Source organism: Pseudorca crassidens, chromosome 21 (genome assembly GCF_039906515.1).
Source record: "Pseudorca crassidens isolate mPseCra1 chromosome 21, mPseCra1.hap1, whole genome shotgun sequence".
Lineage (NCBI taxonomy): Eukaryota > Metazoa > Chordata > Mammalia > Artiodactyla > Delphinidae > Pseudorca > Pseudorca crassidens.
In genome coordinates, this window is record NC_090316.1 from 13,998,578 (window position 1) to 14,286,935 (window position 288,358).

Below are 288,358 nucleotides of genomic sequence, written 5' to 3' on the forward strand. Positions count from 1 at the left end.
TAACATAGTCACTGCTAATTACAGCTTCCACCTCCAAGACAAGAAACTCTTTCTGTAAACAGTTTAATCCTAAAATGGGTTTGTCTTGGCCTTTCTAGATTGAGATGAGGATAGAAAACAGGTGGATAGTGGGGTTTGTGGGTAGAATTATAGGTGGAGAGAGGGTCAGCACTCAGCTTTAACTTCCCTCCCTGCTGTAACCCTCACCCCTCTCCTGATGTCCCACCACCAAGGGTTTCAGCAGATGCCTGCCCATCCAAAGCCTCCCATCTTTGCCAACCTCCACCCACCACTGCCGCTGCCAGGCCTGCCCAGTCTTTTTTACTCCCTCCAGGCATTTCCCATTCCTTTTAAGCAGACATAACTAAAATCTCTCAGTCTCATTTTCTTTCCTCCAAAACTTGCTCCTTCACTGGTATTTGCGTTCTCAGTGATACCACCACCATCTGGTCATCCCCATGGTCCAGGCACCTGGGTCCTCCCATCCCACACGCTCACATCCCACGGTCTCTGAGTCAGGCCCAGGCTACCACTTGACTGTGTTTGCAGCCTCTCCTTTCCTCTCTGTTGTGACTATCACTATAGCCCGAACTGATTTTTCTGTCCCATTCATATTCCGTCTGCATCCCTGCAACCCATTCTCCATATGGCTGCAAAAAAACTCTATACAAAATTGTACTCCTTGGACTTCTCTGGTGGCACAGTGGTTAAGAATCCGCCTGCCAATGCAGGGGACACGGGTTCGAGTCCTGGTCCGGGAAGCCCACGCGCCACAACTACTGAGCCTACGCTCTAGAGCCCGTGAGCCACAACTACCGAGCCCACATGCCACAACTACTGAAGCCCACACGCCTAGAGCCTGTGCTCCACAACAAAAGAAACAACCACAGTGAGAAGCCCGTGCACCGCAACGAAGAGTAGCCCCTGCTCCACAGCTAGAGAAAGCCCGCATGAGGCAAAAAAGACCCAATGCAGCCAAAAAATAAATAAATTTATTAAAAAAAAAACAAACTGTACTCCTTGCATACTTTTTTGGAGCAGTATATTAGATAATGCAGCTAGGCATAATTTGAGAAGAATACTCCTTACAATAAATATAAGCTAAACCAAAGAACAAAATGAATGGAGATGACAAATGTGAGTATGAATGATACATATGTAGGTATATACATGTACAATGCATAAATACATACAGAGACACACATAGATATATCAAAGAGGAAAAAGCCTTTCTAAAAATAATACAAAATCCAGAAGCCATAAGGAAAAGATTAATCTGACTACAGACAAGTTTAAAATTTTGATAAAGAAAAATAATGTAATAAATGTTTGGGGGCTTTCTTGACCAAAGGTCAGGGAACATGCCCTTTCCTTTGGCATATTTTAAATAAATACAAATATAACCGGTAATGAAAAAATTCAGAATTCAAAAAGACAGCTATCAGTCAGAATCTACTGCTCAAATGATTAATATCTACTCAAATTATTAAGTAATCATCAAGTATCACGAGAGCTGCCTTCTCAAATCACTGCTGGTAGGGGTTCTTTCTTTTCGTTCAAATGTCTAAATGGTGTAGACCTCCTTTCACCCATTTTAGGAACGACCAGCTGAGAGGTCTGTCCACGATCAAGCCCCAATTATGAGAATTGCTTCCTCTTACCCAGGAGTGAAGCTGCCTGACTCCCTTTCACATCCAAGTTGATGAGAGTGATGAGATGAAATTATAACTTTTCTTATTTGGGTCACTTTCTCAAAGAGCAAAAGACATAAGGAATTTAGAGTATGTTTCATTCTTCTGTTCCTTTCTCTTCTTGCAACTTGTATTAATTCACTTTTTGTAATGAAACTCCTCAGGCCTTGCTCTGAAAACAAAAGTGGCAGCCCATCAAGCCCCTGTCTCTCCAGGTGAAAGAAAGAGTGTCAGACCTAAAAGGTAGAGCAAGAGTCTTCATCTGGACATGCAGGATTTTTCCAGAAAAGTCTGCTGACACAGGTACCAAAATATCAGCTTTAATAATCTCCTCCCCACAATGCCTGATGGCCCCAGCATGGGTCTGCCCTGATGCAGCTACCTACTGACTTAACATGGACTCCTCCCCACAATGCCTGATGGCCCCAGCACAGGTCTGACCTGACGCAGCTACTTACTGACTTAACATGGAGAAGTCAGAAAACTGGGGAAGCCCAGAGCAAGGAAACCTACTAGATGAAGGCGAGGAGCACAATGCCTGATGGGAAAATCTTACAGGAAGCAGGACAAGGAACCAGGTGGTGCAGGAGCAGTGACCTCTGGCAGATTTAACCCAGTCCTGACAGAAGCGCAGGATCCAACCGACAGATTCGCCCCTCCCTGGAAGCCGGAATCGTGGGGGAGAAAGTCCCCTCACAAGAGGCAAAAATAATAACAGAAAAGCCTATTCTTCATCACCACCACCACTAACACCTCCCCACTCTCACACACACACACACACACACACACACACACACACACACACACACACAGCCTTTACTCTCTTAGCTCAGTGCTGGAACAACCAGGTCCACAATGAACTGGGAACATGGCTCACACTCTCTCTCTCAGGAAGAAAGTCTGCAGCGTATCAGAGCAGTTTTGCTTCTTCCACTTCCACAAGACCTCTCTGTCTACACCTATTGCCGCTCTTTATCTTCCTTGGGTTCACATGGAGAGGATTTTTGTACCTAAAGGCTCTGAAATGGCCAAAAGGGAGCATTTATTGAATTAATTTCAAGGCCAAACTGTATCCCCAAGCCTAAATTCACTTCCTACCTATTTCCCATCTCAAATGATGCCCAGCTGCACTGCAACACAGCTGCCCAAGAAGTGTGCAAGAAGCAAAAGGACACGCTTTTTCAGCAGCGATACAAATATGCACCAGATTTAGCCAGTATGAATCCCCTCAAACAGTAAGTGTCGAGAAAGAAACTGGACTCCAGAAATAAAATCCTTTCATATATTATAGCTGAGAAAAATCTGTCCCCAAATTTGTCCCCCTCCCAAATTCTATTCTGCATTGCCTTAGAGAATCTCACCTCCATGCCTGGGTGGAGTCAGGCCCCAGCTTCAGTAGCTACAGCCTAACTTTCACAGAATCGATTCCTTCATAACCTCCAAGTTGAATTAACCAAACTCAAATCTCTCCCTTAAATCTCTTGTCCAAAGAGTCAGAGTAAATAGGAAAAATGAGACACCAAGCATCAGCACCCCAGGCGCAAAATGTAGAAGACACAAAACCAGCTCCTACCATGCGTGCTCCAAACAAAATAATCTTCTCAAAATGCAGTATTTTAAAAATCCAGACTCACGTTAGGAGAAATGTACCATCAAGAAGAAATTGGGATATTATGCATCCCCTTTCCTAGGAAAAAGAATTCCCCTAAACATACTGCACACTCCCCAGAATGGCACATAAGACATTTCTGTCTTCCAGCATCCTGGGTGAAGCCTCAGGAGCTTCCTGGGTGAAATCTGAAATTGGCCCCCGAACACGGAAGGCAGGAGAGATGGAAGAAAGAGGCAGACCACTCCAGATTGGTGGGTGGCAGGTTTAATAAGCAAGAGAACTTACGTACAAGGTTTGTCTTGGCAGCCCAAAGTCGACTAGATCTCTGCACCCACTGCCAGAATGTTAAGTTTATGTAGAGGCTTAAAGGGGGTTCAGTCACGTACACCATCCAGGTGGTCTCAACAACACATTGCTCTCTCAAGGCTGCATCCTTGAAAATGGGTCCCACTGTGGGCACAGTGGGCAGAGCACACCTTCCAAGGGCAGGGGAGGGGCAAGGAGCCTCCGATTGCCTGGGTTCAGCTTGTGGGTCGTCCTCTGTCACCTCTTCTCCACAATCTCCCCTCATGTAGCGAAATGGAGAAATTTGCAAGGTGGTCCCTCCAAGTCTCCAGGATTTACCTGAGATTCCCTTCTCTAGCCCCAGCATGCATTCCACATATTTTCAAGCCTTTTAATGTCCAGTTTCTCTTTGAGCCTTGTGTTCCTGGCATCTTCAGACTTAACTGGTTCAGAATCCAGACAGGAAAGAATGATATTATAAACTGATGCTCCTCAAAACACTCAACAATCTATTAACAAGCGTAAGATCCCCGCTTCCCAAGCCCAATTCCAAAAGGAACACAGATCTGACATATTTCATATTTGTCTGACCTGACCTCTAAGATCTCAGTCTTTCTCCTAAGGAAATTCTTTTCTTCCTTCATCTCAATTAACAACCTTTTCTTCACTCTCCTTTTACTTCCCAAGTATTCCTATTCTGAAGTCAGGCCTAAAATCTGATGTTACCAATTCTATTCTTCCTTGAGTTTTGGGACAAACCTGATTCATAGGGGTATTTGTATTCCAGACACAGGCTCTTCAATTTTCTTCTAAGTTTCAGAGTTTAGAGTAATTCAAATGAATTAATTCTCAACCTCAGCAAAAAAAAAAGATGAGATAACAAGCATACTTTGATGACCCTTGAATTTATAAGATTCAACACTAAATAGTGGTAAAATGCAGAGGTAACAGAGATTAATACGGTTTGTATGTTTTTCGGAGGTAGTTCTTTGCTCCACACATCAGAACAGGTATATCCCTCAGGACTGTGATTTATCTCTTAGGCACATTTGTACTGTCTCTCCCCTAAGTCAGTATATCTTCCTCCAGCTTTGACCACAGCATCCTGCATGTGGAAAGGGCTTGGTGATTTAGGAAGCTCCTATATGCCTTTGAACAACAAACACAAAAATCCCACCATTGTATACTGTGACTCTGATTCTCACCACACATGACAGAGTCAAGAGGCCAGGGTCTAATTTCTGCCCCGACACCAGTAAGTTGTGTGACTCTGCAGGGTGGCTTCACTTCAGGGCAGCCTCTCCCGCCTCCATTACAAAATGAGAGGACTGGACTTTAAGCCATCTCCAACATCCCTTCCAGCTCCACGTTGCCATCAAGATTACTCACAAGTAGACGTAGAGAACAGACTTGAGGACGCGGCAGGGAAGGGTAAGCTGGGACGAAGTGAGAGAGTGGCATGGACATATATACACTACCAAATGTAAAATAAATAGCTAGTGGGAAGCAGCCACATAGCACAGGGAGATCAGCTCGGTGCTCTGTGACCACCTAGAGGGGTGGCATAGGGAGGGTGGGAGGGAGGCTCAAGAGGGAAGAAATATGGGGATATATGAATGTGTATAGCTGATTCACTCTGTTATACAGCAGAAACTAACACAACATTGTAAAGCAATTATAATCCAATAAAGATATTTAAAAAAAAAAGGTTACTCGCAAGTCTTTTTCGGATGAAGTGTGCATTTTGACTGTGTTAAGATATTGTACTTATGGAAAGAATGTAAATAACTAGGTAATTAAAATATAAGAAAAATTAACTTACTGATTGTCCCATCACAGAGCAGTTAGCAGAACTTCAAAATACATATGTTATTAGATGGGTGAATTTTGAGTCTGAAGTAGGAAATATGGGAGCATGAGTCTTGTCCCGACACTGGTCCACATCAATGGAACCCCGGGTATCCAGCAGGCAGACTGAGGCCTTGGTGCTTGAGAAGAGCTCTCCAAAGACACGGGAGGCTCTCAGAGGACAGGGACATGGGGACCTGGCCCATCATCCTCCCCATCAGAAGTCTGCCACGGGACAACCTTGGTCCTGCAGGAAGTATAGAGCTGAACTGACAGTTATGTCCAGCATGACCCAGGGAACCACCGATTGCAGATTCTTTTCCTTTTTTGTCTAGGTAGGTCAATAATTCTTTTGAAACTGTGCTTTTCTCTCTTAGGTTCCTGCACATATTGGGTCCGACTGCTGGCTTTGGTCCCATCACTACTGTCAACACGTCAGCCCACAGTTGGTGCCCTGGTGCGGCTGGATTTCTTCCACGTGGACTATGCTAAGCGCAGAACCAGGCCAACCTGGCCCTTCCTGTTTCTAGCAAGATACTGTACTGGGTCATCTTTCAGAGACAAAAGAACAAAACGCAAGTCATGCAGCTGAAGCATGTGCAGAGGAGAAAACTCTGATCTCAAACAGCCGGAATCAAACCTCCCCAGCCCCGCACCTCACCTCTCACAGAATGAAAGGACACAGACATGACCAGAACCTGAATGCCAGAGCCCTTTGGGGCACGAAGGGTCCGTTGTCCATGAAGATGCAGTACGAAGCCGCTTTACCGCGTCTTACCATAAACACCAAGCTCCAAAGCCCTCCCATAGAAACCTACCCCCCCCAGCACTTCTGCATCCAATCCTCCTCCCCTAACTCATCGAAGTTTGACAGAAGCCCAGACTGGGGAGACACATCTGAGCTTTGCCTCCTGTCTCCTTTCTTGGCCATCCTGCAATAAAGGCTCTTCTCTCTGCAAAGGACCATTGCGTCCCGTGGTATCTGGTCCTCTCCTTGCGGGTAACACCATAAATGAACACACTAATTCTATGGGGCTCCTCAGACTGTACTCGGCTTCCTTTGACTTTCAAACACCCTGACCTTGGTGAGAATGCTCTGACACCCCTACCGGTCCCTGAGACCTCAAGGATCCTTGCCTTGATTTACCTCTGCGTTTGTTTCAAAAGTACCTGGTATTTGACAGAGATGTTTTGCATCTGTGCTTTGAGAGATATGCAATGGCCAACCACCCTGCACTGGCTCGGACTTGACCACAGGAACGCGCCTTTGCAGATGAGACCTGGAGGCATCCACAGTTACCTCTGCTTCCTTACCATGCTAAGTTCTCCGCCCCAGGTGAGGATTTGTACTCTGAGAGGCACAATTAGTACCCTGTGCAAAGAAACCTGGAAGACGGCACATGTCCCAGCTGCCCACAGCCCCACCCCTGGAAATCTTCACCCCTTTCCTAGAGCCTTGACGACATGCCTGCCTCCTAAACCTTAAAATTACCCTCCTCCCCTCCCTTCAGAGGGAAGGTGCGTTTAGAGCAGGAGCTCTCCCTTCTCCATTCATTGATCAATGAATAAAGTTTCTACTCAGCTTTATCGAACCTGGTTTCCTTTGATTGGCATTTGCAATTCCAGGGAAAGGACCCATTGAGGGGTCACTGACCCATTGGGGATAGATAACAACTCTCTGCTTCAATAACTGACCCGATATCACTACAGTTCAGAATGTGAGTCCTGAACACACACAGCACACTGTGAGTTCAGGACATCAAAAGAGCAGTTAGGGAGAAAAGCTGTTAGGGGCTGCTGGTGGGCCTGACTCTATAAAACAGGAGGGTTAACAGCACATTTATCCAACAGCTAAGATCAGGAATTAAACCTTAATTCTCTATAAGAATAGCAAGTAGAAACTGGATCACGTTTAAAGAAAAGTGGGTATCACCACTGAAAAGTGAAAAATAAATCAATTCTTCAATCACATTGGCAAAGCTTCCTGGGGAGAAAATTCAGTGGCGTTTTATTTTTTTCTTAACCTATAGCCTCAAACTCTACCCACCCAACTCACCATGTACAATCACACACACAGACATGCATGCACACACACTCACATACGCGCACACTGCTGCAAAATATTTAAACCCCACCACCAACTTCAGTTGTATCGTTACACTGTGCCTATCAACATTTTAGCTTCTGACAAATGCAAAATATTTTCGGATGTTATTTATTCTATTTCTTCTTCCAATACTGAGTGCAATGAGTATTATTTTTTATCTCACTCAATACTCATTATAGTTCTCTCTTCTTCATCAATAAATCAGACTTTTTTTTCCATGTAAGCAATGTCTCTTCAACTCATTGTCCTAGATAACTTATCGTAACCAAAACTTCTCAAGAGAAGAGATTTGCATTAGCTTTAGACCCCTTTCAGAGTTTTTCTAGGACTCTAATGGAAACTCCAAGGCAAATATAAAAAGTCTCCCTTCATGTGGCAGATGAAGTCATTTCTAAGGGACATATATTAGAAGGGAGTCTTCTTGTGGGAGCCTGTCCTGTGAGACAGGAAAAAAGATACTCTGACAGCCCCTCCGAACAACAAAACTTCTGTGCATCAAGTCACATGGCCATGTGAACATAGCCTAAATAGACACAGGAATAATCCTCTACCAACTCTTATCAACTAGCAGGTACATCCACAAACTCAACACTTTCCTTATTTCCCATTTAGTTGCAAAGAAGTATCTGTCATAAGACGATCATGATCTTTGTTCTGCTGGGTGTCTTCACATAGCTGGGTTCTTCCCACCTGTTCCATGAATGGACACACAGACATACAGTTACTTACAGGCAACCCTCTCACCTACCGCAGATCAGTGCAAATACATTCAGTATTTGGCTTCAGCTACTTCCTAGTAAGTCAGTCATACACTGGAAATAGGACCTTTAAGCCTGCCAATGAAGAAAACACCACAGTTTGAACTATGACCATTGAAGGAACCTAGGAAAAGTAATTTTATTTACAACCTGTTAGCTAGTTAACATAAAACTTATGTTTTAGACATCAGAGGACTGGGCATAAAATAATGAAGTTACTGTTTCAATACTGATGCCCTTACAATCAGCGAATAGTTAGACAACGTTTTTGTTTTTTGGCTTAAAAGTATATACTTTATTCTTTTACAAGACGAGTATCAAAATCGAAATAACTCCTTGTCTGTATTCAAATAATTAAGCCATTTTAGGGGATCTCACAAGAGAAACTTTTTTTTAAACAAAGACCTATAAATTGTGATATAGTCATGCCCCTAATTTACACCATTGGTAAATTTCATGTTTACTTGTTAAGATATTTTATTAAAGTCACGCCTTCTTGTATTACCTAAAAAGGTAGTGACTAATCATGAACCAGAGCTTCTGACAACAAAGGAAAATCCACCTCTATCATCCTCCAGTGCTTGCTGTCGCCTCAGAGAAAATGTTGATGGATTTGGGGTATAAGAAAATATAGGAAACTCTACTTCTTGTAACTAAAGATACAACAGGAGCTCCCCTGGAAAGCCCATCATAGTAACACTCCACTAGCAGCCTTTCTTAGCCACAGGGAAAGGCCTGAAGGATAGATCACCATCTCCTTGCTACAACAAGCTAAAATAAGGAAGGTTCTGGATTCCCCACTCCCTCATTTCTTTCTGTGGCCTCTTTGAAAGAAGCGCCTTAGAAGTGGATATATGTATATGTATGGCTGATTCACTTTGCTGTAGAGCAGAAACTAACAACACTGTAAATCAACTATACTCCAATAAAACAATTAATTAAAAAAATAAAATTTTTAAAAAGGAAGCTCCTTAGGAAGTCTGTCCAACTGAAGCCTTTTTCATTGTCAATGTTATTGAAAGCTATTATCGATCACGGTCCTAAGGAACAAAGCTATTGTTTTCTCTGCTTGCTGCTCTCAAACAACAAGGTGACCTCAAGCCCTGTATTGTGAGAGATCACAAATTCCAGTTCTGTAAGGCGTAGAGCACATGAAACCTTAAAGCAGATGGCCAGAGCAGCATCACAGCCGGTAAAGGCTCTTCTCGGAAATCAGCTCACAGACCGAAGCATGCATCCCAGGAGAGATAAGTCCCAAAGCCCTCTGGTGACCCTGAGTGGAAAGTGAAATGGATGTTTGTTCTGCAGATGGATTCTCTTCTCATTCTGTTCCCCGCGAATTTAAGGTTCATTCTTCATCGCGAAAGAATGCACAGACGAAGTGACAGGTAAGAATCAGATTTATTTAGAGAGGAACACACTCCACAGACAGAGTGTGGGCCACCTCGGAAGGCAAGAGGCAAGATGCTTCAAAATACGGTGTGGTGAGTTTTTATGGGCTGGGTAATTTCATAGGCTAAGGAGTGGGAGTATTATTCCAACTATTTGGGGGAAGAGGCAGGGACTTCCAGGAATTGGGCCACCACCCACTTTCTGGCCTTTTATGGTTAGCCTCAGAACTGTCATGGTGCTGATGGGTGTGTCACTTAGATGCTAATGTATTACAATGAGCATATAATGAGGCTCAAGGTCTACTGGAAGTCAAGTCTTCCGCCATCTTGGACCTAGTTGTTTCTCACGAGTCTTTGTCATGTACTGTGGCTATGCCATTCCTTTAAAGGCTGTGCCCTGCCCCCTTCCCTCCTGTTTCAATTCCATTCCCTGTGGCCATTACCCTGGGAACGTTTGGAGGTTGGGTTGATATAAACAGGCCACTAAACAATTGGTGGGTTTGAAAGATGTGGATTCTGGCTACTTACCAAGATCTGAGAGAACCTTAGCTTATGCTGCCGTCAGAGCCCTAACAAATAGAAGAAATCCATACAGGACCCCCAAAAAACAAGCATCAAATAGGCAAAGGGCTGCTTCTCCCCAGGAAATGGGAACTAGTTTGAAAGGAGTAATTCAGAAATAAAGATGAATTTCAGATGGAGCCTGAAGGGGTTCCCTTGGGAACCATTTAGGAAAGCTTGAGTTCTTTAAGAGCAGCCCGGGAAAGGGGAGTGAGTTGCCCTTTTCTCTCACAAATTAAGTACAAGCCTCCTGGATTCCAGGCACTGGCAGGCACCATTTAACATGACAAAAGGCAGAAAAGCCTCAGCTACTTACAGTCCCAGGAGGGAGGCAGGTGGCCAGCACTTTCTGGTCTCCACACCCTGTCACAGAAAATGAGTCACAGTGAACCTAGTTCGGAGCCCCGTGAAACTACATTTATTCAGGAACCACTGTGTGGGCCAGCCCAAGACAAAACCGTGAACCAGGTGAGGGTGGCCAGGTATCCTCCCAACGTACACTTTTCCAGCCCCCGTTGGCTCCTGAGCACAAGTGGAATGTTATCTCCTCTCCCCTGAGATACATGATTTTTCTGGTTTGTCATATCGCTAGGATGTTTCAAAGAGAATTAGCATCAGGACCACCTCTATCCAAGTCACAGAAACACCTCCAAGCCCAGGACGCAAATCTGCATCCCCAGGTTGGAACTCTCTCCTTAATTCCCATAGCCTGTCTCCTTTGTATTTTTACCTGCAAGTCTCAGAAGTACCTCCGAACTCAGCCCAGACACAACTGAGTAGCTCCCCAATCCAATCCTACAACACCTCCAGGATTCCCTGCCTTGGTTAAAACACCACCATCCAGAGAATTCCCTGCTGGTCCAGAGGTTAGGACTTGCTTCCACTGCAGGGGGCCTGGGTTCGATCCCTGGTCAGGGAACTAGGATCTCACAAGCAGCTCGGCCAAAAAAACCACCACCATCCAACAATTCACCAAAGGGAGAGTTCCTCCTGTAGGGAAGCAAAATTTGCCACCCCAAAATCTGTCTCTTTGGCATAAGGATTATTGTAGGCTTGTTGTTTAAAAAAAAAAAGGTTCAGGAATAACTTTTACCTCTTCCCTCTTAATTGCCTAAAAGAATTTAGATAGGGGACCCATCCCAGGCAGAGAGCCATCTGTAGTATAATAGGAAATAGCTGTGGTAGACACAGAAGAACCTAGCAAACTGCGCGTGTTACAATTTTTCTCTGTGTCCCATTGTTTCTACATGGCCCAGCAAACGTGTGTTTACCAAACATTTGCTCTTTTTTCATCTTCCTGTGACTTGCCTTCCTTCCTTTTGAAGTCCCATACCCCTGTCCCCTTCTCCTTAGTCCAGAATGACATACACTAAGTCCCCTACATACGAACCTTCAAGTTGTGAACTTTCAAAGACGCAAATGTGCCCCTGAATGCCAGCTGTTGTACTGTACTATACTTTTCAAGGTATTGTAAGATTAAAAATGTTTTATTTTTTGTGCTTGTTTTTTATGTATTATTTGTGTGAAAAGTATTATAAACCTGTTATAGTACAATACTATATAGCCAATTATATTAGTTGGGTACCTTTGTTGGACTTACAAACAAATGGGACTTATGAACATGCTCTCAGAATGGAACTCATTCGTATGTAGGGGACTTACCATATATACCTCATTTTGCCTGACTGTTTTTGGAATCTCCCATGTTTGCGCAGATTCTCCATACATACATAATTAAATCTGATTTTCTCCTGTTAACTTGTCTCAAGTCAATTTAATTCATACACCAGCCAGAAGAACCCAGAAAGGGTAGAGGGAAATTGTTTCCTTCCCCAACACTCCCCTCAATCCAGTCTCCAAAGCCTAACAATCTTCTTATCTTTAAAATGTGTCTCAGACTTCCCTGGTGGTGCAGTGGTTAAGAATCTGCCTTCCAATGCAGGGGACATGGGTTCAATCCCTGGTCCAGGACGATCCCGTATGCCGTGGAGCAACTAAGCCCGTGCACCACAACTACTGAGCCTGTGCTCTAGAGCCCACAAGCCACAACTACTGAGCCTGCGTGCTGTAACTACTGAAGCCCACACACCCAGAGCCCATGCTCTGCAACAAAGAGAAGCCACCACAATGAGAAGCCCGCACACCACAATGAAGAGTAGCCCCGCTTGCCGCAATTAGAGAAAAGTCCACACGCAGCAACGAAAACCCAATGCAGCCAAAAATAAATGAATAAATTTATATTTTTAAAAAAAAGCATCTCTTCTCTCTAACCCCATCACCTCATTACTGAGAACCTTCCAGGTTACAAAATTGAAGTAATTCCATTTAGTTGTGATTATTACTATTATCATTTTTGGTTTTTGCTATTTGGAAGAATCAAAGATTAAGTATTTTTATTTTGGAAGTTAATTATTTCTCTAATAAAAGGGAATAAGTGAGGCTTTATCTGGAACTCCTGAGAAATAAGACCACTACTTTCTTACAGAACTTTCTTCAAGGGACATATATCAACTGAAACAGAAAATGACTCATAAGTTTATGTACATTCACTAAACCAGACAGCACAGAATGGCACATATATATCATAAGCCCAGGAGAACTCTGACAATGATTTCTGCCAGGCAGGCCAGTATTTTAGACCATGTGATGCTGGCTATCTTCTATGTGCGCTCTTTTGACTCTCAACCTTTCTCCACCCCAATGTGGGCCCCAGGTGTTCGGCTGCAAGAGACTGCATTAGTGATTGCCTTCTGGCTTCTGGTAGGATTTAGCCAACAGAAGCATCGGGCTGAAATCAGAGGAGAGAAGAAGTGAAGTCTCTCCCGTCCCCCTCAACTCCCTCCCTTCCCAGTCGCTCTGATGGGCTGCCTCATCCTCTCCCAAAGGGGGAGCTCTACCTGGCAGCCTTCTCCCCAGAGCCTCCCTCTCTGGGTTCCAGTAACCACCTCTTCCCCGTGCCTCTTCAGGCCACGATGGCATCAGCTCCCCACAATTACTAACCCACAGTACTACATTATCCTCTCTCGGTTCCCTTAAACCTCATCTACACCTGGGCAAACAATCCATTATTAAACCCTCCTGAAAATGACTAGTTTGAGGTACCATTTGTCTTCTCACAGGATCCTGACTGATAAAGTAATTGTTGCCTGGAGCGGTCCTAGGAAAAAGACTGTAAAGTAGAATTCTGGGATTTGAAAAGTTCACAGATCGCTTGTTAAGAGAAAATGGGAGTCAAGTCACGCATGGCAAGTGTTGGCATCACAGTTACTGAAATTATCACAGGGCATGGGATGCCCTACAGGTTGGCAAGTTGTTGAGAAGGAAACTGTCTGGGACTTATCACTGCTATGGTAACAATCATGCTCATAAAATTAATGGGATTGATGATAAAGATAAAGTGGGGTCAGCTGCCTTCTGATGGCCCTAGAGAGTGCACACAGAGAAAAGAAGAAACTGGAGTTTGTGACAATCCAACTCCAAACACAAGTGGAAAAACAGAGAGATTCTATGGCAGGATTTATAGAGTGTCTTATCCTACGCAGTCACAGAGAAGATACGGCTGGGTACCGCAAGCCTGATCTTAGGAGACGTCAGTTATAAAACCTAGAAGTCTCAGCCCCACCATGTCTCTGCACCAAGATACGGTTATCAGCTGGTGGAGAAGGAGTGGGAACCTGAGGTACGGGAGGGGGTCACCTGAGCAGTCAGAAATGAGGCTGAGAATGTTGAACCTTCCTTAAGAGTGGAGTCAACCCCTTCCGAGGGAGAAAATAAATTCAGTGACTGTTCCTGTACCTGCTTTAAAAATAAATGCTTCTGGGGCTGCCCTAGTGGCGCAGTGGTTGGGAGTCCGCCTGCCAATGCAGGGGACGCGGGTTCGTGCCCCAGTCTGGGAGGATCCCATGTGCCAAGAAGAGGCTAGGCCCGTGAGCCATGGCCGCTGAGCCTGCGCGTCCGTAGCCTGTGCTCCACAACGGGAGAGGCCACAACAGTGAGAGGCCCGCGTACCGCAAAAATAAATAAATAAATAAATGCTTCTTCTCCTCAGGACCCAGCCCTACAAACGTTTCTTGCCTTCACATTCATAACGGGAGTTCACCACTAACAGAACCCAGACAAAGCACAGTGTCTGCTCCAGGATTCTGAATAGCACAAATGCAAGTGATCTGAAGAGTGTGACACCAGGAGAACTGAAATATAAAGCTTGACTGGACTGCATTTACTGACAAGGGTACACTTCCCCAGGAATTAGAATTTCATGAATTGGCTTCAGCGCCCGGGAATAGTGTTAACAATATACTGGACTGGTTAATTGAAGCCTGGACTCAACAGTGACAAGTAGTCAATGAGGTTAAAATGCCAAAAATTCTCTGGTTTACTGCAGAAGGAATCCAAAGCTCAATGAGATGGAAACGTGGGACCGGATCTATTAGGACCAACCTACTCAGCCACCCCTATCCTAATCTTAGCCTCTAAAAGGACCAGAGGACACACTCTTCACCAAGACATTAGGAAATTAAGACAGTCATTGATGAGATGGGAAGATATTTATTGGTGGGGAAGCAGGTACCCAGCGTATTTGAGAAGCTCTGTGGTAGCTATCCTCTATACGCCACTGGAAATCGGGGGAGATGCCACAATGGAACTGTGCTCGCTGGTTTCAGTGGAAATGATGGGATCCCTGAATAGTAGAAGACAGATGGTAGCCTTTGACAGCACAGACAAGGTGAGCACAGTTACCACAATAAGCCACAAAGGCCAAGTTGTTATCAGAGGGTTTAGATTCACAGGACTCTGGAGGATCATCTAATTGATCATGAAATCCCCAGAATATAAAGGATGCTGCTCTGCATTTATAGGTAGAAAAATTCTAGGTCTGCTGGGAAGACACCGAACTCAAGTTGTTGTAATGAGGAGTTAACAGCCTCTTAAATAGTTCCCACACCTAAATAAGTTCAAAGACCCAGAATTCCTTGGCTAATAAGCAAGAACTTTGGGGAAGGATCCTGTAATGCTGTCACAGATATGCACCATAAATCATCCTTCCAGGATTCCCTAGAGGTGCCTACAGCCATTTAAGAAAATAACTGGACATTGGGAAAGGTAAAATACCAAATCTTCTGGAGTTACTAGATATGGGCTCTGAAGTGACCCTATTCTCCAGAGATCCAAGATTCCACTGTGGTCCACCAGGCAGAGTACAGGCTTAAAGAGATCCTGGGGTAAATGGAGTCTTGGCCCAAATGGACTGTCCAATGTGACCAGAGACCCATTCTATCTATGGTTATTTCCCTAATCCCAGAATGCAGAGTGGGAATAGATATATGTAGTAACCAGCAGAATCTCCACTTGGGTTCCCTGGCCTGTGAAGTACAGGTTATTTGGATAGGAAGGGCAGAATTGAAGCTTTTCCAAGATAGTAAACCAAACACCATATCACGTCCCTGGTGTAATTGCAGCAATTTGTTCCAAAATCAAGCATGTGAGAAATGTAAGAGATGGTATTCTTTTTTTTTAATTGTTTAAAAAATTATGGTAAAAACCACATAACATATAATTAACCATCTTACCCACTTTTTTTTAAAGATATTTTTGTTTGCTTTTGCAGTACGCGGACCTCTCACCGCTGCAGCCTCCCCCATTGCGGAGCACAGGCTCCGGACGCGCAGGCCCAGCGGCCATGGCTCACGGGCCCAGCCACTCCACGGCACGCGGGATCCTCCCGGACCCGGGCACGAACCCGCGTCCCCTGCATCGGCAGGCAGACTCCCAACCACTGCGCCACCAGGGAAGCCCCTATCTTACCCACTTTTAAGTGTACAGTTCAGTAGTGTTAAGTATATTCACATTATTGTATAACAAATCTGCAGAGCTTTTTCATCTTGCAAAACTGAAGTGACACCCACTAAACAACTCCCCATCCCCCCCCAACCCTCGCAACCACTATTCTACTTCGTTTTTATGAATTTGACTACTTTCGAAACCAGGGATGGTATTCGTAACACAACACAATTTAACACTTGCAGTTTTTGCCCAGTGGAAAAGCCAGAGAGGGCGCAAAGAGGACTCTAGACTATCACACACAGGAGCAGTTAGTGATGGCGATCACTGCTGCAATTCCGATGTGGCGTCATATCACTGGAGTAACCTAGCACAGCCCCCGGCGATGAGTGAGCACACAGCAATTGTTTTTCGTTCTTATTCCAAGTATAGTCAGAGGTAGTTGCCTTCATGTAGTAGGAAGAACAGTACAGCTATCATGCTTTGCCTCAGAGCTGTACCTACAAAAACCAAAATACAACAGACAGATTGGGAAGACAAAGAAATGATATGGGAAATAAAGCTTAGTAAAAAAACTAACATCTCAGATCAGGATATTTATATCAGAAAAACAGGACCTCTTTAAAAAAGAAGAAAGAGAGAGGGAATTATCTAAGAGAAAAAATGTTAATATCCCTGAAGATATTAAACTGAAGAATATGAATTTCTCAAATGAAAATGTCCATAAACTACCCAACAGAAGTGAATGAGAAAACACACTAAAGCACATCATCATGAAATTTCAGAAGCCTGGGGATGAGATCTTGAAAGCATCCAGAAAGACAAAACACTTCAATACAAAGGTTCAGTAATGGGGACGATTTCAGACATCTCAACAGCACTGAAAACTAGAAGATAATGGAGAATTGCCTTCAAAATTCCAAGGAAAAATATTTCTAACGTAGGAAAACACATGTACATATGTTATGAGCTGAATGTTTTTGTCCCCCCAAAATTCATATGCTGAAGCTCTATTCCCTAATGTGACTATATTTAGAGACAGAGCCTCTAAGGAAGTAAGGGTAAATGTGGTCATAAGGGTCGGACCTGATCCCATAGGAAGAGACCTAGAGAGCTCGCTGGCTCTCTTTCTGCACCAAGAAAAGTCCATATGAGGACACATCAAGGAGGCAGCTGTCTGCAAGCCAGGAAGACTTCTCAACAGAAGCAGAAGCAACTGGAACCTTGATCTCAGACTTCTAGCCTCCAGAACCAGAGGAAATACACATCTGTTGTTTGAGCCACCCAGTCTGCGGTGTCCTGTTACCGCCTCCTGAGCAGACTAATATATAGTTGAAACCATTCAAGTAAAACGGTAGAATGAAAACATGCTCAAACACACAAAATCTAAAAAAATTAACTGACATGTATCCTTCTTCTAGAAGTTTCTGGAGGATGCACTTGACCAAGTATGGGAGTAAACTGAGAAAGAAGAAGGCATGGAATCCAACACAGGAAAGAGGCAAAAAGAACTTCGAGGATGATAATAAAAGGAAAACCAGCATTCGGAAACCATTTTGGAGAGAATCTATCCAGATTGGGGCAGGAGAACTCAGGGCTACAGAAAGTAAGTCACCAAAGGGAAAGAGAAAGAGAGAGAGAACACAAGGCGGGGAGGAGGAAGGAAGGGAGGGAGGGAGGGAGAGAGGGAGGGAGGGAGGGAGGAGAAAAGAGAAAAAAGAAAAGAGGAAAGAAAAGAAAAGAAAAGAAGACCCTATGTATTTGAATGTATTGTGATGAAATTTATATATCTGACAGATGCAGTTTGGGACTAAATTAAATATATCAATAGATCTGCAATATTCAGTTAAACCCAAAAATCTTCTCAATTGTCATTTTGGAGGGATCTAGGATAAGCTTGGATAGCCTTTAGTCTATGAGGAGAGAGTATTTTTCTCTCTTTAGAGAGGTTAATGCCCTAAATAATGAAATGTATTCTGACAAAATTGTAATTTATCTTTTGAAACTTTTTGTCCCTTTCTGCTAAGGCTGACAACAAGTAAATGGAATCCTTTTCATAGGCTTCCTTGTTCTCTGAACAAAGTAGAAAATCATCTACATATTATATCAAAACAGAATCACAAGAGAAATTAGATCTTTTACATTTTGATTGAGGGTCTGGGAAAAGTGGGAGTGAACCCTTGGGGCATGACTGTCCAGCTATATTGTCCTCTCCAGGTGAGGGCAAAAAGGAGTTGACTCTCCTGGGTAGAGGCACACTGAGAAAGGCCGAGCAAATATCCCCCACAGGGAAGCACGTGGCTTCAGGAGGAGTTGAGCACAGGATGGTGTTTGGGTTAGGTACCACCAAGAAGTTACAGAAAACAATTCTGACAGAACCGAGACCTTGTACAAATCAATATCCTCATGCTTTTGGTGTCTTACAGAGCATTATGGTCAGGAATGTTACAAGGGCTAGTGCAGAGCATGAGAAGACCTTTGGATATAAAGCATTCAACTGTATGTTTGCTCTGTCCTTTGCTTCTGGTTTCAAGGGATATTGAGGAGGTTTTAGGTAATAGTTTGGTAGCATCTATCTGAACTTTTAGAGGTCCTGATCCTATTATTTTGCCAATGTCAGTGTAATATTTAGCCCATAGAGCATCAGGTACAGCAGTGAGTTCCTTATCTGGGGCGTAGGTTAAATATAATGGAGGACGCAAAGGTATATCCGGAGCAGTCCCAACTGGATTGTGAATAGAAGAACCTCTGGAACTTCAAGAAATAGTCCCTTTGGTGTGCACTTAATATTATTTTATTTTCTGGATAAATCTCCCCTTATTAAATTTTCAGAGGTGGTATCACAGAGCAGGAAAAGATGTTTTTCAATCAAAGGCCCAAGTGTTACAGTTGAGGGATGGGAGAGAGGGAAAATCTGTGAGGGATGTGAAATATCCACCACTGTATGCTATGTTCACTCTGAAGAAAAGGTTTAGCTAAAATGTAAAACCACAAAGAAATGGACAAACTCTTGGAAAGGTACAATTTTGCAAGATTGAACCAGAAAGAATTAGAAAATATAAACAAACCTATCACAAGTAATGAAATTGAAACTGTAATTAAAAGTCTTCCAAAAAACAGAAGTCCAGGACCAAATGGCTTCACAGGCAAATTCTATCGAACATTTACAGAAAAACAGACACCCATCCTTCTCAAACTCTTCCAAAATATAGCAGAGGGAGGAACACTTCCAAACTCATTCTACGAAGCCACCTGACACCAAAACCAGACAAAGATATCTGAAAAAAAGAAAATTACAGACCAATATCACTGATGAACACAGATGCAAAAATCCTCAACAAAATACCAGCTAACAGAATCCAACAACACATTAAAAGGATCATACACCATGATCAAGTGGGATTTATCCCAGGGATGCAAGGATTCTTCAATATATGCAAATCAATCAGTGTGATACACCACAATAACAAATTAAGGAATAAAAACCATATGATCATCTCAATAGATGCAGAAAAAGCTTTTGACAAAACTCAACATCGATTTATGATTAAAAACTCTCCAGAAAATGGGCATAGAGGGAACCTATCTCAACACAATAAAGTCCGTATATGACAAATCCACAGCAAACATCATACTCAATGGTAAAAAACTGAAAGCGTTTCCACTAAGATTAGGAAGAAGACAAGAATGTCCACTCTTGCCACTCTTACACAACACAGTTTTAGAAGTTCTAGCCACAACAATCAGAGAAGAAAAAGAAATAAAAGGAATACAAATTGGAAAAGAAGAAGTAAAACTGTCACTGTTTGCATGATACTATATATACATGATACTATACATAGACAATCCTAAAGATGCCACCAGAAATCTACTAGAACTAAGTAATGAATTTGGTAAGGTTGAAGGATACAAAATTAATGCACAGAAATCTCTGGCATTCCTATACACTAACAATGAAAAATCAGAAAGAGAAATTAAGGAAACACTCCCATTTACCACTGCAACAAAAAGAATAAAATACCTAGGAATAAATCTACCTAAGGAAGCAAAAGACTTGTACTCAGAAAACTATAAAACCCTGATGAAAGAAATCAAAGATGACATAAACAGATGGAGAAATATACCATGTTCTTGGATTGGAAGAATCAATATTGTGAAAATGACTATACTACCTGAAGCAATCTACAGATTCAATGCAATCCCTATCAAACTACCAATGGCATTCTTCACAGAATTAGAACAAAAAATTTTACAATTTGTATGGAAACACAAAAGACCCCAAATAGCCAAAGCAACCTTGAGAAAGAAAAACGGAGCTGGAGGAATCAGGCTCCCAGACTTCAAACTATACTACAAAGCTACAGTAAACAGGACAGTATGGTACTGGCACAAAAACAGAAATACAGATCAATGGTACAGGATAGAAAGCCCAGAGATACACCCACGCACCTATGGTCACCTAATTTATGACAAAGGAGGCAAGAACATACAATGGAGAAAAGAAAGCCTCTTCAATAAGTGTTGCTGGGAAAACTGGACAGCTAGCTACATGTAAAAGAATGAAATTAGAACACTCCCTAACACCATACACAAAAATATACTCCAAATGGATTAAAGACCTAAATGTGGGCTTCCCTGGTGGCGCAGTGGTTGAGAGTCCACCTGCCGATGCAGGGGACACCAGTTCGTGCCCTGGTCCAGGAGGATCCCGCATGCCGCGGAGCGGTTGGGCCCGTGAGCCATGGCTGCTGAGCCTGCGCATCCGGAGCCTGTGCTCCGCAACGGGAGGGGCCACAGCAGTGAGAAGACCGCATACTGCAAAAAAAAAAAAAAAAAAAAAAAGACCTAAATGTAAGACTGGACACTATAAAACTCTTAGAGGAAGATGTAGGAAAAACACTCTGACATAAACCGCAGCAAGATCTTTTTTGACCCACCTCCTAAAGTAATGGAAATAAAAACAAAATAAACAAATGGGACTTAATGAAACTTAAAAGCTTTTGCACAGCAAAGGAAACCATAAACAAGACAAAAAGACAACCCTCAGAATGGGAGAAAATATTTGCAAATGAAGCAACGGACAAAGGATTAATCTCCAAAATACACAAACAGCTCATGGAGCTCAATATTAAAAAAACAAACAACCCAATTAAAAAATGGGCAGAAGACCTAAACAGACATTTCACCAAAGAAGACACCAAGAGGCACATAAAAAGATGCTCAACATCACTAATTATTAGAGACATGCAAATCAAAACTATAATGAGGTATCACCTCACACCGGTCAGAATGGCCATCATCAAAAAATCTACAAACAATAAATGCTGCAGACGGTGTGGAGTAAAGGGAACCCTTTTGCACTGTTGGTGGGAATGTAAATTGATACAGCCACTATGGAGAACAGTATGGAGGTTCCTTAAAAAACTAAAAATAGAACTACCATATGACCCAGCAATCCCACTACTGGGCATATACCCTGAGAAAACAATAATTCAAAAGGACACATGTACCCCAATGTTCACTGTAGCACTATTTACAATAGCTAGGACATGGAAACAACCTAAATGTCCAACAACAGATGAATGGATAAAGAAGATGTGGTACATATATACAATGGAATATTAGCCATAAACAGGAACAAAATTGGGTCATTTGTACAGATGTGGATGGACATAGAGACTGTCATACAGAGTGAAGTAAGCCAGGAAGAGAAAAACAAATATTGTATATTAATGCATATATGTGGAATCTAGAAAAATGGTACAGATGAACCTGTTTGTAGGGCAGGAATAAAGACGTAGGCATAGAGAATGGACATGTGGGCACGGAGGGGAAGGGGAGGGTGGAACAAATTGGGAGATTAGGTTTGACATAAATGCACTACCATGTGTAAAACAGATAGCTAGTGTGAACCTGCTGTATAGCACAGGGAGCTTGGTGCTCTGTGACAACCTAGATGGGTGGGATGGGGGGGTTGGGAGGGAGGTCCAAGAGGGAGGGGATATAGGTATACATATAGCTGATTCACTTCATTGTATAGCAGAAACTAACACACCATTGTAAAGCAATTTTACACCAGTAGAAATAAATCTAAAAAATAAAATTTTAAAAAAAGCGTTAGCAAATGGTTACAGGTCTTAATCCAGAAAGAGTAGCACCCATACTACCAGGAATAGATGAGAAATCAATCTACGTCTACCAGGAATCAATAGGGTGCTTTTTCCATTCATAGAGCACCTTCATTGATGCGAATTGAGGGATTTTTCTTTGTCTTGGTTTTTCTTTCATAGGATGGAACAATTTTTTTCCCAGTGTCCTTTCTGTTCACACTATCTACAAATGTTTTTGTCAGTAGGTGATTGGCTGGGGAGTGGGACCACCAAGCTGTTTAATCTGCAGTGCCACAAGTTTGTGTCTCATTTTTGTTCTAAAGCCCTTCTGGAATATTCTGTCAGGTGGTGTTGTTCAGCTAAAGGAGATATTTCCCATTCTGTATTAGACAGGGTTCTCCAGAGAAACAGAACCAATAGGATTTATCAATATCTTTATCTATACATCTACATATCTATATCATATATATGAGGAGAGAGAGAAAGATTGTAACGAATTGGCACATGTGATTATGGAGGCTGACAAGTCCCCAGACCTGCTGTCAGTACGCTGAAGACCCAGGAGAGCTGATGACATAGTTCCAATTCAAATGCCAGCAAGCTCAAAACCCCAAAAGAAACAGTGTTTCTGTTCAAGTTCAGAGACAGGAAAGAAACGGCTGTCCCACCTCAAAGGCAGTCAGGCAGGAGCCATTCCCTCCTACAGGAGGGAGTCTTTTTGTTCTATTCAGGCTCTTAACTAGATGAGGCCCACTCACACTAGGAGGACCGCCTGCTTTACTTAGTCTATCGATTCCAATGTTCGTCTCATCTGGAAACACCCTTACAGACACACCCAGAACAATGACCGACATCTGAGCACCCCACGGCCCAGTCACGCTGACACAAAATCAACCATCACATTTTCTAATTTCTGCCTTTAAGTTAAGTCTCCAATTCTAGGTTCATCTCCTAACAAAATGAGATGCAAGGATGCTGTTCCATCAGCACCTTCTTTAACGTTCAAATGCTGTTGGAAGGTATTTTCTAGTCTATCCCAAAACTCTTCTACAGTTTCATCTTTTTGTTTGCCTGACTGACTTGCGGTTCAATCAGTTTTTATTGGAAATGTTTCAGGTATGGGTTTAAGAGACTTTGACCTAATTTTCTAGCCCTTTTTGGACCTTGAGGTTTATTGTGAAAAGAGGGATCCTACAGATCCCAACAGGACCCGGGGTTCTGAGTTAGTCCAATCAGCTTTAGCCATTCAGAATTTAGCATCTGAGGCTCCACCTAACATGTGTACAAGCTGATGCAAGTCAGATAACCCTGGGTCCTATGCACCCAAAAGAATTCTAAATTCTTCTGTGAATATTTTCTAGTCACGTTTGGGTTTAGGGAAATCTTTCAGCATAGCTCTTAATGTAACTCAGACCCAAAGCTGACGTTCCACAGTTGCTTTCATACCTGGCTCATGGGAAGGATGGATCTTCAGAAGCAACTGACATTTGGGGTTTTTAGGAGCACTGCTGGAAAAAGGTAGAGTCTGGACATGGGCAAGAGGAGAGAGATCAGAAGGTTAAGGGGCAAGAGGGCTGGAGGATACAGGGAGGAAAACAAGAGTGGGTGGGTTACCAGGGGAGTGAGTCTAGTTGTTTTGCTTACGTTTGTCCAATTGCTCTATAGCCTTGGCCAAAGAATCTTTTAATGAAGCAGTTTTTTACTCAGAATATTTCTGGGGAGGCCTCTGCATACCAATCCAAACAACGCAGCCCACTGGGCCTTTGAAACCTTTTCCCTTTTCTTTTCTAAAGCACCTCTTCAATAAACAATTTTGTTCAAATCAAACGTTCCCTGAGTGGCCACCAAAGGCCCAAATAAACCCCGGTAAAGTTATGCCATTTAGAAAGAGAAGCATAAGAATTATTATTTTGATAAGAGCACATAGAAGATGTAGGAGTTTTTCCTGGCAAAGCAGAGGATTTAGACTTAGACAACCCCATGAAATGTGGCGACGGTCGGCATGAACATACGATAGTCCCCCCTTATCTGCAGGTACAAGACTCCCGTGGATGCCTGAAACCATGGATAGTACTAAACCCTACACATACTACGTTTTTCCCTGAACGTACATACCTATGATAAAGTTTAATTTATAGATTAGGCACAATAAGACTAACAACAATAACTAATAATAAAATAGGACAATTATAACGATATACTGTAATAAAAAGTTATGTAAATACGGTCTCTCTCAAAATACCTTATTGTACAAATTTATGCCTTTTCCATCTTTAACTAAGATAATTTTAACTGGTCTTTAACTGCGACCATAACTTTTGTACTCTGAGGTGCAACAGTAAATCTAACATGAATTTCTTTTTCCTTTCACAATGTCACAGAGAGAAGATTCGTTCTTACCGTAGATCTCAGCAACCTCAGCATATGATTTTCTTTCCTTCTTTGGCAGAGAACTTTCATCTTTTCACTTCAAGGAAGCACTTTACAGCTTCTCTTTGGCATATCTGAATTGCCAGTGTCACTACTCTGGCGCTTTGAGGCCATTATTAAGTAAAATCAGGGTCACTTGAACGTAAGCACTACAATACCGTGAGGCGCTCAGGGACAAACGGCAGGACGCGCTGGGCAAAGGGATGACTTCCGTCTGGGCGGGACCAAGTGGGATCCCGCGAGATTTCATCACGCTTCTCAGAACCGCGCTCGATTTAAAACTGGTGGGGGCTTCCCTGGTGGCGCCGTGGTTGGGAGTCCGCATACCGACGCAGGAGACGCGGGTTCGTGCCCCGGTCCGGGAGGATCCCACATGCCGCGGAGAGGCTGGGCCCGTGAGCCATGGCTGCTGAGCCTGCGCGTCCGGAGCCTGTGCTCCGCAACGGGAGAGGCCGCAACAGTGAGAGGCCCGCGTACCGCAAAAAAAAAAAAAAGTGGAATTTTCCCTTTGATATGGATATTTTCAGACCACGGTTGACCCCAAGTAACTGAAACCACAGCAAAGTGAAAACGTAGACCTGACAATTTGTACCCCTAACCCCCGACCGCAGACGGATAAACCAGAGCATGCTCTCTCTGCATGAAAGCCAAGCTCTCTGGACCCAAAATGGACGTAGAAAGCAAAACCTCAGCTGGTTTTTTTGGTGATTCACAGCAAAGTTTGTCCAAAGAGATGCCAGTCCAGTGAGATCTGCAAAGTCTGTGTGGTAGGTTCAAACAGCAGGTTTATGTGTTCTGTGTGTTCTACGGTGATTCTCCTTAGGACAAACACTTTGAGACACCACAACACAAAACAGCAACACGAAAGACAGCTAGGTGTGATGAAAAGGAACGGCCTGACACCGCCAAGGATGCTAAACAAATGGGAACCGATAATGAAACCCGGTACCAACTTGAGAATAAATAGTCAAGAAACAACGCGTGGAGAGCGGAGTTCAGACCCAGTCCTGACTGACCATGTCCTCCCGGACTCGACAAGCCTCCAGCAGAAGGGACGGGGGTCTCTGTGGGTGCTACTGACCCGGGGTGAAGGCTGGGGTCTGCAGTGACAGTACAAATCAGGTTTCTGCGGGACCTCAGGATAACTGTGAAATAAACCAAGACCACCAAAATGAGAGCAAGCAGCGGCTATTTATCCGGAGCCTGCTGGAGCAAGTCAGGCAGCCACCTTCACTTGGGTTTGGCAGAGACTCGAAGGCAGGCAGAGGAGGGGGAAAGCTTTACAGCGGACAAAGGAACGAATTCAAGTACTCCCTGACTGGAGGCTGCTGGCAGGCGGAATCTGCAGAAAGACTAAGTCGGAGGGGGGCATCCTAGGTGATTGGCGAGGGGGCGTGTTTGGTTTTCTCTAATTGGTCCTAAGTTGGAAGCAGGGACAAAAATTAGGTTAGCAATCAAGTCCTGGTTGTTTGGGGCCAACCGTTACAGGGTTTATTGTTTGGCTTCCTGGATTGTTGGCTAGAAAACAGCAGTCTGATACCCAGAAGCCTGACTTGCAGATTGTACGCTGGCTTCCGGTAGGTAATGGGTTGGTTTCCTGGGCCAGCTGCTGTGGATTGTGGGTCGGAGTTCTGTTTTTACATATGGTCTGGCCACTGTTTGTGTGTTCAGTATCTCCCAACCTTATAGGGGAGGTACTATTATTCTCATTTTTGCAAATGAGGAGAGTGTGACACAGTGCCACAGTTCATGGTAGAGCAAGAATTCAAACTAAGGCACTCTGTCTACAGTCTGTGCCCTCAGCCCCACAGGCAGCTGCCTCCAGTGTTCCCGTCTTGGTGGTGGGTCCATTCTAGAAATTTCTTTCCTGCAAAAAAGTTTAAATCTCTGTTCTTCTCCCCAGTTGTTTGGAGTCCTACCCACCTTTTTTTTTTTCTTCTGGCCGCACTGCACAGCTTGTGGGATCTTAGTTCCCAAGACCAGGGATTGAACCCGGGCCCTCGGCAGTGAGAGAGCAGAGTCCTAACCACTGGACTGCCAGGCGCATTTTTGCAGCTCAACCAAAGAAGACGAGAGCTTGACTTTGGCATGCTAAAGCACAAGGCCATGTAGTGTATTGTTACATTAGTAACTAATGAAATCATTTTTTTTGTTGTTTTTTAGTTTTGTTTGTGATTGTCTTCCCTGATAAGACTAAGAAAGGAGAATTTTTATGATCAGGTTCCCTGGAAGCAGACCCTGAAACAGAGATTAGTATGCAGTAAGTGTATTAGAGAAAGGTCTTGGACACAACCCCTGTGTGAGGCAGAGGGGGGAAGCAGAATGAGGAGGGAATGGGAGAGAAGCTGAGCTACAATGCGGCCTTGACAAAGGACTCGGGCCCCCCCACCGGCCCCCTGGGGCACAAGGAAGCTGCGATGGCCCTTCCGAGTTGGCCTGCACTACAGCAAGGGCGTCTGGCCTTCTATTCCTCCAGAAACTGGTCAATAGATCAGGCTGCCCCCCCCAACAACAGCTGTGGGCAATTTCCAGAGGGAGCCGAAGGCTACAGGCTTTTCTGGCTGCGCTCCCAGAAGCTGGGAGAATATAGGGGAATCAGTGTCATAGTATCAATGACAGAAAATATGTGTGAAGCAGAAAATATCTTTAAGAAAGCAGAAACTCTAAGAAATTATTCCTCAGAAACTTCTAACGATTTTCAAAAGGTCTTTAAAGTGCTAATTGCTGGTGGTGTCATAGTTGGCTGCACTTAAGATGCAAGCAGTGGAGCCCAAAAGGAACAACCCCTGAATGCAGATGTGACAGCCGTCTGGGTAAGTGAACTAAGAGAAATATGTGCCCTGAAATGTCAGGGATGGTGGTTTATTGCCCTAGTTTGTTCTGAAGATATCTTGGGTCCCAGCTTGATCCTCATTCACGCCGCAAACTTTACGGTTTCCTTAGGACACCAGTATAAGTGCATGAGATTTGGTTCCTGAACTGGAGTTAGACCAGAGCATGGGTAGGTCAGTGAGTCCTTTGGATTTAAGAGTGGCTTCTCTACCTACTCGAGGTGTAAGTTTTGTGATCCCTGAGCCAGGGACGTCTCCCTCGAACTCTGGGTAACTCAGCTGCGATCTGGAAAGAGACAGAAAGCTCCTTGAGGAGGGGGTGGGGCAACAGAATGGAAGAAGAAAAGGGAGTGGGGCAGGGTTACAGGGAAGAGAAAGGGAGAAGGGAGAAAAAAGAAGTAAAATAAGACTAAAAAGAGGGAGACTGCTTACAGTGTCCTACCTGAACACCAGGGACAGATTAGAAAACATTCCACGATTCTTTCTTCCTCATGGCTCTAAGATTAAGTTGGCTTTGCAAGTAATTTCCTGGTAGAGATCATATGCCCCTCTCCCCACCTACCAAGGCTGGTTTTATTTGGGGAGAATAAAACATTATTCTACTGACCAGCATTTTCCTAGGGGAGAAAGCAGGAAACCTTTATAAAATTTCCTACCCGTCACTTTTAGCAAATAATCTACAGAAAGACACAAATCATGCAACCAAACCCTCCCCACTTATAATAAAGAAAATGGGTGAGAGACAAAGCCAGGAAGAGTAACACCCCATAATAACTCAGTAGGGAAAGCTAAAAGCAATCTTTTCAATTCACACTAAAAGTAAGGCTATGAAAAGGAATCATCTATTTTTCAAGTGATTTGCTCTTTATAACAAAGTGTTCAATGCAGGGGAAAAAACGCTTAACAGTTCAGAAAATAACTTTGAAAGTTCATATACGAGAGCATTTTCTCAAAATGCTTCACCAACCAAAAAACCTATACCATCTGTGGGAGAAAATGGAGTTTTTCAAATGTTGAAGAGCCCAATAAATGCATCTTTTAGATTTTCTAAATATCTTAATAGAAAATCATTCTCTTTATGACACTGAAAGATCCCTTCAGAATATTAAGCATACATTTCTTCCAAAAGTGCAGTAGCTTGCGATTTAGATTTTTCACAGGTCTCTTAGCAAAATATTTAGGTTCTCCTGGCCTCCTGCTCAGACAGCTGAAGTCTTTATAGTTTCAGGCAGGTTTTGGAAACTTGCTTTTTTTTTTTTGCGGTACGCGGGCCTCTCACTGCTTTGGCCTCTCCCGTTGCGGAGCACAGGCTCCGGACGCGCAGGCTCAGCGGCCATGGCTCACGGGCCTAGCCGCTCCGCGGCATGTAGGATCTTCCCAGACTGGGGCACGAACCCGTGTCCCCTGCATCGGCAGGCGGACTCTCAACCACTGCGCCACCAGGGAAGCCCGGAAACTTGCTTTTTTGACTTACAACTACTTCTCGTATCGTTTTCTACAAAGTCATTCTTACACAGACTTAGCTAAAACTCAGGTAATCTGAGGCACACTCATATTGGAAGGATGTTAGAAAGTATAACCCTTGTGCTATGTAACAGGATTATTTCTTCCTCTTAGTTTTATTGTTTGGAGTTCAACTTATAAAAGCTTAGAATATATGAGGGATCCTTATAATGATTAAAGGTTACTAAGACAGGTCATAGGTATTTGGGAGCCAATTAAATATTGGTTATTTGCACAAAGTTGTTCTTTGTGGTCACTTCTGAAGAGGTTTTTGTTTCATTTTGTTTCTCTTTATTTTGATATTAGAAGAGCCTCCTTCCTTGGTGCAGGGAAACTTTCACTTTTGTATTAAGCCATCAAAGTTTTTTTTCTTTTTTTTTTTTTACATACTTAAACTGGAAATTTTATTGAAGCAATTCATAAGGTTGAACCATTTAGCCAAGAATTTGCTGTAAATTTTCACGGTAGGGGGTAGGGGCAGGGAGACAGTTTCTAATTCCCTTTCCTTCTTACCAAACTCTGCTTCTAACACCATCACCAAGTCTGCCTCCCCTGGCGATGACGGTGTCATCTCTAAATGTGGCAGATCTTACTTCTTTATTTAGTGTTAGGTGGCAGTACTGTTACTATTTTCACAGATATAAAAAAAATGGGTTCATGTAGGCAGACATTCCCCAGTGACCATAAAATATTATACAAAGTAAAACCCCAGTTTCATTGACATTCTGGGACTCTGGAATTTCACAGTCACGGTGTCTCTAATTTAGCGACTTCTCCACCTCAACAAGGTCCTGAAATTTTATATGACCTATTTCTATAACTCGTTCCATTTTGTGCAGTATTATGTATCCCCTGGCAGACATCACTTGGAAGGAAGGGACTCTCGGCATAGAGCAAAGTACCATATCACAAAGAAGGCAAAATGCCCACAGAAAATGCAGGGATACATTGATGTAGGCAGTCTGTCCCAGGCGGGGAGGGTAAATAAAAACTGATCACTTCAGCTGTGCTCCTGTTTCCTAAACGCTAGTCTTGTAAAGTGCGGACCCTTGCTGGGCTGGTGAAGGTGACAGTTCACGATTTCATCGGCCTCAGGGCTAAGAATTTAATTTGCTTTTCCTCCAGGTTTTGAAGTGATACTGCTCTCCTTTTCCCATGAGCACAGAGAGACCGACATCAATGCAAAAGAGAGAATTGGTTTGTTTCAGTGTTAGCAAATCGCCCCAGTTGTGCTTAGTATAGATTTTGGTGAAATTCTATGGTCTGTTTTGTACTAAGCCAAGAAAATAACTAAGGTGCTCCGAGAGTTTAGAGGAGTCAGAAGTTTTCATTTCAGTAGATCCCTCAAGGTTTCACAAGGGAGGTGACACTGGAACTGGGCTTTGAAGGGAGAGCAGGGTTTCAATCGACAGAGAGCATTCTAGAAAGACAGAGCAGCATAAAAGTGCTGGGCACCATGGCAAACGTGGTTGGGTACAGGTGCACAGACTTTTTTTTTTTAAACATCTTTACTGGAGTATAATTGCTTTACAATGGTGTGTTAGTTTCTGTTCTATAACAAAGTGAATCAGCTATACGTATACGTATATCCCTATATCCCCTCCCTCTTGTGTCTCCCTCCCACCCTCCCTATCCCACCCCTCTAGGTGGTCACAGAGCACCGAGCTGATCTCCCTGTGCCATGCAGCTGCTTCCCACTAGCTATCTATTTTACATTTGGTAGTGTATATATGTCCATGCCACTCTCTCACTTCGTCTCAACTTACCCTTCCCCCTCTCCGTGTCCTCAAGTCCATTCTCTACATCTGCATCTTTATTCCTGTCCTGCCCCTAGGTTCTTCAGAACCTTTTTCTTTTTTTTTAGATTCCATACATATGTGTTAGCATATGGTATTTGTTTTTCTCTTTCTAACTTACTTCACTCTGTATAACAGTCTCTAGGTCCAACTACTTCACTACAAAAAACTCAATTTCCTTTCTTTTTATGGTTGAGTAATATTCCATTGTATATATGTGCCACATCTTCTTTATCCATTCATCTGTTGATGGACACTTAGGTTGCTTCCAGGTCCTGGCTATTGTAAATAGAGCTGCACTGAACACTGTGGTACATGACTCTTTTGAATTATGGTTTTCTCAGGCTATATGCCCAGTAGTGGGATTGCTGGGTCATATGGTAGTTCTATTTTTAGTTTTTTAAGGAACCTCCATACTGTTCTCCATAGTGGCTGTATCAATCTACATTCCCACCAACAGTGCAGGAGCGTTCCCCTTTCTCCACACCCTCTCCAGCATTTATTGTTTGTAGACTTTTGGACGATGGTCATTTTGACCAGTGTGAGGTGATACCTCATTGTAATTTTGATTTGCATTTCTCTAATGATTAGTGATTTTAAGCATCCTTTCATGTGTCTGTTGGCAATCTGTATATCTTCTTGGGAGAAATGACTATTTAGATCTTCTACCCATTTTTGCATTAGGTTGTTTGTTTTTTTTGATATTGAGCTGCATGAGCTGCTTGTATATTTTGGAGATTAATCCTTTGTCGTTTGCAAACATTTTCTCCCATTCTGAGGGTTGTCTTTTTGTCTTGTTTATGGTTTCCTTTGCTGTGCAAAAGCTTTTAAGTTTCATTAGGTCCCATTTGTTTATTTTTGTTTTTATTTCCATTTCTCTAGGAGGTGGGTCAAAAAGGATCTTGCTGTGATTTATGTCAAAGAGTGTTCTGCCTATGTTTTCCTCTAAGAGTTTTAGAGTGTCTGGCCTTACATTTAGGTCTTTAATCCATTTTGAGTTTATTTTTGTGTATGGTGTTAAGGAGTGTTCTAATTTCATTCTTTTCCATGTAGCTGTCCAGTTTTCCCAGCACCACTTATTGAAGAGGCTGTCTTTTCTCTATTGTATATTCTTGCCTCCTTTATCAAAGATAAGGTGACCATATGTGTATGGGTTTACCTCTGGGCTTTCTATCCTGTTACATTGATCTATATTTCTGTTTTTGTGCCAGTCCCATACTGTCTTGATTACTGTAGATTTGTAGTATAGTCTGAAGGCACAGAGCCTGATTCCTCCTGCTCCATTTTTCTTTCTCAAGATTGATTTGGCTATTCGGGGTCTTTTGTGTTTCCATACAAATTGTGAAATTTTTTCTTCTAGTTCTGTGAAAAATGCCAGTGGTAGTTTGATAGGGATTGCATTGAATCTGTAGATTGCATTGGGTAGTAGAGTCATTTTCACAATGTTGATTCTTCCAATCCAAGAACATGGTATATCTCTCCGTCTGTATTATCTTTAACTTCTTTCATCAGTGTCTTATAGTTTTCTGCATACAAGTCTTTTGTCTCCTTATGCAGGTTTATTCCTAGGTATTTTATTCTTTTTGTTGCAATGGTAAATGGGAGTGTTTCCTTAATTTCTCTTTCAGATTTTTCATCATTAGTGTATAGGAATGCTAGAGATTTCTGTGCATTAATTTTATATCCTGCTACTTTACCAAATTCACTGATTAGCTCTGTAGTTTTCTGGTAGCATCTTTGGGAATCTCTATGTATAGTATCAGGTCATCTGCAAACAGTGACAGTTTTACTTCTTCTTTTCTGATTTGGATTCCTTTTATTTATTTTTCTTCTTTGACTGCTGTGGCTAAAACTTCCAAAACTATGTTGAATAATAGTGGTGAGAGTGGACAACCTTGTCTCGTTCCTGATCTTAGTGGAAATGGTTTCAGTTTTTCACCATTGAGAATGATGTTAGCTGTGGGTTTGTCATATATGGCCTTTATTATGTTGAGGTAAGTTCCCTCTATGCCTACTTTCTGGAGAGTTTTATCATAAATGGGTGTTGAATTTTGTTGAAAGCATTCTGCATCCATTGAGATGATCATATGGTTTTTCTCCTTCAATTTGTTACTGTAGTTTATCATATTGATTGATTTGCGTATATTGAAGAATCCTTGCATTCCTGGGATAAACCCCACTTGATCATGGTGTATGATCCTTTCAGTGTGCTGTTGGATTCTGTTTGCTAGTATTTTGTTGAGGATTTTTGCATCTATGTTCATCAGTGATATTGGCCTGTAGTTTTCTTTCTTTGTGACATCTTTTTCTGGTTTTGGTATCAGGGTGATGGTGGCTTCATATAATGAGTTGGGAAGTGTTCCTCCCTCTGGAAGATTTTGAGAAGGATAGGTATTAGCTCTTCTCTAAGTGGTTGATAGAATTCGCCTTTGAAGCCATCTGGCCCTGGGCTTTTGTTTGTTGGAAGATTTTTGATCACAGTGTCAATTTCAGTGCTTGTGATTGGTCTTTTTATATTTTCTATTTCTTCCTGGTTCAGTCTCGGGAAGTTGTGCTTTTATAATAATTTGTCCATTTCTTCCAGACTGTCCATTTTATTGGCATATAGTTGCTTGTAGTAATCTCGCATGATCTTTTGTATCTCTACAGTGTCAGTTGTTACTTCTCCTTTTTCATTTCTAATTCTATTGATTTGAGTCTTCTCCCTTTTTTCTTTTTTTTTTTTTTTTTTTTTTGCGGTACGTGGGCCTCTCACTGTTGTGGCCTCTCCCATTGCGGAGCACAGGCTCCAGACGCGCAGGCTCAGCGGCCTTGGCTCACGGGCCCAGCCGCTCTGCGGCATGTGGGATCTTCCCGGACCGGGGCACGAACCCGTGTTCCCTGCATCGGCAGGCGGACTCTCAACCACTGCGCCACCAGGGAAGCCCTCCCTTTTTTTCTTGATGAGTCTGGCTAGTGGTTTATCAATTTTGTTTATCTTCTCAAAAAAACAGCTTTTAGTTTTATTGATCTTAACTATTGTTTCCTTCATTTCTTTTTCATTTCTTTCTGATCTGATCTTTATGATTTCTTTCCTTCTGCTAACTTTGGGGGTTTTTTTGTTCTTCTTTCTCTAATTGCTTTAGGTGTAAAGTTAGTTGTTTATTTGAGATGTTTCTTGTTTCTTGAGGTAGGTTTGTATTGCTATAAACTTCCCTCTTAGAACTGCTTTTGCTGCATCCCATAGGTTTTGGGTCATCGTGTTTTCGTTGTCATTTGTTTCTAGGTATTTTTTGATTTCCTCTTTGATTTCTTCAGTGATCTCTTGGTTATTTAGTAGTGTATTCTTTAGCCTCCATGTGTTTGTATTTTTTACAGATTTTTTTCCCGTAATTGATATCTAGTCTTATAGAATTATGGTCAGAAAAGATACTTGATACGATTTCAATTTTCTTAAATTTACCAAGGCTTGATTTGTGACCCAAGATATGATCTATCCTGGAGAATGTTCCATGAGCACTTGAGAAGAAAGTGTATTCTGTTGTTTTTGCATGGAATGTCCTACAAATGTCAATTAAGTCCATATTGTTTAATGTATCATTTAAAGCTTGTGTTTCCTTATTTATTTTCATTTTGGATGATCTATCCATTGGTGAAAGTGGGGTGTTAAAGTCCCCTACTATGATTGTGTTACTGTCGATTTCCCCTTTTATGGCTGTTAGCATTTGCCTTATGTATTGAGTTGCTCCTATGTTGGGTGCATAAATATTTACAATTGTTATATCTTCTTCTTGGATTGATCCCTTATTCATTATGTAGTGTCCTTCTTTGTCTTTTGTAATAGTCTTTATTTTAAAGTCTATTTTGTCTGATATGAGAATTGCTACTCCAGCTTTCTTTTGATTTCCATTTGCATGGAATATCTTTTTCCATCCCCTCACTTTCAGTCTGTATGTGTCCTCAGGTCTGAAGTGGGTCTCTCGTAGACAGCATATATACAGGTCTTGTTTTTGTATCCATTCAGCCAGCGTATATCTTTTGGTTGGAGCATTTAATCCATTTACATTTAAGGTAGTTATCGATATGTGTGTTCCTATTACCGTTTTCTTAATTGTTTTGGGTTTGTTATTGTAGGTCTTTTCCTTCTCTTGTGTTTCCTGCCTAGAGAAGTTTCTTTAGGATTTGTTGTAAAGCTGGTTTGGTGGTGCTGAATTCTTTTAGCTTTTGCTTGTCTGTAAAGGTTTTAATTTCTCCATCAAATCTGAATGAGATCCTTGCTGGGTAGAGTAAGCTTGGTTGTAGGTTTTTCTCTTTCATCACTTTAAATATGCCCTGCCACTCCCTTCTGGCTTGCAGAGTGTCTGCTGAGAGATCAGCTGTTAACCTTATGGGGATTCCCTTGTATGTTATTTGTTGCTTTTCCCTTGCTGTTTTTAATATTTTTTCTTTGTATTTAATTTTTGATAGTTTGAGTTACATGTGTCTGGGCATGTTTCTCCTTGGATTTATCCTGTATGGGACTCGCTGTACTTCCTGGACTTGATTGACTATTTCCTTTTCCATATTAGGGAAGTTTTCAACTATAGTCTCTTCAAATATTTTCTCAGTCCCTTTCTTTTTCTCTTCTTCTTCTGGGACCCCTATAATTCGAATGTTTGTGCATTTAATATTGTCCCAGAGGACTCTGAGACTGTCCTCAATTCTTTTCATTATTTTTTCTTTATTCTTCTCTTTGATAGTTATTTCCAATACTTTATCTTCCAGGTCACTTATCTGCTCTTCTGCCTCAGTTATTCTGCTATTGATTTCTTCTAGAGAATTTTTAATTTCACTTATTGTGTTGTTCATTATTGTTTGTTTGCTCTTTAGTTCTTCAAGGTCCTTGTTAAACGTTTCTTGTATTTTCTCCATTTTATTTCCAGGATTTGGGGTCATCTTTACTATCATTACTCTGAATTCTTTTTTAGGTAGACTGCCTATTTCCTCTTCATTTGTTTGGTCTGGTGGGTTTTAACCTTGCTCCTTCATCTGCTGTGTATTTCTCTGTCTTCTCATTTTGCCTAACTTACTGTGTTTGGGGTCTCCTTTCAGCAGGCTGCAGGTTCATACTTCCTGTTGCTTTTAATGTCTGCCCCAGGTGGCTAAGGTTGGTTCAGTGGGTTGTGTAGGCTTCCTGGTGGATGGGACTGGTGCCTGTGTTCTGGTGGATGAGGCTGGATCTTATCTTTCTGGTGGGCAGGACTGTGTCCGGTAGTGTGTTTGGGGTGTCTGTGAACTTATTATGATTTTAGGCAGCCTCTCTGCTAATGGGTGGGGTTGTGTTCCTGTCTTGCTAGTTGTTTGGCATAGGGTGTCCAGCACTGTAGCTTGCTGGTCAGTGGAGCTGGGTCTTAGAGTAGAGATGGAGATCTCTGAGAGAGCTTTCGCCATTTGATATTACCTGGGGCCGGGAGGTCTCTGGTGGACCAATGTCCTGAACTCGGCTCTCCCACCTGAGAAGCTCAGGGCTGACACCCGGCTGGAGCACCAAGACTCTGTCAGCCACCCAGCCAGGTATGTGGAGAGTTTCTTGCCTTTTGAGAAGTCTGAGGTCTTCTGCCAGCATTCAGTAGGTGTTGTGTAGGAGTTCCACATGTAGATGTATTTTTGATGTATTTGTGGGGAGGAAGGTGATCTCCACATCTTATTCCTCCGCCATCTTGAAGCTATCAACTTTTCTGAACTCCTGACAGATAATAAAATATCCTTCAGTTACTTTTAGTCATAAAAATAGCTTCAATTCAAAAGTTAAAATACCTAGTCGCATATTAACAGTAAAAGTCCCAGAACTTGACTTAGCCATACATTTTCTCCCTCCCTCACATTTTGCTGACTTCAGATCAGAAGTGGGGAAGCGGGTGTGTGTTTCTTGTGCCCTTTACTGTCTCCTAACTACTTCCTCTCCTATGGGGAAGCTACAGTCTAACCCCTCCGGGGCCAAAAGTGGGTGGCAGTCAAGCGAGGTTCTTGCTTGACTCATATTTCCAGAGGAGTCTGGCTGTTAATTACACATGGATTGTGGTGGTACTCTCCATGGGCTCATCAGAAGGTCCCTGAATTTCCCATGACCCCAGAAAGCTCCCTGGCAACACCTTCAACCCTTGGGCATCCAGAGGTGCACTACCAGCCTCCTCGTGCTGAGTTTTCCTCACTCTGTCAGTCCACCCTACACCACAGGCCCCCAAAAGACCCCACACCAGGCATCTCTCCCGCTTGGTCCACATGTATCCACAGGAAACAATCACACATCCTTTAGTCAAACTCTAGGGGAGAAGGCTGCTCCCAGTACAGCAAGCACCTCTCCCAGCTCTGACACCAGAGCAGCTTTGAGTCCTTCTCCCACCCTCTGGAATTCCCATGCAGCTGTCAGACCCCAGTCCTCTGTGTCTCCCAGGTGTGGGGAACACATTTCAAAGCTGTCCAGTTGGCTCCATGGAAACCCTTGCAAATAAAGAGTTAGAAAAGAAGACTGTCACCTCTTTCCTAAAAGGCACAATTGTCTGTGCATACGTATCCATCACTGGAAAGATAGAATAAATGACATTTATTTAAATGGGATCACACCACTTTTTAAAAATGTATTGAATTTAATTTCACTTGATTTTAACGGACAGAAAATTGTGAAATCAGGTCAGTGTTCTTTCTTCTCAAGAGATACTGTTTCTTAAAATATCCTTCTAAGGATAAGAAAAAAGATTGAGGAAAACTTAGTTTTCAGTCATTCTTTCTTTTTTCTTGTATTTTAAAATTTTAGACATAATTGACTAACTCTCTGCTATGAAAGAAGTTGTTTTCACATATCCCTTCTTCCAACTGCTTGATTTTTCTTAGTTATATTATTGTTTTACATTGTTCAGATTTATATCATTTACTTGGTATTCTGTAACCATGATTCTTACGGGTTTTAGTGTGAGATCTATATTTAAATGGATTCAAGATACCCAGCAGTGATTTTATCACAAGGTCTCTATTCTTATGTCCTTTATTTTGATTGAACACTTATTTTTCTAGATTCATTGATAAAGAAATTTTCTTGAGTATTGCATGTCTTGAATGCTTTCTGTTAGGCAATGCCTGCCAGAAGTCTTTATTTGAAGGGCCTCTTCATTGGCTATAATATTCTTTGGTCAAAATTTCTTCCCTTCAGAATTTTATGGATATTATTCCATGGTCTTCTGGCACTAAATATTGGGGAGGTGGGGGAGGTAAAAGGAGAAGAGAAAGAAAATGAAAAAGAAATACATTTAAAATCAAACTAGGACCTTTTTTGTTTGTTTAAAGTTGGTTTGGCTTAGGGTTTAAGAAATTGTTATGAAGGTGCAATTCAATTCATTATTCTGGAAATTAACCTGACTGGTTCAAGTTTGGCATTCATGGTTGGTTCACTGTGTCTCAAGATTTTGATTTATAGGAAATTGTATAGTCATGTGCATGAAAACACACACAGACACACATACACACACACCCAGTAAGCACTGGATCCCAGCAAAAATGATAAAGATGACTTGACTTCTGTTTCTCATCGCAAATCATTTACCTGACTTAAAAAATGCCCATAAAGGAATTCCCTGGTGGCACAGTGGTTAGGAATCCACCTGCCAATGCAGGGGACATGGGTTCAATTCCTGGTCTGAGAAGATCCCATGTGCCATGGAGCAACTAAGCCCATGTGCCACAACTACTGAGCTTGCACTCTAGAGCCCACAAACCACAACTACTGAGCCTGCATGCCACAACTACTGAAACCTGCACACCTAGATCCCGTGCTCCGCAGCAAGCCACCGCAATGAGAAGCCCACGCACCACAACGAAGAGTAGCCCCCATTTGATGCAACTAGAGAAAGCCCACGCATAGCAACGAAGACCCGATACAGCCCAAAATACATAAATAAATAAATTTATTTTTTTTTAATGCCCATAAAACTGGTGGCTTCTGATGTGGTACATATATACAATGGAATATTACTCAGCCATAAAAAGGAATGAAATAGGGTCATTTGTAGAGATGTCGATGGACCTAGAGACTGTCATACAGAGTAAAGTAAGAAAGAGAAAAACAAATATCGTATATTAACGCATATATGTGGAATCTAGAAAAATGGTACAGATGAACCAGTTTGCAAGGCAGAAATAGAGCCACTGATGTAGAGAACAAACGTATGGACACCAAGAGGGGGAAACAGGAGGGGTGGGATGAATTGGGAGATTGGGATTGACATATATACACTAATATGTATAAAATAGATAACTAATGAGAACCTGCTGTATAGCACAGGGAACTCTTCTTCACTGTACAGGTGAAACTAACTCAACATTGTAAAACAACTATACCCCAATTAAAAAAAAAAACTAGTAGCTTCTGAATAGGGCATTTCATCACCAATATCAGGGTTAGAGCTATCTGAATTAAATATGTTCTTCCCCATTAGGGAAATTGAAATTTTGGAAGCAGGCTAACTGGTAGGTTCTGAAATCACATATCTCTAAATGCAAGGCAATTTTCTTTATTATGTTATATTGAATTAGCACACTTGAAAAATTAGTTACCTTTTTCATATCGTTAAAGCCAGGCAACACATTATTTTATTTATAATTCAATACCTCAGTTCACTTGACAGAACTCTGAGCAGACTTACTGAATGATCAGCAGGCAGGGATCCTGGCATATGAATTATGGAGGAGACCTGCCAAGGTACATAGCAAGATTAGGTAGTAAGGATATAACAATCTGGTTGTAACATTTTTGAAGGGCAGAGTTCATCTGATTAATTACAAAGTTACAGTGGAAACCCAGAGCATTTCTGGGAATTGATGGTCATCTGGGAATTTCGGACTTTGTTCACCCCCATTATGCCCAGCCGCTCACTAATCCCTCTGGAATTCCATGTTGCTGATCTTACTGTACTGTTGGAATCACTTCCGCAGTCGTCCTCCAGCCCTTCCACCACCACGACCACCATCACCTTGCCATTTGAAATTAATCTAGAGTTCTTGAAAGAGAATGGCTGGGTGATGCAGTTCCTGGTGTTGGTAGGAGAGAGGAGACGGAAATGATACGTACCCTAGGCTTCAAAGATGCTCTCTATGACAGTGCAATTCTACCTTCAAGACCTAGAATCTGTGTGGAGACTAGACATAATCATGAGATTCATGAAGTGATGACTAAGCATTGCTCTCATTCTGTATAGGAGGCTGTGGGTTGAGTTCTCTGTGGTGGGGAGGGCCGGGGTAGATGAGAAAAGAAAGTTTAAGAAGCTCCTTTCTAGACTGTGAGGAGCCACACACTTTTTTCAATACAGGTCAAAGGAAGATTTCCACTTGAGATCAGGTAAGTAAATCTCATGCCCTGCAGGTAGGAACTAATGAACAGACTTAGATTCAAATTCTGGCTGCTCTATAAGTGACTAAACAGATCCCAGTTTTTCTGTGGCTTATAAAAACTGGCTCAGAGTAAACAACTCTTCCTTTCCCTCCGAATCTTGACACATTAGCCGAGCACCACGTGAAGAGAAAACCGAAGCAAATTATATCTGATTTTCCTGTGTACCGTATCACCTGACATTTCCAAACGTGAGCACTAGGTGGTGCTCTTGAACCACTGAGGTCAATGTTCCTTTAGTTACTCCCCGTGCGAAAATGATGAGACAGAGGTTCAAAAAGAAAGGAACGGATGGGGTTCTTGGTGCTTAAAACTGTATAATTCAAAGGAGTCTATAAAAATAATGAACTGACCCTATTAGGGACTAAGACAAAGGGGGTTTAGGGGCCTTGCCAAGTCCCACATCTCCTCTAAGGCTTAGGGTTCCAGCAGACCCCTTTTCTCTTTGTTCCTCATTCTTCTGGGTACACTGCACTCCCCAGCTTAAATATCCCTACCCTTAATCAGCTGCAATAAACCTCTGAGGAAGTTTAAAAGTTTATATTCAGAAATGTTAAGACCGTGCCTTGGATAACCGATTCATGAACCAGGGTATTTCATCAACTTCCAAATAGTTTATTATTCCAATTATTTTCTTAAAAGTTTCTGGTATACCCACCCTTTTGTATCTTTTGTTAAATGAAAATACTTACTCTGGTACAATCTATCCAGTGCCCTTAAATATTAAAATTACCTAACTCCCCTTTCTTTGACCAAACCACTAGGTAGCTTCTGATTATATGTAATGTGGCTTCCCCTGTAGCCTTCCTATAGGCAAAGAATGAGAACAGCTAATGTTTATTATTCCTACAGCATGCTTAGAACTATGATAAAGGCTGTACTTCATTTAATTCTCCAATCACTCTTCCTCTTCTGTAAAATAACGTTGATAAATGAGGCTTAGAGAGGATTGATCTGCTCAAGGTCACAGTTACAAGTTGTCAAACCCAGGCTAATTCCAAAGTTCAGCAAGGCCTTCCCTGACCCCGTTTGAAACACCATCTACCCTTCCAAGCTGCTTTGCTCTCCTATCACGTATCACCATCCAAGACACAACGTTTTACTTGTTTCCTTTGTCACCGTTATATCCCCAGCACCTAGAACTGTGCCAGGAACATAGGAGGTACTCGATAAATATTTGCGGAATATTTACTTCCATCTCTGTCAACTTGGATGAGAGGCTGAATCTGCCATTGAAAGAAGGAGCCACTTTGGGGCGTTGACACCCCAGATTTCTGAGCAAACACAGTAAGGGGCACATGCTAGACCACAGTGATTTCTGCAAGTAGTGTCCACCAACTACCATATAGGGAGGTAACTGCCTTCCTCTGGACACCCAGCCACTAACTGAGTAATGAGGAATGTTTGTCTACAACTTCAGACTCCTACAAACATATATCGAATGGATATGTTGGGGTATAAACATCAACTTTTACTTCTTCTAACTTCTACCAAGTATCAAATCGCTTTTCCCCTTGGGTGGTGGCCCCCTTTATATCTCAGCCCAATCTCAGAATTTTCTAACATTTGGGGACATTAGAAAAGTGTCAGTTCAGTTGTTGAGTCTTCAATCGCTTGTCTGCTTCCAAGTTCCCGTCACATCCGCCTCTAACTTAGACAGGTGGTTCCAGTTGTCTCTTTCACGCCCCCTCCCTCTTCCATGCACTTACCTTTTGGAGTTAAAGTGGGGAGAAAGGGAAGAAAAACAAAAGCATGTCACTGACCAGCAGGATTGCTTATTCCCTTTCTTTTGGTTGTGGTTCCTTCTCTGGCTAATTGACTAGAGGTTGCTCAGTCTGTTGGCAGGTTATCCAAATGTCGGCTCTCTTTGGGGTTTATTCGTTGGTCCTCCCAAGGGTTCAAGGGGGTTCACCCCTCTCCAAACCCCTGCCAAGTGTGTTCTTGCTGCTGGGATGCACGCACCCCTCAGGTCGCCTTCTTCTGAGGGGACCATAAGGATGGCCTTTAAACCCAGCTCCTTCCAAGTTTCCCTCGGGAAACACACATTCTTGCTGTGTCATGTGTGGAGGGCAGGCTGTCCCGCTGGCCCTTGTATTCTCAGCCCCACAGTATTTCGGGGCCCCAGGAGCATCAGGTACTCCACTGGACCAGCAGGTCAGAGCTTCCAGAAAGAGACCGTCACACTCCTTCATCTAGTGCCTGGTTCCAACACCTTCAGTCTTCTGGAAATAAGGATGGGAGGCCCAAGTGAAAAGCCTCCTTCCTCACAGTAAAAAAAGGATGAAAGGTTTGTTGCCCTCTGTTCCCTTGCAAAGCAAGTTCTCTCTCTCACCCAATACTGTTCTTTTGCAAAGTGCGAATGAGGGAGAAGTGATGGTGCCAGTTTTGCTAAAAAGACACTATAATTCGAATAGCTAGAAGGGCTCTGAATTTAGAACTTGGAGCATTTAGTATCTTTTGTTATCAATTCTAGGTTTAGTCAAAAGTCAGAAAAAAAAAAAAAAGAAAGTTCCGCTTGAAAAAAGGCAAAGTCCCACTTGAGCTCTAACCCCACCTGGTTATATATCCATGAACTGTGATCTCCTTCCTGACATGTATATTATGTGTACACAAACAGTCCAGTACATGACTCCAACTCTACATGTTATGCTGAAGGTCAACTGCACAGGTTGTGACACACAGCAAATGCTAAATAAATTATTAGTTATGATTGCTATCATTATGATCCCTTCCTATGATCTTTTTTTTTTCCTTTACAGAGAAAAATGTCTTTCTCACATTTCTTCTTATATCTTACTGAGTATGTGAAATAAATATTTTCTTTAAAAATGTTGTGTTTCCAGGGAAGTTTCCCTGGCGGTCCAGTGGTTAAGTGGACTGCAGGGGCATGGGTTCGATCCCTGGTTGGGGAACTAAGATCCTGCATGCCATACTGCACAGCCAAAAATTAAAAAAAAAAAAATGTTGGTTCCTGTAAGAAAATACTTTTGTGAGATGCTCTTCTATTAATTCTTCACAGAGTAACCTTCTCTTCTCTGAAGCATGGGAACCATATTGCTGCTGCTTCTCCTATTTGTTCCATCTTTTATGAAGTCAGCATATTGTCTTGAAAACTATAAATGCAAATATTTATTGACTGAAACATAATGAGTACATACTTCTCAATAACCTTTTTAAATTGAGTTAGAAAATGAAGCTGGACATGAGGCTGAAGTTTTATTAATTTTTCTGAAAAACAATGAAAGCTCTGGGTTTAATGAATAGATATTAATATTAACCTTAGTATTACTAGTAAGTATATTAGATTTTTTTTCTTTCTCTTATAAGGGAAATTTGTTGACGATACTATTTCTATGCAATAACAAATTTTAAAACTCCTATTAAATATCCCAATAATGTTTCAAACGGTAGGATTTCAACTTAAAAATAACAAGCATATATTACTAATTTTTCAATGATACGTTTTAAATGAGTCACAAGAATAATCTGTTATTCTAATAAGCTAAAATATCTCAAGCATTACAAATGCTTACAATATCAAATATGTACTTATCATTCCTTAACCCTAAAATATTACAACCAAAGGTTTAATTTACTCTGTATTCTACTTATTTCTCATCTTTTCTGAGGTTTAAACATGCTTATTACCCAGTAAGGAAGTTAACTATGTTATCCCAATGATTTTTGGATTGCCTTCCCAAGCAAAATGATGGGGACATCTTCTCAGATAGCTGAGACGACTTCAGTTTGCAGCTCCCATCAAGACTGTAGCTAACTTTCTTACAGTGTTTTTGTTGGTTTTGCATTTGCTTGCTCCCCATAAGATAGATGAATGTCTAGTTAGCTCTAAAATGATTTTAAGGTCATTCCACTGGATCTTTCATGCTCTCAGTTAATTCTAAAGCAACCTCTTTGAATAGGAAGAATCCTCTATTCTTTTCTCCTTCTAACTATCTAGACCACAGTTTTCTGAATTCTAAATAAATGTCAGGGATTTGTCTGACTCTGTTATCATGGTCCTATGGTCCAATGACAAATAACACAGAAGAGAAAGTAATTAATATTTTTGGAGGAGACAGCATAAGAATAGTACTCTAAAAGAAATTCCTTGGGGATTTCCCTGGCGGTCCAGTGGCTGGGACTCAGGGCTTACACTGCCTTGGCCTGGGTTCAATCCCTGGTTAGGGAACTAAGACCCCGCAAGTCGCGACCCGGCCAATAAATAAATAAGTAAAATTCCTTGTTTTTAAGAATGAAACCGGCCAATAAATAAATAAATAAAATTCCTCGTTTTTAAGAAAGAACCCGGGAAAGAAGGAAGGAAGGAAGGAAGGGAGGAAGGAAGAAAATTCCTTGTTTTTAAGAATGAACCCGGCCAATCAATCAATAAAAGAAATTCCTTGTTTTTAAGAATGAACCTGAGGCAAACTTGAGGCCTGAGGCTGCTGAAGAAAGATGCTTCATCCACGAAATTAGAGTTCAGTCCATATATTCTTATGGTAAATACTCTAATGTTCTGAGGTCATTCTGTACCAGTTATTTGCACCTGGTGATGAGGCAGAATATATGACACAGCTTCCAAAACACACTCTGGTGGGAGGGTGTCAGGCAAGGGGAGGAGGGAGGCAGGGAGGATAAAAAAAAAAAAAACCCAGAAGGAGCTCATGGAAAATGGAGAAGTTGGGCATCTAGGAAGCCTATGCCTCCGCCTAGGAGCAATAACCAATCATATTTTCCATCAGTCATTCTTGTCAGTAAAAACGATATTCCACAGGAAAAAAGCAACTAGTTCAATTCACAACTCAAACAATAAAACAAGTGCTTTTCTAGAAGACAACCATCATACTTTGGTATATAGCACAGACGCTTTATGTGTATTTGCCATTTTATCACAATGAATATTGAAAAAATGTGTTAAAGAAATGAGAATTAATAAAATCAATAATTTGCTGCCACTGCCTTGATTTGCACTAAATTGCTAGTGGTTTTACTCACCGCATCTATGCACCCTCAATGCAAATCTCAACATAGTACAAAAGGCAAATGTTATATCATCTTGGTATTATAAAAATAGTTTTGCCTCTGCAGATCCCCTGAAGGGTCTCAGGGACTCCTAATGGACTGCAGACCACACTTGGAGAATCACTGCACTATAGAAAAGCCCCCCAAAAGATTCTGTGAAAGTCTATTTAATGACATGGAAAAACATGTTCATAATATATTCAAGTGAAATGTAAGTAACAAATAATACGTTTGTGCTTAATTCTTCTAACTGTACTTCTAGAAACAATCTGAAATACAGAAAAATGACAAAACCACCAATAGGAAGTGATTATATAAATTATAGTATATTCACCAAATAGCATAGTAAATAGCTATAAAAAACAACTAGAGGGCTTCCCTGGTGGTGCAGTGGTTGAGAGTCCGCCTGCTAATGCAGGGGACACGGGTTTGTGCCCCAGTCCGGGAAGATCCCACATGCCGCGGAGCGGCTGGGCCCGTGAGCCATGGCTGCTGAGCCTACGCGTCCAGAGCCTGTGCTCTGCAACGGGAGAGGCCACGGTGGTGAGAGGCCTGCGTACCACAAAAAAAAAAAAAAAAAAAACAACTAGACCGATATATATACTGACATGCAAAGATCTTCATCATAGATTAAATAGAAAAAGGTTGTTGCAGAAAATTAAATACAGCATGATCTCATTTGTGCAAAAAAAAAAAAAAAGATTTATGTCAAAGAGTGTTCTGCCTGTGTTTTCTTCTAGGAGTTTCATGGATCCTGGTCTTACAATTAGGTCTTTATTCCATTTTGAGTTTATTTTTATGTATGCTGTGAGAAAATGTTTTAATTTCACTCTTTTATATGTAGCTGTCCAGTTTTCCCAGCACTACTTATTGAAGAGACTATATTTTCCTCATTGTATATTCTTGCCTCCTTTGTTGCAGAGTAATTGACCATAGAGCATGGGTTTATTTCTGGGCTCTCTATTCTGTTCCATTGATCTATGTGTCTGTTTTTGTGCTAGTACAGCACTGTTTTGATGACTGTAGCTTTGTAGTATAGTCTGAAGTCAGGGAGTATGATACCTCCAGCTTTGTTCTTTTTTCTCAGGATTGCTTTGGTTATTCAGAATCTTTTGTGGTTCCATGTAAATTTTAGGATTATTTGTCCTAGTTCTGAGAAAAATGTCATGGGTATTTTGATAGGGATTACATTAAATCTGTAGATTGCTTTGGGTAGTATGGACATTTTAACATTCTAATCCAGGAACATAAGATATCTTTCCATTTTTGGTAACATCTTCAATTTCCTTCATCAATGTTTTCTAGGTTTCAGAGTATAGGTGTTTCACCTCCTTGGTTAAGTTTATTCCTAGTTATTTTATTCTGGGCAACTTTAAAACTTTTGTTTTCTTACTTTCTCTTTCTGATAGCTCACGATTAGTGTATAGAAAAGCAGCAGATTTCTATATATTAATCTTGTATCCGGAAACTTTACTGAATTCATTTATCAGTTTCAACAGTTTTTTGGTGGAGGCTTTGGCATTTTCTATATATAAATATCATGTCATCTGCAGAGAGTGACACTGGAATATTACTCAGCCATAAAAAAGAATGATATTCTGCCATTTGCAACAATATGGACGGACCTGGAGGGTAATATGTTCAGTGAAATAAGACACGCAGAGAAAGACAAACATTGTATGTTATCACTTATATGTAGAAAAAACAACAATAAAAAAGAATGAATATAAAAAACAGAAACAGACTCACACATATACAGAAGCTAGTGGTCACCAGAGAGAAGATAATGGGGAGGGGAGATATGGGGGTAGGGAATTAAAAGGTACAAACTACTGTATATAAAATAAATAAGCTACAAGAACATATTGTACAGTACAACAAATATAGCCAATATGTTATAATTTTAAATGGAGTATAATCTACAAAAATATTGAATCACTATGTTGTATACCTGAAATGATTATAGTATTTTAAATCAACTATACTTCAATATTAAAATTAAAAACACCAAGAATGTATGTGCAGCTACACATGCAGAGGCACGTAAATGCAGAAGAAATGACTAGAGAACGATACGTCACATATTCAATAGGAGTTACCTTCTGGAAAGGGGCTGGTAATGGGATGTGGGGAAACGGGAATATGGGGGACTTTAATGTTTTAAGTATAGCTTGAATGCTTTACAAAGAATATTCATTCACGTATTATTCATAACAAACTAAGAAAAGAAGTAAATATAAAAAGGCTTGGCAGGGAACTTCCCTGACGGTCCAGTGGTTAAGACTCCACACTTCCACTGCAGGGGGCATGGGTTTGATCCCTGGTCAGGGAACTAAGATCCTCCATGCCGCACAGTGCGGCCAAAATCAATCAATCAATAAATAAAAGGCTTGGCAGGATACATGAAAGGGGTTAACTGATTACCTACCAGTGGAACTTTTGTGATTTTTTTTTTTCATTTTTCTGGATTTTCTATTTCTTCTACGGCAAACATATATTTCTTCTTTATTAATGACGATTATTTTTATTTATAAAAAAGTCAATTAAATGCCATATGGTGAACTGCTTAAAGTTATATCAACTATGATTTACCCAATTCAGTGTCAGTATGTGTTTTGTATATTTCAGTTACATGTGCTACATAAAAAGGTATTAGAATCAAATTCTGACATCATCAAAAATTAAAGGTGCTCAAGGTAATTCAGTATATGAAAGTTTAAAATACATATCTTTATAATATTCAGTACTAAGGACTTTTTATTATTATTTGAAAAATAATAGAAATCGTATATAACATACAAAGTGCATAGTTGTCTAGTGTAATTGGTCTCCTTTGTTTTATTCTTTCCTCTACACAGAACCCGAAATGTTTCATTTTCACTGGTCTGGTCCACTAATATCATTTTAAAATGTGTATAAGAGTTTCTTCTAACAATAGAAAAAACAATTTGTAAAATAACTATGAGTTCTTCATTTATAAGACAGAATTTTGGTAATACAGGAATATTACATATCACACACATAATCACTTACAACTGATAATCTGTTATCTATATTAAATCACCGCACATTACATATTCCAAACATACTGCTGAAGTAAGTAAAGAGATTAGAAAACAGGGCAGTAACATGATTTCTTAAAGCAATCTCGTAGGAAACTAAGATTCTGTTCTATGAGGTACTCACTCAGGCTCTCAGAAGACTCAACTTTATGTGAATTGCAAAAGGCTGTTTTAAGACACCAGCTGTTCAATAAATAGATGAGTTTTACTTTGAGATTAGAATAATTTTTAAACAAAAATATTACTCCCCACTGTTTTCAGAAATGAAATACAGCTTCCCTGTTATAACACAGCAAGACACACATAATTCCTCTGGCAGTTGCCAGTTTAACTAAAAAGACCCTTCTTTTTAGTTTTGGCCGTTGATTTCTTGCTGGCATCAGGTAAGGTCTCATTTCTTTTGGCAAACCACTCAGGTAATTTTCTCTTTGAGGTTTCAGACGAAGTCTATAGGAAAGAAAGAGAGAAAAAAAAAAAAATATATATATATATTTGTACTGCTGAAAATGTGTCTCAGTTGCAAAGTAACATAGGTTATTGAATATACACCCACAAGCCTTCCCTTTCCAAATAAAACAAAATAATGAGATCTACAGAATTTATTTCTGGATCCAAAAATAAACACATGAGAGACAAAATCAACTGTATCATTTTTTTAGGCAATTACCTGCCATCCTGTTAACCTATTTTTAGACACTCAAGTGTAGACTCTCATTTGGAAAGGAAAGAACTGGATATTATTTCAGATCTATGTCCCATGGTGTATTTGCTTTAGCTTGGCCAAAATGGTGAATTTAATGTTCCAAGAAAGGCATCTGCCTAAGCATGTGTACACACACACACACACAGAGTTATATTAGGCATTTAAAAAAGCATACAACTTGTACATCTACAGTGGTAGACAGACTAGGAGAGTGGTTCAAGCATCATCAGGACCTTGCAGAGTTGCTGAGACATAACAGGTACTCAAAAAACATTTGCTGAATAAATGAAAAAAAAAAAAGGGTTCTGTTTCATAGACTCTTTTGAGAATCAGCTAAAAACTAGAGGTCCACTTATGAGAAAAAAAGACAAACGTACACATGCACGATATTTTGCCTAATTTTAGGGGACCTGTGCACCAAATGAAGCTTCAGAACCCTAGTTAAAGGTCCCTGAAAACAAAATTAAACCCAAAGGCAGTGGTTGTGTACTTATATTATCTGTACATTAAATTTTAACAGGTAATTTAATACCTATTAAAACTTTTAATAGGTAAGTTCTATAAGCTCAAAATGGTATTAATTTGTGTCATCTCAGCTTGAACTCTAGCTCCTTAAACCAACATGATGGAGAAATCATTCTAACATGACTATACTTTGGAATCTGGGAGAGTTAATTTATTTATTGGAACTATTTGAGGGCTTTAAGGTAAGGTGGTCTCATCTAAGTTACAATGTGTCTGTTAGCCTAAGGTATACCAGTATAATTTATTCCATTTCAAGAATGAAGACTACATCTATGAATTGTTCGTTAACTGCTTGCTATGTTTTATTATGTTTTCTGTGTTTAACAGTGGCTTCAAAATATTTAAAGGTGGGAAAAAAAGTAAAAACTCCTTGACAAAAAACTGTGTGACCTTATATTTTTAAAAGGTAAAAGCTGTTAGCTATTCCAACTTAAATAAATCCAGTGCCAAAGAAAGGGCTATTCACACTTTAGCAAAAGCTAAAGAAAAAAACCAGCCAAGATAGCAACTTTTCTCCCAGGCACCTATTTCCTCACAGGGAAGAGAAGACCAAGAGAACAGATGAGATTTATACACACTGTATGATACTACAGTGTTTGACTTAGAAATAATAAGTATTAGAGATATAAAGTGGCACGGATAAAAGGCATCTGGGTAGAGATGAAACTGGCCCAGAAATACTCTTCCCCCCAGAATTTTATTATCAAAATTCATTGCAGCCACAGACAACTATCATTGCTTGCAATTAGAGTTTAAGGGCAACTGGAGGAAGGAAACCAGTTAAAATTATAACAAAGCCAAAAAGTAAAACAGAGTACAAGATCCGAACAATAACAGAGCCAAGGAAAAAACCTGAAGTCCTGTTGTAGCCGTAGCCGAATACTATGGAATAAGCAGGGACTTTAAAACCAGACAGGCTCTGTGATGACCTAGATGGGTGGAATGGGGAAGGAGGGGTGGGAGGGAGGTCCAAGAGGGAGGGGATATATGTACACATATAGCTGATTGACTTTGTTGTACAGCAGAAAGTAACACAACATTGTGAAGCAACTATACTCCAATTAAAAATAAATATAAATAAATAAAATAAGCCTAAGTAACTTAAAAAAAACAGAACTAGGTTTGAGTTCTAACTGAGCCACTTGCTACATGTATGACCTTATGAATGTTATTAAAGCCTTGATTTCTTCACACAGAAAAAGAGAATAATAGTATATAATACTGTATCACTGGATTATTTGGAGAGTTACAAAATATCAAAACACATCCTGATTTATTCTTGGTATTCATTAATTGGTAGCTAATATCATTTCAGGTCTTTTATCTCCTAGAACATTTTTATATTGATAGAATATGATATTCAGCATTTATCCTATCATTATAAAAATGAGCTTATTTCATTGAGAAAGGGGTAAAACACTTGCTTACACTGAATGTATCTTTTGAGTCTCAACAATAAGTATCTGGAGGACTTTAATTATGAGGTCTAATAACAGAAACAATGCTTTTCAGTGACTATTTCCTTCATTAGTAGAAGGCTAAAATTCCCAGCAATCATAATAGAAATTTAAGTAAGTATTTACTTAAATTTAAGTAAGTACTTACTTGGTACTCCAAGTTCTATTAATAAGCCACTATCATTAAGTTTAGAATATAAAACGTTAACTCATTTGCTAATTATATGTACCCATACATATGTAAGCAAATACGTACATTATATTTGCATTTAATTTCATCTAAAAACTAAGATAAATCTAGGTATATTAGTTATCAAGCATAATATATTTGTCATGAAAACTATTTTATTACATCAATTTTACCTGTAAATGAGAATCTACAAAGAAATCTTCAATTTTGGGATCGCTGAATGGCTGATTCCAGGAAGTTAGTTTTAGTGAATTTCTGTGACTCTCATCTTCCTGTGAAAAATCACAAGAATGTTTTCCATCAACCTTTAAAATTTGGGGGGAATACGAAATAGTTACTACATGCACTATTTCCTTAGAAAAAAACAAACTATGCCTAAAAAAGCAAAGCTTAAGAAAATTCATATTATTCTGAGGTACTCAATTTTAACAATGATTATAATAATATTACCCCCCCCAGCATTTTTCCTGAGTATCTTAAAGTAGTTTATAAAAATGTTGTATGTTTTAATTTATAATGAAACTCAGTGGCAGGGCATGAGACCTCTCTCTCTCTGTCTCTCTCTCTCTGTCTCTCTCAGGCAGTCAAGAAAAATAAGATGGAAAAAAGTGACATATGAGGAGAGGGTTCTGGGAAGATGGTGGCAGCAGCAGCATAGTTTTTTAATCTCTCTGAATCCCAGCATTAAAACAGATAGAATTAGGGAGCAAAACCAAAAATTCATCATCTACATTTACAAAGAAACTAAGTTTATTAAAGGTATCCTCAGGAAACTGAAACTACAAGCATGTGAGGAAAAACCACCAACAGCCCTAAGACCTGCATGGTACAGCATCTGTGTAGGAGAAAGCAGAGGCAGGCAGTGAGGTGCCTGAGAACAGGAGAACCAAACAGCCCACAGGTATACACTGGAAAGGTTTCTTTGAGAACAGCATCTGAAAAGTGGGAGTGCCTTTGCCCAACCCAACAGCAGGCGATGGAAAAGGGTCCACAGCAGTGTCTTAAGTGACTAGAGCAGCTGGCACCTATGAACTTCCAGGTGAAGGCCTGACACTGAGAACTGCTGGGGTTAAATCAAAATCAAGCAGGACGGGTATAATAGAGGCAAAGGGAAGAGAAAGCCCAAGTAAAAGTAGCAGAACGGGGTATGTCATAAACCAAGTTTCCCTATTTTAAATGCTACACAAAAACAACAGGAGAGCTCTGGGAACTTGGAAAAACTATCCTGAAGCATGCCGTCTTTTGAAAGTGCAGGAAAACTAATGTCACACAAAAAGGAGCAACAGAAAGTTATGAGGTCAAATCTGACACCGACTTGCTAAGATATAGAAAACTGTAACCTCCTAAAATGAGCTGAAAAACATTAAGGAAATAATTCAAAACAAACATCATAAATTAAAATCAGAAAAATTCAAAAGTGAGGGGAAAAGCTCTGGAAAGAATTAGAAATAAAAGAAAAAATTATACAAGTGAATATTAAACTATAAAGAACATAGCAATAAATACAACAGATTGTGTCCAAACAGAAATAGAAGGTGAAAAAGAAGAAAAGTTTAATTTAAAGAGAAATGAAAAGCCAAAAAGAATTCATGAGAAGTGACAGATATTGTAGCTCAGTAAAGAAAGAAGATCCAACATATAGAGAGCAGAAATCCGTTAAGAAGAACTACAAAGCAATGGGACAAAAATACTGAAAAGTAAAATTTTAAAAAACTTCCTGAAATAAACAAAAATTTTAAATCTACAATTTAAGAAAACTTTCCAGAAATAAAAAAAAACTACACATTTAAAGAATCCACTGTGTACCTTCGTATATTGAATCAGAACTACCATTATCAAGACATAATGTTCCTCCAGTAAACATAGGCATGACTGAGCTTCTATCTTAACCTCAGTCACAATAGATGTAAACCTAACAATGCATCAACTAATAAGAAGAATTTGTTTTGACATTATTTTTTATTAGAAACCTCATAATCATAAGATGAAATAGACTAAGGGATACAATCCAGGTCAGTAGAGAAGATGAAGTTAACACATGAAGGATCCTGAAACCAGGCCTCCAACAGACTCTACAGTGTTCAGAGTAGCTTTCTATACTGCAAGGCAGACGAAAGAAAAACACTTTGGCTGGCTCACTCACCCCTTAATCTACTTCCTAGCCCCCATATTCTTGTTCCCCTAAATGGGGAAAAAGAAAAGGCTGAATCTGGTAGGCTTAATTTCCACCCACCCCCCACAAAATACCTCCACTCTTTTTTCAGAATATGATGTTATTTCAATAGGAGGAAAGCAATAATATTAATGTGTGGTTATAACAGTATTTCACTATAAATGTGCTTCAATATTCAGGAAAAATAACAAGTTACACCTTTTCCTATTGACATATACAGTTGGGAAAAAAATAAGGTCTTAGGCACCTGGTTTAGATTTCAGAAATAAAAGGCTGGGAATAGCAGCCAAATTTCACTACCACCTGCCCAACGTGTACCTGCTTTAATGCCCTTTTTTTTTTTAACATCTTTATTGGAGTATAATTGCTTTACAGTGGTGTGTTAGTAATGCCCTTCTTAGAGCTAATTCAATTGCCAAAATAATGTAAAGAATTCCTTAATAAAATTTCATTAGGTTATCTAGTACATGACTATATACAAATCTAACTGAAGGACAGAATTTTAAAAGATCAGTTCCTCTTACTTTTTAAGCTATTGAGAAAAGGAGTTTAACTGTTGGAAATCCTATAAAGATTACTTAGAACTGAAATAAAGTCCCTAATTCTCTAATATAAATAGTAGCAACCACCTGCCACCATGCTGAATTTATCATCTAGGAACTAAAGTAATTTTTGAGTTAATTATAGTTTTCACAAACTTTTATCATGGAACTTTAGACCTGGAAGATATTAAAGGTCAAATTTTCAAGTCTTTGCAATCATTTAGTAGAGTCACAATGTCAAAGAATAGTTATTCTCTGATGACTATTTATTTATCTCATATAACACACAGAGCAATAATATTCAAAGCATTTGATTTTAATAAAATATACCGTGTAAAAATAATACTAAACTCATGGTCTTTCTCTGATCATGCAAAAAGTGCACTGGGATAAGGCCAGGACCATGAGCAACAATTATCCTTGTACCTGAGAGATTCACTATAACAGGAACAGAGCCTGAGGAGTAACAGAATGATAGACAAATTCCAATATCTGGGGAGGTATATATCATAGAATTTGGTCTTATTTTCATTAACCACATAAACTACCATATGCTTACAGCCAATATTAAATAGGTATCTATGAAAGAAAGAGAATTTCCAGACTATATAGTCAATATAAGGTAGAGGTAAAATTTAAGCTGACATTCCCATACAATAAGCTAAATAGATGGACTACATTCCTCTTTTCCCGCTGTTTAAAAAATCTCTTTTCTCAGATCGGATTTATGAAAAGCAACGGAAATACAGCACCGAGATTTTCTAAAAAGTAACCTTCTATCAGAATTTATAACAGTTCAAAAAATACAGCATTCTGGTATTAAGATATGCAAATTGAGCGATCTGACACTACATGAAAATTCTACATATAATTAACACCTTGGTATTAGTGCCCACTTCTTCCTTCTTTCTCTTAGAATTTGAACAGCTCTCTTCAGAGTTGTGGAAACATCTCTTTTTGCTGGAATCACATGAAGATTGGCATAGCATCCTGTTTTCGCAGCCTTTTTCCAGGATCTCAGTTGCCATGTAGATAAGGTAGGTGTCAATGTTTTCAGGAACATACATTCTAATTAGTTTAATTTTATTTGTATCTGTAAAGGATGAAAAAAAAAAGATTTTAAAATAAATTACACAGAACACTGCAGAAAACCTATGAGCTGGAAATAGTGACATGTTTTGTAGAAAGGAAGGAGGAAGGTGGCCAAAGAAAATGTTCCTCTTTCAAATGCCTATCCCCTTACAGAACAGAAATGGAGTAAAACATGTCCCCTCACTCCTGCACCACCTGCACCCCTGCTTCCAAGACCCAGAGTCAGGTCAGGCTATCGACTCTGCTTAACTTTTGTTTCAAACCGTCTTTTGAGGGCTGCCCTGAGAATCAAAACCACCATCCACAGAAATTCCAAATATCAATTATAAGTTAATTTTTTGAAAATAATTTAGCCTTAAAATAGAAGCTAATCATACTTGTAAATAAGATGCTAATAAAAAGGATTCTTTCAATGGCTATCGAAGCATAACAAAACACGTCAACTATTTAAAATGCCTATTATTTAAATAAGTTTTCTGGGAAAGATATTTTATTTTCAGATCTTATTTGCCCTAACTTTCCACACAAGTAAGTGCTGAAAATATCTATTGGAGAGTGAAATAATGAGCACTGCCTGCATTCTTTCAGTGCTTAGAAGAGATCATATTACCCCTGCTTTTGTGGCAGGTCCCTTGGAAGCCACCCTTAATTTTCTAGTTACATGCACATAAATAATGAAAGAACAAAATTATTAAAAATACTTTCCAGGTACCTCATTAAATACTTTGCTTCATTTATTATTAAGCATAGTTAGAATCTCAACTCCATAAAAAAAGCAGCTTAAAGTCATGTAAACATGGAAGAAGCTAAAAGAATAAAAAGGTACAGAATTCCTTAAAATATTGTTACAAGGACAAAACCTACTTAGCAAATAAGATAGCATGAAAATAATAGATATAATTTCTCAATTCACAAATACTCTATTTTTAAGATTAAGATTATGCCATAATAAAATATAGAAAATTCTCAATTCAAGATTGTGCAAAATTTAAATGCCAACAAACTTGTTCATTAAAACACCAAATTACGTGATATGGCTACAGTTAAGTAAAAGGTGAAATATCATATCTGAATCATTAGTATGGCATAGATATCTTCATTTCTTATTATAATTTATAACTCAACAATGTTTCCTCCAATAAGAGAACAAATAGTTTTTTATTAAGGAAAAATATAAATTCAAAAATACAATTTCACATCAATAAATGATATATTACAGACTATAACCATACAATCAAAACAAATAAAGTTTAGAGCTCATGATACTTATCTTTCTCAATTTTGGCTTTGGAAGTAAATTACAATAATATATTTTTCCGTATTATTTGTACAACCTATATACAGTGTATTGACAGAAAGATGAAATAAGTGTTTAATAAGTATAATTTAAATTCCATTGTTCTCTGGAATTTCAATTTAATATTTAACTGAATGAAAATTTATTTGCTATACTCAGTGTATAATAGTAAAGACAACAGGGAAAAGGGAAAAAAAGTGCACAAACTCAGAGAATACTGCATACTATCAAACAGCTCATCAAAGATATATCTTTCTCTAAATCCTGAGAGACAATACATACATAAAGGAAAAAATAATTCTAGGGTATTAAAATCAAGAAGGCATCTGAGTCTTTGACTTTCTCTAAAATACTATTTCATTCTGCATTGGAGAAAGAGAGGTTTTATACAATCCCAATTCTAACCCTGCAATTAATTACTGTTGTCCTTCCTCTTCCTTAATTTCTAGCAAAATGGTTGCTGAAGTTAGAAAGACTGGAGAATGACCAGGAGAGCTTGCTGGCTTCCTCACAAGATGACTCACAGCTAAGTGACCCTGGATATTTTATCGCAGTACAGGATTTGGCCCTCACGTTTTCAGATTTACAAACCTACTTTAACCTTAATAGAGCCACATTAACCAAGCTCACAAAATGCCAATTCATTAATTTCCAATTATGAATTCACAACTATCATATAGATAAGTACCCAGAATAGCAAGACTAGAGCATATTTTCCCTATAGACAGACCTACACGGGAAATCAAATCATAACCAGAAAGCTGTGATACAGAAGCAGAATTAGTTGTTAAGGTATCTCCCTCAAATAAGATCTTGACATAAGCTATCAACAGGCCCTGAAAACACTTGGAAGTCTCATTGACCAGGATTAGAAATTGCATATTTCTTTCCTTTAAATAGTTGGCAGTACAACTTTAACATGGTACAGTAAAAAGAGAAACTTCGGTTTCCTGGAACTAACTTAGAGGACCACTGCCCAAACTTGCCTCTGTCTCTCTCCTTGCCTCCAAGGTTGAGCAATGGAAGGAGAGATGGAGGTATCCTTCAGTCAAGTCTTGCTCAAGCCTAGAACAAATGCTGCCTTCGAAGGTGACTTAAATACCTTTGTTCTGATCAGTTAAGTATAGTATTAATTGTGATCTGTTTTCCCTTACTTCTAAATCTGGGGGGAGAACTGTATACTCGTTTCTGAGTGGGAAAGAATTTGAGGTAATAAGTTTAACTATTTGCACTGCAGCTTTGGAGATAAGGCTTTTTGTACGTCCACTGCTCTGTCCCAACAGTCAAAAAAAACATCAGATTTACTGAATTATAACACACCTAGTTTACATTTGTACATTAGGGTGTGAAAGTCCTTCTAATCCACCTCATCTTTACTTTTGTAAAAAAGGGATCATAACTTTAAAATAGGCATATTTTTAAATTTTCTGCAAGGCAAACAAAGGGGCTTGATCTCCTTGAGCACAGTTGAGGTTCTGTAGCAAAGTGACAGGAGAAAACCCTTCTACAAGGGGCCCAAGAGAACTCAGTCCATCCCTTCAATGCCACAGTGCCTGACACTATTGACTGTACTGATGAGAAAGGCTACTTAGGTAAAACCAGTGACAGGGAATCAGAAAAAAACTAAGTCAGTGAGCTATGGGGAATGAATGTGTTTTTTTCAAGTGATGAAGTAGAAATTAGAAAAGGATGAAAGAGCACTGTTTGGGGGATGGGTGTGGAAGTTGTAACCTAAAGCTGAAAAAAAAAGCCAGAATTTCTCAGACTCAGACTTCTCTCTGAGTGATAATGGGAAGAAAGGTTGTTTTTCTAAAACAATAAAAAGCATTACAAAAGTAAAGTTTTTCATAGTAGCATAAAGGGTTAATGCGATCAGAGTGAAAAATATTAGTGGATTGCTTGTTTACTTCATCTGGGTTCAATGACTCAAGTCATTAAGGCTGCAGACCAAGGTCATGGTTATCACCTGAGTTGATGGGAGGGTTTCGGATAACATCAGCAATAATCTTCTGAATCTCTGGAGTCAGACCTGCTCGCTCCATATCGAGTGGGTAGCCAGCTTGCACCGCTTGGGACAAGTGCATGCCAACTGCTGCGAGAGGCAGAATCCTGTTCTCAGCTACACTCTTCTAGAGAAATAGCAGCAAAACAACCAGTGAGTTTTTTTTAAGTTTCCACTGTACTGTATAGAAATACAAGGTTCAAAACCTTCAGGTAGTAAATGTTCACTGAGAAATAAACAGTGGACTAAACCTTCATTTAAATTTCTCATTTTTAACTAATTCTTTAAAATGACTCACATGCTAGAACTCCACAGTTGCTACTTTTTATACTTACTATATTGAATAAAGCAAAATCACCCAGGTTTAGCTAAGAAATCAATCCTCATCCCTCTGTAATTATTCACCTTAAAAACCTATTAGTGACAGAGAGTAGTCATTCTACGTAAGTCTAATAGCTGCCACAACCTTTTAAAAATACAGTAAACTGAAACCCAATGATGTATATACTTGAAATAACACACGGTACTTCAGTTACATGAATTTCCAGGAAGACAAATCATAAAATGCTTAGCAATAACATAAGGCTCCAAATGTACTCTAGAAAAGGTTCTCAAGAAGAGTTTAAAAAGTGCTTTAAATTGGCTCTATTCATAAAATAATAATAACCACAATTTACAAGTGGCTGTCATCATTTGCCTAGCATTGAATTTAACATGAATTGTGCTAAATTAAGGACACTGTTACATATTTATGTAGCTTTTAAACAAATGTAGCTCCAAATCCATTTAAGATGTCTGTTAGATAAAACATTCTTTTAAACATTCAGAAAGTTTAGTCACTCAGCTCAAAATTATTTCATGACACTCTTTTATAACACACCTTGAAAGTCTGAATTTGGACTGTATTTGTATGAATGCTGATATTTTCACAAAATAGAGCATTTAAAGCAATATTTTCATCCTTCAAAGGAAGGTTTTAAGTTACTTTCACTAAATGTCTACACTTTTTCTACTAGAAGATGTGTACCATGTGTGCATAATGTCAGGGTTATTTGATACCAGGCATCGTATTACCTAATTGTATTATTCCTCCTGATTAATTAGTCCTTAGGCATGTTTAATTTTGTGGGTAACTGGCAAGACCCCCTCAGACTCCTAGGATGTACAGATAATTACACCACAATATTTCACAATAATATACAACCAAATAATAGCAAAAGACACAAATGAAGATATACCACTCCTCACATTTTTAACCATGAATATGTAATATAATACATGAAACTTCATATCCTGGCTAAGTACGAGAATACAATTTATTTTAAAAATTTGGAGGCTATTCCATATTTTCTTAGTAATTATATAGTTATACCATACATATTTGGTCAAATTGTGTTTATACAAGCACGTTTTACATGTACATGTAAGTTACTGTTTAAATAAGAGAATGAACTTAAAATTCCTATTTATCATGTAATATGTTTCAAAAATAGTTCAATGGAATTATTTGGTTCTTTGTGTAATGGCTTTTGTACTTTTAATGAAGGAGTTTGGCTATGTAAGTAGAACATATATTAAGTGACTACAATAAGCTATGGACTGTTTATTCTTATTTATATTGGATATTAACCAGAATAGAAAGTGTGTAACACAGCCTAGTGGATGGAGACACAGAACAGGAAAAGCAGGCCCTGGACCATACAGCCTAATCTAAACCAATTTAACATCAGAGAGGACAGGAATGCAAATTAGTGAAACTTAGCTGGAAGCCTCATTCTGTCCCTATTCCACTAAGATATCCTCTTCATTTTGTATATTTAAAAACTCTCAACAGCCTTAAGGACTTATGCCAAAACAATGAAGAAACATTAAGCATGGCCATTTTTCACAGTAATCAGATTTTTTTCAAAGAGCATCAAGCAGACATGGTTAAAAAAAAAACAGAACATTACACTAGAGGAGATAGAGTGAAAAGCAAGTTTGTTATTTTTTTTAACTTATTTCTAGCTTCTTCGACATCCTTCAGAGATATTCTATGCACTTTTGTATACATACCCAAGGATATGTGAATATATAAGCATGCAAATACATATACATACACATTTATGTATGTTTTTCACAGTGCTATGCATCTTCCTTTTTTTACTTAACAATGTATCTTGGAGATTATCTCTTATCAGTACATACAGTAATCGTTTTTTAACTATTAATCCCATTAAAAAAAATGGAGTCTTAAAATATGGCTGCTCCAATATCCCTAAGCTATAAATGCGTTTATCAGTACCTCTGATACAACCTCTATAAGATAATCATGGTCAAACTATACTTGCTGTTTTTACTTAATTAACAGAAAAGGGCTTAGCAGAAAAAGCAAATGACATTCTGTTCTAAAATTAATTATAAAATGAAACCACATAAAATATTCTAGGATTAGAAGAAATGTATCCCAAGTCTCAACTTTGATATTGAAAAGCTGATAAAACACGTTTAGATAAACTTAAAAATTCCCTCTAACTTGAAAGTAACACTTACCAAACACATTTTCTTTTCTTGGAATAAAGAATATGTGATGGCTGCAGACTGTGAAAGTGAGCTTGCTTTATTTTTCACCACCAGACTTTTCTTCTGTTCTTCTTGTGGTTTTGTACTTGAAAAGAGGTCTGTCTACAAAATTTTAAATGTAGCACAAATGATCAAAAATAATATCAATATAATGATTGATAGAATATCAACATGATCATTAGCTATTAGCGAAAAAAATAACATAAATAAAACCTCTAAGGAACAGCTCCAAATTCCCTTTTTATGAGGAGCTCAAAAAGTTTTTTTTATTTTTTACATATTGATTTTAAAAGGTAAAATAAGGCTAGAGGGAATAAGTTTTGAATAAAATATTTGTAATTACAAACATGGTTGTAAAACTAGAAATTCCTAGTCTTCCCTTTAAGCCAATAAGAGGGACTAAAAATGAACTATAATGTGGACCACTCTGCCTCTAAATTAGTCCCCTAATCCCCCAGAAGTGAATAGTGAATGAATGAATGAAGCTTTAATTTCTATCTACATTTGAAAGTAAAATAATTTCTTAGTCTAAAATACAGTACTTATTCAGATTTAAAAACGAAACCTCTCAACAAAATAAACCGACATAAGCAGGTTTGACAACTATTACTTCAGAATCATCTTAAAAATTAGGTAACTAGTGGTTATCAGTGGGGAGAGAGGTGGAGGAAGGGGCAAGATAGGGGAAGGGAGTTAAGAGGTACAAACTACTGGGTATAAAACAAATAAGTTACAAGGATGTAATGTACAGCACAGGGCATAGAGCCAATATTTTATAATAACTTTAGAGTATAATATATAAAAATATTGAATCACTATGTTGTACATCTGAAACTAATATAATATTGTAAGTCAACTATACTTCAATTTAAAAAAATAGGTAATTAACATGTTTTTATAACTGATTTACTACAGAAACTATCTGATTCATTTTCTAAGTGTCCAGCATAGAAATGAAAAATGCTGCTTTTGAAGGGTGTTTTGTAATTGTCAAAAAAAGTTTATTCTCTCAGAGCTCCTGCAAACCATAGTATTTTACCTGAAGACTATTTATTTGACAGAAATGTTTGATGACTTCCAACAGAGGGGCCAACATTCTGGCTTTGCCTTCAGAAACACCATCGATCCTTTTCACATTTTCAACTGTAGTAGGTCTGTCGTTTAAAAAAATTAAAGTCAAGAAACCACTGAAACGTTACCACTCCAGCAACACAGCTAATAGATATTTAGCTTCAATACTGACACTCAATAAACATGGATTTTTTTCCAGCAACCAAAAACAGTGTATAAAACAAGTAATTGTGTTTTATGATTCTTAGAGGACAACTAAGAGGCTAAGAAACTCAGAAGAAAATCTTTCATTATTTACAAAGTTTTTACCTGTAACAATAAACTAGCTAACTAACTACTTCAGGCTTTTAATAGTTCTTATTGTATCCAATATGAAGAGAATGTCTGATGTCTTCTTTCTAAAAATCTGCCAATCTAATGATTACTCCTTTTCCTTTAAATATCTTCACTGAATATTAAAATGTGGTCTTTGGATATTTATTTTTAATGAAATAATTATTATAAGGTATATGCACTATGTAACATTATTAGAAAATTCTTCTCTAAAGTAACATCTCTTGAATGAAATTTAGCAACAGAAACAATTTTTGGAAAGGAAGTATACAAGATGAGTACAATCACCAAGCAACAATTCTTTGGAAATAATTTCTTCGAAATATTTATTGACCACCTAGTGATTATTAGGCATTGTGCTAGGTACTTTGGAAAACACAAAAAGATGAGGAATATAACATCTTCATCACAGAGTTTAAAATCTAGAAGACACATATACATGAATACCAATAATAACAAAAAAATAAAGCATTATGTAATAAGTGCCATAGAATCATCTTTTAAATTTACATTTAAAAGTCCTTTATGAATTCCACAGAGGAATCACTTTGCTGATAAGAACATGGAAGGCTTCATGAAGCAAATAACAATAAAGCCAGATCTTAAAGGATTTCCTAATAGGAGTTTTGGGAAATCAAGGAAACTACAAGTCAGAAGCAACATTGTAAATAAGTATATCGAAGTTGAAAAGGAGACAAACAAATGGTAAACCATCTAGGTAAGATTAAGCATTAAAATTCTGTGACTCAGATGGAAAAGAAGGTTTAAGTCCATAAATGGAAGGCCTTGAATTGTGGGCTAAATAAGTTAAGACAGTGGGAAACTAGTTAAGCAGAAGTACAACATGATAAAGATTAATTTGGTATTCATATATCAGAGGTATTTGGTATTCATATATCATATTCATATATCAGAGAGAGAGAGGCTGAAGAAAGAAAGAGTAACTAGTTAGAGGCTTTTGCAACAGTAAAAGGATAATGGTCTGAACTACCATGGTGTCACTAAAAAAAGAAAAGCATAGACAGACACAGAAGAAACACTGAAATGAAAAAGTCTAAAAACTATATAATAAGAGAAAGATGGGAATACATGTTAGAAGAGTAACAGTAACATCAGAGGTATTAAACAGGCGTGACTAGGAACATGATAGTATGACTAACAAAAATAAGGAATTCAGAAGGAAGAGTTTTGGCATTTGCATGAAATGCATGTACGGAGGGTTGGTGGGTAGTGAGTTAGATTTTATATACACTGGATCTGATTGCTGAAAACAGTTGGTTTCATGTGGGACTAAAGCTCAGTGAAGAAACAGACCATTGGCAGCAACATGGGAGATTTAGGAACCACCTCTTGGATGTGACTGCTGGAGCCATAGTCATATTATCGCTAAATGATGTATTTTACAAATCTATTATGTTAGAAGAAAATAAGTTAGAAATATGCAAATAGTTTACCTCATTTGGGCCATATCCACCAGTATCTTATTTGTTGCCAGAATAGCTGGAGGAACATTCATTTTATTGGCATGTTTCTGCCTAGCTTCCACCAATTTGCCATATAATGTAGTCTGAACGAAAAGCAAAGAAACAACATTTGTTTAAATGTACTTAGAAAAATCCAGCCCTTTATTTTTAGAGCTTCAGATATTACATTTCCCCCTTAGGATGAAAAATGAACTGTATCTTAGACTCTTAGCTAAAGAACAATTTTTTAAATACTGGCAAGAGAATTTTAAGCATGCATAGACTCATAACTATCTTCTCAAAAACGAACTGCCGTTTTACAAAAGCCATACCTGAGTCTCCTGCTCTTTGGCTGAAATAACAGGTTCTGAGGACTTGTAATATTTTCCTGGTGATGGCACCATGATGCTAAAACATTTAAAAGAAAAGAAATAATAAAAGCTTTTCTTTCTCCAAGTTCACTTTTTATTTTGCCCCCAGAATGAGAATATCTTTCCAAATCAATATTAACATTTATTTGTCACAATACCAGTAAGGCAACTATTACTTAAATGACAGCCTAGATTTTAAACATTTTGTATCAAATACATTCATTATAGAGGTAAAGTTAAAACTATGATTTGAGTCAATCACAAAATTGGTGCAATTAAGAACAGCATTTGCCTCCTCCTCCTCAATCAAATACTTTGAAAGAAAATACTCCTTATCTATACCAAAGTAAAATTTTTTCTAACCAAGAATGATACAATCTATAATTCTTCTCGTGATAGCACTATTTTTTGGCTGTTGAAGAACATTAGCATGGAATTAATCAAATTATTCACATTTTTCTTCAGAATCAAACTAAAAAAAAATAAGCCAAAAGGAGTAATTTTGCCTTTGACGCCTCGAAAGAAGAATTTAAAACACCCAATTAGTAATTAACATGGTATGAAAGGCGCAAGACAGCAAACTAGATAGAAAACCAGGTTTTACAAGAGGCAACTTCACGGATAAATTAATTATAAAGAGGAAAAGTTACAAAAATGAAATTGTATAGAATAGCCTATGTAAAAGGTGTCAAATTTAAATAAATTTCTGCTTTTGGGGGGGAAGAGAAGAACATGTTTGATATTTAAGAAATGTTTATAAATTTCCCTGTTTCAAGAATTAAAAATTTATAGTGTAAAGTAAGACTTCATTTTTACAATTATCAGATTTTATCACTAGAATAAAGAGATTTGAACATGAGGAAAGAAAACTCCAGTTCAAAGAATTAGTCATAGCAGGTGACTCAAGACAACTATAAATTTGTTTTAAATAATAAGATATTTACCTTTATCTTAGTATTTATGGAAATCTTTATACTAATGGACTATTTGCAAATTGGTATGTTAAATTATTTCACAAAAAATTTTATTATCATATATACTGGCAAAATTCTGTGTAACATATCCCTGAAGCAGAAAAGTATGTGGAAAATGTTTGCTAGAAAATGTTTTGCCTATGAATGCTATTACAAGTGCACAGAAGAAAAGTACAAAATATATAATAAGGGACTTCCTGGTGGTGCAGTAGTTAAGAATCTGCCTGCCAATACAGGGGACACGGGTTCGAGCCCTGGTTCGGGAAGATCCCACATGCTGCGAAGCAACTAAGCCCCTGCGCCACAACTACTGAGCCTGTGCTCTAGAGCCCGTGAGCCACAACTACTGAGCCCACGTGCCACAACTACTGAAGCCCACTCGCCTAGAGCCCATGCTCTGCAACAAGAGAAGCCACCGCAATGAGAAGCCCATGCACCGCAATGAAGGGTAGCCCCCGCTCGCCGCAACTAGAGAAAGCCCATGTGCAGCAATGAAGACCCAATGCAGCCAAAAATAAATAAGAATAAATAAATTTATTTTAATAAAAAGGAATCTCAGTAAGTCTGGTATAAATTATGATAGAAAAATCATGAAAATCTTTAAACAAACCCCAAAATATATAATGAATATCATTGAAGAGATAAGTGGAAATCTTGTAACCATGAATCAAGAAAAGACTGCTATACATGATTAAAGAAAGAGAATAAGAACAAATAGTTCTTAGAAATTAAAAATTTGATATCTAAAATTAAAATGTCAACAGATGGGAGGGGATATAAAGTCAAGGAACTCTCCAAGAGAGTAAACTAATAAAAACAGATTGAAAATAGGAGAAAATAAAAATTAATAATAGCTTACTCAGCCATTAAAAACAACGAAATAATGCCATTTGCAGCAACATGGATGGACCTGGAAATTTTCACACTAAGTGAAGTAAGTCAGACAGAGAAAGACCAATAGCATTATGATATCGCTTATAAGTGGAATCTAAAAAAAAAAAAAGTGATACAAATGAACTTGTTTACAAAACAGAAACAGACTCACAGACTTAGAGAATGAATTTATGGTTACCAGGGAGGAAGGGTTGGGGAGAGGGGTAGATTCAGAATTTGGGACTGACATGTACACACTGCTATATTTTAAAAAGATAACCAACGAGGACCTACTATAAAAAAAAATTAGTAATTGGAACACTAAACAAGTAAAGAAAATAAAGAAGAGAATTATTAACATCAAGGAAAATTAAGAGTGGTGACCATAATAACACAGATTGCCTTAGTGTTATATAATATTTGAGTAGATACAATAATGTAAAAACAAATTATTAATTTGACCAAAAACTGAAATATAATTTTGTTCTAAGGAAGGCGGGGGTGACATTGATGGAGAAGAAATGAAGGGAAGGGGATACGGGAGACAAGCCCTAATTTACCATTATAGGATATCAACAGAAAATTTCTAAAACTGGTAAGTCAAAAAAATAGTAATCTAAGCATGTCACTTAGAAATACGGAGGCAACCTCATACCTGTCAGAATGGCTACCATCAAAGAGTCTACAAATGACAAATGCTGGAGAGGGTGTGGAGAAAAGGGAACCCTCCTACACTGTTGGTGGGAATGTAAATTGAGGCAACCACCATGGACAACAGTATGGAGGTTCCTCAAAACACTAAAAATAGAGCTACCATACGATCCAGCAATCCACTCCTAGGTACACAGCCAGAAAAAACAAAAACACTAATACAAAAAGATACATGCACCTCAATGTTCACTATTTACAACAGTCAAGATACGGAAGCAACCCAAATGCCCATCAACAGACAAATGGATAAAAAAGATATGGTGTAGATACATACAATGGAATATTACTCAGCCATAAAAAAGAATGAAATTCTGCTATTTACAACAACATGGATGGACCTAGAGAATATTATGCGTAGTGAAATAAGTCAGGAAGAGAAAGGCAAATACTGTATGATATCACTTGTATGTGGAATCTAAAAAATAATACAAATGACTGTATATGCAAAACTCACAGGTTTTGCACCAAAGGGAAGAGGGAAGAGGGGAGGGGCTAATTAGGGGTATGGGATTGAAAGATACAAACTACTATATATAAAATATATAAGCAACAAGGGTGTATTTTATAGTACAAGGAATTGCAGCCATTATCTTGTAATAACTTTTAACGGAGTATAATCTGTAAGAATACTGAATCACCTGAAACTATATTGTAAATCAACTATACTTCAATTTTAAAAAAAAGGAAAGATGAGGTATTGTCAACAATAGCCCTCTTTCTTAGCCTTTTCTCCACTTTTTTTCAGCCTTTCAAGGAGAAATGTACAATAAATATTAATAAAATATATGCTGAAAAGGTGTTTGTTTTTTTGGCCGCATTGCACAGCAGGTGGGATCTTAGCTCCCCCAGACCAGGGATCGAACCCACGCCTGCTGCATTGGAAGCGCAGAGTCTTAACCACTGGACTGCCAGGGAAGTCCCAAAAAGGTGTTTTTAAAAAAAGAAATGTGGAGGCCAATACCATAGAAACTGGTCAGAAGATCTGAGGGTGATTGCTTCTATAGAACACAATAAAATGGGTTTGAGAAGGGTGTGAACTGGTGTGCTTTGTTATATGCCTTTAAGTCTCAACTGACTTTTAAAAACATTCACATGTATTATTTTGATGAAAATTCAAATGAAATTTAAAGTAATAGTTATGGATATGTAAGCATCCTTTTCACTTCTGTACACTAAGCCCATATATTAAAATTAACTTCTAGACCACTCGACAGTTGTCTCAAACTTAGTATGTCTATCACTAAACTAATTTAACCTCATCCCCTAAACATGCAGCCCTTCAAACCTGTCTTCCTCTTACATAGCCCAGTGAAGGAAATGGCAGCACTCACCCACCATCAAAGACAAAAACCCAAGCTTCACAGTCAAGTTCTCCATCTTCCTTAACCTGCCTATCTTTTCAATCACCGAGCCCTAGCAATTCCATCTCCTAAATATCTTACAAATCTCCCTCTCCCCACCCACTGCCACTTCCCTTGACTAATCTACCATAGCCTCTTGCAAACAACACAACAACAGCCTCCCTATTTGTGTCTCTACAACTATGATCCCCCTGCAGTCCATTCCCTCCACAGACAGGGTCATCTACCACGGGTCGGCATGCTACGGATGCACAGGCCAAATCTGTCTGTTCTGGTAAGGCTTGTAGTTAAGAATGGCTTCTTCTACATTTTTTAATAGTTAAAAAAATCAAGAGGAAAACATTTTATGGCATGTGAAAATTATATGAAAATTATATGAAAATTATATGAAAATCAAATTTCAGTGTCCCTAAATAAAGTTTTATTGGAACACAGCCATACTCATTCATTTACATATCATCCATGGCTGCTTTGAGGCCACAACGGCAAAGCTGTGTAGTTGAGACGGAGACCACATGGCCCTCAAAGCCTAAATTATTTCCTATCTGATCCTTCATGTTTGTCAACCCCTGTTCTCAACCATAAATTTGATCATGTCACTGTTCTGCCTAAAACCTTTCCTTAGTGCCCAACTGCTTTTATGATCAAATCGAGTGCTTGAAAGGAACTGGATATTTGAGACCCTGTTCAACTCTCCAGTCTTAAATTTTCCCACTCCCTTGCTTCCCTCTATCAGGGAATTGCTAGCAAACTGCTGAACCCCTCAATCATGTCATACCCTCTCTTGCTTTCAGGTTTTAGTACGTGGACCATTCCTCTGCTTAGAAAACATCCCTTCACTTCACCCAACTGCTACTTAAGCCTCAAGTGTCACTTCCAAAGTGTTTCCAAAGTGTTACACCCTGGATTGTAATTTTCTGTTCCCTTACGTGTATATCCCACTAGAATATAAACTCTGGGAGGGCCAGTGACTATGTCTCTATTATTCCAGTGCCTAGAATAGTACATGGCACAAAGAAGATGCCACAGGGAATGTTTAAATGAAGAAATGCTTCAGCATATTGAACAGGTATATTGTTTTGCACACTCCTTAAACCTTTTGTTTACATTAAACACAGTATATATATCCAAACAAAAAGAAATTATTTGGGGTGGAAGACTGGTATTATGGTAAATGTTTCTATCAGATCCAAAGTAGTATTACCTATCTAAGTGAGCAAACTGTTAAAGAACAAACCATTTTCTTTCACCTGCTATGTATGTAAGTGTAGTCCACTTAATCTGTGCATATGTCCTAACAAGTTCTTTAAGTTCTCCATTTTCAGACCTTCTGTAATTCTGTACATTCTCTACACTTTTAAGTCAGAAAGTCATTAAGCTTGAAAGCACAATAGATGCATTACCTTTATTCTCTACCAACCCCAATATCTACCATTTTATGTTCCCATAAGATCTTTTTTTTTAAATGGAGTGGGAAGATATATATTTCATACAAATATTATATAATAATAGTGTTTAGATGCTAGAGGTTGACAAATATTGTTCTGAAAGTCAGCTCTCTTGTTAGATGGATGCTCCTAACAAGTTAGTTAACTTCTTAACCTTTAGTCTCTTCAACTGTAAAATGGGGATAAATAATAGTAGCTAACTCATAGGTTACTGTAAGAATTAAATGAGATATTACTTATAAAATGCTTAGCATTTAGCACAGAGTCTGGCAAATAATAATGTCCAGAAGTGTCAGCTATTAAATTAATATTAAAACTATCATTTTATAAGTCTGCTTTAATAATTATAATACTAGAGGCTTATGTTTTAACTTCCTTCTGCCAATGAAATAGCCCAACATCTGACAGACCTTTCTCTCTAGGAAAGAATGAGAAAAAGTGCAAATAAAGTGAGCATAGAAAATAAAAATGTGAATTCTGTACCTTTTTTCAGGAATGTTACTCCCAGAAGAAATTTTATCACGTGCTTTGTAAGAATACATCTTATACAAGCTGGGCTGCTTTTAAACATATAAAGGTCCATTCAAAAAGAAAAAAGAGAGAAGTTTCAAAAAACTTTTTAAAATGAAGAAAATAAGATATAAAATATTACAATGATTTTTCCTTTTACTAACCAACTCATCAAATAAATCATCTGAAAATAAGCTCATGAATTATCAACTTCTAGGGCTCTAAAGGCAGTTAGAAATGCAATGTAATATCCCATTCCTCCCAAATCTATAGAGAATATATGATCAAAAGAATTCTTAGAGACATAGCAAGAGCCAAAGTCACAAAAATGATTCAATTACATTGTGTATACTTTAATAAAGCAGAGAAAGTTCACCAGAAAATTTAATTCAGCACATTTATCCATCACCCCATCACCCTAGTATCCTCATTAGTGGAAGTCAGCCTGTGGATAAGTATTTAATCTGTAATTACCTAAGATCCAAAACAAAGCAAGAAAAGGTGTGTATGTGTATGTGTCTATGTAATTGTAATGAGAACATTTAGGAATCAGGCTTATTTTTCCATCAACTAAAAGTATTATAATATCCAAAAAAAGGTATTATAAGAAGTGTTATAATATCCAAGCTAAATTAGTTATAAAAGAGGCTTAAAAGAAAAAAAATAAACATTACTTTCTCAGATACTTCTGTTCTATTAACCCCAGAAATCATATATTGCATATTTTATTCTGTTCATATCATTTCTCTTTCCACATTTTATATCTTGTTATAGATGGCATTTTCCTCTTTGAGTGGAAATAAAACAGAAAAATTTTAAACAGGAGTTGCATCAATAAAGAATGAAATAATAAGAACCATCTCTTTAATAAAAACAAACCTCTGAAGTTAATTCAATTGGTACTTGATTAGAGGAATGTTGCTCAGTGCCGGAAGATACAGCTTTAGAACTGAAAAATAATAAAATTAAATTATCTCAAATGTTAAAATGTAATTTTCTAATACATGAATCATCACACCTCCACTCTTAGAAAGGCAGATAAGGTTATATTACTCTTTTAGAACTGATGCTTTTTTAAATTGATTTTTCCCCTCCAAAGAGCTTAAGCTCTTCAAAGTCTAGATTTAAAACTCTTTAAAGTTTTTTAAGTTTAAAAGTAAAACTGATAATCTAAAGTACAACATAATGGTTATAGTCAATAATACTGTATTATAAACTTCAAAGTTGCTCAGAGACTAGATCTTATTTGTTCTCTACACAAAAAAGAAGTGCTATTCAAGTGATGTGATAAAAGTGTTATCTAACACTATTGCCATAATCACAATGCAATATATAAATGTATCAAACCAACACTTGTACACTTCAAACTTACACAATGTTAAATGTCAATTATATTTCAATTTAAAAAAAAATTGAAAAATGATCGATAACATGTAAAGGTACTAAAAAGTAGGCAACATGTGTATTCCCTCCGTGTCCTCTATACATAAGAAGGAAATATGGTATATAGATTCTTCAACATTTACCTCAATGTTGCTTCTTTATTTTATTTATTTATTTATTTTAATTGAAGCATAGTCGATTTACAATATTGTATTAGTTTCAGGTGTACAGCAAAGTTACTTGGTTATACATATACGTATCTATATTCTTTTTTTTCCTGATTCTTTTCCAGTATAGTTTATTACAAGATACTGAATATAGTTCCCTGTGCTATACACTTCTTTAATCAACAGGAGCAGCTTTCTAAGTACTATAGTCATCTACTTCCTATTCACCAAGACAGTGTTCTATGATTTATCATTCTCCCTACTGACTCCCACACCAAATTGACTCAAAGAGGTATGCAAAAATGATTATCTTTACTCATTTTACTTTGTGTGGTACCTGTAAATTGGTACAAAATGAATCATTTAAATAACAGAAAACCCAGAAGTTAAAAAAAAACTGAAAAATGAACCTTGGTAGAAAAAACTCCTTTGGACACAATTCTTCATTAGCTTGAAGGATAAGGCTCTGAGGAGATTCTGTTTTGGCTTTAGCAAGCCAATTTCTACCCTATTGAACACAAGAAGAATCGTTTAATGCACAGTGAGAAAATTCAATCAAACAGGCAGACTTCTACATTGTTTACCTTTTCTGTAAGGATGCAAATCTTTACAAATTTGCTTTGCCCAGGAACTTCTACCAAGAATCCCTCAGTTATGAGCTGATGGGAAAAAACCTTCCACCAATTCTGTGTGTGATCCTTGCCAGTGCCAAAGAAATTGTGACTGCGATATTTATCTTCAAGACGCTGGGAATTCTGAAATTAGGCATAAAATCAATTTCTTAAAATGTTTATTTAATTAAACAGGAGATGTAAAACACGAAATCGTCTACTGATTCTTTGGCTTTAACACTAAATTTCAGCTTTAAAAACCTACGGAATTTTTATACCCCTCCTGCTTGCTCTGATTACTTAAGTCACAAATAAATACACTCAAAATAGTGTTCCTTTTCTGTTTTAAATAATGGCAGGAAATTTCATATATAAATCACATGCATTTCCCAATGCATAGGTTTGGATATACTTGGAATATTTAACCTTTGCTATTTAGACCTTTTATTAACATACTCACATTGTTTGAAAACGGTGATCATAAATCTACAGCTCAAGACTTGAAGCATGGGTGTTAAAGGCAGTGTGACCCATAGCTGGTAACCAGTGAGTGCCGTGCCAAGACTCAGGTTTCCACTGCGTTGTTGTCATTACTGTGCTTTTTGTCCGTGATGTTTCAGCAAAGTTTACTTAATCATTTCTGATTTAGCTGCTTCACTGAGATACATCAGAAAAAGCAGGTGCATGCTAGACAGTTGATGCTTTTGAGATATTCTTCCCTAAGTGACCAGAGGATTCCGATCGGAGACTCTTCATAGCCATCAAGGTCTAGAAATATTGGGGAAGCTAGCCCATCATATGCAATTCTCTTGTCCTCTAATGGAAATGACTCCCTCCACCTTCACTCTCCACAGAGAACTTTTTCTATTCACTTGGCCCTCTGATTACCCCTTTTATAAAATTTTATTTATTTATTTATTTTTGGATGCATTGGGTCTTCGTTGCTGCCCACAGGCTTTCACTAGTTGCGGCGAGCGGGGGCTGCTCTTCGTTGCGGTGCACGGGCTTCTCATTGCGGTGGCTTCTCTTGTTGTGGAGCACAGGCTCTAGGCACACGGGCTTCAGTAGCTGTGGCACGCGGGCTCAGTAGTTGTGGCTCGTGGTCTCTAGAGCGTAGGCTCGGTAGTTGTGGCGCACGGGCTTAGCTGCTCTGAGGCATGTGGGATCTTCCCAGACCAGGGCTCGAACCCATGTCCCCTGCATTGGCAGGCAGATTCTTAACCACTGTGTTACCAGGGAAGTCCCTGATTACCTCCTTCATCCATCCTACACATCTAAATACTACTTTTAAATGTGTATGGTACCATATAAACATAGGGCTCTCTGGAGAATTGCTTCTATCTAATGTATTTGCGGTGAATACAGCAGATTGTAATTCGAGGGTCATTCTGCCCTTCCTCCACTGTGACTTCTACCACAGAATCTGGGAAGTTGCAAACACTATTTCTCAAACTTTCTTTCAACTAGGCTTCTGGATGTGATTTAAGTTCCACTAAACAAAGGTATTTTTGCATGACATCTACACGCAGGAAGTGAGGCAAAGGGGTCTACTTTGCTGTATTTGCAGGTATGCATGACTGTGGAGGGGTTTGCTTTTTATGAGAAAGTGTTAGCAAAGAACCTAGCATACAGCTTCTAGCTTCCTAAGTAACAGGAGACATTCATTTTGTTGATACAGATTATAGAAGGCAGCTCCCAGATCAAGCAGAAGTAGAACCTTCCTGATTGTTACAGCTCCCTATTCAGCATAGTTTGGGGTCAGGCACTGACAGATAACTTCTTAACCACAGGAAGAGGCAATTGCTTCCATGGAAGATTATTTTGCAGTATAATCTTATCAACAATACTCTAAGCCACTTAACACCCAGTAATAAATACCTTTCTGTTTAAATTCGCTAGACTGATCATGTGCTTCATAACAAATACTGTATTTTAGGTTATATTCATGTTTCAAAAACATTCACTCCTTGAGTATGTCAAGAAGTTCCTGTATTCTAAAATTTTCAATATGAAATGCAATCTAAAATTTGAGAAATAGGTACATCCTGTCACTCAACATTTTTATATTTCATCTACACTCTAATGATGGTTTAACAATCAGTGCATATTCAAATCCAGGGATCAAAATGGAAAGAATATACAGAATGAGTTCCAGCAGACATAACTCAAGCACTAGAAGCCTCACTATATTACAAATGTATTGGTTTTGTTCAACTGATGAAAACGTTATGGTTACAAGTTTATCATTTTGGAATGTTAAAAATGTGAATACAAGTGAAATAACCTAAAAAGACTGATCCCTCACATAAAGAAATCTAGGCTGAAATTAGATTAGATTAGGAAAGTTCCCATCAGAGACACATCAGTGCCCAGATACACTGAGCTTTTTTAAAACACAGGCTTCTTATAGGTTTAATTAACAGGGTCTGTAACGTGCATTCTAGAAATTGAAATTGAATTTTGTATTAAAATAGCTAAGTAATAAAGCTTTAGTATCATGGTGATTATATTTACAAAAATTGTACTAGAACAAGATTCAGAGAAACAGAAACACCCACGTACAACGTAGCACCTTTTTCCACAACAACCTCTACTACCTATACTAACTGACTTTGGTTTGATTTGTGTAGAATGTTTAAAATCAAACATCACAGAATTTCAGATCTGGAAGGAACATTGGAGCTCATTGATCTATCTAGTCATTTTTACTCAGATACAATCAGAGGCTCAAAGATGTTAAGTGGTAGCCTAAGGTCACAGAGGTAAGACTAGGACACAGTCCTCCAGACCACTACACCAGGGATATATATACACACAGACACACAGACACCAATATACATACATATACATATATACTGATTGTAGTTAGTGCAACTAGACCACCTGGGTTCAAGTCACAGCTCCAGTACTTACTAGCTTTTGAATTTTGGGCAAGTCAGTTACTTAACTTACCTGTGTTTCTATTTCCTCAGCTGCTATACAAGTATAATAATACTTCTTATCCTTTAACTTAGCCTGCCTTCCTTAACATAAAAGCAAAAGCCCTGACTCAGTATTAAGTCAGTTTTCCCAGAACATTTGTAATGGCATTCTACACCTGCTGGGGGCTTACCTTTATAGTAGGAGAATCTATTGCTTGCAAACTAATAACACCAAAGATATTAAGTTGCCTAACTAGTACTTATTAGCAATCTGGACACTAGAAATTATTCCTCTAGCCTTCCCTTTCGTAAGCAGAAAACAACCTGAAGTGAATGAACACATTTGCTGATATGAAGAAATGAGATGTTCTTCTAATTGGTAGGGGTAACTGTCCCTTCCCCTCATGATCAATAATCATTGTGAATACTGTGTACTGTGTGAATAAATTTACACTGTCATGTTTCCATGGCAATCACCATACATAAAACGAAATATTTCTGCTCTTCGACACAGATCATTTTGTTTTAAAGAAATCTTATTCCCTTTTCAACGAGAAATCCAAATTTACCCAAGTAACATTTCTGAAAAAACAGAATAAGGATTTTCAACAACAAATGTCTTAAAAAAAAAAACAAAAACCACAGATGTCTAACAATTTCTTACTCTGAGCGAGGCATCTTCCATTAATTACTTATATGTTCTAGTTAACTTAATTTTCCAGGTTAACCCACTGACGAAGTAAAACTGCTAAGGATGAGGAAGCTGCCATAGCGGATATAGGGATTTGGGCACTGATTTCAAGGAGTGCACAATTATACATGCACATATCCCTTACCAATCATAAATCTTCATTCTAGTATCTCTAGATCATTCAACCTAAAAATACAAATTTAAAACTGCATGTGAACAGCATAATAAAACAGACACAGCAACAGAACGTTAGTTAGGAAAGCTGTCGCTCATCCTGCTTCTGGCACAAAGTAATGACCTGACATGACACAGGTCATTTAACTTTCTGGGACTTAGTATTAACCACTGTATAATAAGGTGGTAGAGTTAAATAATCTTTTTGCTCTAAGAGTCTCTACTTCTATGGGACAAAGTCTCAAAAATGGAAGTTATCAACCCACTCTTCTCCTTTAAAAAGCAGGCTGGAAAAATTAGGGTACCAAACGGATTCATCAGGGAATTTGGAAACCTATGAACAGATCGATGTGTGTTAGAATAAAGGGGGCCGACTGGCCAGAGCACAAGTCCCAAAGGATCACTTTCTAATAAAAGCCAAATCTTCCGCACCATTATCTGATAGAGAAAACAAACAAACTTGCCACTTCTCTAAATTAGCTTCTTTCAAAATGACGATTGCTTGTTGTGGTAGTTCTTTCAGCTGGGAATGCCACATTCCTCTCCCCCTTCTTCCCTCGGGTTGGCTCTCAATGCCCAAATCTACTCTTATCATCCACAGAACAGAAAAGCGCCAGTGATACCATAACAAAGACTTCTCTAGTTTCACAGCCATTAACAAGCACTCTCTCTTCAGAACTTAAATAATACTTTATATCTATTCATATGTCCCCAATCTCTTTTTATGCTGCGATATACTTATTTATTCTCAAGTAACACACCTTCCATATTAGATGATGTCTCATCTAATTCCACTTTGAATTCCCCACAAAACAGAGTACAGTAGCTCACACAAAAATAGATGTTTTGGGAATTCCCTGGCAGTCCAGTGGTCAGGAGTCCATGCTTCCACTGCAAGGGGCACGGGTTTGATCCCTGGTTGGGGAACTAAGATCCCGCATGCCATGCAGCGCAGCGCAAAAAAAAAAAAAAAAAAAAAAAAAAAAAAGTTTAATAACTAGCAGAAAAAAGTAGTTATAAACTCTTAAGAAGTTTTAGATTCCTGTGTTCTTAAAGTACAAAATAAGTCCATAGTTTCTGTCTACATTTTAACTAATTTTTTTTTTCTTTTGCCTCTTTCCCAGTTCCTACAGGCCAAGGAAGTTCACAGCTGCCGCTTCAGGGCTTAAAAAGGTCATTTCTGGGACTGTTATTCTATGTGAACAATAAAGCCAAAATATAAAGTTACAATAATTATCTCTAGGAATATATTTCAACCTGATGAAATAGCTTGTCCGAAAAATTAAACAGATAACCCTCTCCTGTTAGAAAGTTTGAAAATTATAAAGGGTAATTAAAACTAACAATAGTTTCCCAATGGCTGCCTATAGTCAAAGCATCTTTTATCAAAAGTGTTCTCTAATTCTGGAGCACTTTGATAACATGATCAGGAAAGAGGTTTCACTTAATCTCCTGATTATGCAAATTAATGACTGTGTCTGTTTTCTGATCTGTAAAATTAAGATAACTGCATATCTTAATACTTAATTCACAAAGGTGTTTAAAGATTTTTATCTGGGGCTTCCCTGGTGGCGCAGTGGTTGAGAGTTCGCCTGCCGATGCAGGGGACACGGGTTCATGCCCCGGTCCGGGAAGATCCCGGGAGAGGCCACAACAGTGAGAGGCCCGTGTACTGCAAAAAAATAAAAAAAGATTTCTATGTGGTGAGCTATTTAGACCCCTAAAACAAAGTTCCTTAGGCAATATTTCTACTATTTAATTTCCAGCAAAACTTATGCTTTAAAAACAAAATTTTAAACTCCATTCACAAACACCTGAATGGCCTGAATAATCATTTATACTATTTTTATACTATTTTTAAACATCCTATGTAAGAGAGGAGAATCATGTGCTGCTGAAATATTTGTTTCATATGTACAAATATTATCTCTTTAAATGAACTCCAAGAGTTTCAAGTTTAAGATACTTAATCATCTTACAAATGAAAATTATCTGTAAAGATATTAATTTTTCCTAAATTAGTTAAGGTAGACGATTCACTAAATTCTCAAAGGAAATACAATTATAATTTAAAAAATGATATCCCAGTAGATACCAAGATCACTGAAATTGGGGGAAAAAAACTTGCCTTATTTTCACTGTATTTAATGTCTACAAATTTTCGTTAAGTGGCTTTTTTTTTTTTTTTTTTTTTGCAGTACGCGGGCCGCTCACTGTTGTGGCCTCTCCCGCTGCGGAGCACAGGCTCCGAACGTGCAGGCTCAGCGGCCATGGCTCACAGGCTTCTCCGCAGCATGTGCGATCTTCCCCGACCGGGGCACAAACCTGTGTCCCCTGCACCGGCAGGCGGACTCTCAACCACTGCGCCACCAGGGAAGCCCGTTAAGTGGCTTTTTAAAAAAGTTTTACACCTTTATCTAGCAAGGGTAATATAAAATTTCACGAAGAATAAACTTCTTAATTTGCAGACTCCCAGAAGAGACTGTTGGTATAAGCAGTCTGACTTGGTTTTCAAATAATAGGTGAAATCTGATCCGTCTTGTGACCAGTTCAAGTTTGTCTAGGAGCCCACTTCCACTTATCTGTTGATACTGGATACTGCTGGATTACACCAAATTAAAACAAGGATAATTTTTATAAATTATACATTCAGCTGGGATACACAGGTTTTAAAGATGACAGAGACAAGAAATTTTCATAGATCTCAATTACATTAAATCTATCCCTTGCAACTTAAATTCTTTTTTAAAAAAAAATAGCACTCATATCAGCTAAACCAAGTTCCTTAGGCAACACTTCTACCGTTAAATTTCTAACCAAACTTGAGATTTAAGAACAAAATTTTAAACTCCATAATCTAAAAACATCAGTACCTGAAGTTAACATATTTTTAGCATTTCATTAGTATTTCACAACTGGCTAACTTAATAAGTCCCTTTCAAAACAAAACAAAAACTCAGAAAGTAAATATTTACACAAAGTATTTGAGAAGTTAAGAAATGAATGCTGACCTAAATTATTTTTAAAATTCTACATCCAGGGCTTCCTTGGTGGCGCAGTGGTTAAGAATCCGCCTGCCAATACAGGGGACCGGGTTCAAGTCCTGGTCCGGGAGGATCCCACATTAGTTGCTGTGGAGCAACTAAGCCTCTGAGCCACAACTGCTGAGCCTGCATCTAGAGCCCGCGAGCCACAGCTACTGAAGCCAGGGCACCTGGAGCCCGTGCTCCGCAACAAGAGAAACCACCACAATGAGAAACCTGCACACCGCAACAAAGAGTAGCCCCCGCTCACCGCAACTAGAGAAAAGCCCACACACAGCAACAAAGACCCAACACAGCCAAAAATAAATAAGTAAAATAGATAAAGAAAGAAAGAAAACAAAACTTAAAAAAAAATTCTACAAAGTGAGAATTTTAATCTCCACTTTTAGTATATTTTTAATAAATATATGTAGTTGCAAAGGATTCTATCTCCCATTTTTGGTTTATTCAACTAACGTCAATATATACTACTTAACTTTACAGACTTCTAAATCAAGAATAAAATCATATAAACAAAAGGACTACAGAAAAAGCTCTTTGGCTATAAGGGTCATGACCTACTCATATTTGTACCTGCAACTGTTAGCATAATGCTGGCACACTAATCACTCAAAAAAAAAAAAAAAAGTAACAGAATTAACTATTCATTCGTGAAGAAAAAGAACTTTCTTAGAATTTTAAATACTTCTGATTAGAAATAAAATAGAAGGAAAGAAAAAATATACTACCAAATATTATTATTGAACTTAGACATTTGCAAATAATCACTGAAACTTAAATTTTGCTCAAAAAATTTACTACTTCACAGGGCACCAAGATACAAATTTGTTCTACCTGTCCCTTGACACAATGAAAGTAAACTTTTCTTAATTATCCTATAAAAGACCAGTCTAGGGATTCATCTAACTGTAATGTAATAAACTGAAACAGACAGCCTGGAAGCATTGCCTTAATGATACACACAGGTTTTGTCAAAGGTAATGAATGCAGTGCTTAAATGGAACTTAATATGACTCTCTGAGTTCTGATAACTAAAGTCAAAGCTATAATTGTAAAACAGCAAACCTCTGAAGAAAAGTGTAATAGGAGTAAAAGAAGAACTCTGAAGGTGACTCACAGACATACTTACAGATCCTCGGAGAAATAGAATTGGAACCCCAATTCCAAACTTTTCGCCTAAGATGGTCACGGCAGATAAGAGCTGGAATGCTTGTGGACCAAAGTCCTGTGACATATCATCTGAGTCATCAATGGAAAAGCAGCGATCCAATCTAAATAAAAACAATATGTAAAGAAAGCTTAGCCAAGGCATGTACCTTTAGAAATAAAAAGATTTAGTGTAACAGTTAGCCCAGTAAAAAAATATCTCAAATGTGCCAACTGCTTCAGAAGCTAAAAATAAAGTTCAATACAGCTGAGAGCATGTAAAGTATGTAAAACATGAAATATAAACGATAATAAAGCATCACAGGTATGTTATATTAATGGTTCTCGACACTAGTGCCCTAGGATCCAAGTTTCACAGGAGGTATCTTGGGCCATAGAAAGAAACAGGTTCAAGCAAGCAGAACGCAGGATTACAGCTCAAATAGCTCCACTTGATCTACTGTATAAATACTGGACTTTTGTGTTAGGTTTTGATGGAAGAAAAGGTTTATTGCCTACCCCCACCCCTGTCGCAAAACTTCTGAACTGAAAAAACACATCTCCTTTGCAAGAAGTTGTTAAAGTCATACTTTAAAATATGACCAAAGATTATAAGCTTTTCATGTAAGTCCATTTAGAAGTTAAATTCCTAAGCCATCCTTCAGGTAGAAATTATCATTAACACAAATTAATGAAATTCTCATTTGTATTAATTCTCATTAATACAAATGAGAATTCTTTATGGCATGTTGAGAACAAAAGGACTCAGAAAAAATCAACTAATATAGTTCAACTACCTAATTCAGTTGCTTTCTTTATAATAAATATCTTTGAAATAGCAATAAGAATATAGTCAGTATTCTAGATATATTTTTAGGGAAAAAAAGGCTATGTTTAGGTTTATTCTCTATTTTAATTTCTTTAATAGGATACTTAGTTCATTAATTTTCTTTTCTAATACGAGTATTTAAAGCTATCAAATTCCCACCAAGTATCACCTATGCTGCAGCATACAAGTTTTAATGTATATTACTGTAATTATCACTAAGTTCTAAAAATGTGTTAATTTCCAGTTTGAGTTTTTTCCTTGATTGACGAGTTACTTTAGAGCATTATTTTAAATTTCCAAATGAATGAGAATTTCCCTTTTTATTCTCTTGTTTACTTCTAATTCTGTTGCATTCTGGCCAGATAATGTGGTGTGTTTGAAACCAATACACTGAAAACTTGAGACAGGTTACAGTCTAGTACAGAGGTCAGAAAACTCTTCCTATAAAGGGCCAGACAGTAAACAGCTTAGGCTTTGTGGGCCAGACAAGCTCTGTGTCACAACTACTTAGCTCAACTCTGCAAAAACAGCCATAGATAATATATAAACAAAAGGGCATGGCTGTATTACAAAAAAACTTTATTTACAAAAATAGGCAGTGAGTGGATTTGGTCCATGGGCCATAGTTTGCCACCCACTGCTTTAATATATAGTACATTTTAAAATTTTTATTTATTTATTTTTGGCTGTGTTGGGTCTTCATTGTTGTGCACGGGCTTTCTCTAGTTGTGACGAGCAGGGGCTACTCTTCGTTGCGGTGCGCAGGCTTCTCATTGCAGTGGCTTCTCTTGTTGTGGAGCACGGGCTCTAGGCGCACGGGCTTCAGTAGTCGTGGCTCACGGGCTCAGTAGTGGTAGCTCACGGGCTCTTGAGCGCAGGCTCAGTAGTTGTGGCGCACGGACTTAGTTGCTCTGTGGCATGTGGGATCTTCCCGGACCAGGGCTCGAACCCGTGTCCCCTGCATTGGCAGGAGGATTCTTAACCACTGCGCCACGAGGGAAGTCCCTATAGTTCATTTTTATAAATATGCCATCTATGTTTGAGAAGTATAGTCTCTAATTCCGCGCTTCCCAGCCCGTGTGCTACAAATGGATTATAGGTGTGCTGAAGGTTAATCCCTTGAGACCTTAGGGTTCTGAACAGAACCTAGACTCAATTAGCCATTAACTATGTGGGTCACGAAGTAAAAATGTTTGAGACACATTACTCTAATTGCTTGGTAAAGGCTTCTACATACTGCATGTCCAATAAATCAGACTTGTTACCATATTGACCAGATTTTCTACTGCTTCCTAATTTTTTGATTGCTTAACCTACCAATAACTAAAAATTATAATCAACCTCTCCTACTTTGATGGTGGAATTGTTGATTTCTTCCAGCTTTTCTGTCAGTCTGTGCTTTACATAGTTGTAGGGTTTTTTTTTTAAGGTGCATAGAACAATTCTGTCCTCTTGGTGGAGGAACCATTTATCACTGCATAGAGACCATCTCCATCCCTAATAAAACTCCTTCTGTCTAACAGTATACAGCTACCACACCTAGTATATGGTTAGCTCAACTACATACACCATTTGTATTTTATTTTTTCAATTAATATACAGTTAAATTGATTGTATGTCTGTGTGTGTGTGTTAAGGTCTACAAATTTAAACACATTCATAGATTCTTCTAACCATCACCACAATCAGAACATGCAACAAATCCATCACTGCAAAATACTCCCTTATGCTATTCCTTTGTAATCACAACCTTGACCCCATCCCTCTAATCTCTGGCAACCACTAATCTTTTCTTCATCTCTACAGTGCAGTTTTATGTTTGAGAGAATATCACATAAATAGTAGAACTGGCATTATTTCTTCTTTTGGGGGGGCAGAATTTGCCACTGAAATCACTTGGGCTAGGGAATTTTATTTTTGGAAGTTTTTAACAAGGATCCAATTTCTTCAACAGTGGTAGGATTATTCAGGTTATGTACTTCATTGTGAGTGAGGGGTTTTTTTTTTTTGCTTTTTGTGTGTGTGTGTGAGTGAGTTTTATTAGTATGTGAATGTATGTGCACTGAGTTATTCATAGTATAACTCAGTTATTCATAGTATTTCCTCATTATCCTTTTAATGTCTGTTGTGGCTAGAGTGAAATTCCCTCTCTCAGTTCTGATATTGGTAATCTGTGTCTCCTCGTCTTCTTTTTTTTTTTTCTTTTTAGAACTTTCTATCAGTTTTATTGACCTTTTCAAAGAATGAGCTTTTGAGTTCATTGGTTTTCTCCAATTGTTTTTGTTTTCTATTGATTTATGCTCTTATCTTTATTCTTTCCTTCCTTCTGCTTCCTTTTAGTTTTCTTTACCCCTATTTGCTAGTTTAAGGTGGAAGCTTAATTACTAATTTGAAACCCTTCTACTGTAAGTATTTAATGCTCTAATCTTCCCTGTCAGTATCACTTTAGCTGTACCCCATACATTTTGTATTTTCGTTTCACTCAGTTCAAGATATTTTCTGATTTACCTTGAGACTTCCTTTTTGACTAATGGATTATTTAGTAGTGTGTTACTTAATTTCCAAGTGTTTGGAGACTCCTGTTATCTTTCTGCTGTTGATTTCTAGTTTCATTCCATTTTAGTTAGAAAATGTATTCTGTATAAATACAAATCTTTTAAATGTGTTAAGGTTTGTTTTATGATCCAGAATACAGTCTATTTTCATGAACATTCCATCTGCACCTGAAAAGAACGTGTATCTGCTGTTGTTAGGTGGAATGTTCTATAAAAGTCAATTAGACAGTCTGCTGACAGTCCTGTTCCATTTCTTCTATTTTCTTACTGATTTTCTGTCTACCAGCTCTATTAATTACTGAGAGATGCTGAAGTCACCAACTCTACTTACAGATTTCTCTATTTCTCCTTTCAATTCGGTCAGTTCTTTTCAAAGTATATACACATTTAGGATTAGGTGTTCTTGGATATAATGGTTATCTTTGTGTGTCAGCTTATGGTACCCAGTCATTTGGTCAAACACTAACCTAGATGTTGCTATAAAGGTATTTTGTAGATGGGATTAACATTTACAATCAGTTGACTTTAGGTAAAGGAGCTGACCCTTGATAATGTGAGTAGGTCTCATTCAATCAGATGAAGGCCTTAAAGAGCAAAGACTGAGGTTGGCTGGAGAACAAGGAATTGTGACTCAAAACTGTAATGTAGAAACCCTGCCCAACTTTCCAGCCTGCTAGGCTGCCTGCAGATTTCAGACTTGCCAACCCCTACAACTGCATGAGCCAATACCTTAAAATTAACCTCTCTCTCCCTCTCTCATTATCTCTCTGTCTGTGTGTGTGTGCGTGTGCGTGTGTGTGTGTACACATATGTGCATGTATTGCTCTGGAGAACCCTGACTGATACATTGGTAAACTGACTCTTTTATCATCATGTAATGTCCTTCTTTATCCCTGCTAATATTCTTCCTCCAAAGTCTCCATTATCTGACATTAAAAGTAACAACTCCAGCTTTCTTTTGATTAGTGTTTTCATGGTATACAGTTTTTATCTTTTTATTTTTAATCTACCTATATAATTATACCTATAGTGGATTTCTTGTGGACAGCATTTGGTTGGGTCATATTTTTAAACCAATTCTAACAACTTTTGCCTTTAAATGTTGTTTTTTTTTTTTTTTTTTTTTTTTGCGGTACGCGGGCTTCTCACTGTTGTGGCCTCTCCCATTGCGGAGCACAGGCTCCGGACACACAGGCTCAGCGGCCATGGCTCACCGGCCCAGCCGCTCCACGGCAATGTGGGATCTTCCCGGACCAGGGCACGAACCCGTGTCCCCTGCATCAGCAGGGTCCTCAACCACTGCACCACCAGGGAAGCCCTAAATGGTATTTTTAGATCATTTACATTTAATATAACTATTGATATGTTTAGATTTAGGTCTACCATTAATTGGTTTATCTATTTATAAAAGTAAAAGATTGTAATACTGTTTGCTTTGTCCTCTTTTTTAATAAATAAATTCATTATTTTGTTTTTAAAAAACTGCAATACATATCACTCAACAAAAATTCAATTAAAAATTATTTGCAAAGGAAGAGAAACAAAGACTTTTAGAATGTCCATCTAGAAGAAGGAAATGTTACCTGGACCTGCAATTATCACAGCAATTTTCAGTTCCCATAATTCCCACGGAGGCCTTTCGTAGCTGTTTGTCTTCAAAATGAGACAAGATGAGTCTACCCAAGAGAAAATTTTAAAATTAAAGAACAAAAACATACATGTTAAATTCATTGTTGAAAATAATGAGGTGAAATCAACATTAATTGATTCAGCTGAGACCTCATTATTTGGCTTCAGTTTACTGAGGCACAAAGCAAGTTGCCTTAAAAATTCAGCACATATGTTAACACCATCAAATATCTTTTAAATACTTCTAATTACTTTGCAAAACTTTTTCCTTAAGAATATTATCTATAAATCCTTGTTATTAACTGATATAAAGTAAATAATACTTACTGTCGCCTACACATTCTGGAATTAAGATATTTATCCATCTTTGCCATCATCTTTAATTTGTATAATCGAAACTTTTCATTGCATATTTCACTAAGGAGGCGCCTGTCAATTAAAAATACCACAGTACTATTAAAATTGTATTAGTTTTATTTCATTTATTTATTCCTGTTTATTTTTCATAGTCTATAACATCCACAGTGCTAACAAGATAAAGAACATTTCTATCATCTCAGCAAGTTATTGTGTCCCTTCCCAGTCAATGCCCCCATAAGAGGCAAGCATTTTTCTGATTTTTATGAAAATTACTTTTGAAAGAATTCTACCCATGTCCAAGCATCAATTTTTTAGCTGCCTATGAAAAACTGTTAAAACCCTAAAGTTCTTCATTTTGACTTATATGCTACTTGCTTTTTTGGCAATATTTCTACTATACGTGAATTTTTACCTTTTCCCAGTAAAAGGTTATTCTTTAAGTTATTTTATATGAGAAACTAAAGGCATCTAATCTATATAAGGAATACTGAAAAAGACTCATGATCTAAATATGAACCTTCATCACTTTAGCTCTTCAGAGAACTTCTCAGCCCTCTAAAAACTACCTCTTTGTATTATGGGGCATTATAGGACACTAATAAAATATCAGAATTAAGTTCCTTCCTCAAACAATTCTAACCATTTTTTCCCCCATAATACTGAATTTATATAAACTTTTTAAATAACACTAAATACATGGTTTTTTTTTTAAGTTAATGCTGCTATACCTCATCCTGACTGTTAATTCTACTCTCCTGTGAAGAAATTCCATGACTATCGTACATCAGATGATGATAATCTTCCAAATAGTCTTTGTATATCTTTCTGAGAATAAAGAAAAATCTGAGTTGAATAGGTTTCAAATATTTCAAAAGAAAATAATTTATCCACAAGATCTAAGTGATAATACTGATCCTCATCACTCATGTTTTGACTGTACAGCTTTCTAACTGATAAAAATACCTCTGTACAATTCTCAAGGATGACACCCACAGGGAATCCAGTTAAGTGAGCTCTGGAAAGTCTGGACACACAAATGATCTCTTATTCAAAAACATTCTTATCATTTGACACCACCAACCACCATGCCTTTCCATGTAATTTCCCTAAAAAGTCTCTTCCAACGATTGACTCTAGTTCCTAGGTCAACCATCTAACCTCATTATTCCTAGCTCATGGGCTAAATATCAGTTCCTTTTTTTGCTCTGTTTTGTTTGTTTAGCTCACCTCTTTCTCCTCAGATAGAAAGAACAAAGGAAACAATGCCCACACTCTGAGAGCTAGAGCTTCCCTTATGTTTGGTTCCCACAATCTACATTTAACTAATCTCATCAGTTTCAGTAACAAATTGAAGAAAATAAAGTAACAAGTCTCTAACAACAAATCAAATGAATATTTATTCTTCTTTTAGGACCACCAAAATCATTACAGTATAATATTCCACAGAATAAAAACAAGTTGAAAAAGAAGAAATATTCTAAAAATACCATAAATAGAAATCAGGTGGAGCCAGTGGAAGATTTGTTAAACTGAGATTAATTTGCAAATTATTCCCTTTAAACAAAGATTACAGTAACTATTGGGTTTGACTGTTTTAAATAATGGCAGGTGCAGACATTGAGACTTTGCCAATAAAAAATATAAAATTGCATATTTACGCTGATGATTGGACAAGTTTCTTCTCTCAGTCACAGGATTCTAGCATAAGACAGACTAAAAATTTTGTGAATTACAGTGATCTTTTCATTTGAAAACCAGCTATTCCATTTATTCTAAAACTTTGTTTTTTCTAATAGAAGAGGTTTGTCACAAGGATGGCAGAGATCTGGGCCTCGATCCTTGCTGAAATTTTTTTTAATGCTGATTAGCCCTATAGTTTTATTTCCTTTAATATGGATGCAAAGAACAACCTGTCTGTACTAAAGATTCAAGAGTGGATTTCCTGGCACCACTATTTGATTACTAATCACTGTTACTCCCTGTTAAATCTTAATGAGATAACCATTTAAAATATCTTTTGAGACTCAGATACACAGGAACTATATCTATTGATGAACCTGCCAAGCCACAATATAAAACTTGGGCTGTTAAGTCTTCAGCATCTTTAACACAATGCACAAATAAAATCAGAACTGGTAGGAATCAACTTATGTTTGATGCAATCCCAAATTTAATTGTAGCATGCAGAGCTGTGTTCTATCCCAATTATTTAAAATTAGTTTATAAAAAGCTTCACATAGACACCAGTGTCAAAAGGAAAATAATAATTGTTCTTCTTAAGAAGATGGTTTATTGACTGTATGTTAAGAAACAAAAGTTAGTGACTACTCTTAAAAGAAGCTTAAAATTTATAGCAAACATTCTTACCTAATTAATCCCTATTCTTCTTTCATATCTCAAGTTAACCCATTACTTCCTCAAGGAAGCCTTATCTGACCTTTATAACTTGGTAAACACACACCCATAATATACTCACTACTCAATGCAATTTCCTTCATAGCACTTAACACAGTTTTAATTTTATACAAATTTGCATGATCCTTTTCAAAAAATCGTTTGGTTATTCAAATTTTCAAACACAAAAGAGCAGTAAAATGAACACTATGTATCCGCGGTTGTATGATTCTGTGACTAAGACCTGCTATTCCCATTATACAGTAAACTCTATAAAAACAGATACTATATCTGCTTTTATTTACCATTGGATCCCCGGCACAAAGCATAATGCTTGGAACATAGTGAGTACTCCAAAAAAAATTGTTGAGTAATAAATAAAAACAAAAACTGTATTAGATAGCCACTTTCATCATTTTAATAAGATGGGCTAATAGGTCCATCCAAGAGCTCAACTTATGTAGCTATATGGAGGTGCATTCTGAAAACACCTCATCTCGGCAGGCCCATCAGTTACCACGTATAGGTTTTTTTTTCTTCAATTTTTTTTTCTTATGGATGAAGAAAGAAGTTGGTAAACCTGCCCCTAAAACTTTGCAAGATGAAGTTTTCCTTTCAATATCAATCTCACAGAACATAAGTGCCAACAAGATACCTGTTTAGTACTTAAGTGGAATGGTTTTCCTGTATCTAGACACTAAGTACAATATTTTTTTCCATGGCAGTCAGTCAGTACAGGGCAACATGATCATTCACACACTGCCAAGGAGAGCTGGCATGCTCTCCTAGAACTAACAAAGGAAATAAAAATGGTAATTAGAGACAAACTGGGATTGGTAGAAGTCATTTAGAATAAGCACCATGGCAGCATGAGAAGAAAAAAATAAAAACAAAATAAATGGTATCTAAAGTAACTATGGCTGAAGACATATCAAAACTTGAGAGAACCTGAGGAGAAAAACAGCTCATCGATGAACAATATTAAAAAGTGTTCCATAGGGCTTCCCTGGTGGCGCAGTGGTTGAGAGTCCGCCTGCCGATGCAGGGGACACGGGTTCGTGCCCCGGTCCGGGAAGATCCCACATGCCGCGGAGCAGCTGGGCCCGTGAGCCATGGCCGCCGAGCCTGTGCGTCCGGAGCCTGTGCTCCGCAACGGGAGAGGCCACAGCAGTGAGAGGCCCACGTACCGCGAAAAAAAGAAGAAAAAAAGTGTTCCATAAGATCTACGTTACATTCCCAGTATAGTGCTGTTTTAGTTAACTCTTCACACTAAATGAGGTATAGAAGAAATTAGGTCATCTCCTCTGGGTAGCAACACACCACAAAGTTCTTCTTAGACGTCTTAGACGTCTTCTGTTTTCTTTTGGTTTTAAAGGCACTTATACATATTACTTTAAATTTTGAATGTTGTCTCAAATACTTTCGAAGCTTATGTGGAAAGAAAGAAATCTGCAAGGGTGAAAGCAATAAATGTTTTTACCTATTTGTGTTAAAGTCTCCTGGAGCCCAAAGTACATGACAAGAACTTTGAAGTCCATCACGGCCAGCTCTACCGATCTCCTGGTAATATGATTCCATTTCCTTAGGAGCACCGTAATGAATGACTTGGCGAATGTCAGCTTTATTAATGCCCATTCCAAAAGCTATGGTGGCTATTACACACTGAGAATAAAATAACAACATAGTTTGACAATCATTTAGCAGAACTAAAACCTTACATGTTTACCTTTTGGTAAGAATAATTAGTTCATTAACTAATTAACTAAAGTCATGGCACGAAACTGAATTTAATATAATTTCAACCAATTGCTTATAGATTAAAAGATTATCTGCCCAATTTACAGGTTAAGGAATGGTGACCATAAAATAGGATTTGTTCCCTCTCTATTAAAAGAAGCAAATAAAGTGGTTTCTCTGAATGCACATGAGTACAAGACAGAAAAGAGGCTCTTAAACTATTTATTATATTAAATGAGCCTTTGGGATAATATTATGAAGTTTCAAGACTGCATAGTATCTTAATATTTTCTAGCATTATTCTAAGGTAGAAGGAAGCTTCTCATTAAAGATGGCAGAATGAATCATGAATTTATCTCTGCATATTTAAAAGGATAAAATTGGTAGAATATCTAATATGAATGAGTATACCAAGATCGGATTTACATGACTAGGGGAAATCTTAGGGAAAAATTAGTGGTAAGCACCAAAAAAAACTACACAAATTTTTTTAAAGTATTAATAATAAGAATACAAAATATGTACAAGTAACTGTAAATATGCTACATGTCTTACAGATAAAAAGCATTTATAGAGAATACATAAATATATAATATTTGAATATATATACTGATCTAACCAAAATTATGGTATTAATATTGGAAGTGAAGGGGGTAGAAACTTCTGGATGGGGTGAGAAGGGTAGGAAGGGATGTGAAAGAGCTACACCTTCATCTTTCATAGCAGGGAAACAGAGATAATGCCTAAATCTCATAAGCAAATAAATAAATAAACTAAGTAGCAGCAGTATAAGCAAATTATTGTAAGATACAGCGGCAAACACCAAAAGACTAAGCTAAAAGAGATGAGAGTAGGAAAAAGAAGCAGGGAAAGAATGAGGGGCTGACGCTTTTCATTGTAAGCACTGGAGAACGATTTGGTTTGTTAAACTATGTGTGTGTATAACTGATAAATATTAAAGTGCCATTTTAAAAAATGTGTTAAGATGCACCAAGAGTAGAAAAAAGAGGAAGGGAGGGAGGGAGGACAAATAAAGGGAAGTATGAGAAAGATGAAAGAAAAATAAATCTAGGGATGGAAATAATATTAAAAAAAAGCTCTGAGTGAATAAAACTAGACAGTTTTGTTGTATTTAAGAGTAAATAAGCAATATAATAATTCCAACTTTTCTTTTTTAAAATGTTATTTCTTATTCAATTTTTTCCAGCTTTATTGAGATATAACTGAAATATAACATTATGTAAGTTTAAAATATATAACATGATGATTTGATGTACATATATACTGCGACATGATTACCTCAGTAAAGTTACTTAACACCTCCATCACCTCACATGATTACTGTGTGTGTATGTATCTGTGTCTGTGTGTATATGTGTATTTGTATGATGAGAACTTTTAAGATCTAATTTTCATCATATGATACTGCTTTTAGATGAGATCAACCTATTCTGCAGACATGATTTTCAAAATATCCTCATAGACGCTCAGGTGTAAATGAAGATATTTTATCCAATAATTTATTCATAACCTCATTCCAGACAGGAAAGGAATTCAGGCCATCTTGAAAAGGCAAATAAAATACAAAAGGACATAAAACTAAAAGTCAGGATTAAAAGAATGAATGGTCACAAACTCAAAATGCAAATCTACATCCAAATGTGGTTAGATTTGGTTATGAATAATAGGAAAGAAAAAAAATCTTGTCTCCCTCATATCTTTGGGAGATGTTTCTATCTAAATGAATAATTAGTAATACACCAAGATAGAAGAAACAACTGGTCAATTATTGGCTCTCGATTGTTAAGATTCAATAAGCAGCAGCTAATAAATTTTATCTGATACTTTTCAAGCTCCAGAGATAACAGAATAAACATGTAAGCATTTAAGAATTTGGATAAAATCTCTACTCCAGGCAGTTGTGATAGCTGTTCCTAACTTTGGAAAGAAGAGGAAGAAAGAGAACAGATGCCTTCAGGCAGGTATGCATTGCATCATGACAATGCACAGTGAACTGCATAGACAGAGATCTAGATACAGAGGAAACTGATGACCTATTTGACAGAAAATGCAAAGCAGAAATTAAGTTCTTCTCAATTTGAGATGACTAGTCCAGGCTTATAGCGACAGGGTGTGGAAATGATGTTGATGGTGTTGATTTAAACCTGCTCACACGGCTTGAATTTAAATCTTCCCAAATAATCTGTATGACACCCACTGAAACAGGATTCCAGTCATTTTATGAATCTCAGCCGTAACACTTTACAATAATTTCATCAATACCCTTCCTTTCTTCAGTTTTTCTCCTTCAGATCAGTCCTACTTGGTGCTCCCAGTCTAATGTTTCTATAATACTATTATCTTGCTCAAAAATATAGAGTAGTCTGTCACAGTGGTTTCCAAATTCTGTTCTGCAGAACTTTGAGGATTCTAAAATACCCCCAGGGACTGACTTGGAGATAGGGAAGCTCTTGGACCCCTTCATCTGTCACATCAACTTCAACAAGAATGATTCTACTTTAATCTGTTTTACCTATTAGATAAAATTTCATTTAAATAAAGAATTCTACAGCTAAAGTAGTCTGGAAAAACTAGAGAAACTTCACACCAATCCCAGCTTGCCTCTTTGCAAGTTTTAAGACCCTCTACAACCTGGCCAAACCACCCATTCAACTCTTTTCCTACGAGTCTCCACCATTCCTCCCTGCCTTCTTACCTATACTTTGTGCCCTTCCTACTCCATACTCCCTTCTTCTCCAACCATTGCAAACTACTCACCATTTCCTGAACCCAGTACGCTCTCTCATATCACAGTGCCTTTGCACATGCCAGTCCTTCTTCCTGGAATTCTATAACCTATTCCTTTTCCCTCATCACCTCCTGGCCTTGCATACTTGACAAACTGTTATTCACTTGTTCAGATTCTATTCGGATTGCTTCTTCCTGGGTGAACCAACCCCATTACACGACCTAACTTAACAGCCAGCATTCCCTCCTCTGTGCACCTAAACACTATTCTATGTACAGGCTGCCATTTATACTAGCCTGCAATAGTTTTCTTACATATCTATCTCCCACATTATATACTGATTCTATCAGAGTGACTGCTTTATGCTCATCAGAAAGAAGGTATTCAAATGTATATGTATGAATAAATCACTTGGCTGTACACCTGAAATGTTTTTATATACCATTTTGTTTTTCGATTTTTTTAAACGAAAAATGAATATTTTTCACGATTAGACTTAAATTATGAAATTCAATTCCAACTTTAAAGAAATTTTTTAATTAATTTTTTTATTGGAGTATAGTTGACTTACAATTTTGTGTTAGTTTCTCTGCTGTACAGCAAAGTGAGTCAGTTATACATATATGTATATCCACTCTTTTTTAGATTCTATTCCCATATAGGTCATTACAGAGTATTGAATAGAGTTCCCTGTGCTACACAGTAGGTTCTTATTAGTTATCTATTTTATATATAGTATGAAATTAACAACACTGTAAATCAACTATACTCTAATATAAAATAAAATTTAAATTAAAAAAATTTAAAACATTTTTAACTAAAAAAAAAAATTAAAAAAAAAAAAGTTGATTGTCCCTCCTGGAAAGAAAAGGAGAAGAAGAAGAAGGTATTCAATAAAGATCTTGTAAATAAATATTAGAGAAATATCTGTTTCCACTATGGGGAACAGACAGTAATGATGATCAATCTTCACACCTGAATTTCATCTCTCATGAACCTATGATGAACTTGTCTCCTTAAGTTAATACTCAGTCCTGCATGGTATGTTCCACAGGCTAACTTCAGTTTCTTAAGTTCAGCTGTAACTCGTTCTGTCATTCTTCTAGAAGGACAGTAGATGATAGCTGGACCTTCAAATTCCCAAGCAGAACTAAAGAAAAAGAAGAGCAAAAGGACAAACATATACATATAGGCTTCAGACCAGTTTGAGTTTTACCTAATTTAATTTTCCCTTTCTTTTTAAAATTTTAATATAATTTCATTTTAATTTAGTTTTTAAACTTTAATTTTCCTTTCAGTAAAAAACTAAAAGGAGAAAGCATATAAAAAACAATGACATATTTAACAAATACCTGAAACATTTTAGACACTCAAACGTGGAAATAAATTATATTAAACCCAAACACCTCTGACTTCACTTTTTTGTTCAAATTAAAACCAGAGACAAGTTTATTTATTGAAGCAGAAGTCTTGCTAAAAACCTGTAAACTAATGGAAACGCAATTACCGTCCTTTGGAATTGTAAAGCACTAGATTAACAATTAGTCTTCATTTATATAAGAAATGTAATGTTTACATAGGAGAAGGAATAAAATTTATATTATTCTTATGCCCTCTTATGATCATAAAATTGAATTTCTAAATCTGTTTACTAAAAAAGCAAGAACTTTCATGCAATAGTAAAAGATCATTTTTATAGTTCAAGGAAGTATTTACTAGTAACTTGAGACTATATGACCATAACAGAAAATAACATCTGTTATAAAGCCTGTTTTAGAAATTTGCGCTTATTTATTAAAAGTATAAATAATGATTTCCATAGAACATTTATTTAATTCCTCAACATATTCATTTATGTAAATACATTCATTTATGCTGACCTAACCAATATAAAAAGAATATACTATTTAGATTTAGGAGAAGTTATTTTATTTAATTTTTAATGTGCATAACCTGTGATACAATTTTAGGAATCTATTTCACAAACACACACATCTGCTAAAAGATACATATACACAAATATTCACAACAAAACTATAATAGTGAAAAATAATCTAAATGTTCATGATCATATACATTCATACTACAAAATGTGAAGTAAATATTTAAAAATTAAATGTATATAAAACCTTTAAGAAGGACTATGGTAAAAGCCACTGAAAACTTAGAGGGGAAAAATGAGACAGTAATTTTACTCTACGAGTCTTACTGAATAATCTACTCAAAGCAATTTTTGAGAGTGACCAAATGGACTTCCATGTCAAAAATTCATAGTAGATAACTCCATAGAGTGAAAAAAATGCAAATTATCTTTTTAATGTATAAGAATCTCATTTAAAAAACATTTTTCAAAGAAGGAAAAATTGTGCACCAAAATGTGAATACTGTATAACATCCTAAACATTAAACATAATATATAGAAAGATAGCAGCAATACTTTATATAAGAGGAGAAAATTGCAGAAAAGACTGACATACTATAGCAAACTAACAACAATAACAACAACAACTGGGAACACATATTTGCACAGTACAAAGAACAGACACCTAAAACGCTAAATGCAAAAATACCAACAGTAATAATAACTGAGGAATGGGACTGGAAAAAAAATCTACGTACTCTTCAATTTACATGCATCTGTATTGTTCAAATTGATACAAACAATATGGATCACTTTTTACATTAAAAAAAGCAGAAAATACAAAAATCTGAACTTATAGAGCAGAAAAATCAAAGCAGTAAAAATTCCTATTGATTACAGCAGTGAAATGGCTGGTAAACGGACTTCGCTCCTTGTCTTCTTTGAAGAAAGAATTCAGCAAAGAGACCAAGATTGTGAAGCAGATACAGCATTTATGAGAAGCAAAGTATATGCAGAAGAGCACATGGGCGAACTCGCACAGTTAGCTGCACCCAATAGGGGTGGCTTAGATCGCGTATATGGGGCAGTCTTCCAGGTTTTCCCTAGCCAATCATCTTGCTTGTGCCCATATTTGGCCTGACTCAGGTTCCTTCCTGGTCAGCTCGAAGGTTTCTGGGAGGTTGGCAGGACATATTATGGGGCTGGTGTCTCTTCCCTCCTTTGGCCCCTCCCCTAGAGTTGTGTTATCTGGAATTCCTTAGGGGACAACTGAGGACCTTCTCTACACATGTGATGGGCTGAGAAATCCCCTTGACCACAAGAATGAGGAAACTGTGGTCTCAGGGCCCAATGCTCCTCCTGGCATCTTATCTCAAAGTGACAGCAGAAGACTGGCTGCAGCTGCTCAGCCTGGGGCCCATCTATCGTCTACCTCAAACCCCGTCTGAGAGGTGTGGACCCCAAGGAATCTTTACTGGGAAGATGAAGGGGGATGGTCCTTCTGTAGCTTCTTCAGGCTGCCATTGGGCTCATGGACCCTACCTAACTGGTGCCGTGGAACTCTCACCCTGCCTTGTCAAGGGACCCCAGAAAGGCTTCTGCTGTTATCCCAGCAGGATCTCTTTCAGGGAGTGGCTGGAATCCCTGCATCACCATCATCTTGACATGGAATTGCTGCAAGCTGGAAGAAACAAACTTAACAAGCAGATTAAAAAGGCAGGGGCCAAAGATCAGTAAAAGGACTATTGCAACTAGAGGCCCAAACAGGGGTAAGAACAAGGTTACACTTGGTAACACTCCTCTGACTGCAGTCCAGATAGAGTCAGTGCTTGGGTATCCCTGTCCGAAGGAATGAAGCCATCTGGCATGGTCATGTATTTTCTTGATGTCCTCTTCTACTAGCTCAGTGGTGTTGATGTGGGTACATCATGTCTTACTAATAACTGCAAATACCCCTCTCTGTTCAGCCAGAACAAAGTCCAAAACCAGTCTGTTACCCACCACTACATCAGCTGAGGAACTAACAGACAACGAAAGTTTGGAAAGTGCATTCCCTGTGGACCTACTCAGAGCTGACAAGGTTATCCAAAAGTCTGCGGAGCACTGCTTCATGGTAAGCAAAGCCTTCCCAAGGGGACGCCAACCCAATAGCAGCTCCAGTCCCTGCCAAAATGAGGCCAATTGCCCTTTTGCCCCAGGGGTGGGTGATATTATGGAAGATAATACCTAGGTTCCTTTGATTACTCAGTTGGCCTAACATACACTGTCCCGTAAACAGAGCACTGTCCATACAAGGAAAGGCTACAGCTAATCCCGGGAAAGGGAAAGAGGGATTGGGGTTGTTCTGATGAGGCAATGGGTTTATGTCTAGACCACAAAGGAACAGATATCCAGAAGGGGCACATGCCTGACGCACTGTTGTAGAATTAAACCAATTCTCTAGAGAGCCTGCCCAAGAGGGGATCCCGTTACAGCTTGGGGAGGGAGGCCCACCATTATATGAGGGGGCATGAGGGGTGGGGACCCTTCCGTAGGCCTTGGGTTGGGGGGGGCCTACATTACGCTCCAGACAATTGGTGTTTTTCCTGCCCAGTAAGTACATATCCCATCTGGGCTTTGTCCTTGTTTTTTAGTCTTTGATTGTATTTGTGGTGAGGGCACCAATGGGTGAGATTTCCACCTGTATATTTGTCAGGGCAGGTGAGAACAATTAAATTGTGGAGTAACAGAAGCTTTGATCAGATTCTGAAGGTTCTCCACTGCAAGTTTTCATGCTGGTTGCATAGGGGCAGTGGCAGCAAGACAAGCTAGTCTTATTGCAATTTAAAATAAGTGTGTGGTTCTCATCAGATATATTGACGCGAGGGGTTAAGGTCTAAGCATGGAAGCTGCGCTAGGGACAGAATACGAACTTTAAGAGTAGGGTTAGAAGGACTCTCAGTAAGGTAAGGTCGTCACTGCTAGGTGTAAAGATTAGCTTGTTTTTAACCCATAGGCATCACTCTGAGGATGGAGATGACAGATCCAGCACTGGGGTAGATTTTATCCCTGAGCTATAATTCTTGAGAGATTTACTACTGCTTTGGATTCCCATTCCCCTGATGTGGATCCCCAAAAGAGGGAGAGAAAAGTTAGGGTGACTGATAACTTCATAATGGCATCAATCAGCGTTTTAATTTCGGAAGTAACCAGATAGCAAGTAGCAAAGAAACATCAAAAGAAATCATATAGTAAACGAAAGCCCACTAGCAATTATGGAGTCCCAGCCTACCATCACTTATCTTGTTTCTGTCACCCGGAGAGTCCCAAAGGAATCAATGTCAAAGCGAGAGTTTACTTATCAATGCGGTTGTCATTGGCTCAGGGATCACCTCCTAGAAGGGGTATTTGAGGGTTTTGGGTAGGTTCACAGGGATAGCTGGGATATACGTCTTCGGGTTCCTGTAACATATAAGTGGAGGCAGGTTTAATCCTGGACAGACGGACCCAACTCGTGACTCCCTGGAGTTTAACTGCTGTAGGGGTGCTCAGCAGGACTTGTTAAGGACCCTTCCACTTTGGGAGTAGCTGGGCGCCGGGGGACTCATTCTTTCAGGTCTTTAAAAGCACCCAGTCCCCAGATTTACAATGGAGTGACTGGGGCTGTTATCTGGGAGAGCTGGGTTCTGTTTCCATGTTCTTTTATGGCCATTTGGACCTGGCCCAGGTTTATAATGTATTTAAGATGGGCTTGGTTTCTGGGTCAGTTAGCATGTCCAGGGTGAGGAGTGGCCTTCCATGTGTCCTTTCAAAGGGACTCAACTTAATAGATGTTTTAGGGGCTGCCCTGACCCTTAGGAGAGCTATTGGCAGCAGGCAGAGTTTCCTGACAGAGTTTGCCCACGGTTTTCATTAGGGTATGACTGGCCTGCTCTGCCTTCCCTGAGGATGGAGGTCTCCAGGATGAATGCAGGTGGTATCTGATTCCTAAGGCCTGTGAGAGCTGTTGGGTAACCCTGGCTTTGAATGAGGATCCACTGTCACTTTGGAGGTGGCGGGGTAATCTGAACCTAGGAGTGATTTCTTTTATTGATAGAAGTGTTCTAGCCGCTTTGGTTGCCTTTTCCGTCCTACTGGGGAAGGCCTCTGCCCATCCGGTGAAAGTGTCTTTAAATACTAATAAGTATTTGAAGCCTTGGAAAGAGGGCACCTGACTGAAACCCATTTGCCAGTCCTCTCCTGGGTAAGTTCCACGTCACTGGGCTGGGCTAACAAGAGGGGGAGGGGTGCGGCTTGAGGCTGCCTCCAGATTATGGGTGGTACAGAGGGCGCAGGTTCCAGTAACCCTTCTGATTGTCCCTGGGAGCCCTTTCCTGTAAAAATCTGGAAAACCACTGCAGACATGGAGTGGCTTTCTCTCTCATTCTCTCTCCCCCACATGGAGGAATCATGTGGCCCTTTAATAATTTTCCATTGGTCAGAAAGAGGTACGAGCAATTTTTGATCTATGTGCCACCAGCCATCTATTCCCTTAGTTCCCCCTTGGTCTCGTGACCAGGTCTCTTCGGAAGTTGAGTATCTGGGTACAATGTTAGAAGGGGCAAGGGATGGGATCAATGCCATTTCTGTTGTGGGTATCAGGGCTGCTTTCTTGGCTTCCCGATCTGCCCTGTTGTTCCCTTGGGTAATTTGAGAAGTTCCATTTTCGTGTCCGCGGCAGTGAATGACTGCTACTTGTCTGGGTTTTTGAACCCCTTCTATGAGATATGTAGGCTCTCAATCCCATATTTTATAGGGGAATTTCTGGCCTTCAAAAGTCCTCTTTTGGGCTTCCCTGGTGGCGCAGTGGTTGGGAGTCCGCCTGACGATGCAGGGGACGCGGGTTCGTGCCCCAGTCTGGGAGGATCCCATGTGCCAAGAAGAGGCTAGGCCCGTGAGCCATGGCCGCTGAGCCTGCGCGTCCGTAGCCTGTGCTCCGCAATGGGAGAGGCCACAGCAGTGAGAGGCCCGCGTACCAAAAAAAAAAAAAAAAAAAAAGTCCTCTTTCCTTCCAGATAGTTATGTGGGCATGCAGAACAGGGAAGGCATATTTTGAGTCTGTGTATATATTTACAATTTTTCCTTCCCCTAGGGTTAAGGCTCGGGTTAGAGCTATCAGTCCAGCCTTCTGTGCTGAAGTGTTGGGCGGCAAAGGTTTCACTTCTGTGACACTGTGAGCGCTCATGATAGCATACCCTGCCCTCCTGACCCCGTCCTTAATAAAGCTACTGCTGTCAGTAAACCATTCTTCCTCAGGGTTTTCTATGGCTTGATCTGTTAGATTAAACCTACAGGCATAGACCTGGTCAAGGGTTTCGAGGCAGGAATATATTAGCTCTGGGCTGTCAGCAGACATCCGTGGAGCTGGGTTGAGGGTGCAGCAAGTTTTGAGGGTTACCTCTGGGGAGTCGAGGAACAAAGCCTGGTACTTAGTAAAGCAGCCTCCAGTTAGCCAGTGGTGGCCTTTGATCTCCAGGATCCCTTGTACTTGATGGGAGGTCTGGACTTCCAGTGGCTGTCCAACGGTAAGCTTGTTAGCTTCTTCCTATAGAGCAGAGGCAGCTACTACCCGAAGGCAGCCAGGCCAACTTCTAGTTGTTGAAAAAACGGCCTATAAGCTGAGGAACTTCTCCAACTTCTGTTATTAGGACCCCCAGGGCTGAACCCTGCTTTTCAGCCACATTCAAGATGAATGGCTTTTTTCAGCTGGGAAGACCCAGAGCAGGAGCTTTCGTGAGGGCCTGTTTGATACTATTAAAAGTTTTTTCCTGTTCCCCAGTCCAAAGTAATGGTTCTGTATCTGGGCCTTTAGTAGCTTCACACAGGGGCTTAGCCATTAGCCCAAATCCTGGGATCCAGACTCTGTAAAATCCTGCCATGTCTAAAAAGGTACAGAGATGTTTTTTTTGTCTTTGGAGCACTTAGGCCTAATATAGCTCGTTTTCTGTCTGGAGATAGTTGTCTACTTCCAAGGTTTATAATGTATCCCAGGTATTTAACTCCTTGCTTTGAGATGTGTGCCTTTTTCTGGGGACCTTGTAACCCCGGGTCCCAGGGAAATTAAGGACTTCAACTGTGTTCTGATCTGAGGCCTCCGTGGAGGGGCTGCATGTTAATATACCAACATCTACATACTGTAGAACAGCCCCTTCTTTTAGGTGTTATCTCCCTTAGTTCCTTTCCTAGGGCCTGGGCGAACAAGTGTGGGCGGTCCCGAAGCCCCTGAGGCAGTACTGTCCAGGTGTGTTGCATCTGGCCCAAGTGGGAGTTAGTCCACTAGAAGGCAAACAGATATTGTGATGAGGGATGAACTAGGATGCAAAAGAAGGCATCCTTGAGGTTGAGCACAGTAAACCATTTAGCATCCTCAGGGACCTGGACTAATACGTGACAAGGATTGGCCATAAGGGGTTGTACACGAACCACAGCATCATTTACTGCTCTGAGGTCATGCACTATCCTATGTTCTCCATTTGGCTTAACAACTGGCAGAATAGGGGTGTTACATGGAGACTGGCAGGGTACCAAGAGGCCATGTTTTAAGAAGTTATCTATGAGGACTTGTAACCCTTTTTTTGCTTCCAATCTTATGGGGTACTGTCTCTTGTTAGGGTAAGTGGCTTCTGGCTTAAAGCTAATTTTTACAGATTGGGTGTTTCTGGCCCTCCCAGGGACTCCTTTGTCCCAAACTGGTTCACTGGTTGGAGAATATGGCTGGGAACAGGCCCTTGCTCTTCTTGTTGATCTGCCTTAGTCAGGGTCAAGATAAGGGGCTGCTTGGGGCCTCCTAACCGTCATATGGCCCCAAGGGAGCCCAGAAGGTCTCTCTCCAGTAGTGGCATAGGACACTTAGGGACAAGCAAAAAGGCATGTGAGATCAAGCACTGTTCAAATTGCCAAGTGAGAGCCCTAGTGAAGTAATGGGTGCGAGGCTTTCCGTCGACACCACTCACTGTGCAGCTTTTAGAGGAAAGGGGTCCAGCGTGAGAATCAGGCCAGAGTATGTGGCTCTGACATCAATTTAAAAATTGATCTTCTTACCTGCCACATCAAGAACGACCCAGGGCTCCTTGATGGAGACAGACATCTCATGGGGGAGAGCTGCTAGAATCCCAGGGCCACCTCAGTTGCCCGGCACGGCCATCTCAGGAGTGGGGGCCCCTCTTCCCTGTCGGGACCAAAGGCAGTCCCATCTCCAATGACCAGTCTGCTTGCCGACTGGGCATGGCCTGGGGGGCTCCTCTGGCATTCACGGGCCCAGGGGCCGGTTGACTTGCATTTGAAGCATTCCCCCTTGTTGGTCTTACCTCCAGACTGATGGTTGAACCTTCTTGGCCCCTTTGGGTTGCCCTGAAGTTGCAAGGTAATTTCAGCTTCAGCGGTGTGTCTGACAGCAAGGGCTATCAGTTTACCTTGCTTGAGCCTTGGCCTGCCTCAACTCACGCCAAGTTCTTTCCTCCTCCTCAGTTTGATCTCGATTATTAAATACCCCAAAGGCTACCTCTAGGAGTTTGGGCATAAGGGTTTGTGGGCCTAATTGTAACTTTTGGAGTTTTCACCTAATATCAGGGGCAGACTGTGTGATAAAATGTTGTCCTAGCAGGGACTGACCCTAGGGAATGGAAGGGTCTATGTTAGTAAATTTTCTAAAACCCTCCACAAGCCGTCCCTGAAAGAAGGCTGGGTTTTCTTCTTTCTCTTGGTTCACTTCCATGACCTTATCATAGTTGACTGGTTTTCTAATGCATTTTCTCATTCCTTCTAACAGGCATTGAACCACGTGGTTCCTGGCCCTCGTTCCCGCCAGGGACTTATAATCCCAAGGGGGATCCTCATTTGGGACTGCATCCCCACCCATATCATAAATGTTGGGTTGGTCCCTGGAGAGCTGGTCAGCATGCCCCTGGGCTGCTGTCCAAATCCTTTGCTTCTTTCTCCTCATGGGTACAGCAGGTAGATAGTACTATTTGGACATCCTTCCAGGTTACATCAAAGGCCAGGGTTAGCGCCTGAAATCCTTCAATAAATCTACTAGGGTCTTCAGAAAATTGGTCCAGGCTTTGTTTGCACTGGGCTAAATCGGTTAGGAAGAAGGGCACGTGTACTCTGATTGTGCCTTCGCCATTTGCCACTTGCCCAAGAGGGCATATTCTCCCTGATCATCGGTGATAGGAAGTCCCACTACGGGTTACCCCTGTGGGACTAGCTTTTTCATCCTGGGGTACCAGTGTATATAGAGGGTATGCATAGGAAGGCGAGGTTTGGGATTGGCCAGGGGGATCCCGAGAAGCAGGGGTACTTGTAGGAGTCGGAGAGGCTCGGTTTCTCTCCTGAGAGTTTGGGGGAGTTAAATGAGGACCGTCTAGAATGTCAAGAGAATTCTCTGATTCTCCAGGCCTCTGATTACCAGAGCCGCATAGAGCAGGATTCTGGTAAAGGGACATGAAGGCCTGGACATAGGGAAACTCAGTCCATTTCCCCAACCTACGGCAATAAAGATGCAGTTGCAAGATGGTTTTATAATTTAGAGACCCATTTTGGGGCCATGTTTCTCCATCCCCCAACATATAAAGGCCAGTCAGTCTTATAGTAAAACTTAAGCTTTTTTTTTCTTAGCCCGTCTAATTTTAAAAGCTTCCAGTTCTTAAGGACACATCCCAGAGGTGTTTCTTCTGGCTTAGAAGGGGATCCTCCCATGTTGAGCAACCTGCAACCAAGGACGAAGAGGCTCACCTAGGAATGGAATCCGGTGTCCTGGAAACATTTACCAGGAGGCTTTAATTTGCAAGGTGTTCCGAGTGTCCCCTAGATCCCCATCGACCCTGAATCAGACGTCTCTGGTTGAACTTAGTTCCTTGCGCAGAGAAAAATGTTGCAGTTGCCAGGGATTCCTTGGGGAGGATATTTTGATTATATAGTCATTGTCCTATGACTATATAAGAGATTATTTTTCTTACACTGGGGTGTATCCCCCGGGAACAGGAGTCTAAAAGATTCAGAACACGGCTGCATGGACTCAAACAGCCCAAAAGGCTGGTGTGGAAGAGCACATGGGCAAACTCCCAGAGTGAGCTGCACCCAATAGGGGTGGCTTAAGTCATTTGCATGGGGGCAGTCTTCCAGGTTGTCTCTGGCCAATCATCTTGCTTTTGCCCATATCTGTCCTGACTCAGGGTCCTTCTTGGGGCATCACACGCATCTCTCAGTCTAGATGGATTCCAGTGCAAAGGTTTCTGGGAGGTTGGCAGGACATATCATGGGCTGGCATCTCCTCCCTCCTTTGGCCCCTCCCCTAGAGTTATGTCGTCCCGAATTCCTTAGGGGATGACTGAGGACTTTCTCTGCACATGTGTCAGGCTGAGAAATCCCCTTGACCACAGAATGAGGAAATTGTGGTCTCAGGGCCCAATGCTCCTCCTGCCATCTTATCTCAAAGTGTCAGCAGGAGACTGGCTGCAGCTGCTCAGCCTGGAGCCCATCTATCTCCTACCTCACTATTACAGAAGGATTCATTACTTTGCCAAGAGGTTTACTAAAGACAGTTATTTCCTCATAACAATTTCCTGAGGGGGAAAAAAAAATCTATCATCATTTAACCATTAAATTAGATAGGTGAGAGGGGCTGACCTAATTTAAATGCACCATGCATATAGAAAACAAATAGGATCAGAGTTTAGGGAACATGTTAGCTCAGTGAAGAGAAAAAATGTGAATACTGATAAACAAATGGCAGAATTAAATGAAAGGAAGAAAATGAAAATAAAAGGTAATACTTTGAAGTCTTAATTTACCCTCCATCTCAGTGCTCAGTAAGAGGTAAATTTCTATTTGCCCAAGATCTGCAGAGAGCATTCTGACTCTGAATGATTCCCTGCTACCGCAACTCTTCTTGGAGGATTGAAAATGGGTACAAAATCTTTCCAGATTTGCTTTTAGAAAAACCACTGTCACATTCAATATCAAAATCTTTGGATGGTCTTGGATGTTAGCCTAAGGGGTCTGGCCTTTAGTCCACAGGAAAGGAACACCATGACCCAGGGATGTGCTTTCAGATGATAAATCTGAAAATCAGGGAGTCCTGAGGAACAAGGATGTCTGTTAGGAGAGTATAACAGTCTGAGCTAAAAAGTAATAAAAAACCTCAGTTAGCAGAATTAACATGAAAGATAGTGAGAAGAAATTATTTACATAAGATATCATAAGAAGACAATATAATCACAATGTCAGGAAAAAAAAAAAAAGGAGAGGGTTAGGGGGAAACGCCATAGAGATTGAGAATACTATGGACTGAAAAGGACCAAACATTAGGTAAGTAAATAAGGATCTGACTGTGGATACTCTAACCTAAAATAAACAGCCTTCTTCAAGAGGAAGTTTTACCTTTAGGACAGAAAGAAAGTGAAGTATGATGTGTATTCACTTTGGAGAGATCCCTAGAGCAGGCAGAACACCCAGAGTATATTCATTACATTCTTGCTTTAATCTGAATACAGGACAGCCAAGCCAAGAGTGAACTCTACATTTAACTTCATCCTAAAGGACCCCAAGAGTTACCATAGGGTTTCCTTACCTAGGGTCAATCTTCTTTTTACCCCTTTCTGAAAAGAAAAACACTAATGATATTCTTTAAACCCTATTTTCCTACATTTGTTTTCTGTTTATATTGGTAGGACAAACATTATTTCCATCTACTCTGACTTAAAAACACATTTCATAACACGAAAGTTATAAGCTTTTCACTGAGAAAACAAATCAGAAAATAAGGCTCAGGGAAGCTTTCTTAGCATACATATAAAATGCCTCCAAGCAAAATAAATAGGAGGAGGAGCTAGTGACAGTTTCTTCATCAGTGAAATGAAAATAATATGTAGCTTACTGAGCAGTTATAAGGATCAAACTAGATCACTTATATGAAGCACCTACGATAGTCCTTGGCACATGCTATGGGCTCAAAAAGTATTTATTATTAAGATGACTTTTTAAATTCCTTAATACTCAAGTTAGTCATATAACTAGTGAACTAGACAGAATTCAGATAAAAGACTCATTTGTTTTTGTTGTTTGTCAATTATTAAGTGTATGTCCCCTTCAAGTAACAGTATGGAGTATAAAAATATTAGAAGAATTAGTTTCTACCTTCCTCAGTCACTGATTATATAACATCACACTTGACTTGAACCAAAGCTAAGCAGAATTTGAAATATGTTAAATATACATTAGAAGGAAATAACTATAAAAAATAAAAAACATTTTTTACAAAGAAGAAAATAGTTACTAAAATATATCAACCATGAAATTCTCACCTTGTCTTCTGGACAAGAAATTGCTTCAGATCCTGAAGGATGTTTCCTGTTTTTCGTCCAACTTCTAAATACAAGTTTGGTCGATCAAAACCAGTACAGGTAACGTGAGGATCCGTCAGTTTTAAGCAACGTACAATGTCTTCTCGGATTGAAGAACTTGCAGTAGCAGTCAGTGCAACAATTGGAACCTGAAATAAGTAAAAGTGATTTTTAACCAAGGGAAGAGCTCAATAATTCCCAACATCTACTGCCTCTTAGAAAGAGACTGGAAGACAATTACAGGAGGAACAGAGGAACAGGGTTAAAAATGCAACTCTAAAATTATTCTCTTTCAAAGAAGAGAAGAACACTTCTTTCATACTTGTTTCTCAGCCTTCTGAGAAATCATTCAAATAAAACACTAAATTCATAAGATTTCTAAATGCAATCTACCTTATTAAATTAAGTCCATTGATTAACTATCTACCTCTCCATTTATTATTTTTACATTTATATTAGTGCTGGTACAAATGAGGGGTATGTTATGTCTTATTTTTCATTAATCTATCATTCACAAGTTATAAACCCTTCATTCACTGAAAATCTACCTATACAAAGCCCAAGTCTTTTTTGTCTCCTATATTAAATATATTGGTCGATGGCTTTTCAGATCCATTGTAAAAGAAAAGGTCTCAGTGATCTGGATAACCTCTCACCAGTTTTAGTGGGTTAACCATGGCATAATATGTAAAAGAAAAAAGGAGAGAATGAAACATCTATTATTAACTGATTCCTTGAGCAACCGAGTCATGTTCTATTTTCAATCTAGCGAAGACTTCTTGACTGCCTTAGCAGCCAAAGCAGGAGGCACAGCAGGTACCAGGAAAAACATGAGTGTGTGATCTTTCAGAAATTCTAAAGTGGGGTAACAACACACCTCCCATGAAACTAGATTTAATATTTCTGTCACTATTATCATAGGGAGTTCTAATCAACTATGCTATTATTTCATAATCAGAAAAATTGTTCCTATATCATTAGCTGCTCGATTTCCAAGATTACAACTTTCTTAATACTCTTTTTAGCTTATTACAAATGCAGTAAATAATATCCTCATAACATAGCTCTTCAGGTACATCTACCTCACAAATCAGTTTAAGCAATTATCGTACATACATGAAAATTTAAGTGCAATTTGTAAAAAAGCAATTACAGAATTTGAAAAACAAGATACAATTTATTAAAAACTATTTTTACAATCAATATAGCTTTGCTGAATTAAAAATTATCTCAAAGCTCATGTAAAAAAAAATCAATTAAGTTTGGGAGTAATTTTTAAATGGGAAAAAATTATATCAAAATCAATGTGACCAGGTAATTGGCATTTTTGTATTCTCTATCCTTAAATTCTGTGAAATTATTTTAAAAATACCCCAAATTAACTTAATTGATTTTTGGCTTACAATCAGACTGTTCTCTGAATTTAGAGAGTGTCTGCCTAACAACTTATATATGAATATGCCAATTTATAAAGAAGTTAGTTTCTCTAATCGAGGCTTAATATATATGTATATAGCTGCTTTATAGCAAATATAAATATCTATAGCAAATATATGGCTGAGAATAAGGAAAGTTTAAACACTGAAGTTCTTAGGACATGCATATTCTCACCCTCATAACAACAAAGACTTCCATCAATGTAAGTGCGTTACTCAAAGAATTTACAAATGCACTAAAAAATGCTTGTTGTTTAACTGCATATACACATAAAGAAAGAAGTTTTCAGGATAGAGACTATAAGAAAAGAGGGCCTGGTTTGTTTCTAAGCAATATAATGTATGAGTGGATGAGCAATGCTTTTGTGAAAAGAAGGAAATAAGCACAAACCATAACACAGTTTGAACTAGTAGAAAAAAGCAGCACAGTGGTGTAAAAATCTCGTTTAGAATCAATTGTCTGAGTTCAAAGCCTGCCTTTGCCATTAACTAGATGTGAGATTTTGAGCTGTTTATTTTTTTTACACATATATATTTTTTTGGCCACACCGCACGGCTTGCAGGATCTTAGTTCCCTGACCAGGAATCGAACCCGTGCCCCCTTCGGTGGAAGCGCAGAGTCCTAACCAGTGGACTGCCAGGGAAGTCCCTTGAGCTGTTTATTTCACTCTCTGAACTTTGGTATCCTCATCTATAAGATGGCTGTAATAACAGCAGCAACCTCATAAAGTCACTGTGAAGACCAAATGGGATAAAAGGTCTAGTGCGCTGAACACAAAGGTCTAGTGTCTAGTAAGCACTCAAGATGTGTCAGCTATCACTGATATTACTGCAACAACTGAAAAGAATTCTACAAAAGAACTGCAGAGACATGGCCACTACTCCCAGACTTGCCACTGACTTTGGAAAGGGCTAACTTCTCTTGGCCTCAGTTTTTTCATCAAAATATGAGATGGAGAGGGCTACAGGATGTTAACCTCTCTTCTAACTTAAAAATTCTCACTTTGCCACTAGAAACTCCTTATTCTATTGACCTACTAACAGGAAAAATCAATATAAATTCCCTCCTTTGCCAACGTTCTAGAAAGTCACAGTTAAGAATGTTGCTTCCACAACTTAGAAAAATAGAATAAAGTAATGGAATGTATTAAACTTAATGGAACAATATTTACTTTCACTTCAGAAATGAACAGAATATTCTCCCTTAGAATCTTTGGTGCTTAAAAGTTATAAACTACAGGGCTTCCCTGGTGGCACAGTGGTTGAGAGTCCGTCTGCCGATGCGGGGGATGCGGGTTCGTGCCCCGGTCCAGGAGGATCCCACGTGCCGCGGAGCGGCTGGGCCCATGAGCCATGGCCGCTGGGCCTGCGCGTCCAGAGCCTGTGCTCCACAGCGGGAGAGGCCACAGCGGTGAGAGGCCCGCGTACAGCAAAAAAAAAAAGTTATAAACTACAGTGAAGTGTAAAAATAACACACAGGCTGGTTAGGAGAAAGGTGTCCATACAGCCTGGTTTGCTGGGATACTCTCAGTTTATCCTGTCATCACAGCATAGTTATTAATAGCTTGCACCTTTTAATTTTCAAAAGCAAACTGGTGTGGGTGATAAATTACCCTGTCACTCAGTTATATCAAGTTCTTAACTCATGAAACTTGTTCTTTCAGTTGGCAAATCTTGGTTTCTTTGGTAATAAGTACCAAGTTTTGTTAAAACAAGCAACAAAATGTAAATTAATCTTGTGACTATAAATTTAGGAATGCCTTAGACATATACTTCAATGGTGTCACATCTACGAATTCCAAGAACTATATCTGCTTCTAATATAGTTAGAAGTTAATCTATGTACTCTAATCTATGTATAGTTAATCTATGTACTCTATAATATCATGCTTCATTCATTCATTCACTAACTCCAGATAGTTCCTGAGTGTCTACTATGTGCTGATCTTTGTGAAAGGGCTGGGGAGAAAGTAATGGGAAGATCCAACATGACTCACGTTTCTCACAGTTCCTCTTATTTGAATTTCAGAATTTTGAGGCTGATGTAAAGCTTTCTACCTGGCTGCTCTTTCTTGGGACTCATTTTGTCAGATTCTCTCCAAATGGGAATCTTTATGCACAATGAGTTAATGATTTTTTGCTATTTTTGAACTTACTGAAATAATATGGTGTGAAGCACTGTGGGTTTATGCCAGTTGTCCCAGGGTGATTGTGATTAGAAGAAAAAAAGCACGGAGAACAGTGAGGAAAATGAGAGTCCTACAACCACCAGGTGGCATTTCTCATCACTTAGCTAATAAAGAGAATTCATGAAAACACTAGGGGAAAAAGGTTTTCTCAGCCGTTGCTTGACGAACAACCTGTGCTACAGTGAATCATCCCAAGAAATGAAAAGAATCGAATGGAGTCCACAGCCTGACATAATAAAAGACTTAATTCAACACTGAAAAGTGTTTCAGAACTGCATAAAACATTTAAAACTCCTCTAACACAATCCTTCTAGAATCAAACGCCCAGGAAAGGATTCAAGAAAGCAATCTTCCTAGTTTCTAAAAGCTTACTTTAAACCGTTCTAAATTAATAGAAAGCAGTCCTCAAGGAACCTGAGCCTAGTGACTTTCGCCATGCAAATATCTTCTTTCTCTATACAGGTACTATTAATCTTTCTATATTATTCATACTGCTCCATACACCATTTATTGTTTGGTACTATTGCTTCTACTTTTATAGGTAAATATGAATCTAAACTCCTTTACTGGACTATGTGCTACTTTAGGGCAGAAACTATTTTAAACTTCTTTTGAGTCATTTGCTTTAGAAACCAGCATAGTGTCCTACTGTGGAGCACTGCCCGGCCCTACCACTCACTGCCTGTGTGGGAAAGTTACTTCTTACATTCTCAGCTTTCTCATCGAAATTCATTTATTCATTTTCCCCATTACTTATGGAACACTCACTATGTGCCAGGTACTGTTGTAGATTTTATAAACCAAATCAGCAAAGAATATTCTTGTGGGGACCCACAGGCAATAGACAAAGTGTATTCTTAATACGTTAAGTTAAACAGAGATAAGTGCTATTTTAAAAACAGGAAAGGAATATGAGGAAAGCTGAGAGCTGGGGGAGAGAGGTTAATTTGAAATTTTGAATATGGTGGCCCAGGAGGCCTAAAAAAAAAGCTAATATTTCAGCAGACTTGAGAAAAGTGAGGGATACACCATGTGAACTACCCAGGGGAAAATTATTCAGGGAGAGCGAAGAGTGGAAACAAAGCCCTAAAGTAGGAGCACGGTTGGCACCTTTGAAGAATATCAATGAAAACAAACAGTACAGCTAGAAGCCAGTGAATGAGGAGACAAGTAGCAGAGGATGAGGTCAAAGAGAAAATAAAGGCCAGATCATTTAAGGTATGTAGTGTCTGTCTTTATTTAGAGTGAAATGGTCTGCAACCGGAGGGTTCTGAGCAGGAGACATGATCTGTCTGACTTAACATTTTTGAAATATCACTCTGGATGCTGTATTGAAATAGACTAAGGAGGGTAAGAGTGAAAACAGACCAACCAGGAGACTGCTGTAATAGCCAGGTGAAAGGAGACGGTGGCTTGTACCAGGGTGGTAGCAGAGATCAAGAGAGAAGTGATCAGATTCTGTACATATTCTGAAGACCTCATGAGATTTCTTTACTGTTTAAATGTGGGGTAGACTGTAAGAGAAAAAGAAGGGTGGAAGAAAATTCCAAAAATCTTGGCCTGAGCACCAGAAGGATGCAGCTGCTACTAAATGAGATGGGGGAGATTGAGGGAAGAGCTGTTCTGGGGTGGAGAGAATATCAGGAAGTTAAGAATAGGTTACGTTCCAGATGCCTGTCAGGCATCGAAGTAGAGAGACATTGAATAGGCAGCTAACGTTTATGTAAGTGTGTGTGTGTGTGTGTGTGTGTGTGTGTGTGTATACATATATTAATCCATAAAACGATTAAAATAAAAAATAGTAATAATAACAGCAAATGCTAAAAAGGAGGGAGAGAAACTGAACCACTCATACATTGCTGGTATCAATTCAGGGTGAGGATATAAATTTGGGAGTTGTCAGCATATAGATTTTAGTTAAAACCATATGTTGGTTGAAATGACCAAGGAAGTAAGTACAGAGAGGAAAGAGAACAGGTCCAAAGACTAAGGTTTTAGGCATGCCAATGTTAAAAGGGCAGGGAGATGAAAAGAAATAAGCAGAGGAAACTGAGAAAGAAGAGATAATAAGGAAGGAAGAGAACCAGGGAGTGTGCTATCCTACTGGTATGAGAAGAACTGTTTCAAGAGGAAGGTAATGAAACTAGTGGGCAGTGGGGAGGGGCGACACAGGGGTAGGGGAGTGGGAGGTACAAACTACTGGGTGTTAAGACAGGCTCAAGGATGTATTGTACAACACAGGGAATAGAGCCAATATTTTGTAATAACTGTAAATAGAATGTAACCTTTAAAAATTATATTAAAAAAATTTTTTTAAAAGAAGAAAGTAATGAAGATATTTATGTTGCTGGATTGTTATGAGGGTTAACCAAGATAAAAACACTGACCCGGCTTCCCTGGTGGCGCAGTGGTTAAGAGTCCGCCTGCCGATGCAGGGGACACGGGTTCGTGCCCCGGTCCAGGAAGATTCCACATACCGTGGAGTGGCTGGGCCCATGAGCCATGGCCGCTGAGCCAGCGCATCCGGAGCCTGTGCTCCGCAACGGGAGAGGCCACAACAGTGAGAGGCCCACGTACCGCAAAAAAAAACAAAACAAAACACTGACCCAAGGCCAGTCCCATAGTTGGAGCTCAATTCACATTACTTTGATTCTCTTCCAATATATCCTTGCTAAGTGTTCATTCAAGTTTTTTGTTCTTTTGTTTTGTTTTATTGTAATATCTGCTCCAATCAAATCTTTATGAGAAGAGCTAAGAAAAAAGAAACTATATTTAAGATAGCTCTCAATAAGCACGCTTAATAAGAAATGAGGTTGAACTAGACAATCTATCAAAAGAATAACAAATAATTTCTAACACTTTTTTTTTTTGGTTTACTCACATAAGCCAGTTCCAATAGGTGACGAACCATACAATTCAATTTATTTAACATTGTTGAAATAACAAAATTATACAAATGGAGACCAGATTAGTGGTCACCAGGGGTTAGGGTTAGGGGTGATGGGAATGGTGGGTATGCCTGTAAAAGGACAGCTCCAGGGAGCCTATGGTAATGGAATAGTTCTGTGTCTTTATTGCAATGGAAGTTATACAAACATACATATGAGATAAAACTGTATAGGAAAATATACATACATACCCATACACACTTATAAAACTAGTGAACTAAGAATAAACTGTAGCAATGTCATATACCTACTTGATACTATACTACAGTTATTCAAGATGTTACCACTGGGGAAACAGTACATAGGACATCCCTGTACATTTTTTTTTACAATTGCCTGTGAATCCATAATTTTTAAAAATAAAAAATAAAATGGTTGCCAATATTTTAAGTTTTTAAGCTCTTCGTATAAAATATGCCATTCATATAGAACACTCATGTAAAACTTTCCTGTTCTTTATAATTAGGAAACAAAGTGTGAGAACCAGAAAAAGTTTGCCAAGTCCTGCTCTATAGTATTCCTCAATAAATTACATGCCAAGCTTAGAAGGAAGTCAAGGTTAGAATTTTTTAAAAAAATCTTTCCCCTGCTTACATCATCCATTTGCCCTTTCACAGAGGAATCTTCAGCTTTTTGGCCATTCCCCAATCCTGGACTCTCCCTTGGTAAGAAAGTCATTTCAAGACATTGCACTTGGCAAAGCTTACCGATGGGAGTACTTCCTTTATGGAGCCCAAAGTTCTGAATGAACTTCTAAAATCATGTCCCCACTCAGAAATACAGTGAGCCTCATCCACAGCAATAAGTGTGATACCTGTAAAAAAAGAGAAATATGTAAATGGAGAAAATAAAGGTCAAAAAAAGTAATAAACGCATCTAAATCGTTACCACCATCTTCATTAGAATATATAAATATTACAGAAAGTAGTATAAATAATTCAAATCAAAGTATTTGGTTCATATAAAAATATAAGCTTAAATAACATCAGATAACACCAAAAATCATTATTGAAAATAGGCAAAGGGAGATATATGGATAAAAGGCATATGGATAAAAGAGAGAAATATATATTTTTCAAACAACGTATTTATTGAATTTTAACTTTCATCATTATCTCTCAGAGAAATTACTTACTATTACTTTGTCCTCAAAGCTATCACTCATTTGCAACGATAATGCCCTAAAAAAAAGAGCTGTTCTCTTTCTCTTTGGTAATACTTTCAATTTTATCTCATGGATTAGCTATCAAAAGAGATAGAGAGGCTTCCCTGGTGGCTCAGTAGTTAAGAAGCCTCCTGACAATACAGAGGACACGGGTTCGAGCCCTGGTCTAGGAAGATCCCATATTCCGTGGAGCAACTAAGCCTGTACACCACAACTACTGAGCCTGCACTCTAGAGCCTGTGAGCCACAACTACAACTACTGAGCCCGTGTGCCACAACTACTGAAGCCCGCGCACCTAGAGCCCGTGCTCTGCAACAAGAAGCCACTGCAATGAGAAGCCCGCGAACCGCAACAAAGAGTAGCCCCCACTCACCACAACTAGAGAAAGCCCGTGCGCAGCAACGAAGACCCAACGCAGCCAAAAATAAATAGATACAGTAAAAACAACCAAAAAAGAGAGATAGAAAGACTCAGCGTATTTCATACTAAGATTAAATGCATCACTGTCCGTGACTGATCACATATTACACTGCAGAGTTCCTCTGTAATGCCAGTTCTGGAAGACGGATGACATCCACGTTTTCTAATATAAAATGGTAAGGGAAGAACTAAATCTCATTATGTACAAAGTAGGTAAGAAGGAATGTACTTTGTTCTCTTCCCCTAGCAACGCCTCTACTCTGCCCTCACACCACACACCCACACTGAAACAGAATCAACAGTGTGTAGTAATGCATTTCAGAAAAGGGCTTTATTTTATAATCATTCACTAAAACGTCTTCAGATATTTCAAAGTAGTGACAGCAGTGCTTTTGCCCTCGATCACCAAATTAATACTTAAGACAAAAATAATATTTCCCTTCAATGGGGATGATCACTACTTGATGCTTATCTGAGAATTTATAATGTTCTGCCACTAGTGAGATGATTAAAAACATGTGCTCTAGAGTCAGACTACCTAGATGCATAACCTGGCTTACTATTTATATTACCTTAAGCATGTTACTTAAGCTTTCAAGTGTCAGTTTCCCACAAGCATAAGGTAGGTAATAAAAGTACCTAACATTTTTTAGTTATTCTGAAGATTAAATTAGATCATTCATGTAAAATGCTAAGATAGGGGCTGGCATAAAAGACAGCTCAATAAAAAAAAATAAGCTATTATTATTATAGTTATTAAATTCCCACTATGTTCCAAACACTCTTCTAGGTATAAAATGATTAGTAAAATGCAATCCATGATTTTGAGAAGCTCATAATTCTAAAAGAGGAGGCAGACAGACAAGCAAATAATTACAATTCATTGAGATTACCAAGTACAATGAGTTGGAGAAGAAAAAGAAATAAAGAAAGAAAAAAAAGAAACCTACTAAATATGAACAAATACAGGTTGATCACATCAAATTTCTATTTCCTGAGTGGCTGGGACAAATTCAATGTTACCACTATACTTATTTGGGTTTAGAAACTACATGACCCAGATTTTAAATTAAATAAATTAAAACTAAGATGACAGCTCCTCCTTTATTTTAAAACCTTCCTTATAATTATAGGTTTGACTAGCTAATTTAAGAAGAATTTTTATTTATTTATCTATTTTTATTATTTTATGTATTTATTTATTTTTGGCTGCATTGGGTCTTCGTTGCTGCATGTGGGCTTTCTCTAGTTGCAGCGAGCGGGGGCTACTCTTAGTTGTGGTACGCCGGCTTCTCATTGCGGTGGCTTCTCCTGTTGTGGAGCACGGGCTGTAGGCATGCGGGCTTCAGTAGTTGTGGCACATGCACTCAGAGTTGTGGCTCGCGGGCTCTAGAGTGCAGGCTCAGTAGTCGTGGCACATGGGCTTAGTTGCTCTGTGGCATGTGGAATCTTCCCGGACCAGGACTCGAACTTGTGTCCCCTGCATTGGCAGGCGGATTCTTAACCACTGCGCAACCAGGGAAGTCCAACTAACTAGCTTTTAATCGAGTTAAACTTTGCCATTCACAAGCAGCTGAGGCAAGCTTCTGCCAACTTCCACATTAAACGTGCAAGTCCAAGTGTCTGCCCAGGTCCAGGACATATTTCATTTTGGCACACCTGTCATTCAAGCCTACTTCCAAAGTTACAAGACAATTACAGGTGTGTTTGCTTTTAAGGTGTCTCTGTGTAAAATTCTGTTTGCTGCTTCTGTTATAAACCCATATTACTTAAATAATAACACATCATAAAAATCATAAATCTGAATAGCTAAATGTCAAACTACTGTACAAATAAAATTCTGAGTATATTCCCTGCTGCAAGCGTTTTACAAATTCCTGCAAATAAAAGTTAAATAAAAGTATTTCAGAAAGAATTTATTCTATTTTGTTCAACATTGACAGTCAACCAAAAAGAGCATTTTCATCCATTTTATGCAGAGTACGCAGCTCTAATAACTGCAGTGTTCATAATTTAATCCTTTAGAAAAAAATTAAAATAGAGAAATAGAACTACCTGTCAAAAGGATCTAAGTAAATACTGGATTAACTCCACCACAGAAACAAAACAAATACTAAAATGGAGCAAAACATATTCAGACCACTATGGACATAGACCCTAACTTTTGCAGTAAAACCATGGAATTTATATATCTAGGGTTGTTGGGTTTAATCTAAAGTGAAATATTCATAAGAACTTCATACAACCTAATAGGACACACATCAAATTTGTTTTCCATTTAAGGCAAAAATATAACATGGCAACAGGGGAGTTTAACAGCTGATGGATGCAATTTTTGATAATATATTTAATCAAATGCTAATTTCTGCCCTCATTCTTTTGTTGATATTTAACACATATTAAAAGGTATTTGTTTTCACTATATTGTTAGAACAACTGTTAAATGCTTTCCTAGAGTTATATGCAAGTAACCATTAAATGAGACACTGCAATGTTAAAAAACTACCTGTTAGGAATTATTTTAATAGATAATTATAAAATGAGATCATATTACATTAGAAAGCAAAGATTGTTTGGTTCAGCTGAATGTTTGAAATATGCGCAATTACAATAGAAGCCATGACTGCAACTCTTGGATAGCTGAGCCTAACCATCAAGAAGCAAAAAACCAGGCTTCCCTGGTGGCGCAGTGGCTGAGAGTCCACCTGCCGATGCAGGGGATGCAGGTTCGTGCCCCGGTCCGGGAAGATCCCACATGCTGTGGAGCGGCTAGGCCCGTGAGCCATGGCCGCTGAGCCTGCACGTCCGGAGCCTGTGCTCCGCAACGGGAGAAGCCACAACAGTGAGAGGCCCGCGTAATGCAAAAAAAAAAAAGCAAAAAACTGACAGAAATGTTTTAATCACAAAAGGAAAAAAAAATGATACCAGCTTTTAACTAATTCTATATTTACATTTTCTAGGACACAGGCTCTGACTATCTAATTTTTTAAATTAATCATACTCACTGATAGCAAATAATCAAAGGTACTGTGGTTTCTAACCTGACTACACATCAGAATAACCTGTGAAAAAAACTACAGATGCCACAGCCTCGAGCCAGGTGCATTAAATCACAATTTTCAAGATTTGAGGATCTGACATTTTTCTAAAGTTTGAAAGGTGATTCTCATGAACAACAAGGGTAGAGAACCACTACACTGACTTAATTTAGATTCAGAATATGAAAAAGAGGAAATAATAATTTCACAGAATCTAAGATTCAATATTTATTCAACAATACATTTAAATGCCTACTATGCGCCAGGCACTGCACTCGGGAAATATAAAGAAATAACAATGGCATTTTTCTCTGAAAAGCTTACAGTCTAGCAGAAGAAAACAGATATATAGACAGGTCATTACAATGCAGGACCCTAACCTCTATGGCAGAGCGAATTACAGGATACTTTGGGAAAGGACAGGAGAGACACCACGTTGAAGAGGCAGAAATTTCCTGGAGGAGATAAGGTTTGAAATAAACTTTAAGTAACATCCGGTATCCATTCATAAGCTTAACTTTAAAGAATACCTCAATTTAATAAATACTTATAAAGATTCTATCATACCACTTACCAATATTAGCCTGCAGTTGCTGGAGTAGGTCCAAGTTACTTGAACAGAATTCTGGAGTTATGTACACAATCCGGTATTTGCCTCTGTAAAAACAAACAAAGAAACAGGAAAGGAAATATAAAAACAATCACCCAATGAATACAACTGAAAACCGTAACACCTGATAATTTTTTAAATAGTATATTACGCCACTTATTAAAAACAAAATGAATGTTATATGTGTGTAGAGATGCACATATTCTGGTTCTTTGATTTCACTTCAATGCATCAAAACAAACGTGGGCAATACCAGCCAGGAAGTACTCAGCATAAGGTGCCATTAGAAGCCAGATTCTGATTTCCAGCAGTCTAGCCCCAAAACTACAGTGGCTTGAGTTAAATGATCAAGCCTAGAGTAAACCTTTTTTATGTGTTAGCAATCCACCCATTATCCTACCCTTGACCCCCATCTCCATGATTAAATCCATAGCACCCATGTTTCTCCTGTGTACTCTGCTGTCTTGCCTACATCTTCTCAGGCCAGGGACAGACAGCATATGAAAGTCAAGTCAGTTAGGCTCTGTCCTAGAATTTGGGGGTCTAACCAAGAAACAACCACTCAGTCTCCAAGTGTCAAGACCTGTAACGTGTTAAAAGAAACAAAAAGAAGCTGCAGAGCAATCTATTTTGTAACTAGAAAAGCAGAGAATGCTCACCTCCTCAGAGAGAAGAATGAGGAATACACACAGAGGCTATGGATAAAAAGAAAGCCCTACTGTATTTTTAATACCCATTCCAGTCTCTTCCTGAGGGCTGGCTAATTTCTTTTCAGAGGGATCCACAAGACATTCCTGTATCCTTAATATAAAATTCAGTATTTGCTTAAACTAGTGTGACTGATTTCCATTCTGGGCAGATAGAATCCTAATTAAGACAATGTCTGCAATAAAGGTTAGGGCTAGGGCAAAATACGTATACAGTCTCTTTTCCATTCTACCAAATGAAGACATAGACCAAATTAAATAAAATGAAACAATGTTCTATATGAAAAGTCTATGAAATATTTAATCTACTGTGTGCTAGGCATGGTGCTTTCACTAGGAATTGGAACAAAACAATTAAGAACAGAACAGATATGCTTTTAATCTCATGAAATTAACTCAGTCTAGTTAACACAGGAAACCGTATAAATAATTAGTTCTGACGCCAGACTATTCAGGTTTGAATCTCAGTTCTACCTCTTACAAGCTAAGTGATCTTAGACAAGTACTTAACTTCGCTGTGCCTCAGTTTCTTCAGTGTGCCTCAGTTTCTTCAGTGTAAAACATTGATAAGAATTATAAAGACAGCTAATTCTTAGATATCTAGATTCAAGGTAAACCCAATCAAATCCCAGCTGGCATTTTAGTTGAAAAGGTGATATTGAAATACTTATGGAAATACAAAGAACCCAGAATAGACCAAAAACAAAAAAAAATTTTGAAAGAACAAACGTGGAAGACTTGTACTACCTATTTCAAGGCTTATTACAAAGCTATAGTACTCAAGACACCAATCCAGGCAAACAGATTGATAGAACAGAAAATAAAGAGTGTAGCAATAAACCGACATATATTTAGTCAATTTATTTTTCACAAAGGTGCAAAAGAAATACAGTGCAGAAAGGACAGTCTTTTCAACAAATGGAGCTGGAAGAAGTGGATATGCCTATGCAAAAAAAAAAAAGAATTGTAATCAATACCTGGTACAATATACAAAATGTACACAAGATGGGTCACAGATCTAAATGTAAAACATAAAACTGGGCTTCCCTGGTGGTGCAGTGGTTGAGAGTCCGCCTGCCGATGCAGGGGACACGGGTTCGTGCCCCGGTCGGGGAAGATCCCACATGCCACGGAGCGGCTGGGCCCGTAAGCCATGGCCGCTGAGCCTGCGCGTCCGGAGTCTGTGCTCCGCAACGGGAGAGGCCACAGCAGTGAGAGGCCCACGTATCGCAAAAAATAAAAATAAAAAAAATAAAACTATAACATTTTTAGAAGGAAATAAAAAAGAAAATATTTGTGATCATGAGTGAGGCACCAAAAAGCAAAAGCAAAATCCATAAAACAACAAATTGACAAACTGGACGTTATAAAAATGAAAAAGTGATGCTCTTTAAAGGAACTGTTAAGAGAATGAAAAGAGAAATCATAAACTAAGAGATGTTTGACAACCATATACCAAATGAAGGATTTATATTCAGAAGATATAAATGACTATCAAAATTCATAAGAAAAAAACAAAAATAAGGAATAGGCAAAAGATGTAAATAAACACTTCCTCAAAGAAATAAGTATATGAAAAGATGCTCAACATCATTAGTCATTAAGGAAATGCAAATTAAAAACACACTGACATCCTACTGGAATGGCTAAAATTAAAGACTGGCCATATCAAGTGATGGCAGAGATGAGGAGGAACTGGAACTCTAAGACACTGCTGGTGGGAATGTGAAACAGTACAACCACTCTCAAAAACATCTGGCAGTTTCTCAAAAAGTTAACACAGAAGTATCATATGACTCAGCAATCCTACTCCTAGGCATGTACACAGAAGAACTGAAAACATATGTTCCCATAAAAACTTACACATAAATATTCATAGTACCATTATTCATAACAGCCAAAAAGTAGAAACAACCTAAATGTCCAGCACTGATGAATGAATATATAAAATATGAAACGTCTATACAATGGAATATTATTCATCCATAAAAAGAAATGAAGTACTGATAACATTACACTAAGTGAAAGAAGCCAGACACATTAAGGCCACATCCTGTATGAGCCCATTTATATGAAATGTCCAAAACAGGCAAATCATTGAGACAGAAAGATTAGTGATGGAAAGGAAGTGAAGGAGGGGACAATAGGGAGTGACTCCTTCATGACATGGAGGTTTTGGGGGTGGGTTCTGAAAATGTTCTGGAATTAGATAGTGGTGATGGTTGTACAACACTGTGAATGTATTAAAAGCCACTGAACTGTACACTTTGAAAATAATTAAAATGGTGAATATTATATTATGTAGATTTACCTCAATTAGAATAAAAAGGTTAAACATATATCCACTACGTGACCCAGTCATTCCACTCCTTGGTTTATACCGATGACATGAGAATATATGTCCGTACAAAAATTTGTATACACTGGGACTTCCCTGGTGGCACAGTGGTTAAAAATCCGTCTGCCAATGCAGGGGGCACGGGTTTGAGCCCTGGTCCGAGAAGATCCCACATGCCACGGAGCAACTAAGTCCGTGCGCCACAACTACTGAGCCTGAGCTCTAGAGCCCGCGAGCCACAACTACTGAGCCCACGTGCCACAACTACTGAAGCCCATGCACCTAGAGCCTGTGCTTCTCAACAAGAGAAGCCACCACAATGAGAAGCCCGCGCACCAAAACGAAGAGTAGCCCCCGCTCACCACAACTAGAGAAAGCCCGTGCACAGCAACAAAGACCCAAAGCAGCCAAAAATAAAATTAAAAATAAAAAGAAAGAAATAAAATAAGGGCTTCCCTGGTGGCGCAGTGGTTGAGAGTCCGCCTGCCGACGCAGGGGACGCAGGTTCATGCCCCGGTCTGGGAAGATCCCACATGCCGTGGAGCGGCTGGGCCCGTGAGCCATGGCCGCTGAGCCTGCTCGTCCGGAGCCTGTGCTCCACAACGGGAGAGGCCAGAGCAGTGAGAGGCCCACGTACCGCAAAAAAAAAAACAAAAAAAAAAGAAATAAAATAAAAAGATATATAGGAATGTTCATAGCAGATTTATTAGTAATTTTCGAAAACTAGAAGTGGCTTAAGTGTCCATCAATAAGGAAATGAAAACACAACTATGGTAATTTCATATAATAAAATACCACTGATTTTTTTTTTTAACTACTCATACATGCAAGAACATGGGGAACTGTCAAAACATGATGCTGAAGGAAAGAAATCTTAAAAGAGTTCCCATTGTATGACTTCATTTATATGAAGTTCTATAACAGACAAAAAAAAAAGCATTGTAGAAAAACTTAAAACACTGGTTCACTTTAGGATGGTGAATAGAAGGACAGACTGGGATGGAACATGAAGGAACTCTCTGGAGTAACAGTAATATTCTACATCTGGCTAGAAGTTTAGGTTACATATTTGTATGCATTTATTAAAACTCAGTAAATGTATGTGTATGTGAATGTGTATTAATATATATGCATATACATGTTAATACATATATACACACACTTCTGTGTGCCTGAGACATTATTCTTGTTAGGAATTATGTCATGACAGGATTGGTGGGGTAAGAGACCTAGAAACCAGTCCCCACTCAGCCATTAATTCATTAGGTGACTTTGGGCAAATTCTTTTCTCTGGGCCTCAGTTTCCTCATATGTGAAATGAGACAATACTAGATACTCTCCAAGTTCTCTTCCAAAACAAAATTTTACAATTCTATCATAATAATGCTAGCCTTCCAGTCCAAGAACTGAACATAACAGATTTCTTTGAGTTTGAAAGATTTTAAAATTAACAGTTCCATAAATATACTATAAAAAGGAAGTATATTTTTAAATTATAGATATTTTGCCCATGCATTAAATAAAAATTTTTTGTGTACAAAATTTTCCCACATACCACAGACACTTGACCACACGATCAGAAATCATATAAATTACTTACAACTTAATATCCTCTAGAACATTTTTTGACTGTGCTGATCCAAGAAAGCAAGCTGGAATGTTGGACATTCTGTAAGAAGAAAAACAAATATTCTGGAACCATGTGCACACTACAAATATCAAGTTCATTTTTAAGTGAGAAAGAACAAAGAAATATAATGATGTACATCCTTCTTCTTTGCAATCTCTTTTTGTAACTCACTAATTTGATAAATAAATTCCTTCAAAGGCTGTATTAGAAGACTGGCTGTTAAGGTGGGTTTCCCAAAAAGATTGCAGGCTCAGATTAAAGAAATTTAAAATTTTTCACAACTAAAAACTACACTTCCATGTATATACTTCACACTAGGCTAAAGAAGGGTAACCAAAAGAGAAAAGAATTTTGTGATATGTAGTGTAAACTGGCATAAAATTTGCTTTTTAAAAATTTTTTTCAGGGCCATCTGGCAGCCTTGGATTACAGAGAACTCAAGAAAGTATACAAGCTCTTCCACTACAGTGTCATTTATTACTAATAAAGACAAAGCAACACTTTTAGCAATGCGTTACTGCGAACTAGATTTTAACATACATGATAAATCAAATATTTCCTTCACAGGAAGAAAAAAAAAGGGTGGTAATGTGGCAATGAAAGCATTACTCACTCAAGCTGGAGCACCTGGTCTTCCATCAAAGAAATAAGGGGAGAGATGACAAGGCCAATCCCGCCTACATAAACAGGTGGATACTGGAAGCACAAACTCTTTCCATACCCTTAAAATAAAAATAATACATTCAGACAAATAAAACTAAATCCTTAGTACTTTGATTTCTTTTTACGATATACTTGTATGAGATGAACAGTCACTACTAATGTGCTACCTTCCTAAGAGTTAATTCATGCATAAATTTGAGCATCTACCCTCAGCTCACTCTCTTCTATATTTCACACCATTTGTATACATATTTGTATTTTGAGAGTTTGTGGAAAGACTAAGCATGTCAAAACCTTGAAGTTTTATTTTTTAAAGGATTAGATTATTTGCTTAAGTACAACTTACCAGTTGCCATGACAACAACATTATCTCTTCTTTCTTCCAATACAGAATGAATCACTTTCCACTGAACCCTGGAGGATGAAAAGCAAAAAGCTGCTCTGTTTTACTAACAAGAAACCCAAGGGACAAGTTGAAATCCATTTAAGTTTTTCACTTCCTCCAGAATTTTGTTTACATTTTTGAGCTTCAATAAAAATATAAGAACCCTGGAACTTGAAAACAAAAGCCCCATTTGACCAACCTCCCATTCAAGCTGACTGAACAACTAGGACTTCTGTTCATATGTGTATTAAATTTTATTACATATAGCTAAAGTATAACATAAATTCAGCTTCATCCTAGATATCCAACAGAGTCACTGATTTAAAATAAATAAGAGAAATGCTCTAGGTGAAAAGATTGACTAAGAAGGGAAATGAGGGAACTTTCTGGAGTGATTGTAATGTTCCATATTTTTAAAAGGGTTTAGGTTACATGTACACTTAAGATTTGCAAATGTTAAACACCTAAGGTTTAACCATTTCTTTGTATGTAAATTTTAGCTCAAAAGTTTAAAAATTAAATAAATAAATATTTAACTATAGTTAATGATTTACATGCTAAAGTAATTAGGGGGAAGTGTAAGGATGTCTACAATTTACCTTGAGATGCATTTTAAAAATTGAATGGATTAAAAAGTGGATAGAGAGAAAATCAATATATAATAAAGCAAGTATAATAAAATGTTAACAGTGAATTAATGGTGAATATACAGGCATTCATAGTAAAAAAAAAAAAACAACTCTAATGTATCTTTGAAATTTCTTTTAATAAAATGTTGAGGGAAAATCAACTGGAAAGGTGATCTTAAATTCACTGATATGTACATTTATGTGCATTTTTCTATGTGTAGGACATAGTTTAATTTTTTTTTAGTTTTTAAGATCAAAAGGAAAAATGAAAGAAATGCTTCCATGGATTAAATTTTAAATTCCCCAAATAGAAAAAATACAGTCTAGAGTTTTACATTCTTATTAGTTTTATTCAACTTTACTTGTTCTTCATCTCATTTGTATTCCTCTCATTTCAATACTTATAAATGTGCCCCCTTGGATGTAAATACCTTTGAATATGTTAAAACTGATATGATTATCACTGTTTTTCAAACTATTGTCTAATGAATTTCTATTACAACAACATGCTTTGGACAATGAGATGCACAGACAGGCACACAGATACATATATAATAAAATACAAGTCAGCATTAAATTAATTTATTAATGTCTCTACCCAGAACTCTCTATAGTAAGGAAAACCATGTTCCCCACTTATAAAAACAATCTGCAGATATGAATTTTACATAAATATTACTTCAAAATAATTCTGTAGTCACTTAGAAAAAATACAGTATGGCATGTATAAACTATAATGAAGTTGTGCTTTTACTGTTAAATGGATGGATTATTTGCCTTTTTTCCTTTGTGAAGAAAACAGTAAATATGCAACTTAATTAACTGAGATTATACTCACGGCTTAAAACTAGAATGGCCAAAGTAGGTCTTGAGGCAATTAATTTGCTTTGCAGTAGGTCCTGGTAACCAACAGTCTTAAAATAAAACAGACATTTACATTAAAATAGAAGTACACAAAGTGAGAGGGAGTAAGTTGTATTTCACTGACTTCTTTTAAAGAATATAGTGGTAGGTACCAAAGGTCACTGTTGTCTTTTAAATCCACTCAATTTTGTCCTCTGGGTACCAGTCATGACTCCAGGTAAATCCTTTGATTAGTTACCTAATACTAAGGATTAGAACTTTGTTGTGATTCAGTTTGCCAGCCCCGTAAAAAAACAATGTTTTGGAATTTGCTATACTTTCAAAAACTAACATTTAGAGCCAACAAGGGCAAGCAAAACGCCAATCCAAATTTTATAATACAACCAACTTCTAATCAATAGTAAGCAGAAATCACATTACTGTCACAAATAAAATCTATAGATAAAACAAGATCTTCATTTTAATTACCATTCCACCAAATCTTTGACCAAAATTCCAACTGCATAGCAGAATGGAATGACATTAATTTTACCCCACTGATTTTCATTTTTTCCTCAGGTTGAAGGGTTCATGAGGGGCCGAGAAAGAGCAAAGCAAAGAGTCAAGATAATTCATTTCTAAACAAATGAATATTTGTCCATATTTAATACAAGAAAACATAGGAAAAAAACTTTTTTAACATTTTCATGTATTTCCATCTACAAAATTATTTTAAATTTTCCACATTTTAACATTGATGAAATCTAGCTCTAAGGAGTTCTACTCTATGAGAAGACACCCACACCTTGTCATAATGAGTATCATATCACTTAAATGACAGAAGATTCACTTAGTGGATTCTTTACTAGAGTTTGCATATACAAGATGAAAATTAGTCCATTTTGCTATTTGACACTGTGTCATTTATTTTAAGTAATAAGCTCCTGAAGGACAGACACTGTGTACCTATGCCATTTACAATAATGTTTAATATAATTAATTAATTTACGATTTCTTATTAATGATTTTTTATGATTTTGACAAACAAAATATAAAATTTAGGATGAAAAGTTTCACATCACCATGTTCACCAAATGACACAACACTTCTATTACTTTACTCTTCTAAATAGTAACATTGTGCTTTATGAAGACCAAAGCACTAAGGGATTTAATGACAAGTTTCTAGGACCTAATTAACTACATGCCACAAAATCATTGACCTCCAAAATGTTTAAAACCTGGACCCTAAATTAAAATCAGTGGTAGATATCAGAGATGAGTCGTTTCAAACATATTACAGTGCTTACCTTCATCAACAACTTCTTCCTCTTCAATGGCTTCATTCTCATCTTCATCATCTTCTTCAGAAGGAAGACCCAGATTTCTTTCCATTTCTATGCATTTTGAATGATTTGGATCTACTGTGCTACTATTTAGGTTTTCTAAAGACTGAACGTTTAAAAGAATTTTTAAAAGCAAAATCATTGACAGTGTTGTATCTTTTTCAGCGAACACAAAAGGAGTATTATTAACAGAGCCTACAATTTAGTTCAAAGCTGGCAGATGTGCAAGCAATACCACAAAAGAACATGTGTGCTCCAGTTTAAATATGTGCTCAAGAATGGTTTCTAAGGCACAAGGCCAAAGAGGAATACTGCCAGCATAAACAGGGTTCATTAATACCATATAATGAACTGCCCCCAGGGAAAGTTACCATAAATTTTGAATTTAGATTATTTAAAACATTTTTTTTCTTTATCATATTTCAATGCTTTCAATTCTGAAGTGGTAAATGTGGGTTTTAATGTTATTTTTGTAATGAGTTTCTCTATATCATGTGTCAGTCACATTCTTTTTGAGTAAGCGTAAGGTTTAAACTATAAGCAAACAATAAATGTGTTTTTGGAGTTGTCAAAACAACAACAAAAGACAGATAATTTTAGGAAAGGAATATTACAAATGTGAAATGAAGTTTATTTGTTTTCATTTTGGCTTGATATCTGATTTCCTCCCCTAAATCAAGGTTATCTATTTAACGAACCTAAGGATATTTCAAAATTGTTTCATCTGTAAAATTTCTAACTGAGAAATAACAGGAAGAATTATTAAACCACAGTTCTCATTTTCTCTTTATATTAAACCTTCCATTTAGTAAGTTTGACTTTAAAGGTTTTTTTAAAATTGTATTCATTTCAGGCCTACAAAAGGAAAAACAAATGATTTTCTTCCTGATTTTTTATTCAAGTCAACAAACAGACTTAGAAAAGCATTTTGGAAACAAAGTTCTCTCATATGGGCACCCAGGGTGCCTTCTAAGAGGTTCAATATATAATATAAAGTTGTGAAAGTCCACAAGTATCCTATAAATGCACTACTTTAACAGCACTCCTCGGAGAAATGGCTCATCACTAAAGGAATATGGTTTAGTATGTACACTCTTTTATTATTGTTAGCTAATGTTTATTATAAACACTTAGGAAATGCCAGGCTCTTTAGTAAACTCTTCAAAAGTAACACCTTAATAATAAATACGACTGTTAACTGAGTATCAAAAAGCTAAGAAACTCGCCCAAAGTCACACAGCTGATAAAGGGAGAAGCTAGAATTTGAACCCACATTTACATTCAGAATCCACATTCCTATCACTACCCACTACACTGCCTCAAAATTAAAGAATCAGGAACTTAATCTCATTTCATAAAAAGAAAAATCACATCAACCTAAAGATGAGGACTAACAAGTATGCGTAATGGTGAACTTCTGTGTTTTTCTTCATTTTTCACTTTATTTAGCAAAATTTAGGCTTTTCTTTCTAATTTTCCATCCTTGATTCATAAGACCTGACAAAGAAACCCGAGGTCAGGTGAAGTAGAAAATACATAAATTATTAAATGATATTTTCAACTTTGATAACAAAATAGGGGAAAACTGAACCATTTAAAACATTAGAAAATTATATATAATAGAAAACAGCAAATAAAATCAAAGGAAGTAAAGAAGAATATGGAATGTATAAAAACAGAACCTCCAAATAAAAGTGGATATACATGGATGGGAAGAAAGAGAAACCTATTTCAATACTGGAGAGCTGAATCACTACCCATGTTCCAGGAAAAGATTAAAAGTAAGTGACCTAAGCGGGAAGAGAAAACATACTACTGTTTTCTACTATGTAAAAATTAGTATACTACTCCTACTACTACTACATTATTCATAGACCATACCAAGATATAAAGAAATATGAAATGGAAAACAAAATCTAATGTTACATAAGTGATAGCAATCTCATTGTGGTGGGACCAGTTTAGAATTAGGCAATATTTTACTTAATTAATGTCCCTTGGAAAGAACTGGAAGTAATTTTCCATAATGTTGAACATACCTTAAGCATCTCCATTTCTAAATCTTCATCACTCTCAATTACATAAGATATATCCTCTTCGTTATCCTTGGAAGACAAAAAAAAAAAAAAAATTTCAAACATTAATTTCCAGCATAATTGACTCCATACTCTCTTTTCCACAAAATAAAGTTCCTATATGCTAAATAACTTTAGACTACTTCCTATTCTTCTCTAATAAATTTATAATATATATTTATATGTTTATATGACAGGTAGATAAAAAGGAAGGGAGAGACAATGGTAGGGAGGAATAAACATAGAAACAAAGAAAGAAACAAAGAACCAAGTTAAAAGAGAAAAAAAGAAATATAATTGGAAAGATAAACAAGATAGACAAACAGACATGAAATAAAGCCCACACTCTCTAAATGAGAGTACAGAGTGACAAGCTCACCTATGGTTAAAAAAATCTCAAACTGTGTTTCCCAAACTTTTTGAGTACAAGAACCTGTTTGCAATCTTGAAAAATTCTGTACAAAGCCAGGAACTACAGTTGTTCTCTTACAGCCACTGATTTTTAAAAGATAAAAAAAAGCTACTATGATTGTAATAATACCTTTAAATATTGTTATTTTGCAAATAGCCATCTACAGATGTTTGAAAAACAGGGTCAGATAAGTTATTTATTCAGCTATTGCCAATACCTGGTAATGACGAAACTACAATAACATGGCAATCCCCGCGAAGCAGGTGTCCAAGGATAGAAACCTGTACAAAAGAAACCCACAAAAGAAATACAGAAGGACCCTCAAAGAAGGCTAATCTTTAAACTGGAAGTAGGAAAAGGAAGTACAGCCTTAATTAACCTGCAAAAATTAAGCTTTAAAGAAGATTTTAAAGTAAGTTTTATACAAGGAAAGAAAAAATCTTTTATTTTTTAAATCATTATTTATTTGCTGTGTGGGTCTTTAATGAATTTTTTAAATGCTAATAATTATTACACAATAAAAAATGGCAATAATTGGAGTAAAAGATGTGAGTCAGATCATGAAATCCTGATCACAATTCTATGTCACTGTATGAAACATATCACTTTAAAGTGAATAACTAATACAAAATTTCTAGAAAATCAAAAGGTAATGCAGATGTTAGCAAAAGATATTCCCCAAAAGAAGAATCTGCTTTACAAATGGTTGGTATGAAAACAATGTTAAAATAAAGTGCATTCATATACTGACAGAAGTGATTACTAATATAGTTACCAAACACAGAGAAGTACTGAGACTCTGTCATTAGAAAACTGAGGAAATAATCCTATTAAGTGACTTTCAAATCTAATTTTAAAAACTTAAAACTTAGTTATTATAAAAGAAAATGTATAAAATTCTACCAAACATAAGCAACAAAGGTAATTTTTTAATTAATGAAAAACAAATGAGGTAAAAATTATACAGCTATATGTCTCTTTTGTCTTTACAATAAAAGAAACACAATGATTCCTCCAATACAACTTCACTATTTCAAAAAATATGCTTGTTAGCCAACAGAAAAACATAATCTCACAAATTAAACTAATCAAATCAGAACATAATAATTAGAAACCTAAACATGAAGTTGAGAGAAAATATAGAATGTTTAACAATAATCTATCAAGAAAAAAATGTAGGTTTCTGACTCTAGATGACAGTAAAGGTTAGTGTCAAGCAAAAACATCAGTTTATTAGAAACCCTCTCAGACTATCAAGTGAAGAAAACCCATATGAAGAAATAAAACTACTCTCAAAAATCAAGTTTGGAAGAGAATCCCTAGTAGATATGTAGGGAATCCACAAAAAGAAGAGGTATATATTAGGTAGGAGAAATGCTTAGCAAATTATAACAAATGTGTATTGACACTAAAAATCTTTCCACTATAAAATGCTGCTTATTATAGTAAGTCAGGAGTAGCAAACCCAGTCCACTTTTTGCTTTTGTAAATAAAGTTTTACTGAAATGCAGACAGGCTATTTGTCTATAGCTGCTTTCACACTGAATTGGCAGAACTGGGCAGTTAACAACAGAAACTGTGTGGTCTGCAAAGCCTAAAATATTTACTATCTGCCCCTCTACAGAAAAAATCAGCCAACCACTACCATGAATGAAAATTGTTTTCTCTTTACTGTATTTAGTACCTCAGGAGATTTGCAAGTAACATCACCAAGATGTTTTACCTGAGCCTGTTGTTCCAAACGTTGGAGTTCATCTTCTGTAATATCTAATGACATGATACAAACTCTTTCTGGAGTCTCTTCCAACTTATTATCTTCTAGTTCATCTTCAAATCCATCTTCTTCTTGTTTTACTTCGTTTGCAAGTACATTTTCTCCATCATGTTTAATTAAATTATCAGGTGTTGTGTCCCATGCTTCATCTGTAACTTCAGTAAAAATTTTATGTTCTCTAATTTGTTTCTGTTGTACTTCACCAGCAGTGGGCTCTTCCAACGGTAATAAGTGAAAATTACTGCTGGGCCTCAGTTCATTCTCAGTAGAACCAAGTATCATCTTCCTCAATGAATACAGATTTTCTGAAATATCCTTCAATAGTACAGAAACCCTAAAAAAAAATTTAAGAAAGGTGAGTTCAACTTTAATTGGGTTAACTCTAAGGACAAGTTTTAATGCTTTTTAAAAGAAGATCTTCACTTAAAGGACAGACTGGATTAAAGATGCTCTTCATACCCTAATACCCACTACATGCTTATAGCTTCTGGGCTACTCTTTAGTACAGCAAGGTACTTCTACATTCAACGGCTGACTTGCGTGCTTACTAAAGTGTCAGTAGTGTTTTGTCCCAAACTAATTGTTTATGGTGTCATTCCTTATCCATGCCTGATTTTCATGTTAAGCAGATATCCAAGCCTGTCAAACTGTATTTATAAATGAAAAGCAAATATGCTCTGAATGTAGCCTCACACAGTCCACTGGAAGTGCAGTTAAGTGAACTTGAATTCATGTTTATGGCATGTACTTTGGCTGTTCAGAGGCCTTTTTGGTTCTCCCCTGGTTTAGAAGTGTAATCTACATAAGTGAAGTAATACCGGAGACTTTTACAAAAAACCTGAAATAAGAGATTTAACTAGTTTTTGTTTTGACACTAAAACTTTACAAGATATACCTTTATTAAAAATGAATCCAGGGACTTCCCTGGTGGTCCAGTGGTAAGGAATACACCTTCCAAAAGCGGGGGATGCAGGTTCGATTCCTGGTCAGGGAACTAAGATCTCACATGCTGTGGGGCAGCTGGGCCCGTGCATCACCACTACTGAGCTCCTGCGCCTCAACTAGAGAGAAGCTCGTGCACCACAGCAAAGAGCCCACAGGCCGCAACTAAGACCCGACACAGCCAAATATAAATAAATAAATAATAAATCTTTTTTTAAAAAAATGAATCCAGTATTCCCCATTCTCAAATTTTAAGAAAACTACTTAGCGTTGATATTACAAAGCAAAGCATTAAGCACATGTAATTTACATTCAATAGATATTCTAATTCCTAGAAAAAATCTGAAATGCATGTGAACAGTAATTTTTCACGTAAATGGTGATTTTTCTTCTTCCATGGAGGGAAAAATGTAAAAATGAATATGAAATAGCGTTATTAGTACCTTTCCCCAGTTGACAGTTATTTCTTTCAGAAATTCTCAAAGTTACATAAAAACTACTGAAACAAATTGCTAGGGGGAAAATCACTTTGAAAAAGAGCTGAATTTCTACCCAATACTTTGAAATCCATCAAAATCTACCACAAATCTCATCCAAAAAAGAATACATTAACATTGCATTTTGTCAGAGTCAGAATTCTGTTTCAACTAACTGCTTCACATTCATACAAAGGATTTTGGCCTCAAAATTTTATTACCACATTATAATCAATCACTGTTCAAGAGCACTCCTGCTTTTAGAGGTTTAACAAGGGAGTCATTCAGCAATTAAGGACGGAGCCAGGCCTGATTCCAAGAAGAATCAGCTAGTAGTCCAATGTCTGTTAATCCAAATATCTCAAGTTATCTAATGCTTCAGCTATAAAATAGTCTTTAAAATCTAAATGCCTCTTGTTTTAACTGTCTGCTGATTAGGTAGACTTCTTTATATAATAATCACTTAATAGCCAGAAAAATGAAGCTACTAAAAGTTGCTTTTATTTATAGATTTCAAGTAACCAAACTATAAATATAATTAAATGAAAAATGAGCATAAACAGAAAGAGACAACTTCGAATCTTCAATATTTTCTTTCATGTGAACCTAGGAGTTTTATTTTGCTTTGCTTCATAAAACATCCTACAAAGCAGACAGAAAAGCCTCAAACTTTTTGTGCACAATTTAACAATTGGAAAGATATTTCTCAGATTTATACATCAGTCTGCGTGCATGTATGCAAGCATGAGTCTACCCTAATGAACAGTAATTCTTCACTATATATAGGAAAATGCAATAAGAACAAACAGAATTGATAAAAACAGAAATATTTAACCTCTGTGGATCTTCCAGTTTTTCGAAAGTATCAGGAAGATGCTTAGCCAGATCTATCATCTCCTCAGAGACTGAAGTCAATTGTTTCTTCACGTCACTAGGTAGTACTTCTTCCTCTGGAAAAAAAGAATCAGTACTAATTTTCAAACTACAAAGCAGAGATATTTATTTAAACGGTATTATGGCTTAAATTTTCATTTTGTTTCTTTAAATGAATTCCAACAAAAAGACTTCCTTAACCTATCTCCAAATCACCTCAGTCACTTTATTTCCCTTCCAAATTTTTGCTCTTTAAAATTTTAGACTAAATTCTAAGTGATCTTCATTCATACATATTACAACCCAGTGGTTATCAACCTAGGCAGAAGGTGAAGGCAGAAATGAGAATCGGAACCCATCTGCACTATTTCAAAATCAGAAATCAATAAAACACCACATGGGAGGCTACGTACTAAATACAGTTTGGTAAACATAACCTTACCCAGCAGCCATTCCTCACTGCCCTCATTACCAGTCATCACAAAATAAAATGCAAGCCTTTCTAATCAGTGATCATCTTCCAAACTCGCAGCTTCATTCTCTCTGATGGGTCTCCATCAACACCACAAAACCTGCCCACCTTTCCCAAACCCTTCCTCTGCTTAGAATTTCTTACTCTTCATCACCACTTCTTGTGTCCTTTACAAGTCCACCCGGCCCCTCTGAAGCACTGGACATAGGATACACCATTAGCTATTCCTGCTTGCTGCAGTTATCCTGTGATCTCAAAATTACATAATTCATTGAAGAGTTCGGCACCTGGTTCACTGTCTCTTCCTTCCCTACTACTCCTGTGATAATTCCTGGTAACTTCAACATTCACAGGTAACTTGATAATTCCTGGCCACCTAAGAGTATGGTGTTTTCAGTTCCTCATTCCCTCCATTTCCAACCATCTTTTCCTCAACTGACCTCAGCCACTCCTTCCCATAACCATACCCTTGATTTTACAATTGCCAGTAAAGTCACCATTTCCAAACTTCAATTACAAGCATTCCATCCTCTGAACACCTGCATGCTATCTTTCTTTGCAACACGCTTTCCCCAATATAACAATTCTTTCACACTTTCAGAACCAAGTCCATTGACCTACCGCCTTTTCCTTACCCATTACCCTTGTCACTCCCCCCATCACCCATGTCTTACGGTCCTTCCTTACCCATATTAATCATTCCTTCCTGTGGACTGAACTCTTTTGCTCCTTCCTTCTTCTATGGCAAAACACTACTCTAATTAAACCCACTTTTTTAATCTAGTTGATGCCTATACCGAAACAGTTGAATATAGTTGAAAATAAAACACAGTTATGATTATGATACTTTGCTTTAAATTCATGCACAGATCTCGACGAACCCTCAGTAATGACTGTTAATTATTCTACATTTCCCACTCTCCCACTCTCAAGATGACTATTTCATACCTCATTCTCTCTCTTCAAGCCCCCAACACCTGCCTGTCCCTCCTTTTACTCAGAGAACAATTTCACTTCTTACTTCATTAAGAAAACAGAAACAACAATAAGAATTATATCTTCCCCCACCAATCTGCTGATTAGTCTGTATTCATATCACTACTCCCATTTACAGCAAAATTCCTTGAAAGAAAGAATTGTCCATACTCACTGTCTTCAAATTTTCTAATTCAATTTTCTCCTAAACTGACTCCCACTAAGCTTCTTCCAAAAGCTGCTTTTAGGAAGGTTACTGACGGCCTCCACACAGTCAAATATAACGGTTAATCTTAGCTGCTCATCTCACTCAAATTCTCAGAGGCACTGAAAACAGATGACTTACTCGGACTCACAAGATTTTCTTCACTGGCTTCTGAACACCACCCTCCTGTGCTTCCTCCTCCATCACTGCCCCTTCACAGGCCTCTTTGCTGCATGCGCCTCATCTTCCTGAGCGCTAGAGGTTGGTGTGCCCTTGACGTCAATACTTGGGGGCCTCTTCTGTTCTTTATTCCACTCGCTCCCTATTTTATCTTCTCTGGTTTAACTACCATCTGTATGCTGACGACCGCCAAGTTATATCTCCAACCACCTGAATGCACTCCAGAATCATGTTTCCAACTAAGATATCTCCTTGGATATGAATAAGCCTCTAAAACTTAGCATGGCCAAAACTGAAATCTAGATTTTTCTCACTCAAATCTGCTCTCCTCATAATCTTTCCACTGTGACTGACCCTCCCATTCACTCAGTGGATCCAACCAAAATACCCAGATTGTTCTCTCACTCTCTACATCTCACCGCCCACAGAGAATTCATCAGCAAATACATACACCCTCTACGGCTTCTCACCCCTCTGCTGCTACCAGCCTAATTCACACAATCATCATCTCCTGTCTGGACTATTACAATAGCCTCCAAACCAACTTCCCTGCCTAAACACTTGCCCTCCTACAGCATCCAGAAAAATACTTTCAAGATAAAAATTTAATCATATCATTCTGCTGCTCCAAACCCTATAAGGATTTCGCATCACTCATCATGGTATTTATTTTAATTAATAAAATATGAAGTCAGATTCACAGCCTATACGGCCCTAAATGCTCTGGCCCAAGCTACTTTTCTGGCATCATTTCCTATTCCTCTCACTCTTACTCATTTCACCTCAGTCACACTCACTGTCCCTCAGACACTCTGCTCTCTCTTCCCCTCACGCCTTCCATGTTCTCCCCTTGGGCATCATTCCCTCACTCAGACAAATGAAGTAAAGAGGTTTGGTCTGCTCTGGTTCAGTGCAATTTCGTCAGCAAGTGGTACACTGCCTGACCCACAATAAACACCCAACAAATATGGTATATGAATAAATGAATAAATATTCCCTTTCCAAACCAAGCTTCTTAAAAACAAAAAAAGTTACTTACACAAGCTTTCTCACGTTCCTTACATCTTAGTCCTCTATTCACGCAAACGTGATTTCTCCCACATCATTCCACTCTTGCTTCGGTTACAGGACCTTCATGGTACCCAAGCCTGTGACCCTTTCTTGTGCCCCCATGACCACTCTCTCCTCGATATACCCTTTTGTCACCCAGTACACCAAAGCTGCTGCAGTAAAAGATTACAAATGATTGCCACATTGCCAAATCCAAGGACTAATTCTGAGTCCTCAGCTTCTCAGACTCTCAGGAAAATTTAAAACAGTTGATAACACCCTCCTACAAAAAACATGCTCTTTACTTGGCCTGCTGCACACCCCGCCTCCTCATTTCCTTCTATGCCCATGGCAGCTCCTCTGGTGTCCCCCTCCTCCACGCAAACATTAAATACTAAGAGTTCCTCACGACTCTCAGCCCCGCTTCTTTATCTCAAACCCCTCATTCTTTACCTTGAATTCAAACTGTCCCCTGAGTTTCAGGCTGGGTATCTAAGTGCCTGCAGGCCGCCACCTCCATTTCGCTAGCGCGCAGGCTTCCTTCCTTCAACGTGCCTAAAACCAACTGTATGACTCCTCGACCCCAAACCCTGCTCCTCCTCTTCAACGTTTCTCACCACTGTTGCTCATGCCAGCAGCACAGGACTGATCCTTGGCACGTGGCTCACACCATCACATTAAATTCTTTTCATTCTACTGCCCTATTAAGTGTCTTTTGCATCTATCCACTTCTCTCCATCCTCAATACAACCAACCAAGCCAGGTCACCATCACCTCTCACTTGGATTATGGGCACAGCCTCCTAACAGGTCTTTCCACTGTGATCCTTGCCCTCCAGAACCCATTTTCTGCTCTACAGTCCAAGTTTGTATTTTTTAATGTAATTCACGTCACTCCTGTGCTTAAAACCCTCAAGAGCTCTTAGGAGGAAATGTAAACCCCTAACATGGCCTATCTGCTTTCCTTTTTCTGCTTCTCCTACACCCCCCCACCCTGTCATATTCAATAGCTCACCGTGCTTTACTGCTTTCAGTTGCCTGTAGATACCTCTTACCTCTGAAACTTGGCCCCTGCTATTTCCTGTGCCTTTGACACTTCTCCTCTGCTCTTCAGCTAGCTGACTCCTGCTCATATTTCAGGTCTTGCCGTAAACATCACTTTCTCCATAAAATATTCTCTAATACCTCCAGATATGCATGGATGCCTCTCCTATATGCTAACCGTAACACCTTTTTTCCCACATCATAAGCCTCATCTTCCTACACTGCCTTTTTTTGGTTCATCTATATCCCCCATAAAGTTGTAGGTTTCCCTCTCAGGAAACAGATCGTGCCTGTCTTGTTCACTGCTGGATCTCCATTCATAAAGGGCTGAATAATATTTAATAAATGAATAAAAATATATTTAACTACTGTATCATTTAGTGTTTATTAGCTACCATCTTGGGAATAAGCTAGTATTTTAAGTGAGAAACAATGTGCAAATATCTTTTTATTTTCTGATGTTCTAATCTTCCTGTATCCTTTAATAAAAGAAAAAACACAAACTTATAATACAAACCAAAAGTGGTCATTTGAAAATATCGTCTGTATATACACGGGGAAAATTTGAGAAAGGTGAGGTTGACACTGCTGGAAGGAAAGGAAGGAGGGAGGGAGGGAGGGAGGGAGGAAGTGGCCATTCTGTTTGGAGAAAAACAGCAGAGTTATCGTATCCTGGAGAAAATTTAGAAATTTAAACCAGGGCACTATAAAGCATCTTATATACTTTAAATATTTATAGCAAAGATGTATAATCTCCAGACTGAGAGGTGGGTGGTTGTATCACTGATGTTATTAAGACCCAACTCTAGAAGCCTAGTGAACAGCAATGCTACAAAGGAAAACTAGTTAAGTCCTGCTTTGCTACAACCAACATGCCTGAAGCCCTAAGCTTTGGCCAAATAGACCTCATCCTAATGTCAACACTGCTCAGACAATCAAGGAGTTGTAATAATACTAAACATTTTGCACATGTGTGAATACTTTTTGGAGATAAACCTCACAAATGAGCAAATTCAAATCTTACCTTTTATTTTCAGACCATAACATACCTTCATGTATAGCAAATATCTGTACAGCATCTCCCGAATTTTCTAATTTTTGATAAATGATGAAACCAGCCTACAGGAAAACCGAAAAATGAAAACAGTATACTAAAGATCACCAAATAAAATTTCATGTCCCATCTTTACAAAAATCTAAAACAATGATTCCCAAGGCACCCAAAAAGCTGAATTCAACCTATTAAGTTATGCAAAGGTCTAAATGTCTTTATTTATTCACCACACCAATTGTGAGAATGCAGAAAGTAGCTGTCTACACCTTAAAATAAAAATTTTAACATTTTAACGTCCAATATTATGAGCAGGTAACGAAATCAAATAACTTATAAATGGAATCTAACAAAATACAATCAAGTAAAAGAAAACTGTTTGACTACAGATATCCATTCCCCATTATCTCATTATTAGCTGTTAGTCAGTGTATATACAGTCCTCCTTCTAGCTACTGTTAATAGGAACAATCAAGTCACACGAATTTCTCATGAATAAAAATGCTACAGAACTTGTACTAGTTCTCAACAAGTTTTCTGATTTTTTTAAACAGAACATAAAGGAAAATTATCTTTCTATTTCCCCACAAAATTGAATTTTTTCTGTTTATAAATAAAAGGAGCTTCCATTCATAAAAACAGATGCAAAAAAGTAAACAATAAGATATTCGTCTACAAATAAAAGTATAAGGGGAAAAAAAGTCCATTGGAACATAAAATACATTTCTTGGAAACAAACAAACAATAGTGCTATATATATAGATAAGGCCAGATTTCATTATGTACGAATATGTAAATATGAAAATACATCTGACTAACAGCAGTAGAAAGCTAATTGTGGAGGCAATTTTTCTAAATTTTTACCACATTTTAAATATAAACATAAGAAATAAGGCCAGTTTCAATATAGAAACTGTATTGTAGTTCTTTTTATTCTGTACTGGCCTATAATAAAATACATCATCAATACCATTTGTTCTTGCTCAGTCTAAGCTTATTCGCCTTGCATGTTTTCAGAGAACTCACATTTTTTACATATAAATTGGACATTATTTTGGCTTCATGACAATAAAAATAACTATTATTAAACAATCTATTGATTGGTACTTGCTAATTAATACTCAGAATTACAAGTTTCACTAAATTTCTTCCTAAGCATTTTTAATGCCAAACTGATTTAAAAGATTTTAGTTAAGTTTGTGCCACTACCACAATAAAACTTTTATAAAGTAATTTATTATAAAGTTTAACAAACAGATCATAGTCTAAAGATGTCTGGTACATACATAAGCGTCAGTGGCTGCATATAGTTTCTGGTCCTCAGTGAGGGGAAACTTACTCCAGTTGCTGCAGCGGATAGACCTGTCTTTCAGAAGCTGTTTACCAAAGAGGTGTTTAACCAAACCACCGAGGCTCCAGGTCTCTGTACATTTCAACTAAAAGCAATGAAAAATCAACTCAGCAAAAATTATTTCCTTCTATTTTCAGATATTCCTAATTATCTGATACCAAATGAACATGTCACACATAAAGCTGGAAATGTTACACCAAAATATAAGGCAGAGATAGTCCTTAATAGATTTCCTGTCACTCAAAACCTCATTTGCAGTTTACATTGTAAGAATTTAATTCTGGAATTTCCCCAATGTAGGTATTAAAATTCTTGGACTGTCGAAGCATCATTCATAGACAAAAGTTGAATAGGTTGGTAGGTTTTCTACTTCTCAGCCAAATGAATAGTTGGCTAATATGAGAATTTAACTTAATGACTACATGAATAAAATAGGGGAAATATGGGTGATGGAAGGGATGGTCAAACTTCCACTAAGAGCATCATACCACAAGAGCTGCATTATGCTCTTTAAAAAAAAAAAGATATTCAAGAGGGAAGAGATATGGGAACATATGTATATGTATAATGATTCACTTTGTTATAAAGCAGAAACTAACACACCATTTTAAAGCAATTATACCATAAAGATGTTTAAAAAAAGATATTGATATAGATGGATTAAAGAGATAAACTTAAAATACAATAATTAAATTTACATATATATGAAACAAAGTGAAATAATACTAAATATGGGAGAGGGTTCTTGCTTAAAGAAACTGTTTGCTAAGGCAATGGATTAGAACTGAAGGTTTTCATTATGGAACACTCACTGTGGACTTCTTTTTTACAAAAACATTATATAGCCTACATTATTTCTTCAAAAAAATCTAAAACAGATAGAAGGGACATTCTGTGAAACACAAATTTCTTGTTTGTAACAATAATATACATATTATATCTACCTTTTCATTGGCAACATCTGTCAGCTCCACAAAACTCTTCAATTTGATGTCAAAGTCACGTAGAAGCTTCCACTGATCTCCTTCAATTCCTACACCTGCCTTTTTAATTGCTTCATTTTCAAGCAACATTTTTAATCCCTGAGGGAAAACTGTAACATTTTTTTATTATTTCCATAGGTTCTATCAAATTTGATAGATTTATTTTCTACTTCTTACACATTCTATGTTTATACTTAAACTTCTGTTTAAGTTTAAATTCAGAAACACACTTAACTTGAGTGTTGCTTTTCTTGCCTAAAGCAAAAAGTCCTGATTGATAAATGACAGAAAAACAACTAACATAAATGCTACCTCTGTTATCACTAAAATTTAGCCCCTCTATACTTCAGTTCTCTACTCTCTAAAACAGGAATAATATCAACGTTTGACAGAGACGATGTAAAAAATTAAATAAAACAGGGATATGAGTGAATCAGGTAGAACATAAATACTTAAATAAACATAAGGTGATGAGAGAAGCACCAGTTAATTCAAGAGTTTAATTTTATATGGATAAAGTTGACATAATACAATTATCAACCATATAAAAATGAAACAAATAAAAGAGATACCAACCTGACATAGAAGAAATATGAAACAAGTAACATTTGCTCTCTGACACACACAGCTGAATTAGTGCAACTCTGCTCAGTTTCCCTTTACTGTATATTGGTGGCCATTCCATGTCAAATCCTACCACATCTCCATCAGACACACTCATGCTAAATGGGGAAAAACAGTGTAAATTAATTACATTAAAATTTTAATTTCTACATAACTAAAGACATCATTCAAAATGTTAAAAGACAAGCCACAGACAGTAGACGATATCTGTAATACATATAACTGATAATGAATAGTCAGAAAATATTAAAAATTCCTTGAAAAGTCAGTATGAAAAAGAGAAATAATCCAGTGGGGGCAAAAAAAAAAAGGGAGGGAAATAGGAACAGGGAATTCCCCAAAGGATACCCAAACGGTCAATAAATTCAAATGCATACATGAAGATACAAAATCTCAATAGAACTCAGAGGAATGTAAATTGAACCTATACAATTTCACATCTACCTGACTGACAAAGCTTCACAATATTAAATGCTGAGAAGGGTATCTACCAGTGGGACCACTCACATACTGGTGAATGTTTAAACTGATAAAATCCTCTTGGAAAAAACTTACAACATCTAGCTAAAGATGTGTAAACAGCATGAATTGACAAGTCTTTCTCATAAATATATGAAACTCTCGTATGTGCCCAGATAGAAATGTTTAAGAATGTTCATTGCAATACTGTTCCATCTGGCAAAAACGGACACACTACATTTCCATCAACAAAAGAATGAACAAATTGTAACATACTGAAACAATGTAACACTATATAAAAGTTTAAATAGAACTTCATATACCAAACCAAAAAGAAAAATTCTCAACAATATAAATCGTTGGGGCTTCCCTGGTGGCACAGTGGTTGAGAGTCTGCCTGCCGATGCAGGGGACACAGGTTCGTGCCCCGGTCCGGGAGGATCCCACATGCCGCGGAGCGGCTGGGCCCGTGAGCCATGGCCGCTGAGCCTGCGCGTCCAGAGCCTGTGCTCCGCAACGGGAGAGGCCACAACAGTGAGAGGCCCGCATACCGCCAAAAAAAAAAAAAAAAAGAATATAAAATGTTGAGTGAAAAAGACAAGTGGCAGAATATAAACAGTGTTTGATAGCATTAATTTTAAAGATTCTAAATGGGCAAAGTAACAGTATATGATATTTGGGGATGTAAAATTATGAAAATTATAGAAAATATGAGGGAATGCTAAACACTGAACTCGTGACAGAGTTCTCTCAGAGGACTGCAGAGGAGAGAATCAGAAAGGGCATACACGGGCTTCAGTTGTATTTTATTGTTTCATGTCTTAATAAAGATGTGAAGAAAATTAAGATTTGATAAAGCTAGTGGAAGGAATATGGGTGCTTGTTATATTATTGTTTATATATGCCTATTTCACAATTTTTAAAAGTGAAAAATGTACTTTAAAAATTTTTTTAAACTCAACCTCTGCTTTGGGCTAAGATGAAATAACACTGATCAGTCATAACTTTCCTTCATGAACAAATAGAAAACTGGACAAAATATATAAACAACAGTTTTCAGACACTAGACAATGGGCAGTACAGGACTATGCTCTCTGAGGGAAGGAAATAAATGGTAAGGCCTACTGCTGCCCCAGCTTTCTGCCTGGAACATTCCAGATAACAGAACAGGGAGGAGAGTCCAAAGCAGAGCACTGAATTGGGAGACAGAGCTCAGAGCCAGAGAAGAGGAGGCAGCTAGAGGTTGTGGGTAGAGTCCTGGGGAGGAGGGAGCTAGGCAGGAAAAGACGTGCAAGCATGCAGTGACACTGCGAGGCTAGACAAAGAAAAACCAGGGAACTGTAAGCTGGACAGCTCCTAGGGCTTACATAGAGGTAAAAGGCATTAAAGTTCTGAAAAGTTGGAGTAGATTCTTTTTGATCACCTGGGGCAGTCAACAAAGACTCCAGCCAGAAAGGTCACACCCATTACAGGGCTAAATCATGTCCAGAATAAAGGCTACCGTAGATATGCCCTAAAAAAGCTTAAAAATAAACCTCAAAATGTTAAGTCTGATCTTCAGGTAACTTTAACTGCCTGACAGAGCAAAGCTCCTTTCCTTCAAGGAAGACAATAAAATCTAACATTCAACAAGGTAAAATCACAGCATCCAATCAAAAACTGTCAGCTATGAAAAAAAAACTGGAAAACATGACTCATAAGCAGGATAAAAATCATTTAACAGAAAAAATAACTAGTATAGTGGAATTAACAGAAGAGGATATTAAAACAGCTATTATAAACATGCTGAACATGTTCAAAGATTTAAAAGAAAACATGAATATGATAAGTGCCAAAATAGAAGATATTTTTTAAAAGAAACAAATGGAACTTCTAGAGATGAAAAATACAACAAAATTTAAAATTCACAGGATGGGATAACAGCAGAACAGACACTACAGAATAAAAAAATAGATAAGTGAACTTGCATACAGAGCCAAAGAAACTATTCAAACTGAAGCACAGAGAGAAAAAAGAATGAAAGAAGAAAGTTTAAACACTGAAAGAGCCTCGTGACCAACAACACAGTATCAAGCAATCTAACCTATCTGCATTGAGAGTGGAAAAGAGGAGAATAATAGGATGTGAGAAAAAACACATTTGAAGAAATTATTCAAATATGATGAAACTATAAACCCACAGATCCAAAAAGCTCACTGAACCCCCAAGCAAGATAAACACAAACCACACTACACAAAGGCACATCATAATCTAATTGCTGAAAACCTGGAATAGCAAAAATCTTTAAAGTAACCAAAGGAGGTGAAAATAAAAAAACTTGCCTGCCTTCCATAAAACATACAATTCATCAGAACTACACTCTTCAAAACACGCTTATTGCCTTCAGACAGGACATACTATAGCATTGTCAAAGGTAAGATGGTAGAGTTAATACATAATCATAAATAACAGATTTTACCTTCTCTGTGAGACAATTTAGTTCTATTTAATGAGTCCCAAATGTAGCCAGATAACTATAGTGGGAGTGAGGACACCTGAATGCTATTTCTAGAATACATTTACCAGGAGACCATTAATAAATAGCTTAATTTACCTCTGCTTCTTCTATGGCAATGTATAACAGTTTAAAAAAAAAAAAAAAAGGACAGGTATAATAACTTCAAAGATCTGAATGAATTCCCTATTTCTCCTTGTAAAATGCTTCAAGAGCCTTAGACTGCATTATTGCAGAGTACTAATTTAATTAGACAATTTAAAAAATACTAAGTCATTTTTAATGTTCTTTTTAAGGATCATTTGCTATAATTGTTGCTAACTAAATGCAACAGAGACAATCACAATCACTATTCAGTATTACTATGTTGGTATTTTCAATGAAATAGAAAGGGGCGTTTTAGAGGTTGAATAATTTTTGCATGTTTTTCCTAAACTGGTGTGTTCTATATATAACATCTTAAGTACTGAAAAGTTAAAAAATTAGCTAGACTAATAGAAAGGCTTATGAATGATCAAACAGGTACATTACAAATTTAATTCAGTGATTTTAAGTTTTTATTTAAAAAGCAGAATTAGAACTTATCAGTGATATTTTACATGTATAAGTAATTATGTACTGAACACACCTCAACTATAAAACTCAATACACATACAAATATTACCATAATAGTTATATTCTAAGGGTCCAAATTAAACTGAAAGTAGGAAATTTAAATCTTTACCTAATATCTTCTGATAGGAAAGAACAATCATTAGCTTCATAACTGTACACAATGGATCCACTGAATTCTAAGAAGGGGAGATCATCTTCCAAAACACTCTTCTGAATAGATGCCTTGAGTTAAACAAAATTCCGAAAAGGCACAAATAAAATTCACATTAAATAATAAATGTTCACTGAAATAATAAAGTTCACTGAAGCATTCAAATTATAGTCCTAAGTTTTATCAACTAATGCTTTATAGATTAATGAAGTCATACGGACAATTTAACAAAGATAAAGCTACCCACTGTAAAATTATTTTTCTAACAAATTTATTTGCAAACTTCTAATCCTATTTTCATAAAAGCATTTATTTTATTACATTTTTTCTTCAATTATATTAGTATTCTACATGCAATAATGTTGCCATAAAATGCTGAAGACTGGTTGATGGAGCTTAAATCTATGAAGACTTAAAACTCACTTAACCATAAAAATTCACCAAAATAAATGCTGTCTAAATTATTATATGAATTGGAACAAACTGGCAAGGTCAACAATGTAAACTAGATAAAAAGGGAAAGTATAGAGTAAGAATTCTCATTTTTGTAAACCCAGTTAAAATTTAATCCCATTCATCCATTCAATGACTAGATTCTGGTTCATTCACACAACAGCAACTCTAAATGTAAACAATGGCTTGAAGTTTACAAGTTAGGATTGACTCATTTTACAGTCAAATGCACATTAAATTTTCCATCTGAAAGAATAATCAATGAACGGCATACCTTTCTTTCTTCTACAGAATATGTCTTCTGCGTAGACATCCATTCAGGAAGTTTCCGCTGCTGTGTTGTTTCCAATGTTTGTTCATTCATCTTTAAAAGGTTCTAGTTGCAAAATCCAAAAAACAAGTACTTTGTGAATAAATACAGTTTTCGTAAGAAAACTCAGAGACAGACCTACCAATATGATTGAAGATCCAAATATACATGTTTAAATTAAGTTACGGCATCTAGGCCCAAATATAGGTTATAAGAGCTGGAATCGCAAAAGAAAAAGAAACATACAACATGCTAGCTCTAATGACCATACATTTAGTATTTCCTCTTTTCAAAATAAGTGAGCCAGTTTAATTGAGTTCTAAGGTTCTAGCAGTTTCAAAATTTTATTATTCTCTGACTTTGATCCTTTTAAAAAATAATCTTTATCTTATTTACAATGAGAATATCTGGGTGTATAAACTGCTATAAATTTTTGACAACTTTAATTTTCTTATCATCTTTCCTAAGATTTAAGTAAACTCATCAAACTGTTAAACTGTTCACAAGTCTACCTGAAGAGAATTTTGAGACAGATAAGCTTTTCTATATTAAGGGTTTTTAATTATACTCTTGGCCTAACAAGTGAACCAGTCTCCCTAAGAATAAGAGTTTCGTTGAGAATATTTTTTAAAAATCTGTTACGAGCTTTGAGGGCTCTACTCAATATAAACCACACTTCAAGAATGGTTGTAGAAAATACAATTAATAGGAAAACCATGACATACTCTTTCTTTTAAAGATAAAACAGATCCATATCCTCATGCGACTTAATACACTAAACTGAAGTGGCCTTAGGTTCTTAATAAAATTCTTCAAACCCCAACCTTAGTTCCTGTTATCTCAAATTTCTAGTAAAGGCATGAAATGCCCAAGGTCGCGAGGCCCCTCCACAAGACCACCAGAGTCGAGAGTCAAAGCCAAACGGCAAGGGTCATTTATTGCAGGTTCGAACCTGGACCTCCGCGCACTCGTTGCCGGTGACGCTAAGAGGTCCTGGCGGAGTTTAGTACAGCTCTTTTATAGACAGGTACAAACAAGTTCGGGACGTTCTGCGGCGCTTTCCAGGGGTGGAGAGTACTGATTGGTTGATTTTTGAACAAAGACACTAGTCGCCGTCTGATTGGTTGGACGGTTGCAGGTTGACTTTTGAACAAAGACACTAGTCGCCGTCTGATTGGTTGGACGGTTGCAGGGGGGGGTCAGCAAGCGTAATTACAGAAGCGAGAGCGGCTAGTTAAGTTTCGGTTTCCTGAGGTTTCGTTTCTCAATTGGAAATACTTAAGACGGGGCCATGGTCACAAAAAGAAATAGTGCAAACAGGAAGACTGATGCAACCCTAGCAGGGCGGCGGGAGGCTGTGCGCCCAACTTCAGGCGGCGCTCCCAAATGTGGCAAGCCCAGCGCCGCGCCCTGGAATGGCCCTTTTTCGGCCCTTCTCCTCCGGGAGGAACAGAAAAGAAACTCCAGGAAAGGCACAAATTGAATGCAGGGCGTCAACTCAGTCCTATTCCCACCAAGTAGAACATAGCCCCCTCATTCCCCCCTTTCTCATGAACCAGAGGAGCCAATCTTGGGTCCTCAAGGCTCAGTTTCTTCAATTTCTGAGGCCTCGCAGGGCTGATATTGTGTTCTTAATATCTAGCTGGACTGTATTTATTCTTTCGCGAACAAAATCCATGACTTTACTGAGTATACAGGGGCCTATAGTGAGGAGGAGAAGGAGGCATAGTAGAGGGCCCAGGATGGGGAGGAGGAAGGGGAGCATCCCATGAAATCCTGACCAAAGGGGATTATCCGCTAATTCTTGCCGGCGGCGAGCTAGGTCTTCCTGGAGCTGGTGGATCTTGGTTCTTACAATGCCTGATTTATTTGCATAGAAACAACATTTTTCTTTTAGGGCGAGGCATATCCCACCCTGTTCAGCTGTCAGCAAGTCTAAGCCCCTCCTATTCTGTAGGACCACCTCGGCCAGCGAATCTAATTGGTCCTGTAAGTCTTGAATGGTCCCAGAGAGAGTTTCTACATCTTCTATTAATTGCCTAGACAGCTGATTATAGGAGTGAAGGGAGACCCCAAGACCTGTACTCCCTGTGGCCACAGCTCCTGTAATTCCTAATCCTACCAGGAGGGGTATGACTGTAATGGCTCGTTTGGTTCTCCCTGCCCAGAGGTCAAAGCTGGGAATGGGCAATGGGGTGTCTCCCGAGATCAGGTCTACATTGGGGAGGAGGGTGGCTAGGGTGCAGACCCCTGTCCAGTTCGGGGGTAAATAGGTGTATGCTAGGTTATTTCCACAGACAAAGACAGTGGTATTAGGACTACAGAGGGAGGAGTTCACGGGGATATATTGACTACATCCAGTGGATGAAAGGATTCCCAAGTCAATACTGGCGTTAGAGAGGGAATCGTTCTTGACAAAGCATGAGGTATTAAAGGTGGTTGAAAATTTTGAAAATTGTATGGGGAACGGCTCGGGGAGTGAAGTAGGGTTACATCGTTCGTTGATGTCTAAATTGGCGAAGGTGGGGATGGCTATAGGGCGGGGCGGTCCTTGAGGAAGGCAGAGCCAGCAATCCTGTGCTAAGTTGGGGTTGGTGGTATTCAAAAGCGCAAAAGTAGCTTCTAGTATGGACATGGTCTGGGGGTCCAGTTCAGAGGGATTGACCTTAGGGAGAATTAGGGGGTGGTAGCTGAGCTGTGGGTATAGATGCCGATAGACCTCTTCTATTTGTCTTCAGGTTTCTATCTGGCGCACTGCGTCCTGGGGCCCCCCACCGTCTGACGTATGTGTGGGGGCCCTGGTATTCCAGCATACCGGGGTCCCGGGGGTGCCAGTGCATCCAGCCTGAGGGTATTTATTACTCTCACTAATGGTGGGGCTTTTATTATTCTGTAGTATGGCTGTGAAATAAGTCTTGTTATTGGCCCCTATACATTGCTGGTAAGAGGAATAGCACATGCTATGCATTGATTCCTGGAAGGCAGAACAGGGGCAAGTGGCTCGAGGGGGGAGTGGCTTAGGCTTATGGTAGCATTGCCAGCTTTGAGAGGCCCCGGTGCCCTATATGCCTGAACAAGGTATGCAGTTATGCCCCCGCAGTCCTGCATATGAGTATACCCTAGGGGAACAACAGGAGCCTCCATAGTACCTCCCCTGCACTCGCACGGTGCACCATATAGTTGTTGTATTAAAGTATTCTTATCGGGGGGAGGGCTGAGTCCTCCCCTCGTGGCCCGAGGATTGAGGGTTAGGACTATCGTTAGGGCTATCAGCAGTACCTTGGTCATCATGGGGGAGGGTACGGCGCAAGGTCAGTTTGAGGGGATTGTCCTTACTCCGGTCAACCGTCCAGGTGACGTCAGCTTTAGTGGACTTGATGAGGTCAGAAAATGGGTCCACCGGCTTGACGTGGATGTAATGGATCCAGGCAGCTATGCTGTCCACCTTGATGGCCGTCAGCGTTGTCAGGATGATCTGGTAAGGTCCTTTCCACCTGGGTTCTAGGGTCTCTTGTCGATGGCGTTTGACAAGGACCCAGTCACCCGGCCGGAGCTGGTGTGGAGTAGGCGGGGGTCCTGTTGCATATAGCTCTTTTAGTTTGGGCCAGATTGTCTCGTGTGTCCGCTGTAAGGCTTGGAGGGAAGACAGGAGATTATTTTCTGGGTCCAACTGGATAAGGTTAGTCTTTAGGTTAGGGATGATAGGAGGAGGCCTACCATGCATTATTTCGTAGGGAGTAAATCCTAGCTTATAGGGGGAATTTCGCACCCTAAACAGAGCGTAGGGGAGTAGGACTACCCAGTTAGCGCCAGTCTCCATGGTCAATTTAGTCAAGGTCTCTTTTAGAGTTCTATTCATCCTTTCTACCTGTCCTGAACTCTGGGGGCGGTATGCACAATGTAATTTCCAATTAGCCCCAAGTATGGAAGCCAGATCCTGACTTACCTTAGAAACGAAGGCTGGCCCGTTGTCGGACCCTATCATAACTGGAAAGCCATACCTGGGCAGGATCTCTTCTAGTAGCTTCTTAGCTACTATTTGTGCAGTCTCATTCTTGGTTGGGAATGCCTCAGTCCAACCTGAAAAGGTATCTATAAACACCAGTAGATATTTATACCCATATTTGCCAGGCTTTACCTCCGTGAAGTCCACTTCCCAGTAGGCTCCAGGCTGGTTTCCTCTCTCCCGGATGCCAGTGGTTGACGGGTGGGTGCTGGCATTATGGAGTTGGCAGACTGCACAGTCAGCAACCAGTCGTTCAGTCTTCTCGGAGACATTTTTAATTTTAAGTCCAGTCTGCCTGATGAGATCCTGTAGCCGTCGGGCGCCCAAGTGGGTGCTACGGTGGATCCGTTCAAGGACCAGGGTTCCTAGTTTCTCAGGAAGGAGGATACTGTTCTTAGCGTCCCGCCACCATCCGTCTCTAACCTGGGTTAGAGGGAGCTTGCTCATCCATCTGATGTCATCCTCCGAGTAGTCGGGTTGGGGCGGTAGTTCCCGGGGCCCTGGATCCGGCAGTTGCAGGGGAAGTAATGGTATTGGAGTGTGTGCCGCCTTTCGAGCCGTCTGGTCTGCCAAATTGTTGCCTCGGGCGACTGGATTCGTGGGTTTTTGATGCCCCGGGCAGTGTACAATGGCTAGCTTTTTGGGTTCCCATATGGCCGCTAGCAAGGCCAGGATTTCCTCTTTGTTCTTGATGTCTTTGCCCTCTGCTGTGAGTAGTCCCCGCTCTCGGTATATTGCCCCATGTATATGTGCGGTAGCGAAAGCATACCGGCTGTCTGTGTATATGGTGGCTTTTTGGCCTTTGCTCATCTTGAGAGCTTGGGTCAGGGCAATTAATTCAGCTTTTTGGGCTGAGGTCCCTGGGGGGAGAGTCTCTGCCCATATCACTTCAGTTTCTGATGTTACCGCTGCCCCCGCATACCTCTGACCTTGCTGGACAAAGCTGCTGCCGTCAGTGAACCATGTGACTTGTGCATCCGGTAGGGGTTGGTCACGTAGGTCTTCCCGTACCCCATGGATCTGGACCAGTACCTCTGCACAGTCATGGAGTGGGGAGTCCAAATCTGGGTCAGGTAATAGGGAGGCAGGGTTTAATGCCCGCGGCGGAGTGTAGCTGATTCTGAGGGGATTTAACAGTAGACCCTGGTAGTGGACCAGTCGAGCATTGCTCATCCATCGGTCGGGAGGCTGTTTGAGAACCCCGTCGATGGCGTGGGGGGTGGTGACATGCAACTCCTGTCCCATAGTTAGTTTGTCAGCATCCTTTACCATTAGGGCCGTGGCGGCGATCATCCGGAGGCAAGGAGGCCAGCCGGCAGCCACTGAGTCCAATTTTTTTGATAGGTAAGCAACAGGCCTGGGCCAAGGACCGAGGGGCTGGGTCAACACGGCCCTAGCTATGCCTTTGCTTTCATCCACAAAAAGGTGGAAGGGTTTGGAGACATCAGGGAGACCCAGGGCGGGTGCGGATAGCAAGGCAGTTTTGATCTGCTGAAATGATTGCTCAGCCTCCTCTGTCCATTTAAAGGGCGTCTGCTCTTTGGTGGCTAAGTATAGCGGTTTGGCCATTTCAGCAAATTTGGGTATCCATTAACGGCAGAACCCCGCTGACCGCAAAAATTCCGTCACCTGTCGAGGCGTGGTGGGTCTGGGGATGCGGAGGACGATTTCCTTCCGTGCATCTGTGAGCCATCGTTGCCCCCCTTTCAATAGGTACCCCAGGTAAGTTACCTCAGGCCTGCAGATCTGTGCTTTCTTGGCAGAGGCCTGGTATCCCAGGGTGCCGAAGAGTCCATAGGAGGTTTCTGGTTCCCTGCAGGCAGGCTTCAGCGGTCTCAGCAGCTATTAAGAGATCATCAACATACTGCAGGAGGGTTACATCGGGGTTTTGTCTCCGGTACTCACTGAGATCCTCGTGTAGGGCCTCATCAAACAAGGTAGGCGAGTTTTTGAATCCTTGGGGAAGTCTGGTCCAGGTGAGTTGTCCGTTTATACCTCTCTCGGGATCTGACCATTTGAAGGCAAAGAGTTCTTGACTTTTGGGCGCCAAGAGTAAACTAAAAAAGGCATCTTTGAGGTCCAGCACAGTATACCATTGTTTTTCTGGACAAAGGGCGCTCAAAAGAGTATATGGATTGGGCACAGTAGGATGGATGTCTATGACCCGTCTGTTAACTTCCCTCAGGTCCTGCACTGGTCGGTAGTCTTTACTGTTAGGTTTGCGGACTGGCAGCAGGGGTGTATTCCAGGCCGACTGGCAGGGACGCAGTATCCCCAGGTCAAGAAGCCGGCGAATATGAGGAGTGATACCAGTCTTGGCCTCTATGTGCATGGGATACTGTCGGACACGTGCAGGATCTGCCCCTGGTTTGATCTCTATGAATAGGGCTGGGCGATGTTTGGCTAGTCCCATCCCCGCTGTTTCTGCCCATGCTTCGGAGAACTGCTGAAGCCATGACTCTATATCTTGATTTTGGGAGGGTGGTTCCTGGTGAAGTCGGTACTCATCTTCCAAGTTCAGGGTAAGCACAGATATGGGTTGGTCGTGAGGGTCTGTTACGATTGGTCCCTCTGGCCGAAAATGAATTTGTGCTCCCATTTTAGTGAGTAAGTCTCTCCCCAGTAAGGGGCAAGGGCTATCGGGAATGACCAGAAAGGTATGGGTTACCCTTCCCGTGCCCAAGTCCACAGTTCTCTGAGTGGTCCAAAGGTAACGTTTCACTCCCGTAGCTCCCTGGACCCAGGAGGATTTGTTAGAAACTTTCCCGTGGGGCTTAACCAAGACCGAATGCTGTGCCCCTGTATCCACCAGGAATTGGACTGGTTTCCCCTCCACTTGTAGGGTTACCCTGGGTTCGGGGAGGGGGTCCGAACCCCGTCCCCCCTACTCTGCATCATGTGTAAATAGGACTGGGGTGGCCTTCGGTTGCCATTGCCTCTGGTTGGGGCATGGCTGCCTTTTCTTGGGGCATTCCCGAGCCCAGTGGCCCTTTTCCTTGCAATAGGCACATTGATCTCTGTCCAATGGTCGCCTGGGAGGTCGAGTGGCTGGGGGGCCCTCTTGGTCTTTCTGAACAATGGCGGCCAGGACCTTAGTCATTTTCTCAGTGGCTTTAAGTTGTTTATCCTCTGGGGCGTCTCGGTTATTAAAGACGTGCTGGGCGATACGGAGTAGGTCCTGTATCTGTTTGCCCTCCAGATCTTCTAACTTCTGGAGTTTCTTTTTAATATCAGGGGCTGCCTGGTTAACGAAGGACATTACAACGGCAGCCTGATTTTCGGGGGCCTCTGGATCCATAGGGGTATACTGCCTAAAGGCTTCCATTAATCTTTCTAAGTAAGAGGAGGGGCTTTCTGTTTTACCTTGTATAATTGAATATACCTTGGCCAAATTAGTGGGCTTGCGCGCGGCCGCCCGGAGACCCGCCATTAGAGTCTGGCGATAAATGAGCAGTCGTCCCCTACCTTCTCCGGTGTTATAGTCCCATTCATCCTGCGGGGGGCGAGTTAAGGGAAAGGCTGCATTGATGAGGTCAGGGTTAGCGGTGGGTTGACCATCATCTCCAGGAACCAGTTTTCTCGCCTCCAGCTGGATTCGCTCTCGTTCTTCGGTAGTGAATAGGATCCGGAGGAGCTGTTGGCAGTCATCCCAGGTGGGCTGATGAGTGAACATACGCTATCTAGAAGAGCTATCAAGTCTTTAGGATTATCAGAAAAGCGGGCATTCTGGGTTTTCCAATTATATAAGTCACTGGTAGAGAACGGCCAATACTGGAGTCGGGGGTTCCCTGTCTCATCGGGAGGGCCTATTTCTCGCAGGGGTAGGGCTATGGTGGAATCAGGATGGCGGAGCCCTGGGTCGCGCTGAGTGCGTCCACGAGTGCGCCCATCCGGCCCATGGGAATTATTTTCATTGGGCAGGAGGACCGGTAGTGCCTCTGCCTCTCAGTCCTCCGGTTCTAGCCTGGGTGGCCCTTCGGGAGGGGCCGCAGGAGGTTCTACCAAGGCGAGAGGAGCAGGGCCAGGAGCAGGAAGGGGGACCGGTTGTGGGGCCAAAGGAGGAGGTTGATATGGGGGGGGGGCGTCTAGGAGAAGGAGGTCTTGGCTATCAGAGAGTATGGGTGCAGTTGGGGTCTGAGGCTTGGGGGGTTTAGTTGGTCGGGCCGCAAGGATCTTACATGACCCTGATGACAAAAAGGGGGTCATCCAGGGAGGAGGGTTTTCTACCAGGTCCTGCCATACCAGGATGTAGGGGATCTGGTCCGGATGGCCTTCTTTTCCTGGCAAGAAAACTCTATATTTAACTTTTAGGATTATAGGAAGACAAAAGGTACCCTCGGTGGGCCAGCCAACCCCGAAAGTTGGCCATTCAGAGCGGCAGAAGGTAATTAGTTTTCTTCTCCGGATGTCCAGACTGAAGTTGTGTCCTCGGGACTTTACATCCCCGAAATTAGCGAGAAGGAGGGAGAGGGGGGTACTCTGTGCTTGGCCCATGTCTAGGTCCTGGAAGAGATTGGTTAGAAAAGGTTACTCTGAAAACAAAAGTGATTAAGAGCAGTCCCAATAGCGGAGTCTGTAAAAGGAGGAAGGGGAGGTTATCGCGTGCGCGCTTCAGATGGGCTATCAGCCCCAGATGGGTCGTGGTGGACGTCTCCAACCGCACCCGACTAGGTGTCCTATAGCGCGTCCGCCAGGACCGTCCTAGTCCCCAAAACAGAAGGTACCCTGAGCCGGCTTACTTACCGATCGGTTGTCAGCGATGACCCGTTGACCTGATGTCTGGTGGGCTTGGGGGCATCCCGGACGAGCCCCCAAATAAAATGCCCAAGGTCGCGAGGCCCCTCCACAAGACCACCAGAGTCGAGAGTCAAAGCCAAACGGCAAGAGTCATTTATTGCAGGTTCGAACCTGGACCTCCGCGCACTCATTGCCGGTGACGCTAAGAGGTCCTGGCGGAGTTTACTACAGCTCTTTTATAGACAGGTACAAACAAGTTCGGGACGTTCTGCGGGGCTTTCCAGGGGTGGAGAGTACTGATTGGTTGATTTTTGAACAAAGACACTAGTCGCCGTCTGATTGGTTGGACGGTTGCAGGTTGACTTTTTTTTTTTTTTTTTTTTTTTTTTTTTTTGCGGTACGCGGGCCTCCCACTGTTGTGGCCTCTCCCGTTGCGGAGCAACAGGCTCCGGACGCGCAGGCTCAGCGGCCATGGCTCACGGGCCCAGCCGCTCCGCGGCATGTGGGATCCTCCCGGACCAGGGCACGAACCCCGTCCCCTGCATCGGCAGGCGGACTCCCAACCACTGCGCCACCAGGGAAGCCCTGCAGGTTGACTTTTGAACAAAGACACTAGTCGCCGTCTGATTGGTTGGACGGTTGCAGCGGGGGGGGGGGGGGGGGGGGGGCGTCAGCAAGCGTAATTACAGAAGCGAGAGCGGCTAGTTAAGTTTCGGTTTCCTGAGGTTTCGTTTCTCAATTGGAAATACTTAAGACGGGGCCATGATCACAAAAAGAAATAGTGCAAACAGGAAGACTGATGCAACCCTAGCAGGGCGGCGGGAGGCTGTGCGCCCAACTTCAGGCGGCGCTCCCAAATGTGGCAAGCCCAGCGCCGCGCCCTGGAATGGCCCTTTTTCGGCCCTTCTCCTCCGGGAGGAACAGAAAAGAAACTCCAGGAAAGGCACAAATTGAATGCAGGGCGTCAACTCAGTCCTATTCCCACCAAAGTAGAACATAGCCCTCTCAGGCACAGCAGTTTTTAGTATACACCTGAAGATTCTTATGATGAAACAATGTCAATATGAAATAATCAAAGCAACTATTTATGATTATGGGATAGCCTGTTATCCCTACTGATATTTAGCAATACAAATTCTGAAAAAATTAAACAATATCCAGCAAGTATCCATTTAAGTGCTCATTTTCCCAAGCATAAACCCCCAAAACTGAGAACACTAATAATGTATGAAAGAAAATTTTTAAAGATTACTTTGGCAAACAAATTTTCCATACAGAACAAACTCCATCATTCTTATGCACTGGGAAGGAAAGGATTAACAGCAGGAAAGGGGAACTCACTGGCCCCACTGGGGAAGAAGGAGTGAAAGACCTCAACCACCAAATGTGCTAATGACCTCAAACTGGATGGTAGCCTTGTAAATCTATCAGTGGTATACACTAGCAGAAAAATACCAGAGTATCTATCCAGAAAATGTTAGCCAGATATAACTAACCTATCTAGGCTGCTCATCATAAATAAGCCTGGAATTCTGGCTTTATTAATTATGTCTGGAAAATGGGGGGTAGTCAGTATAGACTTAAAAAAATGCAAAACATGTGACAGAAATCTCAAGGTATTTGGGGGACCCTGAAAAGGGAGGAATTCACCTAGATCTGTTAAGCGAAATCTGTGATAAGCCATTGTCATGACTTCCCTAGCCCTGAGAGGTCTTTTAAAAGTTCAGTTTGAGACTCCTTATAAAAGTTTCATCAAAGCAAAACAGCCTATATGATCAATTATAGTTATATTAATCATCAAGCCAAGTTTATTGAGGCCAGACTTATTCTGCAAACAAATTGGTCTTAATTTGGTTATATTTGGAAGAAATGAGGATAAATTTAGAGAGAAAAAAGATTATGTTTCAATGAATATTAAATCCCAGAAATCCCAGTTTTGTTAATGGAGGTCTGTATTTACTAAGACTCACTTCCTAGATAGTTCCTTGCTGTTAGGTTATATTAATGCAAAGTTTAATTAAATTATTAAAAGGACACTCTGAGTTTGTTTTTGAAGCTTATCTCAGTAATCTTTTAGATGAAGATCAGATGCCCCACGACCTGCAACCAGGGGATTATGCATACTGGAAAAGACATAATGTAAAGGACTATCTCCAACCTAGACAGAAGGACTCTTATCAGGGACTCTTAACTAGCTCATGCATACTGAAACTGAAGAGAACTGATTCGGATTAATTTGCACTTACAAAGGGTCCCTACACTGGACTGGCCTATAGAGATTATGGCTGAACTCAAAATCACCTTAAAACAATGCTCAGAGGAGAAACTACACTCCCACTAGGATGAGAGGAAGAAGACATCAGAAGTAGACAGCTAGCCCAAGATCCTGGACCCGGCTTGTATGATCCTTTATAACATTTTCTTGACTTCTTGGACCTTTGCATATGAATCAAATGTTTTCCTATCATGGGCATGATCCTATCCTAATTTTAAAAATCAATCCAGGGGCTTCCCTGGTGGCGCAGTGGTTAAGAAACCACCTGCCAACGCAGGGACACGGGTTCAAGCCCCGGTCCGGGAAGATCCCACGTGCCGCAGAGCAACTAAGCCCGTAGGCCACAACTACTGAGCCTGTGCACTAGAGCCTGCGAGCCGCAGCTACTGAGCCTGCGCTCTAGAGCCCGTGTGGCACAACTACTGAAGCCCGTGCGCCTAGAGCTAGTGCTGCGCATCGAGAGAAGCCACCGCAATGAGAAGCCACCCCCCACCCCCGCGCACCGCAACTAGAGAAAGCCCGCGCGCTGCAATGAAGACCCAACGCAACCAAAAATAAACTAATTAATTAATTTAAAAAAAATTCTTACGGGGCTTCCCTGGTGGCACAGTGGTTGAGAATCTGACTGCTAATACAGGGGACACGGGTTCGAGCCCTGGTCTGGGAGGATCCCACGGGCCGCGGAGCAACTAGGCCTGTGAGCCACAACTACTGAGCCTGCGCATCTGGAGCCTGTGCTCCGCGACAAGAGAGGCCGCAATAGTGAGAGGCCCGCGCACCGCGATGAAGAGTGGCCCCCGCTTGCCGCAACTAGAGAAAGCCCTCGCACAGAAATGAAGACCGAACACAGCAAAAATTAATTAATTAATTAATAAAAAAAAAAATTCTTACTTATGACTTTAATAATACTGCTAGCTATGTTATTTGTATTTTGCCTGTTTTACAAGATTGTTGTTTCTTGCATTACCAAATGTGTAACTGAGCCTCCAACAAAAATACATAGTTTTATATGAATCAATAATTGTAATAGTGCAACTCTAGATATGTGAAGATGGATGCAACAAGGCGGAATTTTTTTCTGGACCGTAACAGACTAGTAGGACAGGTGGTCCTTTGGCTATTGTTAATAAGACCTAGTCCAGTAATAGCACACTGAGTGGACTATCAGCAAAATTTTCTCCAGAACTAGGAATCAGCCTTCCTAGAACCACAGGACGAAATGGTCATGAAATGCCTCCCAAATCATGGTCCAATTTATGACCATGAGGGGGCCCTGTCAATTACAATTGGCCCTTGCCATTGGCACTTGCCAACTACCTCTACAAGGATTAAACCATGTGCTGCTGCAACTGCTGACTTTCAACACCCCCTGAAAGGACTTCAGCGTGGAGAGCAGGAATGAGGCCCTCTGCGCTCTGGGAAAAACTGGCAGAACAGGTCTTCAGAGAGTTCAATATTTTCAGGAGACAATTTTATGAGCCCAACTCCTGTATCTCCTCATATCTGGAAAAGCACTAAAATCCTTCATGGTGACAACTGCTCCTCGTGGCTACCAAAAACCTTGTGCAAAAAATATGTGCTTGATTGCCTGTACTTCCCCTTCACCAAAATCACATATATACTGACCTTCCCCCTTAGCTCTTTGGAGCAGTTTCTCAGTTATCTGAAATGCTGTCTCCCAGGCTATAGTCCTCATTTTGCCCCAAATAAAACTTAACTCACAACTCTCACGTTGTACATATTTTTTAAGTCAACATCAGTAAGCTGTGTAATTTAGAAAACATAAAACGGAGGAGTTTCAAAATGAAAACTTCCTTTGCGCAGTTTTTTTTTGCACACATTGCTCAAAACTATTCTGTTAATCCAAAACCATAACATGTACTAATGCAGGAGAAAAGGACATTTTTGGAATCTGTGTGTGAGTTTGGGTTCCTCCAAAAAAAAAAAGAAAGAATATTCCATCTGCACTTGGTGCTCTTTGCGTCATTAGCAAAGTTTGGCATTGGGGAAGATCTATGATTCAGTGAACCAGAACTGACAACACAAATGTTAGTGCTACCACCTGCATTATATGTAATAAGATAAAATATATAAACTATATATGCTTTATTCATTGTAAGGCATTTTACAAATGTTAGTGGTTATTAATAAGCTTATATTTGCCACAAATCCAAAACTCTTGACAGGACAGTCAAAAGTTGATCCCAAGGTATGTGTATATACATATACACACACAGACACAGACACACACACACAGGAAAGGCGAGTCTATTCTTAACCTTAAAATACATTTTTATTAAACTGGAAAACAAGCTTTTGCTAAATGCAGAGTAGATCATTTGCAAAACTGCCAGAAAATTGAGTTTTCTGAAAATAATAAACAATTCTATAATAACAACTCTAAAATCTTGGAATTCTGTAAGTAATTCATTCATACTGCCAAAACAGAAATAAACTTCAATAACTCTTCCCTGCAGCCACCTATAACGCTAAAATTATTTTAATTTAAAATGTCTTAATTTTTAGATGTAAATACCTTTTTGCATACAAAATTCTGTCTAGATGCCTCCAGGCAAAGAATTTGAAAGTAAAATTGCTTACAGACTTAACATTTGTGTCAAATTTACTTCGATCTTGGGACAGATAAAAAGCATACAGAAAAGTATAGTTGTAGAATAATTTGCAGTAGGGAAATTCTTCAGCATACATGAGGATTTTTTTTTAAGCTTTTTCTTTTTTTTACGATTTTTTTTTTGATGTGGACCATTTTAAAGTCTTATTGAATTTCTTACAATATTGCTTCTGTTTTATGTTTTGGTTTTTTTGGCCCCGAGGCATGTGGGATCTTAGCTCCCCAACCAGGGATCAAACCTGCACCCCCTGCATTGGAAGGCGAAGTCGTAACCACTGGACCACCAGGGAAGTCCCTACATGAGGATTTTAATCATTGATCAGATAAAGGTTATTCTTGGGAGGGATCCAAGTCACTGAATAATAGAATTTTTAAATTATGTATTTAGTTGTTACGTTGTTGAGTATGAACAACGTTGACACATCTTTTTCTAAAATCAAGTCTTATCATTTCATAATGCTTCACTTTGAGTCATTAAAGGATAATAAGCTCCTCTTTGAAATAAATAATATATTTTTATTTGTATTGGTTTGGACTTCCCTGGAATAATCTCATGTATCTATCCACCACTACCTGCTACTTTTCAACTTCTATCACTTTTTTAAAGGCTGGCTTTAAATAACATACACCTGGGATTTTTGTTGTGGTTTATTTTTCTGGTTTTGGTTTTGAACAGCCCAATTTGAACACATCTGTCTTTCAATAAGGAGATTCATCTCATTCACAGTTAGTGTAAGAACTTGAGTTTTCAGGACTTCCCTGGTGGCGCAGTGGTTGGGAATCCGCCTGCCAATGCAGGGGACACGGGTTCGAGCCCTGGTCCGGGAGGATCCCACGTACCATGGAGGAACTGGGCCCGTGCGCCACAACTGCTGAGCCTGTGCTCTGGAGCCCGCGAGCCACAACTACTGAGCCTGTACGCCACAACTACTGAAGCACGCGTGCCTGGAGCCCGTGCTCCGCAACAAGAGAAGCCGCTGCAGTGGGAGGCCCGCGCACCGCAACGAAGAGTAGCCCCCACTCGCCGCAACTAGAGAAAAGCCCGCGTGCAGCAACAAAGACCCAATGCAGCCAAAAATAAATAAAATAAAAAATAATAATAATAAAAAAAAAGAACTTGAGTTTTCCCTTTCATTTACTTTGATTAATATTTACCTTCCTTTCTTCAGTTTCCTCTTATTCTTTGTCCACTTTTTCCAACTGTGTGAAATTACCATTGATAGTCTTTTTATCATTGCCAGTGTTAAAATTTCACTTTTTTTCCATCCTATTACTCTACTATCTCAGCAAAATAGTAAAACTATATCCCTTCCCCACCAAGACCTGACGTTTGCACTGTCCCTCTACCCACCAAGGCAAACTCTTAGAATGTTTTGACTTCCCCACCCTTCTAACTACTGTTTTTTTGCTGATACGGTTTTGGCTACAGACTGTTAGTTTTCTAGTATTGCTCTTCTTTTTCAAGAATCCTTACTATTTTCTGAACATTTATGTTACCAATTTCATCATCCATTTTAATATGTTTATATAAATTTAAATATACATGTAAATGTATATATTGCTTACTATAGTTTCCTCCTCCCTTAATCTTATCAATCTTTTTTTTTGTTTTTTCTGTTTGTTTTTTTTTTGCAATACGCGGGCCTCTCCCTGTTGTGGCCTCTCCCGTTGTGGAGCACAGGCTCCAGACGCGCAGGCTCAGCGGCCATGGCTCACGGACCCAGCCGCTCTGCGGCATGTGGGATCTTCCCACCAGGGCACGAACCCGTGTCCCCTGCACCAGCAGGTGGACTCTCAACCACTGCGCCACCAGGGAAGCCTCAATCTTGTCAATCTTGAATCTCCGTTCTGATTCAATTGTTTGTTCAGAGGTTTTTGTCAATTATTTTCCTCAAGTAGAATATGTAGGTGATTAAGCACTGATCCCCTGCATATGTGAAAATCTATTTTTCAAACAGGTAAGAGAATGACGTGTTGGCTGAACATAACAGTCTCTCAGCAGTTTGTAGATGTTCTCTTACAGTGTTCTGCCTTTTAATGTCACAAGTAAGAAGTCCATTGTTTTTCTGATGCTTTCTTCAATTGTGAGTAATATTTTTCCCATCTGGGAGCATTAAAGATGTTTAAGGATTTTCATATTTTTAAGAGCCTAAGTGTACACTCTTTACTCTCCTTGGAATCAGTGAGTCCTTGGAAAAGACTGCTTTCCAAGTCTTTACTTAAGATAAGAAAATTTTCCCCTTGTTATAGAATGAATTGTGTCTCTCCCCAATACAAGATAGGTTGGAGTCCTAATCTTTGGAGATAGAGTCATTACAGAGGTAACAAAATCTCAATGAAGTCATTAGGGCCGTCCTTAATCCAAAATGAGCGGTGTCTTTATAAAAAGGAGAAATTTGAACACAAGAGACAAGACATGCGTAGGTGGAGGATGATGTGAAGAAACACGTGGAAAAGAGTCATCTACAAGCCACGAAGGCAGGCCAGAAACAGGCCCTTCCCTCACAGCCCTCGGAAAAAAAACTACTGCCAACAATCTGATTTCGGACTTCTAGCCTCCACAACTGTAGAACAATAAATTTCTGTTGAGTCTTCTAGTTTGTGGTACTTAATTATGGCAGCTGTAGCAAACTAATATACCCCTGTTACTAGTTTAGTTATTAATTGCCATAATCTATTCCTTTTTTCCTTCTACAGCATTTATTCACATTCCAGTGAATTTCTTGCCCGAATTCCTTCTGCTGGTGTCTATTTTTTCCTACCTGATGACGTCCTCCTTAATTTTGTTCTGTATTTCAAAGAGACTTCTTCCACTTGATTTCCAAGATGCTAATTTCATTCTCAACATTCCCAACTTCATTTCATAGTCCTTTTTCAATTTGCCTCCTGAATTTTTATAATGTTGAGATCTCAATTGTTAGTTTCAGAAAGTCTCTTTGTACTCTAGTTGAGTCTCCCTAAATGTGCTTATAATTTCTTTCTTTCGTAAAAGTTATAGTCTAACTATTTCAAAGATCTGTGTCAATGGGAGCTTCCTATTTTGGATGTTCTGTTGGTCTTCTTTCCCCTGATGCTGGATTCCTTGGGTGGATTGCTATTTTACTTTACACGTATAACTCTATTTACCATCAGCAGCCTCAGCTCTTAGGGTCCCTCAGGAAGCTGCAAACTGAGGGCAAAGAGACTGTAAGTCTTCCACTGAAGCACTAGGGAGGCAATATCTCTATTCACAGGTCCCCCAAGTTGTAATCTCAAGGTCTAGCCCACCAACACACTGAGCCCATCAGTATAACTCCTCTGGAAGTCCTCTAAGACAGGAAAGATCAAGTAGGCTTCCTAAGACCAATGAGTTGTTCAGTGCATTCAACAAATACCGATTTAATTTTCAACCATATTTGTTCTACCACAGTAATTCTATTGAGTATTTTATTTAGGAAATAACGGTTTAGTTCCTTTCTTACCCTCCAATTTTCCTTTTCCACCGTTTTCAGTTCTTTGATTAATATATTTCCTATTGAATCCATTGATAATACTTACAGGGACTGTAAGTTCTTTTTTGTGTAGAAATTCTTTTTTATCAAGGTTGTCAACTATTCAGCTTAGTAAGCTTGATATCTGTTGATTTTACTCAAATACATGATGACTCTCAATTGCCTGCTTCATTTAAAAATGAAGTTTTACATGGAAGTTGACAACATTTTCAAGTTCATGGCACATTCAGAAAACGAAAGTATTTTTATGGCATGCTGGGAAGGGGTTTTGGGAGTGTGAATATGAAATTTTGGGAAAATTTTATCTTCTTTATAAAATTAAATTTTTCAAACTTTTTAAAAACAAACTTGAGGGCTTCCCTGGTGGCGCAGTGGTTGAGAGTCCGCCTGCCGATGCAGGGGACACGGGTTCGTGCCCCGGTCTGGGAAGATCCCACATGCCGCGGAGCGGCTAGGCCCGTGAGCCATGGCCGCTGAGCCTGCGCGTCCGGAGCCTGTGCTCCGCAACGGGAGAGGCCACAACAGTGAGAGGCCCGCGTACTGGGGAAAAAAAAAAAAAAAAAAAAACCTTGAAATCATTTAGACGGAATAACTTTTTTTTTTTTTTTTTTTGGCTGCATTGGGTCTTCGTTGCTGCTCATGGGCTTTCTCTAGTTGCAGCGCGCGGGGGCTACTCTTCGTTGCGGTGCTCGGGCTTCTCATTGCAGCGGCTTCTCTTGTTGCGGAGCACGGGCTCTAGGCGCACAGGCTTCAGTAGTTGTGGCTTGTGGCTCTAGAGCGCAGCCTCAGTAGTTGCAGCACACGGGCTTAGTTGCTCCGCAGCATGTGGGATCTTTCCGGACCAGGGCTCGAACCCATATCCCCTGCATTAGCAGGCGGATTGTTAACCACTGCAACACCGGGGAAGTCCTAGATGAAATAACTTTTGTATGTTATGCTTTATGCTTAAAATGGTTGCACACAATTCCTGATTAAGACCTTTTAACAACACGTTCTTAATATTCTTGTAGAGCAACCATCACAAAGAAGCTTTGTTAGCACAAGTGGTAGCAAATGGTAAAAGAGGAGGCTTTGCTCCAATATACTAAAGACTCCTTTTTCACTGTTAACCAGCATTCCAACAATTCGATCCTTTAAACTGCACTTCAAGGATGCTGAAAGTCTTTAAATCTAATGCTTCTCCTTTTCTTCTACTGAGAAATACGTTAATTTCTTCTGATGATGTAAATAAGCTTCAAAAATCAATGTTTTTATATCAAGTATTTCAATATAATGCTAAAAAGCTCTGTCTCAGGTACACACTGGCTTTGCTCTAAAAATATTATTAATCCTTCTTTAGGATTCAAATAACACCAATTAAACAATCACTTCTAAAATTATTTTAACTTCACTCTGGCAAAGCTGAATTTTTACTCTGGATCCATAAATTTTGTCAGTATATGTGAATATATTAATATTTTCCACATGATCACTGCACTTTTTTTTTTGCGGTATGCGGGCCTCTCACTGTTGTGGCCTCTCCCGTTGCGGAGCACCCGCTCCGGAGGCGCAGGCTCCGTGGCCATGGCTCACCAGCCCAGCCGCTCCGCGGCATGTGTGATCCTCCCGGACCAGGGCACGAACCCGTGTCCCCTGCATCGGCAGGCGGACTCTCAACCACTGCGCCGCCAGGGAAACCCGATCACTGACTGCACTTTTGATTAAGTTAATTCAAGTGCTCAAAATGTCAGTTAAGGATACCATTTTTTGAAGCCAATTATTATACTTCAACAAATCTGCAAAGTAAGAGTCATTCACATAGAATAATTTGAAATTTTCCCTTTAGCTTATAAATCTTCCTTTGGACTGTCAACACACTTCAGTAATGAAATAGCTAATCAGATTTCTTCACCTAAAGCTGAAAAGAAGGTACTGTAGCAGCTTGGATTTCATTAGATTCACCATTTTTATGACATCATTTAATGTAGAATTCAGAACTACAGGCAAATTTTAATATACAAGAGCTTCTCTGTGAGTAAGGCAACATATTACTTAGAATATCAGGTTTTTTACCTTGAAACTTAACATAAAGCCTTCATACCTTCCTGTTATTATCAGTCCCAAATTTCCACTGTTTCCATAATATCTCATATGTTTCAAAATATTCATTTTTCACTTCATTTTTCATCCCCGGTTGGTTTTGGAACTTCTTTACCAAGCAAATAATGTCCTTCCAGGCATTTTTCAAGGATTCTATACAGCCTTCTAACTGAGGTCCATTGCCAATATTTATGAATTCATAACTGTGATGAACACTTTTTTCATTAATCTTCTGGATTAATGTTGTCTTTGTGTCCTTGACAAATCTCCAACATACCTTCTAACAGAATAATTGAAAAATGGCAACTCTTCCACTTCCTTTCCCCACTGGTCCAAACATAGTGTTCCGCATAGGCAGGGGGAACAAAAGCAGATTTAGCAAACTAGTGAGGTAATCTGAGCTTTATTCATTGTGCAATCCTGTAACTAGCTTCTTGAGCTCAATCTGATTATTTCCTTTATCAATCTCTTAAATTCGTTCTTATTTTTTGCTCAAAGACGCTTTCAAAAGTTCAGATCTTTTGTTTAGTAAAAAAGATGTTTTATGAAAAGGTACCAGAGTATTTTGTTTGACATCCCTACCTCATTTGATTTAGGCTGAAAGTGAAGAATTATGGGAACACCAGCTTCCGTAGTGGCACAGTGGTTGGGAGTCCACCTGCCGATGCAGGGGACGTGGGTTCGTGCCCTGGTCTGGGAGGATCCCGCATGCCGTGGAGCGGCTGGGCCCGTGAGCCATGGCCACTGGGCCTGCGCGTCCGGAGCCTGTGCTCCACAATGGGAGAGGCCGCGGCAGTGAGAGGCCCGCATACCACAAAAAAAAGAATTATGGGAACACCAAATCCAATTCTGAAATAATCCTTTACTGCCTAATTATTGATTAAATACTTAACTGTTATGTTCAACTCATGAATCGGATGATTTTCCAGCTTTAATCACAATCTTAGACATCACAGTGGGAAAGCAGGTATCTACAGAAATTAAATCTATTTGAATATAAAGTACTTAAAATACTACAGGTCTTTAATTCCTTGGGAAAAGTTTTTTGTCAATTGTTTAGCCTGTCTGTATCATGAATATTTCTAAACAAATCCTATCCAAAACAAATTTTTTTAATTAAGGGGACTAAACAAAAACCAAGTGTACTGAAATAACTTATTTTCATTTAATTTAATAATCAAAAATTTTAAAGTACACAAAATATACTTCAGGGTAATCAAATATATTTTTAAATGAGTTTCTGAAGTTACAAAGCCTTATATTTCCTTATTGAATCAAATGAGTTGCATGTGTTCAATTAATCATTTTTACACATAAACACTAGTTCTTTAAATTCTAAAAACAAACATTATGAAATTCTACCAAAATCAGGGTTTGCCATATTGTCACATCAAAAGCCCATAATAAATAATTAAAAATTAAATAATAAGAAAATTAATAAAATTAATTGTAATCTATTAGAGAACACTAAATATCATACAATATTAGCTAATAATCCTGCTCTTTTCTATGCTAGTAGTAAAATAATGAAAATTAAGACAAATAAAATTTAAAGAACGCCCATAACTTTCCCAATGATTAAGTAACACACACGTAGCCAATTAAAGTGATTAATAGATAGGAAATTATTTAACAGGAAAGTCAGAAGGAAGTACTACATGATACATCCACGACACAACTCTTTTTGACCATGTTTACTATGCATAACCGTACATGTTATTGAACTCAAGTAGCTAACAAAAGGATCTATATAAAGAATGTTCAGGACTTCCCTGGTTGCACAGTGTTTAAGAATCCACCTGCCAATGCAGGGGACACAGGTTTGATCCCTGGTCCAGGAAGATCCCACATGCCGCGGAGCAACTAAGCCCGTGCGCCACAACTACTGAGCCCGCGCACCTAGAGCCAGTGCTCCGCAACAAGGGAAGCCATGGCAATGAGAAGTCCACACACCACAACAAAGAGTAGCCCCCACTCGCCACAACTAGAGAAAGCCCAAGCGCCACAACAAAGACCCAATGCAGCCAAAAATAAATAAATGTATTTTTTTTTAAAAAAAGTGTTCAAATATAATTTCACCTAGTATAAATCTTTGAATGTTTGCCTTATAAAGTGATTTTATGCTTGAAAATTATAAAAAATATGCAACCATCAAAATCTTGCATTACCTATAACCCATTATCACTATGCTGCAGCACAAATTGGAAGGCACTAACTTTGCTCCAGTTAACTCTTGCCAACAGTCAGTATGGACCCAGTGTTGCCAGACCTTCCAATTTTTCAAAAGAACTGGATGTTACTATGCAATCTTCCATCTGATATCAATTTCCAAGACCCAGTTTCCTGCAGGGCTCTTAATTCTAACCTCTGCTGTAGACAGATCAATACTAGCAGCTGATGTGAGTATCCCTAGAAATTTTAAGAGTCAATACCCCTTCATAAATCATCCTTTGAGTGAAATACTTGGGTACATTTTTGTAGGTGCACTACTGAATGAGTGGTTGAGAAAGAGTAGGAATATGCCAACAAATGGATTTTCCTTCAAGAGGCCCACAGGAAACAGGGTGGTAGTCTGGAGCATCTACTTAATTAGTGGAGTAGGAAGTGAATTATCCTAAGACTGGAGCACATCTCCTTTTTCTCCCCACTTCTGAGTCTACTGTGTCAACTCATACTGGCCTGGAGCATTACTCCACTCTATGGCCTCCGCAATGATGCTAGGAATGCTCACACAGCAAATCATTTACCTTCCCATCTGTAGAATTTTGAGTAAAAACTATGAACCCAGGGCTTCCCTGGTGGCGCAGTGGTTGAGAATCTGCCTGCCAATGCAAGGAACACGGGTTCGAGCCCTGGTCTGGGAAGATCCCACATGCCACGGAGCAACTAGGCCTGTGAGCCACAACTACTGAGCCCGCGCTCCGCAACAAGAGAGGCCACGATAGTGAGAGGCCCACGCACCGCGATGAAGAGTGGCCCCTGCTTGCCGCAACTAGAGAAAGTCCTCTCACAGAAATGAAGACCCAACACAGCCAAAAATGATAAATTAATTAATTAATTAAAAAAAAAAAAACTATGAACCCAGAGTGGGGCACTGGCCAGGTTCTTCCAGTCCATCAACTATCAGCATCAATCAAATGCTTTAACAGTCAAGTTATTAAAAGGACTAGTTTGATGGTCTAGTGTGAAAATTAGTATGTCTAAACAGAACCTAGGGTAAATGGAAGATAAGCCATCTTCATGAAGGCAGGCCAAGGGAGTTTCTTCACACAATACCAAAATATCCCTTCAAAATACTTCTCTAGTTTTCACACCATTTTGCCTATAGTTACATTTTTAAGAATTAAGCTTACAAAAATAACCGGCATTCCCCAGAAAGATTTATATACAAGGATAGTCATCCTTGTTATACACAATATTTAGAATACATATATTATATATATAATATAGTGCAATATATAATATTTATAATAATAAAAGTTGAAATCAGACTATACATCCAACAATGGAAAAATGGTTAAATAATAAATAATGGTACATCCATAAAACAGAGCATTACGCAGTCATTAAAAAGATGTTCTTATAATTTATCAAGTGAAAAAAGCAAGTTAGACTCTAATTTCAGAAAATAAAGATGTATGTGTATTTGTCTATATGTATATATTAACATATTATATATATACACACACAAAAAAACACATTTTTCTTTTAAGATTTTTTTGATGTGGACTATTTTTAAAATATTTATTGAATTTGTTACAATATTGCTTCTTTTTATGTTTTGGTTTTTTGGCCGCAAGGCATGTGGGATCTTAGCTCCCCGACCAGGGATCGAACCCGCACAACACTGCATTGGAAGGTGAAGTCTCAACCACAGGACCACCAGGGAAGTCCCCACAAACACATTTTTAAAGGTCTTTGGCAATGTATACCAAAATATAAGTGGTTATCCCACAAATGCAGATAGCTTTTAATTCTCTTCTTTATGCTTTTCTATATGTTCGAAATTTTCTATAAGAACACGTGTTACCTTTTTGCAATCGGGGGAAACGTATGCCAATAAAAGTGGGAAAGATTTTTTTTGTTTGTTTAATGAACAATCAAGGTTACATTTTTTTATACTATAGAACAAGAGTCAGCAAACTTTTCCTCTAAAAGATCAGATAGTAAATATTCCAGGCAGACTGTTGCTGTCACCAACTATTCAAGTTTGCCACTATAGAACAAAAGCTATAAACAATACTTAAGAAATAGGCATGGTTATGTTCTAATAAAACTTTATTTATACACAGTAAAACCTGGATTTACACAAATTTCATGAAATACTGTTCTTTTTATTTTTTTTTCAGCCACTTAAAAACGTAGAAACCATTAGGCTCATATTCAGTACAAGCAGCAAGTAAGATGTGACCTACTAGCCAGTTTGCCAACTGCTGCTATAGAACACAGACAAAATGCTCTAAGACTAGAAAATATCCAATGCTGCTGTGATTAACAACCCACTATAGCTATTTTTTTTAAATCACAATACATTCATAAAATACCTAATAAGAATGCAACTTCTTGGGGCTTCCCTGGTGGCGCAGTGGTTGAGAGTCCGCCTGCCGATGCAGGGGACACGGGTTCGTGCCCCGGTCCGGGAGGATCACACATGCCGCAGAGCGGCTGGGCCGGTGAGCCATGGCCATGGAGCCTGTGCGTCCGGAGCCTGTGCTCCGCAACGGGAGAGGCCACAACAGTGAGAGGCCCGCGTACCGCAAAAAAAAAAAAAAATAATGCAACTTCTTGGAAAAGAAAAGCTTTTTGATAAATCAGTTGCAAAATGAACCTCATTATAGTTGAATGAGTGAGCTTACTATAGGGTTAGTAATATTAGCCAATTAAATGTTAAGAGATTATCTGCCAAAATTACAAATTATGTTTTTGGTTTTTTTTTTTGCGGTACACGGGCCTCTCACTGTTGTGGCCTCTCCCGTTGAGGAACACAGGCTCTGGACACGCAGGCTCAGCAGCCATGGCTCACGGGCCCAGCCGCTCCGCGGCACGTGGGATCTTCCCAGACTGGGGCACGAACCCATGTCCCCTGCATCAGCAGGAGGACTTTCAACCACTGCACCACCAGGGAAGCCCACAAATTATGTTTTGAAAGAAGTCATCTTAGGTGATTTTATTTGACAGCAATTAGATAGTAGGATAAGCTATCCACTCAAGCCACTTCTAGTTCATGTCAACAGAAATCACACCAATAAGATTTAAGATTTAAATTAGTAACAGATTTAGAAAATTTAAGACCAATCACAGTTCCAAATTAGCTAAGAAGGGATAACTTTTTCACCACCTAGCTTTTAAACCATACTATACACTTCTCTCTGGCAGAGTAGAAATTCATCTCAAAAGCACATTTTTCCCGTAGAATGGTGTCATCTTCTAGAGAACGGACAGACTTCACACCAGTCTCAAGAGAAAGTTGGGTTTCAGTGGATTAGCTCAGAGATTTCTTTGTTCCTAAAACCTCTAAAAGTAAGGAAATTAATGCCTACTGTTACCACAGTAACTGACTTGCCTAATTGCTTGAGGGCTAATAAAGAATCCCAACCTTTTTGAAATGCATCCCCCAAAAGACAAAAAAACACTACACTGTTAAGTTAAATGGCACATACAGATAACCATTTCAAGTCCAGGAAAAAATTATCAGTAAGTATTTCAATGCCTCACTCTGAGAGACAATTATATTGTTTAATGTGGACAAATTTTCAGTTACTACCTAAAATGGTTCAATTCTGTTTTCTTCAAAATATATGAAGGCTAACCTGATGAAATACACTGTTTTATAAACCTGATTATTTAATCAAAAATGCAAGAATTTTAGAATTATTCTAAAATTTTCTAACAAAATGTCACAAAAGAGAAGTCACGGTAAACAAGCTAAAATTTCAATTTCTCACTTTGGGCATTGATGCAAATTTTACAAATATCCATTGAGTTTCACAAAGCTTCTCTAAGGAACAAAGCTGTATCACCATCACTACGCACAAAGGAAAACTAATAACAAAGGCTAGCTGATTTTGCAAAGGTCAGCAGAGTGCTCTAGCATTAAAAATTATACTATGAAGAAGCAGGGAAGTACAATGGAAAGAAATCTACACTTGGAGTCAGAAAACCTAGGCTCCAATGTTGCGCTGTATCAAGAAAAATTATCCAAAAGTTATAAGTAAGACAAAAAGAAGGCAATATGTCCTTTCAGTGTCACAGGAGCACAAGCCCACCCAATGATTATTTCATATGGAATATACATTTATTTAACTCATTATTTACTATTGATTAAAAACTCAGACTCTATGAAGTTACATGTTAACTTGTAAAATTTTATCTAGTAAAAATGCAACTGAATTCTGTCCAGCAGAAAAGATAATCTCAAAGCCTATGGTTTTTACTGCCCTGTAGGACAGCCCTGTACCTAAGCTAGCAATTGTTTCAAAGTTCTTTCTCCAATGTCTTTATGTGATGGTAAATTTACTGTATCAACTTGACTGCGCTAAGGGTTACCAGCCCAGAGCTGGTAAAACAGTTATTTCTGGGTGTGTCTGGGAGGGTATTTCCAGAGATTAGCATTTGAATAGGTAAACAGAGTAAAGAAGACTGCCCTCACCAATGGTGGGCATCATCCAATCTGGTGTGAACCTCAATAGAACAAAAAGGCAGAGGAAGGGGAAATTTGCTCTTTGCTTGGGCTGAGATGTCCATTTTCTCCTGCCCTTGCACATCAGCACTCCTGGTCCTCAGGCCTCTGGACTCTAAGCAGGTCTGACACCATTGGCTCCTCTGGTTCTCAGGCCCTCAAATTTGGTCTAGAATGACACCACTGGCTTTCCTGGGCCTCCAGCTCGCTGATAGCAGATTGTGGAAATTCTAAGCCTCCACAATCGCATGAGGCAGTCCCTCACAGTAAATATCTTTCTCTATATCTATATATATATATCCTATTGGTTCTATTTTTCTGGAGAACCCTATTACCTATATAATCTTTGCTCCACTTTGAACCAATTTGATCTCCTGTTGGTTCCCTCATTATTGAATTAAACAAATGTGATGTGCTCATTGTATATTTGTATGAGAATTGGTCTTTAGTTTTTTTAGAAAAATATGCTGTGACACTTGGCCACTTAGTATCCACGTGATCTTGCACAAGGCACTACTTTTCTAAATTTTCATTTCTTCATCTGTAAAATGGGACTAAATTGCCATTATATTACTTGCCTTATTATAGTACATTATTATTATATATTACTTGCCCTACTGACCACGGGGTTGATGTCAAGATAAACAGTGATAAACCTGATGTGACATCTCTTAAACTGCAGCTATACATGAGTTGGCATACTGATAGGAGTAGTGACAGATCTTTTACTGCTATTATACCTCACTCTCTTTAGTATACTGAGAAGGATCAAGAACCTATGGGTACAGAAAGAGATATCAAATCCATACAAATTAGACTAAGTATATAAATTTATCAAAAGTTAATTAAACACTGAAGTGCTTCATAGGCAGAATGTTCTTTTAAATGATAAATCCAAATAGAGAAAAGAAAATGGATTCATTTATCCAAAAAGATTTCATTCTTACGCATCAGATCTGATCCAAGGAGTACTAAACTTCAACATGCATCTATTTTATTTCTCTGTATATTACACAAATTATATTTAGGAGGTTTCCAACTACAATCCAAGTTACAACAGTAATATACATACACTCATCTAACTTTTTAATGTGTGTAGATGAGAATATAGAAAAAAAATAAATTTTAAAAACTGATAAGTTATAAGATTGGATTAGTAAGTGTTTTCAAATAACCTAACAAAAAGCCTATAAGACTAAAGCAGTTTAAATGATTCAGCAATTCACTTTGGTTATCAATGTCCTAAATTTGGTTAGACACTTTGGGTTTCACCTATACAATTATGTTATTTTTACTAAAAGAGGCAGTTTCCAGTCAAAAAGTCTTTCAAATGTTAACAATGCAACAAACTTTAAAAATTCTGGGTTTGAGTTCTTTTATTATATTACATAGTTTCTGAAAATGTAACCTTGCCCTATTATTTTATCTATACTTAACCAATATACTAGCAACTACTTTATATATATATATACATATACTATATGGACACATATACATGCACATATACACATGCATGTATAATCTGTAATTTATTGTAGAAGATATAATTTATAAGGTATTCTCTTGTATTGTTTTTGAGAATTCCTTTCTACTTTTCAATGCACTAATAGGAATAGGAGGGGACAGAGTAAAAAAATTAGGACCAAAGAATCCACGACAAAACCCTCATTAAATTCCCTAATTAAAGAGGATTTAATTAATCTATTGCTCAATTTTGGCTAATCTTAATTTCGCTCCAAATAACCCAAGCAAGCAAACAAGAAAAGCTAAATAAAACCACCATTAGCATTTGGTCCAGCTACAGTAAATCACAGCAATTTTAAAAGTAGTGGGATATTTTTTTTTTGAGAGACTTATTTCTTTATAGGCATCTACCAAATTTTCATAACTGTCAAGTATCATGTAATATATAATTTATAATAACAAAATATAAATTAAAATTTTTATTAATAGTCAACTGAAATAAAATACAAATAGAAACAATACAAATAGAAACAAATAAATACAATAAAATGCTATTAAAATGCTAGCAACAGGGAAAAATATAAAAGCCTCTCTCTATGCTGTGTCATTGTGAGAAGCCGCACTGCCCATAAACCAGGAACATGACTTTACCTGAACTGAATCTATGGCACAGTGAAGTGCTTTATAACTGAATTTCACTATCCAACTGAATAATTCATTATTTTTAATGAATTTTCTCTGTTCTGTAAGTAGCAATAGCCAGTCAGCTAAAATCAACCACTATAAACTGGGAAACTGCAGAGGAAGTTTTCTTGCTTAGAAAACTTGCTTAGGCTGTCTATTTTTCCTTTTTATTTTTTACTCTTACTTCATATGGCCTGAGATGAAATTTTATAGGACTCATTATCAAGAGGACATTGACGGTTGCCTACCCAGCATCCATTCCACCCTGTACCCTTTGTACAGTACCATAAATTTAATTGAGATAATGACCAGTTACTCACAAAGCCAATGTGCTTCAAGACAGCGGCCCTTAGTACCAGCTCCCATGGAAAATCCAACTGATCTGAAAGTAATCCCATTCCCCTCGCCACAATGATGATTCAGAAACTCAGGCCTAAATTCAAGGCATTCCCTTGAATTGGGGGTAAGAATAAAACCTATGATCTAATTCAGGCCAATGAGATACAAGAGAAGGTGTTTAGGGGGTTTCTGAGAATAACACGTCTTGCACTTGTAAGAAAGTACCAGAAGAGATGCCCTATATTTGAGAATGGGAAGCCTGGGCCTTCTACAGCCAGTTTGCCATTATGATGGAAGCCAGCTTGAGGACGAAGCCAACACACAGAAGACAGCAAAGATGAGAAACGGAGCTATAGTAGATGGACTAAACCAGTCTTAAAGTCAGCCCTACCTCAGCCTTGAAGTTTCATTTTAATAATAAATTTCCTTATTTGTTAAGCCTGTTTGAATCAAGTTTTCTGTGCTTGCGTTCTAATACACAAATATAATTGAAAATAAAAGTATGTGGCCAATTCTTTTCTTTCTTTAACCCCTTATCTTAAAAAAAATAAATTATAACAATAAAAAACTAGCCACACAAAGGATACAATATCAAAAGTTTCATAACTTCAGAGTTTCAAATCTTTTTAAATCAAAATAAGAATAAAATAACCTTAAATAGCAATGTAACAGAAAATTGTAACTGTTGGGGAAGCTAGTAAAGTAGTCTTGTTCAGGCTTCAGAGGCGGCACTAGGCTTCTCTCTGACCAGGCAACAACCCTAAAAACTGGCTAAGTGCCAAACTGCTGAGCTACATACAGGCCAGCAGGGGTGACACCAGCATATCTTGTAAATCATTAGATAAGACAGGTAGTAAATCTGGGGGCTTGAACCTTGAGGGCCTGGCCAGCCCCCGGGGATTAGAGAACATTCCAAGACTTTCAAGTTAAGACCAAGACATTTATGACAATACCAGGGCTGCAAATTTGCACGCAGGCTGATTATTATCAGTGCTTATAGTGGGACTCCTTCGTGTAGCAAACTGAAGTCTCACCCGTGGGGTGGACGCACTGCCTGGAGCCTTTTCACAATTGGGACTCCAGATTGCTGTACCAGGGACTTCCCAGCGCTGCTTGAATATGGATGTAGGTGCTTCCCCAATTCGGTGACATATAAACCTCTGTCTTTACTATTCTTTCTTAATTAGTTATACTATTCTTTTCTTAATTAATATACTGTATTCTCGTGTTAATTCAATAAACTCTTTAAATTTTTGCTTAACTTAGTGCAGAGTGGTTATTTTGCCAGCGAATCCTACGAACCTTGAAACCAAAAGTAAGGTTTTCGGCAAAACAATAACTTAAATAAATGGGAGTGATATTTAACTTTAGGATGCAAAGCTCTGTATTGAGCAGAAATTCAGCATTGTCAGGTAGAAAGAAAAATGCAGTATTTTACAATAAGACCAATTTAAGTGTGGGAGGAACAGCAAAAGATAAAAATAGACACAGAGTGAAAAAGAAACTGGAAAATTAATATACAATTCTGAAAGCAACCATAAGTTTACCCAACGCAAATCTTTCATAAGAACTTCAAATTAGCCTCTTCAGACAGGGCAAGTTTACGTGAAATGAGTAAAAGGAAAAATCAGCAATCTTGTGATTGTACACCTCCCAGAAGGCAAAAGTTATCTTCCAGTCCAATTATCTTACCACCACACTCCAGTGCCTTCATTTCATGAATGAACAGCAAAAGCAGATCAGGTTCCTACTGCCAGGCATGGAAACATTCATTATTCAACAGCAGACTTCCCTGACACTGATGATCTATCACATGGATAGGGTCCACTGTGAAATACGGTGACATATGTTCAAACATTGCTCATCTGTCCTAGTCACTTTTACTAACCCGGTGTTCTAGCCCAATAATGATTGATGGGTATTCCTTTTGACTTTGCCATATAGTTCTAATGGTTCTATAAAGAAATACCATGAGCCTGTGCATTATCATTTTCAAAAAAAAAAAAAAAAGATCAGGTGCCAATAGGTGATGTCTCATGCTACACATCAAAATTTCCAGAAGCAACAAACCTTTGATATTTTTTCCAACGGCTCCTATTATTCCTACCATACACTAGGAAAATCCCACATCTCTACCTTCTCAGCCTCAGAGAGACCTAGAGAGAGGGTGAATCTCTGCCCTGCCCTGAAGAGCTAGCCTATCAGACTACAGGTGGAAGATCATAAAATGCAGGGACAAGAACACTGGACTCAGAAAGAAGCAAAGCCTTAAAGAAGGGAAGGGAGGGAAGGTCACTGGTTCCAATTATTTTAGGGAGAATGTGAAACTATTCTAATTGCTTATTTCCCAATGAAGAAATTATTCAAAAACCATCCTCTTTCTTAATCCTCCCACATATAAGGCATTTATCAAAAAAGAAAATCACCTTTAAAGGAGGCTGACTGCTCTGCCGTGAGGGAGGACACAAACTGATAAACCTCTATGATCCCCAAGGACAGTACTGCAGAATAATGATGGTGTTGATGATAACAATAAAAATGGTGATAATGATAAATTAAAAAAATAAAAGAGGCTGACTGCTATGACTAACCAGCTTTAACATGAGGTAAGCTTAACTCTTATCAAAGAGCTAAAGCCTCCAAAATACTTTTCCCCCAGTATCACTTTGAGGTGATTTGATTTTATCAAATTTTATCAATTGGACTACAAGGTTCAAATACTCCTGAGATGACCAGATTCAAGATAAGCATATACAAATTAAGGTACTTTTCTATATGTGAGCAAGAATCAGGTAAAAAATGTAATTTATATCTAAATTCAAGAACAGCAAAAATGACAATCTACTGAGGAATAAACCTAATATAAAATGCATGAGACCCATTTTAAAAACAACTAAAGAAGTTTACTAAGACATCAAAAAAGGGCTAGAGAAGACACACTGAGTTTCTGGATAGTCAGTCTCAAAACTTTAAATGTATTAATTAAATCAATACACTCAAGAATCAATACCAAGAAAAGACGTCGGCAGGATTTTTCATCGAACCACAAGTTTAAAGTTCACTAAGAAAAGAAATAGGTCAAGAGCAGTAAATATTTTTTTGGAAAATAAGAACAATAAGGAAAAGCTCACTCTATTAAACATAAGCAGTACACAAAAGCAGTAATTAAAATAGTGTGGAGTTGGTATAAAAATAGATACAAATCAATGGAATAAAACATACCACGTTCAGAAACAGAGCCATGTAAATATAGAAATTTGACATATGCTAAAGGAGGCACTTCTAATCTTTAAGAAAGAACAAAGTACTCAATAAACGAGGTCAACAAAACTGTCTAAAATTCTGGTATACCATTATCAGCAAAAATTCAAAAGATTAATCACATACAACATTTGCAAGAGAACAGAAACTGGCCTCATCATTTTCAAAGACATTTTGTAGAACTTATCAACACTTTATATTTCCATAGTCTTCACCACATGCACATATAAACACAAAGATGTATGCAAAGGATGTTCATTTTATCAGTCTGTAATAGCAAACATACTAAAAGCAATCAGTAGGGTAAATTAATAGTTAGATAATCAATGACATATCCATATATGGCATAATAAGCATTCAGTAAAAGAATAAAACAGAACTATATGTATTAAGATGACAAGTTCTGTAACATAGGTGCCAAGTGAAACAGGAAAAACTAAGTGTCAGTAGTAGTTACCATTTAAATTTGAAAATACAAAATGATAATACGTGTATTATGTAAATGCAAAGAACAATCCAGGAGGATAAGTATCAGTTAATAGGGGCCTCTACAGGGAACAGAATGGAACTGAGGTCAAGTATGTGAAAGGAGAGTTTTAATATGCTATAGTTTGTTTTTCAACAAGCATATCTCTCTCTCTCCCATCCTCACTCCCTCAGTCCCTCTCTCCTATCCACCTCTTTCTTGAAATCTGAGAGTAACATGAAGGGCCCCTGCAAATAATGAAGTCAACAGTGATTTATATTTTTCTAACATGAGATCCTGAGGATAAACACAGTTTCATGATTTTAGTAAAATCAAGAATGAGAGGACCGAAATGTTGATTACCTTAATACAAGTAGGAAAGATGAGGGTAACAAACACATTCAGCCTTCCCCATCCCACCCCCATGTATAACAGCAAAGTTTCTGGAATGGGACTGACCTCATTACCAGTACCAGGAATGAAATCCAATTGTTTTAAAGCCAATATGGAAATCCCACTCCCCTTGCCACGCAACTGATTCAGGGACAGGAACTATAACCCAGGTCTCAATTCTCTGGTCTCCATTCCTGTCCATAATTACTAGGTCCAAGGTGGTCCAATTGTAACAAAGATCAGGATTCTCCTTCCATGCTATGGGAAGGGATGATTTTCCACCTTCTAGATGTGAAGAAAGAAATACATAGCCATAGTTGATGCACACAGTCATCCTACAACCATATAAGACATCACCCTGAAGGCAAAGCATCTTCATGCCTTCTTCATGGAAGAGGAACAAATACAGGGCCAGAAAAAATGGGCAGTGCTCTGACTGAAGATGCCTGAAGGCCACTCTATCTCAGGATGTGTCCACTAAATAGGTTAATAAATAACCTTTTAAAGCTGAAGTCACTTTGATTTGGATTTTCCATTAGTTGCAACTAAAAGCATCCCTGTTGATGGGATGGGATAAGTAAAACCTAACACCACCTCTTGATCCTATTTTTTAAAGACTATATAGAATTCCATTTTCTTTATCTATCATAATTTATTTAACTATTCCCTATAGATGACAGTTAGGTTGCTTGCAAATTTCATCACAAACAATGTTCAAAGAATACCCTTGTGTGTATGTATGTATCTTTAGGCATTCATATTACTATTTCCATAGGACAGATTCTTAGACATGAAATTACTAGGTCACAGAGCACTCCTATTTCTCTGCCTGTCTTCTTAACAATAAATTTTTCACAACCCTGGGAGACAAGCCAAAGAAGCTATACAGAAAGCTAAGAAAAACTTCTACAGAAGTTTGGTGAAGGATTTCACCAAATCGTGTGGTGAAGGATTTCGAACTGAAAACTAAAAAAAGATGTCTTACATCACCTGCCACTCCTACAAGAACACTTTGGTCAAAGAACAGACGTCCATGAAGGCTTATGGTTGACTATGAGTTGCAATACAACCATATATAACTCAATACCTAATTTTCCAGTGTTAGATATAGATCAGGTTGATGGTATTTGAGATGGATATTAACGGATCATTATCACCATCAGTACTGTAGCTGTTTATATCTATAGCCTACCTCTTTCCCCCATACTTGCCCAGTGGCTTACACTCTTTAATGTATAATATCTGGGGAATATAGTGTGTCTCAGTTTTCTGACTAGCTCTCCCCCAATAATTTTGCCCACACTCTGCTCTACCCATTTGTTCACATGAGAATACCATGGTATTACCAATAACTGAATCCTTCCACAATCTCAATTCCAAGCATCTCACTCTCAAATTAACATCTCCTATTTTTGAAGCTCATTCCCTCTGGAAACTCAATCTTGTGATCCACCTGGGGCCTATAATCCAATGGTCCTACTACCTTTGCACTCTCCTCACCCCCAGGCAGTCCTTACTTCCTCCTTGGCCAGTTTAATTGCAAAATTATAACCACTTCCTTGCCTACTTCCCCAATTTCATTGCCCATCTCTGGTTTCATTATTCTCTCCTGGCAAAACTCTAACCCTGAACACAACAAATTCTCTGCCTACTCTGTGCCTATACCTATGTAGCTGAATGAATGTAGCAGGTGAAAAACACAATCTTGTTGACTGATGTGTTTAAATTTGTGACCACCAACTTCAAGTGAACTCTTAGTCTTCCTAGCATTCTACAACTTTTCCCTAATCTATTTACTATCCTCTCTTTCTAAGCTAACTATTTATACCTTCTCTTGTCTACCTAAACCTATCATATTTCCTCCCATTATCCCTCCCAGCTGACAACCATGCTTCAGACTTCACTTAAGCAATCAAAAAAGAATGTCCACAAGCTCCTACCCTGAAATTTATTCACATAATTGTATCTATGCCCATATACTCTATTGTGATGGTTAATTTTACTGTGTCAATTTGAATGGGCCACAGGGTGCCCAAATATTTAAACATTATTCTGGGCATTTCTGTGAGGGTGTTTCTGGATGAGATTAACATTTGAATCAGCAGACTGAGTAAAGCACACTGCCCTCCCCAATGTGGGTGGGCTTCATCCAATCTGTTGACGGCCTGACTATAACAAAAAGGCTGAGTAAGGGGGAATTCACTCTTTCTGTCTGCCTTTAAGCTAGGACATTAGTCTCCTGCCTTCAGACTCACACTTGGACTGAAACAAATAGTGTCTGCTCTCCTGGTTCTCAGGCCAGACTTAGAGTGGAACTATACCACTGGCTCTCCCAGGTCTCCAGCTTGCCATCTCTATACTAGATAGACAGATAGATAGATAGATATTACATACATAGACAGGTATAGGTTTAGATATAAAAATTGGGAATTGGCCCATGCTATTATGGAGGTATGAAGGTAGGTAGATAGGTAGATAGATAGATATCCCCCATGACTTATCTGTGCTCCTAAATCCAGCCCCTCCTTGTGTGAACTAGATTCCATATCCTCTCATCTAGTCAAGGGCATTTTTCACCTCTCTTCTGCATCATCAATTTCTCCCTCTCTACTAGTCTACCAGAAAAGTCCCAAAGTCCCATCAGTATATAAGCATATGCAATTTCTCCCATCATTAAAAAAAATCAAACAAATTTGACTTCGCTAACTGCTCCATTCTTCTCCCCTAAAAACTACTCAAAAGACTCATCTATACTAGCATCTCCATTTCCATTCCTTCCATTATCTCTTCCCAGTATTTAAAAGACACTCCACCCTTGGGCTTCCCTGGTGGCGCAGTGGTTGAGAGTCTGCCTGCTAATGCAGGGGACACGGGTTCGTGCCCCGATCCAGAAAGATCCCACATGCCGCGGAGCGGCTGGGCCCGTGAGCCATGGCCGCTGAGCCTGCGCGTCTGGAGCCTGTGCTCGGCAAGGGGAGAGGCCACAACAGTGAGACGCCCGCGTACGGGGGGGGGGGGGGGGGGGTGGAGAAGAAAAGACACTCCACCCCACCAAAAGGGCTCACTCGTTTCAAGGTTACCAATGACCTTCATGCTGCCAAATCTTACAGTCAGTCCTCATCTGGCTCAACACACCAGCAGCATATGACCCAATTAATCACACTCACCTTCTTGAAACACCTTATTAGGCTTCTGTGAAAACTTTTGATTCTCCATCTACATCAGTCAGCATTCCTTCTCAGTACCCTTTGCCCATCCCTCCTTACCTCCCCAATCTCCAAACATAACAGAAGATTCAGGTCACAGACCTGGTTGTTCTCTTCTCCATCTACATTCACTCCCTTGGAGATCACATCCAGCCTGATGACTTTAAAATTAACTACAGCACACTGGTGACTTCCAAATTTATATAAACAGCCTAGAGCACTCCTCTGAACTTCAAACTTGTATACCCAATTATTTACTAGATACTTGAATGTCTAATGCACATATTGTACTCAATAGGTATAAAATTTCCCCGAACTGCTCCTTCCATAAATTACAATTTTCAGTAGGTACACCTCCATCCTTCTGATTGCTCATGCCAAAAACCTTAGAATCATCCTTGACTCCTCTCCTCCTTTCACACCTCACATCCAATCTATCAGCAAATACTGTTAGTTTTACCTTCAAAATAAAGCTGAAATCCTACCTCCTATCACCACCGCCACAGCTAAAACCTTGGTTCAAGCCACATTATCTCTTATCTGCTTGCCTCCATAGTCTAGTCTCAAAACAGTAGTCAGAGTGATTCTGTTAAAAGAAATGTCAATTTAAAGGATTATATACCATAACCAAGTGAGATTTATCCCAGGAATGCAAAGGTGGCTCAATATAAGAAAATCAATGTAATATGTCACTTTAATAGAATGAAGGAAAAACACCACATGATCATTTCAACTGACACAGGCATCTGATAAAAATCAAATATTCTTTCATGATATAAAAACTCAAAAAACTAGGGACAGAAGAGAATTTCCTCAACACAATAAAGGGGTTTATGAGAAACCCACAGTTAACATCATACTCAGTGGTGAAAGACTGAAAACTTTCCCCCTAAGATCAAGAGCAAGACAGATACTCACTTCCACCAATGCTATTCAACATAGTATTGAAAGTTCTAGCCAGAGAAATTAGATATAAACAAGAAATAAAAGGCATTCAAATTGGAAAGGAAGAGTAAGACTACCTCTACTCACAGATGACATGATCCTGTATATTAAAAAAAAAACACAAAGAATCCACAAGAAACTACTAGATTTTTTTTGGGGGGGGGGTGCTGTGTTGGGTATTTGTTGCTGTGTGCAGGCTTTCTCTAGTTGTAGCGAGCGGGGGCTACCCTCCGTTGTGGTGCACGGGCTTCTCATTGCAGTGACTTCTCTTGCTGCGGATCACAGGCTCTAGGCGTGTGGGCTTCAGTAGTTGTGGCACATGGGCTCAGTAGTTGTGGCGTGCAAGCTCTAGAGCACAGGCTCAGTAGTTGTGGTGCACAGGCTTAGTTGCTACGCGGCATGTGGGATCTTCCCGGACCAGGGCTCGAACCCGTGTCCCCTGCATTGGCAGGTGGATTCTTAACCACTGCGCCACCAGGGAAGTCCTACCAATTCCAAGAAACCTACTAGATTTAATAAGCAAATCCAGCAAAGTTGCAAGGTACATGATCAACACACAAAAATAAGCTGTGTTTCTAGACAACAGCAACAAACAATCTGAAAGGAAATTAAGAAAGCAATCCCATTTACAATGGCATCTAAAAGAATAAAATAAAATATCTAGGAGGTGAAAAACTTGTACACCAAAACCTACAAAACACTGCTGCCAATTAAAGAAGATATTTCATTCATAAAGAAGACAAGTTCGTCACTTGTCTCCATAACATGAGCCTGTACTCCACAACGAGAAGCCACCACAATGAGAAGCCCACACACTGCAACAAAGAGTAGCCCCCACTCGCCGCAACTAGAGAAAGCCTGCGCGCAGCAGTGAAGACCCAACACAGCCAAAAATAAATTAATTAATTAATTTTTAAAAAAGAAGACAAGTTTCATTGCAACAAATGGAACACCTATGTTCATGGATAGAAATACTTAATATTGTTAAGATGTCACACTACCCAAAGCTACCTACAGATTCAACACAATCTCTACCAAAATTCCAAAAGCTTATTTTCAGAAATGGAAAAGCCAATCCTCAGATTCATATGGAATTGGGAGTTCCCTGGCGGTCCAGTGGTTAGGACTTGGCACTTTCACTGCCGTGGCCTGGGTTCAATCCTTGGCCAGGGATCTAAGATCCCGCAAGCCACCTGGTGCTGCAAAAAAAAAAAAAAAAAAATCATATGGAATTGCAAGGGGCCCTGGATAGCCAAAACAGTCTTCAAAAAGAACAAAGTTGGAGACTCAGACTTCCCAGTTTCAAAACGTACTACAAAGCTATGATAAGGGTTTAGTAAGAATACACAAAAATCTCCTACAACTCAACAACAAAAAGACAAACAACTCAATTTAACAACACACAAAGGACTAGAATAGACATTTCTCCAAAGAAGATATACCGATGGCCAATAAGCATGTGAAAAGACGTTCAACGTCTTTAGTCATTAAGGAAATGCAAATCAAAACCACAACAAGATACCACATCACATCACCACCTAAGATGGCTATAATAGAAAGAAAAAGGAAAGCAGAAAGATGAGAAGAAAGGAAAACAAAAGAGAAAAGGAAAAGAAAAAAAGAAAAGACAAAAGAAAAGAAAAAGGAACAGAAAATAACAAGTTTTTGAGAGGATTTGGAGAAATTGGAACCCTTATAACATTACTAGTTGAATGTAAAATGGTTCCACCACCGTGAAAAACAGTTCTGCAGTTCCTCAAAAAGCTAAACATAGGGACTTCCCTGGTGACGCAGTGGTTAAGAATCCGCCTGCCAATGCAGGGGACATGGGTTTGAGCCCTGGTCCAGTGCGGAGCAACTGAGCCCGTGCGCCACAACTACTGAGCCCGTGCGCCACAACTACTGAGCCTGCGTGCCTAGAGCCCGTGCTCTGCAACAAGAGAAGCCACCACAGTGAGCAGCCTGCGCACCACAACGAAGAGTAGCCCCCGCTCCCCGCCACTAGAGAAAGCCTGTGCGCAGCAATGAAGACCCAACGCAGCCAAAAATAAATAAAATAAATTTTAAAAATTAAAAAAAAAAAGAACTAAACACAGAATTATCATATGATCCAGCAAGTCCACTCTAGGTACAGACCAAAAAAGAATTGGAAAAAGGGACTCAAGCAGATCCTTGTAAGCCAATGTTCAGTGCACCATTATTCACAATAACCAAAAGGGGGAAAAAACCCAACTGTCTGTCAAAAGATGAATGGATACACAAAATATAGTATATACACACAACGGAACAGTATTCAGCTATAAAAGGAAATTAAGTGCTAATACATGGTACGACATGGATGAACCTTGAGAGCATTATGCTGAGTGAAATAAGTCCGATGCAAAAGGACCAATATTATGATTCCACTTGTATATACTACCTAGAATAAGCAAATTCATAGAGAGTATACCAGAGGTTACCAGGGGCTGGGCAGAGGGAGCAATGGGGAGTTATTGCTTAATTAACCAGTTACAGAGTTTGCCTGGGGTGATGCAGAAGTTTTAGAAATAATGGTGATGGTTGTATAACAGTGAGTGTAATTAATGTCACTGAATCGTACACTTAAAAAATAGATAAATTAGCAAACTTTGTTATATACATTTTACAATTTTTTTTTAAAGATCATTCAGATCATGGTGTTTCCCTGACAAACCTCTCCAGTAGCTTCCCACCTCCCTCAGAATGAAAACCCAAATTTTCAAAATTGCCTACAAGGTCCTACACAATCTGTCTGACTTTATCTTCTACAATTCTCTATCTCACCCTGCTCTAACTTACTGGCCTCCTAGGCTGCTCTGCGGACACACCATGCAGGCTCCCTCAGAGCCTTTGCACTTTCCTTTCCCTCAGATAGCCACAGGACTAGCTCTCTCACTTCCTTCAGGTCTTTACTCAAAAATTACCTTCTCAGCCAGGCCTTCCCTGACCACCCTGACCACCTACTGTAAAACTGCAGCTCCCTACCCCCACTGACACTCTTCACCTTCTGACATACCAGGCTTTTGACTCATTGCCTATCTCTCTCCAAAATGCAAACTCCAAAAACGAGCGATTTGTGTTTTTGTTCATTGATGGTATCCCCAGTACCTAGAGCAGCGGTCAATAAATATCTGTTGAATTAACAAAGGGAGACCACTGTTCAATGGCATGAAAATCTAAATGCCCTACCCACACCGACCTTCAGCTCCCTAAAAGTTAACGCACCGAACTATACAAAATCCTTAGTACTCTGACTTAAAGACCACTAAATTAACATCCTAAGGATTCTAATATCCTCTTCCATAGGGAGAATTTTTACATACTCAAACATATCCAGAAAACAACTCAAATTAAACCAGGGAAAACACAACAAACCATTAAGGATTCAATGCTTTGAACTCAAAAAATCCAACATAACTTGTTACACTACACAAAATGGGCTGGGTGCCTGGGAGGTGGAAAGGGAGAAGGAAGATGTCCGTCTCTAAGGAATATCCCACACACAGCCCAGAGGCCTGCTCTGCCGGACTGAGCACCGCCAGTGTCGGAGAAGGCTAGAATGATACCTCAAGGGCCTGGAGGTGGAAGCAGGGTTGGGGAGGACACGTTACCGTGAGAAGAGTCAGTTCAATGGGACTTCTCCTTCAGCTGGACGACTTGTGCAGCGTCCCAACGGCATTGCCTGGAACCCAGTCACTCATGCTGGACACCAATTCAATCGACCTTATTCCCGCGGGTCAGAGTCCACGCCGGAGCGTCACGGCGCACACAGCATACGTCACTTCTAGGACACGGACCTTCCCACCCCTCCCTCCGGGGTCCGTCGGCCCCCAGTCCACCACTCCCAGAGCGCCGCGCTGTAGGCCCTCCCACCCTAGCCCGGCGGGCTACGCGAAACGCATGCGCGGAGGACTCCCGCCGCCGCTGAGCACTCAGGGAAGTGTAGTCTCCTTGTGGGTGCCCGTGGGCCGCCAGAGTCCTACGTCCCGGCGGAACCTGGAGAAGTCAGAACACTCTCGCCACCCGGGTTCTTATCCCCACCTTCACACCTGTCCGGTCACCTCACGCTCACGGTCCGATCCCACGCGCTGGGCTTCCGTCAGGGCGGGCCCCAGGGGAGAGCGGATACCCGGTCTTCCCTTCAGCGGGCTGTGCTGGAGGAGGCGGGGCCCACTGCCCGCCTCCCACCGCCCCCCTCCCCGCCCCCCTCCCCGCCCCCCTGTCTCCCGCGGGCCGCGGGCCGGTGCCCGAACAGAGGCGGCGGCCCCCGCAGCAGCCGCAGGAGGGGCGGCGGCGGTGGGCGCCGCAGGCGATGCCCCTGCCCGGCTGCTCCGGCGTGGGGCAGTGCGAGCGGCGGCGGGGGAGCAGGCAGGGGGCGGCGGCTGCGGCGGCTGCAACAGAGGGGCCGAGAGCTGGAGGCGGCGGCGGCGGCGGCGGCCTCGAAGGGCATCGGCGGAGGCGGTGATGGCACCAGTGGTGATGTGAGTGTGTGCTGGCTGGGGCCCCGGGGGCTGTCCAGCCCGAGGCGGGCGGCCCGGCGGCGAGCGGGAGCGGGAGGCCAGGGGCGGCGGAGGGATGCTGTGTGCCCGGTGCGGAGCCGGGAGACGCCGCCCGCCGCCCGCCGCCCGCCGCCGCCGCCGCCGCCGCCGCCGCCGCCGTGGACCGTCCTGGCGCTGCGGCGGCCGGCGCCGCGCAAAGAGCGGCCAGGTGTGGGGTTCCCGGGCAGAGGCTGGGGCAGCGCAGGCCGAGGGGCGTCTGCGATTGTTCTCAACACTCCTCCCCCACCCCACCCCGTGTGTCTGTTTGTCACTTGCAGCTGAAGATGGAAAGAGCCAGGCGAAGGGGAGGCGGCGGCGGCGGCGGCGGCCGTGGCCGCGGCGGCAAGAATGTAGGGGGCTCTGGCCTCAGCAAGAGTAGACTCTATCCCCAGGCCCAGCACTCCCACTATCCCCACTACGCGGCTTCAGCCACCCCTAACCAGGCTGGGGGCGCAGCCGAAATCCAGGAGCTGGCCTCCAAAAGGGTGGACATCCAGAAAAAGAGGTTTTACCTAGATGTGAAGCAAAGCTCCCGGGGCCGGTTCCTAAAGATAGCCGAAGTCTGGATAGGGAGAGGCCGGCAAGACAATATCAGAAAGAGTAAACTGACCCTCTCCCTGTCTGTGGCCGCGGAGCTGAAGGACTGTCTAGGGGACTTCATCGAGCACTATGCCCACCTGGGCCTGAAAGGCCACCGACAAGAGCATGGTCACGGCAAAGAGCAAAGCTCCAGGAGGAGACAGAAGCACGCAGCACCCTCCCCACCAGTCTCTGTGGGGTCCGAAGAGCACCCTCACAGTGTCCTCAAAACAGACTACATAGAGAGGGACAATAGGAAATACTATCTAGACCTAAAGGAAAATCAACGGGGTCGCTTCCTAAGGATAAGACAAACCATGATCCGGGGAACTGGCATGATAGGTTATTTTGGCCACACTTTGGGCCAAGAGCAGACTATCGTCCTCCCAGCACAAGGGATGATTGAGTTTCGGGACGCCTTGGTTCAGCTCATTGAAGACTATGGCGAAGGGGACATAGAAGAACGCAGAGGTGGAGACGATGACCCAGTCGAACTCCCAGAGGGGACTTCTTTCAGAGTGGACAATAAAAGGTTCTACTTTGATGTGGGCTCTAATAAATATGGAATTTTCCTGAAGGTAAGTGAGGTGAGGCCACCTTACCGTAATACTATTACTGTTCCATTCAAAGCTTGGACAAGGTTTGGGGAGAATTTTATCAAGTACGAAGAAGAGATGAGGAAAATTTTCAACAGCCATAAAGAAAAGAGGATGGATGGCAGAAGGGCCAGTGGTGAAGAGCAAGAATGCCTCGACTAGAATGAAATTGAACTCCATCAGGCAAAAGTTAAAATCATAAATTGGCTAAAAGTACTGATCCATAATCATTTGAAGAAATTTTTCCTCTTTTTTTGGCCCTTTGTTATGAGTAGTACCTCTAGTAGTTATACTTCAAGGAGTCTGATTCTCATGTTATGTTATCCATAAAACACTATAATTCTTATGGGAATTTCAGCCTTCCCAGAGCTAAATAGTTTAGCTGCTTCAGCTGCTCCAGACTATTGAAGTATGCAAATCAGCACAGTGTGACATTCTGACCTTCTAGATACCATAACTAAGATTAACATTGCACTATGACATAAGCTTAAAAAAAGATACATATACCTAATATGTAAGTGTGAATTTCTATTTAACAAGTTCCCCAAAAAAAGTATTCCATTCCTACTTCATTAAAAGCTGCTAGGATTACCTGTAGGACAGTTACCACAGAAACAGAAACTGACTTCTATTATAAATATATTTATTTACAAAAGTACGAGTAGAAATATATTAAATGTCCATTGGATAACTGAATATTAAACAGTACCATTAAAGAATCGAATCTTAGAGTTACTATAGTATTCTATAATTTCAAATTTTGTGGTGACCCTACAGTTTATACTTGCCATATCAATGCCATGAGAGAGTTTTAATTGGTTATCCTAAGCTAGTTATAATCCCATCTTTACCTCTGATTATTGTACCATATATTATTATTGACTTTCCAAAGTTTCAGGAATTACTTTTATGTCACTGTTGCGTGGGAGGCTTTGCTATGGAAATCTTGATATTTTAGCTTTTCATGCTAATTTGAAGGTTGTGAGAGGTTCTTTCCCAAAATACATCATGGACTCAAGGTGTTATATTTTATGCTGCTGCTTTAGCACTGTTTCAGAAGGGTTGGTGCACCAGTTACCTGATATAAAAATAATCTGTAGTAATATATTTTAGTAGCACTTTTGCAGTTGCTGCCCTGAAGTCCATTTCAACACTTACAGTATAAACCTGACTTTTAAAGGTGTTTTAATTCCAGGAAAAAAAAAAGTTTTTTTCTAAAAAGCATTTAGAATAAATATACAATTTCAGCCTGGAAAAATATAATTTGAAAATTGGTAATAAACATATTTGAAAGAATAATTCAGACATTTTTCCAAGGTGCTCTTTATGATACTTTACACAAGGTTTACTTTACACAAGACTCACCCACTTACTGGTATTAAAAATTACTTTCCAGGAAGTGCCACAGCAATTTTTCAACACCCAAGCAATTTTTTAAACAAGTGGATATAATGTATATGTGTACCAACCCACCCTGTATTAACTGACTGAAATTTTATCTGTTGAGCTGCATTTTATCTGAATGAAATTACTGTCTTTTATCTTGGCTTTATTCACCTCCCACACAATGAGTCCATATAATCATGTTTAGAAGCCAGACACTGATTTCAGCCCCCAAATATAGCTCTCATTGATGAGAGCTGGCTGCATGGATTGAGTTCAGAATGTAGCTCTTCTTTTATATGCTATAAGTAATTCACAATTATTTTAACAGTTGATTTCCCTCCAGAGGTTTGTCCCCAAATACACTTAAGTAAGGTCACTAAGAAAACTTTATGATATGAATTAAGAAAATTAATTTCACAGATTTACGTTACTTAAGAACAAGCAATCAGTAACCTAGACATACATACTGGTGTTGGCTTACTGATTGTATTTCCAGTTTCCTCAAAGTGTAAAGGAATCTCCCCAGTTCATTATAATTGTGGGCCATCTGGATCACTATGGACCAGCTGAAGGTTAGAAGATGGTGTTAGGACTAGAGTTAATAGCTCATGGCGGGTGTTGAGACTCTAAAAGTAGCAAGGATCTTCAAACAGTCCTCACTGTAAAATAACTATTCTAGGCTTGATAAAAAGTAGTTTTGGGGTATGTGAAGGAGTGGTGTACACTTGAATTACTGTACTACTGATTGCTTTGCTGCCCATCATAGTGCCTATTAATAATAATCAACCTGTCAGATTTTGGCAAACTGGAGCTGTGAATATTCCAGTATTTGAGTGTTCCTATCACTATTGCTGTGACTGTATACTCTCTCTTAAAACCTTCCCTTCCAAAATATTTATATCTGTTAAATCTAAATAATTTCCTTGGTTTTTAGTCTGGTAAGGTTTGAGTGTGTGTGTGTGTGTGTGTGTATATATATATATATATATATATATATGTATATATATATACACACACACACACACACACACATCTATGTGTGTGTATATATGTGTTATATATATACATACACATGATACAATGCCAGACTTAAATATCTTTAACTCATTGTATATAAATATTATTAGTTTAATTTTGCATTAATAATTTAAGTGAAAAATTGGTTAGGCAGCCAAATTTTCTACATTGTATGTATACTTCAGAGTTTTTACCATCTCAAAGCTACAAACTGGATAGATGCATATGTACCGGCAGTTGAATATACTTTAGAATCATTAAGCCTTCTGCCAGTCCTTTTGTTTCATTTTCTTCAAAGTTAATGTTCACTGAAAAATGAAATGATGCTATGATTTTTTTTGATACTTAAAATTTCCAGTCATTCATTAGCCATAATCAAATAAGATCCAATCCAAAACTCTGGTATTAGGACATGTACTGAGATGTATCTTATAAAATACGCTACTATTCTTATCTGTGCAATATACATTTTATTTATTGTCATTTGTAACATAAATGGAGCTGCAAGTGTACATGGTACTCTTCAAAATAATAGGATCCCTGCCTTGAAGACATAAAACTCTTAAGGCAACTGGATGTTAGAATTCAAAAAGTGAGCATTAAAAGTTAGTAACCAAAATTACTAGTTCACTATATAATTCTAAAACACTGATGATGTTTGCACATAATAATTCAAGCATAATGTGGTACAGACTCAAAACTGTAATAATATAAGCTGATAGTATGAAATTTGGAAACGGGTCCCTCATAATCGTTGGCAGTGTGCTCCTACCAATTGAAAGCAGCACTAATCTGTTGCTTATATGCAAAAGGTGCAATGTATTATAAAAGTATTAAACTTCTGCCACATTTTATAATTTTCCTTGTTAAAGCCCCAAACTGCCATGTCCCTTAAACTTGAGTCAAACACAAGCTTATTTGCACTAAAGAGCATGGCCAAAAAATAAATGACAGGGTGGAAAAGCTAATTGGAACCTCTTGAAATAATTGGTTCTAATGGGAGAATTTCACATTTGTCTATTTGAAAGCTATATGGTCCAGGCAGACAATCTGTCAGTTCACTAATTTAATAATGCACTTTACCTTTTGTATATAAAAGATGTACATTTATGCCACTTGACCGGTGGGATGTGTTTCAATAACTATGTAGTTAGAATCTGTAGGGTGAGCTCTTGCATGCATATGTTTGTGTTGGAACTGCCGTAGTAACAAGTTTCCATTAAATCAGTGTAATGGAGAAGGGTAGAAAATGTTTCTGCAGCAAATCCCAATACATTTAACAAAGAATTTTAAAGTAGAGTTCATATTTGTATTCTTCAGGACTAGAATCAATAAAAAACTATTTCTAGCCCAGGTTAGTATTACAGTTGAGATTATATCTAATTGAGATTCCCCGTGATACCCTGAAAATGAATTTTGGGAATTTGTGCAGACAAAAAAATTTTTAACAATTCTGTTTCATTGTTGATGTGTGTTTAAATTAGTAATGAAAAGACAGTACATGATACTATATTAGAATTAAAAGTATGATTGGCTGATATGGCATCGTTAAGAAAACACCCAGACTAAAGAAAGTTCAAATTAAGGAAATGCAAAGAGCCTAAGAACAATTGCTAAAATAAATATGATATTATTTCAAAACTTGCAGAAGAACTAACTTTCACCAACCAAAAAGGGTATTAGGGGCCTTAGTGTATCCTTCCATCCTGAAAACTTCCTAAGATATACATTTGAAAACTAGATAATTGTTGCTTAATAATAGGTTGTATGTACTTTACTAACAACACTGTGTACTAACAATTCATCAAGAGTATACTATATTTACTGCATTCATTTTATATTTGTGGATAAGAATACATTATATATAGTGAACCTATCTTAATATAATCTTGTATTTATATTGTAATTTTGCAAATATTTTCAGTAAAATAAACATTTATCTGAGCTGCACAATTTGAAGAGGATGAAATTGGAATACACCCTCAGACGCTCAGTTTTAATAAGCAGCTACCATTGAAAGTTGATGTATGTACTATCATTCCTTTAGAATTTGTTTTATGGTTTATTTTAATACTTAAGTAAATAGGACTTAATTGCAAATTTGAAATAGTGTCCTGGAAATAATTTTTTCATAAGTGTGAGATTTTCTTTTTTCCTGCTTATTTCCAAATGTCTTTCACTGGAACTATTTGTAAAATCTTATTCCAAGCTTTATGTAAGAGCTTTGCTTAGTCATCACATAGTTTGAAGTTTCTCTTTTACCAAAACACCAAACATCTTTGGCAGGATAAAATCTAAAGTAAACCACAAAGAATTTAAAGTTGATTCTATGCCAACAGAATAATACAGGTATAATATTTATCACTGCCAAATAAGATTCTTAAAATCTTTCTGGAGTTTCCTTAAAGATTTCTTGAATTTCATAGAGAAATATTGGCTTGTGGCTAGCCCATTAGAGGAAGAGAGTAGGGATGTTGGTATGCTGTTGAGACAATCTGTAGTCCACAATACTGTAGCAGTGAGGTACAGGGAAAATGTGTTTCTCCCAATTTCACGTCTTGTGAAAATTGAGTTTTGGGGGTTTTTTTGGTTTTTTTTTTCTTGCGATACGCGGGCCTCTCACTGTTGTGGCCTCTCCCGTTGCGGAGCACAGGCTCCGGATGCGCAGGCTCAGCGGCCATGGCTCACGGGCCCAGCCACTCTGCGGCATGTGGGATCTTCCCGGACCGGGGCACGAACCCATGTCCCCTGCATCGGCAGGCGGACTCTCAACCACTGCGCCACCAGGGAAGCCCACAAATTGAGTTTTTAGATCACAGTTACTCTGTCATACCCAAATTTATGTAGAAAAACAGTTTATGTGCTAGTATATTTTCTTGTATAATGTTAAAAAATTAATCTTTTTTTTCCTTAATTTGACATGTTTTTTAAGTAATTTAAATTTATTTAGTCAATATTTTTGAATAAGGAAAACATGCATATAGTACAAAATTTAAATGGGCCAGATGGGTAGACACTGAAATGTAGCAACCAGTGTTACCAATTTCTTGGGTCTCCTTCTAGAGTTACTCTGCATATACAAACATATGTATTATATATACAGATATTCTTCTTAAACATACAGTTGGAAACATATCGTATACACTCTCCTGTACCCAGTAGTATCAATTTTAGATCTGCCATTATAAGTGAATTTTTTCCCCTTTTACCTAGATACCATACTTGGTCTAGTTACCATAGATCAATTAAATGCATAGATAGTTAAATTTAATTTGAACTATTTATGACACCAAGGGAACCTCAAGGAAATTTCAAATGATTCCCATTGGAATTTACTCAAAATGCAAATATATGTATATATCAATTTTTAAATGTATAAATATTCAGTTTCCCGTCCCTATTTGAAACCACTTTGCCCTCCTAGCTCCCCCTCTTCCTTCCCTCAAAAAAGTATTGGTCTTTTTCCTGAGGCAATACAGTTCAGGATGTTAAGTGATTTACCCAAAGTTTATTTTAGATTAACTGTGTCCTCTAATGAAAAACACCCATGTTTAAAAGCTTTAATAAATTATCAGTTAGTCAGTTTTTACTATTTCTGTTACTATTATTTTTATCCAAAGACCTTGCCATTGTAAGAGTAAATCAGCACTAGAACCATAGCAAAAGGTTATGATCCTGCTGAAATCTTTTGATTTATTAACATGAGTGTTTATAATGAGAAAAAGTATAGTTATTAATGAATAATTCATTTAGCATTTAGTCAAATCCAAGACTAAGCAAAGGGATAATGCTACTTCTGATTATTTAAAGCATTGATTCCCCATTGAGGGACCCAGAGTCCGTGAGATTTCCTTGGGACCAAAAGGTACCAAGATGATTTGGGAAAAGATTAAAAACGTAAGGGCTATGAGGTTACAAGTACAACTAAACCATCTCTATTTTCCGCTGTAAGAATATAAAATAGCAAATATAATTGTTTGAAAATGAAATTAGCATAATTACTATTACTGAAAATATAAACAAAGTTGCTTCAATAGTTCCCCAACCCCTCCCCCTCAAAAGTCACAGTTCTCTTTTTATTCACATCAAGGAGGCACTTTAAGGTCACTTTTCTAATAACCACCAAGAAAAAATTATCTGAAAAATTAAAGGTCCCATACTTGAACCCTGAAGGATCCTATATAGTTATGAATTAAAGCAACCAATTAAGAGTATGTGGGTTGAGAAAGAATTTCTCAAAGAGTATGTGGGTTGGTGTGTGTAAACTCTATGAAAATGTTAAAAGGTTTAAAAATTAAAGCATTGGTTTCAACTTTAGAATAATATCTTCATAAGTGATGGAATGATTTTCTGTTTGTAACATGGAAAAAGTGTTGTTAGAAAACAAGATTCTCTTAAACATTTATTTTTAAAGCATAAAAGAGTTTGCTTCTTTTATTTTAGTGATGAATAACTCATTATCCTTTGCAGAATCTGTAACATTGGTAAAGTTCACCAGGTATTTACTTGTTGAAGCTTAAAATGGTTTATAGGTATTGTTCCTTATTTAAAGAGAGGGATCAAAAGGAAGGTAATTCACCTTCGGGAAGAGTTTTGCTTAAATTTAGGCTAAAAAATATTAATAATTTTCCATCCTTAATCAAGGAGTTTCCCATCTTGGCGCTTTCTGGTAAATTGTTTTCCAAACTTTACCTTCTTTGGAATATCCCTTGTGAGAAATTGCATAGTCTTACTGAGGCCAGTGGCATCTACCAATAAATAAAATCTTATTGGTAATGAATTAGTGCTGCTACGGTGAGTTTAGTTTGTAATGTGAATATGAAGAAAATACTCATTTAAGTAGAATATACAGTGCCTCCTTTAGTGTTGACTTTTTTCTAAGATTGAATAGGCATTGTCCTTTCATTTTACCCCTTTATACTTAGTTTCTGTGTTATTCTATTCCAAGTATTCATTGTTCCCAGGAAATATTAGGAGTAAAGAAAAGAGAAAGTAATCCCTAAGAAAAGTGTTCATAGTATTTAAAAACTAGAGTCGCTCAAAGTGTAAAATTGGAGGGAAAGTGCTTTTGTTGGTTTTAGTCTTTATCAGAGTAACGGTATAAATCTGATTACTTTATTTGATCTGATTAGGGGCCAGATGTCTTTATCTGAGACGCCTGTATTTGGAAATATTCAGTATTTTATTTTTCTTAGAACAAATGATTCTGTAGGATAATACTCTTCTTCAGGATTTTATTTATGATTTGTTGTGGATTTGATGAAGTTGTTGCCTAGAGGCGGCAAATATAAAAGAAGAAATAGAGAAGAGAAAGGTGGTGGCTGATTAGTTTGCTTGCTTATAACAAAAGAAATCAATCTAATAGAAATGAGATAAATAAGTCATTCTCAAAACTAAATCCCTGTTTATTTAACCTTTAAAAGAGCCTCTGAGAAAGAATAATAAGACCTAATTCTGCCAGTGTATGGCCTGACCCTGAGCAAATCATTTCACTTTTGTTGGGTGGTTTCCTTATATGAAACAAGAACAAGATTGTACTAGAAGCTAGGGTTTCCTCCTACTCTAAACTTCTTAAATTCTGTATTAACAGAATGTGAAAGAAAAAATAGAAGAATAATACCCGGATTAGAAAGTATGAGTAAGAGATTCTCTCTTTATATTAAAAACAACTATAATAATGCACCAACCTGTGATGATGCCCAAAAGAACATGCAGAAGTGCCAGTTTTATAACACATATGTATCTCTCTAGCCACACAATAAAATTTTGTTCCTAGTCCTAAGACCAAATTGTTATATACTTACTATATAATTATCCTATGCTTTAATTTTTTTTTACTTTTATTTATTTATTTTTTTTTTTTGCGGTACGCGGGCCTCTCACTGTTGTGGCCTCTCCCGCGTCCCCTGCATCGGCAGGCGGACTCTCAACCACTGCGCCACCAGGGAAGCCCTATGCTTTAATTTTTTTGAGAAATATTTTTATTATCTATATGAAGTGACATTTTTTCGAAGTAGCATCACTTGTTTTATACATACTGTAATCATTTTCTATATTGCACGTGACAAAAGAATTTTTAAAGTTAACATCACTTTCTGAAATGCCATTGTTCCTGAAATAACCATAAATTACATTGCTAAACAATATACTGCAACTGTCATTGCATTGGTCCCCGAGAATCAGGTCCTTCCTTTGACCCCAATTTCCTTGGTCCTATTGAAGATCCTATGTTACAAATCACGACATTTAACAAATGTTAAATGTCAAGAACGCTGAACTTCGAACAATATAGTTTTGCTATAGAGGACCCTACTAGGGTATGCAAAGATAAAACATAATGAGTTTGTTTATTTGTTTGTTTTTAGCCTTGAGAAACTATAGAGGTTGATGATTAGAGGGGAGGAAAAGCATCACACGGGTTTTTGTCTCAGAGGCATTTATTTAGGCATCCCAGTCCTCCAGTCATTGGTGCCACCACCACTGTCAACAGGGGACTTTAAAAGAGTGACAGCTTTCTCCCTAAACCTGTCTTTTGGATGCCTATTTCTTTATCAAAGACAGTGTTTACGGGCAAGGAAAGCATATTTTGAAGTGCATGTATACGTGTGTGTTTTGTCAATTTGAAAAATAATAATAATATCTGTGCACATAAAATTTGATTGCAGAAACGTTTAATAAAACAGTCTTTAGCCTGGTGGTGGTTCACACTAGCCATCTGATCAACAAATTCTATAGAGTGAATTGGCTGTTGTAGAAGTTTTTTTCCTCTCTTCTCTTTCTCCTCAAATAGCAGATCGATTTTAGGTTCTTCATTGCTTCTTCTTCAGTGTAGTTTGAAATCTAAGTGGGATGGGAGGGAATAATTTAGTTTGGCAGTTCTTTACCCTGGCCATTTTGTAGAAATTTTCCTCAGTTTCCCATTTCAAACACTCCAAGCAACCTTACCAAAAGAACACACCTAAGTGACGAAATTACCCAGCAAATAAAACAACAGAATCATGAGATAATGACTTAGGAATACAAGACACCTAGTGTGTATCACACCTAGTGTGATAACTTTACTTATCATTTGCTAATTTACTTCAGAAACTGTATTTTATGTCTAGGTCCTTCAGACTAGCAGTGTGATTTATACCAATGATTGTCAGTCTAGAAATTTCAATAGGGTAAAAGAGTCTGAAGGTTCAGTTGAGTTATTATGGGATTTTATCTATCACTGTTGAGTAAATTCCCCCAAAAGGGTAAACCATGCTATCATCAGGGGTAAAAATAGAATTCTAAAACTCCATCACTCATAAATAACCTCCATCCCTGTTTTTTCCTCCCTTCTGTACACTGTACCCTGTTGAAAGTGGTTGAGAACACTAATTTCTCCCACTACTACTGTAGCCCCACTCCATCCTATTTATTTGTTCAGATGACTATTGAAACACTATAAAGAAAGATTAAAGCTGATCTTTGAAAATTTATAAATTGCCCTATGAACTACACTTTGGACTCTTAAGAAAGGGCTCCTGCTTCACTTAACTAATTTCAACACTCTTAACTGTACTTCTGTATAACAGTTTAAGATGAGTAGAAAACATTTCGCTTGGGATGATATGGCCTAAAAGGGCAGTTACTCCTACTTTTCAGTACATAGTAGGTCTTCAGAAAATATTTTGACTAGCATGATTGACAGGTCATTTCAGAAATGAATTTAGCCTCTAGGAAAATTGCACCATGACCATTTTTAAATAGAAGGTGGTAACAAAAGGAAGAGTCAATCAAGATTTATCAGTACTAATAACTATTACTTATTGAATACCTACCATGTTCTAGGCTTTGTTGGACCCCTTATATCTACTATTTCTAATCTTTGTATTATCCCCATTTTAATATACTTTTCCAGAGGTTCAGAAATTGGTTCAGTGTTTCAGAATATAATATATTTGAATCCTTACTGACACCAAGCCAAAGATTGTGCTCAGTTAGACCAGACTGCCTCTAAGACTTACTCTGAAATTTAACTCCCAACTAATAAAGCACAGGCTACCCCAGCCACCACTGTAAATAAATCTGCCTCTGATTACTGGGATGTATGGTGCTAATAAATCCAACTTATTTGATTTTTAGTATAGCTTACAGATTGAACCTCTAATCCCAACCAACTATTTCAAGTAAGTGTGAATAATTTTTTTTTCTTTTTTTTTTTGTGGTACGTGGGCCTCTCACTGTTGTGGCCTCTCCTGTTGTGGAGCACAGGCTTCGGACGCACAGGCTCAGTGGCCATGGCTCACGGGCCCAGCTGCTCCGCGCGGCATGTGGGATCTTCCCGGACCTGGGCACGAACCCGTGTCCCCTGCATCGGCAGGCGGACTCCCAACCACTGCGCCACCAGGGAAGCCCCAAGTATGAATAATTTTTTAAAGGGATCAGATGATGAGAATATAGATGATTATCCCAATTCTACCCTAAGGGCATAGAAGAGACAAATTACTGTTCACAGTGGGTCTACAAGTTAATTTTTCATGAAGTGAAGTCAACTGGTTATGTTAAAAAAAATCTTATCAATATTGGTGAGAGTTTTACTGGGTGATTTTTTTTTTTTTGCAACTTTTTCTGCCATCCTACTCCTTCCGCGTTATTCCATTCATTTTCATATTTTAATTACCACGTTTCCTCTTTTTTTTTTTCCTTACCTCCAGAGGGATAAATTGTGATGACTGCCCTGTTTACAGATCCACATTTTTCTCCATTACTCTAGGGCTGTGGATTTCAAACTTTAGGGGAATTAAGAATCAGTTAGAGGGTTTGTTAAACCAGATTGCTGGCCCCTAACCCCAGAGTTTCTGTTCCTTAGTTATGGGGAGTGAAGCGAGGATCAAGAATTTTTGTTTCTGATACATTCCCAGGTGACCCCATGCTGCTGATCTGGGGACCACACTTTAAGAACCAATACTCTAGGCTGAGGTGATTTTTTACCTTAGCTACAAAAGATAGTAAAGCAGAAACTTGGGTCAAAACAACTGTAGCATCTTGGTAGGAAAAAGATTCAGTGCTACTCATCCTGCTTTGAGAAATTTACAAATCTTAAAACAAGCAACTTTTTTTTATAAATTGACTAGAGGTTAGGTAAAGAATTATTATCCTCTCTTTTTTACCCTTTCATTACATTTAATAACTCTTATTAGTTCCCTCTGATATTTTTACAGCTATCTTGAGATAATTCTGTTAGGGATTAACAATTATGAATCCTTATATGAAAAGTTTAGCTTTCAAATTTATGGAGACTGAAGCATATTTTTAATTTATTAAATAACTGTGTACAAGCCTTACTAAAGGAAAGTGAATAATTTCTATACTCAAGAATTGTTAATACAAGTTTTAGTGAATATTAAGTATTAGGACTTGAAGGGACCTTGTAATTAGTTTAGCCCCTTAAATTTACGTTTTGTGACATACTCCATGTAGCTCAAATGATTCATAATTACTAAAATAGGCTAAGTAAACAGAAAATAAAGGTTAAAGCTTAAAATGCTGCTTGGCTCTTAAGATATATGTGGATAGAAATACATAAATTTCTTTTAAAAGCATGTAATATTTTCACTGTCTTCCTGTGTCCTATCTATATGCATAGGATAGAGGAATTATATATATACTATGGTATATTTATGGTACTTTTTTCAAATTAACAATTGGACCCATTGATTTAAATTTAGAGATACTTCACCTACTCATTGAGAATATTATTTGAAAACATAACTAACATATTTAAGAATAATTTATGTTTGCCAACCTGAAGAGATTCTATAATTAATGTGTTGATCATAATTAACAAAATGATATTTTATATATAAATTTGTATAATTAATATATATGACTATACATAGCCACTTAACAACTAACATTTTAGTGGATCACATCCTATCATAAACACAAAATTAATTCACATATAGACACTTGGCAGTTCTGCAAGTTCATTAACTTCTATTTCCAGCTTCAGTGATTAGTGCTCCAAAAACAATAAATGAATTCCTAATTTTGAAAAAGATTCACTGCTGACGTAACAGAGATACTCACCAACTCAAAAGGATCATTACAGGTGGTGTAACTTTTTTTTAATATTCTCTATCCTGTTTGTATTATAATAACAATTAAAATTTTAGGTTTAAAATATTTGCCTTAGAATTATAATCTGAGTAGGCTTCAGACAGAATAGAGATTTACAGAAGATTTCACCTCAGTATGAGGACAAACTTCAAGAAGTAGTGTTACTCCCACCCTTGTTATTGGAATTATTTAAGGCAGAAACTACGCATACACTTAATGTAGGATGCATAAAGGGACTTAATAAATGAGAAAAAAAATTGGATTGTTATTACTTTGAAAATTCTTTTCAACTCAGAGAGAATTTCTTAGGAATAATACTTAGAACTTTTGCATTCAGGTCTTCTGTTAATTTACCAGGTTTGATAAGTGTGATTTCAATTTTTCTAGTATTATTCTTAAAAGAGAAAAAGTTTATCACTTCCTCACACCCCTTGTTATTGCAAAACAACATAAGAACCAGTTTTCAAATTTTCATGAGCTTTACTACTTAAATGAATTAATTAAGACAAGTTCCATGAAATTTGCCCTACAAAATGAAGTATAACATAATTTTTATAAGAAATGTTTCACTTTTAATCATTCTTTTCAGAAAGGATTATATGAAGGAATAAGTTTAGTATTTATGTTGCTGTTTCAAAAGTACCTTCTACAGGTTTATTTGGAAAGACGTAAGTGATAGTATGGTAAATTGGAAAACCAAATTATTGGATATTATCCAATGAAGGTTTTCTTCATAAAAATCCGGAATAAATTATGTTTAAAGTTTGAAGCGAAAAAACAATATTTTCACTCTTCATTTTTTTCTTGCACTACTAATTTAAGATGGAAAGAAACCATAAAGTTTACTAATTTCATCTCAGATAATCTGTATTAGAGGTCAGGTTTCCAAGTAAATAGATAACTGTTGCAAATAATACGTGATTCTCTCCTGGAGAGTTTCAAGGCTTTGTAAAAGACAGAAGGGTAGCTGCGGCAATAATATCTAAATTCAGGGATCTAGCGTGAATCAGTATGAAACTCAGTTCTCACTTGGAGAGTCCACTTTTTTCTTGTCATTTCTTCAGTTATTTCTGCTTTCTATGATTCTGTAACATTTCCAAATTTCAAAAGGACAACTAATAATACCTTCAAGAAAGAGACCTCAGTACGTTGAAATATATTACACCAAAGCCTATAAACTATATCTGTATTATACATTTCTAAATATTTAGCTAAGTAAATTTTACTCCTCTACAGAAATATTGTGTGTGTGTGTGTTTGTGTGTGTGTGTGTGTGTCTATAAAATTATGAAGAGAGACCAGTTCTTTCTGCATCCCCTTACATACCCTGGAGAAGTAACAACAAATTTGTTTCATCTTGTTTGTTACTACAGTTGATTGCCTGCCCTAAAGTGCGGCGTTGAGAATTTGAAATCTGCATCTAGAGGGAAAGAGAGAAGAACAGCATTCATGCCAAATATTTGCTATTTGTCATCTCTGCTTTAGAGCTATAATGTTCTCATTGTAGTTCTGAAAATTTCAAGCTTAGCCAGACAGCTGGCTCTTGGAGCACAAACTGTCTTGTGACTCACCTAGGAATATGTCTCTTCTAATACTTCAAAGAGATGGGTTTTTTCCTTCTTGGCCGTGTCGCGCGGCATGTGGGATCTTAGTTCCCTGACCAGGGATTGGACCCATGCCCCCTGCAGTGGAAGCGCTGAGTTTTAACCACTGGACCGCCAGGGAAATCCCCAAAGAGATTTTTTTAATCCAATGGTCCCTCCTTTAAAACAGTAGAGAATCTCTTCTGTGCCTCTGAAGAACTCAAAGAACCATGACCATGATGATGTCATCAAAAATACCCTTCAGCATTAAACTCTATATGTACCTTTAATGAGTTCTAACTTCCATTAAAATGACAACAGTTTCTCCCTTTCAAATTCAGCCCAGTCATCCTCAAACATTAGTGTACATAGCAATTAAAAATGCAGGCTTGGTCCTCATCCCCAGAGATTCTGATTGTGTTGGTCCAGAGTGTGGTTTGAAACTGGCTCTTTCTCATTCTGATACAGATGGTCTGGAGGCCATTTCTTGTCATGGTCTTAGACTTGCATCCTTTCTCCCATATCATTTTTCTAGCTGGAATTACTGGAATTATAATCATGTCAGCCATAACACCATGGGAAGATGATTTTTTGATTATGCTATTAACAAGTTATAGCTACGGCTCACTAAACTCAGAGAGGCTGAATACACAAATCCAAATATTTAAGATTGTGTGCTATCATATTGGCTAGCTTTCTGGGCAGTGATCACTGGGAATGCCAGTTTTCCACCACCTCCTAAATTCAAATTCAAACTACTTGACATATAACCCCACTGGTTGCATACTCCCCACATTTCACAACCAAAACATTCTGAGTCTTCCCAGCCCGAATCAAGTCCATAGGTAATTTGTCTTTTGCCTTCTCACAAGTTGACCCTCAGAGTCTTGAATGACTTTTCTCAACCTTATTTTTTCAGATAAAAGTTAAAATTTATTAGGAGTAGAAAATATATCCTTAATCAATCTGAATGCCTCACTTCTGATCTTGTTCAACTTTTTTGTGTGTGTTTAAAAGAGCACATAACAAGAAATTTGCTCTCTTAACCACTTCTAAGTATACAGTTCATCGGTGTTAAGTATATTCACCTTGTTATACAACCAATCTCCGGAACTTTTTCATCTTGCAAAACTGAAACTCTATGCCCATTAAACACTCCTCATTCCCCCATCCCCATCCCCTGGCAACACCATTCTACTTTCTTCTCAACCTTTCTTTTCAATAAGCAAGATATTTTCTGAACACTTCTTCCACCAATAATGGGTTTATAATTATTGCTACTTAGCTCTCCAAGTAGAATCCTGATAGCTTGTATTGTTATAATTCTCATGCAAAAAGATTTACAATTACAGGGCAATTGTGCTTATATTAAGAGCCCTTTATAATCTTTGGGTGACTGAATGAAGGGCATTTTATCCTGGAAGCTTTCCACTGATTTACAGAGAAAGGTAGCACTTTATTCCTCCTGAGACCTAGGGGACTCCAAATGGAATCTTTGTGCTTGTTTGTTGAAGGTTTGAGGTTAGAGTTACCAGGTCAATTAGGCTTAAGTCCTGGAATTTCCTAGACTTTTCCTATGTACATTCTAGGATTGTTTTCTCATTACTTATATAGTAGTATAGTAGATTGGAAATTTTTCTGATGTTTGACAGTGTTGATGTTCACTAAATGATTTCAGAATCTTCCCTTAGTACAGTATGAACCTGTTTAGCTTTAAGTAGCTTCATTAGAAACATAATTTGGGAGGACTAGCCATAAATAAAAATGCATTTTCTGCAAATGAAGTGTTTCAAATGCTGTTTTCAAAATCATTGGCAGTTGAGAAAAAACCCAACACAAGAAACATTTTTAAAACTCTTCTTTTTCAGATTTTTCCTCAAAAAGTTTCTCTTACTCTGTTATTAAAATTTTTTAAGAACTCAATAAAGTTTGCAATCCTGTAAGCAATATCCATCTAAATAGCCAGAAATACTGTAATTAGGGTTTTATGCTTATGATCTTGACATAAGGAAAAAGCCTACCATTTCTTGGCTTAAATTATTTTGGAACTAACACAAAAACTAGTTGACCATGATTCTTGGATAATGATAACTGAACTTTTCTTCATTTTATGCATTTAACAATTCATAATATCAATGTATTCTTATGATTTTTTCAGAAAAAAATGCAGTTTACTTAGAACATTTAAAATAACTCCATAATTTTTGTAGCACCCAGATATTTTTCTTCAATGATCTGTTGCAACAGATTGATAATATTTACTTCAAAGAAAATTCTTGAAAATGGAATTTCATTATTCCTTTGATTTCCATTATAAAATCAAAAATGTTTTTCTCAGCAAAGGGAAAAAACATTTTTTGAGTTGAAAAGATTTCGTGAAAGAGTTGAAGTGCATCTGGTTCAGTAACATACTAAGCAATTATTTTTTTCTTTGCAGTGCTGCCATCATTTTAAGATCTTTCTCCACGGCCCACTGTTGTCACCCCTAAATCACAGAACTTCATTTAGTGTCATGCAGTCCTCAGGCCACATGCTGCCAACAACCCAGAACTTAACTTCTCCTCTCTTGTAGTCTCTGACATAAGCTAGGCATTAATATTTTGCCAGTAGGAATCTTTGTGGGGTTTTTTTTTTTGGCTGCACTGCACGCACCATGCAGGATCTTAGTTCCCTGGCCAGGTTTTGAACCTGTGCCTCCTGCAAGTGCAAGCGCGGAGTCTTAACCATTGGACCGCCAGGGAAGTCCCAATAGGAATCTTTAATGTAGTAAACCACCGTGTGAAAATTCCCCAAGTTCTGAGCCTTTTTCTGACAACTGTTTACCTACTTTATCAATTATAATGTTAAATTTACTTAGAATTAGGGATGCCTGTGTGATTTGTAATAACTAAAACTAGTTTGTATTATTGTTCTTCAAACATCGCTGAACTATACTCCTATTTAAGGATCCTTTGGGTCATTATGTAACTATGTGCAATTTGGTTTGTTAATCACTTATTGTTTAACTCATTTTTTGAAAAAGACCCCAATATTCCATTTAATGACTTGCCAAGCTGGGATTCAAGCAGTACCTTCCATTAGGTGATTTGCTTCTGACGTGAGACATATTACAGAAAATCTACACTTTGTTGGAAATTTTTTTATGTTCTATGTGGGAAAAAACTAATCTAGGTAAACACGAAACTTGATTCTTAAATTAGATTTTTAATAATTCAATTCTAAATGACAAGTTTGTTTTAATAATTTTGTTACAGAAATAACTATAAAATGAATGTGGATGCCAAATTACTCACTACTGTATAATTGTGCTATAATTTATAAAGCCAAAATATTTTAGGTGTTTTTTATTTGGACTATTATTTCAAGCATTCATGGAATTTAAAGAATCCTAAGGTCTCTCCTTTGCCCTCCTGGTGTGCAGAGGTGTGGTGTAGAGGCTAGGGGTACTGTGTTGTATGTTATCATTCAGAAGCCCTGACTCTGTGCATTCTAGATAGGATTGGGACAGGTCATTTCACTGCTGGAGACTCCAGCTTGCTTATCCGTGTGGGCATTGGATCAGAAGAACCTTTCAATTTCTATATCCATGGAGTCAGTGAAACTTCTCCTAAAGTTACCTTCAACTTCTTTCTCTGGGCTTTTCTCATTTTCTCTATATCTTCTTTATTTTATCTGACATTAATTGACCATCGTTTCATTCTTGGCATCGTTCATATTTAGTTACAGTGGCTTTGGTAAAGTGTGGACTTATCTTTTGGCCCTATACACCAAAAGCTTTAAATAGGCCATTCTTCCAGTTCCAAAAGATTTTTTTAGACACAGCCTAAAACTTGATTAAATATATTTTAAATTTTAAACTTACTTTCCCATAGAAAAATCCCATCTTTTTAACTTGAATTGAAGTTTAAAACCAGAGACTGTTTTTCTTCCTCTTTTCTATTCCCCTCTACACCTAGCCCCAGGCTGATGACTTAAATCATCCCTCTTCACTTAATCACAAGTATTCCAATTCCTGTTTTGCCTTTGAAATCTTGTTGCTTCAAGATCACGGTACTTAACAGACAAATCAAAATGGCGGCAAGTGGAAATGAAAGTGATAATTTAAAAACCTGATAAGAAATACTATGTCATTTTATTTCAAAGATTGACTCACAAATTAAGGTTCAGTAGAATATGAGATCTTTAGTTTCCTACCCATCCTAAATTTTACTTTAGAAATATTTTTTCCCTTGCTTAATAGATAAATGAACCTGTTCTTGTATTCATGCAGTGACTATTAAGTGGCTACTCTGTGCCAGCCCTTTTGCTAGGGACTAGAGATACAGTGAACTACAAAAGAAAAATATTCCACTGCCATTAGCTTTAAGTGTGCCATGTCCAAAGTTATTTGATTCAAAGCAGCTGTTGGAACCTAATCAAACTGTCATTTTTTCCATTCAACAGATATTCATCTGATTATCTGCCAAGGCCAGGCAGTGTGTTGGTATATATGAGAAGTGTGTTTGGAGCTATTATAAAATGCTATGTGTTATTTTCCCTTGAACAATTTATTCTTTAAATGTGATGAATGATCTACATTCTCTTATAGTGTTCAAAGTATATTTCACTGATGCAAATTTAGAGAACTACAATGATACTATTTTAAACAATATTTCTGCCTTCTCCATTCCAAGTCTCTTTTGATGTCCTAGGATGAAAATAATAATTCTCTTTCATCTCATGTGCCTGTGTTCAAATGGTAATGACTTCTTGAGCTCTAGGTTGGAAATTGTGAAACCCCGTTCAGGTTCGTCATAAGACTGCTGTGATTTCTGTATGTCCATGGGGATTGAGTTGGGGAGAAGGATGAGGAAGGCAAGGAATAGTAACATTCATGTCACGTATTTGCCCTCCCTGCTCCAGGCCTTTGTATTCACCCTCGCTTTAATTTTATTGCATTCTCTTCGCATATACGATATCTTCATAAACTTTTCTCTCCATATGTCTGGATTGACAATATCCATCGGTGTTCTCAACTATGAATTACTCACCAATGTCTTAGCTGAATGGAATAAGCCTGATTCTACTGTGTCTTTGTAAATCACAAGTTGTAATAATTTTCACTGTAGATGCATTGCAGTGAAAATCCATTAATGGATACATTCAACTAGTTATTGGTACGAAAGATTCATTTATCCTGAAAGTTTTTCTATAACTGAACATTAGTTCTAAAATATTTTCTAATTAAATTCAATGTTAGAAGAATTATAGAATTTTAAATTATAATACTTTTCATATAATTTGACATATTTTTCAGAGTTCTTTCATATATTAGGTCTCATTTCATCCTGATGAAAATATTAGATTAGTTTAGGTCAATATCACTAACCTCACTTAACAAATGAAGAAAACAGGCCAAGGCAGGTTAAATGATTTGCTGTAGATCATCTAGTGATCTAATAAAATACCAGGGTTTATAAGGAGCCCACTGCTCGTTGAAGCCTCATAATAACACTATAGAAAATTTAAATGGTAAACTTGAAATCAAAATCTGTTAGAATTAAACACGTTTTTATAGCGAAATTAGGTTGTTTTTTTTAACACATTCTAGATATTTTCCTGTTTTTTTTGTATCTTTTTAGGCTCAATTCTGCACTGAATCTACGATCCATTTTGGCCCTGGCAGTAGGCATATCAAGTCATTATATTGGTGTTCATGTCTATATAGAAACCACTTGCCTGGATTCAGCCTCTTTGCCTCTAGTTATTGAGACTTTGACCCTCTCTTTCCTGAGCTTCCCACCTTAGTGAACCTTCCAGAACTGGATCCTAATAACTAGAATACAGATCCCTTCCTGTCCTGTTAACACAAGTCTTGTCATTGCACTGCATGGCAGTGTAGCCTTCAAAAAATGTTATTTAGAGAATTTAAGAGATAAAACTACTTCATTGTACAATAAATTCAGTTAATAATTAAAAATCAACTAGTGATTTTTTTCCCCTACACTCTTATGAACAAGAGATAAATGACCACATAATAAGTTTAGAAGCAGGCTTTTTCAAAAACCCGTTTGAAAGGGATGTTCCAAGTTTTTATCAAATTAACTCAAGAACCCACATCTTCATTTATAACGTTATCGCAGTTAACAGTGCAGTAATCTCCTTCATACACACACGAAATTTAATCATGTTCACTATGTTGTATTTATTGAAGAAGAAAATCAAAATAATACATACTAGGAATATTTGAATTTCAATAGGATCAAAAGCATTGTGGTTAAAGCTCTACTGACTAGGAAATTCCATTGAATAAATGATCTCGCTCCTGGCATTCCCAGTTAACCATGGCTTTGTAGCCTCACTGAGGAATTAGCAGGCTGAATTCTAAATTCTTACATGGAGATTTAATTTCTCTCTATATATATTCCTGTGGCCATAAAAGTTTCATGTTGGCTCAATCTGCATAAATAATCACATAACAATAAATATAAGAAGGTCAATATGTCTAGGCTTATCATGAAGGAGCTTAATAGAAATTCCACATTTGCTTTTTGCTTTGTAAGGAATAAAACAACAATTTTAATTTAAAACAATTTAATTTTACTTAATTTCCTCCTCCCCCTTAAATAATAGCAATAATTTCAGCTGTATTTCTAGGTACTTGTTCCGCACAGAGTTATCAGGCCGTGTCAGTGACCTGCTACAGAATGGTAAAGAGTACAGAACAGACTTTCATGTCAGCCAGTCCTGGGTTCAGGTTCAAATTCTGTCACATATTGTGTAATTTGGGGCAAATTTTGTAACTTTATAGAGTTATTGTGAGAATTTATTCACTCAGCCTTTAGTTTATACTTACTAATGACTCTATTTTTGGGGCCAGGGGATGTATCAACAACAACACAGATAAGGTTTCTTGCTTCACAGAACCTAGAGTCAGCCAAAATTTTCTTGAAGAAAATTAAATGTCCTGAAGCTGTTAGCAAAGTTTCTGTCACATAATAAGCATTTAATAAATATTAATAACATCATTATTAATTCTTCCCAACCCATAAAATGGATGGTTCCCCAGAAACTATAACAAACGTATGCAAAATTGGAAGGAAACCTCTTTTACCGGAGGAGCTCTCTGGTAGAGCAGTGGCAAGGGAGTTGGGCTAGTTATAATCCCTTGAAGCTGTTTTCAGTAAAATATAAAAGCAAACAACTGTGTAGGCAGAAATTTCTTGGACAGGAAACAAAAAGCCGTAACTTTTATAAAAGAAAAAAAACTAGACTTCACCGCAATTAAAATTTTCTGCTCATCAAAAGACACCATTAAGAAAATGAATAAGCTATCCACAGAAAAGGAAATAGCAAAGCATGGTTTTATTGCTGGAGGGAAACAGAACTGCTTTGTTTCGTTTTTTAAAAAGATGATCATTGGGCAGTTTGCATAATTTGGGGACCGATTGCCCCACTGCTAAAAGGATTCTAATCACCCGTTTTCTAGTATTGGTGTAAGTATCCGTAGTAACTTAACAACCTATGATTTTCCTGTCTTAATCTGCCATCAACTTTTTTATTTTTGGCCTGAAGGAATCTTTGGAGTAACCTAACACCCTCATTTTATAACAGATAGGAAAAATATTAAAGATGTCATGTGACTTGTCCAAAATCATTTAACTAATCATTTCAGAACTTGAGCTAGACCTTATTAAATGGTCTTTCCACTACCTAATATCTACTTCTCTATTAGTTTGCTTCAGAATCAGTCAGAGATGGTATGTGTGATTCATTTAGAATGTGTTTGTTTTCTTCTCTCAGCTGGAAGAATTTTCTCACCTATTTTAAAGGTGAAAACCATGATACACACTTTAACCCTTAGTTTCAGGATGGTAAAGGAGCCATTATAATTGAGGCCCCAGTTACCATCAAGAAGAGGCCCCTACAGAACATCGTCTCAATACTGAGCTTTATTTATTTATTTATTTTGGCTGGGTTGGGTCTTCGTTGCTGCGCGCTTCTCTAGTTGCGGCTAGTGGGGGCTACTCTTTGTTGCGGTGCACGGGCTTCTCATTGCAGTGGCTTCTCTTGTTGTGGAGCATGGGCTCTAGGCACGCGGGCTTCAGTAGTTGTGGCACGCAGGCTCAGTAGTTGTGGCTCGCAGGCTCTAGAGCTCAGGCTCAGTAGTTGTGGCGCACGGGCTTAGTTGCTCCACGGCATGTGGTATCTTCCTGGACCAGGGCTCGAACCCATGTCCCTGCATTGGCAGGCAGATTCGTAACCACTGCGCCACCAGGGAGGTCCCTCGTATAACCTTAAACTATACTTTTTCTATCTTCTAGCACTTGGCATTCTGTTTTTCTTTGCTACTTATGAACGTTTAAACCTCTCACTATCTCAGAAACTATTTACATGAAACATCACACAACTACCCATTCTATTAATTATGTAAGTTTTTATTGTTGCCTCTAGAGAAGCAAACAGTGTCCTTTAGTGTCACTTGAGCTTTTAAAAGGACATTTTTTATAGTTAAAAATTAGATTATCATGTATCAATTTATTGTTGTTTTCCAACTGTGTCAATTTATATTTATGCGATCTTTTTGTCAACAATAGCAGTAGCAGCAATAATGACATGGGACTTAGGGGTTTCAGAGCATTACTTTTTTTTTACTAAGTATGTGCCTGTACTTTTCCTTTTCAGTCATACTGAACTTTTTTTTTTTTTTTTTTTTTTTTTTGCGGTACGCGGGCCTCTCACTGTTGTGGCCTCTCCGGTTGCGGAGCACAGGCTCCGGACGCACAGGCTCAGCGGCCATGGCTCACGAGCCCAGCCACTCCGCGACATGTGGGATCCTCCCGGACCGGGGCACGAACCCATGTTCCCTTCATTAGCAGGCGGACTCTCAACCACTGCGCCGCCAGGGAAGCCCCATACTGAATTTTTAACGTATAGTAGGAAGCAAGTATGTGAGGTAAGAAACGACAATTCCAGGGAAAAGAAAACATTCATTCATTGATTCAACAAATAGTTATTGAGTTCCTCCCACAGGCCAGGCATTGTGCTAAGGAAGTTTCTTACTTTTTCCATGTGTTTCTTCTACTCTCTAGTGGAAATGATGAATAGTAGGTAAATTATATATTTTAGATACCTTTGTATGATACATGGGTTTAGGACAGCATAAGCCTTTGGTGGGTTAGAATTGGAATTACAAAAAGAAATAATTTGGTGAAATAATTATCTGGCTTTTGATTACAGTTTTAATTTTGCCCTTAAATAATTGGCATCACTTGCCCCTGAATTCTCTTCAGGATATTACTATTTTCTTCTCAGAACCAATAGTACTCTTTCACTTCATTTTTGGAATCGTCTGATAGTGTAATAAGGTTATTTCTGTAGAAAGTTGGGAATTCATTGACTATTTTAACTCTGATTGTAATCTCTTTAAAGTCGAGGAACGTGCCCCTTAGATTTGAAGTGGTGAGGTAATCATTAAAAATTAGGCCCCAACCACTGGCATTCAAAATGGTTTTAAAATGTGATTTACTGCATATACACTCGATTATGCACCAGGTACCATAAAGTAAAATCTTGTTTCCTTCCCGCCTGAATGTTTTAAGTTCATCTGTCTGCTTTAGGTAGTAGTGGTACACTGTTGCCACACCAGTATTCACACATCCTTGGGGAACCAAAACAAGAGTGAAGGCCAAACTGCCATGATTACTTTTAAGTAGAATTTGAGCCAAAATTTTATCAATTTTTTTTTCTGCATTTATAAATTAGTATTTTCACAGTAATAAATCTGACTTGGAAAATCGTTTACATTCTAGGATTTTTTTTTTTTAATAAATTTACTTATTTATTTATTTTTGGCTGTGTTGGGTCTTCGTTGCTGTGCGCGGGCTTTCTCTAGTTGCGGCGAGCGGGGCCTACTCTTTGTTGCAGTGCGCGGCTTCTCATTGCGGTGGCTTCTCTTGTTGCAGAGCATGGGCTCTAGGCGTGCAGGCTTCAGTAGTTGTGTCACGTGGGCTCAGTAGTGGTGGCTCGCGGGCTCTAGAGCTCAGGCTCAGTAGTTGTGGCGCACGGGCTTAGTTGCTCCGTGGCATGTGGGATCTTCCTGGGCCAGGGCTCAAACCCGTGTCCCATGCATTGGCAGGCGGATTCTTAACCACGTTTTGTTTTTTTGTTTGTTTGGGGTTTTTTTGCGGTACTCGGGCCTCTCACTGTTGTGGCCCCTCCCGTTGTGGAGCACAGGCTCCGGACGCGCAGGCCATGGCTCACGGGCCCAGCCGCTCCGCGGCATGTGGGATCTTCCCGGACCGGGGCACGAACCCGTGTCCCCTGCATCGGCAGGCGGACTCTCAACCACTGCGCCACCAGGGAAGCCCCTCTAGGGTATTTTTTGAACATGAAATGTTTTATATCTTTTCTTAGCGCTGACACATTTACTATGGTCCATAAAAGAATGTGTCTTAATTTTTCTCCAGTTATAAAGAGCCTGTTTTGGTTTGGTGCCCTGATATAAAATCCTTGTCCTATGCAGAGTATTAGTCATGGACCCCATTCTAGGATACGTTGCTCTCTATGGGACATGGTGAGGGTAGAAGTTTTGAAATGAAAAAAGAAGAATGACACCAGCCTTCATGATGCTTCTTCAGCAGGAGTATTTTGCTTAGTTGTAATGTTGTTGAACATTTTGTATTAAAGTATAGCTTACGGGCTTCCCTGGTGGCGCAGTGGTTGAGAGTCCGCCTGCCGATGCAGGGGAGACGGGTTTGTGCCCCGGTCCGGGAAGACCCCACATGCCGCGGAGCGGCTAGGCCCGTGAGCCATGGCCGCTAAGCCTGCGCGTCCGGAGCCTGTGCTCCGCAACGGGAGAGGCCACAACAGTGAGAGGCCCGCGTACAGCAAAAAAAAAAAAAAAAAAAAAGTATAATTTACATACAGCTCTTATTACACCATTCAGTCATTTTTGGCAAATATCAAGACATAGAACATTTTTCTCACCCCAGAAAATTCCCATGTACCCCTTCGCAGTCACCATCCACTCTTTCCTCCTCCTCCTGACTTTCAGAAGCAGTCACTGATCTGATTTCTATTAGCATAGGCTACTTTTGTCTATTCTGGAATTTCATACAAATTAACATGTATTTTTTATATTTGACTTCCTTCACTCAGCCTAGTAGTTTTGAGATCAGCTGTTGAGTTCATCAGTAGATAGTGACTTTTTATTGCTAATGATGCTTTTTTTAAACAGGCAAAAAATAAGCAGATCTTCACTGAGTATCTTAGTTGAATCATGGCAGCAAACCTGTAGTAAGAATGGAGGGGACAAAATACCCTTAAATATTAATATTAAATAATTGCTCCTAACGTTCAAACAACTCTCCCACCTTAGTTATGTGCATACTCTTTTGAGAGACTCTAAATTATTCTATTAAAAACAGAGATAATGGGCTAGTGCAGTTCAGCAATTGCAATGGCCAAAGAATGGTTATTATTTATTTTACTTCACAGTTCTGCTTCGACCTCAGAAAGTAATGTGAAAAATAATTCCAAGGGAGGAGATACTTCTTGTGATATCTCTGAGCATGCCGGAAGGAATGCTTTCATTGTTTATTGATATGGTGATGCCTCAGTAGCTTTTATGCACTCTTAAAATTATATAACGTAGACCTTATGAATCAGTTATTATTGGAAACTCACGTTGGTCCATAGTTTTATACATGGAAAGAGAGTGGATACAATGAAAGCAACATCCAGATTGCATTTTTGTTTCTCTGAAAGTTCTAACTGAATTTACCTAAATTTTGCCTTTTTTAGCAAAGAGTCATTGAGATTCTGAGGAGTGGCAATGTATTTAAGGGAAGATAATACTGTTGTTCTAGTGAGCCTTAGTAAATTGTGTACCAATAGATCTAAAGGAGGAATTTTTACTATCTGCTGTTGTCTTTTTCAAGAGAATCCTATTCTTACCAAAGAGGGGTCTGAGTTTTGACGGAACTAAATAAAGGAGAGCTGGCCTTTGGCTAGTCTATCCCAATCCATGCCATGTCCACCTTTAAGATTCTAAAAGGAGGAGCTGCAGAACCACAGAGAGATCCCAGAACACTAAGTCACATACCAAGAGCATACCCAACAGGGCTTTTCTTAACTTTATGGGAAGGTAGTAAGTCATTTTCAATGTTTATGCAACTATTCAGCAAGAGAAAGAGTAATCATATGGTACTACAATGCTGTATCAGTTCTATGGAAAAAGGCACTCAAAGGAAATGTTTTGCCAGATTATTGAGAGAATGTTAATAACATTTCAGATTATTGCCATTCTCTGAAGCCCTCTCATCTACTTATTTTCTCATTTCTTTTACCTTTCTGCCTGCCACTAAGTATACATACTTTCCTTCTCCTCTCTGATGGCTATTTTTCTCCTTATGGTTCCTAAGTTATTGTACCACATTCATATTTCATTCTGATTATTCCAAAAATACTGAAATGAAACTCCCCTTTAATATGACCTACTTTAATGTAGAATTTGACCTAAGTCTTACTTCTCATGAAAAGGCAGTTACATTCAAATTACCAAGAGAATCTCGTCAGTGTAATTTAACCCATAAGGAGGATTTGAAGTGCTGTCATACTCAGCTTCAAGGATATATGTTCTATGAAGACGATTAACTACTTTCAAGCAGTATGCATGAATTCTCTAAGCAGTTCATCATCCTTTTGGTTGTAGTAATTAATTAACTGCCAATAATGTTTGTTGCCATGTGGAAAAGTGAGGATATGGCCCTGGTTCGCATTTGAGTATGCGTAATGACGTGAGTTTAATGTTCAAAAGGTCTTAGGTTGTGAAATAAAGAATTATAAGCCTGAGTTCCCAGTGAGTACATGCAGCCTGAAGAGTTTTGAAAAGTCCTAACTTAGCAGAAATTAAAGCTGATAGTAAATCATCTTTCCTTCACCTGTGTATTTATGCTTCTGGCTAATAAAAATTAGATTTTTGCTTCCTAATTTTGGAATGAATAATGTTTTTGCTTCTCGGTCAAAATGTTCTAATTAATAGTGCTGTTTTTATTAACATGTACAGCAGTTTAGAGATTCAAACTTAATATCGTTACCATTGAGTATATTTACCTGATGTGATTTAAAACCATAACTCTAATTTTTACAAGAAATCATTTCTTTCACCTTTCTCTCTTTGAAACTGGGAATGAGGGCATGCGTTATACTTAACTGGTAAGACCTATTCTTTAGAGGACATGTTCAGGTAAAGTAGTGGGAGTGGGATCAAGCTCTTAGCTGCTAATTGTGCGACGACATAACATATTGTAATATCCACACTATATTGACATAAGTTAAGTAGATGTGTTTAGGATTTAAAAGGCTTTACATGGTGTTGCTGCAAAAGGAGGCCTAATGATGGTTTAAAGAAAACTTTTAATACTCACAGTTGTTCAAGAGTTCCAGAATATTAAACTTTACAAGGTTATTCTTTTTTCTTAAAAATAAAATATATTTTGATTACCATACAGATTCCCGTCATATCAGAGGAGGAACCAGTTAGCACAACGTAGAATTTTAGAGCTGGAAAAGACTTTGATATCGTCTAGTTTAATCTCACCATTCACCTATTTCACTAAAATCTCTATCTTCTCAAGGATCTTAACTTTCCTGCACTTATTTCCAAAACATTGAACAACACTCGTCCCCAGTTCCTTTCGCCCTATCTGTGTAACTGTCTTTCCACTCCCTTCTGATATTCTCCATAGTCATGATAATGACTGCAGCTGGGAGGATTATTTCCTTGGTTCTTTGTGCCTGAATTAGCTTAAGAATAGTCTATTGTACATAAAAGTACAACTTCTCATTTAAATATTTGACAAAAGGCAAGGTGAATCATTCAAAGTGTTAGGAGTAGTTGTAGTAACAGTCGCGTCATTGATACTCTGGAGGGCATGTACAATATGGGCTTTGCCATTGTGCGTAATACTACCCTATCATTTAAGACGAGTAATACTACCTACTCTCCTGTAATAGAGAAGATGCAAGAGTGGACAAGCACAGCTTTTCAATTGGGCAGTGGAGTTGAAGTTCTTTGTTCTGTTTTCTCAATCTCATTTCTCGTTCATTAAGTCAACAAATATTTATTTTGCATACAGCATGAGCTAGATAGTCAGCTAGGTCTAGATGTACAGCAGACAAGATCCAGTCTTTGGCCTCAGAGAGTGTATGGTATAGATACATAGAATAGGACAACTGCCTTTGGATTGGAGAATATACATCTGTGTAGTTCTACCACTGCTCAAGCAATTTATTAACTTTGCCTTCCTCATAGGGATACAATGAGAAGTGACTGTTATAACCCATTGTGAGGCATTTGGAAATGAAAAGTGCTATAAAAGAGCTGAATAATAGAAAGCAAGATGAATTATATGATAGGAATGGTCCTCATCGATATATTCAATACTTATGTCATCACTATAGCAGTGCTACCAGGGAAAAGCTAAATGAGGTAAATACAACTGCCTAGCTTTTGCAAAATCAAGAAAAAAAAATCTGTGTGTTTTAGCAAGAAAGATTGTGGAATCATATTATTTTGGGTATTACATGAGCTAATATATAGTTGGAATATCATATATAGTGTGGAGTTGCCACACGTCTGTAGTTTCTATTAAGAATATTATACATTTCAGTGTTATTTGAAGTATTTCTCTAGTTATGGTTAAATGCTACCACTGTCCAAGACTATTGCTTACCAATAAGAGATTATATTCTCATATTCGAAAACTACAAGAAGGCTCTTTAAATTATATAGGAAGGATAACTGTCCTTTCTGTGACTAACCTATTATATGTTGGGTTTGGGGGAGTTGTCATCAGCGATTTATCATGCCTGATCCTTTCTGATTTTACTTGTTTTTAAAGTTTGTTACTTCCCTCAGAGGACTAGGATACCAATTTTTATATCCCATTCTATATCCTCAGAAGGTGAAGAATTTATAGAATTGGTCATTTTTACACCCAAGGGAGAGTCTCAAACTGTAGAAAAAAAAAGGGGTCCTTTTTTGCTAGTCATTTAATATTCCATGACTATAAACTAATCGTAATGTTAACATAAGCTATTGTATGTTTTTATCAGCATTTTTCACCCTAATTAAATGAGACACTACACCACACTGTTTAGCCTGTGGCATAACAAAAAAGACAGGTGAGCTGTCATTGAGAATCATGATCTTACGTTCTCTCTCTCCTCTGAATAATAAAATTTTTTTTGGTCTCAGTTTATAATGCGACACCTCCCTAGTTTAACTTCATCACATTCAAGCAACAAAACTATTAAAATTCTAACCTAACGTGGGTACCATCTATTTTAAAATATATATTAATATAATTAGTACATGGTAAAGGGATCTTCTGTTTGTTGTTTGTCTTTCCTTGATTCACCAAATTTTTTTTTTTTTTTTTTTTTTTTTTTTTTTTTGCGGTGCGCGGGCCTCTCACTGCTGTGGCCTCTCCCGTTGCGGAGCACAGGCTCCGGACGCGCAGGCTCAGCGGACACGGCCCACGGGCCCAGCCGCTCCGCAGCATGCGGGATCCCCCCGGACCAGGGCACGAACCCGCATCCCCTGCATCGGCAGGCGGACTCTCAACCACTGCGCCACCAGGGAAGCCCGATTCACCAAATTTAATAATATGGAGAGCTTCCACCACAGCTGCTTATTATTTGTTCCATATGTTGATGCTTTTGTCTCTAATGTCCTTTTGTCCTTATTATATTACGTCTATACGTTTCCATTTCACATTTCAATTTAGAATAAAGAGATAGAAGCATGAAAATTAATTACCCATGCATCAAACATTTTTGCTGTGCTTAATAGGAACGAACACTTAAGACTAGAAACCTTAATGTTTAATACTGTCTTCAAAACTCAGCTATTGCATATATTGTCACTTCAGCAATGGAAGCAACTGAGTATAATATGTAATCAGATAAAAACAGGATAACTATGTTTAAAAAAAAGCATATGATGTCTGTGCATTGCATGGCAGGGTGTTACTGAAATTTGCCTAGATAATCTCTCATGATATTTTCAGATTTTATGGGAATGCTTTGGCTATACTTGGATTTGAATCTTCGTAATGACAAAGGTTCTTAATAGTTATTTTTTTAAAACACACTATACTGTTTTTAGAAAGTTATAATTCATCTTCCTGCTTATATTTGTGCTAAGTTTGTACTATACTATTAAAAAGAAAGGTAAATTTATATATACTTAGATTTTGAAAAGTAGACTCATGTACATTTTTTTAAATTTTTGGTAACTTGTGGCACTTTGGTAAAGGAATGTGCAATTATAAAAGTTTATGCCATTTTAATTTTTTTTAATTCCCAGGAATTACTCTTACTAGGCTTTAGATTCAAAACCAAACCCAGTTTTAAGATCAGCACTTTTTTCCTACTGGTACTTCCTGTTTTTCCAATTATATGGAACATAAACTATTTTTTGCAATGCGTTTTACCTTTCCTCCATTCTAATCTCAAAAATCGTTAAATTTAAGGAACATTTTAAATTAATCCAGTGGTAATTAGAAAAGCATTTTAGATGTCATGGCCATTTAATCTGTTGCCTGACTTTAGTAATTTTCTGATAAAATTAACTAAATTCCTGAAAAAGAATATTCAAACATTTTAATTTGTTTTCACTGGTTGTAACCAATTGCGTAGTTGATGTCCATACAGTCATAATTTATCTTAAAATCTGGAGCTGCCAAGAGAACTAAGGACACAGCTGTGCTTAAAATACCCCCATATCCTCCAAAGAGAAATCACAAGAAGAAATAGAATTCTGTATGATATGGCTATTATATATACTTGGATTAGGTTACCAGTATTTTACTGTGATACATCCATGGGTACTAGAAGCAAAATGAAAATAAATGCTTTAATATTAGATATTGGCATCAATGTAGATTATGCATCAGGTATTGCAATAAAAATATTAATTGTGCCTGTATTTGAAGAATTTATGTTAGATTTTCTGTGGCCTTTTTCATTCAAGGCTGCACAATCATTTTAAATGTAAACACAACAGAATATATGTTTGAATGAAATGATGGCCCTGTTTGCCATGGGATTAAATATTCTGTTGAATTTTGGGGGGCATTGGCTGTTGTATATTATGACATAAACTTAGATTGTTCACAAGCAATATGTGTGTCTTATGTACAAATCACAGCATTTAGAAATTATACATCTTCCTTTTCCTCACAAAATGATTTCAGAATTTGTAATTCAAATTTTATCGGTTTAAGCTGCTAGTTATTAAAAATTACCTAATGTGGATCAAAAGAGTAAATGAAATAAGGACTATGAAAGAATGCTAATTAATAGCATAACCCCATATCAAACTTCTGATAACTTTAAGTTTCTTATAAAGCCTTAAAATATTTTAGTGAAAAGTTAATTACTTAGAAATGAAGGCACTTTATTACCTTGAACTAAGCTATTTGTCTGTATAGAACTTGTCTAAAATCCCATAAAATATTCTTTATCCTTTTATAAATTTATCCAACTTATGTGTTTTTCTAAAGGTTCTTATAATTAAATGTAATAATTCAAACTATTTTAACTTAACAGAAAATTGTATTACATAATACAACCAATGAACAATACAGAAAAAAAACTCAAGCGTAACAAAAGTGTTTGTGATAATGGCAAAACTGTTAGTCTAAGTTAGTCTACAATCATTTGAGGTTAAAATGTTGTAAAATTGAAGGCTTTTTCATTGAACAATTTTTAGATAGCTTTTATTTTTTAAATCTTATCTTTAATTGGTACTACCTTGTTTTGAAATGTTGATCAAAGATAAGGGCAATCAAAACTATTAAGCCAGCCTGTCGTTACTCAATTTTGTTTCAGTTGAGGTTTTTTTTTAATGTAACCCTAAAACATTAAGAAATTAGTGTTGCTTCCTCTATGCTCAAGTCAGCCATGCCTGGAGAATTATCGAATTTAAATCCGTAATGTGGATGTGCTGCTGTGTATACCTGTCTCCTCTTCAGAAAATTAGTACTTGATTTAAACAATAGATTTGGTTCAACAGAAAAAAAAATAGGATTTCTTTTCAAAAGTTAAATTTTTTCTCAAATCACACCTTACATCTCTCTGACATTTATAAGGATAGGCTAACTTGTATCCAAAAATGTTTTTCTACAGAAGAATATTTCAAAGCAAACAAACTTTGTGCTTTTTTTGTTTGTTTGGGGGCAGTTCACTTAAGAAAAAAACACTTTTCTATAATTTTACTTATTTTTAATTCTTTCTCTCTAGTGGCCATTTTCCTATCATTACTCGTAAATGTTTTGCTAAATGTAAACGCTGCTTCATAGATGTAGTCATCATTACATGGTACAGAAAGGAGTCAAGTTTATTAGAAGTCTACTCTTACCAAGGAGAGACTAAAGATAAATTCCATGTCAGTTCTTTGGTTTGTTTCTTTGTTTTCTTTTTTAAATAAGATATATTAACCCAAAGGTGTGTTAATGTCATGGCATGAACAATCTTAAATGTAGATCTATTGCGTATTTTGTGATGCTGAGTAACAGACTTTTCTCAAATCTCTGTGACGCTAGCTATTTTCCTTAGAAGGTTTTTGTTTAATGTTAGATTGTTGTTCTGAAAGATGTTGGTCCTAGTGGGATTTTTAAAAATTGGGAAAACAAATAAATGCATGTGTTACAAGTATAGAAATAGTGAATTGTAAACTTACCATATAGTACTGATTCTATTTTCAAAAATGTTTTTGCTGTTAAATATATACAACATAAAATTGCTGCCATACTGTAATTAAGTACTTTTTCCTAAATGACCCTGTTATCACTATTCCAGAATTAGAAGTTGGGCAGATATATGATTGATTCATGTGTCTGCATAGATGCTTCAAGGTATATTCTTCTCTTGGGGAGTAAAAATATATTTTCCTTGGCATCAATGCACTGAGATCTGAATATACCTATATCTATTCTTATTGCACATTTCTTATACAGTATCTTCAAATACGCCAAAATTGGCCTAGACGTGACTTAAAATTGAGGGTTTGTTACATGTTTTCTAACAGAAAGGTTTTCAATGAAACAGAAAGGTATTCATTATAGGTTTGTACTGTGAAAATAGTGAAACTCCCTTTAAAATTTCATATATGCTAAATTTAAATTAATATTTTTTCTTTAGCTCACAAATTACCCTAAATCCAGAGGGAATATCCACCCTTTTCACTGTTGTCAAATCCAGCATAAGGAACAGCCCTATGACACTACAAAAACAGTTGAGGAATAAGGAATAAGTCTCTTATGTCACACTTCAGAATAAAGGCATTCGGTGAAAGAAATGAACCGAAGTTCATCGTGAATGCAAGGCTTCTGTTCTTGACATTCCTCCGCGGAAGGGAAGACAAGTGTCAACACCACTGGCATCATTTTCAAACCGATCTTATGTGGAATATCTTCCACCACACTGGAGTACTTCTTGACTCTATCAGGTTTTTTTTGTTTTGTTTTGTCCTGTTTTAACTCATCAAGCCTTTCCGTTTTCAAAAAACCATTTGTCAGCATTGAGGTAGAAGGACATAGATTTGAAAATACTTTCTTAAGAGATCATGTAACTATATTACTCTGAATTTAAAAACTGAGGAGGAGGGATCATTTCAACCCACCGCCTCTTACAAGAAACATGTTTTTAAATCTGTAACTGCTTTAGTGTTAACAGGGTACAAAGTGTTTTTTGTCCTGTATTGTACTTAAAAGGTTCTCATTGATTGGTGATTGTATTGTACTGTATGAAAACAACTCATAAATTGCCTTGTATTGTTTATAATAGACCATACCACGTACCACTTCAGTTTTCATGTTCCAAATTTTTCAGTGATGCATGTTAACAGTTAGGTCCTAAAATTCTGTGGTGCTAATTCTTCCATATCCAATGGTGCTTTCGTGGATGCTAACTGCACACATGCTGAACAAAGCTTGACGTTTAAAACTTTCCTCCCTTCCTCTGTTTATATAAAGTACACAGTAAAATAACTTGAATTTGTCTCAAAGTATCACTGACAATCTAATAAACTGGTTTATACGTGTGATTAGTTTGTATTCTCAATTATTTTTCAGAAAGTAGGTTAGTTCTGCTGGGCCCTCATATCAACAAAAAGTAGATCTTTTGTAGTGTTTATTTTGTAATTTGTGCCCAAAATTTATGATATCTTTAGGAATTTAAATCCAGTTGGCCTGGCTTCTAAAATCAAGTTCAGATCAGATCTATAAAAACTAGACCTATCAAACCTGGAAATAAGTAACTTGAGAAGAGCACAAGTGTTCTGAGTGTCTATTTTAATACTTTATTAATAAAGTTTTATCATCAGGTTGATATCATCTGGTCCATGAAATAACGTTTACATGGAAGCAAGCAGGCCTTCAAAACCTTTACTGCAACACAGAGACATTGAAAAAGTCACTCCTAAATGCTTATATTTAAAGTTCCTCTCCAGGTATATGAAAATAAGGACAAAAAAATCAAATTGGAACTTTGCAGGACAAGCTGATATCACATGCCAGAATGGCATAATAGATAAGCCCATGCAGGGGGTTCACTGATTTTTAATTTTAGCATTTGTACTAAGAATCACAGCATTAGAACAAATGAAGTTGCTCCTGTATCTTCATGAGGACAGAGGACTATTTCTCCTAAACCAGAGATAAACTCAATATTAAGGCAGTGTGTGAATTTGCATGCTGACCTTGGTATTTTTCCTAACCCATGGGTAACCTTAAATTTTAAAAGAAAATATCAAGATAAATCTATAAAGCGCCTCAAGCAACAATCATGGGTCTCAAATAGAAAATGATCAAACCTATCCACCTAATCGAGTGGGTCCATGAGTGAAGTGATATTCCAATACTACTATGGTTTTTTATTACGTAAAAAATGTAAGCTACAGTAATTTTCCCTCAAATAGTTATTAAATCATGTCTAACTTCTAATATCAGAAAATGAAGTTTAGAGAACAGAGCCCATGTGAACACTGGGTTTGCATCTCCATGACTATCTTGAACAAATGCAGTATTTACTAAATCACAACCTCTCCCCAAGGACATTTCTTTCTTCTTTTTTTTTTTAATATTAATTTATTTGGGTGCCTTGGGTCTGAGTTGAGGCATGCGGGATCTTTCGTTGCGTCGCGTGAACTCTAGAGCGTGTAGGTTTAGTTGCCCCGCAGCATGTGGTATCTTAGTTCCCCAGCCAGGGATCAAACCTGCGTCCACTGCATTGGAAGGCGGATTCTTTCTTTCTTTTTTTTTTTTAATATTTATTTTATTTATTTACTTTTAATTCTTTTGGCTGCGTCGGGTCTTAGTTTCACACGCAGGATCTCCGTTGAGGCATGCGGGATTTTTCGTTGTGACACGCGGGCTTCTCTCTAGTTGTATCGTGCGGGTTTTCTCTCTCTAGTTGTGACGCGCAGGCTCCAGGGCGCATGGGCTCTGTAGTTTGCAGCACTGCGGGCTCTCTTGTTGAGGTGTGCGAGCTCAGTACTTGTGGTGTGTGGGCTTAGTTGCCGCACGCATGTGGGATCTTAGTTCCCCGACCAGGGATCAACCTGTGTCCCCTGCATTGGAAGGTGGCTTCTTTACCACTGGACCACCAGGGAAGTCCCCCCAAAGACATTTCTACTGTATATTTTTGTAACTCCCTTTACAGGATTCCATCTCATGAAAACTGGCAACTAGTAAATGTGCTACAAAATAATTCCAGGTTTTCTTCAATCTAAAAGAGAGAGAAAGGTCAAAGAAAGTCTTAGGGTATCTTTATTTCTGTGGTAATATTTTGCCTGGTAATCAAAAGAAAATTAATTCTAATTTTATGAAAGGATAAGAGAATAAATAAATTTCTTTTGGAAAAATGTCTACTTTTTAATCTACATGGAAAGATCTCTAATTTTTATCCCCATGGTCAACCATAGTTGTAAATCACACAGTTCATCACAGTTTGTCCCACCTAAAAAATTGTTCTCACAAATTTTTTATCAGCCTTTTTAGTACGAAATTATTTTCAAAAACTCATTTGCCCTTTATAACTGAAAAGTAATACAATGACTACACTTTGTAGGTTTGGTTGTTTGTGAGAATAATGTAGGCCCTCCCTCACTGAGTGAAACCATCATTGAGGTTTTTTTAAAGGTACAAAATTATATTTGCCTTTACAGTTTTATCAACCTTATTTTGGTAAGTTGCTTTTTCTGTTCCTTAAACGATAATTTCCCTTGGAGATCTTAAGCTCAAGTGTCATTTGTAACTTCTTGAATGAAAACACTTTAATAAAGATCCAGATGTTTTCCGTTGAAGAACATCTTTTGAGCTACATTTCATGTACGCCAACAGCCTAACCTTACTCATCTTAGGGAACTAGTTTTTCTCATCAGGAATTGCTTTGAGTTTGAAAATGGCCAATGATAGTAATATTAACCTTCTTTTTTCTTTTCTTTTTATTTCTTTTTGGCCACACCATGAGGTTTGTGGGATTTTTAGCTCCCCAACCAGGGATCGAACTCCGGCCCTCGGCAGTGAGAGTGCGAGTCCTAACCACTGGACCACCAGGGAATTCCCTTGACCTTTTTTTTTTTTTTTTTTTTTTGCCGTATGTGGGCCTCTCACTGTTGTGGCCTCTCCCGTTGCAGAGCAACAGGCTCCGGACGCACAGGCTCAGCGACCATGGCTCACGGGCCTAGCCACTCCGCGGCATGTGGGAACCTCCCAGACCGGGGCACGAACCTGTATCCCCTGCATCGGCAGGCAGACTCTCAACCACTGTGCCACCAGGGAAACCCGACCTTCTTTTTTTTAAAAAGCCAATCTATAACCTAAATTATTTCAGACCTATCTTCACACATTCTTTTTAAAACCATTGAAGTAGGTGCATGCTGAGTTCACACTGAAAAAGAAAATCACTTTTCTTACCCCCCCACTTTATCCTTGGGGAAGTGAAAAGACTTCTAGAAAATAAGCAAAAAGTAATTTAACACAAAAACAAATGAGTCATAGTTCCTAAGACTGAATAAACTTTGAAATGCAGTAAGCACAGCACTATACGTATTCTCCCCAAATGATCTCTCATTCTATGAGTGGTAACTGAAGCTTACCCTTTTTGCAAAGCATAATGTTTGCCATCCTAAAAGACTTAACTAAAAGATTGGCTTGTGAAGATTAAAGAGGACTCTGAATGAAAGAGTTGACCCTCAGTTTTGTGTGTATAAAAACTCAGTTTTTTTAGTTCATTCTGGGTAAATACACAAGAGATTCCTTTTAAACAAGGTCATTAAAATAACACTTTGAGCGTCAGATATCCAATGGAGAAAACAATTAATTTACAACAAAAAATAGTTTTGCTCCTATGGAGTAGGATTAAAAGGAAACTGCATAAGAAGTGGACTTCAGGGGCTCCCCTGGTGGCACAGTGATTAAGAACCCGCCTGCCAATGCAGGGGACACGGGTTCGAGCCCTGGTCTGGGAAGATCCCACATGCCGCAGAGCAACTAAGCCCATGTGCCACAACTACTGAGCCTGCGCTCTAGAGCCTGTGACCACATCTACTGAGCCCACGTGCCACAACTACTGGAGCCCACGTGCCTAGAGCCTGTGCTCCGCAACAAGAGAAGCCACCGCAATGAGAAGCCCGCGCACCACAGCAAAGAGTAGCCCCCGCTCACCGCAACTAGAGAAAGCCCACGCACAGCAACGAAGACCCAATGCAACCAAAAATAAGTAAATAAATAGATGTAAAAAACCAAACAAACTGGATTTCAATTTTTGCTTCTATACTTTTTAAATTATTTTATGATAATCATATATTATTTTTATAATTTTAAAAATGATTTTTTTAAAGGAAGGAAAAAAATGCTAGACAGATTAGAATACCTGTGTCGACCAGTTGGCAGTTCTCTTTCTAGTAGGAAAATCTACTTATAAAACCTAGTATGTTCCTTGACAAGTATAAAATAAGATAGGAAGGAAATGAGTAATATTAATGAATAGCATCATGTTATGATGGGCTCCATGATACAAGCCTGCCAGGGAAACGGAAATAATCACACCAGGTCATCAGAGCAGTCACCCCAGAAAGGTATGGCTATCAAGAGATCAGACCCCTTGGGAATGAAGGTCTTGGGACCTTGGGAATGAGTCTTACTACCAGGTAAGCCACTGATTCCTGCCAAGGTGAGGGCTGGGGTGAGCGGTAATTTAGAATGGATGATGGAAGACGAAGGGGATGAGTTCCAGCTGTGAGCCTGAGCTCAAACGCAGCAGCATACCTTTCTCAGGCTGTGGCTGCTGCCCAGGTTCGTGAGCAGAAACGGGGGGGCCTGAGTGGATCATGTGGGTTCCATACACATTCCCCCGCCATGGCCCCTTGTTTAAAGCAGCGCTATCTCCTGCTTCTGATCAGCATCAATTATCCCTGCCCACATGGTGACTCCTCTTCTAACCTGCTGGTTCCTTGGCATAAGGAATCCACAGTGCCAGGACAGCAGCTGTAACTTGTTAGTTACATTGTAATTCAATGGATCCTGGCTATGTTCCTTGGCAAGAACGTGCCCCATTTGGAGACCAAAGTTGTGGGAACAGGGAGACAAACTCCCCCAGTGGGTCACTGGTAGTGATGATGAAGGAGACCTGAATATGTCACCCCAAAATGTACCACTTTGGCATATTGATCATTTTGAATTAAAGTTACTTAAGAAACAGCCAGCACAAGAAGGACATTCTGATCCTCCTTTGTTCCCTGAAAGCAGGAAATAAATCTCCCACGTGAAGATACCCTCCCTGTAGCAGGAGCGTGGAAGGCATCCTTATCAACAGAGTAGGGAATTCAAGGCTCAGAGGGCTATGTAAACAAATCTTGATACTTCTTCAGTAATGTGCTACCCCAAGTCCAGATCCCTTTGTTCTGTCAATTCATCGCAAATTGATTGTTCCCTTGTCTAAAAACGTATAAAAGCTGCCTGTTTGGGTCACTTCTCGGCATCTCATATTTTTATGGACTCCCAAACGTATGAAATTAAATTTGTTTTTCTCCTGTTAATCTATCTTGTGTCACTTTAATTATCAGACCAGCCAAAGAACCTGGAAGGGAAGAAGGGAAAAGCTTTCCTCCCCTACAGCTTTGGCGCCCGGCGTGGGACTCTCCACAGGCTGGTCGTTGTTTGCTCTGGGGCTGCAGCAGCTGAGAGATCCCACGGCCTCTGACAAGTGCCGGCAGAAGGTAAGAATTCTTACCATGTCAGTCTCCCTGATCTCTGCCTGCAGGGTCTGTTGGAAGTGAGCGTGTGAGAGTCCTTTTCTTTTTCTTAAATTTAGATTAACAGGAGAAAATATTTGTGTGAACTGGTTACTTGGGTATAGCAACTCTGGTAGAGATTTGGTACGAGTACGCTTGTTTTCGATTGATCCCTTTGCTCCCAGAGATGGTCATTGTTTCCTTTTGTCTCTGTCTTTTGTGTCATTTGTCATAAGGAAGAAAACCATAGGGCAGAACATAGGTGTAGGTCCTATAAGTCTGTTGTTCAAGGCGATGAGTTCACAGTTCTCACCAGACCAGCATCTATTGGGGCAAACTTTGCTCTGGTTCTCCTACATACATAAAAACCAGAGGAGAGTTTCCTATCATCTTGTTCTTTGTCCCGAGAGCTTGGCTTTTTGACCAGTGAGAATATTCTCTCTGGTCTCTGCCAGCTGGAAGATGCAAGTCCTGGCTTGCATTTGATGGCCAGTCAAATCGACAGGGATTCTGAGACACAAAGTCTCAGCATTCTCTTTGTCTGACTGTGCCAGGTCTCAGGGGAATTTGTCATAAGGTGTCCCAGTCCATAAAGGACCTTTGTCATTTCAACCTTCATTGTCTCGTTGCTGGAAATATCCCATTCCAGTAGCACCAGCCCAGTGTCACAGATTAGCAGCTTTGTGACTGGAGGCATCTCACATTCTCATGGGAGACCCAAGACACTGTTTGCACTACAGGTGTCTTACTGCCTGTGACAACGAAGGTCTTTGCTTTCTTAGGCTAACTCTGGGAATGAACTTTCTGGATCTTGTGAGGGCTGCATCTTTTGCACTGTCCTTTGAGATACCTCTTGTGTTCATGGTTAAGCCATAAAAAGGCTTATTGGTTTGAGTCACTGTTGAGATTACTGTAAGATCCTATTTATCAATGGCCAGGTGATGGATCCTGTGAATTGGCCACATCTGAAAGAAAAAAAATTTTTTAGCGAGCTCTCATCCCAAACAATTATCTTATTGATATCTGTGGAAAGACCAAATGAAAAAGATTTCAAAAAAAGACTATAAAGGCTAGCTTGAGGGAATCCCTTAACAAGCTGAAAGAACAGAAAATAGAACAAAAATTAAAGTTGTCATCCAAAGTAAATTCCCCTCCTTAAAATCCAGTACCGTCTCCTTAGCAAATTCCCAAAACTCCCCCACCTTTCACAGAAAATCCCTTAAACACCCAGTTACGGACAGCCTGGTCTCTACGCCCAGGGTATACAGGTTACTCATGTAAATGCTCAAAGCCAGAAAGTGAATGTAGCAAAAGCACCTGGGAAGGTCAGTACGGCTCACTTGACTGTCTTTTACAACTCCTCCTATTTTCCTAGGCTCTAAATGAGGCTCTGCAAGGCCTTCCTATGCAATATCCTTCACAGATGTATCTTGGACCAAGAATTTATGTACCCTGGACAGTGACAGACCTTTTAAATTATAAAGCCCTTTGACCTCCACTTCCAGAAGATCCTACCAAATTTAGAGAGAGGAAGTAGAAAGATGAGTGGCCATTCAAAAGCCCTTTCACAGAGGAAAGAGATGACCAGAATTTCTCCCAAGGTCTTCCTTCCTACAAATTATCAGGAAATGGATCAGCTGGAGGCCGAGGTTCAGGGGCTAATGGAAGCCATAATGAAGCTTTCTCCCCTAGGGTGAGTTGGTCGAAGTTTGAATTGTGCGCTCAGAAGGAATATCCAAAGGCCTTTGTTGAATGCTTTGTACAGACTTTTCAAAGCCATGCTGCACTAAACCGTGAAGTTCCAGAGCATAGAAATCTTTTAATTTCTGCTTTAGTAGGGAATTTTCTCCCTGATATAAAAAAGCAAATTCAAAATACTGTGGTTGGGTGGGCTAGTCAAACTGCTATCGTTATCACAGAAGCAGCTACCCAATTCTTTGAAGATAGCTTGCAGGAATGCGAGAGAAAAAAGACAATCAAAAATCCTTGATTTGCAATTTGAACCTTTAGAGAAACAAAAGCCCAACTCTTGAGAACAAGTCAAAGTCCACTCACCCCCTTTTTTGCCTTCAGACATCAGCAGATATTGTAAAAAAAATCAGGACATTGGAAGTACAGTTGTCCTGCACATAAGAAAAAGATGGACATTTTAAAATAGTAATTACCCTAGACTTAACTAAACAAACTGTTTCTCTGCGTGCTCTCCCACTTGTTGCTGTGCTATGTCTCTAACAATAAACGGTGTACCTGTTTTTACAGTTTTTGCCTCTGTGAGAAATGCACTGCCCCCAGTAAAAATCAGGATTCCTGATTTTCATCCAGGCTACCCAGGTTCAGTTCCTGGGCAGGGAATTAAGACTCCCTTCAGGTCACCACTCACTGATGCCTCCCAGAGATCTCAGTAAGTGGGGCCACCTGCTTCCACCTCTTGATTCTCAGATTGGGGGCCTCTGATTTCATGCACGCACAGCATCTTGAAGGATTGTACGCTATGCTTCCAGAGTATTGCCTCAAGTTAGCACTTCACCCGTGCCCTTAGAAGACTTTCTGCATTCTGTGAAGCTGGCTTCTTCTAGATAGTGTGATACTCATGTCATAGGCCTACTCCATCCACCTCCTTCAGGGTGAAGTGGGTCCTCCGATTGGATGCCTCTGTCTCTGCTACCATGGCCACCCCGTTCCCTCATGTCAGTTCTGAGGCAGCCAATGGCAGTTGACTCATCTTTTCCCACTGCATCTTTTCCCAACGTTGACACCTTCCAAAGCCATAGGGTTTGCCCAATCATATGGACCAAGCAGCAGCGCTGCTGTACCTACTGTAGAGTGTTTCCTGCTCTGATCTCTACTCAAAGCTGGCATTTATCTATGTAGTAGATATGGGCCGGAGCAATATTTTCATCTGTGGAATGTGTTGTCTCCTGAGCCGAAAAAAGCCACGTGAGCGTGCTGGCCTTCCTTATGTAGTAGGAATGCAAAATGCAACAAGATGTCTTTTACTTTGAGAAGGTGTCCTCGCATACTCCTGACCATGGGACCCCTAAAAACTTCACTGAGGTGGCAGGAGTCTGAATGTTCACAGGGCGCGTTCTGGAGTTCCCACTTCCCTCAGCCTCTTTACCCCTGCCTCTGATCCCCTGGACCAATGAGCAGTATTGCTGGCACTGCAGCCTAGACCTCTTGCAGAATCCTTTCCTGCTGAGGGCAACTCAGAAATTCCCACTTCACTGAGTGTTGTCATTGCTTTACCCAAACTTCTAAGAACCACCCTAGCAGTGAATTTGCCCCATTCTCTGGGGTCCTTACCAAGGTGTTGCATCTCAAGTCCTAAGAAAGTTACATTTCAGGCCCCTTTCCAATCACTCTCAAAATAGAGTCCCAGGTGTACACCTCTTCTCCTGCTGGTACACACTAGCTAATTCTTGCGGCTCTCCTGGTGTATAGTGTCCTTCCTTCTTAATCATTTCCAATATGTACCCACCCAGGTTATGCTGAGACTGAACCTTGGTTATCAGACAGGGAAGAGGTGAGGGCGGCTACTGAGGGAATCTCATGTTCCTCCCTAAGGGTGAGGCTCCTGGAGCATCTTCTGGCGTGATAGAAGTGCTAGCTCTTACCAGGGAAGGATGGGACACCTGTGCAAGCCTAAAGGATGGGGGTAGGGGTAGTCCCACAGAGAAAATATAATCAGGGACATCCATCTACATGTCCTCATCCCAGTTTTCAGGGTCCCAGGTTTTCCCTGACCAGCACCCTGACCTTGGTATAACAGATCTCTCTCAGCTGAGTAGTTGAATATCTAGGAATCTCTACAATTCTATTTGATCTTTGACCTGTTCAACTGTGTCTGCTCTCCCACTCTACAGGAGGTAAGGGCCTCTTTGGAAGCTACCAAAGAGACCCTCTGGCTCTCACACTTAGCCATTACTTGCTTGTTAATGGCTCTGAGTCCCGCATTATCCCTCTGCTGGCATCAATACAGCTTAGCATTAATCAGCCAACTCTGCTGTCTTTGAGGATACTGTTCTCTCCTGAGTTTTCCAATACTTGAATCATCACATCTGCAACAGCATTTTCCTCCTCCAGGACATTTCCCCAGGTCACCATCAATGAAATCTTTAGCCTTTGAGCCACCGTCTTACACCAGGGGCTATCCGTGCCCCACCTATCAACCGGGTCATCATCCTCTTTGCCCGCTGCATGGTTAGTGGGCCAGTCTCAGATGTCAGTCTTGTATTGGATCATTCTTGGTACTTGCTTGTGTTAGTCCAGGTCATCTGAGAAGCAAAAGCTAAGACAGGATTAAAGACGTAAGAGATTTATCGGGGCAAATGCTGGAGAAGGAAAATGGGGATCTGAAGGAGGCGGGCAGAACCCTCAGACCGATGCTGATACAGCCCCTGTGAATGAGGGGGGGAACATCTTAGAACTCAACACTGTTCCAAGGAAGTTTGGCAAGACCAACAGGGAGACCTCAAGCCAAAGGTGCCCTTCAGAGGAATCCTGTGTATTTCAGAAATGGGCCTGCCTTCGTGTCCCTGCCGTAAGCAGTCACCGGGAACAGTCCAAGGGAACGGGGTCCTGGCATGAACACAGTGATGGAAGTCAGAGCACAGCAGCTGGCGCCTTTGGTTCGTTATCCTCCCTGCTGTAGGAGATCTGGGAGGCATACCCTCCTGGCTGCCACCCCACTGCAGAGAGGATTTGGATCACAAAGAGCTCATCTCAGCCATTGATGAAATGTTGATGCTTATTTGGCTCATTTTGAGAGAGGGGTAATTTTGATCCTTATACTCAAATTCGGGGGAGAAGGATTAGCCTGATTGGAGTCTGAACTGACCATAAGTAATAAAAATAATGTTAAAATATTCATGAGTACTCTTAAGCTCAATAGTCAAATTTCTACTGCAAAAAAGCAACTACTTTAAGACTTTAAAAAAAGATATTTTTTAAAATTTATTTATTTGTTTATTTTTGGCTGCGTTGGGTCTACATTGCTCCGCGCGAGCTTTCTCTAGTTGCGGCGAGCGGGGGCTACTCTTCGTTGCGGTGCACAGGCTTCTCATTGCAGTGGCTTCTCTTGTTGCACAGCACGGGCTCTAGGTGCGCAGGCTCAGTAGTTGTGGCGCACGGGCTTAGTTGCTCCGCGGCATGTGGGATCTTCCCGGACCAGGGCTGTTAGCCACTAATCTACTTATCATCTCTACGGATTTGCCTATTGTAGACATTTCAGAAAAATGGAATCATACAATATGTGGCCTTTTGTGTCTGGCTTCTTTCACTTAGCAAAATATTTTCAAGGTTAGTCCATGTTATAGCGTGCACCAGTACTTTATTCGTTTCTACGTCTGAATAATATTCCATCGTATTTTGTTTATCCATTTATCAGTTGATGGACATTTGGGTTGTTTCCACTTTTTGGCTATTATGAATAATGCTGCTATGAACATATGTGTACAAATTTTTACATAGACATATGTTGTCAGTTTTCTTGCATATACGTCTAGGAGTGGAATTTCTGGGTCATATGGTAATTTTGTATTTAATTTTTTGAGGAACTGTTGTCCACAGTGGCACCATTTTACATCAACACCAGCAAGCAAATTACTTTTTATATTTAAAATATCCTAGGCATGTTTCTGTGTCTAAAGATTAACAAAATTATTTTTAAAAACTGTTTAATATTCCATTGTACGAAGGCATCAAAATTTATTTAACTAATCCATTAATAATGGACATTGCATTGTTCTCAGTTTCTTACAATTTCAACTAATGAAGCATTAAACATATTTTATGAATAAATATGTAAAAGAAGTAAAGTTACTTGTTTGAAAGAGATGAGTGTTTTAATTATTCTATCGAAGCATAAATGACCAACAACACACTGTATATATTGCAAGTGTACAATTCAATAAGTTTTGATTTTGTATACAACCATGGAACCATCGCTACCATCAAAATAATAAGCATATCTGCAAAAATTTCCTTTCCTCTCTCCCACCCATCCTCATCCATTCCTCTGTCCCCCAGCAACTACAACCTATTTTCCATCAATATAGGTGTTTGCATTTTCTAGAATTTTATATAAATTGACTCATACAATATATACTTTTTTTGTCTGGCTTCTTTTACACAGCATAATTATTTTGAGATTCACCAAATTGTTGTGTCTATCAATAGTTCATTCCTTTCATTACTAAATAGTATTTTAATATGTGGATACACTAAACTTTTAAATTTATTAATCTATTGATGGACATTTGAGTTGTTTGCAGCCTTTAGCTATTAAAAAATAAAGCTGCTGTGAAAAGTTGTGTTCAAGTATTTTATGTACACTTGCTTCCATTTCTCTTTACTAAATATCCAGGAACGGAATGACTGGATCATATGGTAAGTGTATGTTTAACTTTTGAAGCAACTGTCAAACTGTTCTCCAAAGTGGTTGTTCCATTTTACATTCCCACCAGCAATGCCTCCACATCCGCACCAATACTTACTATGATCAGTGTTTCTAATTTTTGTCATTTGAATAGGTATGCAGGGGTATCTCACATGGTTTTAATCTGCATTTCCCCAATGACTAGTGACTCTGTGTATCTTTTCATATACTTATTTACTATCTATAGAATCTTCAGTAAAGTGTCAAATCTTTTCCCATTTTTGATTTGCAAATTTTTTGATTGCCTTATTTGAATTTTAAGAGTTCTTTATACAAGTCCCGTATCAGCTGTATGAGTGCAGACATTTTCCCATTCTGGGGCTAGCCTTTTCATTTTCTTAGCAATGTCTTTGAAAGAACAGAAGCTTTTAATTTTGATGAAGTCCAATATATCAATTTTTTCTTGTGAATCATACTTTTGGTGCCATATTATAGAACCCAAGATCTCAGAGATTTTCTCCAATATTTTATTTCACAAGTTTTATAGTATTATGTATTACATTTAGGTCTATGATCCATTTTGAGTTAATTTTTGTACATGGTATAAGATATGAATCAAATTTCCTTTTGTTGCAATAGAATATTCAATTGTTCCAGCATCATTTGTTGCAAAAGCTATTCTTTTCCACTGACTTACCCTTGCATCTTTGTTGAAAAATCAGTTGTCCATATGCATGTGGCTCTATTGTTGGACTCTATTCTGTTCTATTGATATATTTGTCTATCTAGGTGCCACTACCATAATGTCTTGATTAATAAGTCTTGAAATCAGGAAGCGTTAGTATACCAACTCTCTTATTCTTTATAAAGTGGTTTTGGCTATTCTAGGTTCTTTGCATTTCTAAATGAATTTGAGAATCAGTTTCTCAATTTCTTCAATAAAGCCTGCTGGGATTTTGATGGGATTGAATTCAATCTATACATCAGTTTGAGGAGAAATGACATTTTAGCAATATTGAGTGTCCCAACCCATGAATACTTTGTATCTCTCCATTTATCTAGTTCTTCTTTAATTTCTTTCATGAACTACAGTTTCAAATGTACAGGTCTTGCACATCTTTTTTTCAAATTTATTAAGTATTTCATAATTTTGATATTATAAATCATGTTTCTGTAATTTGTTTATTGTCCATTCCTAGTTTATAATACAACTGTTATTTGTATATATTGTATATGATTGAAATTTTATAATTTGTATCCTGCCAATGTCTATATCTATCTATCTATATGCATATGTATTATTGGACTAGATAAGTAGCTAGCAGAATATCCTACACTGGCTCCTTGGTTTGTGGGGTAAAAAATTTTTGAATGGAAAAAGGCAAGTGGAAGTCTCTGAAACTACTCCCCTCCCCCAGCAAAGATACTATAATAAATCAGAAACAATACCGTATCCCAGGGAGGAATGGCAGAGACTGATTCTACCTCTAAAGACTTAAAGGTTGTAGGGGTTAGTGATCCGTATTGTACATCTTTTTTCTTTTTCTTTTTTTTTTGGCTACACCATGTGGCATGTGGGATCTTAGTTCCCTGACCAGGAATTGAACCCACGCCCCCTGCAGTGGAAGCGCTGAGCCTCAACCACTGGACCTCCAGGGAAGTCCCTATACATCTTTAAATATTAAATAATTCTCCAATCTGACTCCTAGTGAAATTGGACCAAACTCAAGGGCAAGGTATGGCGACAAGGTGTGTAGAGAGTCCATGCCCTCTCTGGACCCACCACTCTCCCAGACCTCCATGTGTCCACCGACCTGGAAGCTCGCTGAACCCTGTCGTTTTGGATTTTTAGGGACACTTCCTTGCACAGGCATGACGGATTAAATCATTGGCCATTGGTGATTGAGCTCAATCTGCAGCCCCTTTCAGCCGGGTTGGTTCCCCTGGCAACCAACCCCCTCCCACTTGGGCTTTCCAGAAGTCAGGTCATTAACATAAACCCAGGTGTGGTTAAAACAGCCTTGTAATGAATAACAAAAGACACCTTTATCACTTCTCTTAGCACTTAGGAAATTTTGAGGGTTTTGGGAGCTCTGTGCCAGGAATGGGACAGACAAAGACGGACAACACAGGGATATTTTATGATGTTGCGGAGACAGCTTGCTGTGCTTCCTGTTTTCTCTGAATTCTCTAATCTCTCTGTCACCCATTACTGTTACAGTTCAAAGCAATTTGGCCTGATGACTGTGCCCTCAACACCTCTCTCAAATCAGGTTGAAGTCTGGTCTGCCACGTTGGAAGATGTCCTCGTGTCTCAGAACAGGACTTCTATAACTTCCTGATCTGTAGGTCTCAAAGCAGAGTGTGAGAATTTTAAAACTTCCTGACAGTTCTCCAAGGAGACCAGAGAGTGAAAGGTTAAACACATCCACACCTACCAAACAGATTAAATGTTCTTTCCTCCATGCTTGCAAAGTGTAGATACTAACCAAATCATCTCCTTTCTACATTCTGTACTCTCGCTCTTGCCCAATAAGCAAAAGTCTAAATACTGAAAAATCACTAATTAAATTCTGAATCCCTCATATAGCAAGATAGCAATTACGTATTAGTGAAGAGCTTCAAGCTGAAGCTTGTTTTCTATTTAGCAGAAAACACCCACTCCTACTTATTAAGAAACTACCATATCATTTATCACATATGCACCATATGCTAGACACAATGTTATTTTCTTTCACATAAGTGATTTCCTTTACTGTATCTCTTTTTTGTGTGTGTGTTTATTCATTCATTGCACAACTGGTAGCAGGAGAAAAAAATTCTAACAGGGATTTATCCCTCTTGACTTGCCTGTATCCTCAACATTGAGGACTGAGCAAATGAAGGGTAAATGTAATTGGCTTTGATTTCCTACAGATGGAGCATTGTTATTTAAATATAATTTCTTTCTTTATGTTGTAGTTCCTGGTTCTAAAAGACGGTTTGTAGATGAGCTGAAACTAGATACATAGCATCCTTCGTTTAAACTCTCACTTGTTAATTACACAGGAAAACTGTTGCACCCTGTGTATGGATTTGAAATCACTGGCCATATTCCAACTTTGTGAAAGATGAGGTATAAACTGTGTCTCACCACTGAGTAACTCTAAATGTAACTATGTGATTTTGCTATGTCAGTACTTAACCGTGATATATGCTCCTACGTGCAAATTTGTTGCGGTTTAAAGGAAAATAAAAGATGGCTCACAAAATCACTATAATCTAATTTCAGGTCATTTTCATCCCTTATAAAAGAAACCCCATACCATTAGCTGTTAATCCCTATCCCCAACAACCCACTCCCCTCCCTTCTGCCCCACTTCCCAGCAACTACTAATTTCCTTTCTGTCTCTATAGATTTGCCAGTTCTGAACATTTCATATAAATGGAAACAAGGCTCATCCATGTTGTAGCATGAATCAGTAATTCATTTACAAAGAAGGCTTTTTTAATACCAAAATTAAAAACATTCTTTGTGAGGTAATGAATAAGGTATATTGAAGATAAACATGTAATTTAGTTAGGTACCAAAATATCTTGTTTTGATTGTGTCAAGGTGTGGATTTTTTATTTGCACATTTTTATAGACAGTTGTATAATTTAAGTTCAGAAAGTGATAATTAAAAAGAAAGACTAGGGCTTCCCTAGTGGCGCAGTGGTTGGGAGTCCGCCTGCCAATGCGGGGGACACGGGTTCGAGCCCTGGTGTGGGAGGATCCCACATGCCGCGGAGCAGCTAAGCCCGTGCGCCACGGCTGTTGAACCTGCGCTCTGGAGCCCGCGAGCCACAACTGCTGAGCCTCCTTCCGCAACTGCTGGGGCTCATGTGCCTACGGCCCGTGCTCCACGGCGGGAGGCCACCGCGGTGCGAGGCCCGCGAGCTGCGGTGAGGAGTGGCCCCAGCTCGCTGTAACCAGACAAAGCCCATGCCCAGCAATGAAAACCCAACGCAGCCAAAATAAATAAATTTTTTAAAGAATAGACTAAAGTAAGCAAGACATGTTTTATACCCTAAATTTGGTGATTTGATATTTCTCCATTTCTCAAAATTCATAGATATTATGGAAAGTAAATAATTTTAATCCATTCACACACACACACAAAAGCTGAAGGGTCAGAGAAAATAGGTGCTTGAAAACAGATGAAGAGTTTGCTTTCCTTTAATCAAATACCAGAGGTCTGAAATCTCATTTCAGAGTAAGAATATTCAGTTGCCTCATAAATAAAGCAAGATCATGGGTTTTCTGCTGTGTAAAAGAAACAGGAAAAATATCATGCTAATTGTCAGCTGCCCTTGAGGCACCAGACAGCAATGATATCGTTCAGCAATTCACCCTAATTCTTCTCAGGGTTTCATAGGTCCCTTCATGGTTCTTTGCTCTAACCTTCCTTTGACTTTCAGTTGCCTTCTCTCCCTGGCCTTGATTTGCTCCGGTGTCAACAGGTGCACCTTGCACAGAGAAAGATAACACAAGTGACCGGGCACAAACTGCCCAAGTGACTTTTTCTTCTCCTGAAGCTCAAAGTGGCAGCCTCATCACTGCAGCTTTTGCTGGGCTGTACACTTAGCAAACAGTCTTGATTAAGGCTTCAGCACATCAGGGATGCCAGACAAGAAGAAATACAAATAATCATATGCTTAATGTTTTCAAAAATCATCTCATAGTTATCCTGGTATAAATTTTAAAATAATTGGACTGACTTACACTTATTTTATGTTAGGATTGCTTTATTTTATACCATACGGTGGTGAGGTGTTGCAAACTGATCCAAGCCACTTTGGAACACTGGGGTTCTTTTGGAAAGATGACAGTAGCTGCCCAAAATTTTGCCTTGAATGAAGATTAGTGATCTACCACAACGTTGGTGCCTGGGTATGAAGAAAGGAGCCCTCAGACCACATTCTGCCAACACACACGTATTTACTATTGAACCATTCACTAAACAGGCAAGCATGAAGCTGTTCACACAACCCATTCTGAGCTCAAAAGAAATTCCTTCCTTCCTTCCTTCCTTCCCTCTTTCCTTCATTCCTTCTTCCCTCTCTCCCTTCCTTCCTTCCTTCCTTTTTCTTTTTTCCCAGATTCTCTTACCACTCTAGACAGACACGGCAGAACAATAGACAAGAATCCTCTTAGCCTACAGTTACATTCCTAAGGATATATGCTACAGGATTCTGTTGATTCTTGTATCCTATATATGCAAGTGTGGGGAATGTCTCTAAAATATTTCACCAATCAATAGATCTTGAAATTACCCATTTCTACTTTTCTTCATGCTAGTTAACACCTCAGTAAAATGACCTTTTTGGCCTTTTAAAATGACATTCACTTTGCTAAGTAGTAGAGTAACCATGAGTGGATCAAGATACACATAATCACAGAAACACCAGCCGTGTAGGACAGCCATCCCTGGTAATCTCTGATCAGAATGCTAGCTGCAACTAGGTTGTAGCTTAATGTAAGTACCAAACACATAATAACACTCAGTCTATGCTGAATTATCTTCAAGTAAAGTACAGACCTCCTAACACAAAAATCACGTCATAAACTTTTCTGTCCCTGGAGTCTCAAGTCCTTATCTGAGTCTTGTTTGTAAGCTTTTTCACGCCATGCATAGCATGCAGGTCTTCCACAGGGCCTCAGGTTGGAGGAGTTCAGGGCCATTTTCCATATAGCTATTTGAAGGGTGGGATGAACAGCAACAAGGTCAAGAAAAGTCAATCCTCCTTCCTCTTGCCCCTCACATTCAATCAGTTGTCGAATCCGGGCCATGCTCCTGCCATAATGAAGTTAAATTCTGCCCCTTCCACATACCCTCATGGCCAGTAGCCTAGTTTAGGCCCATTGCCCCTCACGGGGCTCTGCAAAAAGCCCGATAACTGCATCAAGCCATACTTTGCACATAGAAGGTGCTCAACAAATACTTTAGTAGATGTACCTACTAAAACTCACTGTTTGGAAAGCAGCCTAGGGTCATTAGCAAAAGAAAAGAGTTAGGTTGCTATTTGCTTGCATAAAGGGAACATACAAAATGTGTTCAATAAACACTTATTGAGCACCTACTATGTTAGGCACTGTTCAAAGTTCTAGGAAAGCTGTGATGAATACAACAGGAAAAATCTCTGCTTTCATAGAGCTTACATAGATGTGCCTCAAACTTTTAATGCATCTCTCTCGTATTATTTTATCACTGGTTATCACCAACTCAAAATGGAAACTGTTGGAAACTTAGAACCACTTTTCCTAAATCATGTAAAAGTTTATGTAATGTGCAAACATAACTTGTATTACAGAAATCTGCTTTCAAGACAATTTTTTAAAGGGGAAGATCCTTTCCATCTTATTTTCAATCCTGAAATACCATGAGGACGAACTCACTCATTCATTTTTTTTAACAATTATTTACTGAGTGTTTATTATGTCCTGGGGGATACAGCAGTGAACTGAACAAAAGTTCTTACCTCAGAAGCTTACATTCGAGAGCAGAGACACAATCAGCAAACAAGAATTTGTCAGATGATGAAAAGTGCTAGGAATTAATGGAGGAAAAAAATCAAGCAGAATGTGAAGAATAAGGAGTGCAGGGGAGGGAGAGTTCCCGGTGGTCCAGTGGTTAGGACTCCGTGCTCTCACTGCCAAGGTTACAATCCCTGGTCGGGGAACTAAGATCCAAAAAAGCTGTGCGGTGCAGCCAAGAAAAAGGTCATGGCCCTTAGGGAAGAGCCTGATGTGCTGAATTTACACAAATACCTGAAGGAAGTGAGGAAATGAGCAGTATGGATACTGAGGGAACAGCATTTCCGGCAGAGGAAACAGCAAGTGCAAAGGCCATGAGGCAGGATTGTTCCTGGCATGTTCAGGGAACAGCAGGGAAGTAAGCGTGGCTGGAACAGAGTTAACAAGAGAGAATAAGAGATGAGACGGGAGAGTTGATGGGGAAAGGGGATGGACCCTGTAGTGATGTGTAGACCATCATAAGGACTTGTACTCTGAGTGAAGTGAGAAGCTACCAGAGGGTTTTAAGCATGTCAGTGTCACAATATGACATGCATTTTAATAGGATCCAAAAGACCACAAGTGGACAAGGGGGAAGCAGAGAAACCCGTTAGGAGGTTTTGCAGTAACCCAGGCAAGAGGTGTCAGTGGCTTGAACCAGGGGAGCAGTGGAGATAGTGAGAAATGGAAGGGCAATAAGCATGTTCTGAAGATAGAGCCTACAGGGTTTGGGTAATATGTAAGATATGAAAGAAGAAGAGTACCAATTGTCAGAAAGGTGAAGCCCGACATATAAAAAAAAGAGGATATATATTTAAAAATAGAATGCAGTTTTATATGTCATACATGCGAAATACAGCACCATGGTCATTTTATACTCGGCATTCTAAATGCTTCTTGTATATTATCTCTTTTGTTTTAATGTATCTTTGTCAGATAAACCAGGAATCTATGCTACTATATTACTCCAAGTATACATATGTTGAACCCCTCAGCAATGGGTTGACTTGCCTAGATTTATACAAGACATATTATTTCTTACTCTTATTCCAAACTTATTTATTTTCTTCTCATACCCCATCCCCGGACCTTCCCCACCATTATCATCCAAAAGTATGTTACACACGCTGTGAAAGATTACATAAATGGATGAATACCACTTTCAATTTTTAGGAACTTTCAGACATAAAAATCATCTTCTGCAATCTCTTCAAAATGAGATGACTAAGTGGTATAAAATAGTGTTGATAAATCTGTTTTCTAAAGATGACTATTCAAGAAAAAAAGGGTTATTTAAATCCAAGGCATTTGGGGTCTGTTATTATTAGGTTTTAATATCAAGTTACATTATTTTTGTAGGCATTTGCAAAGTAAATTTTCACAAAGATGAGCCCTTCTATGATATATTTTACACATGTATTTTCAAACTCATTAACGTGAGCTCGTATTCCAGCTAGGTTTCATATTAGCTGTGTGATCTTAGACACTTCCTCATCGTACAACAAAGACATTAGGTTATTGGGGATTAGATCGTGGGCAGAATAATGCCGGGCATGTTGTAAACATTCAATAAATAATATCTTCTATCACCACCACCACCACCATCATTACTGGGCTAGCAGAGTCTGCTAGTTGGTAAATCTTAAAAGCTTAAGTTGTTTCCACCCAATGCAAAAACAACCATTCTTTGCAATCAGTTCATTAAAAAAAAATCATTTGACCTAGTACAGACAAAGCACAAGTTGTCTGTAAGATTTTTTTTCCCTACCGCCTTTCAGCAGATTATTTTTGGCGTTATAGAGGAATAGACAATGGAAAAGAACTTTCCTTTTCTTCCAGCCATTGTGTTCTCTTTATGAAAATTACTGCCAACAGGAGTAGTCACTTAAACAGCAAGGGATGGCTCTTGTCTTTCGGGGCAATTCCTGCTTGTTCTGGACAAAGTCTGCTGATTAGGTAGCTGTAGAAAAAGGTCAGTGCCAATGCTTAGCATTTATATTTGAGGCTTTCTCACTCATCACAAAATAGTAGAAAGGTGTTAGAGCTAACAAAATTCATTCACTGAAGAAAAAAAATACCCAAAATACTTCTTCAAGCTTGAATTTCTGTCCATTTTTACCTTGAAAGGATGATTTCCAATACAATTCACTTTTTCTATGAAGATAAAGCAATTAAAAAATATTTTATTTTTATTTTTATTTTTTTGCGGTACGCGGGCCTCTCACTGTTGTGGCCTCTCCCGTTGTGGAGCACAGGCTCCGGACGCGCAGGCTCAGCGGCCATGGCTCACGGGCCCAGCCGCTCTGCGGCATGTGGGATCCTCCCGGGGCACGAACCCATGTCCCCTGCATCGGCAGGCGGACTCTCAACCACTGCGCCACCAGGGAAGCCCCTGTGACCCTTTTTAAAACTTCTGATGCAGAAAAGATGGGCAATGATGACATCTAATTGTAGTTCCCTTATCTCAGTTAAGAAGGATTCAGTACGTGGGTCCCTCTCCGTAATTTAGTACTAACGTTAGTATCTATATTAGTTCAAATATTAGTATAATATTAATATGGTATACTTTATATTAATATCAGTACAAATATTAGTGATTTCATGTAGGAACTTTGCAAATTTTACATGTTCTGTTTGTGATGAAAATACAAATTATTTTCCCAAGAAACGTGCACACGGATCTTGGTGAGACTTGCTTGAGAAAACTAGTTAGTCACAGTTTTGTATTTCTATTTTTTCCCCAAAGAGGAGGGAAAACCATTCAATGTATAACAAGTATCAATAAGCTTTAGGACTAGAACAAGGAATTTTACCAAGGGTCTTCTGGAATTTAATATGTAAATTTAAATCTTTACATTAAAAAATGTAAATTGATTTTCGGTAAATAGATCTGCATTTTAAGTGCTGCTAGGGTCATTTCTAGTTAAAGGATCTCTGGGGAAAATCCTTCTGAAAGTGAAGAATCCCTTTGAGCTATGAATCTTTCTACCTGAACAACCTGGTAAATCTACTGGGTGTATAATGAGTTTTCTTACTAGAGAATTCATTAATGGATAAGTGAGTTGTGCTTTACTATGGGATGGTGTAGTACATTGAATGGAATACTGTTCAGCAATGAAAAGGACTAAACTACAGCCAGCATTACTTCCCCTAAGTAATCAGGGATGCTGCATGATCTCTAGTCTCTTTTTGGCTACATTGCTCTGCTAGTCTCCTGCTTCCTTCTGAAGACAAACTCTCAGCTCCCTATAATTTTGGTTTGAACATGGAGCTTCCCTAAATTCAGCTTCAGCCCTGACTGTCCATGACCTTTCAGTTCAAATACCCATGAGCATCTAAGTGACTCAAACTCTCATTGTCACAATTCCGACTTCTCAAAAGCAAAAGTCTAATTGATGTTATCTAGTATTGGATACCCACAACCTGTCCTACAAGCTGTGCTGGGGGATGGTGTTTTCCAGGGGTGGTGGGTGGAACAATATCTTGAAAACAGCACTGTGGATGGGAAAGAGATGATTGTCAAATTTATTACAGATGCCATCTTTGCATCTCTGACTCAGGATCCCACACCCAGACACTCACCTCCCTGAAGGCCCCCTTTAAAATCTATCTCGGAAAAGAACAAGACCTCAAATGGGACACGTTCCCTGCTACACATTCTAAGTTCTAATTTAAGTCCAACTGGATAAATGACACCAGAAATAATTGATCCCTTCAGAGAAAAGCTTCACTCTATTTACAAGGCTGTCTGATTCCCCAACATCTGCAACATATTAACCAAATCTCGATTTAATTCAGTAACCTTAACATCACAAAAGAATCATATGTATAGTAACAAGCAGGGTAGGTGTTTTAATCATTGTGAATTACTCCTAATTGCCTTTGATCACTAGTTCCTTCCACTGTCCTTAGTTAGGACTTGAAAAAAATTATACTTACATTATACTCAGCTTTAATAGGAATTCATTGCTGGGACTATTATCATTTCTCCTGAATCTTTCAGTGAAGGATGCATGAGGGCTTGAAGTATCAGAAATCACAATAATCCACTATCTACAAGGAAATTTCATGCACGTGTAACAGAACACTTCTGAACTCCCATGCAGCCAGCCATGAGAACAGGGCAAATCTTGAGTTCCTTTGGGAAATTAAGGAGGTTCTTGACCTGAATGAATTCATTCTGGATTTCTAAGAGGCTTTGGGGACTTGTTTAAATGTTATCTGTTACTGCTTGTGATATTGAGCGCAGGATGGAGGCAAAGGAAAGGAAGAAAGAGAAAAGAGCACATGTGGGAGGGAAAGTCGTTCAACAAAGAGAAGAGGGGCAATGGGGAGAGAAAAGGAAATAGGCATAATTGAGGGGTGGGCAGTGAAAGATGGGCTACACACACACACACACACACACACACACACACACACACACACACGAGGTCACCTGAATACATTCTAATGTGTATTTCCCATCAACAATTCACTTCAGTGCCTTGTACTCTCTTTGCTCCAAGTTGTTTTTCTTTTTATCCAAGTTTTAAAATGCTTTCAAAATTATTTTTAAAGGCTCAGAAGAGTAAGCACACTGCAAATCATAGTATCAAGGACCTGGAGTGGTTTGATTTGCCAGTGCGAATGCAGTAGTGTTTATACATCCACTAGTGTCTCTGATTTTGAGTTTTAGTCTAGTTTCGTTACTTAATAAAGTTTTTCTTGTATTGGAAATACAGGTACTTTTCTACAATACTAACATTAGTGCTACGGACTGAACGTGGCCCCCCCAAATTCACATGTTGAATGTCTAATCTCCATTGCAATGGTATTTAGAAGTGAGGCCTTTAGGAGGTAATTAGGTCATGAATGGCATTCATGCCATGATAAGAGACATGAGAGAGGTGATCTCTCTCTGCCATATGAGGATTCAGCAAGAAGGTGGCCACCTGCAAACCAGGAAGAGGGATCTCACCAGGGACCGGAACCGAATCAGCTGGGACCTTAATCTTGGACATCTCAGCCTCCAGAACTGTGAGAAATAAATGTCTGTTGTTTAACCCACCAAGCCTGTGGTATTTTGTTACCGCAGCCCAAACCAAGACAAACCAAGCAGCGGGAGCATTAACTCCCAGCTTTTGGAGTTCCTCAATGTGGTGCTGATAGTTCTCAACGGCTAACACTCAAGGCTCATTTGACCTTGTTCTTGGATTATTACTGAGCACTTGTGCGCGTGTGTGTACACACATGCATTTTTAATATCTGACAATGACCAGGACGCACTCAAATGGCCAAGGAAAGATTTGCATGACAGTAAGCATAGATGCTAACCACGTAGTTAACAGAAATATAACTTGAATTCTCCCCACCACACCAAACTACTTTATCTCACTTCTTCACGAGACTATCTGGAAATACACTCAATGAGATTTAAGTCCTCAGCAGAAATAGCATTGTGTCTAGAAAACATATTACCTTTGCCTTTACGTTAAACTGAGGGTCTTGTCGTCATTATTCTATTGGGCCAGACAATGGTCAGGAAGGGGAAGGTTTATTCCTGAGAGCTGCCACCTACAAATTGGCACTTGCCAACTACCTCTGCAAGGATTGAACCATGTGCTGCTGCAACTGCTGACTTTCAACACCCACTGAAAGGAGTTCAGCATGGAGAGCAGGAATGAGGCCCTCTGCGCTCTGGGAAAAACTGGCAGAACAGGTCTTCAGATAGTTAGATATTTTCAGGAGATGATTTTAATGAGCCCAATTCTTGCATCTCCTTGTATCTAGAAAAGTACTAAAATCCCTCATGGTGTCCCTTCTCGTGTCTAGCAGTAATCTTCAGGAGACTAGCAGAAAACTTCTGCAAAAAATATGTGCTTGATTACGTGTAATCCCCCTTCACCAAAATCACATATATACTGGCCTTCCCACCTACCTCCTTGGAGCAGTTTCTCAGAACTATCCGAAGTGCTTTCTCCCGGGCTATAGTCCTAATTTTGCCTCAAATAAAACCTAACTCATGGGGCTTCCCTGGTGGCGCAGTGGTTGAGGGTCCACCTGCCGATGCAGGGGACACGGGTTCGTGCCCCGGTCCGGGAAGATCCCACATGCCGCGGAGCGGCTGGGTCTGTGAGCCGTGGCCGCTGAGCCTGCGCTCTGCAACGGGAGAGGCCACAGCAGTGAGAGGCCCGCGTACCGCAAAAAAAAACCCCAAAAAACAAAAAAACCCAACTTAACTCATAACTCTCACATTGTGCATTTTTTTTCAGTCGGCAGAGCCATGCTTAAAATCCATAAATACTATTAGGATATGTTTGTGAGGCAGAGAGACAGAGCTTGTCTTTTCTCATTCACAATCTATTAACCCAGGGAAAAGTTCACCTAGCTTTATCTTGGAAATCAGAAAAGAGCATGCAATTTCAATATTATATAATAATATCGTTCAATTTAAATGGAGACCAGAAATTGTCAGGGAGGAGCAGGCATTATGAGGGCACTGGGTTAGGGAAGGAAAGCTCAAAATGAGCTCACTGTCATCGGAAAGATTTTTTAAAAGGGAGGATCAGAGCGAAAAGAGAAAAAAACAGGCAAAGAAATTAAAAAGGGTCAAATCGGTATGTCTGTGATTCAGTCTAGGAGAGATGCAAAAACTGAAGCCAAATAGATATTGTCCCCATTAAGGAAGAAGTAATTGAAATGTGGTGAAAGTGGGTTCATAAAGCGAGAGGATTCTGCCATGTTCCCGCATGAAACCAAAGCCTTATAGCTTAACTATTGGGATAAGATTGGAGAAGCAGCCTGGGGAGTCACTCCCTCAGTCAGCCCAAGTTGAATAGAATATATTAAGGCTATTCAATGTTTTTCCATCTCAAGCTTACAACTTTCTCTGCATCTCTCATAATATAGTAGCAGTTTGAAGTAGATCTGAACTACTACGGAGCATCTAAGGAGTGTCATGATCAGAATTTGTTTCAGAGAAATGCCACGTTTTAGTTATGTTGTATTCCTACAGCTAGCAAAGTGGCACATAGTAGGTCAGTAAATGTTGAATCGTTGAGTAGTGCAGCAGATGCGGTCAGAGCTTTAATCTTTTCCTCTTATCTGCCCTGAGGTCACCAGCAGTTTCAGGTGTGACATCCCTTACTTGCTGAAGGCTTGTGTAGTGTTGTCATCTGGGCCCCTACTATTATACTGGTGGCAGCCCCCAGACGTTTCCCCGGAGCCAACGTTGTGCCTGGGCCGCCCCCTTTTGGTTCTTATTATAATTGCAGGAAGAGAGAGGGAGCAAGCACAGAACTGGGTCCAGGGTGGGGTTCCTAAGGGCTTCCTGGTTTCACTTTTCTTTTTTTTTTTTTTTTGGCTGCACTGTGCAGTATGTGGGATCTTAGTTCCTCCACCAGGGATTGAACCAGTGCCACCTGACTTGGAAGCGCGGAGTCTTAACCGCTGGACCACTGGGGAAGTCCCTGGTTTCACTCTCGAGTGGCTAATTTCAAACATATAAGATCGGGAATTAGGGCTTTGGAAAAGACAAGCCGGGACACTCCAGTAGTTAGTTATCTAAGTTACCCAGGGCTTTCTAAAAGGGACTTTCGAGGGTAGGGGCAGCCTGATTTCTTACCTAGTCGTTTTGCTAGTAGCTGTGTCATCCAGCTGGCAACGTGTTTATTCAGGGTGGGTGTCTTTGCAACGGATACGTCAGCAATGAAACCGGTAATGTCAGGCACTTCACCTGCAGCTTCCTAGCATTTCTCTGCCTCAGTGCTTTCTGGCTCCAGGAGCTATTCAGCCTGGGCACAAAGTGCTGCAGGAAAAATGCTCAACTAAAGAGGTGCAGGAGTTAGTGGATAAAAACCCCAACTTCCTTGCTCCTGGATGAGACAGTTCTGAGGTGTGTTGTACACAGTCTCACTGCAGGTCCCCATGGAATAGAGAGAGCCGTTCCCACAGCGGTAAGCTGCTCAATCAGGAACGGTTTATTAACTTTCCCCTCTTCCCTGTCTTATTTCACCTTTCCTTCAACAAGCTTCTCGGGATGTCCTCTGGGTAAACTACTTGCACCCAAATCTTTATCTTGGGTTTTTTTTTGGGGGGGTGGGGGGCTTGTCGTTCAAAAACTAAAACTAAGTGCTAATAACCTATGAAGCCAAGTGACTTTCTCTTATTACTTCCCTGACCTTGCAATTCCGTTCACAGAGTCTATGACTTCTGGGTTCTAAAGTTATTAGTCAGGGATAAATGTGGCTTTGAATCCCAAGAGACAAATTCTGTTATTCATCAGAGCGAATAAAGACTGAATAATAATCAGATTCTGCTGGTTATAAAGCCAAAGCAAGATATCCATTTATTAAAAACTTTTGAGAAACCTGAACACTAAGCTGTGTTGAACCAATCACTCATTTATAACTCATTTTCAAGAGACTTGTATTAATACAAGTATTAATTCCCTATATAGACCCAACCTTTTCTCATCCAAATCACTTACCCTCTCTGCAGCTCAGTTTTTCTTATTTGTGAAATGGAGATAATCACCGGCTCCTTCACAAGGATGTTGTGAGGATTAATAAGTTAATGCTGGGAAGCACGTTTCTGCCTTAGACTAATGTTTCTATATAAATGCAAATGATCGCATTACAGCTAGGCTTCCATGTACAGATGCAATGACTTTTAGATCCTCTATTCTCTCGTAATAGAAGTCATTCTAATCTGAACACAGCTTACTCAATTTTTTTTGTCCAAGAGAAAAAGCAGTCGTTGTGAAGGGTAGCTAGGAATGTTAGAGTCACTCCTAATACTTTTTCCCAGAACTGCTTGCTGTCTCCTAATTGCTCACTGGTTATGCGTATGCTGTCTCCTTAGCTACTTATCAGATTATTCCTATATGGCCTCCTGTGCTCCCACGTGTTCCCATCACTCCTGCAGCCCTTTGAGTCTTATTTAAGTAAGCTGTCTGCTTCTATTAAGAGAGGATCCTTCTATGTCTTAATTTTTCAATTCTTACAGAATTCCTCTTTCTCTTAATTCACTCCTCTGAAGCCTGACTAGGTGGATTCTGGGCAGTGGTCAGAGAGGAGAGCAGTAAAGTCCCTAATATTCCTTTGATCAGATTATCCTCTGCATAAAACTTGGGCAACTCTCCATGATCTGCAGGATGATGTCCACACTCCTTAGCTTGGCACTCTGCCTAGCCCACTCCTAATCCTACGATAAGCCTCTTTCCATCTTTCTCTGTCACCATCAACCTGCACAAAGAGAAACCCCTTCTCTTTTCCACCTTACAGTTCCACCTTAGTCCCTTTTTATCCATTACTACCTGTGTGACCTTGTACAAATTCTTTTCTAGCTTGAATTTTTTTTCATCTGCGTAGCATGGACATGGTACAAAATTCAAAAGATACAAGGGCTTCCCTGGTGGCGCAGTGGTTGAGAGTCCGCCTGCTGATGCAGGGGACACGGGTTCGTGCCCCGGTCCGGGAAGATCCCACACACTGCAAAGTGGCTGGGCCCGTGAGCCATGGCCGCTGAGCCTGCGTGTCCAGAGCCTGTGCTCCGAAACGGGAGAGGCCACAACAGTGAGAGGCCCGCGAATCGCAAAAAAAAAAAGAGATACAAAAAATGTAAAAGCAAACCTCCCCCCACGTTCCCTGCTCCTCAACCGCAGAGGCAAACATTGTCAGCAGTTTCTAATGAATCTTTCTGAATATATTCTATGCATACACAAAAGTATACACATAAATCCACAAAATAACTTGCTGGGGTTTTGATTAATATTGCATCAAAGCCATAGATCAAGTTAGGAAGAACAAACATCTTGACAATATTGCGACACTTTTCTTATCCATGTACATGGAATATTTTCTCCACTTATTGAGAGCTTTTTTGATTTCTTTCATCAGAGCTTTGTAGTTTTCCTCATATATCTCTTATACATATTTTGTTAGATTTATTCCTAAGTGTTTAGTTTTGGGGGGGCTCATGTAAATGATTCTGTTTTAAATTTCAATTTTTAATTGTTCATTATTGACATATAAGAAAGCAATTGACTTTTGTACATTAACCTTGTATTCTGCAACCTTGCTATAATTGCTTATTAGTTCCCAGAGTTTTTTGGTTGATTCTTTGGGATTTTCTACATAGACAAGCATGCCACCTATGAACAAAGACAGTTGTACTTCTTCTTCCCATTCCATATACATATTTCCTTTTCTTGTCTTATTTATTGCATTGCTAGGAGTTCCATTGCGATGTTTGTTGTTGTTTTTTCAGTACAATGTTGAATAGCAGTGATGGTAGGGGACACCTTGCCTTATTCCTGATCTTATTAGGAAGGCATCTAGTTTCTCACTGTATTAGTTTGCTAGGGTTGCTGTAATAGAATACCACAGACGGGGTGGCTTAAACAGAAATTTATTGTCTCACAATTCTGGAGGCTAGAAGTCTGAGATCAAAAATGTCAGAGGGTTGGTTTCTTCTGAGGTCTCTCTCCGTGGCTTGTGGATGCCTGTTTTCTCCCTATGTCTTCACGTGGTCTTCCCTCTGTACCTCTCTGTGTCCTAATTTCCATTTCTTATGACGATACCAATCATATTAGATTAGGGTCCACCTTAATGAAATCATTTTAATTTAATTACCCTTTAAAGACCCAGTCCCAAAATATAGTCACATTCTGAGGTACTAGGGGTTAGGACTTCAACATATGAATGGAGGGAGGGGAACACAAGTCAGCCCGTGACCCTCACTATTAAGTATGACGTTAGCTGCTGGGTTTTTTTAAAATTAATTAATTAATTTGGTTGCACCGGGTCTTGGTTGTGGCAGGCGGGGCTCCTTAGTCACAGCACACGGGCTCCTTATTTGCAGCACATGGGCTCAGTTGCTCCGCGGCGTGTGGGATCTTCCCGGACCAGGGATCAAACCCGTGTCCCCTGCATTGGCAGGTGGATTCTTTATCTACTGTGCCACCAGGGAAGTCCAGCTGCTGTTTTTTGTAGATGTTCTTTACAAAGTTGAGGAAGTTGCCCTCTATTCCTAGTGTGTTAAGAGCATATATGTATATACTGTTTAAAATAACAGGCATGGGGCTTCCCTGGTGGTGCAGTGGTTGAGAGTCTACCTGCCAATGCAGGGGACACGGGTTCGTGCCCCGGTCCGGGAAGATCCCACATGCTGCGGAGTGGCTGGGCCCGTGAGCCATGGCCGCTGAGCCTGTGCGTCCGGAGCCTGTGCTCCGCAACGGAGAGGCCACAGCAGTGAGAGGCCCGCGTACCGCAAAAAAAAAAAAAAAAAAGTCCTCCTTTCTATTGCTTGAATAAAAGTATTGTGTTACTTTCTATAGCAGGGTCTTTGACATGCTGTTTTCTGTCTATGGAAGGCTCTTCCTCCTTCCTTTCCTCCAGGATATCCATTCATCTAATGTAGTGCATAGATTGAATTGTGTCCCCCAAAAGATGTGTCCAAACCAGTACCTGTGAATGTGAGCACGTTTGGAAATATCTTTGCAGATGTAATTAAGGATCTCGAGATAAAATCATCCTGGACCTAGGGAGGGCCCTAAATCCAGTGACTGATGTTCTTATAAGGGAAAGGAGAGAAAAACTTGAGATACACAGATAAAGGACACCCAGAGGGGAGAAGGCCATGTGAAGATGGAGACAAAGATTTGAATGATGCAGCCAAAAGCCGAGGAACTCCAGGAGCCACCAGAAGCTGGAAGAGGCAAATAAGTATTCTCCCTTTGAGCCTTCAGAAGGAGCATGGCCCAGCCAACACCTTGATTTTGGACTTCTGGCCTCCAGCAATGTAAGAGCATAAAGTTCTCTTGTTTTAAGCCACCAGGTTTGTGGTTATTTGGCAAGGTGGCTCTAGGAAACTAATACACCCAGATAATTTCAACTCACTCTGCAGGTCTCTGCGTAAATGTCACCCTAATATAGGTCCCCCAAATTAGGTCCCCCTAATACACAGCCTCATTGCATTCTTTTGTGGTGTTACAACAATTTTCATTGTATAGTTATTTGTGTATTTCTTTGTTTTGTATCTACTTCTCATGTGGGGCAGGGCTGTATCAGTCTCACTCACTCTTGTATCTTCAGGCCCTGACACAATGCCTTGCATTAGTAGATGCTCACTTCATTCATTCACTTATTAATTATTCCGGAATGTCTACCGTCATTTTTTTTTCAATTCTACCCATCCTTGATGGTATAGCTGCAAAGCATTTCCTTATTATTCTATACTACTGATGATCTAGACCTATAATATTATAATTACTTTTTCATGTGTATGTAATTTATCTCCCCATCTTCACTGCGAGGTCTTCGCATTGCATTCACTCATTCATTCATTTATCCACCAACATTTAGTAAAAGCCACTCACATATAAGCTATAGCACTAGGCACTATTAAAGAGCCAAGGATAAGTGAGACGTAGGCTCTACATCCAAAAATCAGAGCCTTAGTTAGAGAGACAGAGCTAATGGTAATATATAAGGTGATAAGTGCCAAAGAAGAGGTAAAATGTTCAGGTAAATATTTAGCCAGAGAGAGCAGGAAAGTCTTTGTAAAGGTGGCCTTTAACCTGTCTATCCTTCACCCCACCCCCAGCATCTCTTGTGTTAGGAGCAAACAAGTATTTGTTGGGGATGATGATGATAGCTCCTTCAAGAGTTAACAATCATTTTTCAGGCACTATAGTTAAGTCATCTTCTTTGCATCATACTCAAGGCTTGGGAAGGAGTCAGAAGCAGATGCAACATAATACTCCCACTGCATCTCCAGTTGTGGAAAACTCAGTGACTCTGTAGGCTTCTTTGTCTGCAATTTTTCATCACAGTTTTATCAAGTATTCCTGAGGCTGAAGCAAGATATCCTCTAGCAACTTTATTCTACCCCTCTTTTTAACCTGTATCTACCTCTATTTTTGCATCCAGCACAACTATAGATTGTACGTATATGTGTTCGTATTATGTAACTATATATCGGTGTGCTTCCTCCACTCATTTGCAAGCTCAAGGAGAAGGACTGTGCCTTATTCATCACTGTGTGCCTCTCCCCTGACAAAACGCTTGGCAAGTAACAGGTGTGCAGGATGTTTGAGTAGATAAATATCATTTAGTTAACCTTGTTCTGTTCCTGAAAGTTCTCATTCTGGATGATTCTTAAGCGTTGAACAGTTTTTTTAAGCTATGGTTATATGTGCAGCCATCTAAGGTGCCTGTAAATCAGGCCTTAAACTGATGGGTGCTCATTAATCCTCAGGTCTATAACCACTGTTCTATTTGCTTTGTGTTTCTGTAGGTAGGCAAGGTAGACGTTCATCCACTGTGAAGCAAAGGACAGAAATAGCTACACCCTTCCTTTATGATGCTAATATTAGAATGTGGACACATTAATCCTGATGGCAATTAAGTAATGGGGAATACAAGCATGTGCCCAGAAGAAGCCTGCCAGTACTGAGGAGTCAAAAAGCGCACACGCACACACACACACACACACACACACAAACACACGAAATAGAATTCTCATCGCCCCAATTCAATAGACACAGCGCAGAAAACCTACTGGTTTGGCCCTGTTGTTCATGTGCCTGTGGTTTGCTCTCCTCCCTCACCCAGAGGTCCAACTACCCAGGTAATCAGGGAAGTCTCTTGGAATAGCTGACAGATGTACCATGATGCTTCTTTGATCAGTGTAGTTGACCTTGTGGGGCCAGTCGACCCACACTTGCAGGGAAGTAGATGGGCCCGGGAGTTCATCTCTCCCTGGAGAGGCCTTAGCCTGTGACTGCCCCACGTGGTGTATGAAAGCCCACCTCCCTTGTCTTGAGGGACTCTGACTTTAAGGGTAGTTTATACTCCAGATCCCAAAGGGACAGGCTGAAGCTGAGACTTTGCCCCAAAGTGCACACTTTCTTCACTTCTTCCCCTTTCATCCTGCTTCCACATTTCCTTACAGAATTCTCCTGGAAGCACCTCTTTACTAAATGACTTGATTACAAATCCTTGTCTCAGTGTCTGCTTTGGGGGAATTGAGCCTAAGACAGTTGGTTCTGAAGGGGGTCCTAGGAAGCTGACTCTAAGTATGGGTTCTAAGTTGGGTCACTTGCCAGCCAGATGGCAACCAGAACTTCCTCACTGGGGTAAGTGCAGTGTCGATAGTCCCTGTCACGCTGTAGAACTGCAATCACTAAGACTCACCTGCGGTGAAACTGATACGACACAGTGGGAGGAGAGCCAGTGGCTTGTGTGACTTCTCTGGTGTCTGAGAAGTTAAGAAGGAAATGGTGATTGTAAGGACTGTGAAATTGGTTGACTGTTTCCAGACATTGAAGATAAAATAGGCTCAGATGTGACAGTCAGAAGGCCTCCTTAGCACAGAAAGCACTAAAAAAGAGACTTTCACGTTCCAAAACCAGAGGACATAGCATGCTAAAGACCAGGCCAGGACCTAATTTGAAGAGTAGCAGAACTTCAGAGAAGGCTGTATTTTCAGCCTCATCAAGTCTCCTAGATCAGAGTCAGGGCCTTATTCAGGAAGGAGTATAAACCTGAGACTCGGAATGGTGACACTGGGGTAGATGCACTTGAGAAACTCGAACCCTCTGAGTCTGCAGAAGTGGTCTCTGGGCTCCTGGCTAGAGACTAGCAGCCCACCCCTTGCCTGAAGACCACTTAAAGCCTCAAGTGTGGCAGATGCCCTGTGCTCCTCAAGACAATATTTGCCATCCTCCTCAAGTTCAGCAACCTCCTTCCCTCCTGGCCACTAGACCAATAATGAGAGACAAATCTCACTGTGGCCTGATTAAGAAAGAGCTGGTCCTGACACACAGAGAGAGAGAGAGTATTCACTGAAGAAGCTTCAAGTCCTGGCTAACATGTCTGGGAGTGGATCAGGACGGTGCTGGACCTGAGTGGGGGACAGCACACTAATCTGGATAAGGGAGAGTTTGTTAATCTGAGGTCCATATCCTGTGACTCAGGAATTCATTTCCTGGCAGTGAAGCCAGTCCTAATGTGCTGTTGGGATGGCTTTTAGAATCTGTGGGGGAAATGGCCCACATTAAAAGAAGTGGAGATGTTAGAAATGCTTTGGCAGAGTGTTAAGGACAGTAGTTAAAGGCTCAGAGATGAATGAATCAATTATTTAAGACTCAAGGACCCACTTTGTTCCTTGTGAAGGCACGGAGGATGTTCCTTTCACTTACACAATGCGGGATGTAGTAATGAGGAGAACAGCGCACTCTTGAGACACACAGTTGCGGGGTCCTCCATTGCCCAGGGTTGACTGTTCCGGAGGCTGTTATGGAACTGTTCTCTTTAATAACAGTGGGGTGGTAGGATTCCAGAAGAGTAGAGGCCAGGTGGCAGACCTTAACCACCAGCAACAAGGTGAACTTAATTACTGTAATGTTTGGCAAGGTTGGATGGGTCAACTCATCAGAGGGAACCACAAATAGAATGAGATGCACTACAACCCCACGTGGTAGTATGCTTGAAAGACACTGGTGAGGGGAAGCCCTCCTGATGGGCTGAGTTTCAAGCAGTGCACCTGGTCATCTACGTGTGTGAAGAGAGAAATGACTGGAGTCATGGTATTGTGGACTGTTGGGCAGATACTATTAGGTTATACCAAGCTGGTGGGGGGGGGGGGTAGTGGGAATAGAACACCTGGTGTGGAGAAATAGTTTAATACCGACATTGTTAGAATTGCCACTGCTCAGTGATAATACCAAGTGAAGTGTCTTTTAAGCATTTGTTTGTAAATTCTCTACAGACCCTTCTTGCTTGCACAGGAGTGGGCCTCTTCCATCATTCACCCCGTAGTTCACCATTCCTCATAGGCTCTGGCGAATAATTCAGTTGGTTGGTCAGAGGTCTGGAAGGATTAAGACTGGGGACATGACAGCCTGGAGGCTTACAGGAGTGGGCTAAAGTGAGAGGATCTTTGTATCCCCATGAACGCCCACCCGAGTAGAGTCACTGCAGAAGAGGCGTTAAACAACTAAGGACTTGCCCAAAATTTCAGACTTGTATCACCAGCCACCTAGTACCTGAACAAAGATGACCAAGATGAAGGCACTGTAGGGCCCAACAGCATTGGCTTTCTCACACCAAGGCTGATTTAGCTTGGTGTAATTTACACTGCAGAGCTCCCCGTGGGGTTATGCTGAGGCTGGTAATACACCTGTGGTAGGCAGAACTCTAAGATGGCTGCCAATGACCCCACCCTTGTACGACCCCCTCCCTTGAGTGTGTGCAGGACCTGAGATTATGACGGGCTTCACTCCATCGTTCCATAATCAAGTGGCATTCTATGGCAAAGGTGAAGAAATTTTGCAGCTGTAATTAAGGTCCCTAATCAGTTGACTTTGAATTAATATAAAAGATGATTATCTGAGGTGAGCCTGATCTAATCAGGTGAGCCTGTCAAAGACTGCTTAGGCCTTTCCTGAGAAAGGGAGCCCAGTGAGGAAGCGTCTGCAGTGGTCAAGGCAGGAGATGATGGTGGCTGGACTGGGGAAAGGGTGGGGGAAAGTGGTCAGACTGCAGATAGACTTTGGAGGCAGAGCTGACTGGCCTGCTAAGGGCTTAGGTAAGAATTCCCTCCATAGTATCCCTTACAGATCTTCAGACAACTCTAATTCAACTAACACTTTTTTCTTTTTTTTTTTTCGGTACGTCCTCTCACTGTTGTGGCCTCTCCCGTTGCGGAGCACAGGCTCTAGACACGCAGGCTCAGCGGCCATGGCTCACGGGCCCAGCCGCTCCGCGGCATGTGGGATCTTCCCAGACCGGGGCACGAACCCGTGTCCGCTGCATCGGCAGGTGGACTCTCAACCACTGCGCCACCAGGGAAGCCCAACTAACACTTTTAAGTGATAGAGAATTCAGTTTTGGACAACTCTAACTGACAACGTTCTTTTCTGTGGTGGGCTAAGTCTGCCTCACATGGCTCTGCCACGTGGTCCTAGCTCAGTGTAGTGTAAGCACTTGACAGTTGGCCTTTTTGATTGTCATACCAGTGCCTGACATGAAGCTTTTGATTGCTGAGGCATCCACTTCAAAGACTGTCTTCTCGAATAAACACATTGCCAGCTACATGACTAAAGAGCCAGGCCACCCCACCCCTGAAGTTCCTTTGTTTCCGAGCTCTCTGGTTGACTCAGATCACTGACCCCATTTGGCTGCTTGTTCTTCCCTTGCCATCTTTAATTCCTGCTTTAAATTCAACAATAAAGAGTGAACGCGTGAAATCCTAGGTACCCCAGCCTCAACCCCCAAAGAAAGCAGAATTCCAGGCCCATGTTCACACTCTCTCTCTTTACCAGAGACCTTGCTGTGTGGCTCCAGGTGTGCCATGTGCCCTCCAGGACTTGTGAGTAATAAACCTTGGGTTTTGGGGGAGTGTTTTTGTTTGTTTTGTTTTGTTTTTTAATTTTTTGGCCACGCCGCGTGGCATGCAGGATCTTAGTTCCCCAACCAAGGATGGAACCCATGCCCACTGCAGTGGAATCTCACAGTCTTAACAGCTGGACCACGAGGGAAGTCCCAATAAACCTTGTTTTTTTCTAAAATTCCCTGATGGTTATTGCTGACCGCAGTAAAGTATACAAAACATAGAATCTACCATTTTAAGTGTATAATTCCGTGGCATTAAGAATATTCAGTGTTGTACAACCATCACCACTATCCATTTTCAGAATTTTTTCATCTTCCTGAACAGAAACTCTATATCCATTCAACCCTGACTCCCATTCCCTCTCCCCTAACCTCTCCCTGGTAACCTCTGAGTGTCTTGCAATCAGCATAAGAACCACAAGGGTTGGTCCAGCCACAATATTAACTCTGAAAGGGGAAATGTCTGCGGGCGCTCCCCTCGGGCCCATGTGAGTGCCCCCAGGCATGTCTAGCCCATAGCATCACTATGGATAGGTTGAGACCAACAGGAAACCTCCAGCCTCTGACGGCCCCAGAGAAGTCGGCTCCCTCCTCCACTTGCCAAATGTCAGTCACTGCTTGCTCACGTCCTGCTCTTTGCTGGCTCCCCCTACCCAGTTTTCAAACACGTGAAAACCCAGTCTGGCACGAAGTGAGAAGCTTTCCCCGATAGTGAGAGGGGGTATGGAAATAATTGATACACCAAAGGTGCAGAGATTTCTGGATGACCATGTGAGCACTGGGCAGCAGCCTGCCTCTAATCCTCACCCCCAGCAAACAGATACACTCACACACACTCACCACTTCCAGATATAGCCAGTCTGTCTGGTTTGTCCACTAGGGTTCTGTGGCCCCATGCAGCTTCCCCACTGGGAACAAAGCTTGGCCCTGAATCCCAGCTTGGTAGACCATAACCCAGGTTCCCTTCACCAAGTTTATTCCTCCCACTTCCCTCCAGGACTCGTGCTATTCCTTTTGCAATAACTGGACTCTGAGTCCTCCCTGACTTACGATCCTGGAAGCCCACCTGATGCTGAGAATCATTGCTGTCCAAAAATCCTGCACACACTGCTGTGCCCATTTTTCTGAGTCAAGTTTCCCCTCTTAGAGAGTGCTGTTGACCTAGAGTCACCTGGAGTTTGCTGCATCTCCATGGACTTGCTGATTTTTTTTTTTTTTTTGCGGTACCCGGGCCTCTCACTGCTGTGGCCTCTCCTACTGCAGGGCACAGGCTCCGGACGCGCAGGCTTGGCAGCCATGGCTCACGGGCGCAGCCGCTCCGCGGCATGTGGGATCTTCCTGGACCAGGGCACGAACCCGCGTCGCCTGCGTCGGCAGGCGGACTCTCAACCACTGCGCCACCAGGGAAGTCCCTGGACTTGCTGATTTGATGGCACAACTTTTCCCCAGGGGGAGCTCCTGCTCCTGGGGTTTCTCACAACACTGTCACTTTCTGGCCCAGATTCCCTGATCCCGCTTGTTGGAATGTCCCAGCATGCCATGCAGCTCGGACTGTGAATTATGACATGTGACTGAAAGAATATTAGAACTGGAAGGAATCTTGAAGATCATCTTGGGCCTTCCCTGGTGGCGCAGTGGTTAAGAATCTGCCTGCCAGTGCAGGGGGCACGGGTTCGAGTCCTGGTCCGGGAAGATCCCACATGTCGTGGAGCAAAAAAGCCCGTGCACCACAACTTCTGAGCCTGCACTATAGAGCCCGTGAGCCACAACTACTGAGTCTGCGCACCTAGAGCCCGTGCTCCGCAACAAGAGAAGCCACCACAGTGAGAAGCCCGTGCACCACGACGAAGAGTAGCCCCCGTTCACCGCAACTAGAGAAAGCCTGCACTCAGCAGCAAAGACCCAACAAAGCCAAAAATACAATAAAAAAATAATATAAATAAATAAACTTAATATCTTATAAAAAAGATCATCTTTTCCAGTGTTCCTCAACCTTTTCTCTGAAAAGGGAAAAACACAAATAGTAGTGGATGCCTGCTCTTTACAGACAAGGAAACAAACTCAGTGGCTAAGTGCCTTACCAAAGGTCTTGCAGCAAGTTATGATTGAGAACTAATTGCCTAACATTTAGTATATTTTATGTATCACTAACAGTTGCATTCCCTTGGATCTTTTTTCTAACTTGGATTTATTACCAACTTATGAGAATTTTGAGGATTAATATGTACACAATTAAAATCAACTTTAGGGCTTCCCTGGTGGCTCAGTGGTTGAGAGTCCGCCTGCCGATGCAGGGGACACGGGTTCGTGCCCCGGTCCGGGAATATCTCACGGGCTAGGCCCGTGAGCCATGGCTGCTGAGCCTGCGCGTCTGGAGCCTGTGCTTCGCAAGAGGAGAGGCCACAACAGTGAGAGGCCCGCGTACCGCAAAAAAAAAAAAAAAAAAAAAATCAACTTTAAAAATATCTGCTGATCTCTATCAGGGATCATGCTAGGAATGGAAACAATGATATTTAAGGCAGAATTCTTTACTCCTAGTGTTTACAAAAAAATAAAAAGAGCTGTTAAGTATATTTAACAACTCTTGAATAGAAATGGTAATCTTGATAGGCTGATAGCGAGGGTCACCGTTTTCTAAATAGATTCAGCTGAATAAAGTTAATATAGAGAGTATAAAGAAGATAATAAAAATGTGCATGGAAACTAAGGTATTTGGCAATTTGGTTCTAAACAGTAGTTTTAAGCTATATTTGTCTTAAATAGTTTTTTTCAAAGAATGAAATTACATTGTACTACATTTTTCTCAGTTTCTTATCTAAAGAGCAAAAGACTATACTTTAATAAAAGCTTAGCAATACAAAAATGATAAGAAGCAATTGAAAGAGAACAAGATTGAGAACAAAAGATAGAGATGAGACTGGAAGGTTGAATAGAATTCCTTGAAAAAAGGCAACAGGGGATCTCACTTTAATAAAAAGAGAGTCTTAAAGAAAGTTGCTAGAACATTGTATTTGTCTCCTAGGGCTGCCAAAACAGAACACCACACACTGGGTGGCGTAAACAATAGAAATTTATTTTTTCACAGTTCTGGGGACTAGAAGTCCAAGATCAAGGTGCTGGCAAGATCAGTTTCTGCTGAGGTCTCTCTTCCTGACTTGTAGACAGCTGCCTTCTCACTGTGTCCCCATGGCCTTTTCTCTGTGAGTGCAAAGAGAGAGAGAGATCTGCAGTGTCTCTTCTTCTTCTTACAAGGACACCAGTCCTACCAGATTAAGGCCCCACCCTTATTACTTCATTTAACCTTTATTACCTCCTTAAAGGCCTGATCTCCAAATATAGTCACATTGGACTTTAGGGCTTCATATGAATTGTGGGGAGGGGAGCACAATTCAGTCCGTAACAGGCACTTCCTCAGCATTTTTTCAATATTATGCACTAAACTCCCTCCTTTTCTTGAACGTTGTCTCATGTATTCACAGAGAAGAGACAACAAAGAATTAGTGTTTGTCACCGTAACAGCTCTGCCATCATGACACAATGTGTACTGTGAGTAATGGGCTTGTCAGCCTCCAGGGACCACACAATACCTGAATTCACCTCCTATTCTATATGAATGCGATCCAGAGGGTTTCCTGCTCGTCATCTCTGTGACAAGCCACTCTGCACTGATCAGATCAGTTATTAACAACTCCCAGCTGTACACACCATTTTGTTCAGGGCTTTGCTGTCGCTGGATAGCTTAGGTTTGTTTTGTTTTGTTTTGGCTGCGTCGGATCTTTTTTTTTTTTTTTGCGGTACGCGGGCCTCTCACTGTTGTGGCCCCTCCCGTTGCGGAGCACAGGCTCCGGACGCGCAGGCTCAGCGGCCATGGCTCACGGGCCCAGCTGCTCCGAGGCATGTGGGATCTTCCCGGACCCGGGCACGAGCCCGTGTCCCCTGCATCGGCAGGCGGACTCTCAACCACTGCGCCACCAGGGAAGCCCTGCGTCGGATCTTTGTTGTGGCATACGGGGACCTTTGTTGCGGCGCGTGGGCTTCTCTCTAGTTGTGACGTGCTGGCTCGGTAGTTATGGCGAGCCAGCTTGGTTGCCCCGTGGCATGTGGGATCTTAGTTCCCTGACCAGGAGTCGAACCCGCATCCCCTGCATTGGAAGGCGGATTCTTTACCACTGGACCACCAGGGAAGTCCCTGGATAGCTTAGTTTTCTTTTCCAGCAATAGTATGAGCTGTCTACATGTGGTCACACTGACAGCATATATACTAAAACTGGTGTAATGGATTGTTTGTATGTGATGTGGTAGAAAACGGAAAATATTACAAAGGCCATACCTAAATGCTAAATTAAATTTCTTCTTTGAGCACTGAAGTTAATAAAAACAATAATGTTGGTTATTTTGTTAAGCTCTTTATATAAAATGCTTTCCTTTTTTTCAAAAGGTACAAGTATTGCAAAAGTAATACATGATGTTGTTAGAACAACCAACCAAGAACACAGGAGTATAAAGTAAAAAATCAAAATCTTATCTTCCTATCTTACTCTTAACTACCTCATTCCCACACACTAGGGATAGTCACTTAACAGTCTGATATGTTTTTTCCCACATCCCTTACTGCATGCACCCACACACCTTCTCTCTCTCTCTCTCTCAGTGTGTTACTTTTTAAACAAAAATTGGATGATACCGTGTGTATTTGTGTGTTTCACTTATCAAATATATCATGAACAAAAGAGGAAGATAGATGAAATGAGAACTGCGGAATGTTGATCATTGTTGAATCTGGATAATGGATACACGGAGAGCCATAGTCTCTTTATTTCTGGGTTAAAAAAATCATAAACATGCTTCATTGTGAGTACAAAAAGTTCTATCTGATTATTTTTTCATGATCATACAATATTACAAAATATGAATGTATTATGCTTTTCTATGACCTTACTAATGGGTCTTTGGTTTTTCTCCCTTTTTTCCCTCTTACATATTGTACAAAGTCATTTATTCATTCATTAATTCAAAAATATTTATTGAGGGCTTACAGTGTGTTAGGATCTGGGGTTTTCATTTACATTTTTTTTTAACGTGTCCATAGAAACATTCAAGTCTTTACTCAGTCAAGTGAGAACTATATTAATATTTAGTCTACACTTCAGTACAATAGTAAGATAAAGTTATCATTAGAACTAACATATGATCCAGCAATCTCATTTCTGGGTATATACCCAAAAGAAGGGAGATCAGTATTTCAAAGAGATATCTGCACACCCATGTTCACTGTAACACTAATCATGATAGCCAAGATATGGAAACAACCCAAATGTCCACCAACAGATGAATGGATAAAGAACATATGGTATATACATACAATGGGGTATTATTCAGCCTTGAAAAAAGAAGAAAATCCCACCATTTGCAAAAACATGGATGGACCTGGAAGACATCACACTAAGTGAAATAAGTCAGTAATAGAAGGACAATACTTTTATGATTCCTGTTACATGAGGTACATAAAATAGTCAAGCTTAGAGAAGCTGAAAATTGAATGGTGGTTTTCAGCCACGGGTAGAAGGGGAAATGGGGAGGTGTTATTCAATGGGTAGAAAGTCACAGTTATATAAGATGAATAAGCTCTAGAGCTGCTCTGTACAACATAGTGCCTAAGATTAACAGTATGATATTGTGCACTTAAGAATTTGTTAAATGGGAACTTCCCTGGTGGTGCAATGGTTAAGAATCCGCCTGCCAATGCAGGGGACACAGGTTCCATCCCTGGTCAGGGAACTAGATCCCACATGCATGCTGCAACTAAGAGTTCTAATGCCACAACTAAGGAGTCCGTGAGCCACAACTAAGGAGCACATATACCACAACTAAGGAGCCTGCAAGCCGCAACTAAGGAGCCCACCAGCCACAACCAAGGAGCACACATGCTGCAACTAAAGGAGCTGGCGAACCCCAACTAAGGAGCCTGCCTGCCACAACTAGGACCCAGCACAACCAAAATAAATAAATTTTAAAAATTAAATTAAATTAAATTTTTTAAAAAAGAAGATAGATGTCATGCTAAGTGTTCTTTCCACAAAAAACAAATAAACAAAGGGACACAAAGAAACTTTTGGAGTGATGGATATAAGTTTACTACCTTCATTGTGGCAGTGTTATCACAGGTGTATGCATATGTCCAAACCCATCTAATTGTACACATTAAATATGCACAGTTTTTAATTCAGGAATTAGACCTCAATAAAGCTGAAAAATAGTTATCAGTTCTACTATCAATTTATTTCAATGTGCGAATTGAACATTTAATTATTTTTAATAAAGATAACGTTCCAGATATTATTCAGCCATAAAAAAGAAGGAAACCCTGCCATTTGCAACATGAATAGACCTTGAGGGCATTATGCTCAGTGAAATGGCAGGCAGAGAAAGACACATACTGTATGATCTCATTTATATGTGGAATCTTTAAAAAAAGGAAAAAAACTCATAGAAAAAGAGATGAGATTGGTGGTTGCCAGAGGTGGGGTGGGAGTTTGGGTGGGGGAATTGGATGAAGGTGGTCAAAAGGTACAAGCTGCTATTTACAAGATAAATAAGTACTGGGAATGTAATGTACAATATGATGACTATAGTTAACACTGCTGTATATTTGAAAGTGGTTAAGGGAGTAAACCCTGAGAGTTCTCACCACAAGGAAAAATACACTTTTTTTCTTTCTTTTTTTTTTTTTTTGGTATCTATATGAGATGATGGATGTTAATTAAACTTATTGAGGTAATCATTTCACAACATACGTACAGTCATTATGCTGTACATCTTAAACTTATATAGTGCTGTATGTCAAGTATATCTCGATAAAACTGGAAAAAAAAGATAATGTTCAGGAATTCCCTGCTGGTCCAGTGGTTAGGACTCTGCACTTCCACTGCAGGGGTTCTGGGTTCGATCCCTGGTCAGGGAACTAAGATCCTGCAAGCCACACAGGGTGGCCAAAAAAAATTCCATTGTTTAGCTCCATTTACAGAGGGATATTTTCAGTGGGATAACTAAGTTTTACATATGCTATGTCAAATTATGCCTGATATCACTCCCTCCTGACACCAACTCGCTACCCTAAACCAAGAGATACCTCATCACTAGGGCCAATTCTAATCTTTGGAAGAAGGCATTAACCCCAAAACACCGGACTTGATGTCATCACATTTACTGTTTCACACCTCTGATACTTTACCTGAATTGCAGTGCCTAGCATTCTTCTACCATGTTCTGTGCTCTAATTCTTTGTCACCTTTCCAGGTCAGCAATCTTTTGGGGATTGGAGACCAGAATTCTTCTCAATTGTTGATTCCATGGTTGATCTCTCTGGCTGCCTATCTCTGATTTCCATTACCTGCAGAATTCACCTTTATTTGTTCTACAAGCCTCTTAAAGCTTTTGCTACCCTGCTTTTGGACTAATCTGAGATCAATTTTGTTGGATTTTCTATATCTCTTAAACATTTTGTGCTGCCCATTTGAACTGGACTTCTTCCCAATCTCCCAGCAGACGTTGCTGCCTCTGTTGTTGGAGGGTCTATATTACCTTGCAGGTCTAGTTCAAGGTCTGCATAAGCTTCCGCCTGGCTGTGGTCTGGATCCATACTAAGACTCTTCCAATGCTCCAAAAGGCCATTATCTACATACCTCAGATAATTTCACACATGTTTATAGAAATGGAAAGAAAGTATAAAGGAAGAGTCATTCTGAAGAGAGAGAAGCCAGTGAGAATCAAATTACAGCAGATTGCGTGAGACTGGGAAAGACCTGCTCCATGAATAGAGGTGATGATTAGTGTGAGTGATCTCATGAGGATGGTTAGAGATGAGTTTTTCAGAATAAATAAAATTGCGTAGAGATTAAGGGATCATATTATCAATAAATAATAAATTCTAAAAAGTAGAAATCTCTGAACAAAATAAAAAATAGAAGCTATCAATAAAAAGATAACTTTTATTTTATATATATATATATATTTATTGGAGAATAATTGCTTTACAATGTTGTGTTAGTTTCTGTTGTACACCAAAGGGAATCAGCTGTCAGTATGCATATATCCCCATATCCCCTCCCTCTTGAGTGTCCCTCCATCCTCCCTATCCCACCCCTCTAGGTCATCACAAAGCATCGAGCTGATCTCCCTGTGTGATGCAGCAGCTTCCCACTAAGCCATCCATTTCACATGTGGTAGTGTATATATGTCAGTGCTGCTCTCTCACTTCGTTCCAGCTTCTCCTTCCCGCTCTGTGTCCTCAAGTCCATTCTCTACATCTGTGTCTTTATTCCTGCCCTGCCACTAGGTTTATCTGTACCATTTTTTTAGATTCCATACATCTGTGTTAGCATATGGTATTTGTTTTTCTCTTTCTGACTTACTTCACTCTGTATGACAGACACTAGGTCCATCCACCTCATTACAAATAACTCAATGTCATTCTTTTTATGGCTGAGTAATACTCCATTGTATACATGTACCACATCTTCTTTATCCATTCATCTGTCAATGGACATTTAGGTTGCTTCCATGTCCTGGCTATTGTAAATAGTGCTGCAATGAACATTGTGGTACATGATTCTTTTTGAATTATGGTTTTCTCAGGGTATATGGCCAATAGTAGGATTGCTGGGTCATATGGTAGTTCTATTTTTAGTTTTTTAAGTAACCTCCATACCATTCTCCACAGAGACTGTATCAATTTACATTCCTACCAACAGTGCAAGAGGGTTCCCTTTTCTCCACACCCTCTCTAGCATTTATTGTTTGTAGATTTTTTGATGATGGCCATTCTGACCAGTGTGAGGTGATACCTCATTGTGGTTTTGATTTGCATTTCTCTAATGATTAGTGATGTTGAGCATCTTTTCATGTGTTTGTTGGCCATCTGTATGTCTTCTTTGGAGAAAAATCTATTTAGGTCTTCCACCCATTTTTGGATTGGGTTGTTTGATTTTTTGATGTTGAGCTGCATGAGCTACTTGTATATTTTGGAGATTAATCCTTTGTTAGTTGCTTCATTTGCAAATATTTTCTCCCATTCTGAGGGTTGTCTTTTCGTCTTGTTTATGGTTTGCTGTGCAAAAACTCTTAAGTTTCATTAGGTCCCATTTGTTTATTTTTGTTTTTATTTCCATTACTCTAGGAGGTGGGTCAAAAAAGATCTTGCTGTGATTTATGTCAAAGAGTGTTCTGCCTATGTTTTCCTCTAAGAGTTTTATAGTGTCTGGCCTTACATTTAGGTCTTTAATCCATTTTGAGTTTATTTTTGTGTATGGTGTTAGGAAGTGTTCTAATTTCATTCTTTTCCATGTATCTGTCCAGTTTTCCCAGCTCCACTTATTGAAGAGGCTGTCTTTTCTCCATTGTATATTCTTGTCACCTTTGTCAAAGATAAGGTGACCATATGTGCATGGGTTTGTCTCTGGGCTTTCTATCCTGTTCCATTGATCTATATTTCTGTTTTTGTGTCAGTACCATACTAAAAGATAACTTTTAAAAAAGAAATTGCCTGAAAATATTAAATGACACCTCTAAATAACTCTTAGGTAAAGGAGAAATTAAAACTGAAGTTACACAATAAAAGCGAAAAAAAGGAACCCCTGAAATTACAGATTAGTTAAAATATAGCAACAATGTCACATTACTTATCAAAACTTTTGGGATATAGCTAAAACCTTTTTCAGAGAAAAATTCAATGCTATAAATATTTATATGAATAAATAAGAAATATTGATCAATTATGAATTTATCTCAAGAAACAGAAAACAAAAGAAAGTAGAATAAAGGAATGTTCTAAGTATTACACTAAAATTAGAAACCACAAAGGAAAATATTGACAGGTTTGATTATCAAACTTATTTTTTAAATTATTTTTAAACTTCTAGAGAAAAATAGACCATCCATAAAAACAAAATACAAGTGACAAACTGGGAAAAATACATGTAACATGGCAGAGATATAATTAATACACTCAGTATGTACAAATATTTTTCAAATCAATAATACATGGGCTTCCCTGGTGGCGCCGTGGTTGAGAGTCCGCCTGCCGATTCAGGGGACACGGGTTCGTGCCCCGGTCCGCGAAGATCCCACATGCCGCGGAGCGGCTGGGCCCGTGAGCCATGGCCGCTGAGCCTGCGCATCCGGAGCCTGTGCTCTGCAACGGGAGAGGCCCCAACAGTGAGAGGCCCGCGTACTGCAAAAAAAAAAAAAAAAAAAAATCAACAAACACTTCAATAGAACAATAAATGGGGATCAAACTGAAAATTCACAGAAACAGAAACTAAGAAGTTATTACAAAGATGAAAAGATATTAAATTCGCTGACAAAGAAATACAAATCAAAAGAAAAAGAAAATATTTTGAATCTATGAAGATAAGAATTTAAAGTCGAGATTTAGCCTGGAGGTTGCATGGGAATGGGGAAGTTGACACTCTTGTTTACTGTTGAAAGAAGTGTAAACTGGTGCAGATTTTATTTTGGAAAGTTGATTTTGAATATATGTTTTGAAATTTAAAACTTGTATATTAACTTGTTCAAGACGGTGTCCTAAGCGAATGTGTTTATCTCTCATACCTGCCAAAATCTCACTGAGGGGATAGAAAATACATAAAAGGAAGTTCTTTGCCCGATGAAGAAACTGTAAATAAGAAACCTGCTGTCCAAAATCAAGGTCTGATACACAGCTGAGCACCACTCTCCCCAGTGATTTCTAACAGGAACTCCAAGTTCATACTGAGTTGGAGTTGGGGAGTGCGTCATGGAATAGGATAATTAATTGTACTGTTTGTAGATAGAATACCTAGTGGAGACATTTGCATCCAAGTTAGATATGATGAGAAAAAAAAATCTAAATAAAAGGGGAAGACTGCCAGCGAGATCACTGGAGTCCAAGAGAGAAGTTGAGTAGAACCCAGGGCAGCTTTGCAACCCCACAGCAGACACAAAGAGCAAAGGAAGCAGAGCAAGGGCAGGGGGTGAAACACACGCTAGCACTCTGATACCACATTAGGTCTTTCTTACTGCAGCAAGTAAGGGGCTTGAGCTTAGCTGGGCTTTTCCCACCTGTGCAATCTGCACTCACTCCAAAAGGAATGCTGTCTGTCAGCACATTCCTGCCCGCTATCCTATTCGGGGGAAGAGCTATGGTGGAACAGACCTTTAGGACTGTGGAGGTACCCTGGGGTACCTGGGCCAGCTTGAATGCTGCACAACCAAGTCTGTCATTGAAAAATATGCATGAACAAGTTAGAGTCCCCAGATAGTCAAAGCAAGACAAGAGCCTGAGAAAAGCTTTAAGATAAACAAAGCAGAGCAACCCATTCTAGAAGAAAGAGATATTTCATGAATAGAAGAGACCATCTAAAAACTTCTAATTATTGTCCTCAGAGAGATTTAAAGACACAAAGAATCTGCAAAAGATACAAAATGCCATAAAAATTTTTTTAAAGGCAGTTGAGAAAGGAAAGAGTTCTTGGAGATTAAAATTTTTTATCACAAAGGCTTACTTGAGAATTATAGGAATTACTTGACATTAGAGAACGAATTCATAGTATACACTATTAATATATTAAAGGAAAAGAACTTATGTTTCTCTCAATAGATGGGAACATTTGGATAAAATTCAAAATTCCTTTCTCATTTAAAAATTTATTATTGAATTAGGAATACAAAGAGATATGGTAAAACTCTAGGTTTTGACATGAGAAAGTGTCCATGATACGTTATTAAGTATGACTATAAAACTGAACATAAAGTGTGATCATGTAAATCAGGGTTTCCCAACATCAGCCATGTTGACATTTGGGGCTGGATAATTCTTTGCTGTAGAGGGCTGTCGTGTGCATTATAGGATGTTTAACACCACCTATGGCCCCAACACATCAAATGCCATTATCAATGTCACTTCTCTCCCAACCCAGCAGTGACAACCAAAAATGTCTGCAGACATTGCCAGATGTCCCCTGGAGGTCACAATCGCCTCAGATTGAGAACCACTAATATAGATGTAGGGATGAGTATGGCCCTATCTAGATCAAAGTCTTAACAATGATCTTCTCTGTGGTATGAGATTACAGATTTTGATCTCCTATGTAGTATTTCATAGCAGTCATTATTACTGTCAGCAAAAGAAATTCCAAGGAGACAAAAGGATGAGGCAAACCAATTTGTACCCGTTTCATAAGAAGTGGTTGGAAATAAAATCTGAATGTGTTATTCTGGGTTTAAGGCTAGAATCCAAACTGAGAGAAACTGGACCTGGGCAGACGGAACTGCTGTTCAGAAGAAGAACAGAAATAACTCCTGGGAAAACACACTCATGGCATTTTGCTAGGGACTTGTTCTCTGAAGAGTTTTGGTGTGAGATCTACCTCCAAGTTCTACCTTTCACTTGGAGAATTTGTCTGAGAGCACAGCTAGTGGATGCCTGCTGGGGAGCCAAACAGAGAAGGATCCATCTTGGAGTTCATGTGTCACCTTCTCCTTAGACTTAGATTTATGTCTTTTCTCTTCCTTCTTAGGTATATGGTCTGATACATTTTTCAATAACTTATGGGTTAGACTAGGGATTGGAGAATCAATCAATAAAATAAAATATTTATTGATGCCAAGTAAATGCCGAGAACCCTGGGTATCAAAAGTTATTCAACTGGGCTTCCCTGGTGGCACAGTGGTTGAGAGTCCGCCTGCCGATGCAGGGGACACAGGTTCATGTCCCGGTCCGGGAAGATCCCACATGCCACGGAGCAGCTGGGCCCGTGAGCCATGGTCGCTGAGCCTGCGCGTCCGGAGCCTGTGCTCCGCAACGGGAGAGGCCACAACAGTGAGAGGCCTGTGTACTGCAAAAAAAAAAAAAAAAAGTTATTCAACTAAGAGTGCCAATACAAGTAGGTCTCTTTCCAAAAAGTGAAAAACAACCCTATGGAAAAAGAAATACACATTTCTAAATAAATATAAAAAGAAGCTTGTGCTAAAACTTTAATCTTTTGTATCACTTTGTCATGATTTTGTAGGTGAAAAGATGTCTCAGAATAAGAAATTTAACTTTTTTGGCCTATTTTTTAAACTGATACAGTTCACATATCATAAAACTCACCGTTTTAACTGTACAGTTTGGTGGCTTTTAGTATAATCACTATGCTGTACACCAATACCTAATTCCAGAATATTTTTCATCACCCCCAGAAGAAACCCATATCCATTAACACTCACTCACCATCTCCCCTCTCCCTTCAGCCCCTGGCAACCACTAATCTGCTTTTGGTCTCTATGGATTTGCCTAGTCTGGACCTTTCATAAACACGGCTTCTTTCACTTAGTATGATGTTTTGCAGGTTCATCCATGTTGTAGCAGGTATCAGAACTTCCCTTTTTTTAATGCCTGAATAATATTCCATTGTATGGATATACCTCATTCTGTTTATGCATTTATCAGTTAATGGATATTTGGATTTTTACTTTTTAGCTATTTTGCATAATGCTGCTGTAAACATTCATGCACAAGGTTTTTTAAATAAATAAATTTATTTATTTATTTTTGGCTGCTTTGGGTCTTCGTTGCTGCACGCGGTCTTTCTCTAGTTGCGGGGAGCGGGGACTACTTTTCATTGCGGTGCGTGGCCTTCTCATTGCGGTGGCTTCTCTTGTTGCAGAACACAGGCTCCAGGCGCACGGGCTTCAGTAGTTGTGGCACATGGGCTCAGTAGTTGTGGCTCACGGGCTCTAGAGCTCAGTAGTTGTAGCGCACGGGCTTAGTTGCTCCGTGGCATGTGGGATCTTCCCTGATCAGGGATTGAACCTGTGTTCCTTGCATTGGCAGGCGGATTCTTAACCACTGCGCCACCAGGGTAGTCCCTGGATTTTTTTTTTTTTTTTCCAAATGGAGAGTTCTGCATTTCTAAAGAGGAGATTTTTTTTTTTTTTCAGTACGTGCGGCCTCTCACTGCTGTAGCCTCTCCCATTGCGGAGCACAGGCTCTGGACGCGCAGGCTCAGCGGCCATGGCTCACGTGCCTAGCCACTCCGCAGCATGTGGGATCTTCCTGGACCGGGGCACGAACCCATGTCCCCTGCATTGGTAGGCGGACTCTCAACCACTGCGCTACCAGGGAAGCCCAAAAGAGGAGATTTTGATTGAGCTTTTCAATGGAACATTAAGAATTGTGTAGGATGTGTGAGCCTTTCCCACAGACTGATTGGATCCTGCGTGTATTGACCCAGGCATGGGTTAGGGTGGGAGTGGGGGATTGGCCAGCACTGCTGTAATTACAGAGCCAGGGGTATACAATTTTTCAAGTTATGAACGCTGGTTTGCCCTTATGGACAGATTGCTCTGTACAGTACTGTGTGCACAGCTGCCCTCTACTGGAGAGAATGACAATTTGCCCAAGTTCATTGAAACTGGAATTAATTTCTCAAGTATTCATTTAGCATTTAACAAATATGGCTATCTTGGGTTTTATGTTGAGCTTCAGGGACGCAGACATGGGGAAAACACAGTGCCTTCCCTCAAATAGCTCACAGAAAATTGGGGGAGACTCGTAAGAAAATCAGTGGTTGCAGTACAGGGTTAAGTGCTATAATAGCGGTAGGCACAGACGTTATTAGATTACAGACAAAATATTGTTTATAGTCTACTTTGGCTTATTAACTGGTATGACCCCTGTTTAAAGCCTAATCTGACATAATTGTCCAAAAATTCTGTAACTTTTACCTTGGAAGTGGGGTTGACAGACAAAAAATACAAGACACCCAGTTAAATTTGAATTTCAGGTAAATATCACATACTTATACTGAAAAACTACTTCTTGTTTATCTGAAATTCAAATTTAACTGGGCATCCTGTATTTTTATTTGTTTATTGTTTGCTAAATCTGACCACCTCCCCACCATGATTTGTCCGAGGACTCCAGGGATCTAGTAAGTACAGAGGGGCCACTTTTGCTTTGGGAAGGCTATGTAGAGAAAAACCTGAGTGATCAGCCTACTAGTGGACTGTCCTTTTCTGCAGCCAATGCATCTGTCACTGCCAATGCCACTCCTGTCACTCCACTGTACCACTGAAACAGCACTTCCTGCATTACCTCTGCACCCTTGCTTATGTTCGTGATAGAGCCACTGATCATCTAGCTTCGTGGAGAAGTCTTTTTCTCCAGTTTTCTGTTCCAAGCTTGTGCTCCTAAGGTTACACAGCCCCATTGTAACTCTGGGGTAATCCCATACTGTCTGGAAGAGCTTCCACACTCAGGCCAGGCTGAGAATAGATGCTGGCCACTGTCACCACACTCTCTCTTCCTTTATACGGTGCTCATCCTTGGGGGTCCTTCAGGGAGCTATGCTTCCAGCATATCCTGGTGGGGACTATCTCAGTTCATCAGAGAAGTTTTATATTGACTCTAAAGTTAGTCAAGGCCTCCCACTCCTTGCTCTCAGGAAGCTCACTGGTTCTAGATTAAATGTGCACGTTTTCTCCCCAAAGTCAAGATTTTCACACAAGAGGGTATTGGGAGATGCAGCCATTTTTAAGTCATGGAAAATTTACCACTACACTCTTCCCCTAGGGAACGGGGTGCATATTTGTCTTGCAAATACAGAACTACTCAAGTGATTCTTTCTAGGTCATTTACTATATGGAGAAGATGCTGGAAACTTTTACATGGTAGCTTTCTTGCTGGGAAATTAATAATTAATCATTCAAGAGAAAATATCATTTCTTTGGATTAAAGTTCACAGCATTTGTTGAGTAGCTTTTTCAAGTGCCCAGTACTGCCCTGAAACTACAGTAATTAGCTTACAAAATGTCAAAGACCTGAACTTATGAAGGTTCATTGTTAGGTACTTAAAACTTTGACAAATAAACTGCCTCTACTTTTGGAATTTGATAAGAAAATTACTTGCTCTTTTCAAATTTCCACTCAGTGTGGTACAGTGGAAAGGAGGTGGGTTTTAAGAGCCAAAGATCTTAGATTTGAATTCTTGCTCTATCGCTTATTAGCTGTATGTGCTTAGGAAATTCTTTCATCTGAGCCTCAGATTCTCCAACTGTAAAATGAAATTAACAGCATTTTTCAGGATTGTTGTGAAGATTACCTGAGAATATACGTAAAGGGCACAGTGTCTGGTAACATATACAAAGCATAGTGTCTGTCCAAAAATATTTACTGAAATCCTTAAGGACTAGAAAATATTCAACAGAAAATCAACTTGATCCAACCATTTGAAAGCATCATAAGTTAGTTTTATCTTGTCTCAGTGTTGGGGAAAGAAAGAGTGAGAGGAAAGAACAAACCAATATGTCTTGATGCAAAGATGTTTTGGGTTAAAACCCAGTTGCACAAACAAACTAACCATGAAATCTATTCGGAAAGTGGCACTGTCTTTCTCTCTAGAAAGACACTGATTCTTTCAATAACCCATTCCTCTTCAATCTCATTTCACATGGAGTACAACGTGTGGGGAATAAGTGATTTCTTAATAGGAAGAAAACAATATTATTTACTTACAAATATTTAATAAAGTAATAGCTGTGTGACTTTGGGCAACTTACTTAACATCTGTGACCTCAGTTTCCAGAATCTCTGAAGTCCTTGCCAACTCTAAAACATGCTATTTTGCATGCCTGGGGTGTAGATTCCACTTAAAGTTCACCATTACCTTGGTAAAATCCTGCTCTTATTGCTAACCCTACAGCTTTTTTTTTTTTTTTGCGGTACGCGGGCCTCTCACTGTTGTGGCCCCTCCCGTTGCGGAGCACAGGCTCCAGACGCGCAGGCTCAGCGGCCATGGCTCACGGGCCTAGCCGCTCTGCGCGGCATGTGGGATCTTCCCGGACCGGGGCACGAACCAGTGTCCCCTGCATCGGTAGGCGGACTCTCAACCACTGCGCCACCAGGGAAGCCCTTAAGCTTAACTCTTAAGCTTAGTGTTGGAACACTTAAAAAATCTTAAGAATAGCCTTACAAATCTTATTATTTGATTTATAAATGTAGTAAATTATAAAAATTACTCTAAAGGGCGTTTGTTAAACATTTAGTCCTATTTATAAACTTAGATAATCGAACTTATTCTTTGACTTGCACTTATAAGTTTAAGGTACTCAACATTTTTCCTATGTATTAGTTGTGTGACAAACTTTCCCAAGTATTAAATAATTTTTATAATGCTAAAAATTTAAACATAGGATGAGATTATAAACCAATAGACTGTGGTAAAAAGGAAGCAGGTAGAAATAGAAATTGAATTAGTTGCCAAGTGGAAGAAATGGCAGAGTTTTCATTTGTGACAATTAGAACGAACAAGTTCTATTATTATTTAGTTAACAAAAGTATCTGTACCTGCCAAAACACTAGAGGAGAACAAAAGAAAATGTAATCCATGTATCAAAAGATATAAAACAAACAAAAAACCCAACAAAAATGCATGAAAAATAGCATTAAAAAAAGATGACTAATGTCAGTTATACCTACAAAGGTTTTGCATCCCTTTTTAAAAAGAAATTAACAAGGAATAAAATTTAATTACACACTGTTTATTAAAAATAGGTAAACCAAATAACACAGAAAAGTAAAAGAAATAAGATGCAAATGTTAACAGTAAAAAGGAATAGCAATAATAATACCAATTAAAGCAGAATTTAAGGAAGAAAGAAACATTTAATGTGATAAAGAGATTCATCTTATTTTGAGAAAAGATCCAATATACATGAAAATATAATCGTCATAAAGCTTTATGTACTAAATAATATGAAGTGGCCATAAATTCAAGGAGAAATTGATAGAAGCACATTTCTCTGAGTGCACATTTCTCTGATTTCTTGGAAAAATCAAAAGGCAAAAACAATAAGTTGGAAAAAAAGAATTGAATGTTCTAAATAATGATTTGTAAGGTATGTGTATGCTAAACTTTGTACACTACAGAACACAGCAATAGGAACTTTATGAATATTAACACATTTTAGGCTACATAAAAAACCCCAATAAATTCCCCAAAGTTGCACAGATCATATTTTCTGACTGTGTTGTTATTAAACTGGGAAATAAGAACAGAAAAAACAACTTCTAAATCACTTGGAAATTTAAAAGGCTTCCAAAATAACTCTTGACATAAAATTAAAAATGTAAACGCAAATTATTTAGAAAATAACAATAATGAAAATACTATACATAAAAATTCATAGGATGAAGCCAATGTATGACCTCAGAGGCTGACTCAGTCTTTTTTTTTTTTCTTAAATATATTTATTTATTTTTGGCTGCGTTGGGTCTTCATTGCTGTGCGCAGGCTTTCTCTAGTTGCAGCGATCTGGGGCTACTCTTTGTTGCGGTGCGCGGGCGCCTCATTGTGGTGGCTTCTCTTATTGTGGGGCACGGGCTATAGGTGCGTGGGCTTCAGTAGTTGTGGCACATGGGCTCAGTAGTTGTGGCTCACGGGCTCTAGAGCACAGGCTCAGTGCTTATGGTGCAAGGGCTTAGTTGTTCCGTGGCATGTGGGATCTTCCCAGATCAGGGCTCGAACCCATGTTCCTTGCATTAGCAGGTGGATTCTTAACCACTGCGCCACCAGGGAAGTCCCCAGACTCACAGTCTTAAAAACATTTTCTTAATATGAAAAATAAGATGAAAATAAACTAACCAAACCAAGAAGACAACAGAAAATAAATAAATCTAAGAAAATGATAGGGAATAAAACAAAAATTAATTTTTAGGTAATAAAAAATAAATGGTAGATTATTTTTTCTTCAGAACTTGAAATTCTTTAGATTTCAAAAAGGAAACAAAGATGGGAATTGAGGGGCCAGAAACTAAAGTCATAGGTTTGATATAGTTATATAGTGTTCACAAGATAATTCTTTTTTCAGTTTCATTGTAGCACTCTATCTTTGTCCTTTCTATTCACTATTAAAAATAGTATCTATTTTTCCCCTACTGATTACATATGTTCATTGTATGAAATTTTGAGGTTAGAGAAATGCATAATGAAGAAAATAGTCACCTATAGCTCTGCAACACACTGACTTCAATGGAAATCACTTTTTTGCTTTTCTGATATTTTAAGTATGTAAGTATGCATCCCTAAATGTGAGTTTAGTTTTACCCATTTTGAACAGTATATAAATGGAAATTCACAGTATATATTCTTTTCTAACTTCTTTCCCTCAACGTGAAATTCATCTATGTTGCTGCATATAAGTGTAGTTGATTCTGTTTTCATTGCTTTTAAATATACCAGTAGATGAATATACCACAATTTTCGTTGATGGATATTTGGGTTGTTTCCAGTACTATTATGAATGTATGGCTATTATGGCTAATATGGCTAATTATGAATAGTGTTGGTATGAAATTCTTATACATGTCCCTTGGGTGTAAAGTCCTAGGAGTACAGTTGCTGAATACCCTAATTCTTAAGTTTAAGAGGAGGGATAGGGTCAATGAACGAGAAAGTGGGAAACAGATTAATTTTGAACTTTTGTTTATTGACAAAATAGATTAAGAGGAATAATAAAATTTTATTTCACATGGAATAAAACCGGAGCTTAAAATAATTTTTAGAAATAGCATTTTCCAGGCACATAAACATAAAGCTGTTCTTACCATTTTAGGGGAAGTCACATATCTGGGAATCTGATGAAGTTACAGAATCTTTTCCCACTAAATTGGACTTAATCATTTCCATTTTCATATAGCTTTTGTGTGTTCACATATTCCTGAAGCTCCTCTTTCAAGTTAAAACAAACATACAAACAAAAACCCTGCTGTAGACTGAATTTTAAAAAATTATCTATGATACGCTACATTCAAGTTGTAAAACACACTTAAAATGTGCCTTATGATAAGTGATTACTGGGAAATGGGATGGTGCATCATTTGGGTTCCCTGTTCCAAAGTCTTCACCCATGAATAGCGAAGGACGCTTCAGGCCTGCGACTGTGAAATTAAATGTAAGTGACTGGACTGGAGTAGCTGGATTCTATGATCTACACAGCCCTTGAATCTGGCTGTAATAGGCCATGCTATAATTAATGCAAGGAGTCTTTAAAATCTTGTCATTTTAGCTCCCCCAAACTTGGTGTGAAGTGTTTGCTACCTCCAAGCTCAAGCCTTCCAGCTAAGGCAGTTGGCTTTTAGCTGTAGAACATATATAGTTCTTTGAAAACTTTGTGAATTACAAAGTCATCAAAAAATGTACCGGAATGGCCCCTTCATTTAAGTATTGCGGATGCCTGGAAGCTTACTTAAGCAACGCCCACTCTATTCAGTGTTTTTTTTTTTTTTTTTTTTTTTTTTTTTTTTTTTTGCGTTACGCGGGCCTCTTACCGCTGTGGCCTCTCCCGTTGCGGAGCACAGGCTCCGGACGCGCAGGCTCAGCGGCCATGGCTTCCGGGCCTAGCCGCTCCGCTGCACGTGGGATCCTCCCAGACCGGGGAACGACCCCGTGTCCCCTGCATCGGCAGGCGGACTCTCAACCACGGCGCCACCAGGGAAGGCCCTCTATTCAGTTTTATGGAGGAGAACCCAGGCCTTCATCAGAATCGAAAGGATATCAGTAGCAAGTATAGACCGTTCATTTAGTCATCCCAGAAACGTTTATCTAAGGCCTCCTATATGCAAATAGAGTACTCGCTAAACACTCATTTCACGTTGGGACACCAACCAGTGTGCGGAGTCCTTCCGCCTCCCACTACCCCCTCCCCTCCCCGCTCCCCCTCTGGTTTCCCTCTGCAGGGTCTCTGGCTCCGCCCACTGCGCAGGCGCAGACGTAACCTCTTGCGCAAACAGACGCCACCGCGTGCGCACACGTGCCTGAGGAACGCCCCTTCGTTCCTGAAGTTTCCTCAGGTGCCGGAGAAAGAAGTTCGGTTTCGTCTTGAAAATGTAGATTCTGAGGAACTGTCTGGGCAAAGAAGGATGCTCAAGGTTTGTGGGGAATGTGGCGGATGCGGTGAGGCGATTTAGAAGCTAGCAAGGTTTCAGGTTGAATTGAAGAGAGAATGTTAATGATCATGAAGTGCAGGATTTGCACCCAAAGGTGCGGCCTCTGAGGGGCGTGGACGCCCCGACACTGAAAGTGAAATGTTATCTTCTCTCGGATGAGCTAGTTCGCACGCTCGCGCCCCTCTGCTGGGTTCCAAGAGCCACTGAAGTAGCCCGACGCCTGGGTTAGCAGCTAGGGACGCTGAGGCAGCGGGAGGGGAAAGCCCCAAAGCTTGGCCGTGGCCTCGCCCCCGCCCCCTGGATCCTCGGTTCCCAGTAGCCCAAAGGCGGAAGGGGGCGCTTGGAATCCTCGGTGCCTCCGCGCGCAGCCTGATGTGTCCAAAGTTCTACTCATTTAGTTCCGGGCTGCGGACACTCGGGCGCGGCTTCTCGGGGTCGGGGGGTGGGGGTGGGGGTGGGGGGGCTCCTGCTGGGCGCGGCTTCGCCGGGGACCGCCCACCCGGGGGCCGCAATGTCGGGCTTACGCGCGACACGCGGCCCCGGGAGCGCGGAGACTGGGAAGGCCGACCGGGTGACGGCTGGTTTCGCGGCGCCGCGAGGCGCTGAGCCGCCCGGGCCTCCCCGGCCGTCCACGCGCTGCGTCGCCAGCTAGCAGAGCCCGCGCTCACGCTGATGCCCGCCGGCGCTGGCCTCCCGCTGTCTCGCTGCAGGAGCGGGTGGTCGTGGGGGCGCTTGGGTAGGCGAGGGCGGCTCGGGAGCGGGGCGCGGGGGGCGTTGGGGCTCCGGCGAGGGGTGAGCAGCCCCGACGTGCGGGCGGACCTAACGCGCCCGGGGATGCGGCCGTCGCGTGTTCGGGGCGCTTTGGCCGTTGTAAGGGCTGAATGGAGGGTTTGCGAGGCTGCTTCGCCTCGTTAGCTCTTGACTCCTGGGTTCAGCTCTTTGAACGTCCTGAAACTTGTGGATCCCACGGTAGTGTGCGTGCACAAAACGTCTCCTGGCTGCCAGGTAGCTTAGTATGAGCCACTTCCTAAACCCAGCCCTACTCAGATCTTTTAAGGCCGTTTCCATCCTTTCCATGCTTGGGGTTGAATTTACTCCACTTATTTGGAATGCTTGGTTTGGGGGTACCCGGCCCCCGTGGTGGCCGTGTGGAAAAAACCGTTTAGTAATGTTACAGAAAACGGAAAGGCTGAGGTTACTGGTAACTGTAAGGCTTTAAAAGATACCACAGTACCCTTCCACTTTTAAAAATTGGGGATTCCACGTGCATCGTGAAGCGTCCCAACTCTGTGAGTTCATTATTTGCTTTTGGGGCTGACAGATGAATATGGGACTGTTTCAAAGGACAAAGTCGACGTGGCACAAACTTATAATTTAAGTGTTTGAATTCCGTCTTTGACAGTGTGTTAAGCGTGTTTGTGTAGAGGGACTAGAAATAGTACAGGCTTTAAGTGTCCTTGAGTTCACATTTAGAAAATGGTTAATTTTATTTATGAGGTACTCTAAACAGGTTTTAGACTTCATTCAAAAGACATTGTTGATTGGAAAGGAGGGTACGTTTTAAGATTTGAGGCCCAAGGGGGATCGGAGGAGTGAAATCAGTGTGTAGAGACATTTTCAATACTGTGTCATTGCTCACTGTTTTAAAAGCTTCTAATTAAAACAAAAACAACTCTACTTTTTTGCTCAGATACTTAAAAATCCCAACCTTACCCAATCATAAAGATGTCAGAATTTGGAAAGAATGGCTAAGTGTCTTGAATACCCATGCACATTTTCTTTTTAAAAATGTATTGAAGAATTCATATGACTAGGGAAAAATAGGAATTATCCGTAGAGGTCAGCTGTTGAACAATAGGAAAAATAGCATAACTTTTATTTACGTTTTCTGGAATTTTAACTCTAGTGGCTAGTGATCATTTCACCTTTAGTGTATTTTTCAGCCGTTTTTTATTTTTATAGTTTAATATGTTAAAAATGTTTTTACTATTTCACAGTATATACGTATGGAATCATAATGTTGTACACCTGAAAGTGATATGTTACGTCAGTTATAGCTCAATATATGTCAATTATTTATAAAAATTACAGAAGCAGTAAAGTATAATTATCGTACTTTTATTAATGAAATATTATTGTACTTTTACTCAAGAGCAAGTTACCTGAGGATCACTTTTTCTCTCAGTACACCAACTAGTGTACAGGGGCACTTGTAAATTATAAAGTTATGTTTTATTATGCTGAAGGATATACTGTACCTGGGTTGCAAAATTTTTAATTTAGGGGAAACAGTCACCATTTTCACAGTACTTGAAGATTAATTTTAGAAAACTGGCAATTAGGAGTTTTGGTAAACGTATTACTTTGGTTTGCTTTTGCTGTGTTCCTATTTCTTTTCTCATTTATTTAAAAACATCTGTGCTTTCACGAAGGATGATTTGGGGGTTTGAAGTGCCTGCATGGTTTTCTGTCAGATCAAAAACCGTGATTGTGTTGCACAGTTGGAATTGGTTTTCCTCTAAATCTTACCGTTTTTTCAGTTCATATTTTGTTACTTATCCTTATTTATCAAAAAGTAACTTCTTTTGGTTCAACAAATATTTCCAGAGCACCAGTGTTCTATTTATTGATCTGATATGTTTATAAGTGATATTCTAGGGTAGTTGGTTTTTACTTTGTAATGCTTTGGTTTTTTATGGAATTTATTTATTTAAATATATTTTATTTATTTTTGGCTGTGTTGGGTCTTCGTTGCTGCACGCGGGCTTTCTCTAGTTGCAGCGAGCGGGGGCTACTGTTCGTTGCGGTGCGCGGGCTTCTCACTGCGGTGGCTTCTCTTGTTGTGGAGCACGGGCTCTAGGTGCGCAGGTTTCAGTAGTTGTGGCGCACGGGCTTTGTTGCTCCATGGCATGTGGGATCTTCGCAGACCAGGGATCGAACCCGTGTCTTCTGCATTGGCAGGCGGATTCTTAACCGCTGTGCCACCAGAGAAGCACTGTAATGCTTTGTTTTCTAGAGTTAGTTCAGTAGTAGAGTTAGATTGTCAGAACTTAACTTTTTTAGAAGTATCTCTATTTTATGAGGTGAGGTAAAGTTGCACAACAAGCTAAGCAAAGTTTAGAAAATTTTAAACACATGTATAGAATAAATTTGATGATTGCTTTAATGAGCAAGTTTGCCTGTTAAGATAGTCCCTGAAGTCTGGTAGCAACTCTGTATGCTTGGAATGTATAATCCACAGAATGCAAAGCCTTTGTAATTACTGCTCTTCAAAACTAATGATAGCTGCTCCTGAGGGTCTGCCTTTAATTACAACAGCTGAGACTCTGGCAAAGCTGCAACTACAGCTTTGGCTTTCAGCAGTGCGGCTGTGACTATATGTGGACGATTAAATCCTTATCAGAACCTAATTTTCCTTTTTGGATAGCTTTGGTAGTGCTTATTAGACCTTAGATATACAAAAAATATTTCGATTTTTAAGTTTCTCTGAGAGGTTTACTGTAATTCAACTTGAGGATTTTGAGGGCAATAATGCAATAGAGAAAATCACTGATTTGAGGATCTAGCTTGTCAGAATGGAAATCTAAAACCTCCTATGGGAACACACACGCCTCAAGATGGGGAAATACTTTCCTTTTGCCAGTGAAGCTAAAACAACATTTCCTTTACACTTTTCTAAGCATAAGCTTGTTAGCACTGGTATATTTACAGGTTGAGCAGCAAGACTGCAAAGTGTGGGCGGGGCCGGGGGGGATGAAAATGACTAAATGGCATTTTTTATATTAAATCAGGGACCATTATAATTCTCTCATTTAGAAATTCTTAACTTGGGATAAATGGACTTCAGTGATTACTTGAAGCCCCTAATTCTTTGCAAAAAATGAGTAAATTGTGTTAATTTTTGTTGAGGAAAAGACACATGGCTTTTTCAGACTTTCTAAAGGGTATGAGACTCCCTCCCCCCAAAACAAATTTAGCAACCATGAGAGAGGTTGTTTTTAGAAGAATCCATTTGCAGTTTTATAAACTGAAATAGCTAGTTTGTAGCAGAGCTAAGGCCTCAAGCCTAGGTTTTTGACTGACAATCCTTTGCTTTTTCCGTTGATCCACATTTATTGCATCTTGTAGTGACCTCTTTTTTGATAGGGCAGTGTCCTGTACTCTGTGACTTACAAGTAAAGCCTTGTTTAGAGAGATCTTTAAAGCTCACATAAGCATTTTAATGCTTGATCTCAACAGAAACCATGAGCAAAAAATAAATTGTCATTTGTAAAGGGAGATATGAACAAATACTTCTTAATATAGATGAAAACATAACCTCAATTTTGTGCCATTAGTATAATTGAACAAATCCAAAAAGGACAAAGCTTTTATAAAGTCAGATTCTTTGCGAGTAGAATTGCATATTGTAGTGGTGGTCGGGGAAGTCTGTAAGCCCTTTGAGCTTGGAATGATAATCTTACTTAAGGTTTATACATCCTTTACATTCTCTGAGGTGTGTTTGTGTGACATCATATTTAGCCAAGGAATAGGAAGCAACTTCAATGAACCGCAAAAGACCAAGTTTTAAAAGCTCCACAAAGCCATCTTCTCTCTGTCTCTAGAAGACCCAAATGTTATGTTTGCAGGTGTCTTTCAAGCCCATTCCAATCAACTAAACCTACTATTTTAGTTTCTCCAAAGTTACTGTTTGCCTACCCATCTGAGGTATTTAGCCCATACAAATACAAGCGCTTTATATATGCTTGTTCTCTCTTAAGGCTGAAAAGAGAATAGGGCTTTACAGGTCAATAAATAGTGTGTCTAGTTGAAAAAGAATGGAGGAATGTTAGATGATTAGTATTAAACTCTAAAGATTAAAAAATTACACCTCCTTATGTGATTAAACATGCACCGATAATAGCCAACACTTAACATAGCACTTTTATGAAGCAGACATTTTTCTACATGTTGTGTATATTAATTTAGTTAACCAGTACAACAGGAGAGTGTCAATTAACTGAATTAACTGAGTTGATATTTATTAGTTTTCCTATTTTTATATATGAAGAAACTGGGGCACAGAGATTAGGTAAGTGGTCCAAAGTTGCACAGATAGTAAGAGGCAGAACAGGATTTGACCAGGTGATCTGGCTTTACCAGACTGCCCTAAAAATATTTATTTCTGATCTATGGCATAAGTTAAATAATTTTCCTCTAAAAACAATCTATCTGAGCCACTTATGCTAAATTTGCTGAGTCTGAAGAAAAGCTAATGGTACATTATTCTGTCTTGGTCACCTTGATATTTATACACTATCCAAAAGTGGCATTGAAAGTCTAGTAAAAGAATAGCATCAACGAAGTCAAGAAAACTGAACCAAGTTCATTCTCTGTCTAAGGTGCTGTGACTCGTATTCTAGTTCCTTTTTTTCTGAGAACTCGATAATATTCAAGGTTTGCCTACAGGTTTCTTTGAAGTCTTTTTAAGTTTCCAGTCTATCTACTTGGTGTTATACCCACCAGGTGTATTTTAGTATTTTAGACATTGCATGATTAAACGGCTTCTACAGAATTTTGAGAAGCCTGTTTGTTACTAGAGTTAGGTAGAGTCTTAAAATGAATGAGATGTTATAAATAGACATATTATGATCTATTCTTTTTTATTGAAGTATAATTGATGTATGACTGTGTAAGTTACAGGTGTACAATATAGTGATTCACAATTTTTAAAGATTATACTCCAGTTACAATTATTATAAAATATCGGTTATATTCCCTATGTTGTACAGTATATCCTTGCAGCTTATCTTATACCTAACAGTTTAATCCCCTACCCCTGTATCGCCCCTCCCCTCTTGCCTCTCCCCACTGGTAACCACTAGTTTGTTCTTTATATATAAAGATCTATTCTAATGTTAGTAAGTATGCACATTTATTAGTCTGTTGCCAATACAAAAGAAGATTGGATAATTGACAGTTGTTACCTTCTCAAATTTAAATATGGGGAAAAATGACTAATTTTTAAATGAACATTCTGCCTCTTCATGAGAAGGATGTATAATTAGATAAATTTATTTAGGAATTATAATTGCATATTATTGTTTTCTGGGCATGACTCCGTTACAAATATACATAGTTCAATATTAATTATGTTTAAAAAAATTTTTGTACCTTATTTTTCTGGCCTCAGCCATACATTTACTTTTAGGTTCAGCGGACATATTAGGTGAATAATGATTGGTAGCTATATTTTCCATACCAAGATGTGTAGAAAATTAAACTACTGTTGAATTTTTTGGACCTATACAGAAAGATAGCCTAATATTTTTAATGAGCTTAATATTTTTAATTTTAATGAGCTTAATATTTTGAATATTTTTGATGAGAACATCTTGAATACCAAGAATGATTCAGTGAACAGTTCATTGATCTTAGAGGGCAATCTGACAAATACTCTTGGTTTTTAACTAGAAAACAATCCAGTGCAGGAGGAAAAGCTGATTCAGTCCTAGTTAGACATTTATCTAGCAATGCCTCATATGTTACCGATACAGTTATTTTTCCTACATAAATAAAAATGAATTGTGTGGATTTTAGATCTGACCGATTTAATTTAATTTTTTGAATTTTATTTTATTTATTTATACAGCAGGTTTTTATTAGTTATTTATTTTATACATATTATATATACATATACATACATATTATACATCTATTTCATACATATTATACATACATATACATACATATTATACATACACATACATATATGTCAGTGTCAATCCCAATCTCCCGATTCATCCCGCCACTTTCCCCCCTTGGTGTAGATCTGACCAATTTTAGAGATTACTTTGCTGATAGAGAAAGTAACTGATAAGCTTTCTACAAGGATTAAATAGGGTGCTCTTATTCTTTCTCTTCCAAGGGTATTATGTTTTTAATCCCCTTGAAAGTTGTATGTCATTATCATTAATCATTTGATTAGTCCTTTTGTATTTCCCTAATGTCTTTTAAAAAGTCTCACAGCCATAGTAGATTAGCTGCTAATCTTATCCCCTTGCTTTTACAACAATTCCCTAATTCCTTTTGCATGTTATTTCCACCTGCTGAGTAGAGAATGCACTCAGCTTGGGGTTATATTGATTGATTGATCTAGTCTTCATCTTTCACAGCCTGGTAACACAATTAACTTCCATATTTTACATCCTTCCAGCAACACCTCTAATTTCCAGGATTTTGGCCAAGCACTCATCTCTCTGTTTATATCTGCATAGGGAGGACAAGAAGTGACTTTAAGCAGGCAAGGTGGCAACTTTCTTGCTGTTGTCATTTGCTTTTCACTGTGTTTACAATACAGTGAGTTTCAGTAATTTAGAGGAAGGCATTCTTAGCAGTAGCAGTTACTTTCTCTTTGTGTTTGTCTATAAATATTATAAAACAAGGTTGATATGGAGGATAAGCGTAGATAATCCATTTACGTAATCCAGGTTATCTTCCTTGTTATGGAATAGGTTGCAAGTTATCATTTGCTAATTTACTCCATGGTTGAGTGATTCTGTTTAGGTCAGTCCAGTCAGAATTTGGGCATTTGAGAAGATTGAAGGAAGGACTAAAGACTGGAGGATCGAGTTAGTGAAGAGTTGATCTGTTTTCTCACCTTTGTAGCCACAATGACCTTGACCTCTCTGTGGAACCTGACCTATTTTTCTCAAAACTTCTAGACCCTAAAGGGAAAGGAACCAGGGGACCCTGAAGCCTTGGGGGCCCCTTAACCTTAATTATCCCCCTGTTGAAAAGCAGCTGGACTAGAAGTACTCTTTCCCATAGCCTAGGCTCTTGGGATAGTCTGTAAAGCATGTAAATTACTTTTAGCTTTACTGTCATTTGACTATGTATAATTAGGTAGATACAGGCTTTTCCTTGGGCCCAGAGGGAGAGCCTGCGCCAAATTTTTAGAGAAGTCCATCCACATGGGACAGAATATTAAAACAAGATTCGGATTTCTGAGTCAGAACAAAATCATGGAAATGTTTGAGGACTAGTTTTTGCTTCTAGTTTAGGAAATCCCTCATATTGGAGTTTCATTGATCCAACATAGACAACTGATCGTGGGTTATCTTGATAAAATTGTTAAACGACACATAGTTTAAAAAGTAATCTCTCTCTTGCCTGTTCTATTTGCCCTGAGGGCGACAGACTAAATCCCAGCAATAAATATAAATGAGTAAGTCTTGAGAAATGTGCTGGTAATCCTTAGACGTTCCCTTTGTGGAGTGCCCAAATTTTATTGTGCCTGACCATCTAGATTGGGGGTTCTCAAAATGTGGTTCCTGGACCATCAGCATCACCTGGGAATTTATTAGAAATAGAAATTTGGGGGCCTCAGCTCAGACATAATGAATTGGAAACTCTGGAGATGGGACCTAGGAATCTGTGTTTTAATAAGCCGACCAGGTGATTCTGATACATGTTAAAAGCTGGAGAACCACTAATCCTAGATCATCAGGGATAACATGGTTTTTTTGCTTTGTTAGTCCATTGCTTCAATATAAATACCAATTACTCATGTGGGTATTACTGCCTATGTGTACTCCAAGAATAGGCAGTTTGTGTTATTAGTATTGCATTGAATGGTACCCAAAATAAAATTGTTGGTGGCTTTCAGAGTTCTTTTCTATTTCCTTGTCTTTTCATCCTGCTGAGTGCCTGGAACAAGGTAGCTGCTTGTTATATACTTGTTAAATGAATAACTGTCTCCCTTCCCTTCCCAGAAAGCAAAACCACATTCTTTTAAAATTTCTTTTGGATTCTTTCTCTGCAGGAGCATTAAGTCTGAAAGTGAGGTTCCCAGTTAAGAGCATTTCTTTCTCCTAATAGTGATACTGGTTGAAAGAGATTGCTAATACTAAAAAGAAAAAGTGAAAGAAAGGAACAGTTGTTAACGTAGCTGATTGGATGCTTTCCTCAGCATTATCTACCAGTAGTTCTCAAACTTAGCTTACATCAGAATCACCTGGAGAACTTGTCCAATCACGATTGCTGGTCCCAACTCCCAGAGTTTCTGATTCAGTACGTCTAGGATCTGGCCAGAAGATTTTCATTGCCTGTAAGTTTCCAGGGGATACTGATGCTGCTGGTCTACGGACTGTAATTTGAGAACCACTGCCCTTGGCTCACGAAGACCAGAAATACAGGTAATTTCATGAATGTGAATGTTAGTTCCTGGTGCTTGCACACCAATGATCTGTAATCTGTAAAAGTATATATACTTGGATAGCAAACTTACTGAATATTTTTTTCCAGAGGTCTCTGTTTAGGTCTTCTTTCTCAACATGAGACTTTTTTTCAGACTTCTTTAAAAACTAATTTAAAACTCACCTGCTTAAATAATTGAATTTAATTGAGTGGAATAGATTCTTTACCCAAATCTTGCCACACTGATCACTTCGTTTCTCTGCTTTTCATCTCACGATTTGTCAAGAGTTTAGCTAAGCTACTGCATGGTATTGCTGCCTCGACATTCATTTGGTTTGGCCAAGCAGCCTGAGGTGACCTTAAACTGACACTAGCCCCCTCATGCAAGTGCATGCCCTAAATAGTAGCCCTCAGAGTCACAAGCACATGCAGGTTTCTGATAGAACTGCCCCGACAGTCACCTGTCCCCATTGCCTTCCCCTTTTGTGCCCATGTGGCTTACCAAAACCCTGCTCTTTTGGTTTGAATTGATCAATGCAGGCTTAGCCCAGGAACCCCAGAGCACTTCACACACCTACCCTGATAAAGGTGTGTGCTTCAGGTCCTGCTTCTTTCTGTCTGCACTCTGCCTTGACCTCCCCATGTGGTTTCTTGAGGTGTGTCAAGTACTTCCATTAGGACCTGTGAATAATAAACTTCTTTATTTCATTTCCTCTTGTGATCTGTTGTTGAACCTTGGCTTACCACCCGGCACCCTGTGCTCCACTTAATAAGTGTTGATTTGACAAATTCATAACAAGCTTACCTAGTTTTCCAAAGTAATTTTATACCCAAACATGTGTTGCTTGTTTATCTTCTGGAGTTGATGTTTGTTCCTCTATTTTCTGTTCTCTAATACAACTTCCTAAAGAATGGGAAAGTTGACATTGCTTTCAGATTTTTTTCTCACAACAGTTTTCTAGACTTGATTCCTTGTCACTTGAATTCTTACACAACATGTTCTTAGCATCTCCTGAAACAGATTAAAATGAAATGGAACTCAGGCTTTTTTCCCCTAACTCTTTTGTAAGCCATTTTTTCTTGCTCAATTGTTCTAAAGAAGAAAATCTGAAATAGATCAACGAATACAGAATTCTTAAGTTTATTGTTGTTGGGTTTTTTTGTTTGTTTGGTTTTTGGGTTTTTTGGCCACGCCATGCAGCTTTTTTTTTTTTTTTGCGGTACGCGAGCCTTTCACTGTTGGGGCCTCTCCCGTTGCAGAGCATAGGCTCCGGACGCGCAGGCTCAGCGGCCATGGCTCACAGGCCCAGCTGCTCTGCGGCATGTGGGATCTTCCCGGACCGGGGCATGAACCCGTGTCCCCTGCATCGGCAGGTGGACTCTCAACCACTGCGCCACCAGGGAAGC

At 39.1% G+C, this 288,358-nt stretch overlaps 2 protein-coding genes across 10 annotated transcripts; one reads left to right on the top strand and one right to left on the bottom strand.

Annotated features, from left to right (window-relative positions):
- Positions 1–47,862: 47,862 nt before the first annotated feature.
- WRN (WRN RecQ like helicase) lies at positions 47,863–185,623 on the bottom strand. Of its 8 annotated transcripts, none has more exons than XM_067721801.1 (35): positions 185,494–185,623; positions 144,734–144,835; positions 143,965–144,077; positions 140,240–140,385; positions 139,625–139,773; positions 138,616–138,765; positions 137,328–137,397; positions 132,316–132,430; positions 129,973–130,396; positions 127,841–127,906; positions 125,766–125,907; positions 124,452–124,527; positions 122,946–123,013; positions 122,550–122,658; positions 121,907–121,975; positions 117,226–117,308; positions 112,735–112,841; positions 105,416–105,603; positions 93,209–93,383; positions 89,228–89,409; positions 85,321–85,422; positions 84,948–85,040; positions 79,952–80,105; positions 71,978–72,148; positions 71,804–71,901; positions 70,723–70,792; positions 69,817–69,893; positions 63,928–64,003; positions 63,587–63,699; positions 61,768–61,882; positions 60,699–60,830; positions 58,131–58,293; positions 54,654–54,868; positions 51,234–51,365; positions 47,863–48,632 (listed from the first exon to the last, which is right to left on the bottom strand). In XM_067721801.1, exons 2-35 carry the CDS (start codon positions 144,821–144,823, stop codon positions 48,513–48,515), a joined length of 4,353 nt encoding a protein of 1,450 aa, XP_067577902.1. In that variant the 5' UTR covers positions 144,824–144,835; positions 185,494–185,623; the 3' UTR covers positions 47,863–48,512. The 8 variants fall into 8 exon arrangements, with proteins under 8 accessions (XP_067577902.1, XP_067577901.1, XP_067577904.1 ...); XM_067721800.1 differs by lacking the exon at positions 185,494–185,623 and adding an exon at positions 185,056–185,260; XM_067721803.1 differs by lacking the exon at positions 185,494–185,623 and adding an exon at positions 185,056–185,259 and having other exon boundaries at positions 69,817–69,890.
- A 54-nt stretch (positions 185,624–185,677) lies between these two features.
- Positions 185,678–226,580, top strand: PURG (purine rich element binding protein G). Of its 2 annotated transcripts, none has more exons than XM_067721808.1 (3): positions 185,678–185,925; positions 186,261–187,139; positions 226,353–226,580. In XM_067721808.1, exons 2-3 carry the CDS (start codon positions 186,267–186,269, stop codon positions 226,563–226,565), a joined length of 1,086 nt encoding a protein of 361 aa, XP_067577909.1. In that variant the 5' UTR covers positions 185,678–185,925; positions 186,261–186,266; the 3' UTR covers positions 226,566–226,580. The 2 variants fall into 2 exon arrangements, with proteins under 2 accessions (XP_067577909.1, XP_067577910.1); XM_067721809.1 differs by lacking the exon at positions 226,353–226,580 and adding an exon at positions 220,427–221,333 and having other exon boundaries at positions 185,683–185,925.
- Positions 226,581–288,358: the final 61,778 nt, after the last annotated feature.

What these genes read in the sequence shown, in the direction of transcription:
- WRN (XM_067721801.1), bottom strand. Translation starts at nt 144,823, where the DNA reads ATGAATGAACAAACATTGGAAACAACACAGCAGCGGAAACTTCCTGAA. An exon ending in CAGATGTTGCCAATGAAAAG is followed by an intron (nt 138,766 to 139,624) that starts GTAGATATAATA and finishes CATTGCTTTTAG; the next exon opens with TTGAAATGTACAGAGACCTG. An exon ending in GTTCTAGAGGATATTAAGTT is followed by an intron (nt 117,309 to 121,906) that starts GTAAGTAATTTA and finishes TTGTTTTTACAG; the next exon opens with AGGCAAATACCGGATTGTGT.
- PURG (XM_067721808.1), top strand. Translation starts at nt 186,267, where the DNA reads ATGGAAAGAGCCAGGCGAAGGGGAGGCGGCGGCGGCGGCGGCGGCCGT. An exon ending in AATATGGAATTTTCCTGAAG is followed by an intron (nt 187,140 to 226,352) that starts GTAAGTGAGGTG and finishes TTTAATTATCAG; the next exon opens with ACCAGCCAAAGAACCTGGAA.